The sequence below is a fragment of the Prinia subflava genome, chromosome 1, assembly GCF_021018805.1.
Source record: "Prinia subflava isolate CZ2003 ecotype Zambia chromosome 1, Cam_Psub_1.2, whole genome shotgun sequence".
NCBI lineage: Eukaryota > Metazoa > Chordata > Aves > Passeriformes > Cisticolidae > Prinia > Prinia subflava.
In genome coordinates, this window is record NC_086247.1 from 138,040,704 (window position 1) to 138,307,231 (window position 266,528).

The 266,528-nt window shown below is 37.6% G+C and overlaps 2 protein-coding genes across 3 annotated transcripts; both read right to left on the bottom strand.

Moving 5' to 3' along the window:
- Positions 1–444: 444 nt before the first annotated feature.
- Positions 445–68,639, bottom strand: ODAD2 (outer dynein arm docking complex subunit 2). Its single transcript, XM_063414343.1, has 15 exons — positions 68,506–68,639; positions 67,694–67,805; positions 64,690–64,895; positions 63,141–63,278; positions 62,795–62,936; positions 50,877–51,023; positions 50,387–50,596; positions 50,000–50,224; positions 47,618–47,728; positions 46,983–47,137; positions 43,397–43,639; positions 35,711–35,825; positions 24,433–24,621; positions 23,629–23,850; positions 445–2,083 (listed from the first exon to the last, which is right to left on the bottom strand). Exons 2-15 carry the CDS (start codon positions 67,703–67,705, stop codon positions 1,970–1,972), a joined length of 2,229 nt encoding a protein of 742 aa, XP_063270413.1. The 5' UTR covers positions 67,706–67,805; positions 68,506–68,639; the 3' UTR covers positions 445–1,969.
- Positions 68,640–91,102: 22,463 nt separating this feature from the next.
- On the bottom strand, positions 91,103–237,791 carry MPP7 (MAGUK p55 scaffold protein 7). 2 transcript variants are annotated; one of them, XM_063414352.1, is made up of 18 exons: positions 237,722–237,791; positions 233,751–233,827; positions 197,351–197,522; positions 184,231–184,349; positions 154,433–154,510; positions 149,437–149,517; positions 134,836–134,967; positions 126,878–126,959; positions 125,692–125,777; positions 124,058–124,132; positions 123,266–123,462; positions 122,682–122,746; positions 105,985–106,155; positions 99,153–99,233; positions 97,251–97,344; positions 96,066–96,174; positions 94,481–94,624; positions 91,103–93,091 (listed from the first exon to the last, which is right to left on the bottom strand). In XM_063414352.1, the coding sequence occupies exons 3-18, from the start codon at positions 197,385–197,387 to the stop codon at positions 92,912–92,914; spliced, it is 1,731 nt and encodes a 576-aa protein (XP_063270422.1). In that variant the 5' UTR covers positions 197,388–197,522; positions 233,751–233,827; positions 237,722–237,791; the 3' UTR covers positions 91,103–92,911. The 2 variants fall into 2 exon arrangements, with proteins under 2 accessions (XP_063270422.1, XP_063270432.1); XM_063414362.1 differs by lacking the exon at positions 233,751–233,827 and having other exon boundaries at positions 237,722–237,779.
- Between the last annotated feature and the right edge of the window lie 28,737 nt (positions 237,792–266,528).

Sequence of the window (266,528 nt, forward strand, 5' to 3'; positions counted from 1 at the left end):
AAAACTGCAGGCATGGTAAAGGAAAAGAAAACAGCACAAGTAAGTTAGCTCAAGTCTGGGATTAACTGTCTGAGGTCTTAAAATAAAGGTTTCAGATTAACTACTTGGAGGCATAAGGGCTAGCAGTGCGAGTGAGAATGGCAAACTGAGGCCATTTCATTGTCAGAAACATGACATTTATTGCCCTGACACCTGTATCATAAAATTAAGCTTGCTTTAGAACTTATTCCATTTGAAATCCATGCTAAACAGTCAAGTGTGCCTTGAGAGGTCATGCTAAGGACAAGAGTTATTTTCAAGGAGTTTTTTCCCTTCAAGAGTTAGAAAAATAAGCTACCATTTTACGTGTTATTCATAAGTGAGACTGTGATAAACTATTTGTATCCACAGCTTCTCTCACAGAAAAGACAAAAATAAAATCAAGCCTCTTCTCTTTCAAATGAATTTGGCAATTAGCATTTATTTTAGAAGTATTTTTGGGTATAGCAATGAAGCATATGATACTACTACAGCTGAGACATCAGTATAATAATATAGACACGTTTATTCAAAATAACATATCAGGCCTGTGGGGCAGAGCTCAAAAATACCTAAAATAGCATTTACGTGGTCACTGGATGCTGATGGAGCTTGTGATGAACCCTGTGACTATGTTGGTGTTTACACTGATCAAAAAATACTACTTGGACTGATATTTTGATTTCCACGTTGTCAGCATCTGTCCATAGCTGGCTTCCTTTAAAATAGCCTCTACACCTTCCCTAAGGGCCCGGTGTAATTCTCCTTTTTCAGAACTGTGCAAGTGTTCCAAAATGAAAATTAAAATGAGTCTTCATGTCTGCTTCAGAGAAAACACAAATAAAAAGGTGGACTGGCATTATGTCTTCTTCAATAGCTTCTGTCAGCTAGAAAGTGTTTCCTTGAGAAGTCATGCTAGTTGGAGGAAAATAATGAAATCACAAAATGCTTCTAAACCAAGAAAATTGTTAATTATTAAGGGAAGTAAAAAATAATTCAGAAGCGAGCCTGTGACAAATGCAAGTCATTTAAATATTTGCTTTTTTCATTTTTGTCAGCAGTTTATGCTTGTAATTAAGACATTACTGCTCTCAAAGAAACGCCCTAGCATTATTTGTTTAGCATGGTACAATGGGTCTATAATTTTAAATATCAATAATAATTTCCTAACATTTTTGAAAGTAACTGTAATTCTGAACATAATTTTATAGAGAAAAAAGTAACTACATCAATACAAAGTTGTCTTCAGTTTAAAATTTAAAAACACAAAAAGATAACATGCAAATGTAAATCTGATATCCAACTCTTTATTTAGAGTTGACTTTAATATGTTAATTAAAACACATTTCACCATCTACTTATAAAATTAAGCACTATTTTGTTTGATGTTGGTAGAAATGGGAAATTTGGAGTGATATCTATTGGTACAGCTGCTTGCAGTCTTTATACAGTGCCAGATGTGAGATTCATGTATCTGCATTTTCTGCTCTCCTGTGACTCACAAGTGATCAAACATGCAAAAGCATAATGAGAGGATGACTGGACAAGATTATAATGCAGGGAATTGTTCAAGACATTCATAAATTGCTGCATAACCACACACACAGAGAAGCAAAATTTATTCTAATGTCACAGATAAGCAAAACCATGTATATCAACAATGAATTAAAATAAGAGCAGATCAATTAGAAAATGTCTTTGACATAACTTATGGTCTTTTGATGGATACAATGCTAAAAGACACAGAAAATTAGGTGTGAGTGTTATATCAAATCTAGGGGTGACAAACCAGTAATGTAAAATTAAATGTAAGTTTCCACAGATTTGTTTTTATTAAATTATCTTCAGATAGATGAGCTCTGCTATGAAATACAGATGCTAGAAGGAGTAATTGTGTATTTAAATGTAGCTGAATTGCTAAACAAGTGTGTTGGTAAAAGCTGCTGAAGCATCAGCCATATTTTGCTTTTTCTGTTGCCAGAGCCAATCTGCGAATGTTTGCTATGCAGCCAGCTGCTGCCTCCTGCAGAGTGTCATCTGTAGAGCCCACCATGGCCAGCAGGAGCTAGCAAAAACACAGAGGGGAAAAAACAAATCAGTCTGCTTCTATTTCAAAATTGTTCAAATCTTATCTAGAACAATTGCATGAATTAACCCACGCATCTGATAAATAAAATACTTACAGTCACATTACCAATGCTGCATTATACATATGTATGCATCTACTACATGTATACTTTTGTATACATATATCTATTGACATCCACATAGAAGTGCAATGCATTATATTTTATCATATTTGTATCTGTCAATTGATACTTTCCTGTCTGATTTTCTGGTTATTGCACTATGTCTCTCTATTGGTTGTGACTGGTATTTTTGTTATTGCAAGGAAAAATTGCACCTGCTTTTATGTGAGTCATGTAAGTCACAATTTTTCCCTCAAAGTATACCAGTAAAATTGTACATGCTCAATATTTTTAATAAACAAAGACATGCTTCTTTTTTCTTGTTTTTTTTTTCCTGGTCTTGATCATGAAGCTGGATTCATGCGATGGACCCTTGTGTCCCATTGACTGCAGTAGGTTCTTTGTCACAGCAAACTACTCATGTTAAATATCGAGGGATACAGACCTGGGCATATCAGTCTTAAACATTTGCATGTAAAAGTGAAAAACAAAAGCTCAAGAAAGGCACCAAACTTTAGTATTTGATTCAGCTTTTCAATTATATGTAGTAGATCCTTTACTCTGGAAGTCATTCAAATTTTTCAGTGGAAATTCCCTGGGAGTAAGGTACTGTTCAACATGAGTACGACACAAGACAGGCCTTGGTGATAAAACATTTTTACATATCAGAAAACCATTAATAATGGGTTTGGATCTCACTGCAGTGTGTTGCAAGTCAATGATGCAACTGCAAATGCAATAGAGCTGGAAAGGAGAAGAGACTTGCTTAGTTTAAATCAGCTTCACACAACCCCCAGATTTCTGAAAATTTGCCAAGTTTAATGTGCAGTCAGGTATTTTGAAGCTCAGACAGCTCTAATTAAAACCTGTATTTTCAGTCTGCAATACTTAGGAATCTGTATGCACCCAAACAATGTTGGGTTAAACCACAGAGAAATCTGTTATCACTCAACTCTGGTGCATATTTTTCATACAGCTAAAATATTACACAAAATTATGAACTGCTAAATATAAAAGCATAAATTGAATGCAGACATCAAATTCATATGCTACCTTTTCCTAACCTTCCAGCAGTCGTGAGGCATGGGCCACAGCTGCACACATATGGCATTTACTTAGAGAGATCAAAGCATTTTGTACTTGAGGAAGTATTTGTGTTAGCCAAATGTACAAAACAAGCATCTTTCAAGTCACCTTTCACCCTTTGACCCCTACATGCAACACGTAAGACTGCCTGTGATAGGCTTGAATTATGTCAGAAACAGCATTATGTCAATTAAGCATCAATGATATTTCTTTCTAGAAATCCTTCTTAACATTTCCATTACTGTAATCAGATACCTAGGTCCAAGTAGCTGAGTCAAACCCTCAAAATATGAACTCTTTTGAAAGGATAGGCCAGAGTTAAAATGACATGAGAAGAAATGATATGAGAAAGGTTTATGTTTCCATATTTTATTTGTTTGCAAAACCTGGGCCAGGGTCAGCAACCAGAGAAGTCAGTGGAAGGTTCACCACTGACTTCAAGTGTACATAAGACTGTGGAGACCACAGGTCTACCTGTAATGATAAAGCAGCTCTACAAAGCACAAAGACCAGAATGCAAGCTTATCAAATGCTTGACTTCTATTTTTTTCTTCAGAAATACTGCTGGATGAAGATCTTTCTTCTTTACCATTTGTCAAGAGCTGATCTCTCATCAGCTTAAATTACCAAGTGATTCTCCGGGTGCCTCACAACTTTCTTGTGCAACTAACAGAAGAAAACTGCTATAGATCCTTCAAATCCCTGACTCAAACCCAAAAATATGTATGCACATGCTGTTCATATGGTGGTTTTGGTAAAGCTCTAGGTTTTAAATTTGGGGGCAATGAAACCATATGCCTTATGTGATTATTCATTGCATCCTCACAGATCTAATGCAAGGCTTTTTCAGTGTAGTGAATGTGGAACTCTAACATCCATAATAATTTCAGATAAGATTTGTATCCATGTGCAAGAGCAGATGTTCATCAAAAATAATGTTTTGGAGATACATTATCTAGTAGGAATGTAGGAAAAAACAAAAATTGACCTTTGCCTTTATTATGACTACACATTAGGTAGGACTCAATTCAAGGTTAATTATCCCTTATTTTAGCCATCACTTCTTTCTAGGCTCAAAAGACATGGGAGAGTAGGTATTTTTCTGTCACTTTCCACAGAGAACTCAATAGTAAGCAATGTCAATAGCTGTAGGGGAGGGTCTGTGCTCTTTATTGCAGGCACATTTTGGAAAATCAGGGTGAGGCATCAAAGAACAGAATCCTGCATGAAACTGCTACAAAGGACCCAAACAGATGCCTAAAGAACTAGGGGTGCATATGCAACCAGTGCAAACACCAATTTTTACAGAGGTATCACATACTGATTTTTTCCTTCTGTGTTCAGGGGATCACAGATCAGTTTCTCTCTAATTTGCTGCTCTTCTAAATCACTTGCCAGTGGTAACATCTGCAAGAACTGCCACGTCATACAAAACCCAGTACTACACTGTGTCTCAGGATTTTCACAGTAAGACTTCAAAGGACTGTTCTTGGAAACACTGCTCAGCACAGTAGCTGCCTCTAAGGACTGTGGATATACAGCAACATTTGTCAGTTAACCTACTCCTTTTGTACTAACAAAAAGACAGCTGAAGAGAAGATTATCAAAAACGCAAAATATTTCAATAGAAGTAGGTAATTCTGTATTTAGGAATCCAACTCTGAAGATTTTGATATAAATCCTGCCTTTAATGAAATAAAAATTTATTCTTTTTTGAATAAACCAAGACATTATTAATTCTTTCACCTCCTGATTATCACTCCTTGACCCTTTCATGGGTTCAATTCCATTTACTGGCAATTTGGGTCATTCAATTCAGGTATGGAAATGCATTCATTCAGCATATACAAGCTACACCCACGTATTAGGTATATTTGACAAGTCCAAGAAATCTTTTTCCTTTTTCCTTTTCTTTTATTCCAATGTACTAGTGCAATATGACATGCCATTTTTCTTGATATAATACCCTTGAACTTCATGTATCCCTTTCCTTTACTGTTCAGGTATTGTTTTCTGACACATGTAAACGTTAACAGATGTGAGAAGCAGTAAAAAAAGCCTGTGGTACAAATGCTTCTTTCTGGCACATAAAAGGCACTTTCCATAGACAGGGAAAGCATTTGCAGCACCATGTAGCCTTCATTTTCTGTTGGCAGGTATCTATATTATAAGGCTAGAGTCCAATATTTTTGCACAGTTTGCACGTCATACCAGTAAATAAGCACAAATACAAGCTGTTTGGAGAATGTACAGGGCATATGTAGCATTTCTGTATGCCAAAAGTAATGCACAGCCAAATCATTTAAATATTCAGAACAATTAAGGTTTTGCTATTACTACCCCAGAATTGTGATATATATATTATGACAACACCATCACAGAGTAATTCAGAATGCAGGGGCTCTCAGGAGGTCTCTAGCCTAGTGTCATGCTCAAAGTAGAGTCAGACACAAGGTTCAGCAAGGTTGCCCAGAGTTTTTATGTCTGATCTTGAAAAACTTCAAGAATAGAGACTGCACAACATCTTTAGCAACCTATTGCAATGTTTGACTGACCTGGCGGAGAAAAAGATTTTCCCTGTGCTCAGTTACTCTTGATTTAGTTTATGCTCACTGTTTCTCCTCCTCTTGCCAGCCTTGCTGTGAAAAGCCTAGCTCCATCTTTTTGATGACTGAACTCTCTGTAGGAACTTCAAGGCCGCTCATGAGTCCACTCAAAGCTCTCTCTTCTCTGGGCTGAAAAAGCCCAGTTTCTGTAGTTTCTCCTCACAGAGCAGTGCTTCAGGTTCTGACCATCCTGGTGGTCCTCTGTTGAACCTATTATGGTTTATCCATATCTTCCTGACATCAAAGGGCCAAAGCTGGGTGCAGAATTCTGTGATCTAATGAGTACTAACAGGAACAATCACTTCCCTCAACCTACTGGCTGTGCTCCTGCTGTAAGTCCAGAGTTCTGACTTCTTTGCTGTCTAATGTTCTGCTTGTTGTCTATAAAATCTCCATACCCTTTTCAGTAAAACTGCTCCTCAGCATGTCGATTTCTAGCCTGTATCACTGCAAAAAGTCATGTTTTTCTAGAATTTTGCACTTCTATGAAAGAAGTTGCCAAAGAGCATTTAAAAGCAGAAAAAGCAGAGGTAAGTATTGTACCAACAAACCCTAAATCTGAAAAAATCCCAGATGGTCTCCATGTACTGGCTACAATAACTTAGAATTAGTCTCCTTCAGCCACAGCTGCTGCAGTGTCCAGGCTCAGAGGGGGAAGCAGGAAGCACAGGGTGTCATGTTTGCAGGAAGTATAGAGGTTTGCATGGAATAATTTAAATAAGGGGTTACTCATGTGATGTGCCCACAAGTTTTCTAAAACAATGGGAAGTGTAGAACAAGGTCATTGGAAAGAGGCTCCCCTGCTCACACAAAACAGATAAAAGATCAGCCTATTCAATACCCCAGAGTCCTGTGAACGTGAAAGAAAATTATGAATAAAGAATAACTATATAAAAAAATACTTAATGCCCTTTTTGTCCTGGCTTCTTTAGGTTTTCTGCCCTGTAAAACAAATCTTATTTAAATTTTTCTAATCAGAAGGAAATATGGACAAACTCCTTCAACAAGATTAATATCTACACTAGGAAGCTAGTCAGAGTTCACATAGAGCTTAAAATTCCTGGAACTAAAGACATACACTTCAGTACAACATCTTGTAGATTGATATAGCATTTCCAGTTGGTGGTAGGACTTGCTTTTTTTTTTTTAAATTCAGATTTAGTATCTGGCTCCTTTTACATGCAACATTTCCTGAAGGATGCTAAATTTCTAGCACTGTGATTTTCTAATTGTGTAACACTTCTTTTTCAAAAAAAGACATTTTTCACATGTTTTTTATAAATCTAACCTAAAAGAAAAAAAAAACCCTTTAAATAAAAGCATATGGTAGAAGCTTATCCAAGAAAGTATCAGTTTAGATCCAGCCAGCATTTTCTAACTTTCAACACCATAGTGCACACTGGAAAATATTAAAGCACCTAGTTTGAGTGTTACGTTACACATATTCCTATGAAAATACTTCTCATAAAATTAAATTATAAATAATAAAACATACTCCACAATTAAAGCATAATGAAGGTTAAGCTAAGTCACTGTTTCTAAACTAAAATTTGGGTCAATTTCCTGATTTTCCTTTTCAGCTGAATGAAAGGATGAGACAACATGTACCACATCCAGATTCTTAAGAAGATGCTCATGTAAGTTCTGGGGTGTTTTGTTTGTTTGTTTGCTTGCTTGTTTTTTTTCAGGTGGCACTGTAGTCCCATGCACCAGGGAACACTCTGAGATAGCTGTACAAAATCCATTACCAAGAAATTCCAGTGAAGGCAAAAAATGGGCAAGGCTGACACTCACTGTGCTGATTCCCCCTTGCACAGGGTCTCTGCTCCCTGGGACCAAAGTCAGAGCAACCCCTGGTGCAGCCTACTTCACTCATTCTGGACATAAAGAGATGAAACTCTGAGATGAAATTCTGGGAAGATTACACATTGCTTCTTTTCCTTTCTTGTCCTATTTCTGTCCTTTTCTCTCTTCCATGAAACACATCATTCTGGCAGCCACAGGAAAAGGGCAACTTTTTGGAATCACTCAATAATGATTGGGGGTATCAGGAGGTCCAAAGGATGCAGCTTGGGCTAAGGTACACTGGAACACAGTGGTAGCCAGCAGGCTGCCAGGAGCTGTCTCCTCTTTCTCATCTTTCCCATCCTCCCTCAGAAGGAGTGCAGGAGCTGCAAAACCTGTGCACTTCCTGCAAAGAGGTGCAGGGCTTCAGGTTAGGATGAGAACAAACTTGACTGTAGTTTTTTGTGCACTTAAACGATCTCATCTATTTCAGGACTTAAGCTAGGTGATTTGTCCTTGACAAGTCATTTTTCTTATGTGACTGCCTGGGACAAAATGACAATTGGCAAGATGAAGCCCAGGAAATGAGGGGAAAAGAAGAGTGGGGCTTGATAGTCTCAGTGAAGTATTCTGAACATATGATTACTGGGACTTTACCATGAGATGTTTAATGTTTTGTTTTCAAAGAGCTACAACTGGTTTTACATCATGATAGATTTGAAGTTTAAAATCCTTCTGGGTACAGCTTCATTTTTCCATTTTTCCTACCTGCTGTCTGTCCATTTTTTGTCTATTTTGTTCAGTTCCCTCCTTTGTTACAACTAAACTGAAAGGCATCTGGGACAAGGGCCACATTTCTTCAACATCTGAATGGGAACAGAGTCCTTGAGAACAAATCTCTTGACCACACAATAATAACATACAAAATAAAAATATAGTTGTCATGTTTTCCAATAAGGTTAAATGTTGCATTGCATTACTTTGGAGACATACATATAACCTGTATGCCTAAAGGGAATTGTAACATGGTACACACACTTGCAAATGTTTATATAGCTACAAAATATTAATAGACTCTACAGCTCTCTCTTCACCTCATTTGTTTTACTGTCTTTTTCTTATACAGTTATTTAGAGAAGGATGCTCTCCTTCTCTGCAAAGACACAAGAAATGGGCAGAGAGCTGTGAATATCAATAACAAGGAGAAAATCAACAAAATGTCAAATGGTGAAATGTAGAGTAGTTTAAAAACTGCAAATTTGCAGACCACTTTTAAATACTCCTAGTTTAAAGGTTTTCCCATCTCTATTTGCTACCTACAGGATTTCAGAGGAATACTGACAACTATTTCAGGTGTAAATCTAACTATTTATAAAATACCATGCAAAGGTGAAGTAGCTAAATAAAACTTGTAATCAAAATTATTTCTAATCTTTATTTAAAGGTACAATTATACGGAACTAAATGGAGACATTAATGGCAGACACCTTGAATCTACATTCAGCTGTAAGATGTTTGGTGCAATATTAAGAAAAAATTCAATCATCATGAACATTCCAATGCACAAAAAGTCTTATGGGATATGAAATTCATCCCATAAAAAACAATAGGCAGATCTGATAATCCCAAAGTGATGAAGCCCAGGGTCACACAGCATATTTTTATTTGAACCACTTTCTGTAATTTATTTTTATTTCATTGTACTTTTCAAAAGAAGATTAACATATTAAAGGCTTTTGGTGGTAGAGAGAGAATAAAGAACTTTTTTGTCATTTCAATAGTGACATTTCAAAATTTTGTTTTTCATTTCAATGGAAATTAATGTTATTAAGATTAAATTATGAGCCTGCTTACTTACTATATGGAATGGACATTCAAAACTGCAAACTTATGCAATGGATGTCCTTTTCCTTTCATAATTTACTTTGGTTCAGTAACATGTTGGGGACTATCCTTCCTTTATATCACTGCAAGCCTAATCAATCTTTCTTTTTTGTATTTCCTGCTCATTTTCTATACTTACCTGCTTTTTCCCTCTTTGCTTTCCTTTTTATTTTGCAGGAGCATGACTTTTACCTTTCCTTTCCTTCTCAAACATTATTGAGGAGGTAGTATAGGAAATTGAGAAAGAATCAGTTTTGTTTCAAATTTTTTAATATAACTATGGATATGAATACTACAGTTTTGTCTATCTCTAGCAATCATATGAAGATTATATGAAAGTTAATCAGGGGCAGTTGCAAATAAACTATCAGCAGCAAGTTAGAGGAAAAAAGAAAGAGGTTTAAGCTGTCCATTAACCCTGACATTCTGAAGGGTTCTGCCTGATTTCTCTGCAATGCCCTGCAAACATGATGTGGTTTTTTTTTCCCTTTGGCTTGTCTGATATTCCTGAACTGCACTCCAACTATTCTGTCTTTGAAGACAACACTGGACTGCAGTAAAGGGACACTACAGTTTCCAGAATTTTGACAAATTTTGCAATGTTTCTCTCAAGTGCATCTTATCCTGAGAATAGGGGTCTGAGAACATAATGTGACTGTACCAGTATTTTAAAAGTATGTTAGAGCTACTGGTATGCATGAACTGACTTCAAACTCTCTTCTGTATTCAATTGCAAGTACTGATTTTGATCCTTAAAGTTAATATAGCTTTAGGTCTAATGCTCCAAGGGTTGGTCTCTCCTCCTACATATGATCACTATAATCAAAATCAGCAAGGTGCTTTTGCTAGTAAACCTTACATATCAAAGCCTGGGGATAAAAGCAGGAGGTTCTCCCTGTGAATTTTTACATTAGCACTTATTTGAAATAAGTAGCCAGCGTATTTTAAAGCTGGTTGTTTTTTTTTTTTGTGGCACACAAGAATGTTCTATAGTCTTATGTTTTAAGATGTGGGGGTGGCAACAGTGCATACATTTACATAAACTGGAAGATGAGTGGTACTGTTGAACATACAATCTGATTTTAGACTAGTAAATGTACTAGAAAATGTTCAATTAGAATACAGGGTAAATAAATGTATAGACGGTATGAGGAACAGGCTCACAGATCAGCTCTAATCACACAACTATGAAACTGAATGTGATGAAGCAAGAAAAGATCTGGGGCTGTTCATGGGCAAGGGTACACATATAGTCCACATGTTTATTCATATTAGTAAGTCTATATATATGATATCAGAAATAAAATGTATGATACCATTTATTTCTGAAGATTCTCAAACCACTTTTCTTGTTATTAGAGAAAACCAAATTATTTTATACTAAGGATTCATCTTCCTAATATAAACATAAATGTCTTTATGAAAAGTTTAGTCAGTTGTCATAAAATATATTTACAAGTGCTGGAAATTTGTGAGCTTTTAAAAAGTCTTTGTTGTGGAAAATTGTTACCATGTATACTTATTGTGAAAGATAAATGCTTTGGTTTTTTGGTGATTGAAACAAAGGGAGTTGCTTGACTTAGCACTCCAATCAGGCCATATTCAACCAAAGTATTTGCGATTTGCAAACAGTTCTTTAGAGGGGAGTTAGATATTTTTTCAAAAATAAGCACTCAAGGACTATGGCCACAAAGTGCTTGAACGGCTGCTGGCTTTTGGAAGCTTTGTGAGATCAGAGACTTTTAAAAATACTGTGTTGCATACAGACAAGCAAGCAGTAATACCTGTGTGATTTTTGAATGTCAGAAATACAAGAGACCTTGATCTGCTTCCTTCCCTCTCTCAAGTTGTAACCATGAAGTAGGGAATGACAAATTAATTAATAAAAGTTAAATTTAAAACTTTTCTCTGATTAAAATAAAAGCCTCTTCCTCATTTTTAAAAATTAACTTCTCGACTTCAATTCTAAGCTTTAGGTTTTAGAAATGTTTTTGGCTTATTCATTTGCTTGAGTTTTTTTAGTTCTAGAAAAATAAAGTTATAGTTGTGCTTGGGCAAGTGGAGGTTGTACCACATGCACAAAAGCTCTGCTAAAGCTGGTTAAAGCATGTGGGGGAAGATGTGAAAATTAATTTTCTAAAACCATGCAACTCTGTGCTTTAACACAGGAAAAAAAAAAACCCATGAGAACCTTCTACCTGAATGCTAGTGCAAAAGGTAGAAAAAAGAATCACAATTTAAACCTAGTGTGGTGGTTACTTTGTCTCTCAGGTAGGAGGAAATGGTTGGAGCTAACCAGTTACCCAAGCCATTATTTCACAACACTACTGCAAGCACAAGAACATTACTGACCACATTCTTGGGTATTCTTGGGTGAGTATGTTGGAGGCATTCTGCTCTTAATAAAAACAGTATGTAAAAGATGATTTAAGAGAAAGTACTACTCCCACACAGAGAATGTACTCTCTACTTCATCAGCTCCCCACTCAAACAGGCTACTTTTTAATTTAAACAGTGCATCACGGACTTGATTCATGATGACAATTAAGGAATTCAACATCCTTCTCTGAACAGAAGTATCTTTATGCAGAATATTGTAAATTTTGTGAAAGAGTGGTACCTCAAAATACAATTCCTTCGTATGCATTTCTGATGCAGAAGAATTAAACAGACTATCAGTTTCTCCCCCCATACTCCAGGATGTCAGCAAAAATTTAAGGATAAATAACACCTACATATAACTGCAAATTTTATGAAGCTTCTTGGATTAAGAGACCAAGAGCACAAAGATTAACAGAAACAGCCTGATCAATCAGAAGCAAAGTCAGGGCTGCATGGTGTCTCTAACTGTATCTTACATTGAATATTTTTCTGTCCAAATTGTTTGCAAGGACTTTATTGCCTCATTCAAAAATGTGGGTATCTTTTCAGTTCTAACCAGTAGTTACTGGCAGTCCCTCTGCAACTGCTGCACATGCAATGTGCAAAACTGTTCAGTGTAGTAAATCCATGAAAGAGGAAAACTTTGCACTGAGCTGTGATGTATTTGCAAAGGAGATTTGCCCTCTATGGTTCTGCACTGTGATCTGCAGTTTGCATTTGACTCTGTCTGCACTCATCATGGAGAACTGTATTGTCACCAGTTTGTGACCTCACCAGTTACCACCCATTGCCCATTATCATTTATGAAATACTAAATGACAAGATTCTCTGGCTCTAAAACTTCATCCTAATTGGTACACTTTGATTCCTGAGTTTTAAACAGTCATTTATCCTCTCTAGGATTCTGCCTTCTCATCACATACCATTTTAACTTCTTTAACAGTTTTTGGTGAAGAGTGTTGCTCGATGCTTTCTTAAAATCCAAGCATGGTCAATTCCACCTTTTGAAACAGCAATAGGATTATTGCACACCGATGGAGTAATTGATGGAAAGACAAAATGCCTCGAGAAGCAAAAGACTAATAAAATATTCTCTTTACCATGAATGATCAGCAAATCCAGTGCCAAGCATGACGGACCTTTTTTCGATATATACACACACCCTTAGTTTACAATGCCTCTGGAGTTCAGCAATTATGTCTCTCTGGAATTCTGAGAAGGAGCTAATCCGATCTCATGAGTGTTGTGTTTGTGCAGATTGCACAGATACAATGTAAGAGATACAAAGAGCAAATAAACCTGGCAAATAAACCCGACCACATACCTGTGGTCAGGGTAGACAGTAGACAACAATTGGTGAAGGATAGGACCTTCAGTGGGGCAATTTTGATTTTAGGTGTTCTAAAGACCTTCTTGATATTTTAAACTTTTCTCTATTTCCACAAAGCCCTAATTACGTATCTAATCCTAGTATTTGAAACTGTCATACCTGTACACAGTATGGAAGCACCTTTATGAGTCGCTGCTTTCTCAATTCTATGTCATTGAAAAGTTTTTTTTATTTATATCTATACCTTCAACACAAATGCAATGAATAGACTAGAATCAGCCTAAAGGCACCTTCTATCTAGCTTTACAGTTTACCTAAATCCAAAGGTAACATGTAATTTGTATTGTATCAGACTATTTTGGTAATTAGAAAGTGTCACTGGCTAATATTCTCTCACTTTAATATTGTATTTTTTCTTCAAAGCTTCCAGAGACCAAGAATTATCCTAAACTATGGCAAGAAATTCTGCACTGATTAGCAGCTGATAAATACAGCCAATAATTACCCTTGGAGATAAAAGCAAAATTAATTAAAATAAAATTTTCAATAAAATGAAATCATATGAACTTTCACTTATAGTCCAGGAGATGATACATTTTAGCTTTCACATGCAATTGATTGTAAAATGAGCATAATTGCATCAGCAATTCATATCCTGTCCCTGCCCTCACTCAAGCCAGGACAGAATTCTCATTGGGCTCGTGCTGCCTGGTAGCCTCGTCAGGTCTTTAGATTTGATGCCAAAGTACAGAACACTGACCAGGAAAATTAACACTAGAGCCCATCCCAAAACCCACACACTGCAAATGGGCTTCTCCTTAGCATCTTTACCTGGAAAGTGATATCAGGAAGTTGTGCCCTATCACTTAAAAGATACCAGAGAGCACTCTTTGCAATGGCAGCATAAGGGAGATTACAATGTAGGGCTTGGAGCCAAAAACTGAGTGATTGATTCTTCAGGAAGAACTTTGTTCTTGGTATTTCTTATGTTCAGATTCTTTGAATAGCTCCTCACATAGAAGGAAACTATTTTTGATCAGCTGAATGTCAAAAATAATTACCTGGCATTCTGTCCTTACACGTAAAACCCAATATCTCTTAATTAAGGATACTAATTTTATACCTGACAGTTCAGCTAAGATCCTATTCCATAAACATAAAAATACTTTAATTCTCTTCTTTCTTATTATTGCCAAATTAGAAAGAAATGATTCACACAGTCACAAGGATAAGACTGGTGCAGGGAGCTAAACAATTGCAAGAAGCTGCTCTGTGTGTTTCTGTGGTTTGGAAATAGTGCCAAGTCAGAAGGAAAAGACATTCTCTGCATTTTCTAAAGCAAGATAAATACAGAAAAGAAATATAGATGAAAGATGGAACTGCTATCTGCAGATTCTGCCAGATTCTTTGGCTTTTTGGCACACCTATTGAAGCTGGCAGACTTAGCCAGTAGCAATCTTTTCCATTAAAAGGAGCAGCATATATTTTGATTTAACATACTTTGTTTGTGCATTTTTAAGCTTCAAAAATGTCTATTTAAATTTTTTTTAATGATTCCTTCTGCACAGTTGGCTGCACTTGCCCTTATTTGAAATGGCTCATTTATCACTAAAAGAGCTGCAGGGCACAGCTACTGTTAAACAGCTCCAACAAATGTACAGCTTAGTGGGACAAGCTTCTTTTTATAAGACTAAAAGATGTTTAAAATGTGCCAAGAGGAGCTTTATGCCAGCCTCTAGGTTTGTTATCCAAATGTTACAAAATTAGAGATCTCCTGAAGCACAGAGTTTGGGCAAAAATAAGCTGATCTCCCTCAGGCTGCTGTTTTTTCCCATCCACAATCAGCCAGATTTTAACAGAACACTTGCTACATATCATAAACTTCAGTAATGTGAAATTTTGAAAAAAGTAATCTAACCTCTAAGGCTTAATCTATACTAAAGCCAAACTTCATTACCTTTGCCAATGGTGCAAAAGGAAAATGTTTTACATAAAAGTACCCTTACTTTATGAATGGTGACATTTTGCTTATTATGAAGGTAGAACAGCTACTGGCTCCTGCTTCCTGGAGCTGAAACTGTAAGCAAAATGTTTAAAGCAACCTGGCACTTGCTAACACAATGGAAACTGGTGTAACACTGTCAATCTACATTAATCCTTCTGAAAGGGAATAAGACATGCTAGTATGTGACTTAGTTCATGGAATTTCTTATATCCAAAATTTAAGTGTGACGTGATCAATACATTTGTGGGTGAAGGGATTTGGCATATTTTCTGTAGAAAACAGACATGCAGAAATTTTGGAATCCAGTGCCTTCTTTCTTGATGTCCAAGAACTGTAACAACTGTTATAAAAAGCAACAGGCATCAGATTGGAGCATGTGCCAGACGTGCTGTATCTCCAGCCTGAACTGTGGAGCCTGAACAGAGCAAACCATCAGAGTTACAGTTACAAAAGATGTTCTTCTAAACTTAAAATTACAACACAAATATGTAAATTGCAAATACATACTATTATAACCCAAAAGTACTATTGAATAGATATTACATGAAATATTTTGGATTAATTTATAAAGATATATTAAACCTTGCTTTATAATGTAAAACTCCACATTGTGCATTTAATGTTCTCACCAAAGGCCACCACAAGAAAACAATCAAACCTGTTGCTGAATACTCCTAAAGAAATGGGTTGCCAGTGCTTTTGCGTTCCATTTTCTATACTCCAGATAAATATAATATGTGATAAAAGGTTGGTTTCAGAATGTTTTCAGTAGAAATTACGACTAATTGTCTTCCATGTTTTGTAATTCACCTCTATTTATTTCATAAAGATGGTCTTATGAAAGTCTTTGCACATAAAATGGTTAGCCAAAACTTCTTGTAGGAATTTATGACTTTAGCAAACAGTGACCAGTTTTCTGGAATCTCTGCACAATAAATTACAGAAGTTGTATTTTTTAACACAGTCATTATAAAAAACCTTCCAAATATGAAATCTACATTTGACAATAAATTTCAGAAATTGTGGTTAAACAAACTGGTTTTACATCTTGGAATATTACAAGGGAATAGAAGTGCCTAACCTTTCTGCCACTAAGAACTGAACTCAAAAAGCACAAATTCCTCTTATTAACTCCACATAAGATTCAGAAGATACATCATAGCTGCTATGCCTTTGCCAAATAAACCAAACCAACCAGAAGCCCAAGCTGAACACATCCATCCTCTCTCCACCTCCCCTCCCATGCATCTCTTCAGGCTGTACCCTGATGAAAAGACTAATTAAAAAAAAAAACATTAAAGGTATGATTACATAAATCAAGTCCCATTCTTAGGGCATGTCTTCTTTGCCCACGTTATTGTACTAAGCAGTTGGAACTTATTTTTCAGCATTCCTGGTGATGTTCTTATTAGGTACCACAACTGATATTCCAGAAGACATCCATTTGTAATGTAAGAAAACAGAGCACTTCCATGGCAAATAAAAGCATAAACCAGACCACAGAGGAAGGCTAAAGATCTGTTCCATACATGAGTATGTTGGATAGACACTTTCAATAATAAAAATGTGAACAAAAACTCTGATAAAAAGTATCAGAATGTGAATGAAAACTCTGATCATCTGCATTTCAGGTACCTTAATCATTAGGTTAATGGATCCTCTAGCCCAAAAATAATTAGTTTTGTATGTACAATGGAACAAAAACAGGAGAAAATTGACCTTTTCATAGTGTAGCACAGAAAACTATCTATAAATGAATTTGGAAAATAAAAGCTGCTCAGAACAATGCAAAGCTGAACAGAGACTAATTTACTTTGACTTCATGTAGCCTTCAGCACAGGCACACACATGGAAAAACCTGCCAACAGCACCAGTTATGGTTCCCATATGGTGTGAGTGCCTTAAAGTCTGGGTGACTGGCTACTCTCCAGTGGTTCTAGATTTTTAGAAAAAGCTTACAGTCAGTATTTGTTATTTACATCACTTAAGATGATTGAGTTGCAGCTATGAATTAGCAGTAAAAAATGTATCCTGGTTTGCTTAAACTATCAAATATGAACATATAAATATTTTACATAATTTTTCTAGCACTCCAGTTCTATCTGTTTCTTCACCTCCACCTCGTGGTGTGTTACATTTAAATTGAAAGTTTCTGGAGTGATCTGTTTCTCATGCAGGTAACACATCACTCCCTAGCAAAGTGAACCTCTTATCTGTGATCAGTGCTTTTAAACATCATCACAGTGTACAGAAAAAAATGCATCAACAGAAAAATTAATAACATCACTATTTCTTAGCCAATTAGTTCAGAATTCAAGCACAAATTTCAAGTCAAAACATCAAAGAATCCTTGTATAAGATACTGGAAATCACCTCAGTGGGAAGATCTCCTTAAATGTTTTAGGATATTTATGTACCATCTGGTTGGGTACCTGCAAAGGTAGAATTTCATTGGCAGCCACAACAGGCATTTTTTAGCTTCACCCTTTACAATCAAAGCCACTGGTCTTCTATTCACAGACCTTTATACAGTTGTGTCTCTATAATTCAAAAGTATTTACCACTTTCTCAGCCAGTAAACTCCTTCCATTTTCTAATGAATCTTATCTCTGCCAATGCTGCAATCCTCTACTGTGGAAAGGCAATATTTTGTTTTAAAGACGTTACAAGAGTCACTGTGCTGGTCTCTGAATATTTGCCTTTCTAAAACAATAAAATGTTTGAACACATTTTATGGCTGGTTTTGAACTGTGAATTATTCTTATAAAAAGGAGAGTTTTGTCATCTGACATTTACAAAGTGTTTTGACAAAAATTAAAGTATGATTTAATCACCTGAAAAAAAAAATTCAACTTATATCAAAAGGTCTGAATTTACTGGTGATTTTTACTCCTGTGCATGAAGGCCAAAATTATAGCATGCAAAGGTTTAACCTGGGGATTCATTTCAAAAAAGACATGAAAACCAAAGTAGAAAATTGGCCAAATATGAACTTTGAGGGCAATACTGTGGTCAAACAGAATAATGAAAATCTCTGATGTTCAAACAGACCTTACACAGAAACAGGGAAGTTATTTTGCCCAATTTAAGTATTCATGCAGATATTACTGGAACACTGAATTTTGTTCTGAAGTATGTTGCAATTCGGTCCAAAAAGGAAGCTCAAAATTAAAAAAATTCAGAACTGACACACAAATATAATTAAATAATTAAAAACATAGAAATTCCGTCAGTGATTACACTTGCCCAGCTAATTAAAAATACAACAATGAGACACACAATTTAATTTTTTTCAATATTAATGTATATGAGAATAGAAGCTAGGTAGGGCTTGTCAGTTTACCAAGCAAAAGTATCATACATGTAGTTGCATAAGATAAAGCTAGACAAACTGTAGGCTACAAATAAGGTGCAAATGTTTTTATGGGGAAGGTATGTAACTACTGGAACAAGTTATGATGCCTCTGGTGGATTTTCCATTGCTGGAATTTTTTAAGTAAAGAGTCAGTGTTTTTCTAAAAGATATACTCTATTCCAAACAGAAAAAAATGAAGCAATGTCTCTGCTTTGCATGAGCAAGGCTAGTCAGACTTGGTCATTAAAATGATCCTTCCAGCATTATAACGTATGGACCTACAACTGTGTAACGTGAGAATAGTGCCCAGTTTACCAGACTATAATCTTATTCTGGCTTTTTAAATACTGGCATATTACCTCTCTTCCAGCCCTGCAACTTCCCCTGTACCACAAGCTTGTTGAAAATCAACATCCAGGAGGATATTAATTTAAATTCAGCTGTCTGAAAGCTAGCTGTTTAGTCTGAGCTAGTCACCTAGGTCGTTCCTACACTCAGTGGAGAAAATTAGGCACTTTCATGAGTCTACTCCTTGCAGATATCTTGGGCATCTATTTTCAGCTAGGATAAGTCTGCAGGTGTCTCTCTCTTTCCACTGCCTACAGAAGGTGTCTTAGTTTAGACTACTTTAAACTCCATACCTAAAAGTGGCCAAAGTTAGATGAAAGGAATCCATCCTTAATACTCCAAAGATCTCTTTCAAAATCCTTGGATTCAAGTTAGTTAGATCCTCTAATTTAAAACATCTGGCATTATTAGATCATACTTAAAGTGTGCTTCAGTTATGGCTGGGCAGATTGAGTTTCATCACCATCATAGCATATAAATTCAATTCATCTGTATTCTTCTAGGAAAAGAAAAATTAATATTTTAAATAGGTCTTTCTTATTGCACTAATATTCAGAATTCTGTCATTTCTATCTAATAATGAAATGGGCTGTATGCTCATGTTTAAAAGTTTTCACTGCCTTGGATGGGATTCACCCCATTGAACATGGATACCTACAGCATAGATGTGCAGATCTGACCTTTGAACCTGCACTGTCATTACAGCCAAAGGAGACCAGAAAATATTGCCAGTAGAAACCAAGGTGCCTTATCTTTGCATAAATTTCCAAATTAAAAGATATGAAACAGTAAAAACATATTTCTCTTCCATGACTATTATAAGAATTGGGATGACTATTTCAGTTTGGCATGTGCACAGTGTAAACATTTAAAGTTAAGATGAATTACTAATTTGATTAATTTTGTTCTTCTACAGCCTGACTTTGGCTGCTTATTTTCTCTTGTTCTTATTTTTTTCATTACTTTAATAATCTCCTCAGAGACTCCTCAGAGTCTCATTAGCCTCATAATAGAAGACTGGCCTCAGCTCTGTAGGTGATGAGGCTATTCAAACCTCCTAGGCCTTCTTTACACAGAAATCACCATCATCATCACCACCATCATCATCCACAAAACCAAACCCTCTATATCACTTACAAAGACAGAAATTAACTTCTGCAACAGCAGAAATTAACTTCCATAAGAGATGCTTTCATCTTCCTTCATTTGTGAAGTAAGAATGACCAGGAACAATCAGTTACATATTTCTCACTTGTATATACTTTGAATTTTTTTTGAATTCTGAAGCATTTTAGAAGGCATATTATGAGCAGTTGCATGAGTGCCTGTCCTATCACACCACCATCCTCACTAACTCACTTCAGAAACAATCCAAATCTTCAGCTAGCCAACATAACCAAGAAAAAAAGTGACCATAGCACAGAGAAGTGTTGTATTATCTTGACATGGTCTGTAGGATAACGATTTAATGCTTTTTAGCATCTTCTGATGACTTTACTTCTTCCTTTAAAACATCATCTTTTCACTGCTAAAGCAACTCCACTTCCTCAGTCTCCCATTTTCTCCTCAATCTTTTTACAATTTGTCTTACAAGGGCATCCCTTATGAGGAACCTGCGCTCTTCACTCACAGTTAGACATCTTTTCCATGAGTGACACTGATTGTTCTAAGGCTTCAGCCGCAGGCAAATATAGGTGGACATCTTTGTTCCACTGCAAGAGCTTCAAGGGAAATGCTCTGCTGTTTCCATGAAGAATGTGGTGCTGGCTTGGTGCTGCTTTCAGTTGCCTGTGAATTTTCCTATTTCTCTTCTGGTGACAGACTCCAAGTATAAAGAATGTTGCCTGATACTCCTGCTTATCTCATCTGAAAACTGACAAACCCTCACTGGATTTCTCTTCCCCCTTGGTTTGTGAATGGCTATCTCCAATCCTGAATTCAAATTGATGTTTGAACTGTTCGTTTCTCTGATGTCTATTTCTCCTGCTGTCTAGTGTCCCACACTGGATCTTTGAAAATTCAAATCTATTTTCCAGCACAGCCACAAATTTTTGAGAAAGGGAAAATATGTTCTAGTGTTTGGTAGAAAGAAAGCATTTATTCATCTGTCACAGGTCATAACCATTGTTCCATTCCTGGTCATAAGAACATTGATCATGGAACTGAACATAAAAGAAAAACTTCATAACTGCCTTTCTAAACTTCCTCCAAAATTCCCATTTGTCTCCTCAGAATTTCACATGGCAGTTGACATACACCAGTGACTTCCCAAGATTTTTATCATATAGACTCACATGAAATGTGAGAAATGAAATGTATTTTGGGTGCAGTTACAAATAGGTGAAAATTTCCAACACTGGTTCTCTCACAACTGTTGTTTTGTGATTCGCAGATAATGTTAGAAGTAGTAGCAAAATGTGAAATGCAACAATCTGATTGAAATTATTTTCTGTTTATAATTTTATTACTGGTTTCCTGGACAAAACCATATATACACACATTGAAAAAGGAATGGTCAGAAAGTTTAATGCTTTGGGAAAGTCTCTGACCAACCGTTAAAGTACTCAGCAACTGTGTCATTCACACAGGCTAAATGTTTCCCTGAAGCATCACACATTCTTTGCATGTGAACACAGCACATGAACATGTGCTGAAGAACACCTGGGATTAGGCATGTATTGCAACCTAGTCACAACTACAGAGGCTGTGACATTAATCCAACTGTGCATGATCACTGAAACACCAGATATCTGGTAAAAAATGAAAAAAATATTAAACAAATCCAAACAAGTTTCCTAGAAAAAATATGATTGATCCTGGAACAACCTGTACATAACACCTCTATATAAATATTCAGTCAATTGTTCACTGGAGAGGCTAGAAGAGTGAAAACATGCAGGCATTCTGTCTTTCCTGTGAAGCACTGAGCAAAGACATCCAATGGCACAGACAGAGTGCTGCAACTACTGATTTGCCTGTGCTGGGCACACCAACTGAACAGGCCAGGGAGGACTCAGCCCAGTACTGACTCCTGCACTGCTGCAATTAAATCTCCATCACTCTCCTTGCCAGCTGGGAATGCCTCTCTAGCCCTTCTGAAAATCCAGTTATTGGTCCTTGATGGCAATTCCAACAGTGCCAGCAAGGGAGTCAAGCTCTTAAGTGCTGGTGGATTGGCCATCTATCCCCTGAGTTGTCATGGTGCATTTATCTGCTTCACGACTGGCTCAGCTCTGGCAACACAGAACAAAAGCACTTGGACTAGCACATCTGGAAATCCAGAATACTGTGAATAATAAAAAACATTAAACACTTGTTATATTTTTCTGTACAACCCTATTTATCTGGAAGTACAAATTAATGCTTTTTATTAGTCCAAATACTTTTAAGTAGGACTGAAAAATAAAATGAGGTTTATTAACTTCAGTGAAGTGGAATTTATTTACCTAGAGTGAGGTGGAATTATTCTAAAAGTGCATATTCAGAATCAGTGTGCTACAACCTACAAAATCTGAAATCTGCATAATAAAATGAAAGAAAACAGATGACAAGAGGTCAGAAAATGGATTGTGCCAGTTGAACAGTGAGAGAAGCAAGATAAATAGTCAACAAGTGCTAATGCTGTAGTACAGCATATATTCCCCTGTGCTGCATAGCCAATATAATGTGACTGTGGTAGGAAGGTGTTACTCTCCAGTGCTGAAAGAGTAGCTTAGATTTGAATAAGTTCAAGTAGTGGCCCTTAAAGTGAATATTTAAGTATTTTTGACCAGTGGATCCTTAAAAGCCAACTACAGATAAATGCACAATAATTCAGGACCATTAACTGTGCCAGAATTGAAACTGCTCACAATGAAGTACACTATCATAAATGCAGGCGTAAAATCAACATTAATAGTAACACTGCTTCATAAATCAATTCTTACAGTAAATACATTTACCTGAACATCAAGTAAAACGAAAGGTCTGCATACAATGAATATTTCAGGGAATTTATTAAAATTGAGAACTCCTACTATCTCCGTCTCTAAAGCCATAATGCTCTTCTTCCCTGTGCCAAAGGAATAGCTCTTCTGCCTTCAACTAGTGAGGCAAAACTTTGCTAAAAAAATCTTTTTGAAAGAAAATTTTCTTCTAGGATAAGATCTTTGCAGAATGTGATTATGCTTAACTCCTAAAATAAGAATTTTATAAGTAAATGCAGAATTCACCAAAACACCTCCAGGTAAACTAAGCCCTTGTATTATTGTCTCTTAATTTGTTCCCAAATCTCTAGGTAACTTACTGCCATACAAGGCAACCATCCATTAAGTTGACTCAACTTCTTCAGCAAATGTCATTTGAGAATGACAAAATGCTAATGTCATGTCACTACCAGCCTAGGTGAGAGTCAAGTACTCTAAAGGTGAATGTCACTTGGAATACTTCCATTCGCAAACCCCACCTAGCTGTAATATTTTTGGTACAAAAATCCCATTTCCTAATTCACTAATTAACCAAACATCTTTAGGATAAAGTTCAGAAAATCTGAGGTACACAGCAGTATTCAAGAACTACTTCAAATTAAAGAGCGATTTTTTTGACCATGCCGAACATCTTCAATAATTTGAACCCCAAAGAAGAACAAGCTTCCACCTCACCTTCACCACTTCGTTTTCGTGCATGATGACACAGTTGTTGGGATCCTCTGAAAGCTGATATAAAGCCAGAGCTGTAGCTCTATGAACTAATGGATCCTTGGCCTTCAAGTAACGTGCTAAAGGAGCCACAGCCTTGGCCTCTCCAAAGGCAACTCCATTGCTGCCCCACATGCAACAGTGGGCAATGGCCTCTGCTAAGTGACGTCTTAACTTGTTATTGTTCTGAAAAAGGTAAACATAACAGAGTCAACACACACAACAAAAAATTCATCAGAAAGCAGAATTGCATTCCCACACATCTTTAAGGCATCCCAATTTAATTGCAGTACAATTAAAATTGGAGAGAGCTGTAAGGCACAGAGCTATTAAACTCCCTTAATATTCTTTTTATAGCAAGTGCTGTGAATTTTTATATTATTTCAAAGGTACTTTTTAGACTGACTGGAAATTAGATAAGATAGCAATAAAATGTAAAATATGGCCCCATCATTATGATTTTTCTGCATGTTCAAATTTATTGTTTTCTCAACCATTTGTGCTTTTTTCATATGGCAGCAGCACCTCTCAAAAGCAATATTTTGCAACAGTAACTATTAAAATGAAAGCTCATCTTCCAAACCAATTTTAGTAGCAGACACAGACTGTTTTGATGTCCAAAATACATCCCACAGAGGAACAATTCTACAGCTCTTCCTTGTAACTGCTGCAAAATCTACTGCTCTTGTCATAACCTCTTAGTTGGGCATAATGCAGTCTGACTAAGAAATTCCGATGCTTTGTATGATATTCTTAAATGTTACTTACTGTGTTTGCTAGCTTGGACAACAGAGGGACAACTCCATGATCTGTCATAACAGCTAAGCTTTCTTGATCTTTAGCTATATTTGCAATAGCTGCACATACACTTGTTAAAACTTCTTTATCCTTTGATTTTAGCAAATTGACTATCAGTTCCAAGCCGCCAACAAATGATCGAACCATTTCCCCAGAATTCTAAATGAGAATCAAAAGAAACGTAGCTTTTAAACATTCAATCCATATTTATATGCAAATGTTTAAAAAAGAGATTGGCATGACATATTTATTCAAAATTGCAGCTACTGCTGTGTTGCCTTCACCAAGAAATATGGCTAATTTGGAACTTGGAACTCTTTTGATTGACGTATGAGAGTTAGATTGCTTTACATAGCACCATACAGGCAGAAATTCAATGCCTAAATAAAGGTATCTATTATTTATCATTTTTCATACCGCAGGGTATGAAAGTCTCAAGCTGTCACTTTAGAAGGGTGCAAGTCTCACTTATCAGTAGTATCAGAGTGGCCAGATGGGTGCCTTGCACACCGTAGGGCATCTAACACAGCAACAGACACTTTAGGCTCTCAAAGTGTCTCTTGTTTCGTACATTCAGCCTGACAGCTAGGACAAAGGAATGACAATATTATTTTCTTGTACCAATGCCAGTGAGTATTCAGGAATATTTAAGAGGGAAAGTTGCACAAGTCATGTCAGCAACTGTAGGAGAACCACGGTGCACTTCAGAGTATGAAAAATCAATGCAAAATGTGAATAAAGGACCCAAAAACTGACACAAAAACTACCCTGGAAAAATTTCTAAGTTTGCCCATAAAAATGAAATAGAAAACAGTGTGCCTTGATCTTGAATACAGTGGGCAGATTTGGTCCATTTTTACCATCTTCAGAAAGTTATCATAACATTAAAAAAGGTTTAGAGAACAACAAAAAGAATAATCAGTGGTAGGTAACTGTTCTGTAGAAGGAATGACTAACAAACTAGGACACTCAAGGTAATAAAAGAAAAAGGAGCAGTGTGACATAGATGTACAGACCCCAGAGCAGAGTAGGAAGGGCACACAGGATCTCTCTCCTCTAGGAGAACTGGGATCATCAGATGGAATTAGTAGGTGGCAAGTTCAGAATCAAAGTTTGTTTTAAACAATGTACACTTGAGAAGTTGGAAGTCCTTGGAGCAGGATTGCAGTGGGTCTCAAAAAATTTACATGTTAGGCAAATTCAAAGAAAAAAATAAAATCCATTAAGGGTTATTCAATACGAAAGTATTCTCTCTGATTTAGAAATTTCCTGAGCACAGACTTCTTGAAGTGATGGTGGCACATCTAAAGGTGGCATTGGACAGTCAGGTGACAAACTGTTATTACACTGGAACAAGAGTCAAGCAGTCAAATGGTTGGCAGTAACTTCATGGGATAAATTTCAGCTTGTGCTCCACTGTGGTGATAAATGTGCAGGGATGGAAGGAAAGGTCTGCAAGTGGAATTAATTTTATTTGTTTCTTTCAGCAGGTCAATAGGAGAATTTTGAAAAAAAACTACTAGACACTCTCCTGAAACCCCTTGGACTTCATGTAAGTGCAAACATGGATAGCATGAACTTTCCTAGGGCTAGGGAGTGACTCTGAAGACCAAGCATGGTTTTGATTATATTTATTTCTTTTGGGGGGCTGATTTATGAACAGAGTAGGGTCCAAGTGTATTGTGCTAGCTTTGCTGAGCTAATCCATCAAATCACGGACTTGGTAAATGAAGATTTCATAAGATGCTGCAGTTTCATCTTTTTTTAGTTCTGGGTCTCAATGTCAAACAGAACCCTTAGCTGTGATATTTCCTTCTCACAGAAAGCAAAAGCAGTGGGTAGGCATGTTGGGAACGAAACTTTTTTTTTTTTTTTTGCCACAGGCAGAACAAATCTTGAGAGTGGAAAAGAGAGGTTAAAGCCAAACTGTGTAAGAGCAAAAACCAGAAACTACAGCATGTGGATAAAGGGCAGCATCCAAGAGCAAACTTCATGCACAAGACCTAAAAGCCTCCAAAATGAACACATAACAGAGGTCCTTATGGAAATCAAAATAGAATGTAAATGCAGAAGAAGGACAGTACAGGTTTGTGGCTCAGAAAAGCAGTTGAGAAACAGAAGGAAGGGCAATGCTCTGCCACTCTATTACCATGTGAGCTGCATGTAGAGGCAGGTGGGCTTACAGAGGGTTTCCCACTATAATTGCCTCTACAATTGCCAGTGCATGCATACCACAATGTAATATATCTACAGACAATCACCTGAATTAAAACACTGTTTTCATATCAGTTTTCATGTTTGTCTTGAAATTTCAAAATTTGGCCCAAGGTAGAACGTAATGGGTCACTGAGAAAGCTTTCTAACACAAATTTCTTACCTACATGTATTCAAGGGCTAGAAGCTAAATTACCAGACATTGGAGGAGAAAAATAAAAGGAAATATTTTATACTTCCAATCTTTGAAGGTCACTATAGCATTACCTTGTGTATAAATATTGCCTCAACAGATGAGAAAGGCTTCTGTTCAACAGGTAAATGCTAGAGTACAAGATCTAAGATTTGAAGGGGCCCTAAACATGATTCTGTGTCTCTGCATGGTTCAGATATCTATGTGTTATTATTCCTGCTTTTGAAAGATATTCCATGAAGAAATGTGAGAGCCTTTATCTCATCTTAATGAACTAAAACCAACATTTTATATTTTCTACCTGTACATATTTTTTTTCCAGATGATTATAACCCTACTTCTTGAATTTTTCTTCTGACAAGCTTATACTTTTCACATTTTCTAATGGTGTTCATCCCACTAAAGTCATGGAATAACATATAAACAATTCAGTAGTAAAAAAAAGAAAAGAGTTTCAATAATCATCTGTGAAACCAAGTAAACACAAGGACAGAACTTTCTACCAGTGATGAAAAGCAGAAGGAAACTGCAGAAACCACATGTCAGGGAAGTTTCCCAAATGTGATTGTGGGTGTAGTCTGGTGGTCTGTGCAAGACAAAGAGAAAAGCAAAACAGCAAGAAATTTGAAGAACAATGAGTGGAAAGAAGGACCAAAATGAAAGATTTCTATTGAAATGAAAGAAAAATCTTCCATTCCAATGAAAGAAAAATCCATTATGTTATGTACAAGATTTTTTTTTCAGAGAAATTTAAACAACAAACATGATGGTTTTTGTATTATTTAAGCAAAACCATACACTCGCTTTGTACAATACATTTCTATGTTTCTTCTTTAAACTGAAATATGTGTTCTTATTATATTCAATTGCCATACCTCAATATTTCAAAAAGAATTTATATGAAGTTGTGCCTATGATTGCAGAGGCCACAACTAAATTCTTCTTAATCTATGTTCTTTGTATTAATGATCAGATACTGCTCATAGTGTAAAGTAACTTCTGTGATTTTAGTTTTCAAATACTCTCAGGCATTTCATTTATACTTTTTTTAATAACATAAGAAAAAAAATATATAACACGTCTTTGGAAATACTTAAATTCCACCTTCTAAATTAATTGACAAACAACTCACCTTGTCCAACAACCCAAAGGGTTTGTAATTTCCAGCCATTGGCGTGTGTTAAGCTTTCATATTTATCTATACTACGTTCTATCCATGTGTCTCACTCCCTTAATTATTGTGACAAAATCTTATTTCTTGGTTGTCCTGACAAGGCTATTCAGGTAGAATCAGGCAGGGAAAAATAGTTAAGAATAAAGCCTAGAAACTGTCTTTATAGAGAAAAACATAGATAAAATCACTAAAAAGCCATAAAAGAGATAATTTTATTGTATATACCTGTGTGCATGTGGTAATGATAGGCTGAATGCATCTGTTTTAACAATAATATTTCCTGAGCTGAACAAAGTAAGAAGCCAAATGCAAAGACATCTAAAGAAGTCATAAATATGTAAAAAAAACTGAAAGGGGGAAGAATGCTTTATTGCATTACCAGGAGATATCTTCATTTTATATCTTCATCATTATTATACTTTTTAATGCAACATTTAACCTGAGGTTATGAAAAATCCATGAAAAAACATGGATTGTTCTATTATGTTTCTATTAAGTGGCTAAAGAAGAAAGGAAGAGATAACAGAATCTTTCATGACTTCATGTGACCACATCTTCTTAGCAATGGAAGTTTTTATCCTCCAAAAGTATGAGAAATACTGTTTTAAAATTGGATTCAAGGGGAGGCATTTGCAAATTCAAGCAGTAAAAAGACACCTACCTGGCATAGATGCTGAGGCCAGAAAAGTTACCTACTGTGTTAATAAAAGCCTCATCTGCCTACTCTTTATCACATACTTGCATCTTACTGGCCTGCATGGCTATTTACAACATTCAGTGAACTTTCTCTTTTCACTTGTTTCTATATTGGCTTCAGCCAAGAGCAAAATACTATGAGACAGACCAGCTTTGCTCAGTTTTTTAAATTAAGAACAGAAACTATTATGGTATTTGCAGGACTTGATCTTTGTGGTATTTATACAAGGAGAACATTTGGGATTTTTGAGTTTCTCATCATGATATGCTATGTTTTTTGTGATTGTTCTCATTAAATAAATAAAGTTCATCAGTCTTAAGCTGAGACATACAGGGCTCGTAGAAGAACTACTGGATTCTTTTGTAACATAATTCCTTTCTTATTTCTTCCAAAGTGAAAACTGTTCTCTTTATTTGAAAGATTTAAAGCTAAACACATAATTACAAAATCACATTGTCTTTACTGTTGAAATAGACTCTATTTGAAAGATAAAATTTCTCCACTAAAGACAAGTAATATTTCACTCTCAGGACATCTTAAAAAGCTTAAGGAGTCAAAGCTAATCTGTCAAATTGAATAATTTTTGCCCAAAAAAGTGGTGGTATCGCTGGGCAAACAAACTTTAGTTATCAAGAGTCATCTTTAAACCACCATTTCTTTAATGAAGGAATCTTTTCCTTTCCATTTGCTATTCCCAACTGAATAACTTCTCATTCTAGTAGACAAACCAATTTAAAGTTCAAAATAAAGAAATGTAAAGAAGTTTCTATATTACAGCTGCTTAGTGAAAATGGAAAACAAAACTTATATAAGGAAATATCTATTCATTGTTCTTATTTAATAACTCAGTGGTAATATTGATCAAATTACTTTATATTTTAAGGTTAATTTTATTCCTGTCCATACAGTTATGGAGGCTTCCACTGTTGCAGAACAGATGAAGAAGCATTTGTAAGATTAAACTACTTCCCTACATCTCACAACTTTTCTTCTGTGTGAAAATGCAATGAGTTGGGAAAACAACAGCAGACAATGAAGATGGATTTTTCAGTCCTCTTTACCTCAAAGAAGTAACTAAATCCAAAGTAACAAAGCAGAGTTGCATTGACATGGTTCCAATTCTACTCTATAAGAGTTACTCTGTGAGAGCAGAATTCCTCCTCAGAATTTCCTCTTTCTCTTCAGGGATTTGATCATTGCACACTTGGCAACTGTATTGCTCTTGACAGTTTCAAGAAACCAAAGTGAAGTCAATTATCCGAGCATACAGCCCAAGAAGGCATGCAATGCAGGTTCTCTAAAAATGTCAGGGGAAAGAAGTCTACCTAGTTGCTAATACAACTTTTAGTAGTCCTTCTGTCTGTTGTTTTCCTTACTTTTCAGTCTGGCATACTATACCTGAAGTTCAGTCCTGGGTGATTGCCAAAAATCCCTTTTTTTTCCACCTATAAGCAGTGAAACAATGAATATCAAAGTCCTTTGATGCCACAGTTATCTCAATTATTTTAGATTATTTTGAGGAGCATTTAAATAATAGATGTATGAGAAACAAAACCACTGAATAACTAGAAGAACATGATTTCAACTGTTTTTGGATTGAATTGAATCCAAACCTGTCTAAGCAAACTTCTTATAATCATTATGTTTATGAGATAGTCATCACTAATATGTAATTTAATATTGTAGAAGTGCAGACAGCAATATTAGAATGTTTTGAGGACGGTCCAGTTAAACCATCAGTGCAGTGACAACACAAACTAAGAAGTTGCTGAAATGGTTATTGTTTGTCTTTGCATGTCTGGCATGGTTCCAGAAATAGAGTGGGATATACAAAGGCAATCATATCATGTTGTACCACTCACCATTACAGACCACTGAGAATGTGAACAAGCAGAATGAAGTATAAAATATGTTTTAGTTCAATCAAAAGTTTCACCACTAGATGAAATGTTTGCTTGAAATCTTCTGGTATATATTATGTAGCAAATAAAACATAATGATCTTCATGTTCTTTTCTTGTTTTAAGACCTATGGAAGTTCCAGCGGCAAGTGAGAGGGAAAAGACAGGAAAAGAGTGACAGGGACAAAAAGAAAAACAAAGAAGCGAGGGAAAAAATTATAGGAGGATGGGTTTTAAACCTTTTATAGATCCAATTAGCAAATCAGGTTTAAAAGTAAAGAACACAACAAGTTGTTGACTAGCATGTGTAGCGTTAATCAACCAAGCTACAAGAAAAACTGGTCAAATATTTTCCAGTAGAACAGTATTCCATCAGAAAACACTAATGGAATGGAACCAAAACCTTCCATAAGAACACAACGACTTCTTGAAAAGTTTTGACAGAAACCAGGCAGAAAGGCAGGCTAAACAACCAACGTGTCTCTTCATCTTTTCTCTTGTCAGCCAGATGGCTGGTGAGTAGCCTGCCAGGCTCCTTGGCTTCTAGTTTTCATAGAATCCTTGACTTCTTGCCTGATGGACTGCCAAACAGCTGGAAATCCAGGTCTCCAGGAGCTCCCGAGCGTTTTGGCTTCTTGAGGTCTCCAAGCTCTCAGGCAGCTGCTTTGTATGGAACTTAAGGCCCAAGGCTCCTGTGTGAGGGAGATACCGGCTACACCCTTTGTTTCCTGGCTTCCACGCTGTGTTTTACAGAAACTGGACTCCTATATTTGTAGATATTAAAGACGTCAGAGCAATTTATGTTAGTCCATTTAATCTCCAATATGTCTGTAGGAGGCCCAAATAACTCCTGAGAGTCAGTTCACTAAACCAGGCAGCCTGTGTCAAGAGTCACTGGATGAGCTGGTTCTGTATGTGCTTTGCAAGCATGGCAGTCACTTATGGATTCACCAAGCCAGGTCTGGATTCCTGGGCTTCCTAAATCTCTGAGGACCCTGGTTCTCTGAAAGGTTTCAGAGGCAAGCAAAAAATTCCTTTTTGCCTCTCTTATGGTATGCTTTTGATGCTTGGTTAATAAAAAAGCTTAAAAATTTGGAAGACCTAAATCCAGATACTAGGGAGTAAAAACTGCATACAGTGAGAGCAAATAGAGAGAAGTATGTATGACAGATGTAAAATATTATAATATCTAAAGAAAAGAAATAGAGAAATGGAAAGAGAGCAGTAAGAACACTAAGTTTGACCCAAGGTTTCTGCGTAAAATTGCAAGAAGCACAGCAAGGCAAAAAAAGAAACTGGAAAACACTGCACATACACAAGAAAGGAATTTTGACATTTTAGGCTTAACCCAAGAATGGTACATAAACAAAAAAATGCATTAGCAGTACTTAACTAAAATTTTTAAAATGTAAAACAAAGGAACAACAGTGTGCAGTATGGAGCGCAATTATATTTATACACTAGAATTTTAAATTAGTAAAATGTGCAATCAAAGCATCTTATTGTATTTCAAACAGCAAATGGTTTTATTATTTTTTAAATATTAGAAGATTTCCAACTTCATTTCTTTGTTATTCTTAGAGACGAAATGCTCTGTGGTTTTATACATATGGTTATGTTAAACTTTCCATAACACGCAAAATCTATGTAAGAATAGGTCATCAGCAACATATTTTCTACCCATAGGCTAACTCCACGCTGGTTGGCTGCAAAACTCACTTCCCTATTACTTTTGCAGGACCGAAGATTAATAGACCTTCACATATACCCATTTTGTGACTCTTCCCTCTTAAACCTGGTTTAGTTTTCATTTGGTTTGGTTTTGGTTTGGGGTTTTTTTTGTGTCAGCATGGGCACTCTCTTTCCCCTTACGAAAGAAACACACAGACAACTTTAGGTGTCTCATCATCTTTCATCACACCCATGATAGTCTCCTGTAGAACTGAAACCACGATGTATCAGAAAAGGATAACAAAGAAAACAGAGTAACTCTCTCTCTCTCTTGTCTTTCAAACCCCCAGTCTCTGACTCTTTACTTAAATTATTTTGACAGACAAAACACAGCAGTGTAAGAGCTACTGAGAAATAATTAACTCTTGCCTAGCTGAAACCAGGACAACTCTATACAGAGATGGCTTAATGAAGTTCTTTAAGAAAGCCTCACAGTTGTAGCTATAAAAAGGCTAAAACTGAAAGTTGAAAGCTGATATGCAGGCTCATGGAACAGAAAACACGATGCCTGGCATTACCATTTGCATGTTAATGTTTGCATCCAAAACTCTACTAAATATGAGGACAGAAAATAACCTCTAGAACTTTTTTCCCCTTTCTTTTCTTTTAATTTATTTAAAGATTCTCCTATTTCCTCCTCTGTGAGGAAATAGGAATTTTCATACAGACTGAAGCTGGCAGTGTTTCTCTTACTGGCACAATGCATTTGGGTGATTTTTATAATAGCCCAAATTACATCTTTGTAGAATTTCTCCAAATGTTTATGTTTGGGCTGATGTATGTTGGGAGAACATTACAAGTACTGTTTTTCAAAGAAGCATCATAACCAAATATTACTGTTCCAACATCAACAGAGTTGAGCAGACTTCTCTTATTCATTTTTTATACTCATTTGCTTTTCTTGGACAGTGCACTTACACTTTGCTACTAGCAATGTGCCTGCAATAGTAACTTTTCCTTTTGGAAGTAAGAAACTAATTAATAAGAATCTGCTTCTATTAAGATAATTCCTTTAATTCCTTTGTAACAAATAATATTACTTAGCTACATCGTACAGATAGAATTCTATTCTATGGGGAGTACTCTTAAACAGATTATGGTGAGAGTAAGCATGAGAGAGAAACATGTAATCACATACTACAAAATAACCGCCCTATCAGAATTTTTGATTAGTTTCTAAGATTTTTAATATATAGAAAATAACCTTTAAGTTACAAAGGTTGTAAAATGAAAATATCTGAGCAGAAAAATGGATGCTGCATTACACTGTTATAAATTTTTTTTATGATACTACTAAATTTAATTTCAACTGTGAACCTCCACAACACAGAGGAGAACTGCTACAGCTTCCACAAAAGAACACAAAAAGAAAACAGACTCCATTCTCACAGCTATTTGAAACACAGTTTGCAGTCCCAAGCACAGGCTTAGAAAGGCCAGAACACACATAACCCTTTAAAGTCATGCACTTATTACTGCTTTTTTTTGTTGTTTTTGAATCTAGCACAGCATAAACCAGACTGCTTCTTGGAAGATCGTGTAAATTGTTGAATAATATTAACTTCGAACAGAAAAAAACCCAAATTCTCTTTGGATAGAAATAGTTGCTGCACTTCCTCAGTGTGGCTGTAGTTGCTGCTTTATACATATTTCTTTCTTTTCAGTGTCGGCGGAAAGGGTATTATTGGTAGGTTTGTTTCAGTGAGCCACTTGGCCTCAGTGTCACACAAAGAACTCTTTGTGGGATCACAGATTAGCATTAGGGCAGGCAGCCAAGAGAGATGAAAAGAGAATAGCTACACTAAGGGTGCACATAGCTTGCACTCATCAAACACCCCAGGGAAAAATGAAGAAAAAAATCCATGTAAATGCATAATTTCAGTAGTTGTCCTCTATTCCCTTAGTTTCTGAAAAAGTGCTTTTAGTAGAAGTTCTAGCAATTTGCAGTTATACTTTGTCACTTCAAGTCGCAGAGTCTTACACATAGGAAGTATTACCTCAGTACTGAGATCAAGTAGTATTTTAACATTCAGTTATAGCAATATTGTTCAAGAGAGAGGCAGGTATTTTCGTATCTTTACAGAGGAAACATGTTTAGACTGCACCATTAGGCAGCAAGAAACATTATTGCACTAGAGTGCACATTTAGAAAAAAAAGGATGAAAAGATAATTCAGAACAACCAGCATGTCTGAAAAAATGACAAGCAGGCTGCCATTGTAGAAACCACTGGGAAGAAATAAAAAATGCTTGAGTTGTAAAAAACAATATCAAATTTTCTCACTATATATCCATATATCTCTATATCCATATATCTGTATCATCTGTATAAATTAATAGCAGCCACACAGTGCTCAATTCCAAAGAGGAAACTGCCTGCAAAGGATGCTACAGATATCTAGCACTTTGAAAGAACTACTATTCTTTACATAGTCAGGATCTCCAAGTCTGTGTAGAAGGATATATATTCTTGGTATAGTAGAGAACAGATGCAAATGCTGCATTAAATATAGAGGTAGATCAGAAATGGAAGTTAGTACTGTAAAAGGATTAAGGTATAAAGTTAGTACTCTAGGAAACTTCTAATGGGAAAGAAAATCTTGCCCATTTATTTTACCATATGTCAGTGGTAAGAATTCAGAGAGTTGACTTGCTGCTTATCCTCACTATTTTATCTCTATTTGGAAACTGACATGAAATAAATGAATAGCTCAGTCTTATAGCTCAGTCTTCTGCACACAACTGACCTGCACAACCACCACTATTCACAACTGGCACTTTTTGTTGGCAGTCTGAGCAGAAAACCTGAAGATTACATTGGCACTGAGTCTAAAATATGCTCTGAAACCAAATGATGGTCTCTTGAGAACACAACTGAACTAACTCACAGTAGAGAACAACTGGAACTACCCATGCTATTCATAGCCTGTGAGTAGAAACTTTATGTTTTCAGCATTGTCAGATTTTCATCATGCTTTATCTGGGAACAGTAAGCTCAGGTCCTGATAAGTTACTAAAATATATTTGTCAACAGAGAAAACACTGTAAAGGCAAAACAGATTAGATATTGCATGCTTAGATGGAGGACTATCCACTTTTGAGAAGTAAATACATATGTTTTTTAAGCAGTTAACAGAACAAAATAAAGAGAGTGTAAGGATCAAACTGCAAAATATTCCTGGAAATTATCCAAACATAAAAATTATATATGAGTATATAACATATGAATATATATAAATATATATGTGTATATATATTTATGTGTGTATATATATATATGAGATATATATATAATATATATGTCTATACATAAAAACTGTTACTTCAAGTACTTTCTTACCTTGGCATTTTCAATACAAGGACAAAGAGCCCAAGCTGCACTTGCTTGAACATCTGGGTTAGGATTTCTCAACAACGACCATAGCAAGCGAACTCCATCTAAACTGTCAATTATCCTATTGCAGAAACAGACCAAAAAAGGGAACATTAATTATGGAGTATACAATGTTGAATCTCAAATTATATCAATTTGTTTTGAACACTGCTGTAAGAAACACTGGCATGATTCTGACACACTGTTTTGCTTTATGCGAGTGCTTGTGTTTTATTGTCAGCTAATCGCCATCAACATACTCAACAAACAGTGCCCACTATAACAGATGGGTGCCAATAAATGATGTAAAGACAGAATGTTTTCTAACTAAATCTCATTAATGCTGTTTATTTTTTTCCAGCACTGTCATTCGGAGTGCTTACAGAAGATAAAGTAAGCTACATTATAACCAGAACTCATAAACGTGAAAACAAGCATGTGACTTTTTAACGATCTGCATGCAAAATGAAATCTGAATTTGAGCATACTGGCTTCTTTCATATAGTAACAAATACTTTCCAAAACAAATATTTATGCCCAAAACTATGTACTTAACTTTTTATTCAGTCTATGCTTAATGTATTTACCTTACTCTACGACATATTTTAAAATCCTATGTTTCTAATCAAGCATTAGAAATTAAAATGGTCACACCACAGAGCATCCTTTGTTGGGCATGAATAACATGTAACTTGTTTCCCACATGTTCCTTCCTAACAAGACCAACACTAAGCACACTATGTTATAACTACTCAAACATACTATAATCAAAGTATCTTCATGACTAGCTGAGAAATGAATTATCATCAGAATCATCTCTACACCATCTGTGTTATGTTTACATATCGATCAGGCTTGGGGATCATAACTTCAAATCAGGTTCCAGTGAATACCCTAAGTGGAAAGGAAGGTCAGACAAAACTTAATAGCCTTTACCAACATGCTTTTTTTCAAAAAACTGTTAAACTCAAAGCAGATGAGCTGAAGTTGAAGAAAAGCAAGCACACCTTCATTGCCCAACCTCAAAAGTAAAAAATTCCATTGCATATGTGTTTCTATCTTTAATTGTAAATGCAAGAGAATTCAAAACACATTTTTAAGAGAGCTTAAAAATAGCAGATATAGCATCTCATTTGTGTTCACTATATATGCTTTGCCAGGAAATTTTAAAACTAACTATAAAATGAACTTTGTTTGTAATTCTATCATCGTTTGAAGCAGAAAAAATAAATAAGGACATGAAGTCTGTCTAAAATAAGCAAGGACTTTATTCATAACATTTTTATGCAAACTCTTTAAACAACTATGTTTTTCAAAATAATATTTTTGAACAAAGCTATGGTTAAGCTAAAAAACCTAAGTTTTTTAAGATCTGTCACTTTCAGTATAGCTTATTCTACACACTCAGCTCCAAATCAATTGCAATAAAGTCATCATTCAAAGGATAAATTCAGAAGCCCTAACAAAACAAAATAAAATAGTATATGTAAAAACTACACAAGTACACATATATGTTCACATAGTAATGATGACTTAAGTAAAAGCTTCAAACCAAACTTTTAAGTCGCTCCAAACCCCAAACACTTTTAAACAATTTTAACATTACTCTCCTGTCATTTCAGAAAGTACAAGGAATTAATTTCCTATATTGGAATCAATTAAAAAGAACACATGAATCTTTGCTCTAGTCAAGGAGAGTACTGATCATTTACCAACATGAGGTACTTCCTCCCAAGAGGGGCTAAATATAAATGACCCAGCTCCAACAAGTATATAAAAATCAAGAGATAAAAGCCAAACACTGAGCTCAGATTTTTCCACCACACTTAAAAAAACAACCTCTAGGCTGATTTATCTTTCCTTTCTGTTTTTTTAAAGCTTCCTTTTCAATTGGAAGTTTACTTTCATTTTCTTTTCATTTTTCTGGTCTTCAGTATTTCAGGATAAACTAGCCTCCTTTTATTGTTAATTTGCTGAAGAAGAGTTTTGTGTTTTGCTTAAAGACTGGAAAGATCAACAGAACCTTGATTGTTGTCTTGGATCAACAGAACTCAGGTAAGAATATGTGAAAGTATAGTTCTCTGATCATTCAACATACATAAAATTAAACTAGGAAACAGTAGAAACAAAACAATAAAATCTTCAAATCACATTATTCATGACTGATTACTTGCAGTTACACTAGATTAATACAAATAAAAAGACCTCTACATACAGGAATGATGCTCTTAAATTCTCACTCTGGAAGAATTATCATTGTGTAATCACCATGCAAGAACAAACATTATTTTCATCTTGCTGAGAAGATACATTTGCCAATCTAGAAAGTGCTGCTAAAGAGTTCAATTTTTTAATCTTCCTATGGTTTCACTACACAATCCAGCAGATGAAGAAAATGGGTTCTGAATGAGTGCATTTGCCTTTACAGAAAAGGGAACACTAAAATAAATGGTCCTGAAAAATGTTTCCTCTATAAAACTGCTTAGACATTAACTTCCTTCCTATGTAAAAATTCCTTTTGAAGCTGACAAAAAAAATACATATTCAGTTTTCTTTACAAATAAACAAAGAAAGAGAGAGGAAAATAGACCAGTAATCTTGAAAATTTCAGCTTTAATGGCATAATGCTAAACAACATCATGATTTGCTTTTGTATATAGTTTTGTATCTAATTTTTTCCCCATGATGTATTATAATATTATTAGCAGGATGAAGTAATAAAGCTTCTTACCACAATAAATACGAGCAAACATAACATAAAATTTACTTTGGTTGGCATTCAATTCTGTAGTAATCCATAGTTAGCACATTATTCACTCTGTGGCTTCAGTCACTTAAATAATTTATTTTATAGTAATTTGTTGATATTTTGATGATAAAATAATTCTACACTAAAATCTGGGGCAAGCAACCACCCATGGGACTGTTAAAAGACAGGTTTTTAAATAAAAATGCAAAACATTTTCTTTCAAAGCTGAATGGAATCTCATAAAAGCTGAAATAATACAATATTTAGTTGATATAAAAGTCTTAATATTTAATACTTCAGTATTCAAATATTTAACTGCTTTATATAATAGTTGATCTGCTATTGTATGTATATATATGTAATGTATTTAATGTACTGGACACTATTAATAGTCAAAATCTTAGCAGGCAGGAAACTCACTCAAAGTAGAAATGCCAACTTGATTATAAGACACTTGGTCCTTCACTGTAAATACATAACAATACATCAATATGTGGAGTTCAAAAGCAAGAGCCCAGGTTCTACACTGTTGTGCCTGTATTCCTTACTATAGCCAAGGCATCTCACAATAGAACTGGGCCACCTCTTCCAATTCAAAGCTCTCTGTCACACTGATCTTGTTTGATCACTGATACAATTTAGAATAGGTGTATGTTATTCTGCTCCTCAAAATAACCAAAAGAGGTTGCATTTTCACCAAAAGAGGCAGAACTGTCTGAGGAGTCACTCCTGTCATGTGCTCCTGTGCTGGCCAGGCATGATTAGAGCAGAGGAGACGGGATCTTTTCAGCTGGCATCATCCCTCCTACCAAGAGGCAGCTGCAAGGTAGGACCAAATCATATTCCTGCTTCCAACACAGAACAGACATACATAGGTTCTATGTACACCACACATATTCTGTGTATGGTGTACACAGAATAGGTCCTATGGGCAAATAATTTTAATACAATTAAACCCATTCAGAGATTATTTCAATTTTTAGGTTACAGTGAATTGGTATTTGTTATTTGACCAGTGCATATTGGTCAACTTAAGATAATTTTTTAAATTACTTTTGTTCTCTGTTCACAGGAAAACCTTGCCTAATTAAGACTTTTCACATTATTTAACAATCTCAATCATTATATCCTTGAATATTATGAGCAAGATGTGGCTTACAATTCTAAAAACTTACTTTGCTTTTTAAAATATATCTAAAATTAGCAAAGCTGTTAATCTGAAATAATACTTCTCTTCAAGTTAAAACTTAATATTGAACATTTCCAGTAGGAATGTCAACATGAATTGCTTAAATACACATGTGTACACACAGCCTAGACATCTGTTTGTCATATCTATCATCTTTCTCTGCTAAAATATTACTTACCAGAACTTTGAGAACTTCAGTTTAATTGCCTGCCAATTTAGACCACAAATACAAATGTAAATAAACAAAGTTATACTGACTCGGTATTGTGCTCACTGGTAAGATTACAGGGTTTAATTCTGTCAGAATGTAATCTCATCTTTTTTGAAACCACAATTTTGCATTTTTCTTAAAACTTTCACTAGTTGCTGCTGACTGCTTTGATAAATAGTATTATATACCAATGACTCAAACTCCATCTGCTTGGCTAAAATAATTGTACATTTTAGTTTATAAGATTCTAAGCCCTCAGTTTTGAATTGCCAGCAATGCAGTCTGTGGATTTTCAAATGGAAAGGGCAAATGAAAATCTAGTGTCAGTCAAAGGATAAGCACTAGTCCTTTGTTTTTAGTTAAAGAAAGTTAATAACCTATAAAAAGTTCCTAAAAAAGATAAATATACAGTACTTGGTACAGCAGACCAAGTATGGAGAACAGCTTCATGCTGTCTGCATAAGAGTAAGGAAGTTCAGTCACATAATTATGTTGGGTTTTTTAGATAAGTCAACTTATTTTTGGCTGGGAGAGAAGCTGGCTGCTGTTTTTTATTTTAAATAGCTCAATAGAGTCAGTAAGAATCACATAATTGCTTCAAGTTGCCCTGAAGTAGAGGATTGGTGCAGAAAAGTAACACTAGCGTACCTGCCATTCAGTAGTTGTAAGAGTCACAGCGTCAACATGGAAACATGCTAAAATAAAATATATAAAAGATATAGAAGATGTAGATTCACCTATGCCTATCTATCAGTCTCTGCCAGTGCAAGCTTCTTCCGTGGACCGTAACTTAATCGTGCAGTATTTCCCTCAGAATTTAACTGCACTGCTTCATGGAACATTCTCAGCTTTTTCTAGACCATAATGATGCCTTACTTCTTATATTAATCACAATCTCTTAATAATATATCCGAATCATTTACAGAAATTATGTGAGCTCCACTCTTGGTCTGTATGGTCTTCACATACCTACTGCTGCAAGGATAAGCACATTCAAAGCAGAAGACTGCTAAACTGAATATTTTGTCTCCAAGCCATACTTTGTTAAACACACTTGCAGCTAATTAACTGTAAGAATACATCTGAAATTCTCAGTTCTTATGAAGGCTGAATTTTTTCTACATATGAAAGTCAATGATAGCAGAATCCAGGAAAATCATAATTTTCAAAGCTTCTTTAATGCCAAACTAGAAAAGTTACACTGTAAACAGAGCCTGTCTGTACCACATGACAAAAAAAATCCCAAGCCTCAAGACCTGCCAGGCAAATATGTTAGGAAAAAGGCAGGAGAGAAGAACTAATTACCCAGAACCTGTCAAACCATTCTGAGAAATAAGTGATTATGAAATAAGAAATGCAACAGGGATCCAGCTACATGAATCTGAAAGACCATAAATACCTAAGCATCAACCTGCTGCAGTAGAAAATTGTCATCACCTGTATATACTTACAGGCTACAGGTGGCTTTGCTTTGCTTCTTTCTAGAAGGTAACCTTGGCACGTTTCCACCCCCTTGTTAAGAAGTGTCTTTTTGGTTAAGAACTTCAGAAAATATTTACAGAAAGAGGCTGGCCTCCACAGTAGTTTCTAACAAGGCTATTCATTGTTTTAGGCCCCAATTTTGTAAACAAAATTGGAAAGGAAAGAGCCACACTATGGACTCTGTGTGTGTATTTCGTGTCTTTGGTGACTTGTACTTCCCCAAAAGGACAGCACTTTGGATGAGGAGATACAATTTCAACTTCTGCTGTACTGGTCTGAGAGGAGGAGAAGGGAGAGGAAGGGGCACGTTTTATTTTTCTTGGGTTTTTTTTGAGACAAAGGTGGGGGTCAATGGTACTGGGTGGGGGGGGGGTTGCTTGTAAGTGCCCTGTGAGAGGCAGAGCAATCAATCAAGAAAATCATTTAAATGTATGAGCAGTTACACTGTGTCAATGTTTAAACCAAGCATTATTTTTATACATTTTACCGAATTAGTATCAAATTTATTACCACTTGGATGAATCATGCTTTGGGAAAAAATAGCAGCACTATCTTTTCTAGTACTACAAGCAGAGCTAGCACAATACATCAGGGACATGGCACAGTCATGCCAATAACAATTTTTGTGTAACTTTTTTGTAGTAGCAAAAAGTACATTCACACTTATTTAAGATCTTGCTTACTTGCAAATGTTTTGAAATACTTTTAGAAACACTTCTAAAGTTGAGAACTTCAACAGAGAATGTTTTATATGAACTAAATTCAACATTTGATTCCTTTGTTCACTCTTCACAAACTCTGTAAATATAAATTTTGTCCCAAACCTGTACTTTCTCCTTCTTAAAGACAAGACAGACTTTGTTCTATCACAATTTTAGCAGCAACTTGCATTTTTTTAATGCTTATACTGAACACATTCCAGTATGAAGCTGTCCATACTGGATACTACAAGTGACAGTTCTGAGTACTGGAGTATGTCTGAGGTTTTATAAATATCAATTTATATTTATTGGCATTTAGTTTCTCAGTATTTGCAATGCTAATTCTCTTAGGTTAATATATCATGTTAAAGGCTGATTTTTAGTGAGAAATGTCTTTAAAATGATTTCATTTATTTACACTTTTATGCTACATGGCCAACTGCTCATACAACCCATGTTTACGGTTGTGTACCATCCAGCCTTTTGCCACTGGGTGACAGCCAAAGCATGAAAACAAAAGCCTTATTCAGGAAAAGAATTCCCTGCACTGCTATATGAATATCAAGTGAATTATGCAAATCAGAACAGGAGGAGCTTAATAAAACTCTCTTTCTGACCTCCCTTATGTATAAGGAGGGAAATATGCTGAGAATCTTGAAGTAAATATCCTTGTAAGAGAACAGTAAGTGCAGCAAATGCCGACCTCAACATTTAATTGAAACACTTCATCATAAAAGTCAACGATCTTTGTAATTTGTACAAATCTACATCACAAAGTCAAAGACTGTCTTTTCCTTTGATTTTGCAAAGGAATAAGAGGGGACAAAAGAGTCCAAAGCTGTCTGAGTTCACAAAAGGAATGATGGAGAGGGATAAAAGAGATATACAATACAAGTAATACACCGATACAAGTTTATTTTCAGGACAGTAAATGTGCACATTTCCTTTTAGAATAACTTTCTCTAATTCAGTCTATTTTTAATGAGTTGAGAACAGGAGTAAAAAGAAGGAAAAACATTGAGCTATCATGCAGCACCACAAAATGGTGTTTTGTAACTTTGAATTTCAACTTTAACAAAAATCAATTGACTAAAGGTTAATTTGATTTTTCTCAAAATGCAAAAGCTTTACATTCTATACATTTCCTTAATAAATTTTTTTATCTATAGCAAACTTACAGTAGGATGTAACTAACCCACACAATTCTGTAAAAAACAAGAAGTAAAAAGTATTTTAAATCAGATTAGAATTGCTTATATTTGCATCAGAATAAGGAAACTGGTTTTCAATATTTGAAATGTTTTTAATATGAATAACTTACGCCATATTTTCGGGTTCCATTGCACAACCTCCCACTGCTTTGTTGACATTCACAAGCAGGGCACGGTTAGTTGAAGTCAGTAACTTCACTAGAGGTGCAATTCCACCACATCTGCGGATAGTGCCTCTATTTTCTTGCTCCTGGCAACATTCTCCCAGTGCTCCAATGACATTTATAAGGACCTCTTCAGGCTGATCAGTGAGCAGTGTTACCAAACTTTCTACGGTTTTATATTCCTGAAATCTAAAAGACGGCAATAAAACCAAAGTTGTTATTTTCAGTAAGTTACCATTAAAAGCTTAATTTTATAATTAAATAGTATTATAATTGAAGTACAAATTTTAATTTCTCTATGTAAATCATCTTGATGAAGAAATCCCAATACAGGTAAACCATTCCAATCACTTTTTCTAAGTGTGACTTACAGCCTAATTTCTTACTCCACCTTTCCAACTACATTTCTACAATTTAGCTGTCTAAGAACCTCCTGAGTAGTTTGGACCTTTTTTAAAACTTGACATGTGGATGCAACACCAACAAACAGCTGAACACAAACCAGAAGTCTGGCAATTACTGTGCTATCCTTACTTCCATCACTTTTTCCTGCTATGTTATAATAACTAGAGTATTTTTGTACCAGATCCTCCTCCACCTCTGTGAACCAAAGGACTGCCCTTATTTTTCACTAAATATGAGCCTTTAGAGAGTTTACCCTGAGCAGTTCTATACTTAGTTTAGGCCTAATGTACTGCATTTTCCTGATGTCAGAACCACAGTTGTAGTACACTTCCATAGCCCAATCTTAGATTCCAATTTGTAAATAAGAAAAAAGTTGACAGAAACTTTGCTATATTACTACTTTTCTCATTCTTCATAGAACTTTTGATACTGAGAATCAAAAATATTGTTTTTAAAATCTTGAAGGTCATATTCTGCAAAAAGATGTGTGTTAAACCTCAAAAATTAATCTTTCAGAACAGGAATTTTTCCTTGGTGCTGGAATCATCTTCTAAGGTGGTGGTTTTTGTGGTTTTTTGGGGGGTTTTGTTTGTTTGCTTGTTTGTTTTTTTAAGCCTTGGGGTATTCTTAAAACTTAACAAATACTGCATCTTCCTTTTATACATTTTCTGATACACTTTGACAGTTCCATGTGGTATATCAAGCTAGATCTAACCTGTATGTAATCTAACTATCAGAGAAAATTACTCTGAGGGTACTGAGTTTTCATTTGTGCTTTCTTCCCAGCCCCTAGCTTCTGGGAATGTCTACTTGAGCTACAAAAACTATCTTCCAGGAATCAGTTGGTCATGTGGCTTTTCTTTCATACAAAGAAAATACTAGTATTTCTGAGATTTTTATGGCAGAACTAGATGTTTCAAAAAAAATTAATCTTTCCAAGATGGATTATCAGCATAATAATTAAAGTAACTGAGAAATGAGAAACTTGTTTTTCATCATCCAGACCTTTGCTTCAAGAGAAATTTTCCTCTCTTTGTTCACTGTAATTTGGAAGTATCCCTACAATAATTTTTTTCAAGAGTACACATCAACAGCATGAAAAAAAAAAAGAATAAACTAAGGAAATAATTTTACAAAACAACAAAACAAAACTGATTTTTGCAGGCATTTCACCTGCTCCACAGATGGAGCAATGTGAGCTGGCTCTGCCAAGGGCAGGCTGCTCTCTGGCACAGCTGGTGGCCCGGGCCATGCTGTGTCCAGGAGCAGCACGGTGCTCCCACACCAGCAGCACTGCAGCTACACAGGCACAGGCACCTGCACCACTGAGCCAGCACAACATCTCAGCAGCAAACAGGAAACACTCTGCAGCACTTCAGAGATAATTAAGTGCCCCTGCAGGAGCCAGCAGGGTTTGTTAGTTCTAGCTTTATGCCAGACTCAGGCTCATCCCTCCAGATCTCCTTAGGTGTTTTCACATTATCCTTACTCCCTTTTCTTTAGTGCCCTCCCATCTTGAGTTTGGATAGGGTTTACTGCTTCAGACTCAGCACTATGTAACACGTGAATTCAGCTGGAGCTGTGCCGGGCTAGTAACCTTTGTGGAGCATCAAGCACTTGCCAAAGATATGTGAGTAGCCCAACAAAAATCTGTTTGCAGTTGGACAGAATTATTGGCTACAGCTATACTAATAAATAAAACAGGCTAGGGCTCATTCTCCAGCCCTGAGGACAAGAAGCACAACATAGCATCCATATGGCTAAAATCTCTTATCCTCACAGTGCAGGGTGGCCTCACCCATTCTGCCTAATGGGAACAATCTGTTGCCTGCACCGTTCCTGAGGAGTGTCTGGGCATTGTCTGGGAGAGCGTTTGCTGGCAAACTGTGTGAGGGACTTTGCTGGCAGTTAAACAGTATGGATAATCCTAACATAGAGCCTGAAACCTGAAAGGTTTGGCCCTGTTTAGTTTAGTTTAGTTTACAGACAGAGCCATTCAGACTGTCTCATCACTGACTGATCCAAAATCAGGATACCTCTGCACAAACCCAAAATCCACAGAAAAGAAGGATACATCCGTATGAAAAGTCAGGTTACTGTGCAATTAAGAATTCAAAAAAGCACTATGACTGCAGTTGAGGACATAAAGACCACAATGTATACCAACAGTTTGGGGGCTCATTTAGGACAGTAAAAAGCCAGAACGTAAAACCTGGAAATCTTCCTAATTTTTATCCAGTCTTGATTTATCCTATGTGCTTCTCCAGCAAGGTACACTAAATTAGGGCAGCAGGAAGATGTTATATCTTACTGATATTCTTTCTAACCTTTCTACATGCTCTATGTACAGAGCAGCATAATTTCAGCAGGAAACCTAGCACACAGGGAGTGGAGCCAGCTTCCTTTTTAGGTAAGGTGCATGAATTTGTTATATTAATTTTAGATGAGAGGGTAAAGTGTTCTCAGTCATTAAGCTGCTCTATGGAAGGTGGAGAGTGACAACTCCTACTGTCACATTCTCAAATAATTACTCAGAACCCTGGTATTGAGAGGTTGCTGGTACCCACAGTAGAACCCTCATCAGTTAATTGCACTCATTTAGAAATTGGGTCTCCAGACCAAGCAACTTTTCTGAGCCTCTTCTGTAGTCAAGAAGAAAGGCATCTAATCCTAGTCTCCAGTATATTTCTAATATGTACTAGATAACATGGTCTCTTTCTCTCTTGATGTAAAACATTAAAGTTAAGTGTACTAAGTGCTCTCTTTACCATGCAGCAGTGATTCTGGCTTGTAAGTTACAGACAGAAGAGGGGATATCAGGTATGGCCATGTGTCAAATGTTTGGTATGTGCTAGTACACCTCCTGACTCAGTGTCCTGTAGCTTAAATAAAGGCACCACTTGTCTCCTTTGACTGTTAAGATTCTAGGAACTTAACACTGTCTCCACTCTACCCTGATGCAGGGTCAGGTGGCAATTTTTTAAGTACTATAAAACCTAAGTTGAAAGGCCAACTGATTATAAAGACTGATTTTGAAGAATAATGACACAACAGTTTTGAAAACAATAGAGGCCCATAAAATCAAAACATGATAATGTAATAAATGCTTGTAAAATTAAATTGTTACTTTAAGACATTTTCTCTACTGATTGCACATTTCCAGATTGCTCCTGTCACAGCTGCCAAAAGTTGCTTGTTTTCACTGTTATCAAGCAGATCAGATAGTGGTTGTAGACCTTCATGTTTTCTAACCAGGTCACGTATCTCTTCGTCTTCTGCACACTATAAAAAAAATATATATTAAACATATATATTATGTAAAATGTGTAAAATTATGTCTTCAAAAGCTAGCTGTATTACATTGTAACTAGTAAAAGCTAATAGAGAAGGAAACATATTGTATTCAAGTATCTGAATATGCTAACAACCCACTAAGAGAGCTTGACAGTAAACTGCTCCTGTATATGCAGTACTGCTTATACTGTCACATTGTCCACTTTAGGGGCAAACAAACAACAAAAAAACAAAGCAGCTCATGTACAGTATGCCTCACCTCTCTCCACTGTTACCTGTGCAACTTAATGCTTGCACACAATAAGAGTAAGTAGGAACATAATTATAATAATAAATATGCAGCTAAAATATTCACAACACTTCAATATTTTTTACACATTAAAGAAATAAGGAAATTAAGAAAATTTAAAACTGACAAATAAAAAAAGGCTAATCCTGGTTCTGATCTACTGACTATAATACAATTACCTTAAATATGGCACTTGCACAGTGCATCTGGAGCTCCTCGTGTTCACTACTCAGATTTTTCACTAGGTTCTCAATCATGCCTTCTGTCCTTATTGCAAGTCTGTAACTTGGCTAAAAAGATAAACTGCATCTTTTAAATCCTTCATATTAACAGTTAATAGGTCACAAAAATAATACAATGCTACAAGAATAGGGTTTTGATATTGAGAACTCTTGTACTTTATGTAAGCACAAGTCATCATTGCCTTGAAAATACTACTGATGATCTCAGAGGTAAGCAAATACAGACATTCTCTGCAGTGCTCTTCATATCACCTGTAAAACAAAGTACTGCACTGCCTATCTTGTAGCCACTTGGCTTATGCAGAATGCACATTATTCTGAAAGGTGTCCAGACTCCCTGCTCAGACCCAAGAAAGCAAAAGATGCTTCAGAATGGGATCAAGAAGTACCCACTCAATTCATCGAGAACCAGCCAAAACAACAGATCTATTCCTAAAACAAGGTTAGAAAAACATGTTCTTAGAATTAACATTTTTTAGTGATATTTTCATCCAAATTTTAACCTACAGGCATTGTAAGAGGGGATCATTTTTTAAGTGGGGGAAACATCTGTGTAAGAAATGCATTTAGTGTTCCTTCCAAGTTAGGCCATACAAGAAACTCTCAAAAATGACACCTTCTCAATATATACTTACTGACTCTAAAACCTGCCAGGTTTGTGTCTCATGGAACATGCATTAATTTGTGTAATTCAAGAAGCTAATTTTTAACAGACAAAGTGTTTAATAATGTAAAATCTCTTGAAAAATTATGTCTTTTGTGCATCAAATTCACAAGACAAATTAGGTATATTTTTTAATCTGAAATGCAATACACTTCAAATGAAGATACAGAATCATAAACAAACAGAATCATTTTGGTTGGAAAAGACCTTTAAGATCATTGAGCCCAACCATTATCCCAGCACTGCCAAATCCACCACTAAAGTGCATCCCTAAGTGCCACATCTGCACATCTTTTAAGGAACTCCAGGGATGGTGACTCAACCATTCCCCTGGGCAGTCCGTCCCAGTGCTTGACAACTGTTTTGGTGAATAAACTTTTCCTAATATTTAATCTAAACATCCCCTGATTCAACCTGAGGCAATTTCCTCTGATCCTACTGCTTGTTACCTGGGAGAAGAGAACAACCCCACCTGGCTCCAACTTTCTTTTAGGTAGTTGGAACGAGTGATCAGGTCCCTTCCGAGCCTCCTTCCCTCCAAGCTAAACACCCCCAGCTCCCTCAGCTGCTCCTCACCAGCCTTGTGCTCCAGACCCTTTTCCAACCCCATTGCCCTTCTCTGGACACACTCCAGCACCTCAATGTTCCTCCTGAACTGAGGGACCCGGAACTGGACACAGGATTTGTGCAGTGCCTAGCACAGGAGCCTGATCACTGCGCTGCTCCTGCTGGCCACACTATTGCTGACACAGGCCAGGATGCCACTGGCCTTCTTGGCCACCTGGGCACTCACTGGGTCATGTTCAACCCTCCAGGTCTTTTTCCACCATACAGTTTTCCAGTCACTCCCTCCCCAGCCTGTAGCACTGCAGGGGTTGATGTGACCCAAGTGCAGGACCTGTCACTTGGCCCTGTTGAAGCTCATACCACTGGCCTTAGCCCATGATCCAGCCTGTCCAGAGCCCTCTGCAGAGCCTTCCTGCCCTCCAGCAGATCAGCACTCCCATCCCTGGTGTGTCTCCAAACACTGAGCGTGCTGAGGGTGCCCTCAATCCCCTTAGCCAGGTCATTCATAAAGATATGAAACAGAACTGTCCCACTAGAGTAATCCCTTACATAGCCATGGCAAAAAACATTGGTATTCATATTTAAAAACTGGATATACTCAAAGTTGCAAAATGTGCCACGGAAATCTGTGGAAAAATCACATACATTCCTTCCTTCTGTTTGCAATGGATCAGACCCAGTGCACAAGGACACTGTAAACCACTCTGCCCTGCACTGCCTTGGATCTTCTTGGTCACACCTGCAGGTTAGTTTTGTAGAATTTAAATGCATTGATTAACCAGAACACAGCACCTTAGGTTGTCAAATCTGTAAAGCATGATGAAAAAAATAAGAAAAAAAGAAACTGATTGAGCCTTTCATTTCTACGTTTTTTTCTTTCACGCACTACTCCTAGCCTTTTAAATAAAAAATATGACTTTTACTTCAACCCAAGTTGTGACCTTCTCAAAACAACTTTGATTACATAAAGCATCTACCTCCTGATGGGATACCTAACCTGATTTAAGTGACTCTAGAATGTAGTATTTCCTTTCAGTGCCAAATTGCTTTAATGCTTAGAAATAACTTAGCTATATGTGTTTACTCACATCTGAGGCACATTCCTGTAGTGTCCCTACTATTGGGATTAAGATGTTTGCGTGTGAGCATCCGAGCCATCGAGCTAGCAAAGGAATGCCACCAGCTTTAAGGATTGCTTTCTTGTTTTTGAGGCTTTTGCTGCAGCTCCAGAGTGCCAAAGCCCCACAGCGTGCTACTTCAGCGTCTTCGCCTTGGCATGATGATCCCACCGAAATAGATTCCAACAGCTCAACCTAAAAAAAAAAATCAATTTCTTAATATCTACAGGAAACTTTGATATCATGCTGCTTTCTGATTACAGTATACGCTACAATTAATCATGTTTGCAACACATGATGCATTTTTTGAACAAAAATATGCATATGACAAAGGTACAAATTTTAATGTCTGCTTACCAATCTCTTGATTCCTCCATGTTGCCTTACTGTCTTTCGTGCTCGTTTAAATCTAGCAACATTGGCAATTGTTTCAGCTGCCAAACATTTTAGATCGGTATCTGGAGAGTCCAATATTTTCACCATGATCTCTAAGCCTCCAAGATCTGCAATTGCATGTCTGATAAATATATTTTGACTAATTTCCTTCAGGATTTTTAATGAACCAGTCTAAATAATGGGAAACGATAGAAGTTAAACATTATTTAGGTATACAAAACCACATTATTTAAAGTGATGGTTATTTAAAATTTTTTTCTTTATATTTTATCAGGAAAAAAGAAGGAAACTGAAAGTTAAAGACATAGATGTCTTTCTAAAAAATCTGAAGCAAACAAGAAAATATAGAAATGAGAAATCAATTTTCTTTACACTCTGTAACTTTGAAATTTGAAAAAACATTTTAATGGAAAAGGCATATTCATCACTCTATTTGACAAAAGCTCATTACCTGACATTTAATTTCTTCTGTATCAAGTAAATTAATTAACACTTCAAGACATCCAGTGTCTTTGATGGCCAGCTGACATGCTTCTTGAGACAGATTTAAATCTCTCATTGAACACAGTGCAATTACAGTAGCTGTTGGATCACCTCCCTAAAATAAAGCAAGTAATTAACAAATGTGTGAAGTGCATTTAATATAAAACTCAATCATTTCTAATCATGCTAGTAAAACTACTACTAAAGAAGAAACATGTTAGTCTGTTTTGATTCTATGGTGTTCAATAATGCAAACATAGTAAGAAATGGAATTATTGATAAAGTCTGTAAATGGCATAAAGATTCAAATGAGTGAATAGCTGAGGTGGAAAATGACTGACGTGGCTGGCTGTGAATAGATCAGATTGAATGTTTTTCTAAATGATAAGCTCTATTTCAGTCACTGCAAGTAGACTTAAAGAAAGAAAAAAAATCAAAGAACACAACACAGAAAGTTAAACTATATGACAGTGGATTCTTTTAGACCTGTAATACAGGTTTACTGTCTATAAAATCAGGGATGAACTGAGCTGCATGGAAATTGGGAGAGCTGAGCTGTAGCTGCAACAGAAGCTGGAGTGAACATTGCCAGCTGGTACTAATGTGGAAGTTACAACTGAAGAGTACCCAGTAAATCAAACTACAGCATCCACCCTCTGCATTCCAGAGAAGCTTTGGCTCCCATCCTGATCTGAACTCTGCTGCCCAAGCCCATCTTTTTTAAATGAGAGTTTTGACTCTGTAAAGGATTTTTGGTCAACCTTTCCCAGGGGAAGACGCTCTGCTAAATTCTGACATCATAATGATACACAGAATATTACAAAACTGGGTAACGTTTGCAAATATAAAACAGGTAGATCTAACAAAACCAGAACTTTTGAAGCATATTTCTTAAATGTAAACAGAAACAGTAAAACAAATACAGTTCAAAAGGAATTTAAATGTAACATGCTTTTCAAGTTGTTATAAATGTAATAAAGAATCACAAGTGAGAAAATGCATCCAAAAAGAATGTGAGAGAACTACTTCATACAGTCTCTGACCAGTAGTTTACATCAGACAAAACACTTCTGCTAATCAATACAGTATTTATTGACAGTGCTTCATAATTTTAACCTAAATTTCTTATAACAACAGATACCACAAAATTTCCCCACAAAAGTGGTTAAATGTAAAGGTAATTTTTAAACATGTGTAACATAGTGTCCCAGAGGCAGATGCCCACAATTTTTTAAAATGATCTTTTTTAATTATCTTTATCATCTTGATTTCAGGAGAATGAAATGTCTCTTGCTTTAATAACATATTTTCATCTACTTTGAAAATATGTCCTAGAGTGTAAAATAATGTAACAATTTCTCAAATGTTTTCCTAGAGAAATCAGTTTATCCACACATTCAAAACTCTAATTTTTTTTAAAATCCCTATGATATGATTACAAAACTACAGAGAATATTCTGCATCTCAGAAAAACTAACAGCTGTCCTTTCATTAAATCTGTGGTGTTTTAACCACAGACTTTGATATTGACTTTGCTTTGTCTGATAAAAAATTTGCAACAGGTGTTTTAAAAGAAAACTCATCTTTTATTATTTTACATAACTGTAAGAAGTACACTGCTAACCTGAAAATTGATGTCTCTCCTGAGGTCTGCTTCTCCTACAGTGAAACTGCATTTATACATAACATAGTATTCCACAATTCCCTTATCTTACACATATAATGTTGGCATATGATATTTAATATGGATCAGGTTTTTTAAAAATAAACAAATTTTAATTTTCTTCTACTGAACAAAAATTACAACTGTATATAATATATATACATGCATTTTATTTTTTCAGCTTCAAAAAGGAGCACACCACTTTAAGTGTTTTTAAAGTAAAACCACAATAAAATATTTTTCATATGTGCTGAAGCATCAGTTCTACAAAATAAGAAATATTGCTGATGGTTTCAACAATTATTTTTTGTTCCTTGAAGTTATCATTACAGTAAATCTTGTAGTAGTTACAGCGTAGATTTTAACATTCATGGAAATAGTTACCTCTCCATTAAGTTGACATAAAATCTGTGTCATGTTGTTACACCATTTGAAATCTGATATGTTGGAAGCAAAATAGACTCTACTGGCAGATCAACAGTCAATTTTAAGGCTTGAAATTAAACACAGACTTAGTTAAAAATGTCCTTTTCTTCCTATATCTTGGTATAACACATATATCCAGGAAAATAAACCAGTATCCCTGTTACACTATCAGTAAAACATCTTGCACTGTATGTGTAATGTCTGTTACAATACTCAAGCTCACAAGTGAGAACAACTGAGAATTACAGAACTACTGACAAGATAAAAAAAACCAGAATGAAAATAAAAGAAAAACACAAGCAAATACAGACACAACCCAATGTACAGTTACCAAGGAACACACAAGTTCAAACCATCATTTTGTTTGACTTCTGTAGTAATCAAGAGGAAAAACCCTGCTAGTCAACAGCAAACTTTCAACAAATAAAACCAAGAAAGCAAAAGCACGAAGGGGTCTTTTTTATCCATCAACCTTTACTATATTCTGCTAATGGTTACTTAATGTCTCTGACAGCATAGTGAACGATCTGGCTATGCTAAGGACATAACTAGTCAGTAAGTACTTGGATAACTTAGATGTTTTCATACTAGATGAACTCAGTGGACTCTGCTCTATGGTACTGAGAGAAGTGGCTGATGCCATGATTAGTTTGCAGAACTGCAGGAAGAAACCTGTTGTTAGCAACACAACACTGATATTATCTATCAATATCACAGTGTTGCCAAACAAAAAAAGCAAACTTTGCAGGGAGACTGATAACCAGATTTGTAACCCGTAAGATACGAGAAATCCTCCTTCTTTGGTTTGGCACTGCTCAAATTTAAGTACATTCATTCTGGGTATTCTACTTCAAATAAGATACTGAGAAAGTTGATAAAGACCAGAGGACACCAAAATATCTCAAATTTATGATCTCCACAGAAAAATTGAAGGAACTGGCACTGTTTACTCTGAAGAAGACAATAGGAAGGTAGTTTAAAGAACACCTTCAATGCCAATCATCTGTTCTCCAGGTCCGGACAAGAAATTACAGGGTTTATAGGCATCAGGACTGATCTACACTTGGTAATTAAGGAAAAAAAAACCCAAAAAAAGAACTCAACAAAATTTGTAGCAATATTTGATTTCTTGAATGCATTGCTTACAGTGGTCATGAAATCTCATGACAAGAAAAAAAAAGGCAGAGAAATATTTGTCCAGAAGACACACAAACAATTGGTGCTGTTTTGGAGGCAAGCAGATGCAGTCAATGACTTACAACATTCTTCTCTGGTCTTGTTTTCTGTTATTTACTATCATGAAATTTTGTAAATAATAAATGTTTTTGATATTTACTTGCTTTCTCAAAAATATAATTAACTCATAATAGGTAATATGATCATAGATACAGAAAATTGATAATAAAATATACGGGCTTAAGTTTCAATAGCACTTGTCCAATCCCAATTAAACCATTTCTAGTCAATAAATAGCTTTCATTTTTGAATTGATGATGTCAGTTCGGCAGAATAGGAAAGAAAGATACAAAATTTACTCTAGAGTCAACCCTTTCAACTGAAATTTAAAGGTCTTATGGGAGTACAAGTCATAAAAGTATGAACAAGATTATAAAGAATTTTATTCCAAATGTGTTGCCCAATTTCATAGCAAAATGAAAATATATGAATGGAAACACATCAACATTATAATCAAGTTATAGTGCATTTCAGTTTCCCAAGAGAAAACAAAATTAAGTAAAATGAAAATTATACAGTTTTTGGCTCAGAAATATCTCTATAAATACAGTACCTATTTGAAGGGTGTTTTATTAATTTGTTTAGGCTTTAAAGTGAACATGAGTAAATGCTATCAGAAAATTAAATATTGTTTTACTCTGCCTGGCAATGTCAAAGACGGCATTTTTTTACTGTTTAGACCAAAGGCTGAAATTAATTTTGCCAGAGTAAAAGTGTATTTTCTCTATCGTATTACTTAAATCTTGGATAGGTAGTTAAATATGCATGTCTGTGATAATAAACCTATGGCTGAATAACAGGAAAAAAAATTGCTGTTTGTGGACAGTTTTGTCATTCTTCTGTATAATACCCAAGTTTTGAATATCAGTATATATAATCTGAATGGTGTTTACAATATACTTGACAAAATTAAGACCAAACATACCAAGTCAATGTATTTTTAAAAAATACTGAACAAACAAAATAGCTTAATGTGTAGCCCAACAAAAGTAGGTGAAGTTATTGTTATACCAGACTTTTAAAATTAAAATTCCTTAATGGAACAAAAAACTCCTAGAAAAAAAAATTGCTTAACTGGAACCCCAACCCAAAGCAACATTGTCATTTCTACAAAACAAGAAATCCAAAACAAGCAGTAAAGTATGAAACAGAATTCTTAGTTTAAAGGTTTGTGACTTTTTTATTTTCTGTTGAACTTTCCTCTTAAATCACAGAGAAAATTTTGTCATTTTCTACTACAAAATACTTTAACATCTAAATAAATTTTGATAAAGCTTAATGAAAGACTGATTATTGCAGTATAAAATACATAATATGCTTCAGCAAGGCAATTTTTCTATGCTAGTGAATCTCTAAACACTCTGAGTTTTGTCATGGTTTAAATACTAGTTCCAATTTTTCAACTTAGTTTATAAAACATACAAGCTGCAACTTGTTAAGACATGAGTTATGGACGAGTATAACTGAGTTATGGAATAATTCCCTGACCCACTTCCTGAATCTTCTGGTGTTCTTTAGCTCCAGCCTGGCAGTATGTAAACCATACAGATTAAAATAAGTCAAGCCAGTGGAAAATCACAGGCATCACAACCTTTCAAAACATTCACACTGGACTACAACAATGCACAGAAGCTGCACTGTTTTAGTTACAGATTAATACCTTGACCCTGGCCCTACACAGTGGCAAAAGTGACATATACGTCATGACCCAGATATAGTGAGCTTAAATTGTCATATTTTATGAAATTGAAAACAAATTAGTTTCCAAACAAAAGAATGTCTATTATTTTCTGTGCAATCCAGGAGGTTTTGTCAGGCAAGCATTGATTTCCTCTTGAAAACTCATCCAAGACGTGTATCCATTCTGATAGCTTTCCTTCTCTGCTTCATAGCAATCAGATTCTACTATAGAGGAGGTAAGAGTCTAACAGTTCATGTGCAAACATATGAACTTTTACTTCCTTGGACTGGGAATAACAGAATATTTTCCTAGTAACTTCTTAAACCTCAAACTTGGAAAGAAGTGAAATGGTGACCCCAAAACCACAGAAAACCTGGCCAAGATAATATATAATATCTTAACAGTGTAAGTTTATTTTATACTCTGTTGTGAAATTTTCAGTTTAGGAGTGTATTTCTTCCCCAGATGCATCTGGACAATTTTGTAAGGATACTTCATCAGAGGAAAATAAAGCATATATGTGTTTTAAAAGAACATGTAGAAATTAGAAGTAAATAGGATTGAATGAAAAATGAACATATAGAAATTAGAAGCAATAGGATTGAAGGGAAAAGGGTCTAGGATTGAATTTTAAAAAGAAAAAACCCTGCACATACAGCAGTACTGTTAACAGTAATTTAACATTGTAAACACTGACTTGGAGATGAGACATTTGCTGTCCATAACACAGATGTGCTACTGACCTTGTGTGAGTGTCAGACCTGCCTAAGCAGTTCTGACTTTGCCTAGTACTTGGCTCAGAAAGAGGATAAAAACCTTAATGCTATTACAGCCATTTTAATTTTATGTATCCAACAAATTTAGGAAACCAGTGGATGTGAATCTGAGGAGAAAAGTTAATGAGGTTGAACTAGGAAGAACCTGCAGACTGCTGGAGAGCCTGCATACGGTTGAAGCTTTATAAGCAGTGAACAGACAGAAGAGGCAATGTCATTTGAAACTAGCCAAAAAAATTTTTGCAAGGAAAACCAAATTAACACAATAGTTTATGAAAAACTAAGAGACAGGTGTTCTCTGGAGAAATAAAACAAACTTAGAAACGGGGCTTAGTGAGAGCATAGGAAAAACAAATATGGGTGAAGACAGGGCTGAAGCACAGGCGTGCTTCAGGAATAACAGGGTGTACAGTGAGCTGTGATTAAACTGAGCCTAGATCAATGTGGAACACTTAAAAACAATGCAGAATGTTGTTCTCACTACTTAAAACTCTTGCTACCATTCAGACACAATCGCATTCTAATTATTTAGAAAACATAACAATTTGATTATCTACTTTGTGAATATAAATTCTGAAATCAGATTGAGGCAACTGTGGCAATTTACAATGATTTTAGAGGTACTACAGTTCATGGTGTCGACACCATAGCTCATTAAGTTCATTACCTGCTTTCATCATAGAATACAAACCTACAGAAAGAGAAGAATCACACATAAATTATTTTACATTCTTTTCCTCAGTCCTTTATTTTTCATCTACCATCTCTTCTCCCCCTTTTTTATTGAATTCTGTTTACTTTTTTTTCTTTGTTTCTAGGTTGTCTTTCATCTCATCAGTTATGAAACTCTAAGGAATGTGTGACCCTGTGAACATTAATTAAACCTTCACTACACAGAAATTCATCAGAGCTGATATTGGTGTTAATGGTCAAAATTCAACCGGTTGTTAGGAATTTTATATGTCTCTTGGGATGAAGAATGATTGTATGGTATTTTGAGGAGGGAGCTATTCCAGTGTGTTAAAGCTGCCAATTACAATAATAATTTGAGAATTCACCATTTGCCAAATATTTCCTACCTAGTAAAGTTATCTTAAAATATTTCTTTTTCATGATCAGCACTATCTAGGTTGTTGAAATATACATATCTTAACTATAAGTTGAATTTTTCACATATTTTTATTTCCTTTTTTTTCTCAGTAGTCACATTCTTTACTGCATTTTAAAATAAAATCATGGCCAATACTGGAAGACAGGAGGAAGAGACACTCATGAAGAGTAGAGAAGTGATATGAAGGCTCACAGGTTCACCAAGTTTGACGGGTGAGCCAAATATGTGCCAGGAAACACTAGCAGGTGGCACATGATCATGTCACATACATTTGGTATCTTCTGAAAAATAAGTCTTAGCCAAACTAAAGTAAAGTTTATTTTTCATCTTTACCTTTCCCTCCAGCTGAAAACCTCTTTCGGATTACCCCACCATATGCTTTCATAAGGAAGGGAAAAGATTTGTTGTTAGACATTTTGCCAATAAGGTGAGTTGGTCAAAGTGGTCAGTCCTGAAAAAGGGCCTTACACAAAGTTACTACATGTACAAAAATATTTTACATGCACTTACATATGCTTATTATGTATTTACTAGCTAAAACATAATCTTGTACAAGTCTTGCCAATAGAATATTATAAAGAAAAAACATTTCAGTCTTACCCACAGATTGTAGAAAAAGCTTTAACATGCAGTGTATGTCCTACATAAGTCCTACACAGATTAGGGACTTTTACTCCTGCTGTTAGATTGTAACATTCCATTTGCACCATACATATAGGGCCAGATTTAAAGACTATGGGAACTTCCATAAACAACTGAGATTTTAAACTTCTCACTTTAAACAATTATTTGAGTATTTGAAGACCCATTTTATTCCTTAGATGTTCATGTCTTTTTCTGATGTCCTGAACATTACAATTAAACAGAATTACTTTTCTGATAATCCCAAAATGCAATTGATTTCTTAATACATGGCTCATGAAACTGATTTAAATTTTTATAATGAGCACTAGTGTAATCTTAATAATATGGAATGTTTCCAATACCATTATAACTTAAGAAAGCTATACTTTTCCATGATGCAGTTCAAAAATACTGTCTGTCCTCTACTGCACGTAAATTTTGAGAAAAATCTACAAGCCACATCAAGATTTTCACAAGTGCCATAAATTTATAACTGCTTCTCATAAAAGAGTTGCTGTATACATCAGCTGCTAAAGTACACAGTTCTCATTTGCACATGGGCACCTGGGAGCTGCTGTTCAAGGCCACACCCAGGGAAGATCCTCCCTGGCTCCTGTGCAGTGCCACAGCCTTTCTCCAGCTGCTGGGCTGGCACAGGGCACAAGCAGCTGGAGACAGACAGCAGATTTGTCCATCTATGATTCCAAAGTAGAAAAGAAACACAGTGCTGTTCTGGGAACGAGGTCTTTAGCACTGGAGTAATTCCAAACAGATATGAAATTAAAGGATATATTACATGAAGTGTGAGATTTGACTGGTTTCACTAGCATAATCCTGAAATATAGCCAAAGGTAGAATGACTTTCCACAGAAGGATGAAGGATGAATTCTGTAACTGATGTGGCCCTGCAGAACTCTATCCACCCTCATCCTGGCATAGGCGTACATCTAAATCATGCCCTTACAGGGAACCAAAGTCAGACAGCACAAGGGTTTAAGGGATTAAATATTCTGGATATTGGAGTTATTCCTGGCACAGTCATTAGCCCAACTCACCTATCAACATCTCATTTTTATCATAAAACTGGCAATAGTCAGCACTCAACTGGGGCCAGCACAAAGCCCAGCTCTCACCATTTGTGGTTTTTTGTTTGTTTGTTTTGTTTGCTTGTTTTCAGTGAACAGCCCCAGATCTGCCACAAAGAAGAATCTGCATTTCTACCTGGTGTTCCCTGTTTCTAGTAAAAGGATAATTGAAAAAGATGACCTACTATCCTGCTCCTAAAATTTTTCAGATGTAAAAGGTAGTCCTTCCTCTAGAAATCCAACTCTTCAGAAGAACCAATTTAATAAATAATGTCAAATCTGAAGTTGGCTGGGTGAATTTTACTGTTACAAACATCAACAGAGCACCTCATTTTGTCTACTCTGGCTCCAAAGGATGCCTAACACAAGGCCATCACCAAGCTCACTGCTCTGTTCTGCTGCTCATTGTGTAGCTGATGGGGAGGCATGGCAGGAGCACACACGCTCCACCTCCTGCTTCACAGCTCTGGGAAGCTTGAAGGTAGCACAAGGAGCCAGACCACAGAAGCAGCTGCTTCCCAGTGGAACAATTCCAACATGGATACTCTTTCCCAGAAAGGAAAGGGAGTGGAGAAGGGCAAAAAGTCAGAAGGGAATTTCCCCAGCACTGGAATTTTCTCTCCATAAAGAGGAATATAAGTACAGAGCCTACAGGCACAACTCACAGGATCTTTCAAGTTTGCTCTATACAACTTTCTTTCTAACATTTCACGACAATCTAACATTATATAAAAACTAGGTATCTTTCAGGTTTTATGGGAGTTTTTTGTTTGCAAGTTGATCTTTTATGGTCTTGCTGAATTGTGATTCACATTAACTTAAGCAAACATTCGAAAAATCATTGCATCTACAAATTATCTCATTTTCTTGGTATCTCAATCATCTATTATTTAAGGCATTTTATTAATTTTTTCAGATGGGCAACAACACAAGTCCTTTCAAATTTGTGTTTCTACATAAAAATGCTTGTAGATACTTAAATAACATAGTCACAAATTTATTTTCTCTTACGTTATATGTGTCATGAACACTTGCCTTACATGAACAACAAGAATGCCAAAAAATCTCCCAAGTCTGGCCAGAAGTGCAGTATTTATACTTGAATTAAAATGAATTCCATGTGCAAACTAAAGTAGCACTCCATCAATAAAACATTTCAACCACTGTCTGTGGTATGGCACTGAGGCATCTCTTTTCAGCTTTATCTGACACTAGGGAGTTCTTGCTTTATGCAGCTAAGAATGAACACAGAACTATTTTAAGCATATCTTCAAATACTTAAGTTTAATTTACATCTAACTTAAAGAACTATTGGAAGACTCAGGTGAGCAAGAATACACAAAGAAATATATATATGTGAACTTTCACAGTAAAACTTTTTCGTGCTATTGAATTTTATATTATAAATTTCTTAATGGGTTTCTCACCATCTGATCAAAAAATGCTGCCCTGTCATTTCCTAGTTCTAAACCACTATGTAATTTTGTTTGTTAACAGCTGGAACAAAATATAGTCAATTTCTAAAACAGAGGTGTATGAAAAATGTACTTCCCTATTTGTCATTCTCACTCTTCTTTCAGAATGGTTTTATGCAAATGTAGGTATGAATTTCAATACTGATTTAAGTTCGGTACTAAAATCTAAACATGACTATAGGAAGGATCTAAAGAGGAAAGTGAGTTTGAGAATTAAGCAGCCAGGAGAAAAGAGCCTTGTCAGTAAACAGGGTGGTACATAAATAAGCCAATTAAAAGATTAGTGAGAATTCATCAACAGTAACAAATTTCAAGCATCTTCTCCAGGAGAACCTTGGGTCTTTAATAAAAAGTAACATGGTTGTTTCTCTGAGCTGTCAGAAAAGTACAAAGAGTTGCTTCATAATACAGACAGAAGCAGCTATTAGCAAACTGAAAGGTTGGAAAACAACCTCTTGAACTGTTAATTACACGCAAGTAGGAAGAATTCTATAATGCAAAATGTGAACTGGAAACAAGCAGTGTGAGTACTCTGAATACATTCTAAAAGACTGAGTTACTCTCCTACAATAGTTACAAGGACTGTGAGAAGCCAAAACTTCCCTTATTCCGCACAAGTATTTAATTGTAGAATCATCCAATCATAAAGGTTGGAAAATATCTTCAGTACCATCAAGTCCAAGTCCTTTGACTGAGCACCACCACGTCAACTAAATCACAGTACCAAGGGCCACATCCAGTCATTTCTTGAACACTTCCAAGGATGGTGACTCCACCACTTCTCTGGGCAGCCCACTGCAATGCTTAACCACCCTTTCAGTGAAAAATTCTTCCTGATGTCCAGCCTGAACCTCCCCTGGCACCTCTTGAGGCCATGTCCTCTTGTCCCATCTCCAGCTGCCTGGGAGAAGAGGCTGACCCCCACCTGGCTACAACCTCCTTTCAAGCAGTTAGAAGAAGTGATCACTCCTGAGCCTCCTTTTCTCCAGGCTAAACAAGCCCAGCTCCCTCAGCTGCTCCTCATATGACATGCTCTTTCTGCTGCACTAAAAGCCAGCACCATCATTTTATCTGTTGGATGTCTATACTCTGTAGTTGCACTCAAAAAAATAAATAAGCCAGCGCTTTTATTAGCAACTTAACAGAACATAAATTCCAGTACAAACTTGTAAAGGAACTTCTCCCAAGGGAAAAACATAATTAGAGTTTTCCAGAATAGTAAATGGATGTTGGGTTTTGATCTGTTTCAGACATATTCAGAATTCTATCTATATTTATAGGCTCCAAAAGATTTTCAACAAGTCTGTGTAAAAACGTTTTTTTGGTTTGTTTTAGAAGATGCCTGTTTATTATACACTTTCTTGTCCACTAAAGCATCTATCCAGACACATGACCGTGTTAGAATTATTTCAGACGTGCATTAATCACAGTTGATGAAAGAATTCAGGCAACTATTCAGTTTTAATAAAAACTCTTGAAAGTTATTATCCACATAAAGAAATCTCTTGGAAAGTTTCATACAAAAAGCAAAACAGAAACCCAATAATTAATAAAGAGATTATGCCATCTTACGTTTTAAATAACACTGAACAGATGGTTTAATCTAAAGGGCTATACAGGCCAAAAATAGCAGATTAAAAAGAAAGTGCGTGATAGGAAAGTCCACAGTTCCAGGATTTAAAAATACTATGCTGCAGCACTACTCTATACTACACTAAGTATAATAAAAGTGGAAAGGCTAAGGAACTGATCTGGTCTCCTCAAATGTGACTTTTTTATTTTTTATACAATTTATCAATGCTTACTTACTTTTACATATTTTGTGAGTTTCTGAATTCCCCAGTATTCTGCTGACAATTCGGTGCTTCCTTCCTGATAACGGACAGGCTGCTCATCTTCCTCAGTCTCTGAGGAACTTTCACCAACATCTTCAGGGATGCTTGATGCTTTACTAAAAACAAATAAACAGAATCACCACTTTCAAATAGCTATAAACTATACTATGGACAAGTGTATTTCAAAGAGGTGTGACAACACTGCCTAATAACTAGAAAAATACAGCTGTCATTATCAAATGGTAAGTACAGTGATAATTACTGTAGATGGGGAAAATAAAAGTTAAAATATTGAGGGAGGAAAAATAAGTCACCCATACCATTTTGAAGTTTCTTGAATTTTCACTGTTTTAGATTTGCCACTGGATTTTCTTTTTGTAGTCGGAGCTACAGTACTACTTTTCCCTTCTTCTCCAGTGTCTTTTTTTGGAGCCTTGTCACTGCTGGATTTGGGCTTATTAACAAAAAAAGAACACAGAGATTATTTTTTCCAGAATGTTCTTCAGCATATTGTGATTCAGAGAACTCCTAATTCTCCATGCATTAATAGTTTTGGATGGATGAACAGTTCAATGGATGTATCTGGTAGCTTTTGGAACTCACATAAACAAATGAATTTACTATCTTCTGGCAAAGAATGTAGGCACTTAGCTATGTGGGGTATGAAGATATCTCTCCTTTTGTTCTGAACTGATCTCACTGGCTCATTTTCATTGGATGCTCTTTATTTTTGTCCTAGAAGAGACAGTGACTATCTGTTCCCTATCTGACCATCCCCAGACATGAGTTTCTGTATCTTTCTTCTTCTCCTCTAGTCATCTTATTTCCAGGCAGTTTTGGTCTGCCTAGTTCTTCCACACACTTAGATGTCCCACAGCTTTGATTATGCTGAATCCAATATGTATTCATTTTCTCATATTCAAAAAAAACTCCTAGGTCTAGCTGGCCACAATCTCTTTTGTGGTGCTTTTTTTGTCCCTAAATGACAATGTTGTGCAAACACAATGTCTTTTTGACCCTGAGCTGGTCACTCTATCACAGTCACAAGAAAAAAAGAGAATATTACTTATGATTGCAGTCAATTTCACTACATCACGACTTTAACAATAACTGTAGAAAAAGGTTAGCTCTTGCTCTAGAAAGCAAATTTCTTTTTAATTGATAACCATAGGTCAAATCCAACATCTCTTAATGTTTCTTGGAACTTGTTAAATTAGTAGTCTTGAGAAAGATACTATTTTTTGTAGGATGACATTGAAAGGCTTTTCTGCAGATATTCTTCTTCCTCCACTAACACAAACCCAGGAAACATGAAATCAAAATGGAGTTCTGATTTCAGAAGACAAAACCAACACTATTTTGAGTGTTCAAACTTTGACATAATCTCATCAGTAAATATCATTCCTAAGCAGAGCTAGAGAAGTAGCTCATATATATGAAATCATTACAAAGTGGCAGTAATGAGAGACATTCTGATTTTCTATCCTGGACCTCTTTTACCTCCCTCAGAAATTGTGTTTTAGATCAGGTTTTCTAATCAGTCTTGCTTTAAAAGGCATTTTACACCAAAAATATGATAATATCATAGTCCTGGAGGACCAGTATTGCAGATGATTAGCAAGTTCCTTCCCTGCCTTTCTGTGGAAATGATGTAAAAACATCAAAGTGGTTGCATGACAGAAAAAACATGAGAACTCTCTTTAGTAGTCCAAACTCTCTCCTTAGAAATCAACATATAGTAAGCTTTGGTTTATTCCTCCTAACTTAAGACAATAATGGAAACCTGTAACATGCAGGTTATCATGCCCTATCATTAGCACAGTTTAGAGAGACCTATAGGCAAATTCAGTTTTAAAGATAACTACTTATCTTTCGGAAGCAGACATCCCACTGCTCTTCCACTTCATACATGGTTTTAAACTCTGGCCAGTGGATCCTACTGGAGAACCTTTCCCTTTCCCACGTGCAGTCTTTTCTGTCAAATCATGAAGGCTTTGTGACTGGCCAGGAATCTCAGCACCTTCCCCACGCTGATAGCTCTTCTCGTGTGCTGGTTCTTTTGAAAAACTGTATTCCTAATAAAAGGAGACATGGCTTGTCACTCATATTGCTGTATGAATAATGAATATTAAAACAGTAAGTTATAAGCCCAGTTCTGGGACTCTGTGCTTAAAAATTGTATGCATTGAACATAGAATTAGATTCTAAGCACAAAATTATATTGTCTTTAAAAGAACAAAACATTAATTTGGAAAGAAGCAGTTATCATGTGCAAATTGAAATTTTTTAAGTAAAGAAAAGAAGTTGATAAATTTGGAACATTCTTGAATATTTAGTGTTATTTGATTTCTAATATGTCAAAAATCTGTGACATAAGCATTTTTATAGAACCTAGGTCCAAATGAATTTTAAGATTTAGAATTGCAAAGTCAGCCATTCTACTTTCAATGGATCATTTCCATAAAAACTATTTCCCTGCCTAAAGGATTTACAAAAAATTCCCACAAAAAAGTAAAGAACATAAAACTGAAAATAGGCTATCATAAACTGCTAGCCTTCTGTTCCAAGTAATTTGATTTGATATAGTTTAGAATTAATGTAAACACATTCCATTTAATTTTTTTCACCTTCTGTCTCTCAGGACAAAACATTGTTGAACAAGTCACACAGGAGAATGGAGCTGAGTGGCACCTACCAATCCTTCAGCTGTCAGTGTCTAACACCATGGCTGATCAATAATACACAGAACAGAAAGGACTGTTGTCAACTCCTATTCTCTACTGGAACACATTCAACTTTTACAGGAAAGTCAACATACGATTGTTACGTATTATTATTATTATTGTTATTGCAGCTGTCAGTACCAGATAGGTGAAGACATTCTTGGTGTGCCTGAATTAAGGCAGTTTTAAGGAGCCTGTCACAGCAGGATCTGTTTTTGACTGGTCCCTGATGAGAATCGGCTGTTGAAGCCTTGCCAACTCAAGTGTCTAATTCCAAACTAACTCTTGCTAATGCTCTCATTCAGAAAATGTTCTCTAGACAAGACAATTTAGCACATGATAAACTAGATAAATCACAGGGGAACTGGTGCTGCAGCTTGATCAGTTAAGCACACTTTAAAAAGTATGTTTGCTAGAGCACTATATGCCAACACAGCAATTCTGAATATTAGCTTAAACAAGGCCAGGCAGATTTTATAAGAGTTAATTGGTTTTGCAATATATGTGTATGTAATGAGCTTTTTGAAGCTCTCCTCTCCTCAGAAAATAAAGCAAAACTATTTCCTTTTATATTTGACTTCATTTAGGCAAACTTGGAAACACAGCTTTTCTCTGCATTTCATAGTTCTAGAGCAGAGATGATTTTCCCTCAAGTACAAATGCTCTGCAGGTCAATGCTATTAACTTGTTTAAATTCTAGTTTTAGAAAGTAGAATGTACTAAAACAGCTCTTCTGCAAGGCAGGATGATATGAAATTCCTAAACCATTAAAAAGGTATGATGTACACTCTTCTACATAAATTTCTTTACACAGCCAGGGAAAAATAAGTGTATTATTTACATGAAAATTGAAGAACAGGATAAATTCTGTTTATTTGCTCTTATTTAATAAGTGTAACTTATTAAGTGTAACTTAAAAACTTACAATATATTCATAAGGGCAGAAAACTAGTAAATAAAGGTGTGTTATTATCAATAGTAACATTATTCTATATTAACATTTAGGATTAGATCTGAAAAAATGGCAAAATGTTACCATATTTTACCTTTCATGATCATCAAATGAAGCCAAATCACTGCAAATAAATTAAACCAATGTCTAAAAACATTCATATGTTGTCCTATTTATGAAGTATAAATACATAGGTATAACATTAAGAAAATAATTTGCCTATGAAATAAATAAAAAATTTGAAACTTAATACCCTTTCGAACAGAACAACACACAAATCTAATTCCAATACTGTTAATATAAGCTACTGTATTTATGTGCACATGTTGGAATGCTCTGTTCTTTCAAAACTATCAAATATTTGTATCTCAAAAAAATAAATATCAGCTCTATAGAAGTGGAGGATAAGGAAATTTTGCTGTTAATTACTTCCTTCTTGCAATAATTAAAATTGCATATAAATAACCACAATGAAACTCTTGTCAGGTTTTGAAATGTAAGGAATTTTACCACCAAGTTATCTGTTAAAAGCACACTAGAAATCTAAAAAAAAAAAAATTATCTGGAACAATGAAGCAACTAAAATGGTATTGGTACTGTGTGATTCTAGCTAGTATAGAGCTCTAAATAAAAGCCAAATCACTTGCATTTTACAGTATCTGAAACAAGAAAAAGTGTGTAAGCTGGGTACTTAACTCTCAGCTCTGATATTAAAATCAGGCAGTTCTCATAAAAAAGTTAGTCAATTATTTATGTTTGGGTTACAAAGAATGAAAATAAAAATTTAAGCGGTTTTCATCGCAGAAAAATATTGTAATAAAAAGCTGAGCTTTTCCATTCAGATATCATATTTTCCTGCTTTAACATTTCCACTGCTCCATAAAGAACAAGACCAGTAGACAGACAAAACATTTCATGCAAAATTAGAAGCTGACCTCACATGCTGGATGAAACTCCACCAAAAGTATGATAGAACAACACATGAAATGGTGTACTACTTGCTATTTACAAAAGAAGCATATTTTTTAGAATCTGAAACAAATAATAACTTAAAAAAGCACTCCAGTCTTTAAAATTGTTCATTTGATCACGGATTTATCTTTGGTAAAGAACATAAACGCTTAGTCAGGTTTACAAGGTAATTCTTACCAATGGACATTTGCACAAAGAAGTACACCAACTATCAATAAATACATACCTGTTTAGCCATGTTTTCTACAAATATAGGTGATCTCTCCCTTAAAATGTGACTATGTCTTTATATAGATCACTTTTTCTTTCAAGTCAGTATCTTTACCCTTTAGCTGACCCTTGAAAAAAAGAATACATTTAAAATTGTTAATAGTTATGCCTTACACAGGTAATTTAACCTGCCTCATGAAACAGTGCAAAAGAGCACCAAGGTCATTCTGTAATGAACTAGATAAAGACGTCTTATGCTTTGTAAAGACGCATGGACCATCTCCATGGACCCCAAAAGATGATCAAGATCTTACACAATTCTGCAGGCAATAACCATCAGTTAATTGTACCCTGCGTAGTTCCACTGAAAAGCATTTATGGCTTATGGCAAACAATCAAGTAAATATGAGCTTCCCGTGCAGTATGGCAGATGTCAAAAAGGCACAGTTAATAGCGTGACCCGGCTGCCGGAGCAGAAACCAGGTGCAAACACTGATTATTTCATCTCAATTCTCGCTGCTATTAGAAACTCTGGCAGCCGACAGCAGGAGGCCTCTGTTGAGGCTGTAGCAAAAGGCTCCTCCTGTTAGAAGCTGCTGTGCAGGCGGACAGACACGGCGCCCACGGCCCCGGCGCTCTCCCCGAATGGCGGACAGGGGGCTCCGCCGGCCCGCGCCGCGCCCCGCCAGGGCAGGCCGAGGGCGCCGGGCCCGGGGCGGCCTCGGCCGTGTGGGGAGCGCGGGGACAGAGCCGGGAGCCGAGGGCGCGGAGCGGGGACACGGCGGAGCCCGGGGGTGGCCCGCAGCCCGCCCGGTGTTCGGCCCTCACCTCGCCCCGGGCCGGCCGCGCCGCGCCCCGCCATGGCCGGCGGCGTTGCCGTGGGGACGGGCCGGCGTTACCGGGACAGCGGGAACGGCCGCGGCCCCGGCCGGCGTTCCCCGTCGGAAGGGGAGAGACTTTTGAACTCGTAAAGCAGGCTGTGTGCTCTCCGTGTAGAGTTCAATAACGCAAAAAGAGTTACCTGGCGAAAGAGTTACCTTGCCGGAGGTTACAGGATGACCACCGAACGGTTTTTAGCTTGAATTTCAGCCAGTACAGCTCAAACCTTTCCCTGGTTGCCATCGGTTACAGGAAACCAGCTTTAATAATTAAAGGTTAAGCTTGACCACTTTTAGTTCTTGAGGCAGTGTGACAGATCGTGCTTGAAATGCTTATTGTTGAAGGAAATCTAATGTAGAATTTGCGTTTCTTGAAGGAACTGAAGGAAATAGGTATGGGCAGTTCTGGTTTAGGGCAAATTTGGGAGAAAACCCCCCGAATGGGGTCCCCGTGGGAAGCAAACCCCAACAGTCCCTTCCCCAGCTGGTGGGGGAAAAAGCTTCCTCGGAGAAAAGTGAAAAAAACCTATTTATTTAACAAACACAGTGCCCACAAGCATAAAGAATGAATAATATGACACAATAAAACCTTTCGTTCTGGAGTGAGTGGAGTGCTAGTGAATAAAGTCCTTTCACGTACTGAGGACAACACAGCACTGTTCATGGACAAATAGACGGCACCAAATACAGAATGGAAATCTATACTATTCCCCAAATTTTATTATCAATCCATATGTTGTTGAATGAGCCATCGCTCTGGATAAATTTTTGTTACAAAGTTCCTACTGAACTCATCATGCGTTGTCTCATCTTTCATACTACTGAGCCAAAAAGAATTATATTCTCTTGACTTCCCACTAGTAAATTACTCCTCCAGTTCTGTTATTTGTCTCCATCAAAATCCCTATCAGATGATAAAAATTTGGCTTAGATTTGACTTGGGAAGGAATGGCTACCTGCTGTACACTGACTGGTTAGGAAGCTCTGGTCAGCACTCCAGAATATATGTCCGTGTGAAGGCACAGGAAAATAATCCTTTCAAGGACAGTCCGGCAGAAGTACCCGGCTTCCCACACCAGCGAGTCAACATAGCCAAGAGTTATTTTACCAACTGAGAAATCAGCCAGGTAAGAAACTTCTAATAATGAGGAAGGTCATGGAATGTATGCAGGGTGTATCTCAAAGAATAACAGTATGGGATTAATAGAGTTTTTTTGCAAGGAGATGACTGTCCATATACTTACCAAAACTTTCAAGCAGTAACTGTGTATAAGTACATGCAGTCTGCACAGTAATGGTTTAAGAATAGCATTGGCTTTTCTTGTTTTACTTGTTTAACTTAGAGAAGGTAGAAAATTACTAATTTTATTAGGTGAAACTGAAAGAGAATTTTTTAGTTAAAAGCCTGGTTAAAGACTTAATGCAATCTCTCTGTATGGAATACTATGTATGAATGCATTTCCAGAAGGGATTAAACCTCTTCATTTTAATGGAGTAATGATTCTTTAAAAATTGATTTTGAGGGCAGAAGGTGCAAGAAACGAAACATGAAAGGGAATAAAAGTATCCCTGCCATGGGTGGTGGGGAGTGAAGACAGGGAGTTTTCACACAGAGCTGAGTATTTTAAGCAAGAAGTCGGTGGAGTAAGAAATAGAATTCCTAAATGAGATCACTCTCTTCCACTGCACTGCAAGAAGAAAAGACATTTCAGTGGTAGAAATAAAGGGGATGGTATGCCCTCAAAGGCTGTGCATCTCCACTGGCCATAAAAGGAGCTTTGGTAAATACCTCAGGTTTAGCTACCAGTGGAACTTTCTGTGGGAACAGGTAAGTCAGAAAATGAAAAAGCAGAACAGGTTCTGCAAGCCAGCAGTGAGAAATGCTGCTGAGATCTGGTATTAGAAGCAATGCCTATGGATGCTTAAAAGTCAGAGGTTTTCCACTTTTTCTTTGTGACTGGCAAATGCACTTTGTAGTGTAGCAGTTCTCCTAGGAAGACTGCTCTAACTCTTCTGAAGTTTTTGTGTATTTTTTTCGTGTACAAATGTTGGTTCTTTACATTATTTTCAACAGATACTTTTCCTCCACAGATTTTACACCCATTTTCTGAGTTAGAATACTTTCTCCTAGATTTAACTTTGTTTGGATAAACCAGTTTGGTTCCTCTAGACTCAAACTGCAAGTTCTTCATTTCTTTTACCATCGTAGTTTCAGTTATTGTCCTGTGTTCCAGTCTGAGCTTTTTTATTAAAATAGATTCAACACTATTTCTAAAGACCCTTTCACCAAGTTCTGTTACAATGGCATTAATAGTCTTCATCTCTTCTGGAAGCTCCTCAACTACTACATTCTAGGATTACATTTGGTTTTCACATTTGGGGATTGTTGTCATTTTGTAATTAAACAAATCAACCAAATTTTAATCCATTGCTTTGTATTTTCAGCTGATGACATTGCAGCTTTCTGCAGGATTTGAGCATATAATATTGCAGTTTGCCCTCGTAACATCAAATTCCTCTTTGAAAGAAAAGAAGTATTTATAGCATGTGGTCTCTATATTTTGGTCCCCATCCTCTTCCTCTTTTACAAAGTAGTTTTTGAAACTAAGATTCAATTTGAAACATATTTCACAGAGGGGTGTGGTCTTGAAATAATTAATTGATATGAACAATTTCTGTTCCTGCTTGTAGTCTCTGTGCTGTGTAGGTTTTTTGTATGTTTCCAGACATGTATCAACTGTAGCAAGTTGTTACTGCAGGTACTGCATTGGTATTTGAGCTCTGGGTTATTCCCTTGGTTATATTCAGGCATATCTTGCTGGATGGAGAGGAATCTTGCCTTCTAACATCAGCTATCACTGAAAAACAAGTACTTAGGTACTATCTCATTAACCTAGCACAAGAGTATAAATGGAGATCTTGGAAGAAAATTTTCCCTGAAAGCTAAAATGTTAAGTAATCACTTAAAGAAATATGAGAGTACTTTCTTGGTGCCCCAAAATCAATGTGCAAAAAATTCCAGGCAATAAAGCTGCAACGTGTTCTCAAAAACAGCTCGCTCAGGAACTGCATCCACCCAGAGATGGCATTTGCACCATGTTTGGCTAATTCTGTAAACTAGTAGTAGTACATTTATGTAGGAGTGATTTCTTTTCTCTGTTATTTTTACATTTTTGAAAGCAAAAGACATTTTATAAAACAGTAGGTGAGATGTTTGCCAGTAACAAAAGATGAGATCATTTCTTACTGGCACAAAGAAATGGGGAATATGAAGAATTTGTTAAGATGGAGAGTAAGGCAATTGGAAATTTTTTTTACTATCTAAAAGTTGCAGCCAGAATGTGCAAGCAATTTTTCATGTATATTTTTCCTCACATTATTATAGAGGAGGGTGTAAATTATTACTGTTGAAGCAGAACAGTAACACCCATTGTAAAAAAAAATTGTAGAAGCTTATGTAAAATAAAAAAGGTCAATCATACCAGCTAGTCCTTCTGTTAAATAGCAGTTTAGCCAAACAGCTTCATGGTCAATTTGTCAGGCTGAAAATCAGCAGAAAACAACATAATATTCATCAATTTACTTTTATTGTTAATTAGCTTGCCTTTCTTGCAAAATTTACATATTTTGGCATTCACAAAAGCTCAGGTCCTACTGTTTGGATGTAAAGGGTTTAACAATGCTTTTATTTCACTTTGTATCAGTACAAAGATACCATTTAGGTGCCTGGAGTTCTTAACAAACATTTTTATGCATTTTAATTTCTGGTAATCTGTGGTTGTTTGTTGTTGTATTTTGGGTTTTTTGTGTGTTTGGGGTTTTTTTAAATGGGGAGTAATGCTTTGTGGAAAGGCAGGGTTTCAGCTCAAGAGATGACGTACATGAGAATGTAAAATGAAGCAGAGGACATGATGAATCTGTTGATGTCTTTTCTTTAAGCAAGATTTTATGGAAAAAAATGTTTAAAACCTAATCTTTAGAAAGGAAAGGACTATTGATTTTTCACCCAGTCTCTGATTTCTGTGTTGTGATCTCCTACTTACATCTTGTTTTCTGAGTAATTACTGCTTCAAAAAATGACAGATTATTTGCAGTGAGGATTTTTCAGGCTTGGACATTGTGCAATACATTCTCTTGGGCCTAGAAATTAAGACACAGAAACTTTTCAAATGGGACTTCATGCAAGGGGCAGAGGTGTGCAAGGGTGTGCATGGGTATGTGGCAAAGAAAGAGCTACTCAAAAATCTTCAAAGAAAATAAGGAAGGACAATATTTTGGTTAATGAGTGATAGATCGACAGTATCTGTACAGTTATTTTCTGAACAATGACAATAACAGAGATTCTGCTGCTCTTTTTTAGAAATGGCTTCCAGATGGGATTCATGTTTTACAGTCCAAGATTGAATGTGATTTAATCAGTTTTTATCGACAAAAAATATAATATTTCAGAATATGAACCATGTTACTAGACTTCCCTCTATTTGCAGATGGCCATTTGTTCCCTTTTGTTAATTTCTGTTTACTACTACCCAGAATTTTTGAGGATTTTTGAATATAATTTGAAAGAAATTACCAGTCTGGTGTAATAACTAGGTGACTGTAACTGTGTCATAGTCGTATTTGGAATACTAGGTTAGAAGATTGTGATTTTGAAAGATGCAGAAAATTAATTCATTTTCTTTGAAGCATTGGAAAAAATACCATGTCAGGTTATCAGGGACCTTACGATGGTGGTATGTCACTTCAGTGAAACTTAGGTTGTTTTTCCTGGGTTTGTAGTACTTTAGTGGGAAATAATTATATTCAAAGATTTTTCTTTATAATCCCTACATTATGTTTTTGCATCATCAACTTCGATGGCCTCTTCAAGTGATATTTTGCCTTGAAATTTTTAGGAAAAAAAAAAAAAAGCCAAACAACACTGAAAGAGAAATCTTTGGAGAAAGCTATTCTGAAGCAGGTTTTGTAAAGTATATTAATAAACTTGGAATTGTTTTAAAATGCTGATTTTTACAGGTAGAATCACTGAAGTATTGACTCAATGAGCCACCTACCACCTGTATTGGTACAACCCTTACACACAGAAATAATTAATGGCCAATTCTCTTTATTATTGATGCTTCCCTGAGAAAAACAACATATTTTGCCTGTATTTTTCTAGGGAGATAGAATATCTATGCCTTTTGATGTAGATACAAATATAAAATGCTTTTCCAAGAACTAGTTAATTGTTCTGACCTTAATATTTAGGAATTCAGTATTAATGGAAACTACACAATGTCTTTTAAAACTTGCTTATTGATGAGTTGAATTGGCTTTGTGAGTGGATTATAACTACAAAGTTAATACAGTTTCTGTGCAGCAATCAGAAGAATATAGCAGCCTTTTAAGGCTTCAGTGTAAATCAGGCATTTTAATTTACACTATAAAAATTAATGGAACTTTAGCAGTGATACTTTTCTCCAAAGCAGTAGACACTAAATTAAAATAAAACAAAGCTAAACAAAACAAAATCAAAGGAAGAATATGTCTCCAAACAAGTGCGTGCCAAGTGTAATGGACTAAGTGATAACTCTGCAAATTACTCTACATCAGGTGTACCCAGAAACACTTTGCACCTTTGCAATTTTGAAAGGAATTCAAGTTTCTGGCAAGTAAAAATGAAAATTGAGAATTTTTAAAAAAATGTATGCAAAAAAAAATGCTAGCTACACTTCTTAGTTATAGGTTTAGCTTGTGGTGCTAGATATTTACAGTAATTTGATATTAAAAGCAATACTGCAGATAGTGTATCTTGTACTGTATTGAGGACAGCGTTTTTAGCTTTCAAACATAAAACCTTTGCAAGTGAGTGCTACTGATGTGCTCAAATGCCTTTTGCTTTCTTAGTAGTTTCTATAAATTGCCTCCTTTTTCAAGGGGAAAAAAGGAAAAAGGATTGGGCTGTTTGTTTTGTGGTGGGAGTGTGAAAAGGAGATTGTTTTAAAATTAGAAATAGAATGTCATAAGTAGTCCCCTGTTATGAATTTCTTTTCCTAGAGAAAAAATGAGAGTTATTGGTGGAAAGTATTTTGGACTGTAATGTGGGGATATTCATAGAGAGAGAGAGTTTGACTCTTTCTTAAAGAGCAGATCCTCACACGAGGTGTGAATATGAATGCAAAAATTCACTACATAGTTAGAGAGAAGGTTAAAATACTTCCCAGTTATTCAGCTCCCAGTTATTACTGTGGTAGCTGCATTTCACTCCTTAGGTAATCACCAATAGTAATTCTGGATAATTCCCTGCATAGTATTTACAAAACTAACATAAAATAAAACTTAAAAAAAAAACCAACCCTAAAAAAAGGGTATCATTTTCCCCCTGTTATATAATCAGAAAGAAAGCCAAGACTGACATCAGAGCGTTTTCTCTTCTTTGTAGGTCATTTCAAGTCAGAAATTCAAGCACCTTGGAGCAATCACTGGTTTTGAAGAGACTGCTTCTATCATTTATGGTGGTACGGTAATATTATATGGGAAAATGTGAAATTGTGAGAGCAGTGGAGATCAGAATAAAGCCAAATTGCTACAGGGTTTGAGCAGCAATTGGCTGTAAAATTAACGTGGAGCAACAGTTGGATGTTGCAAGGTTGAGCATTTATCCAGTGCCTGGTAGAAAAATAATGTATTTATTTAAATTTCTGCTTCATAGTGATTGCACTGTGTGAGCCATTAAACAAAGCAAAATAACAACAAAACAAAACAAAACAATTCTAAGTCCACAGAATATGTTTGATGAATATGACATCTTCATTCAACTTGGATGAAAACGAAGTCCTGCATGGATGAGAAAAGGGATTATAGCTCCATTCCAAATAATTTTACAGTAGAACTTGAGTTTGGGGAGGAAAGTTGCCTTTTTATCAAAATTATTTTTATTGAGAGAAGCAGAAATGTGTGTTGCATATACATGTCTTCTTGCATAGTGTACATTCTGATACAGTTAATTCAGCCAATTTTCTGGTATTGTTCTCAAGATCTGTGCCATGGATATTAGAGTCCTCCATATGGGTACATTTTTCCTCTGATTTTTTCCGTTTCTTTTTCTGGTAATAACTGTATACATTCAAGTATTTAAATTTAGGATCATTAAGGTTCTTCTAGAGGATCTGGAGCTCTGCCACAGTTAGGTAGTTATTTTATTGTAGGAGAAGTTGTGTGTAGCTCTTATGCTTTATATTTTAGCTCAAGCAGAGAAAACTATCTTGTTTTTAAAACTTTTTACTTTTGTATCCAATTTATGCATAAATTAATATTTCAGCTTATTACAAGAATTGTTGATTTTCAAGAATCCTTCAACTCTGAATGTAAAATTTGGGGGCTGAAGCAGGCCACTTTTTCAAAATGTATATATGTGTGCTCTGTTTAGATTTGGGAAGAATTACATTGAATAGTTTGAACGTAATTTTTTCCTGGAATATCAAGTTAGCATGTACTGCTTTGGTATTGAAAAGGTGGCTCATTATGATGCCAAAAGACTGTCTTACTAGGAAGCTTGAAATAATTTCTGAGAGATGAAAAGGGATTCTGTCCCTCCTGGAAAATTGTATATGGTGAAACTTTTGTATCTGCACCCATTTTTATCAATGGACTTCTGTCATTGATTTCATGGGAGGAAAGATTTGGTCTATCAACAGCACTGTCCGAAAGCAGGCAATAAAACTTCATTTTTCCAGAGTCTTAAAAATAAAAGTAGGTCCTGTGACATTCTAAAATATACTTTAGTTATATTAATGACATTTTTCTTCTGAGATTTCAGTGTGAAAGATTTGTGATCTGTTTGGATTTTGGTAGAGCCTTTCACACTGGAAACAAGGATGCCAAAGGTCAGTAGAAATTAGTCTTAAGAGTCTAAATAAATCTACTACCAATTAGCAGTTTGCTAGTGCTGTCAATAAATAAATAAAATAAATAATAAAAGCATATTTGACTATGGCAAGCCTAAACTGATGCACTTTAATGATTCATTTATTGTAGTCTTTTGATGTTCTGCTTCAGTAATACCACTGAATTTTAAGCAATGACATTTAAGAATTAAAAATGTTTTATGCCATTCAAATGAATCATGCAGAATAAAATCTGAGGCTCTGAATCTGCACATTTTTATGCAAGCAGTCTTTTGCATCTACTACGAGCCGTGCTGTGCTGTATTGCACAGTAAGTCCAGCATAGAAATTGGTGCCAAAGCTGGTTCATGGACTGGGAGCAGGGTAGCCTATTTGTGCAGTGCTTTGTCAAAGCTAATTTACTTTGCTAAAAGCCAGGGTAAATTAGACAGTGTGCAGCATTAAGCAGTGTGGTTAAACTGCTTCCAGTTACCCAAGCTGGCTCCTTTTGAGCTGCTCTGGGTATCTCTCCACAGCACCGTGCTGTGCAGCACAGATATGCCCTGACTAAAACTGATGTGTGTGAAATTTTATTCATGTAAGGCAGGATTGATGAATCATACCCATCCTCTCTTCTGAAGAAATTCAAATACAGACAGAATGTACAACTAAGCATGTTTTCAAATAACTACAGTGTAACTCTCATTCCATTTGACCTCAGAAATGTGATTCTCTGAATAAACACAGAAAATGGAGGCACCACAACTGATTGTAATTAAATATAAGTAGCTAAGCACAGATCTGTGGTATAAATAGATGTGTTACGGCTGACAGTTAAAGTTTGAGTTCAGTTTACGTGTGAGCCTTTGCATTACTCATGTAAATCAATGTTCTCACTTACAAGAGAAACCTCATAATTTACCACTACCCATAAAGTAGCCTCACTGTAATCAATAGTGATTCCTATATGGAATTACTGTGCAGAGCAACGTTTCTTCCATCCATATCCTCAGTATGATTACTGTATGGTTTGGCACCATGACAGAAAAATATTCAGTGAGCTCAGTAGTTTTCTGCGTGGAAGGACTTAGTTGTCCTAATTTGGTACAAAAATTCCGTTCAGTTTAAAGTAAGCAAAACTGGAATTAAATACTCCACATGGGGAAGGATTGAGTAGAATCTTCAGGGGGGCAAATTGTTTGCAATCTCACTCTGTTGAGACTTTACAATTAAACCCAGCTTTATTTTATTTTCTGTAGAAGTGGAATAAAATAATTTGAAATACTTGATGTCTGCTATACTGCTAAGTGTAAAGGACGATCTGGTGATGTCCACTTTCAATAATCATATATGCTGTGTTTGAGACTGAGAGCAGACCATATCCAAATACATCTCAAAACATTTTACAGCTTTCAGATTCTGTGAACATGCTGCGCTGCACACACAGACATGTACTCAGCTCTTGAGTCTGCCAAACAGGAACGATGAGTGTGGAGGGGTTTCTGTACCCTTCCACTTCTTTTTGGAGCCTGGGGGTGCCTGTGGGGCTCTAAGGCATTCTCCCAAGATTTCTTATGGAGCCCCAGTCCCTGTCCAGTAGGATTTCCTTTTGAAAACAGGCTGAAGCTTTGCACAGTCAGGCAGGGACTCTGAGGCGTGCAGGAACCCAGGTCCTCTGTAACTCACCACTTTACTGGACAAATCCACAAGGTCATGGGCAACTGCCAAGCACCCACGAGCCCAGGACATGAGTGAGATCCATCCTGGAAGCAGCCACTGGTGTCAGTAAGTGGTAGGTGTGCTCAGGGCACCTGGACTGCCTCAAGAACCAGACTTGTCTTTTAGTGGGGTTAAAAGAAGCTGAAGGTAGAAATTGAGAGTTTGATGTACTTACAGAAACTTGAGCTTTGGACTTAGCAGACTGACAGGACCAAAACAATGGAGCCAAGTGAATTCAGATTTTACAGTCATTAAAGCAGAGGTTTTCTGAATCACTTTTGTGGATTTGGATTGCCTGAATTCCACTTTTGGTGCCTTGTGTACATACTGAGTGTATAATCTGTGTTCCAACAAAAATATAGATTACATCTCAAATAAGCAAAATTTAGAAAATAGCTGGGTTTCCATTGTAGTATGGAAGTAGTAGAAGGATGTAGTATGTAGTGTTTCTGATTACTAAAGTAAAAAAAAAAATCCTGTAGTTTTCTAGTCACCTATGCAACTAACACCTCTGCTGGAATGGAGCATACCTGTTCAGTTACATAAAACAGGCACTCCCAAATGTATTGCTTTAAAAGTCTGTGATTAACTTGTGGGGGAATAGAAGAATTTTCTAATAAAATATGGTGAATATACAAAATAAATAGCACTCCTAAAGTGCAAATTGTAATTGTCCTCAGCACCGTAATCACAACATCAAGGAATGACAAGCTGACAAAAATCTACATAAATCTGTGAAGTTATATGCTTTCTTGTTCTTATTGTTTCATTTCATATTTGCCTTTGTCCATCTTGATAGAAGGATGGCATCCATACACAGTTCATTTTTTCATGTAATGAAAATGTAATGATGCATAAGATCCTCAATACAAACCATCATTTTTGTGTGTAAGCAGAAGAGTAACTCTTCATGCCAAGAAGTGTCTTCCCATAAAGTGTCCTAATGTCCTTTTCAACATTTACCAATGGGAACAATGGAACAGTGGAGTATTTTTATTCCTTCTAGCTGTACTATTGAGCTTTTGTTTAGCACCTTAAAACTATGGGAAAACACAAGTTACTGAATCTCTAACTTTGCTTATGGCAAAGGCACTTTCTCATAATAATAGGGACTTCCTCAGTGACTGCTCAGTGATCCAATAACTTTAAACTTTAGAACCTAATAACTTTAAAAAGATAAAGCAGAAAGATAAGGATAGACAAGTGCTAAACAGAAACTTGACTACTTCTCAGCTTAACAGATGCATCTGAAACTCAGCAATTGCAACAAATACTGCACTTGCATTGAACTAGAAATATGGTCTTATTTTAGGTACAGGAAAGGGCAAGTTTAAGAAGGATGAATCCCTTCAAGATGTTTTTCAACCACAGAAACTGAACTCACAAAGATTTATCTTTGTATCCCTGCCTCCACTTTGCTTGTCTGCCTTGTTGGCATGGATGATGCCTTCTTTCTCAGTGTTCAGCACAGCTCCTACTGCCTACAGTTTGCAGTGGCACTTCTACAAATTTCACTCCTTCATACCAAGCACCACGAGAAACAGAGTTAACAACCACGTGTGCAAAGTGACTTGTATATCACACAGGAAATCTGTGGCAAGGCAGGGGTACGATTTGGTTCCCCAGAGCTGCAGTCATGCCTTAATCGTGAAAACATGTTCTCTGCAGTTGTCTTCTTCATTCACTGTGTCCTTCCAACAGCTGCAACAAAGTACAGGTTGTACAGAGCACATTCACTTTTACAATGGCGTGATTCATCCTCCAGCACGGGTCCTTTCTGTGCGCTACACAACACAGGAGGGCAGGGAAAATTCCTCTGCTCAAAGGAATCACACACAGTTCCCTCTGCCTCACCACTGGCATAATCCACCAGAGCCCTTGTGCTTTTTTTCTGCCTCTTCTGCCACCAGGAGAGTTGGGTGCATGGGAGCGACGGGATTCCGGATCCAATTCCTGTGTGTAATCAGGCCAGACTGCAGCTGCAGTGAGTGGTAGGAGCGGGGAAAACTGTTTTGAACGCCAGTAGCCCCAGGGCTGGAGCATGCCCAGATGTTTCAGGGAATGGCTCTGGCAGACCAGTCACACACAGGTGTTTATTGGCTTGAAGTAAAAGTCAGGAATACCAGGAATAATTCATCCACCACTTGGCTCTTCAAACAGAACAGGAACGAGCACAACGTGCAAATCTAAACAGCAGATAACGGCGGCTCTTAGCTGACACACACACCCGCTTCACCCACGGAGCTGCTTGTGGGATGAACTTTTTATTTTCCTGGAACGAACTCAATTTAGTTATGAAAACTGATTATGCATATTGTGAAAGGCATGCAGCCAAGCAACTGTACAACTCTCTTTTTCACTAATATCTATCATTTTTAGGAACAAAACATGCTGCTGCTAAATGCAAGTACAAGTCTGCTTGGAAACGTGATTTGCAGTTTACTTTCTCTTCATGTTTAAAAGCTATTCCCAAGCAAAACAGACCTAACCAGATCAGAAGTAGCATTGTGTAGTTAGCTTAAATATTCTGATTTTCACACTAAAATTACTCTAAGGAGCAAAGACTTGCTGTATGTTGCAAACCAAAGGAGAAGTGTAAGAAACTATTCCTGAGAGGTTTGCTACTCTGCACAGCAAAAGTTCTGCTCAGCCTCTCTGTGACCTGGGCTCCTCATGATTTATTGGTTATCTTTAATAAAGCAAAATCCAAGCACCTTTTCTGTTTTGTTACTTCCATTTTAACACCAGCAGTAGCAGACAGACAGACAAAGTCTAGTTTTAGCCTGGGAGCTAAAAGAAATATTTCTAACATACATATGTACTGTTACAGTCTGACTTATAAATGCTCGGTAGTAAAGTCAGCAGGAATTGAGCACTAAAACTGGAGAAGAGTAAATGGAAAGAGATCCTGCTGTATTTGCAGACTCGTGGTAATAAGGAAAGCACTCCTGACTGCTCTTGGAAACTTGTCATGTAAGTGAGTAAGGGGAGAGGTCAGGCAGTGACAGACTGCTCTGCCAGCCTGAAATGGGGGGTTGCACCAAATCTGAAAAACTGGAAACATGCATTTAACTTAAAATGAATGTTATTAAAACAAATTATACCCATCATTCAGAAACGTAATCTGAAAGTACCATAACTCCTGGCTTCTGTTCAGATGATGTCTGGCAATGTACTGTGTATCATCCACAAAGTATCTTCCAAATCCCCAGAACCCTGGCTTCAGGAACGGCTCTAAATCTCACCAAATTCTGATGATTCTGATGTCATTTTCTAAGCTTAAAGTATTCTTGCAAGTGACATCAATCATGACTCAACCGGCCTCTCTTGCCACATATGACAAAGGCTCCTATTTTTAATTTTTCAGACAAATACAGCTTGTATAACTTTTTCATTTTGCCAAAAATACGTCAGTTTGAATATCGCTATTCCAAGCATATTCTGTTCTTTTGGGATACTTGTCAGCTGGCCTATTTATATCAGGTTTGTAAGAAATTAAATGTTTTTCTGGAGGCAAAATAGCAGACTTGGAGAACAGAGCTTCCACCTTGCATTATTAATAGAATTTGTGAAAATCTGTGGTTATATTGTCAAGAAGCAAAGAGACTAATTGCACAGAGCCAACAATTCACTCAGCATGGTGGTTAAAATGCATAAATGGATAAAAATGATTTGTATTAGTGCCTGCAGTCTCTTGTAAATGTCAAATACTTTCTTGACATTCTAAACCCCAGGCTGTAGAGTGAAAGTGGGAGAGTAGCATTTCGTATTAATTTAAAAATGTCTAAAACTGATTATCCCTTTCTAGCACTATTTCACTGCTTCATGAAGACCTTAGATGCTAATTGTAACTGGCTATACTCTTTCAACTCATCATGGCTCTCTTTTTTCTTCCAGCAGAGCAATGAATATTTTACTTGAGATAAATAAGATTTTACTTCCAGTGAAAGAAGATATTTAAAGAGAATCCCCACAACCAGTTTTCCCACTTGGAGAAAATTGTAAATGTTCATTTCTCCTATTTCCTATGCATGGCAGTCTTGCAATTCCCGTGAACTTGCTGTTCCTCTTCTGAAAATCCCCCATGCATTTATCTCCTTGTATGTCAGTACTGTCACTTCAGCTTTATACTGCTCACTTTAATGACCTCACAGGGTTCAAAGGACACCTGGACATAGCTGCATCTCCCAGTCCTTAAAAACATTCACTAAAAATTCCAGGATTAATGATTTATGGTGTTTCCTTGGATCAAAACATTTGTGTCTTTACCATACATCCACCAGACTTTAGTTTTTTTACTCTGCTACTCTAAAGTAGAACGATGCACAGGTGTAATTGAACTGGCAGAAGCGTTTATATTTTTCTAGTACAGATCACTGATAGTTTGTACAACAGACATTTTACTCACTGTTGTCATTAGTACTCACATTTATTTCCAAAGAATTGTGACATGAAATCATCAAAAAGCTACCAGCTGCACAAGTCCTCTGAAGCCTCAGAGTCTGTCTTACACATTACAAAAACATGCAAGGCTAAGGGCTTAAAGATAGTCTAAAAAAAAAATTGAAAAGGAATATCCAGGTGGTTTTTTAACTGCAAAATACAATAAAGTAGAGTTTGGAAAGTATTACGCAGAAATCTAATAACAAAAACCCCCAAGATACACCATTTACAAGTTGAGCTGTACAGTGCTGTGCCTTTGCATGAGCTGAAATCAGTAAAGCAGACAGAGCTCACTCGACAGGGTCTGTGAACCTGCGACAGCTCCGAATGTCCAAATGTACAACTGGCAGCTCACAGGCTGCTGAGCAACACTAGAAAATCTTTCAAGGCTTAAAGTTAACTAAGGTTAATTATTCTGAAACACTGTTTTGTGGATTTCAGAAATAATTGCCTAAAGTGACAGCAATTAATTGCTGCCTCCATTTTGAGAGCACTTGGGAAATTACTTTAAAGTGGGTAGATTTATCAGGACCACACTGTAGGTTTAAAAGAAATGAAAGACTGAAAAGACAGCTGAGTAGCAAAGGGCAGGGCCATCTAATGCAGTCCCACAATTTCCATTAAATAATTTAGACAAAGAGTCAATAGATTTATCAGCCACACGTAGTTACTACCGCGTTTGATGGGACTCTGGTGCATTTGTATTGAAGATTGCTCCCAGATACTAATCTCAGATACTAATCCAAAGATAATAACCAGACAGCTCTCACACATTTGATTACTTGCTGAAATATTTATCATCTTTCCTGAGTGCATCTTATCTCAAAGCCAGACCCTGAGCCCAGAGAAGTAATCAGTTTGGTTCCAGAGTAAGAGCTGCCAACCCCGTTGTGAGGAGTGTTACCGAAGTCAAAGGGACCACACATGAAACAAGGTTCAGCTGTAAAAGTCAGAAAGACCTGGCATTAGATTACAAGGTCTTGAGAGCAAAGGCATTCCTGATTTCCCAGGCACAGAAAGAGAAGAGGTAAAACTCTGATACTGTTAAAATAAAAATGGAACTTTTCTAACTTCACTAGCACTGCATGTTTGTTGTGTTCATCCACTGCCATCTCATCTGTGCCATGCTGTTAAACTGCAGGAACGATCCCGTGTGCTGGTGGTAGAGATGAAAGTCATTTGAGGCTAACTACAGGAGGAGTTCCTGCTATCGCTCCTTCAGGGACTGAAGTGGTGTCAGCTCTCTGCTGGTATTTCACCCTTGTCCCCAGCACATGATAGAGAAAGCAGCAGCAGGAATTAGGTACTCACAGTGAAGCAATCCAGACTAAGCACTTTCCAATAGCACAAAATGAGGCAATTTACCAGGAAGAGAGGGAGTTGCATTAGCATGAAAAAATTCTAAGTTATTCACAAGATGCTAAAAGAGAAGACTCATCAATCCCAAGCACTGGGACCATGAGGATCCATAAGGATTTTACATGACGCTCGTGAGCCCAAGCCAAGTCACCACTGCTGTAAGTGGAGCTGAGAGGGGAGAAGAGCAGTAGCACTGGCTCCCTGCAGAGCTCGCACAGATTTAGAGAGGATCTGGCCTCTTGTGTCTTCCACTTACACATTGTGACAGACAAATTAACGTGGCTGGGAGTGACCCAGGAGTTCCTGCAGAAAATCTGAGCATGACTGCCTCACTGGGGCACTTAAATGTGGTTGCAGGGACAATAGCAGACACCAAATGTATAAAAGCACCACATAAATTCTGCCAGTGGCAGCAGAGTTAACACCAGCCACCACCACCCCTCTGGTGCAAAGTAATTGAACACAAAGGAGGCTCAGGATTAAAAGTGCAACCAGCTTGTCAGCAATACACAGACACTTCAACCACACCTGTCTTGGGACTTGCTGGACTCGAGCAGACTCTCAGGTGTAGGCAGGTTTTAATACCACACTCTGAAGATGATTTCTGAGACCACAAAGTCAAGAGCTACATTCAGTGACACGGTGAAGGGGAAGCAGGAGCAGAGTCTGCCATGACTACCGTGAGGTAGTTGAGAACTGGACACTGGAATGTGTTACCTGACGGGGGTAACGCAACTGCTCTCTGCTGAAGGGGGTAAGGGAAGGGCCCAGGGGTGGAGACGGCTCCTTCTTGTCCTGAAGAGGGAGTGAGGGACACCTTGCTGCTCACATCATCTTCCCAGGCTGTTTTCACCCATCGGTTGCTCATTTTTGTGCAGACTTGGAGACTTGCCGGTGTTCAGAGTCCAGCAGTGTCCCAGCTTCTCCCTTCCAGCAGTTCCTGGCCAGCCTCTCCTTTCTGCTTCACATTGCCTTTGTTAAACTATTGGCCCCTGATGTGGAGAGGCTTTTTGAGAAGACTGGTTAGGAAGAAAGGAAACGAGATTAAACAGAATAGGTCACTTGAGAACACTTGCAGAAATTTTGTCTTTATTTGCTTGGTCTGGTAGCTCTGGAAGATAGGAAGTCCACATGTTTTATGGTTACATTTATATAACAAATAAAGTCTTTAATTACCGCAACCCTTGCTTTCAAGGAGGCATTAGGGAGGCCAAAGAAAAACAGGAGACTTTGCAGGCAGAGTAATAATGTCTGATAATTAGAAGTGTCACATAATCCTCTGAAAATTAAACATGGAATAATAAAATACTTTCCTCATTTACTTAGTTACCATGTAACCTTATCAGGGACACGATCCCTCATTTCAAACGCTGTGGTGTTACCTATGGCAGCCTCTCCTGTGGCAGCTCCTGCTTTGCTTGGAGCAGCCTCCCTGCGGCTCCCCTGCCGTGCTGCAGCATCCCCCGAGCCCATGTGCTGGCCACGCTCACGGGGAGCGCCGTGTCAGGAGCAGGGGACGAACGGAGCTGGATTCTTGAAGGGAAAATAGAATTTGATACTTCAGTTCCCACAGAGTACCACCACAGAGACTATTTTCTGTAAAATGAAACCAGCGGAGTGATGTTTTACACCACAATATCACATAAAAGGCAAGACAGTTGGCCCAGTGATACTCCTACACAGACAAATTCCTGTGTCTCTGGACAGGTTTACATTTCTTTATCTGGCAAGCATAAAATTGTAGTCTGTGTACAAAGTAGCTTTTTTATTTAAGGAACAATTAAGCTAATCCCACAAGATTTCATGTTTAACTCGGTTTGCAGTGAACAAGTTTGTAGTCTGCATTCAATCAAGCTTTTTTGACTTTCAGAAAATAGGGGCAAACCTGGATATATGAAATGTAAAATTCTAAGTTTCCTGAGATGTGTGAGTCCTACTGGAGTAAAACTATACATGTATTTCCTAAAACTTTGGTATTCTCTAAGTAAACTTCTTTCTTTAGTCTGCCCTTAATCTTCCAATTATGCAATATAAATCTGCATTTTTCATTAAAATAAACTGGTGTACACTAAAACGCTTGATAAACACAATATGTACGTATGCACACATGCTCAGTAAAAGCTGCTGTTGGCTTGAAGGTAACATCAGCTGCACCCATGACAAGACGCAGGCTCTTGGCCTTCAAAGTCTCACCTACTCAAAAGTGTGGTCAGGTTCTGTGCTTTTTTCAGTGTGGTTTGAGCTGGGGTTGAATCCAGCTGTGGCCAATGATGATCTGAATTCAATGAAGTCAAGAGAAGACAATAATTCAGGTTCAGTTCTGGTTTTTGACAAAACAATGGTTCAAATCAATCTTTGGTTTTGGTTCTGCTTCCTGCCTAACAGCTTTGTAAAGAAAAACATCTGGAATAATAACTCAGCAGGGCCAGTAAGTGAGACTGCTCCTTCATACTGTCCAGATAGCACCAATAATAACACAGCTTTCAAGCCAGTTTTCAACAACAACAATGAAAAACCACAACCAAAGAAGAAAACTCCTTTTGTGCCTTACAGTCAGTAGTGGCCAGGACTGCACACGGGACTTGGAGCATTCCTGCCTCCACTGGCACCAGACAGGGAAATGGGCCAGGAGCAGCCCTGCGGTTCTGGCTCTGCGGGCAGGAGGCAGAGCACAGCTCACACACACAGCTGATTCCCTCCTGCAGTCGAGCTGGCTGCCAGGGCCAGGCTTCTGTGAGCCCTCAGCTGTGCCTGGGCACTGCCCAGCATGGGCTGAAGCCCTGCCAGGAGCTCCAACCACCTGATCCTCCCGTGAGATGCTGAATCCTGGATATGACAGCCCCCTTAGGCCAGCACCGCCTCTGTGCCAGCTGGTAGAGAGCTGTGCCCAGTGCATCTCCTCGCACCTTCGTGCTGCTCTGCCATCTCTCCCACTCTTTTAGTGAGCTCATTTGAACCTGGGACCACGTCTTTGTTCCATGTTCATTTGGTGCCTAACAGAGGCCAGCCTGGTTTTGGGGGTAGGGCTCCAAAGTACCTTTAGTGGGGCAGTATAAACCACACAGGGCATGCAAAGTCTGTGGAGCGGTCTCAGCCCATGCTCACATCTGGGCAACTGCCCCGCCATGAATGTCAGCCCCGACCGTGAAACATGACTACTCCCACTGCCTGAGGTTAAGACCAATTTTAGGGAACTGTAGCTGCTTAAAAACAAGCCACTAATGGAAGTCTGGAAAAGGGAAAGGACACACGGGGAAATGTCCAGAGGTCACACAAAAAACATGCAGAACTGCCGCCAGTGGCCATTGCCTCAGACAGGAACCCCTGAAGCCAGCACTGGCTGCATAAAATTTACAATTGCTCCTGGTCTTTTTTACCATATGCTGCTCTCATGCATCAAACAGGCCACAGGGACCTCTCAGAGCTATTCTGTTTTCATGGGACAAAACACTGTTCAGGTGCTCTCCATCTGGAAAAAACACTAGCTCCTCACTTCTGTTTCAGGAACACACCACCCCTGTGTCCACTGGGAAGGAGGTAAAATAAATGTCCTTATATCAAATTTTTGATGTCTGTTTTTCAAGATCAGTTAATTGTCCCTTTTCTCCTCCTTATATGAGTGAATTACTAAATTGAAACTGTACAAGGGAAGAGGAAAATAAAGAATGAAATTTTCAATGACTAAACACAGTTTGGTAATTTTGAGTTAGAGCTGTGATTGCTGTACTCTTGTTGAAAAAGTTAATGAAATTAGAAGAAAGTAAAGCAGCATTTTGGCCAACATCACCAGGATCTGGAGTACTCCTCCTTCTGAATACTACGTTTCAGCTCCACAATTTGGACAATTTTAGCTTTGTTTACCAATGAAGATTTACTGGTACTTACTTGTATTTACCAAGGAAGGAACAGAAACCACAGCACGTTTGCAGCCAGATCTGTGACCTCCTGTTCAGTGATTTACAAAACCAAAGATGCATTTTCAGGGTAGTACTTGCATTTGTAACATTCTTAGTTCATCTCTGCCATACCCACAGACCCTCCCTTTAAAACACATACCCAAAGTTTTTATGAGCGTGTATACAACCCCACAGAAAGCTTGTAATATCTTCCTTAAAACACAAATCTAAATTTCAGTTAAAAATTATCAGATGCCTTCTGGGTTTTCTTAGCAAATTCAAGTTCTGAATATTAATATAGCTTCTGAAAAAAGATATAATTACAAAAGAAATTGTGACCTAATTTACTCTATTTCTTATCAACAAGTTTTCAGATAATGTTTGAGCCATTTGAACTCTCTTGGAAATTCTGAGGCTATTTTTCTGCACATATTGAAACGTGTAGCTGTCAGCTTCTGCCACTGAGTCCTTAAAAATTTGTTTAAACAGATGTAAGTGTACAACTGAAACAGAAACAAGAAGTCTCAATAATCACACAGATTTACCCTCTTTATTCAAATACTGTATTTCAGTTACAGAAAATACCATCATATTTTATTATAGAGAGGTAAAATCATTCCATAGAGTCTTCCAAATATCTAGTTTGTATTTCAGAGATATCCAGAGGGGAAAAGTCTCTAGCTGCCCAGAACTCCAAATTCTCTCATTTGTACTGCCATTTAACATAAGACAAAATGTGTGTTTTTCTGCTGAAACCTTTAACTATTATCTAGCATCACAATCTTAAACAACAAATACACCTACAGTCGTCCTTTAATTTTGTGTTCAGACATTTTTCTGTTGAATGCTTGGTATCATACATTAATCATGGTAATATATGATAAATACTTAATGACTCTGAGAGCAGAAGGATCTTGGGCAAATTTCAAGTACAAATAACTTTAAGTACTGATACACAGAAATCCTGGGGGAAATGACTGTAGAGAGAGCAGTAGCAAAAATAGACTAGATTATAAGTTTAACTTCAAATCTCTGAAGAAACTATTTATCTTTTGAAATAAGCTTACAAAAGCTAAATATAGGCTTTACCAAGAAAAAATTCTCCACACACAGTAGGAACCTGAACTGAAGTACATGTGGGCAATGCAGAATAGTGCACTGAAACAAAACAAAAGGTGATTAAAGGTCTTCTCTCTAATCCTAGTACGTGTTAGGCTGCTTTTTTTCCTGGAAAAGGCAGAACACAGTGCAAAAAGTAACTGAAAGTAACATCATTACTTTCTTTGAGTTCTACAAATGAGCACAACCTCCCATGGGACTTGTGTGTGGCCTATGTTTGTGTGTCTGGTGAAACACTCCGAGTCAACAACTCAGAAAACACTCTGAGACTTTGTGAGCCCAGAAGAGCTGATACTTCAGTTTGATCCACTGAAGTAAGCTTTTCCCCTCAGAAAGAAAATGGATTATTGTGGGGTGGGCTACAGAAAAGGGTAAACATCAATTCTGAAGAAGAGTTTGGCAACAAAAATGAAATATTAAGAGTTGTTACCCTTGTTCTAGGGTGCTTTGTTTTCACATTTAAGATAATTGGAGCACTGAAGTTAATAGAGAGTCACAAGAAATAACTTATTACACAGGCATTTTACCTTCTGAAGTAATTTTGTTCATCCTGGAGAAGAGAAGAGAAGGCTCTGAGAACATCTTATAGCACCTTCCAGTACCTAAAAGGCTACAAGAGAGCTGGAGAGGGTCTTTTTACAAGTCAGTGTAGCAACAGAACAAGGAGGAATTGCTGTAAGCTGAAGGATGATGGGTTTGGATTAGGTATTAGGAAGAAATTCATTACTGTTTGGGGTGTAAGACACTGAAACAGGTTTGTCCAGAGATGTTGTGGATGCCCCATCCCTGGCAGTGTTCAAGGCCAGGCTGGATGGGGCTCAGAGTAACCTGGTCAAGTGAAAATGTTCCTGACAATGCCAGGGGGGTTGGAATGAGATGATCTTTGAGGTCCCTTCCCATGCAAACCATTCTAAGAGTCTGTGATATGTTACGGTGCAATTTACAATAAACAGAAAACACCTTTGGTGGTAATTCAATAATTTATTGTTTTGCATAAGAAGGTAAGATAAGATTTCAGGTAGGACATCAACCAAGGACCTGATGGTGAGTTCAAGTATAGAGCTTGGTACAATATTAAAAAATACTACCCTTTGTTTGACTACAGCAAACAGCTAAAACACAATAAAAACATCTGGACTTGACTGTCAAAACATACATTTCTCTAAAAACCCACAAGCACAACTTGAATATGTGGAATATTGGAAACATGTTTAGTTGTCTTCATTCCCAAATTCTTAGGAGTCAAAGGAACAATCCACCCCCTGTTCCCCTTGGTATCCCAGAACAGTTCAGCACACAGGCTCAGCATACATCATGATAAGCAGGCTCCTGTCCTGTTGAAACTGTTTGACTAAGATATTTTTTCTGCCTAGACCTACTGTCATCTCTGCCTGCCTCACAGAGGGCTTTGATTTTGAGCTTTTGAATGTAAATAATGCAATAATGTTGATTTTTAAAGAGCAATTTAGTAACGTAAATAAAAAATTTCTGACTCGTCAAAGCCTGTGCACGTTTTACTCTGTTGGTTGACTCTGTGTTTCTGAGGTTCCTTTTCTTCTGCAGGTGTGACTGTTGAGGAATCAGCTCCTGGCCCAGAGACGGGGCAGGCAGCCCTGGGTCTGGGAGACTCCTGCCGGGATGTGCTGCAGATCCGAGGTGTCTGTGGGAAGGCAGCAGAGCTCCACGCTGCTCACTGCTGCCCACCACAGCAGAGCTGTGCACAAGAGCCTCCCCGACCACACCCACCCAGGAATGGGAATCAAATTAATTTCAAAAAGACAGGAAAAACAGCCTGCAGGACAGCCAGAACTCTACCAGGGAGTTTGCAGATTGTTCGAGCATCTACTTCACAAAGAGAAGAGCAGGTCCCTTGTGCAAGTGTGACTGTACCCCAGTGTTCCAAGACAGCCCAGGCTAGGAGCAATGTTAACAGTGTTTTTGTGAGGGCTAAAGCCCCTCCTGTTAGAACTGGCCAGATCCTGAGAGATGCTGAGTGTCCTCCCCATTTCAAGAGATGGTGAAGGCACTCGGCATCTTGCAGGCAAAGGCAAACTGACCCGCTGAATTCCGTATCCCCTGAAAAATAGTTTAATTTTCAGTAATTTAAAAAAAAATAGAAAATGTTTTCTCAATTCAGATAATATCTGTGCAATTAATTTAATCAACAAATTCCTATTTATGTTACAAAAAAAGTTTAAGTCCACCAGGAAAATGGTGAAATTCGACAGAAGTTACAGTAGAGCTGTTCAAGCAGAGCATGTATCCAAACTGGGACTCAGTACATCTGTAACTCTTGCATAAACATTTCCAGACTCCCAGGGATTTTGCTGTTTTTTCTTGCATTTCACTTGTTTTATAAGACTCTAAGCTAAATGCAATGGCCCACACATTAAATATACATTTAGAATAAAACTGCAAAACCTCATGGCTTTATCAGCATATGAACTGAAATAAAATATTTACATGGAATGTTGAGCTCCATTTACAGAGACTGTTTCCAATTACAGACTTAGTAATCTCTTTAATAAATGATCACATTGACAAGAAATTTAAAAACTTAACATCCCTTTTCAACCCTTTCATAAATATATAAAGTTGCACTAAATTCTTTTTTCTTTAAACAAGAAAGCTATATTCTCTTTACAGATTAACATGAAATAATGGTTTCCTGTTTGAATGCCACAGATGGGATGATCTGAAGTCAGCAAGTTCCTATACACATTCTGTACTTACAAGACATATTCACAACACAACACACAGGTGGTACTTGGTCTTTACATCTGTACTCATTTCCTGCATATCAGTAGTAAGTAAAGAAAAATACCAAATTATCTATATTAAAAATACATCCTCTAATATACACATCCTCTAATTTGACACATCAAATCTTACAATGGGGTTTCCAACTGTCTGACTAGTGACAAGGATATTTTTTACAGTGAACTCTACAGCATTAATTTATTTGTGAGTGGAGACAAAATACACATTTTTACTACTAAAAAGTATCACTACCTACTCAACAATAAAAAGAATTAATCTCTTTCAACTGCTTCTCAAATGTCCAAAGTTTCCTCACGGTTTGAAAATTTCGGATGGGAAAATTGTTATAAAGTGTGCCAAAAATATTTAAAATCAATTTAAAGGGGGAAAATTTATTCTCTACTTTGTTGCTATTCATATCCTTTTGCCACTGATTTTACAGAAGTTTAATTCCAAAGACTTTGAAGTTATATACATACTAACTCACATTTTTTCCTATTTAAATAATTATTCCCATGACTTTTCTTTGTTGTGCCACAGAGCATGCGTGAAAGTATTTTCAGTCCCTGCATGCTCACAGCTTCACTATTAAGCCACTGAATATATCTTTCTTTCCATGATTATTGCAAAGGAATACTTAAATGTCTGTACATGTAAGACAAGGTTCACATCTAGAAAAGTAAAAACACATTGATACATAATTAAAACTATGGTGTCTTCCTCATAAAAATGTTGGTCACTTTGCCTGTTTCAGTTCTCTCCAGCACTTAAAGGACAGTAACTTCCAAGTGCTGATGTGCTCATTTATGGGAACAGTTATCTTAAAACCACTGAAGTGCTGATCTACAGCATCAATTTGTATCTTCTGCAAACTCTGTGTTAAGAACACTCAACTTGGAAAGACACAGATGATGATAAAGAGGTGTTTGGCAGTTTTGCTGTACTAGTATTAGCTCACTTTACAGAGCACAGTAAATCTCTGCTTTAATCTGACTGTTCTGCCCCAAACCGTGGGCAGCAGAATTGAAGACACAGGAAAACAAGACCAGTTCCAAGTGCATGAAGAGTAAACCTGCTGCTCAGTAGAGTTAAAAGCCCTCCTCCCAAGAAAACGGCCATTGAGTAAAGCCTAACCATGCCCAAGGTTTAGATGCTGATACAACAGCAGAGGTTTTGTCTGCTTAAGACATTACTAGGAGTGCAGCCAGCTGACAGGAACCCAGAAGGTCTCAGTCTCCAACCTGTCAAAAGTTGTTTTAAGCTCACTGTAAGCTGTAGCGAGGTCATCGTTGACTATCACCTTGTCAAATAGGTGGCCATACTGGCTCTCCATCACATGGGCAGATTTAATCATTTCATGAAAATCTTCCTCCTAGTAAGAGCAGTGCAATAAAGATCAGTGCACAGCCAGTCCATAGCAACACTGCATAAACTTTCTGTGTTAAACCTGGTCTAATTGCTTACTTCTTATCTCATCAGGAGATGGAAACTGTACTTTTAATTTAAAAAAATAGAGATTACCATTACAAGTGATCTCAGAGAGAATTCTGATGAGTTGACTCAGCTCAACAGGCAATTCTTTCATCTCTCCCTTTGTAGTGACACAATTAGTCACTGCACAGTAATTACGGAGACATTTTCTGTTAGCAGCACCAGTGGAAAATGTTTCTAGCTGTTTTACTTTGATGATACATTTAAAGTTTCATTATGTTAATCTCAGCTTGCTATTAGCACTCCATGAATTACAGCACAGCCCTTCTTCTTGTAAGAGCTATGTAGGAGTCATCATTCTATGCCTTGTTCGATCTGGCTTAGTGGATTTCTCTTCATGTTTGGGGAGGGAACAAATCTTAGCAATTTGTTTAAATGACTTTGAGAGATGAAACCTGTCCTAACTAAGCAATAGTCTGAAGGTTGCTCTTAAGAACAAACTCTTCTTTTTATACACCACAAACTAACATTTTCTTATGGAATGTAATTTCCAAGCTATTCCAAAATGCACATTCTACACAGATAGTCTGTGACTATATCCGTGACTCACTTTGAAACAAAACCTAAAAAATCTTAAGTAACACCTGAATGAGGAAAAATGATACATACTGTAAATACAGATAAACAGTCTAATGATGATCAACTTTACTGTAGATTCAATTAAAATATGATTTCATTATATTACAAGGAAGCAAGTATGTTAATATTGGGTAAATTAAATTTTTTTCTGACTACTGACAAGAACCAGCATTTGCTCCTTGCTTGGATCTCTCTTCTTCTTTCTTACAATGTTCATTTTCCTATAGCATTTAAAAAACCCTCTATTTCTCTTATCCACAAATGTGGGCTTTTTATTAAAGTACTATTTACTTTTTCAATTGGTTCATTTTCCTCTAAATTACACCACTTAATACAGTTGAAAAAACAAATATATTCTTATATTTGAATAGAAACATCTAAGCCCAGGTGCAAATTTTGTAAAGGAAATCCACAGCATTATCTCTTATAAAGATGCTCGCTCTGAGGAGTTTCTTTAATGACATAAAGTCAGAAGACCATGGAAACTGTAAATACCCATGAGCATATCAAACAATGAAAACACCACAGTAAATGTGGAATGTGAGAGAGGCTGAGAAACAGCAAGATGCTTGTGTAAGCCCTGACACAAGTGCTTCAATGAGAACAAGTGATCACCTTTATTTTCAAGGTAAATTGCTACAACAAAACTCTTAACAGGTTCTTATGTTTTACCATGTGTAATGATACTTACTGTAAAGGGTTTTGCAGTTCCCTTATCATCTTTACTTGAAATAATCTTGGCATTTTTTCTGGTTTCTCTCAAACGGTCAAGTGATGGAGGTTTTATAAATATAACAAATGGTTTAAACTCATATGTCCGCAAATGTTTCACTGTCTGGGAAGAGGAAAGATTTTAATTAATTAGTTTATTTTGCAAGATGGAATTTACTGTAATAAAAAGAAACTCCCCACTGACCAGAATAAACGCATAAAGCATTTCTAGGCACGTATTTTTCATTTACTGCCATCCTGCTCTGCTGACCAGCACTGATTCATGTAGGGAGAATTTTCAGAATGGTAAGAAAATTTTTCACCAAGGGTGATCATTGGTCTTGATTTTCACATGGCTGCTGGTAAACCCCATGCAGTCGGGCAAAGTTTGAGTTGTGTTCACCAGTGCCACTGGCAGCAAGAGGATGGAGGAGAACAGCAGGTGTTCAGGGGAGGAGGTGAAGTTCAGCCCATTTTAGCAAGAATAACCCTTTCTGTACCCATGAAAATTAGCAGAAAGAGGTGTCTGTGACACTTGCTCACAGAAGGTCAATGATTTTTCTCTGCAATACTGTGTGCCCACCACACAACTCCCTGCTGTTCATTTTCCCTGAGTGACCTATGTGTGGCGTTAGAGGCAGGTCTCTGATTCTGTTGCAGCACACGGTGGTAGTATGGACAGTCAGAAGCTTTCTATCCTCTCCACACTGCCACGGTCCACAGGAAAATCCCATGTTGGAGAGTGGGATCCCAGAATGGTTCACAGGCTTGGTTACCCAAGAGAATTTAGTGCTTTGCACAGGGCTGTGTGGGACAGGCAATGGTCTCATCAGCTCCTCTCCTCCCTTGGCATGGGCTGTGGCTTCCCCAGCCACTCCTCTGCCAGTGCAGCCCCTTCCCTGCTCCCAGGGCACAGCCCCGCATCCGAAACTGCCCCGGGAGCTGTGCACGAGCTGCCAGGGTTCAGAAGCCATACACAGGCCACCCTTGGAGAAGAGTTGCTTTGGCTAGATTTCCACAAACTATCCAGCTTCTGGAAGCACTGTGGTTATTAGGAGCAAAACTTTCCCAGTGGAGCTGTTCAATGGGGTTGAAAGACAAGGTCAGTGCAAGAAAAAATGGTTTAGAGAGGAATATTTTTATCAATTATCCAGTCAACATCACATTTAGTGCATTCCTTGACTCACGTCCACCCTGCATAGAAACCCTTGCCATGAACAGTCCAGTGAAATTTGTGAGAGAGAGTTGCTGGACTTGGTGGTAACTCAAAACTATTTTGAAATTAAAGTTTCAGAGACAATCTCTTGCCCAATCTAACAGAAAGATAAATGGAAATATAGGAGCATTCTGTAATTAAATCTTTGGTATTATGCTGCAGGCTTCAAGTTCCCTAATTTACTGGCTACTTATTTATCTCCTTTCAGAGAGCATTGCTGAGATAAAGGTAGCCAGCAAACCCACTCAACAGTCATTCAGTGTGGGATAATGTACACCTTTCTAGAAATATCTTTGTCCCAGAATCCCAATATGCAATATGGAGAAGTACAAAAGACATGCTTACTTACATGAGGTTGCACATCCAACAAACAAACTTTGTTTTTAGCTAGAACTGAACGAACAGAGTCTAAACTTGTACCATAGTAGTTGTTCTTATACTCGCCATACTCGATAAACCTGTGGCAGAAGATGAAAACAACTGGAATCATTTCCATTTTCTCCAGAAAAAAGGCTTACCAGTTTTCTTTATAAGATTTAATTCAGGGGCAAAAATATTTTACTTTACATGAGAGTTCTGTCGTGTTTTATAAAGGAAATGCTGTCAAGTACTTCAGCATGTCAATTTTAAGAAATCTTCTACTTTACTGCTTTCAAATCAGTAACACCTGCTTGTATTACAGTTAAAGAGAAAAAAGTACTGTAGTCCAACAGCCCACTAATGTTTTCCATCACCTCTTTTTCTGAACTAATGCAATGCAATAAAACAGTGGATAAGCTAAACAATAGAAACTACTGAAATTTCATTGCACACTCCAGAATATCCAAATTCTCTGTCTCTGAAGAGGAGGAGTGATGACGGTGCTGGTGGAACCAAGGCGGCTGGTTATTTGCTATAAAAGTACAAGCACGATTTTCCAGAAAAGCAAAGCACAGTTTGCAGTTTCAATAAAACCCACAGCTTTGTGTCTAATACACTTTTGCCCTCTGAAACTGGGGCAGAATTTCAAGCTACAGAATTTTACAGGCTGCTGGAGAGCATGATGCTACCATTGTCTCTTCATTTTAGTTTACTTTCTGGAGAGTGTACAGGCAGGGGCTTCACTGTAGATCTCTAAATTCAAAAGCAGAGGAAGTGCCTGGCCTGAAAGAGAGCAGAACTACACAAACATTGACTCAGGCACGTCTGCAGCACTTCCACAGCCCCCCTTCCCTAGAGCTGCAATGCTTTACTGCTATAAGATGCTCTACTAAAAAATGCTCCCCAATCCTAAGCACCTACAATTTCAGTGTCTCCTCCAGGAGCTGAGGTACTGAAACTACTTGTAAGCTTAGAAACTGTTGTGTTTTGCACATTCTGATTTTTTTACTCTGTGTTTTTCCCTAGCTGCTTGTATAACAAAATGTCATTTTAACACATCTTCAAATCACTGCAACTTATACGCACTTTGACTTATTATCTAAAATAACCAGCCCCATTTTATAATAAACCATTGTTTTAACTGCAGTTCTAGTTAAAAATTGCTTCAACATACTTGTTATTCTGTACGTCTGTCTCAAACAAGTGCTTGGAAATGAAAATGTATTCCACACCATCACTTTCTTGGCTTCTCCTTGGACGGGTAGTGTCTGCAGTTTCATCATATTAAAAAAAAAAAAAAAAAGGAAAATATTCACAAAACAATATAATTCAAACCAGTTCAGGAAAAACTGAAAAGCACAAATTCTTTGTGCAATACTAAGCACAGCACTTCCCTCGCTTCTGAAGCACATATGGGTGCTCTGGATCTGGTAGGCAGCACATAAGTACATGACAGGATTGAGTTTAAATGCATGGAGGAAAAACAGGAAAAAACCCTACTGGACAAGTATCAGATTATCATTTTTATTAACTAGTGGGAAAATCCAATAAAATGAGGACAGCTGAATAATAAAAGGAACAGTGGTCCATAACAATTACCCCAGCCTTGCCTCTTGTTAAACTTATTAGCATATGAGACCATAAAGGGAAACAAAGCACACCATCCTGATTTATAAAATGTTATGTTCATTAACAACTCTTGTAGCTATAGTATGTGAAGCATGGTAATAAAAATATGGGGTGTGAACTTTATGTTTTAGTGCCTTTCTTTATCTGGCGATCAAAATAGAATTCCATTTTCTTTCAGTAGCCTTGTATTATTTGCACTTCTTACTTTCCCCCAAGTAAGTATAAGGGTTTTGCTTATAAATGAAATTTATTTGTGGGTTGTCACTTATGATTAATGAACCAATGAAAACATCCTATTCTGAACAAGTTGAACACTACAGCATCGTGTATTTTCCATCACATATGGACATAAAAAACCTGCTTGCAGCAAGACAGTCTTAAATGTCATTTGATATATCACTCTTCTTCTTAGGCTGACACAAGGAACATTTCCAAGACAGGAATCCCAAGTCCCGACTTACTGAATTTCAGGGAGAGAGATTCCTTTACATGTTTGTTTTAAGTTATAACCACACATTTGGAAGAGAAAAGAGAACGCAGCTTGATGAATACTGGCAACTTTTGCAGAAATATTTCTGGGCAAATGATTGCATATACTTCAATGTGTTAAACATTTTGGGAACATCTAGCTTTTTTGTTGTTTTTGCTTTCAATGCCCAGTGGAAGCAAATACATGCAAAAGAAATGACTTGCCAAACTAAATGCATTAATTTTTCTACTTAGCAAATTCATTCATATATATATACTTCACAGAATAGCTGCTCTTGCAAAAAAACTGTGACAGACTCTCCCAAATTCAGAATGTTGGAGCCATATCTTTGAAGGATCCCTATAGAAGGTACAAGTAGAAAGCAAACCAAGAAATCAAAGTCTAAAACTGTTGAGTTCTCCACATTAAAGAAAACCCAGTAAAGTATTGTAGAAGTTAACAGAGCACAATGTTCCTCAGTTTTATAACAATCATACTACTTGGTCTGAGAGGCCAAAGAGGAAAAAACATTCCTAAATCAACTCCTCTGAAGCTAATCAAAGGAATTTAATTTATTCACTGGATTAAAGTGTTTATCATCAATCTTCATTTTTCAGCCTAAGAGATAAAGGGCAGTTTGCTGAATGCAAGCATTGGTAACAGAGTACATTTCACTATTTTACAGCCAAATCCAGGGTGTTGTTCAGCTGAATTTCATTTACTAAACCTCACTGACATCAATCATGCTAAACTTCTACTGAAAGCGTACTGCAACGCCTCTGAGCCAAAAAGCTCTATCAGTTTAATCAATGCTATTTAATATATAACTGCAGCAGCACTTTTAAAAATTAGAAAAGTAATTTGGATGCCAAGCATGCATTTAGAACCCCAAATTTGAAAGTACCTTAAAGGTAATGCAATAATAAAGGTTAATAATGCAAGTATATCACTAGAGAATAGAGGTGCATTTTTACTTACGTGGCACTGTTACCCCGTAGTGCTGGGTATCACTGATCAGCAATTTCCGTTTAAGTTCATTCAGTCCAACCCCTACAGGACCTGAAAGAAATAAATTGTCCTGTTTCCCAACAGCCAGTTGTCTCTCGTATTCAGGTGCAAGTATGCTCCAAGATAAGACTACATAGCCTATGACTGCTTTTTAACATTACTGCCTTTTAATGAGTGATTTAGAAACGCCCATGGTTCCAGCCCCTCCTAGAATATACAGAGCTGACAAATTTCAGGGGATGCAGTTGGCAGTGACTCTGTTCTGACTTTATTACTGAGGAAATATCAGTGAAAAAAAAAGTTGCCAGCAAAGCTGGCTTTCTTTTCTGCAGCAACTACCCACAGTATGCACCCACCTCCATCTCAGCCCTACCACAAACCCCTGCATCCTAACCTGCAGCTTTCCAGAACAAAAACTGGTTTGGCTGTTTATTTTGCCAGAATACCCCAGCCTGAAGGTAAGGAGGATCCCAGCTGGCATGTGCAAAGTGCCCCCAAAGCCCCTGCACCCTATGTGTCAGCACAGTTCACTCCCTCCTGCTGCTTCATCCCTTGCCTGCACCAGATGCCCCAGGGGACAATTGCTTCCACCTTCTCATGCCCCGGGAGCACTGCTCCTTCCAGCCCCTGCTGCATGCAGGAACACTGCCCAGCTCCTGGCTGCCTGCAGCTGTCACCATGCACCTTTCGACTGCGTGAGGGTGGCACTGCATGGAGAGAGGAAGGAAGGGCAGCGCTTGCCAGGTCACAACCCATTTGGGATGTTTGGGTTTCTTTCTTTGTTGTTGATTTTCTTTTAAACTGTGCTTGTCTCCTGCCTGCTGTCTGAACAGGTCCAAAGCAAATGTTTCCTTCTTCATGAGACTGCCAAAGAGAGACCACTCTTGGAAAGAGGATGGCAGGAAGAAACAAAGACTGCATGGAATTTTTCTGACCTGTCTCCTCCACCTCCATTTGAGTAGTGCTGTACTAGAAGCTACTGCACAAGACGTTCCTCTTGGCTTTTGAGCTGTCCCTAATTCCAGCTGTTTGCCAGCACCCCCTTAGGTCTCTGTGAGGGCACTCTGTCCTGTGAGGTCTCAAAGGCTCCACAGGCACTCGCTGCCTGTCCCCAGGAGCCCTTTCTGCAGGGCTCCAGCCTGCCTGCCCACTTTGGTGACAGGGCCATGGTGCTGTGTGTGAAGAGAGTCAGCTCTGTGTGTTCTTATGTTTCTGAGAGTGGAGAATCTTCATTTCTACAGCGCCAGGTCAACAGCAGAAGGCAAAGGAGAATGAGTCATTGGAACCATATCCCAAATAATGTAAGGATAATAGCTGTGGTTTTAAGGAAAATTCTTGCACATCTAGTAAAAGTGACACATTTATGTATGGATGTGTCACTTTTAAGTGACAAACAAAGACATTTTAAACACTGTAAATACTAAACCTAATAAACATTTCAATGTAATAGTGTTCTAACCACTACTTTCTAGTCAGAGTCCAAAAACAGACTGATGCTTCAGTACCTTCAGGTGCCTACCTGTAAAAATGACCATACACCCTGTCTGGAGTTGAAACACCTAATGATGAAAAGCAAATGGTTGCTAATTTGCTACTACCCCCAGACTGTGGTCCTGCTGTAGAATCTTAGAGTTTCCACATTTAAGGTTTCTATGCGTTCACATCAGTTAAACACACAACTATATTTCAAGTTCCATCTCTGACCTTCCTGTAAATTAATCTATCAGTATGTATAAATGTATATTTAATATGGTGTACAGCAGCCTCTACTGGTACATGTCTGCAGAGGACAGCAATGTGTTGTGTAGATAATGGCATTACTTTTGTTATAATTTAACTTTTTTTTTTCTTTTTATAATAGTTCAGCTATGTAAAGCAAATATGGACTTTTATAGGAAAAGTAATGAAAACTCTTACTATACCCTAGCAAAGTAAACCAAACCAAATGTAATTCAGTTTTTAAAAATCATTCTATCACTTTTAAGCAAAAAATTTTTCCCATCAAATCCACACAAATATTATTTCCTTAGTCTACATGCTGTCAAATCAACAGTATGCTTTAGCTCTATTTATACATATAGAGTCCAGGCTTCACTTCCTGCAACACATGCTTTGGAAACTTAGCTTAACTCGGTTTCCAGACCACAACTTCACTACTATTGTCTCACCTTCCAGATTAACATTTAAAAATCTACTGAAAGGTGTAGATTTTTCTTTTTCAGTGCTGTCTTCACAGAGTTCTCATAACTGTAGCATATGGACACCGAAGGTTGATTCCAGCTCAGAAAAGCCATCCATTATGTGGATTTTTATACTACCTCCTCTCCCAAGTGTAATATACAATTTCCTTCTAAATATTCTATTCATTTTGATGCAGCAGAGAAAGATGCCAGTTTCTAATAGTTATGAATCTGAACACAATTTGAATTCAAAAAGAGAATAAAGTGTTAGGATTTAAAAGGATAATCCTGATTCTTATAGTCAAATATAAAGCATGCAGGATCCATGCAGGATCTGCAGTGTAGATTTGGTTTACTATAAATCACCCCAGGCAGCAATATTTACAGTTATGCTGACAGATTTAGAGATACTTTGCTTACTTTTTTAAAGGAATATTTGTGCTGCTTGCTGTTGCATGTTAAGTCATGTTAATGGCCAAAAGTGGACCTCACTGACTACCTCACTTTATTGAGAGACATCTGCAGAATAAACTACCAATCATTAAAACTTGCACTAAATTTTGTACCACTCAGACATGTCTGAAGAAAGCTGAAAAAACTGTAAGTTTAGGTCTTGGGAGGGTTAAGCCAACCAGCCATTCTGCACCCATAGACACATAATGAGCTCTTAGGAGTCTTTTGGAAAGAAAAGGAAACTGGTCTTTCAGAATAGATTTTGTGAGTTAGATGACAATATCCCTGTGGGGATCACAAGAACCCAGTAGGAGACATGCCTTCAGAGAGGCTCTGTGGCTCAATTCCTAGTACACTACAATGCAATGACTGCACACGCATATCTGACTGCAGCTCAGTGTGGTAGGAAAGGAGAACCTCATCATTTTGTGTTTCAGTACATTTTAACAAGCAGTGGGAGTGCATTTTGGACTTGCAGTTCACTGAAGTAGGATCAGTGAGTTCATATTGGTGTTCTCAGGGGCAAAGCTAGGGACTGTGTTACATCCTATGTGTTTGTTCCTGAACCTTGCTGGCTTTCCCATGCCTTCAATCAGGAGATTTTAATGCAGATAGCAATTATAGGTCTCTTTCTTCACTGTCCAGTTAGTTTACTGGTAGTAGCATGGCCATGGTAGGCCATTTTCCTGCATTACTACTGTAGATCAATTAAGACTCTGCAAACCACTACTGACCATTTTAAAGCTAAGTCAGGAGATGTGGAGAGTTAAAAGACCCTTTCATTTCATCCTCTTTTGCTCTAAATAGACCTGGCGTCATCATAACTCCTTCATGATAAAACCAGAGGTGACAGAAGAAAAAAAAGAAAAAAAAAAGAAAAAAAAAAGAAGGAAAAAAAAAATCTACGCAATACAACAAATAGAAAGCTTTTCCAGTCCCAGATTCCTTTCCTTTGCAGTAGCGACCAGAAGCACATCTTTGTGGGAAGTTTTGACAGTCTCTTTCAGGGACAGAGGCTTTTCTGATCGTGTCAGACAGCAATAACAGCTTCTTTATGGTTACACCCCTCTGGTCCTTGCTTCCACCACTGCCACATTGGACAGGGGCATCACCATGGGTGAGCACATGGCTCTGAAAGGCTCTGCACACCTCTGGTGATCACACTGCATGCACAGAACAGTGTGTGTTCTGGGAAACCAGTGCTCATGGTTTGTAACTGATAACTTCACTTTACCCTGCCCCTTCAGAAAGCTCTGAGTAAGCTGAAACTATGCCAGATAAAGTTATTGCTTGTAGCACATTCATTCTGACTCTAAGGAAATAAAATTTATGCTGCTCTGGCTCTTAAAATTAACTACAACACAAGACTTTGTGAGCAGGACTTTTCCCTCATTAATATAAATGAAAATCCTAGTGTCTAAATAATACACATCATATTAGAATAGTCTACCTTTGTCTGATAGGGCTGAGAGGTATGTAACACTTAGAATGTAGGCAATATTTATGATGGAACGCTTTAAGAACTTCTTGGCAGTTTGGAAACAGTAAGTTACTAGAAGCAGATTGATGACATAATATTGGATAATTTTGGTTTTAGCAGACTCATCACAATCCTAGCAATTAAAAGTACACAGGAATGTTTATATCATTACTGCTTCAGATGATGTTATTATAGCCCCAAGGATCTGCAGGGCTTTATTCATGAACTTACATTTTCAGACAAGGTAAAATCTTGACAAACTGGTTCACTGAACTGACCCTGAGAGTAGCGTGTATCACACAACAGGGCACTGAAATTACTGCATGTGCAATTCATGTTCTTTAAATTAGACTACACCAATTCAAAATGAAGTGAAACTTGTTTCAAAGCTGTCAAACTCCCTCTCCCTAAAAGCAAAGTCAAACCCAAACCTAAATGTCCCCTTTTAAACAGTAAATTATCTATTTAGACCTGGCATAACACAACAGACATCTAGTGTAGATGTCTGCACCAATTACAGCTATAAATTAATTATATGTCCCTTTCTTTCCTGGTACTACTATACAAATTATATTCAATGTATTATATGGAACGCTGCTACTGGCACACAAAAAGCTTTTAAAATGTGTTCGCGTCTACTATACCTGTATTGCTTAGCTCTGCTAGTTTTTCCACATTTTACCCAAGACATTTTTATGGTGTTGGCCAGACTTAAGCTGCTCTTAATATCCAGAGAAAAAACATTAGAATTACTGAAGTCCGCAATAAATTTCTGAATTGCTTTTGTTACTGAAAAAGCACTCTTTCTTCATTTGATTTATTACAACAAAAATCAGATGGAATCTCTACGCATTCCTTAGATCAGACATATGCAATTTGTTATAAAAAGTCTACTTATCACACCTTTGCACTACATTCTGTTGATGTAACTGTAAAATCAACTCAACCATGTTATTACTTGTTGTATATAACCCACAATCTCACAGTGATCACACTAGTAGGTGGCTGATTTTTAGTGCTGGAGAGTGACAAAACTGTTTATTAAAAACTCAATTTAATGTTCCCTTGGATATGAGCGATATAAAAACACAGCTACTCAACAGTTCCTAACAGTCCCTGACAGAGGGTCATATTTCTCCGCTCTGCTGCTTTCAGAACACAGGAAATTTTACTAATGAAGCATTAGCCTATGTGTTACTGCCAAGGAAACAATAATCAATGAGACATTACTCACTCATAGCGATGGTTACTCATTACTCATGGGTACTCCAATTGTTACCTTTCAAAAGCTTAAGATAATGCACTTTCTCTCTTTGTGGGAGACTGAAGTTATGCATTTTGATTATATAATAAATGCTGTGAGGAAGCCATGGCAGTGACAGGTTACAGAAGAACAGAAAGCTGACTAAGGGTAATATGTTGACTATTTAGCAGCTATGCTTACATTCATCCTTGGCCTACAGAGGTCCACCTTGCCTCCACCTCTCTTACTACTTGTCCATTTCCTTTTTCTAACACAGTAGGTGGTTTTGTTTCTTTCCACTTCTATTGTCTGTCTTCATTGACCTCAGGTATTTATCCCGTTTTTGGTTTTTTTTTTTCACATAGATATATTGATTGATCTCTAAGAGTGGAATATCAACATAATTCTTTTGAGTTTTAGGACAGCTTGACTGCTGCATCCAGATTTCTAACCATGGTAGCTGTATTTTAATGTCATCTCCCCTTCGTTTAGGAAAGCTTTAAACACAGCCTCCCAAAGCATCCTTATAAGCAAACTGAGATGTCCTGTCTAGAAAGGTGGACTCCTAGACAGGTGAAAACTGGAGCAGGTTCAAAGGGAAGGGCTCACTGATCTGTGCTCTACAACTCAGTATAAGGGGAGTTCCCTGGAACATACCCTGTTTCACATCTGTACCAATGACACAGAGTGGGCCCTTTCAAAGCTTGCCCATGGCAAGACGGTGATACAAGAGACTTGCTCAAGGGCAGGGCTTCCATCCAGAGAGCTCCAGGCACAGGCTGGCAGAACTTAGTGAAATCTGATGAGGACAAAGTTCTGCATTACAGGCTGGGGACTGACTGGCTGGATGACGACGACCTTGGGGTTCAGATGGGCAGGGCTAAGCATGAGTCGCCAGCCTCACTGGCAGCAATGAAGAGTGACAGGAGACTGGGTTGTATCAGCAAGAGCCTGGCCTGTAGATAGAGGGGAATGATTCTTCACTCAGCACTTGTCAGTCCCTTGTGAGGAATATTCTGTCCATAACAAGCCCTGCACTAAAATACTGTTGATAAACTGGATCAAAGACATCAGAGGGCCTTGAAGATCGTCAGGAGCTAAATCACACGACCGCTAAGAGAGACTGAGGGGATTTGGCTTGCCTAGCTTGGGAAAGAGATGTCTTCAGGGGGACCCTCCAGCACCTTCTGACACTCTCTGAAAAGATGGAGCCCACTTCTTTACTGAGGTGTGAGGTAAGGCAGAGCAGACATAACCGGAAGACAGGTTCCCAAAGTTGCTGCCATGAGCAACCTGCTCAGAACCTGGTGTTAATCTCGCTCAGTGGGAGGCTGCACCAAGTGAAGTCCTGAGATCCCTTCCAATCTAAATGACTTTATGGTAGGCATTGTGCTAATCAGCAAGTCTCTGTTTTACCACGTCAAAAAACAAAACAGGACAACTTACCAACCAAAACAACAAGCCTGTATTTGTCATTAGGTTGTCGTCTGTATTTTGCAACTTCTTCATAGGTTGGGATATCTGCTGTATCATACTGATCACTCTTCTTGCACTCATACATGGACTTGTTTGTTTTTTTATCTTTTCTGCTAAGACGAAAGCTTCTTCTAAAACCAGCTGCAGTAAGAACAGGGTTTTTTAAAGTAAGAAAATAAGTCTTCTTAAAACATTTGAAAACAGTCTCTTCCAAACATTCAGGAATTGGAGCATGGAATAAAAAGGGTATTATAAGTTTAATAAGTCAGGTCATTAGAATGCCATTTCCCGTGTTTTTAAACTATATCAGGTAGCTATTTAAACTGCCAAATTAAGATTACCAATAAAAACATAACCTTTGTAACAACAAACTGCAAAATATAACTACAATAAATTGTTAATATATTTAGATTATTTAGACAATTTGAGCATCTTATTGATATATATACACAAGGAAATTCATGCAAGCTGGAATCTCACACCACATCTAATGCACAACTATTAAATCACCATGGCACACAGACATCAAATACAACATAGGATAGAAACACATCTGGTGGTTGAAAGGGTTAATGAGAATTAACTCCTTGAACAATTCTGTTGTGCTTAGCTCCATGCTGATAGTATATTAAAAAAATTGCATTAAACCTTTCCTGAGTATGTTTAATAGTCAATCCAAGCAATAGTTAAATCACAAAATACTAGAAACGTCTTAGAAAAAACAGTGCACATATTATGAAATCGAAAAATCTATATTTAAAATTGCAACAACCATGTGATATCTATTGTGCCTTCTAGAGAAGACTTGATATTTCACATAGCTTTTAAGCACTCTCAAAGGAGAAAATTATAGGCCTTTTCAAGCAGAACAGCACGAAAAACTCGTTTTATACATGTTAAAAACTAATTTACTTCTCTGTTAATGATTACCTCAGAGTTTTTCAAAGAAATCCTTTATATTGCATTACATTAAAATTTACTTGTATCTCTACAACACCGCTTTTGTTCTGTAAGGAAGTACATGAAAGACTGTGAAGACTGCAAAGCTGATTTCACTATCTGGTGGTAGCAGAGTAAAACACAAGCGATACTTTAAATACTGGAAAAGTTGTGGGTTTTTTTCTCCAGAACACTTCATAGGACAGTAAATGTGTAAACTTTTGGTAACCCCAGATTTTCATCAAAACGTTTTCTTATAATAGCACTTATGTTTAGGTATTTGAAAAGTAATCATATTACAATTTCTTCTTCAAAGGTAATATCATGCAAGTTCAAGATTCAGTTCTGCAAATATTTAGCATCAGTTCTGAAAAGAACTGCTACAAGGCTTAATAATGGCTTAGCATTTTGCACACATACAGTTTCATTGAGCATAAGTCATGATAGAACCTGGACCATAGAGGATACTAACCAAGTTATTTAGTTGATGTGAGCCCCTACACCTATGGGAATCTACAACACAAGCATACATACAAAGATGAAGAAAAATTTCTTTGAGAATACCCATGATGTCAACCCATTTACATTCAAAATATGAATAAGTAAACTGAAAATCTATGACAAAGAAGAGCTAGCATCCACAGAAAGGGCAGATGATATTTTTTAAGAAGTACAGTATAGTCTAGGAGTAGGAGGTGGACTGGCATAGAAAAGAGATTAAAATATGAGATATGAAAACATAACGAAATAGATTGGGTTATGTTATTTTATTATTTAAGTAACACTAACACTGAAGTGACTTCAGTCAAAAATAGAAATGCTCTATTAGAGAGCTTACATATCCTCACGAGAGCCTGGGATATCTTGCCCTATGGTGAAATCCATCACAACACAAGAATATTCTCTTAATCATAACTATGCCTAAGTGTATAGACAGCTATATAAAGAAAAGTTAAAAGTAGCTCTAGCAATATAGACTACAGACACATGAAATGAGTTACAAGTTTCCTGAGGCGTCACCTAAAATGCTCCTGATTAAAAAGACCCAAAATCCAACAAAAAAAATTGCCCAAAACACTGAAAATTATTCTGTTTGTTGCATTTTTTCCCTTTACAATCATTTTATGGAAAAACAAAAAAAAATAGAGAAAACTAAAGAGTAATTCTTTACCATTGACTACTAAAAAAAAATGGTTTAATGGTTTAAAAAATCCATGTATCTGGAAAAGGTAAAAAGAACAAACGCGAGAAAAACATAGAAACCAGAGTAAGGCTGACTTCTCTGCAGTGTGCTGGTGAAGATGCTCTGTAAAAGATGCTACTGACTATTACAAGTTGTGATATGCTGTTTGCTTTGCTACTTTATGATTACTGTAAATTTGAAAGCTTTTTAAACTGATCCTCAAAGTCCATCCGAATAGCCCCATACAGAAGCCCAAAAAAGTTTGCTTTAAATAGCAAGAAAATGCTTCAAATCCAAGAAAAACATACAATTCCAAAAGGAAGGATGAGAATGTTTAAAATATACCCAACACAATTATGGTACTACTGCTGCATTCCTGAAAGCATCTTCATTCTTCATTCGCTCCTCATCTGCCATTTTATGTCCTGTCATATATGGCTTTTCTCTGACCTAGAAGCTGTTTTATAGAAATGCTAATAAATATTTTCTATTGAATGTCTGCATTTGTAATTGCATTTTATGCTGGGAACTATGACTGCACAAAAATATTAAGTTGAACTGAAACAATATTGTACTTTTAAGGAATAAAAACATTTATGGAAAGGCAAAAAATATTTTACTAATGTTTGCATACTTTATAGTTTTGAAAACATGAAAACCAAACTTCATATATTTAAATTAACAATAGAGCATCATTAAAATATAGTGATGATTACTACAGAGAACAAAACCCAATACTAATATGCAATAGAAAAATTATTTAGGTTAAAAGTAAATTTCTATAAAGAACAAAAGGAAAATGTATTGCTTGCCTAGAATATTTGATAATATAAACCTTGATGAATATGAAAAGAACTGTAGGCTACACTGTCTGTGGAATATGGATATCAGCAGAGATTAACCTTAGTTGCCAAGTATGCAGACTATAAAATAAAATGGGAAAATTCTGTCACTAAAGGGACATAATCTCCTGAACACTGAGAAGGTTGCACCAGCTCACTGGTTACAGCTACACGACTAGAAGCTTACTGAACATGCAAACCCATAAACTACTGCTGGAATGTAACAGATTTGGTGAAATAAGAGCAGGGTCTGGGAAGAAAATATTAAGAACAAATGTTCTCAAACTACTGATGTCTTCAAAACTTGTACATCTCAATATGAAATAAAAATAAAAAGTCATTACTAAGAAACCTAATTGAGGCCAAACAATCAAAGAGAAATCACTTAGATCTCTAAGAATGAAAAAAACACCTTAGCAGAAAGTTTGATTTTTTTCTTTTAACCTTTAGCAGTATACATTTCGTCATCTCAGAACAACATCCTTACACTTACACAAAGAAATCCACTGGGGTCTCACACAGAAATCCTAACTGAGAACAGGCAATGTGTGAACCTGCCTGCCCTGCAATATTTTAAAAGGATGATGATGTAAATAGCTGTGCTTATTTATGTTTAATGACATAATTGTGAAGAAGTAGATTGCAACTATGTTGTGTAAATTTCACTCCAAATATACTAATAAAATGAGAAAGTTAATTTCTCAAATTCAGACAGACTACACTAACAGGAAATAATAAAATATAAATTCATGCATGCTTCATAAATTCACAAATAAAACTCCAGATTGCTATAAAGCACTTACATGGGCTTTTGCTAATTTTCATTCATTAAAATAAGTGCTTAAGTGTGTGTTTGAATTACATATGTTCTTCACTGAATTTAATTTTGTCGCACAGTGAACAACTTCTATTTAATTGTAAGTGCATTTAAGAGCACCCTTTGTATTCATATTACTGATAAAAGTAAGTTTGGTACCACGGTCACTATCTAGGTTTCTATGAACATAATATTTTTACTGGATATTTATGGATATTATTTTTCCCAAAAAATATTGGTATTTTTTTTACACTGGCTCATATATTGAGGATTTCTATTGTAACACAGGAACTGCACAAACACAGAGCAGACTTCTTACTCTGTGTGCTTCTGGACTGATTCCCAGCTTGCACATTTAGACAGGGTTAATAAAAATTTAGATTATGTCTGGCTTTTAAAGATGAAATTGAGAATAGTAAACAGATGATATTCATCTATATTTACTGTATGTTCATAAAGGTTCAAGCAATGTGACCAGAATTTAAGCTTGGCAAAGGCAAACTACTAACATTTTTCTCAGCAATTCCTCAGGAAATTACAGCAGAAACATATGATACCATACTGTGGCTTAAATATTAGAATTTGGTGGAAAATCGTTAAATTTATCTGAGTCACTTTAGAGGAGAAGGCTCAAATTAACAGCAATATAGTCTTGGATATAAAAGATTTGACTCCAAATGGTTGAGACATTCTGCCTTCTGAACACTCTCTTGCTGTGCTCTTCATGACCACCTTGTATGTGTCTGAAGCACACATCCTTTCAGAGAGGGTCAGGTGTCCAGAGAGTAATCTGGTTCATGGAATGAAGTGCCAGAGCCATATATATGGTTTTTGAAACAAGGAGACACTGGAGTGCAGTTTGAATTATAAATCATTGTGTCCTGTTACTGCATGCAAAAGAATGGTAACATCAACTTTCAAAAGCCTACCTGTGTGTTCTTAAGATAGGAAAATTTTAAATGAATGATTCTTAGTGATGAGTTCCAAGGAATCTCTAATTTCTAAACCAAAAAGCTACTTACTCTCAATCAGTGAGATTGAATATTTGTGTTCTTACCCCAAAACTGGTCCTAACATTAGTTTTTTCTGCCTTCTGACTGTCCTCTCTGACATCTCATTCCAAAATCACATACCTAGCATGAGACGGCTGAAGGTACCACCTCTGGACTACTGACAACATTCCACTATATGGAAGCTCTCAAGAAAGAAACCATTGTCTGAACTGTACTTAGCAATTTTGAGTAATTTTTGTGAAGTTTTGCCTAAGCAAACAACAACCCATCTTGATTTTTTTGTTTTTTGTTTCTGGGACAACATTAGCTTCTTTCTCAAGACACCTCCTTCCTAAGATGGGCATATCTTTTTGGTAACTATGGACCAAAATGTTTCAGAAAAAAAGGCTATAGTACCTAGGAATGGTGGATTCTGTTCTGATACCTTCATTCTCAAATAAAGCAGCAGCCCACTAAGACCTGATTGCAAAATCATGATAGTCTCAACTTAAGAATTCATGCAGTATGTATTTACATACAGAAAGAAAAGATGGGGGGCAGGTGCTGTTCCTGTTTCAAAGAAATTATTTGGTAAGGAAAATTAATTTCATCTGTAATGACATCCAAATTATAATTTTCCAAACATACCAAATATTTCAATACAATTATAATTCAGCATTAATTTAGCTGATTACTTAACAAAGGTAAGAAGTGTATTTTCAGCATGTTTAGATAATCACAAGTTTCACTAGTACAGGATGGAATTATACTACATTAAGGTTTTGTTAAAAAGTCAGAGTTCTTTCAATGATATACTTTGTGTGTACCTGATGTAGTTTATATACTACAATTAAAATCATTAAAGTGCAATGTGAAAACAACTCCAATTTACAGTCTTGGTCTAGGATGTTTCAGTGAGCCCACTGGCTTGGAAATACTAAAGTACTTTGACAAATTTCTCCCCACTCCTCTTGTCCGTAGGAGGATGAAAGTCTTGGGAAAAGGGCTGGTTGCCACAAAATCTGCTCCAGCCAGCCTTCAGCTGGCAGGAACTCTGGACAGTTTCAACTAAAATATTTTTACATAGGTTTCAAAATGGCACAAATTAAAAAGTTGAAACATATCATGGAACATTCACCTTTTTTTAAATGTTACTTTTGTTTGAAATTTGGAATCTTGAAAATGAAGCCAAATTACTCTTGCCCCTCCTCTTCCCCATTCCCCGCAATGATACATTGAGCTCAGACTAGCTTTAAAGTTAAATTTAAGCTACTGAGTTATTATGACTGATATTTTGTAATGTGGAAAAAGAAGTGGTGCCTGCAAATTTGCTCTGTATTCTGAATAATTCCAAAATGGTTATATAGACAGGTACAAAGAAAAAATGCGTACACAAAACTCGAATAAAACCTTGAGAGTGTCTTTAAAAATGTACTCAAAATTTTCATGATACAGAAACCTTTTTGTTTAATTAAACACATAGCTTGCTTCATGTACTTTAAAAATTTTGACTAAAATCAAACCAGTATTTTAATAGCCTATGTTTAACCAGGTAAAGGCATACACTACATAAACCCTTTATGTCAAATCCAATGAGCCATGTTTAAAACCTTAATATGCATGCATTTGTCATGCAGAGTAAGGACACTGGTATGCAAATTACCCTCAAAGGCAAAGTGGACACAGTAGCTCCAGGGAAAAGAAGCTGAAAGAAAGGAACAAAATTGTCTTTTGTAACCAATTGCTCACCTAGATAGGATCCACTGTTGTGACCAGCACATTCAGCATCTTCTGGACGAAGGGTAAAAGCATACAGAATAAGAGCCAAGAAATAAAGCAGAAGAGTTAGAAGCCCAGCAAAAAATACAGAAGAATTTTTAAAATGACAACTGTACAAAGCATGGCATTAAAAAGCCTTCAATAAGCCATTTTCTTAAAAACATAAAACAATATTTATTGTTTTATATTTTAGCTGGAGATATTCTTGGATTTTGCAGCATGCATACTGATCTTTTCACCTTTTCAAGCAAAAGTTGTGATGACAACAAACATTCTAAAAAAAATTCTAACACTGTATTGTTCATGTTTTATCAGTTAATAGAAAATATGCCACTTAAAAGAAAGCAAAACAATTTGATGTAAATCAAGCTTTTTAGTAAACTATACATTATCAAACTTTAGCTTTATGTTTTGGCTCACTGGATTAGACAGAAAGGTTTTTGATCAAAAACACATCCTCTCATTTAATGTAAAATAGCTATAATGTATATTTTTACATGCCAGAGGCCCTTTGATCAAAAATACGAGCTATAATTTTTAATGCTTTTATAAACAAAAGTCTCTTAAGTAAAAAAAAAAACCCAAAACAAACAAACCAAACAAAAACCCACAAGAGATCAGCTGCTATTACTTTAACATATGCTGCAAACATAACAATAACAGGCTACACTCAGAGGGAAAACAGTAACGATGATACCACATAGATGAACCTTCTACCATCTCAGAGAAATAGTCTGTCAGTATTAATTAGAAACACAAGACCTCTCATGGCCATGTAATCAACTCAGAACCATCTCTCTCCATCCCAGCCCACCCAAGTGCTGCCAGTATTATTCTATCATACTGCTTTTTCATACATATCTTGCAGAAGTTCAAAAGAGAGAAAGCAATTTAAAACAACAGTTCAAATTCCTGATCATTAAATGAAGCAACTAGGAAGATTCTGGTATTTTTATCTACTTTAAAACATGATTTAATGTATTTGGTGGCAATATAAAAGCATCATATGTATAACATCTCTTAGAAACATTGAACTATATTCAATATAATTCTAAACACATGTTCTCTAAATAAAATTATTGGGCTATTCAGGGAAACTTTTATACATGTACCTTCAATTTCCTCTGAGAAGCACAAAGGAGAAATAGGAAAGGAAATCATTAAATGGAGTGAAAACATAACTTAAGAAAGAAAAGTTAAATCGAAGAAGAAAAATGCACCTACCACACTCAACCGCTTCCTCATCTTAGAACAGCCAAAAAGACAAAGTATTATTATTTAATACTTCATAAATAGGAAAAAAGTCAGGTATGTAAGCTACTCTCAAATTCTCTTGACAGCACCTATTATATTGAGGCATATACCAACATACCAGCAGTGAGTTTAACTACACTCAGAAAAGGATGTAAAAAGGCATTGAAATACTATGTGCACTTTAAACTTCCCACATGTGATCCTTCCACTATTCATTTGGTAGAAATGACCTTACCCTGTTGTCATGGAAGATTTGGTATTAAATGCAAAGTTTGTTAGTTTGAATTGATCAGTCTTAACCTAGAATTTCTAAGAATCACTGCAATGAATATGATCTCAGTATTTTTCTGAACTTAAAGTAACAGCTGGGACTGCCCTTCAAGATAGATTCTGAAAAGGTTTTTTGGTTATGATTTTTTTTTCTTGTTTTTTTTGAAAGTCTACAATTGCAGCTGAAAACATGCTGAAAGAATTCATAAAGTCTTGTAATCTTTTCTCTGACATTATCCTAATATAATAGATCTTTCTCCTTACCTACAGTAAATCAATAAATTTCTGCTGCCTTGACAGTAGAAAACATACATTTTTGTAATCATCTTTGGGGTTATACAGAAAAGCAAGATAAGTATAAGGAAATTTTGTTCACAAAGATATTATATACTAAGATTAAAATTTACAGAGAGATTTAACAATCTATTTCTCATTCAAATTCTCTTTAGAATGTGGATAAATACGCCTAAAACTCAAAAAAATAATTTCAAAGACTTTCCATGAAGCATGTATTTTCTCAGAATTTGAAAATATATTCAAGAGCTATTTTACAATCTTTTATGCATAACTAAGGTACAAAACTAAAGCTAGGTGAAAATTCTCCTGCATATATGACCACATGGAAGAGCTCTTCTCATTTCATGTCATGAAACGGACATAAGAGTTGCTTCTGCCGTAGGAAAAATACCATTTTGTACAATGATTTCTTGGTATCATTTTTCTTGAGGACTTACATTTTAAAATATTAATTTGGAAGACTTTTCTGAATCTTATTTAACGTTTATTTCTATGGTCAAGGCAACCATATGGTTGAAATTGGCTAGGAAGTCCTCTAAGGTGAAGACTCCTTGGTTGATAACATCTCGTGTCTTGAAAGAGTGCAGACAGTTTTGTGAGTTGAAGATGAAAGTATTGGATCTATTTTTCTCTCTTGACCTTAAAAGCTCCCAGGTCTTGACAAATGGCCTAAGGCTGCATCTAGAATGGCAGGCTGGCTTCCAGGTACTAACTTGTTTCTCCTTCTCTGTGATGTATGACAAATTTTGCTGTATTTCCATTTCCATGACTTTCAATAGACTGCAATGTATCTCCTGAAAACAAGTCAATAATGCTCAAGGCCAATTCACACAAACAGATTTTTAAACTCTCCTGAATTCAGCAAAGTTATTTGACTTAACTAATGAGTGTGCATTTTAAAATACTGTCTGGTGGATGGTAAGCCCTCATTTATGAACATGAAAACCCAGACCAGGAGCAGAGGAGGTTGGTATGTACACATGGACAGAGGTCTGGACAGATGTACACTCGCTCAACCCTGACCACTGCAGACCTCACAGGAGCCCTGCAGGTGTGGTGGAGTTACAGCATCAAGGCTAAGAACTCTGAAAGGAATCCAGGCTTCTGGGCTGCCCCTGCCAGGAAAGGGAACACGCTTATCCATAAATGAAAGACATTAGGATTCCCAAGCGAGTCAGCTGATCCCAGAAAGCACAAGCCAAAATGTCTACAAGCTGAGGTTAAATGTTGAGATAAAGGCATTCTGAACTTCTTGTGTTTTGTTAAACATCTTCCTTCTTAAGACTGCTCTTAACTTTCTTGGGCTACTCTTAAGATTGAAAATAACAGTCTGTAATGAAAAGATCTTGGAAATCACAGGGTTTTCATAGCTTAATGCAGCTATAAACATGTAGCTTCCAGTTTGAACTTTACAAGGAACTTTACCAGAGCTATTGCCTGTCCCTAGTAAAGTCAGAGGTTACTTGCCAGGAAACTTTGTATTGTGATTCACCACTAAATACAGCTCTGCGCATCTCAAGCAGTGTATGCATGCAGCAAGTATGTGCCCAAAGTTTCAAAGTTTTGAGACATGAAAAACTGGGCCCAATACAATTTCACTAAATTGAAGTGGGCTGAGAAAGGAAAGATCTTCAGCTGAAAGGAACAAATTAAAAACTAAGAGGTCAAAGACTAAAGAATAGGAAACCTGATGGGAAGTAGGAAAACAAAAGCAATAACAAAATGAAAAAAACCCCAAACCATAAGGCAGCATGGAACAAATAAAACACTGAGAAAAGAAGAAATACAATCAATTAAATGTATTGTGGTAAGAAGGGAGAGGAAGTTCCAAAGAAAATAGTCATGAAACAGGTTTATGAAATGACAACAAAGCTGTAACAAGACAAATGGGACAAAAGAAGTAGGAAACACAAGCGCAATGGAAGCTTAGGTGGTTTTATTCATTTTAGAAAGATTTCAGCATAGCCAATAATGCTAAACTATAACAATGGAGACCAATATCATACACACTGTGTTTTTGTATGTATTTTAACTGAAATGTAATCAAGACTTGGTGTGTAGGGGCCTCACCTAAATTGTACTACTTAGGAAGCTCAAAACCAGGGCCACTTCCAGGAACATTCTCAACTCTTGGGAACAGTCCAGAACCAGATTAAGGTTTTTACCTTTTGTTGACTTTCTTTCAAAAATATTTCCACCAAGCAATTTTACTCAAATGTTTCTCAATCTAAAATTTGATCCAGCAGTTCTGTCCTGGTTTCTTATCACAAACCAGTTGCATTATTCCTTAAGCTATACTTTACTTTAGCAAGCAAGAAACTGTGATGTAAAATGGTCAGCATTACAGCAAATACAATAAACACAGTTGCTTTTTTAGTGATGAACAGCCCCACATAGCAATCAACATTTATACTGTTTTGAAGGTTTTTAATCTATGGAGTTTTGTAGATAGAATGATACATTCTGTTCATGCAACAGGGAATTTAAGACGATCAAATTTAATTCTCTTATAAAACTATCAGATAACAGTATCTCTAAGAAGATAATTTGGAAAATGAAGAAGGACAGTCTTGCAGTGAAGGACAGATCCATTTCCAGTTCTGTCTCACGTGACCTTGACTCAAATGTCATCCAGCTTCAGGTTTCCTTAATTTCTCTGTGGTGGCAGGAATTTAAGATTTGTAAGGACAGAAGACTTCTGAACAAAAATTCTAATGTGCTAATTTAACTCTACAGGTCTGGTTTATTTTTTGTTTATACTCGTAACTACCTGCAGGTGGGCAATCAAGTTTCAAATATGAACACAGAAAAATACTGAGAAGAAAGGCAGAGTTAAGATTGTGCAGCAATTATAACAAGCACAAGAATCCCACAATGCATTTATCCTAAATATTTGGTCTTCAAATACAAGTAGTACAAAGCATTTATTCTTTCAGCTTTTTTAAAATTTTTTGTTGGCAGAACATAATCTTTGATTCAAAAGACACTCAACTATGGGTAAACTGGGTTACATCTTGTTTGAATGAACACCATTTGGCTGCAGTTAAGCCTTTCCTCTTGCTCACACAATGCCAATCACATATTGTAAATCACAATTGGAAGTAAAATTGGTTTTAAACCTTAGAAAAACTATACGGTGATGGCTTTATCACAGTAAATATTTACATTTAGCATTAAGTACACAGAACAAATGTATTTTCATGGAAAAGACATCTCTGAACAACTCTGTCACATATGCTATATACATATACTAAACTGTACACACAGGGTATGGGTATACACGTATACATATGGATACAGTGCACAAGTTGACAGAGCTTACAGGCTACAGTAGTATAAAATATAAGGTTACCAGTAATTTTCATCAGAGACAACACATACATAATGTAAGAATAAACACAGTAACCACTGTGAAAGCAAAATTATGCTGAAGGAGTATAATTTCTTGACTGATTATTGCAGTTTATAACAACTGCAGAATAGTAAGTTATTTGGTTGTTGTTCAAATAATTGTTTTCCTTAAAAAAAGAGGTTATCACTTTTGTCTACAAATTAAAATAAGCTACACATGCAAGAATGACCAAACCTGGTGGCAGTATCTATTACAGTCAGAGCATGAGTAGTCTTTGTATTGCATTAACAGACTGGGAGCTATTAAACAAATCTTCCCTGTACAAAGTCTCACGTCACTCCAATTTAGACAACATGCAGCAACAGGAGAACTGACAGAGGCAGCTCTGGCTGACAAGCTGTCCAAGCTAAGATGGCCACCTAAAGCTAGGAATGCTGTTAAGTTTTACTGAGGAATACCAGGTGAGTAGATTTCAGGAGCTGGCATTCAGCAGCAGCTCACAAGCTCAGACACACGGAAGCCAATTGCACACAGGCAGACACATCTGCAGAACCTCCCTCTGTATCCCAGGGAGTTCCCTCACACCCACTCAGGTGTATGGCTCATTCACCATCCCAGCACATGCAGGGTTAGTCCTACTCACACATCTCATGCAGCTCTGTTCCTTTACTTTCATTCCATTTTCCTACTTTTTTTCCTATACTGCTTGTTCTTACAATTTTTCCCCAGTATCATTTCCCCACAGTATTAATGTACAAAATTGCTTTTTGCTGAAAAGTCATTGCTGTTAAGTATGGAAAAAAAATGCTGAAAATACTTCAGTGGTTTGCTATTCCTCCATCACTTCTGCAGTAGCCCTAAGACTGAAAATTAACATATCAATCTTATCAGCAGGTCAGAACACCTAAAAGCCACTTATCTCACGCATCAAATATTACTGTTGAACTTACTAAGGTTTTCTACCAACACAGCAAAACAAATCAGGTCTGAGTTCTTGCCAGTGATTTTTGCATTCACTGTTTCAAAGACTTTTACAAAGTAAATATAATAGTATTTTATTTAAACAGAATCAACAAGCAACTGAACCATTGCACAAATAGTGACTATAGCAATGCTCCTGCATAATGCTATTAATTGCATTAATCTAAGAATTTCAAAGCCCATCCTGTGTAGGGTTTTGCTTAATGGGGTTTATGAGCAGGTTTTGTCCATATGTTCTTGAATTACCCTTGTTGCAATACTTTCTCCTTTTCCTCACCCTCAATACAAAATTTCACTTCCTTCCTTTTCCCTTTATTATTTATTCCTACTTTTTCTATATCTTCCTCTTGTCAGTGCAGGCTCCACCTACATTGCCAGTTTCCTTCAACTTCAGACCCAGATACCATAAAACTGCATCTTTTCCGTTTGCACACAAGAAAGTGTGATTTCACTTACCTTTCAATATGGAGAGCACACTGTTCTGCCCCCTGCTCCAGTGCACACATGACATGTGAAATGTTTGTCACTTTAACAGGTACAATGTGGGAATGATTCTCTTTTATCTTTCAAGAAAAGAGCTAAGTGCTGGGATAGGCATGTGTATTTACACACAGACACAATGGAACAATTCACTTGGCTAATAAAGTGAAAATAAGAATTAGAATTTCCATTAAAAATGGATCCTTTTAATAACTTAGCACTAGATTAGGTTTATTTCAGTGCAAATAATTCTTGCAGAAAAGAGTTTTGTAGAAAGTATTTTTTAGTCTTTTCTCAATATGAGTATTTTATGAGCGTAGACCATCACCAAAAAGCCCACTTTTATTTTGCTTCTAAATGTATAATACACAAATATGTGTAAAGATTAGCAACTACATGCATTGCTATGCTGAAAAGAGTGAAAAAAATCAAAACAGGAAACAGAAAGAAGGCTTCGGAGAAGTAATCCAATTTATCTCCTTTCAGGTTTTGAAACAGTTTAATTATCAAAGCAAAAACAGTTGTTGACTGTTTCAGAGAGCTCTTTATATAGATAAACGTAACAATCCTTTCCAGTTCCAAGACTGGCTCAAGAAGAAAGGAAAAAAGCAAGTTATAGGATACTTCTTACCTATTATATGATTTTAACTGATTTTTAAATTAATTTTCAAGTAGAAGGACACTACCACCCTGGAATCCCACCTAAGAAACCAGAGCTGACTCACACTTTTTTTGTATTTAGGGAAACAGAGTATTTTTTCCCCAATTCTCCCTATTAAAAACAAAGGTATGTATCAAAGTTGTTTCCTCATTACAAAACTTGGGATTTGTGAATGAGTTGACTGAACAGAGCAGACCAACATCCACAGCTACATACCATGTGTCAAAAAAGCTTCCTAGTGCAACTCCCAGTCTGTCAGGAAAGGAACTTCTCTCAGCAGCTCTCCTGAAGTCAACAGGTTTTCACCATTTTTTGGAAGCCATAAGAATGTCAACTGGGAAATTGCCCTTTTTTCTCCAAATGACTAAGAAAATTCAGGTCATATGACTGGATGGGATCCACTGCAAGCAGCCTCTCAATATACATCAAGTTCAGGATGATCTACAGAACACATCTCCTCACATAATTACACTTCCAAGCACTGGAAAACCCTCTATTAAGATGAAGGATTTTTAAAAAGCCTGAAGAAATCAAGCATTATCAATTTCCCATCTTCATAAATGGGCTAAAAAAAAAAAATTGAACCCAGCAGTTCTTTCCAATTTTCTGTTCTCTATGTCACCTTCCTTACATGTTTCTGGTGCTGTCAGAATGCTGCTTGTTTAGCTGAGCAATGCATGATTTTCCAGCATCTCCCAGTTTTGGCAAGATGATTGCTGTGCACACAGACACAGCCTCTGTCTCTCACAGCTTTACTGCTATGCTTGGTAACACAAAAAACCCTGATTAACTTCAGAAAGATCACATAGGTGCAGAGTTTCCGAGCAGAATCTTCTTGAAAATCCAAGCAAATGGAAGGTTTTCCTGAGAGCAATTTGAGCAGCATCCTAGACTCAATGTTTTTTCTGCTGCTGAATTCTGATCTTTAAAATGTCTTCTCCATGAAGGATCAGAATTCCCACCCAGTACTAAAAACATATTTAGTCTTTGAATGAAGGGATAAATCTCTACTCAGAACAGCATTTCCCCTGTTTCCATGAAAATCTGGCAGCTATAGCAGAAGACTGTCTTAAGAAAAAATGAAGAGAGAGAATGACAAACCTACATTTCTCTGTCTTTTCTCCTTCACCACTGCCTTCTAGATGGTATTTAGCTGGGACTTGCTTTGTTAAAAGAAATTCCAAGAGAGAACAGTAATAGACATACTGCTTGACCCTCAAGCTCTGTCATGTTTTAAAGGCAAGGGAAGGAAGAGAGGAACTCTTCTCCCCGTTCAAGCTAGTTAAGGCAGTCTGTGGAAAAAGCAGAGACAACAGTAGACATTGTACTCTGGGTCTTCTTTGGGTTGTAATTTTGGCAATTCCCAATCAGGTTCAGGCAGCCTATTTGGAAGGGTGAGATGCATCTTGTAAAACCTTTCACTTGAAGGTCACTAGAAGGATGCAGTCCATTATAAAAGGATTCATGGGGTGTTGCTGCAGCAGCTGATTTACCTCTTCAAAAGCACAACAGTGCCACCTTAACTGAAGGCTCTTGTTGAGTGTATTATCCAGATTCAAGAACAGTGGGCAGGGAGAAATAGCTACACCCTGGGATCAGACACTGTTCCAAAACTGGGGCAGAGCAACTTGACTTAGAACCTAGAAAAACAACAGATTTACTACAAGCTGGAGAAGCTCCTCTTGTTTCTAAGATCTGTGATCTATGTAGAAAAGCTACAGTGCAATTGTAATGTCTGTTAGTGTAATTACAAAGCTAATCAAGGGCTTTGGAATTAACAATAGCATTAGGGCTCACAATCAAACTGTGAAATGGAATGAAAGATAGAAAATGCAGTTTATCAGAAAAATAACAGTTATTGTCAAGCTTCAGAACACAACAACCATAGCAAGAAGTTAGGAAAATTGCAACAGAAACCTTGGTGAGGAGTTTTAAAATTAAAAGCATTTACTTTGGTACTTAATGTGCCAGCAACCACTGTTTGCCATAGTATCCATACTTTTTCTTTCATTGTTAGATAATGAAAGGTGGTTGGACATATTAGACCACTTTCTGAACACTTTTAGTTGAACTCATGATCATGTTTGTATTTAAGATTTAGATCCTACTGTAGCATGATAGTTCCTTACATTGCTCACTTTGTTATGAGTCTGTACAACTGAAAGAAATAACAGGTCGAGTAAAAATGCAATAATACTTAAAACAGATGCTGATGTAAATTCCAGTGAAGAGAAAATATTTGTTTCAATGTATGCGCTTTCTCAGAAGTTATTTTTCTTATACTGTGCAACTACTGTATTTAAAAACAGAGACTGTAAAGTATGAATTTGTTTCAAAAACAATAAGAAGTAATTCTGTGAATGTGTATCAATGAACTGAATGTTCTGACTTTTAAAAAATTCTACTGCTCCATGGGATACAAAAAATTATCAACTATATGGGGGGAGAGGGGGAGACTATCAGACCTTTTGTCTTACTCTCAATTTAAATTTCACTGATTGATGCAGTTCGAATTATATAAAATGTTAAGCCAATTCTGTACTGTTTCAACAGGAAAAGAATACTCTTCAACCTCTGAAATATTACATATCAAAATATTAATTGGATTCAGCACTTCAAAAACAAAGTCAGAGGGCTGGGAATGTTTCTAGCTGTGTTTAAAGCTTTTAACGACATTATTTATATTTATTTTCCTCCTGATACAATGGGAGTGAGAAGCTGTTGTGCCTGGGAGGAATGCATCCTGTAGTTGAAACAAACTGCTATTTTAAAAGGTTAGAGATGTGGAATATTATTTCTACTCCAGGTTAACAGACTTACATGATTTTCTGTTGGAAATTTTCAGTGGCTGAACCTGCACTTCTGGTCTTCTCAATGCAAATCTCCTATAAAATGGGAGGTGGTGGGGGAAAAGACACAAACTCCTCAGTTTTTACTGCAAATTTGGGATTAATAAACACATAATATCATGAGACTATTGCAAAATATCCTGAAGATTTTATAAGAAATTAACTTAACACAATGTAATCTATTCACAGTCTAAAAAATTAAATCTTGCCTGAAATTTTTGTAAGGTCTCCAAAACCTGCTGCAGTTCTTATTTCTGCATAGTACATCAGTGTGAATGCAGATACTGATGTGCTATTTTCCATATGTTTTTTCTTTCAGTCTGTATCAGTGATATCCTATCAGTTTTTGTCATTAATAATTCTAGCCAGAGAAATATGGAAATCCAGAGTATTTCAGCAATATGTTTCCAAGTTCAGTTGTCCTGAATGCAAATGCAAGTTTATTGTACCCATGTAATATATGAACATTACACATGCCAACTATGCAAACTTAACAACTCAGCAATAAGTCTCCTCTTGGTGCAAAAAATAATGGAATTATTCTCAGTAGCTCACCTCTCTTGAAAATGCTTTGAAGGGATCAAGCCTGCTCTGGGATTGGCATCACCTTCGTGTTTGGCTTGCCACCAGGTTGCATCATCCTGGCTCATGATCTGGAGGACATCTCCTTTTCTGAAAGCAAGTCCAGCTTCTTTACAAGGAATTGCTTTATCTTCATTAGGATCATAGTCAAATAAGGCTCTGATAAACATCTGAAACAAACAGTGTTTATCTTTAGAATCAAATATTAAACGCAATCCAAAGGTATCTTCCTTTTCTTTTTCTCCTGTTCAAAACCACTGAACTAAATAACGTTAATATTTACTGTTGCAAACATCCTTGTGGATGTCTAGAATTGAAAGTTCATACGGGAATGTTCAACTCATTGCTTCTGCAACTGCAGTCTCAATGGAGCAAAGGCTCTGTGACTCCAGGCAAGCAGAACTTTGCAGGTGCACAGTGTGCCCATATGAGGAACAGATGAGAAGATACTGTTGAACCAAGATGCTATCAAGTGTCTTCTACCTAGTGAAGGAGGGAAGGAGTACTTGGAACCAAGCCAGGTCTTGTAGAAGTGGAAGGTTACCTGTCAACTACACAGCCAAGAGTTAAGGCTCAAGAACCATGTTACACCTACTCATAAATTCAGCAGCTGTGTACTGAAGTGTACAGTGTGCTATATACTGTCACTTTACAGAAGTTGAGTCCACAGGTATAAATCACATTCTTGGTTCTGTCATCCAAGCAAAAGACACATGTCCTCAGCATAACAGTTACTGTGATGGCTTCTGAAATGCTCTTGCTTACCTTGCCTTCCTTCATTGGCATTTCTTCCTTCACACTGGGTATAATTTTAAATGTAATGGCTCCTTGAGACTGAGCCTGGTAAACATTTGAAAAGAAAATGCACCGAGAATTAAGATATACATTTGAAAGAAATCTTAGAAGACAGAGAAACTCAAATGAATTTTAAAGAATATAATGAGTCTATCCTCTCTCAGGCACAATCTCTGGAGTTTGACAGCTTCACTTTACCAAACTTTGTATTACAAAAATTAAAATACCCACTTGAAATGCTTGAGTTTATTTGCTGCTCTGGTGGGGCACATGAACTGTTAAAAACTGAGACCTGCATGGTTCAGAGGTCCCAATTCTGTACTGCAGGCAGGAGAAAATGCTACAGCTTAAATGTATATTAAAAGCAACTGCTGGACTCCTGGCACAGTTTGGACATCCCTAGAAAAATAGAACTAACATTTCATTAAAAAAAAAATAGAAGAATTCAAACAGGCTTGTGCCATATTTATCAAATAGAGCGATTGGGGGGGATTTATGCTACTGGCAACTTTAAGAAACTAGAAAAGAAAAACATATTTGAATAGACTACGTGTACTAAATTGAAAAAAAGCCCTCCACTATAAATCTTAAAACAAGTTAGCCATCATCAACCACCTCATCCATTCATCTTTCCCTATATCCCACTTACAGTGTGTCTGGCTGCATTTTACATATTAACCACAGTATATTCCTGCTGCCTCAGTGACATTTTGCTATTGAAGGAAGTGCTAATCAGCTGGAGGCCCTGCTACTATTGCATGCAGCCGACAGGTTTCATAAAATGAGCAGAGTGCAACAGGCAGCCAACGATTTGAGCAAAATGGAAAGAGGGCTGTCCACTACAGAGCGAGACATTCTTGTGCCGGCATGTCTGCGCTCCAAGCGCGCTGCTTGACAGGCAGCAGCCAAGCTCTCATTTCACCCACCGCAGGACTGGAATCAAGAACTCTGTTACTGTTCAACAAGCTCTAACTAGCTTTTGATGTTTATACCGTACCTCAAAAAGGTAAATGGGTAATTGTTCACACCTTTTCTAGTAGTATTTTGTTTCTAGACATTTTAAAATATTAATTTTTGAAGGAAACTATGGTTCTGTAGGGAACATGAAACCATGAAGCAAGAATGAATATCAGCAGGCTAGCACCTGAATGATCTTGGTTACTGAACCAAAACTGAGACAGCTGCCCAATTCAGCAGGACAGCAAGGTATTTATGTATACAGAAATGCCTACAGCATGAATAACAGAGCTGTCATGACCCCCATCAACTTCTTTAATTAATGAATACATTTAAAATAGTTTGAATTCAACAGATCATGCTGGGCCTTAAAAACTGTAGATTATAACCTGAAGTCTGCAACATTCTACAACAGATTTATGGCAATATTACTTTGTCTTTAACTCTTTACACCTAATCTATAATTGCATATATATGTAATGCATGGAAAATCACTCTATGAGAAACGACAGGTTTGTAAATGATGGCACTGGAAGAAAAGCCATTATAGTAGAATATACATTTTTCTAAGAAATACAGTAGAAATTGTAAGTTTCATTACTTTTTCTTGACTCTCCTGAATTAATTTTAAAATGTTTGGTATTTACCAAAATGTGTATTATTTCTTCAGGCTTTTTATCATCTACAGGAATCCCATTGACTTCCCTCAGTTCATCACCAACATGAATAAGCCCTACAGAAGAAAAGAGAAGTTGTGAAACTGTAGCTATATATTACACAAAAACTGCCATTAACATTCAGCTTGCTGCTCCCTTGTTCATATACATTAAGCTCTCATTTTCATACACTTTATGCTTTAAGTTAAAAACAGGAATATATGGTGAACATAACAGCTACTGTCCTCTCAGATAAATTTGATAAGGTGGTTGGTTAACTCACCTCCCTGTCTTCCTCCTAAAAATTGGTACCACCTTCTCTACAACTTTTCCAGACTTTCATGCAGATGTTTGAAAAATACCTGTGCCAATTCTTTTTCTGCTCCTACTACTTTCTTACTGCTCCACAGCTGCAAGTAGTGCAAAGAGCACTTAGGCTGGGAGTGCTAATTTGTGGCACAAATGCTTGATTATCTCTATCTATCTATCTATCTATCTATCTATCTATCTATCTATCTATCTATCTATCTATCTATCTATCTATCTATCTATCTATCTATCTTTCTATCTATCGATTTACTCCATTACTGCATCTAAGAGTGAAACACAGCTGTCCTAGATTTTCTTCAGTGAAAAGAGACACCTTAATATATGATTCAGGACTTCTTGCTTAAGTTTTTGTAGACACAGAGCATCCCAAACTAAACAAAGATGTGCTGTTATTTTGAGAACTACCAGCTGAAACTCCAAATGGATGTCCTAATATAAAATAATGTCAGCTTCCTGAATTCCTCCATCAGCAGGTTGGCATGTGCCAACCATGGTGTGATTCTTGGAGTGTCTGGCACAGGGACATGAGTAGGACTTGATGATCTTGATGGGCCCTTCCAACTCAGCATATTCTATGATTTATAAATGGATGTCATCAACTGGAAACAAACCACGATATATACAAAAACCCATCTGCATCCATTAACTCAAAGATACCTTGCTGCAAGTGAACTGGGGAAAAAATCAGCATACTTTCAGCAGTACTGAAATATCACTTTGGAAAACTGTCCAGAGCCCAAATACTTCTGTTTGTGATAGCGATGTATTTAATTGCTATAAAATATGCCATTTTATCTCATTTTGTTGTGAGCTCTTGAATGGCTCGTGCCAAACAGCAACACCTTACCACTTCTATCTGCAGCTCCTCCACGCATTATCCTGGCCACTACAATTGCACCAGTATGTTCATCCCTTTTAATAGTAGCTCCCTTGGGTAAAAAAAAAAAAAACAGAAAAAAGAAAAAAGAAAGTTATTTGGTTAATCTCAGCATAATTTTAATACTCTAGACTAAAAAACATTTGCTACATAAAACTGCAAAAAGCTGATGTATTAATATATGATTAAGCCAGAAATGATACTTGCTTATGAAAAGAATATACAAAATATATTGCTCTATTTCTGTGCTCTTAAAATTAATCTTTTTTTTCCATCAGAAGTAATTCATGCATTCTGTTAGTACATAGGTTTAAAGTAAAAAGGACAATGATGGAAAAACTTTGCTTTTCATAATTGTTGCACTTTATGCTCAGAACTGGCTGTGTACCCTTTTCCTTTACAGTGTTATTAATAAACAAACACACATTTAAGAAGTGCCCCTGAAATGTTGGGGCTCACCTCAAACACTCACAGGACAGAAATGCAGAGGAAGGGACATTTCCTGAGTTAGTCATGGCTGTTTTCATGCATTACACGTAGACAGCACAGGGCACTGAGGTAAAATGACATTGTGTAGTTACATTTCCAGTGAACAGCTGTCTAGATGGGAAAAAAGCCTTTGTAACAAGAACTGGAGGGTGCACTGAAAAGAGGCCCAGAGCAGCTGCCTCAGCTGCAGTTCCAGTCCTTTCAGGCAGAACTGGAAGAGCGAGGGAGGAAATGCTGGCCCTGCTCTGGGAGACAGAACAACGATGGGGATTTTAACTAGGTAACTCGTACTGTGTAATCACACCCAAAAAGGTTACCTGATCCAGTATTTTCAAAAAACAACAGGAAAAAAAACATGCCTTGTCCATCAGGCTTTTAACTGCACATGGTTACTTTCCCATATTAATCTCATTAGTTACCTGCAATAGCTCGAACTTTGTTAATAACAGAGATATTAAGGACTCTGTCAGGCAAGTCAACTTTCTGAAAATTTCCATATTTGCAATTAGTGAATTAACAGTATTACTTCACCTCTGAGTGCTACATGCAGTCTGCCATCACTGGTTAAAATTTCCTACCATCAGAGAAGTGTTGTGCTTGGAGTAAGGTAAGTACTTTTTAGGGAAGTTTCTTGAATAATTTAATGGCTTTTACAGCTACCTTGCTACATTTGTTTAGAATAAACATGGATATAATATTTATCACTACTTCAATTTTTAAGTGTTTCATGACTATAAAGCTGAAAATTGTACAAATAACAGAGCTGAGATTTTTCTACAGTTAGCAATTTCACTGACTGTAAATAAACTTGTTTCCCTCTACCTGTAAGATGGAAATATAGCACAAGTCACAAAGACAAAAAATAGGAGATTAATTTATATTTTATATGCAAGTTGCATTTATTGCAAATAGAGAAAAATTAAAACAGTCACCATTCAATTTGGCTGAAACTTCAACAGCAGCCAGAACTCTAAAGGAAAACCGATGTGGTATGTTTGTGCATTTTATTTTACATTCTAAATTTATTAGTATTTAATTCTATCTCTAAATTAATTCTGCAATTTTCCAGCCTTATTCTTAGGTATTGCTGATTTTGCAATATCAGCATGCACTTGTTAGCATTACAGTTTCAAATTAGTCTGAGTTTCAAAAATACAGATTTAGCTGCAGCTTCTCTCACTTTAAAGATTCATTACTAGATTTCTGTGCAAAAAGTATTGCACACCACTAGCAAGATACTAAGCAGCCTTAAGCCCCCTATTTTATATCTCAATATCAAGTTCTGACCTGGCAGCAACAGCTACTAATTTGAAGTTTATAATAATACCTGGAATGTTCTACCTATTTTAAAGTAAAAAGCATTTTGTTGGGATTGTTTTCTGAATATATCCATCACAAAGAAAAAAACAGCATTAGGATGCTAGAGGCAAATATAATACAGGACATTTCCACTACACTGTCCATACAAAACAAGCTCTCCTAATTAATGAAGGAAAAAGCCTTTATCAGAAAGGCTTTATACCTTTTACCCAGAAGTCATGAAATGCCACCAAATTCAAAAGGTAAACAATGACTGACAGGCCTCCCCTGTGATCATCCTCTACCCCAGCCCCATGCTGATATCTGGAAAGTGGTACTTCACTTCGCCAGGCTTTTTAGACAGATGCTAGAAAAAAACCCTGTGTGCTATCAAAGACCACAATATTGACCCAGACAGCATCTGGAAGTAACAACAAGGCTCTTGTCAAAGTGGAACAGTCACTTCGTGCTCTATGTGATTATCACTACTGGCAGAAAATGAATTTTCCTAGCACAGATTAACTGTTCTGAAAGATGGCCCCACAAAGATAACAGGTAAATTGGAATTTTCATACAAAGGACAAAAACAAGTTCAAAATGACAGGTAAACTATTTAACCCAAGTTTGCTCACTGTTAGTATCTCCTCTGTGGCAAACCAAAGTTTGGGTCCATGTAAAACACAACTTGAGTTTTTGTATTTGTACCTTTAGTATACAAATGAAAAAGGGAGTTCTATAAATTCCACTTTCCTCCCAATTTAGAACTCTTAAATCATAAAACATGAGTGGATTTCTTTTTGAAAACCTGAAGAGCTGATATTCTGAAAAAGCAGCTTCTCTTGTACTGCTGCCAGCCCTGCTTAAACTATGAGGTATATATAATCTGGCAAGAAATTCTCCTTATAAGATGTTCAGCTCCAGTACTTTCAGTTACATGTGCAGTGCAGCTCCTCATTTAGAGCTTTAAAAATGGAAGAAGGTTAGACTGGACCTTGAGAGCTGGAAAATATTTTCAGTATTGTGAGCCAAAAGTGTAAGTTACCCTAAATGAGACATATACAGATGTAATAGAATAGCTCAGTTTAAAATACTTCTAAAGGGAAAAAATACGGAGTTTGGGAGCCATATGGTGATCAGACTGAGAAAATGCTTAAAGGTATACCATACAAAAGCACTAAAAATAATACAGGCTCTTTCAGCAAGGCTCTTTCATTGTTTTTTAGTTGCTTTCCCCCTCCTCCATTTTTAATGTAGTACCACTCATGGGTTTGCATTGCTCAGGGTTTCACAGATGTGAGCTTTATTAGTTCATCCATTTATCTGCTGGTTCCAGAATATAAACATTTTAAGTCTTTATTTTTAAAGAAAGAAAAACAAGCCTGTAAAATACATTACTAATAACAGAATTTGAAACATTAGTAATATTGTTGCATACCTCTCTAATAACAATAAACAAAAGCACATGCAGGTGACAAAGGTAAATAAATACTTCAATAAGCCTTATTTTAATTAATTCTCTATTGAAAGTGCAAATACAAGTATCAGTTACCTACCTTACAGTGAGGAGTTATTTAAAAGTTGATGTCCACTTTTACGTAGACTATGTAGACTAAAGCTAATCTTATATCCAAATGAATCCCACCAAAGAAATAGCTAGGTTCATGCACTATTGTGAACTGAGCTACAGGAACTAAGAGTGTGAGGTGAAAGCTGTTGCATCTGCATGGACAGAACACATAATGACTCCTTTAAATCACCAAAATTAATTTCAACCAAGTTCAGCTATGGAAATTGGGTACATAGTTCAATTTAGGTGTCCAGGCTACTTCTGTAGCTCTGGAGATTGAGTCATCCTTTCACTGAGGCAGGAATCTTCAACAGATGGGTCATTTTCTGGAGCTGCCTATTTTTCTCTTGACTATAGACATGGCATAGAGGTTAGTTTTCAAATGACCAGATCTATGTGAAACGACTTCTTGTGACAAAGAAGCAACCATCTTAATGTGAAGAAGCATCCTATTCAGAGTAACAGCTGTAAAAAAACCCTGCAGCATTACATTTGGAAGCTGGAAGAAGTAGGAGCCCAGGTACTGAGCCCCTGGTAGTGTGGTTATTCATCTTAGATATCAGGAATGCTAACTAGAAACAGGGCTGTGGCTGAAAAAGCCTTGGAGAGGTAGGCATAAGTAAAAACTCTCCAAGCTCTCTGATAAAAAGCCCAATCATAGGTGAATTTTGGATTGTGTCTGAAAAGAGATGTTTCTACTCTTTATGTAAGGTTCCAAGATGTTCCAGATTTCTTTGTTAAAACATCCTAACACTATTTCACCTGACTTGAAGGAGACACTGCTGGGACTGCATTTGGTAACAGAGTATTAAAAAGACCCCAAACCCAATACTATGAAAGGATTAACAAAAAGTTTAAAACACCTCTCTTTCAAAAAACTGGGGGAAAGTTCAACACTGACTTCTGAATTGATGAAATCTGGCAAACAGAAGGCCCTCCTACAAACCATGTGTTTCCTCTCTTTTGAAATGATTACTCCTGGGAACTCAGGCTTCATATGATTAACCCCAGCTAAGAACACTGGTGAGGTGCTTAACTCAGAGAAAAGCACGAACAGGAGCATGAGAGGAAACGTGGTGCAGTTTTATATTAAAACGGTCACTAGGTATATTCCAAAGAAATTAAGAGAGTGCCTAATTGCTTTGCAGTGAGTACTGTTGAAAGTCATCCAGAGGAAATGCAATTCAGAATGTTCAGGGTGTGCAACTGATGTAAAGCTCGTGGCTTTGCAGGACAACAATCTCTACTGCTTGGGTACAAATAGAACATGACCTCGTGTCTGGACTGGAAGAAAGGTTCAAAGAGCTCATTATCTTCAAGTCAAGAAACGAGACAATCTCTATCCCAGTAAAAATATTTTATAGTACCTCCAACCTCAAGCTCAATTGCTTCTAAAAATAGAATCCTGATATAATGTTGCAAGTGGAAGTCAGCCTTTTGACTGGAGAAGAGTGAATCGATCAGTAAAACAAGCAGAGACTCTTTGATCTCTACTTGAAGAATATCCAAGACTTCAGAGCAAGCTCTGAAGGAAAAGCCATTAAAAAGACATGGAAATAATAGTAAATGAAATTATAATTAGTTTTGTAAACATAAATCATGGTGTATTTTCCAAAGGAAAATAACTTTGGAAAGCATAAACACAGTAGATCTAATATACATAGCATAAGCCTGTCTTCAGTTATTCTGCCATGCTATATTTCAGTAAGACCTTATCTGAATTACTATCCATGTTTCTTCTCACCCCCACCTAAGGGGAAAAAAATCTAGAGAAGACAAAGACAAAAATAATAGGTTTGTTATGTATTGTGGTGATGGGGTCATAATAAGTCACTATAAATCTGACACAAAGAAATTAACGTTTGATATGAACATGAATGATGTTAAAATGGATTGATGGTGCATTATGGAAGAGGAGGAGGACACTATATTCTTCGAACTCTTCTTGGAGAACAAGTAACGGGACTCACCATAAGTTCTTCTCTAACAAAAATAAAACATCAAGACAGGCTCAAGACCTAGAAAGATCACAAATACAGTTTTCCTACACAGACAAAGTAAAACCTTAGAAATGTTGGAGATTCCACATATCCAGTTAGTCTGCTCCAGTGATGGACTTCCCAACTAATGGACTACTTCTGTTCCTTCTTAGTCTAAACCTCCCAGGGTTGCATCTGGTTGTTTGCCCTGTGTTTTAGCATCTTTCACTGCTGAGGAGTTTGACTTTATTGCCCTTGTGAGCTCCCCACTCTCAAGTACTTATACGCTGCAATTAGCTCCCACCCTTTGCCTCTTCCTAATAAAAGGTCTACGACAGATTTCATTGTAAGGCTGTTTTCACTTGGGTAAAGAAACAAAGCTGTCTTAAACTAAAGAAATTACTTTGCTTAAATGTTTTCTATTTTCCATGGCTGCTGTCATGAATAGTAAAAGATATAAAACCCCTTCTCTGTTACCTCTGTAACACAAGAGCTGTGACAGGTGTGGATTTAAGAGAGTGTATAGGTTTTGGCTGGGATAAGGTTAATTTCCTTATGGTAGCTCCTGTGGTGCTTTGTTTTAAATTTGTGATGAAAACAGTGTTAATAACACATAATCTAACTATTGCTGAACAGTGCTTACAAATTGTCAAGGCTTTTCTGCTCGTCACCCCACAAGTGAGGAGGCTGGGGATGCACAAGGAGCTGGGAAAGGACAGAACTGGGACAGCCAACCCCACCTGACCAGAGGGATATCCTTCACCATGTGCTGTCATGCTCAGCAATAAAACCGGGAGAGGAAAAAGGAAGGGGAGATGTGTGGACTGATGGTTTTTGTCTTCCCAAGGAACAACTACAAGTGATGGAGCCCTGCTGTGCTGGGGGTGGCTGAACACCTGCCTGCCCAGGGGAAGTGGTGAACGAACTCCTGATTTGACTTTGCTTGCACACACAGCTTTTGCTTTACCTACTGAACTGCCTGTCTCAACCCCACGAGTTTACTCATGTTCATCCTGATTCTCTCCCCCATTCCACTGGGGAAAATGAGTGAGTAGCTGTGTGGGGCCAGGCTGCAGGCTGGGCTTAAATAGACACACAGGTATCTGGAAGAGCTCAGTGTCCCACTGGAGTGAGGATGCAAGAGAGGAATTTGAGGAACAGTCCAAGGATAGCCTTTGGCTTAAGCAACTGGTTTCTCTAGGAGAGCTTGAAATCTAAAACACAAATATACAATGCATATATTTCATAGAGGTTTTCAGAAAATATCTGAATTATGTTTTACAAATTACTATTATCCAATTCACTTCGAGATACTATTAACTTATAGTATTGAACTCTGAAGTCTTAGTAAGAAATCATGTTTGTAATATGAAACTACGTAAGTTAAGATTTTATTAAGTTTTTTCTGACAAATCTTGTTATAATTAACACTAAAAACAGGCTCCTCAATTAGACTGCATTTCATACTGTATGTTCAAATCTCCACACACCTTTCAGAAGGAATAATCTTTCTGATACTAAATCCTAAAGCAAGCTTGTTTTTTTCTCGAATAATTTCTGTGATAGAAAATTACAAAACTTAAAGCTATTATTCAACTATTTGAGGAAAAAATATTTATTATGTTAAAACAAAGTAAGAACCTTCCATATGGTCAAACTTGCAGTTATGCCCATGGGCACATACAGTCAGTCAATAAGAAAACTCATTTTTTGTTTATTTATGCAGAAATCCATCAAGAATTAGAATGATAGTAAGGTATCTACTGTGGGACAAACTCCCCCTGTATGTCTAACAGAAGCAGCTCTCTCCCACTGTCATCTCAAGTACAGAATTACTTTTCAAAGTAAGTTTGCAGGTATTTCTCCAGGATTGCTGTCCATTAAAGCAAATATTCAGTATAACATAAAACAAAGCTGTTACTGGTTTGCAGGACAAAAAGAACATAGTTAAATTTTATACAAGATGACTCCCACTCTACAGCAAATAAAAAGAACCAAATCAGTAAAGCATTTTAATATTCTTGTAACACAACCTAGGTTTAGTCCTTTCATTTTTCCAGATATCCCCATGAAGATATTAACTTTCTAGTATTCATAATGCAAAGTACAACAACAGACATTTTAAATTTGCCCAGATTTCAATTCAAGTATTTTAAAATATGTTTTCATGCCTTCTTTTCAGTGTATTGAAAGGTCATGTTTTTTTACATGAATGGTTACAGGCACAGTTCACAACACAGGTCAAGATTTCTTTGGGGATTCATTCTCTGTCTCACATTTTAAAGTACGTTCATGATTTGAATTCAAGATAAAAGACAAATATATATTTGATCTAAATGCTCAGACTGCCCCACATATATAATGCTTAAACAGCATGATGATCATTCACTGATGATGATTATTCATTTCATATGCTTTACTAATAATGACTGTGAATGGAAGTCACAAGTGCATTACTTAATGTTATGAATAATCCTGTGTAATGTCTGTCTATCCATGTTTCCAGTTAATATCAGCAATTCATGTTCATACTCTGAGCGCTCCCCACCCTGCGTGCAAACACAAAACCCCAACCAATAGACAGGGTTACCTACCAATGGTTCCCGGTTTTTGACCAGCCTGATTATTTTAACTGAATCTTCTTCTTCATCAATATCATCAGGCATGGGGGGCAAGACAGGATCATAGTTCTTCTGAGCAACAGTATCATGTACAGACAGCAAAGCCTGGAAACATTAACAGTCAGAGTATTATTTGGCATCTGAAAAGTTTAGGGAAGGGAAAGCAGAGGCTATTATTCATACCCCGAATCTACTACTGTGATGCAAATAGATTGAATATAATTCTTGTATACAATTTTACTTCATTTCAAACTGATGAAACAACTCCATAAAGAATAATAAAGAATATGTTTCTATATATATATAATGTATGCAACTTGTAAATTGTAGATGGAAAACTGTGTTTTCATACAAACAAAACACCACATGCTTTGCATGCTAGCTTGAAATTACAAGAACTATAAACAGGAGAAAACCTTAGCCTTCAAAAGTAAATACATAATTATACTTGCAATAAGTAAAAAGTTTATTTGACTGCAGTAGGCAGTCCTATGAAACAAATAAACAAAATAAGAACATTCCAAGATTTCTGTTCAAGCACAAGGTGTGTAACATGAAGCTGTTGCCCAAACATTCCCTTCACAGGAGCTCTGAAAGCTTACCTGGTTTACTGGATTCCTTTCATGTGAGCCTCAAATTATGTTAGAAATTTTTAATTTATTACGGAATTCATCACTGAGATTGAGGAACATACTACTGAAGCAATTTGGTTTAGGCAGGTGCTTATCAACCACCTGTTGCATGTCTTTCTTGCCTCTTTTCCTTCTCTAATGCTTCTCCAGTTCATGCATAGCTTGAAAGATATATTTTTCAAAGAAAAGCCTAACAAAGATTGACAAAATATTCCATCTTAAAAATAAAATAATTTATGAGCTTTCACGAAATAAGAATCTTGAAAGGCAAAGGAGATTAGAAAGCTCATTCTCTGAAAGCTCTAAAAAATCTCGGTGATAATACAAAATTCACAGCTTTTTCTAGATACAGAACTCATGAAGTTCTTTTCTATTTTGAAAAGTCTTCATTATTTGTAATATCCTGTACACTGATGAAAAACAGTTAAGTAATGCTTTAGCTTTTGTAATGCAAACTGTACATTGTACCACAAATAACAGCAACAGCCATATGTATAATCCCAGCTACTTCTGGGATTTGCTGCTTCTGTTTTCAAGTCGTTTCCTCTCAATACATGACTATTTAACAGCCTTTCTTAATAAAGGACAGAAAATGGCTACATTTCTCTGATGCCAGTTTCCTTGCTACCTAGTCATAGGTGGCCAGTATTTGACTGAGTACACAAATGATGAGAAACTCTATGTTCACAAGGATAATACAACTGTTTTTAAAAACATGACACTTCCATTATGCTGTTCCAGAGTGGGGTTTTTTCTGAATGGAGAAAACCTTTAACAAAAAAAAAAAAAACAATTTCTAGGCAATGCTACAAGCTACCATGTCAAAAGCTGAAGGCAAGGAGCATATAGAAATCTTTAAATTCTGAAGTATAAATTTAAACTTAGGGCTTCGACAAAACAAACACACAGGATGATCATGCCTGCTTCATGATAAATTACTATTGTTTTACTTATCTTTATGCATGTTGTACAGTTTAATAAAAACACTTCAGCACACTAATTATTTCTGGATTTCTTCCCAATACATGGGAAGAAATTTTATGAATAATTTTATGAATTTATACTACTTACCATCAGAAATTACTATCTCCCTCCAACAAATGATCAGCTTTACTTTAGATCTGAGCTAAAAATCTCAGACTAGCAATTGTGGATCCTCCTGGAAATGTTTATTGTGATGCATTACATATGTAAAAGCCATGCAATCACATGCTGTCCTCTAAGATGTATATGAAATATCAAAGATACACTAAAACAAAAGCTGTGTTTGCTTTTACTTAAGGCTACTTACTGTTAAGACTTCTAAAACTAGTCTTCTGCAATTAAATTTTTCCACATAAAGCTAGGGCACATTCATGGAATGGTTCAATTTAATGAGGTTCTATATTGCAGTTTAAAAACAATCAGGCAGATAGAGAAAACAGATGAAAATAATATAAAGCAGCATTTCAAGAGTAAAAGGCAGACACTTAAAACATGTTCAAAAGAACCTACCTTTGACAATGAAACTTGCAAAACCAATTCTGTCCATTTCTACACTGAATTACGCCACCAGTGTTAATAAGACACTTGTCCTACTCTGCCAGATCAAGCTCCTGGACACTGCATACAGAACTACAATGCACCCCCAGTGCTACAAACCAATACCAATCAATGCCTGGTATTTATGATGCTTTTCTTCACTTCAACTTCACAACAACTAGAACTTACCAACCTAATCATTTCTTCTCCCAAAAAACATATTAAACCACAATGTACTACAGTTAGCAATATAAAATCTTTTCCTCCAAGTCCAGCACTACTTTATCTCAGCGCAAAGATACATATTTCAGATGAGAGCAGGAATGCCTGAAATGTTGTCTTTTCTCAGTCAAGCTTTCAGAAGAGCTTCTGACATCACAAACTTTTTTATGATGTACAGTGAACATGTTTTCTTTCCTTCTTGTCTTACACCACTGTTTCTTATAACACAGTCCTCTCTGTCCACTGTAGTTGCTCTGAAATAGTCATCAGCACAGACTTTGGACAACAACTAATTTGCAAACAAAACTTTAAAAGCCATTTTGATTTCACTTAATGTGTTCAACTATAAGTGATCAATCAGTCCTCAAGAGCACTTCTGTATGTTTTGAACACAGGAAAAAACTGCTGTATGCGCAGATCTTCAGCATAATCTTTGTACCATTCAATAATATAGCCTAAAAAACTATGTATCACACTAGATGTGTATAGAGAAGGTTGGGACTTTATTTAAAATAAACAAATTGCAAGTGCCAAGAAATAAAACTTGGATCCTAGGATGAACAAGATTTACCCAGAATAACTGTTCAAGCACAAGGCAATGTAAAGATAGCAATAGTCTCTTTTTGTATATAAGAAGTGAAGAACTGATTCATTTCCACGATACTAATTTTTTAACTCTCACAGGAAACTGAAAGAAGTGCATACCATTTTTTTTAATGCTTTGGTTTTGTTTTCAAATACACAGCTCTTCAGAACTATGCACATAGGATCCGAGATTTGGGTGCTTAATGTGTATTAAGCACCTCTGGAGAAAAAGATTTTATTTCAGCTCTGAGTTCTATGCTTATGATTCACTAATGTAAACATGGTCCGTATTTAGAACTTGAAAGAAGGTATGATTCAAACTCCTGCACTACCTAAATATAAATATTGATGTTTGGCTAAATTCTTAGACATGATCGAGCTGGAAATGAATACTTTCATCGGACCTCTGAAATGTCTAATAACTAGTGCTGTATTTTTTGTATTAAAACTATCACTGATCATTTCACAGTTTATAAATTGAAACTTTACACTATCAACTTACATGAAGAAAATCTGACATTGGAAATGTTGTAAGTTCTTTTTCTTAAACTGTTCTGAAACTTTAAATGTTTATTTAAATTGAGAATGTTATTAATGAAAACAGTTCTCCATATTGAAAAATGTGTATCACTTAACTAGACTAATTACATTTTTGCTCTTATAAAACAATGACAAATTTCATATTATTTTTTACTTCTCTTTATATTTTGAGATCTGTAAGAGTAAAAATACACCAGTAGCCCCTAATTCATGAACACAGTTCCTTATGCTTTTCAATTTTTATTATTAAAAAAAAAATCTCCATCTAAACTTTATTTTTCATGCATGCTTTGTGTTTAGTAGCCTAGAAAAGCATTTTAGAAAATGGTAAGTTAAAGAAGTGAAACAGAATGAGGGAAGAAACAAAAGCAGCCTCCTTCTTTATAGTACTTGGAAAAAAACATTATTAGAAATTTAAAGAGTGACTAGTCATCAACAGAAACTTTGTAGCGACTCAAACCAACCTTTAGGAGAGCCAGGAGCTGCAAGAAGAGCACAACACTGCCAGCCCAGCAGCTGGCGACCCTGCCTGTGGAGCACATTACTGCCCTGCGGCACAGTCAGCAGAACGGAACAAAATGGGCCATGACTGTGCTGTCCCACGGCACAGCTCGGGTCATTAGCACAGCTACCTCCTCTGGCAGCTCAGCCTGAACTCCGCCAGGTGAGACACAGACATTTTCCCACCTCTTTGCTTTGCCCTGGTGCCAGTAACTGCCACTGAGGCTGGCACAGGAAAGTTTCACTGGAGAAGAAAAGTAACTTTATCAGCAACCACAGCAACATGCCCCTGAACTCACCTGGCAGAGCTCATCCTCCAGAGAGCTCTAGCCGTATTATGCTTTGAGATAAGGTTACAGAAGAAATAAAAAAAAGATGAAAATGTTGGTGGAGAAAATTATTCATGATTGGCAAGATTAATTTATGAGTAACTTGCATAAAATTAGAATAACTGAGTGAAGTCATCCTGCAACTGATACCAAAGAAGAAAAGCTGAAAGAGCTGGGAGAAGACTGAACCAGTGAAAGAAAGACCATCAAGAGCATCAGAATAGAAGGAAAAACACACAAGTCATAAAAGCCAAACGTGCAAGAATTTACAAAACAGCAGAATAAACCGGCAGAAAGCTGAAGAACTATGGTGATTGCATACAGACTCTAGCCACTGTGTGGTAAATCAGCTATCAGAAATAAACAGCACGTGACAATCTCTTCACCACCAACTCTGCCTGCTACGGGACTATGTGCAATTCTAACCATGATGTAAGATAAGGGTTAACCAGGGAACAAAAAGACAGGTGAGAACAGGCATCTCAGCCAGGAGATATGAACAATCACATTAGCTGAATCTCTCCATCTCGGCTAAAGCAGGAAGTATAGTCCAGAAGCAGAAGCAAGCAGTAAAACTACAGGCAGGAGGAACGTAGTTGTGCTGCTGAGGAGGCCAGAGGATGGCTAGAGTAGGAGCAAAAAAATATTTTTCACAAGCTACAGTAATCACATATCAAGCAGAGAAGTAGTATTATTCTTTCTGATGCAGCACTAATCTAATCACTTTCCAAGAGAAATCTGGGATTTTCTATTCTGTACAAAATTCCCAAGTTAAACATATATAGTACATAATGTTAAAAGAATATGTTAACTTCCAGTTAAACCAGTTTGCTTTTGCCACTGAGGATCACTCACACTATTCAACCAACATAAGCAAAAACCTTTGACAGGGACAGTAGGAAAAAATAAATGAAGTCCTTTAACTTAAGCATAATTTTATGTTCACAATCAGGAAACCAATTGGTGTACTAAGTAAGAGATAAAAAATCTGGGCTAATTTACTTCCTTCCATCCTTCAAAAGATATATTTTCCTATATATCCTTTATAAAATATGCAGAAATTATACATTGTATGAGAAGACAGCAGTTACATATGTGCAAAACAGAAAATAATATATCATGCTTGCAAGTGTACTTGCATGCTTGCATCTGTACTTAAACTAGAGTTGCCTTCTAGTTTCAGCTTATCCAGCTGGCAATTAAATCCCTTTCTCTTCCAATCTTTGATGCAGCTGGGTCACAGCAGTGGTTCAAAATAATAATACATACTGTGTATATATGCGGTTTTGAGTTCTTAATATCTACCATAGACTAATGATCTTAGCACAGCAACATCTCGGTTGGATTGATATTCAGTATATATTACTTTTTCCTCTTTACTATAGTGGACTTTATTCATGACTATGTGAACTTCCTTTCACAAAGGGTAATTTCCTTGCCTGAAAATGCTATTTCTTGATTTCAGATTCACCAGTCTGAAGTGATGGGTTTACCTGCAGCTGGTGGCCAGACGGCAACAGCCAACAGAAAAATGAACTTTCTGATTCTTCAGACCCCCGCTTCCTCTGGCTCAATGTTCACAGCCCCTGGAGATGTTTCCAAAGTCAAACTGTTCTCAGTGTTCACAGAAACACGCACTCTGTCCATCCGTGTCATCTGGTAAAGGTGTTAATACCCTTCCAGATGACAGCCCTATCTTTTCCCTCAGTTGTGGATAACAGAGGAAAAAAGCTCTGATTTTAAATCAATAGTGAAGAATTTGAACAGTCTGTTTTACATTCGCAACATGATTCATGTAGCTAAAGTGTCCTTGAAGCTCTAAGCCCTGTTTAAGTAACTTCCAGGAGTACAAATAGATGGTATTCAGAGTGGAAAATGTCGAGACAGCATCACTGTTTCAATATCTTGGCAATCCTTAATTGATTTCTTTTTTGAAAAAGTGGCAGCTTCCCAAGAATATTAAGTGTTTACAGTGGAAGCATGTACCTTTTCTTGGTTTAAAACCATCCAAAGACACTCCAAAGAAATCATATGAAAATACAAAGAAAGTAAAAGCTGAGGATGCAGTTGCCTTTTCTAAAAAAGTGTCTCTAGGAATGACCCAGCCTTTATTTGACATTGACATCACGTCTAAAGTCCTCAAAAGAAAAAAATCTATTGATCCAAAAGATTAAAATCTGAATCAACTTAATTCCTCCAGAAAATAAGAGCATATATTCATCTAAGGAGGTCTTAAATTCAGCTACAGAGTACTCATACTATGTGGGAACCTAAGAAAAGTGAAGTAGAAAAGAGTAAGCTGTTGAATGGAGAGTTCAGACACCATATGACCTAACAAATATAAAGGAAAAACACTACTGAAGGAAAAAGCAGCATAAAAAGATGACATCTAAAAAAAAGGACTACTCGCTTTATATTGTGCAGTTTCTCCATTTCACTAGTTCAGTAGACGAATGGAATTACTACTTGAAAGGGATGTGATTTTATCTGTCCTGACTTCTTCCTCCTCCTAAATTACTGGCTTTAGCAATGTTGCCAACTTTTATGTTCTGTATCTGAACGCTGTAGTTACATGCATGCAATTGAACGTTCTTAGGTGGGTGAGAGCTGGTTCCCTCATGTCGGAAAGTTTGTATATATAACCAAAGAATTTCTTTGATTTACTTTTCAGATTTTATATTTTCTGCTGCCAACCTGCCTGGCTTCACTTTTGTTTATGTTATCTATCACTTTGTTTATTATACGTTGGCTGCTAGTGAGCATTCTCATATCCGTACATCTAAGATCGACAGACAAGCTCTGTACTGGACATGAGCCGAGCTACCACCAGATGGACCTGAGAGCATTTCCAGAGTAACATGATGGTTGTTACTTAAATATACTCCTGCAGTATATCATTCACCTCCTTTCTATCATTTTGTCTCTATGCTTCTAATACGGTGTATATTGTTATATGTCAGTTCCTACAACAAGAGCGTGCCACAACTGCTTTCTGAATTTCTTTGCCTGACAGATGTGAAAAAATCAAGGCTTTTCTTGCTGTTTTTAAAAGGACTATTTTGCCATTACATTTTTGTTTTACTTACTCTATCCCAGTAACATGAACATTCCAGAAATAAAGACAGCAACATATTTTCCCAACTCTCTTTACCCAGAAGAGGTTTTTTTAGAAAAAAAAAAAGTAATAATGGGTGCAAGCAGAAATGGAAATCGGAAGTCAAGGTCTAAAGCTGAAAAGAGTTTCAAATAAAATACATTTTTCCTCCAACTGGTTGCCAAAATATGTGATGGATAGCTTCCCAAAGTGGCAAATAGTTTAAAGACACGAAACACTGGGCAGAAGGATTTCAGTCATTTGCCAACAAAAGTCTCCCAGCACTGTCCCCTCTGCCCCAGCTTCATGACTGGTATGCTCAGAACTTCTATGGGTTATGTATCCATCAATCAATGTCATCAAACCATCAATGCTGTGGTCCTTGCTGATTGTTGCAGTCATTTGCATCTATTATTCAGGGGAAAAAATAAATATTTCTACCTCCCCACTGATACTTCACAGCATACCATCAAAAATCAAGCACATTCTTGTAGGTTTACAAATTAATGACATCTGATTTTGCAAGTAAGGATTATGTAGGTAAGTTTCCAGTTGACATATGAAGTTCATTGTAATCCAGCACAGCATATTAATAAATTTAAAGTGTTTGTATAATAAAATCTCTTCATATACAAGCACAGTTCCTACCAATACATCTTGCAGACAACTGATGAATGAATAAAGGTCACGGGATATTACACTTCCTAAACAGATACTGTAGTTTGGGTTACCATTTGTAAGCATAAATATTTCACGAAGAGGAGAAGAGTCCCCAGGATGTGTGCACAGGTAGAAAACATTGGTACCTCTGGAAAGACGTGTCTCTAACATGACAGGGCCAAAAGGTCCTCCAAGTTTTTAGGATACAGTAGCAGCCCAAATGGAGCTCAGATCTTAATGGACCTGAAATGTTGTATTTTAGTTCTTCAGATACAAAACCTGAACAGTTGTAGGCAAATCCCAAATGTTTCCAGTGGAAAATGTTAACTTTGCAGAAAACACATAGCTCAGTGAAAAAGCCCTGATGGAAAATCTTCAGCAGGTCTAATTACAAAGGAAATGTTGGAAAGAAGACAAAGTTTAGATTCACTTTTTTTTTTTTTTTAATTACATGCTACATGAAATACTTCATGAACTTTTCAAAGCAAAAGTGGATTTTGTTTTATATTATTATAGCTCAATATTTTATTTCAGTGCTTTGTATGGTAAAGTTCTTGCAGAAAAAAGCCCAGAGTCTCCTGGACATTAATTCACATTGTTGATTTTCACCAGTGACTGTAAGGTAGCTTTAGAAGGCTCTGCTGCTAAAGGCTTAAAATGTTTGCTTTTTTAGCAGAAGAAGCTGCACTTTGATCTGAACAGTCTATTAGGCCACTATGCAAACCCAGCAAGCCTCAGATGGCAGGGATGATGGTATCAGCAGCTGTTTATGAAATAAAGGGTACAATTTACAAACTTCCCAGTAAATACAAGAGAACCAGAAAAGGACAGGACAGCATTAAAGGTATGCTTCATGCTCAAAGAAGCACTATTTCTTTTCTTAAAGAAACCTAATCAAATATAGGAGGCATGTATATGAAGAACAAAGTGCCCTGGGTTCACTATCTGCAGTTTTAGTTTTGTTTAACTCATGGTTTTATTCTGAAGGAAAGCCAAAGAGGTGAAATTAGATGAAAATATTTACAAATGTAAATGATTTTGTGAAACTGAAAGTCAAATGTACCGCTAATGAAGTGCAAATAAAACAGCAAGCTTAAATCCTACTTGCAATTTGCTGGTGTATTCATCTTTGCCATTTGAAAGCAATTAAACCCCCCAGCCCCCAACTTAAAACAAAGAATCTGTATTTTATATGAACAGTAACATTCCCAGCCATACAAGAGCAGTTTTCCCTTCACTCTGCAAGTAATATTAAAGTTCACTTCCAAAAATCTGTTCATTCTATGGTAATAAAAGAGAAGACAAGGAAAATACTGCATGTCCACCTCTTGCTCCCTCTATGGCTATAGCTACAGTCCACCAAAGTGACCCAAATACTTTACATTCCTCTGCACCATGAGGGACTGAACTCATTCACAGTCCTGCTAGGTGCTCTTGTTTAGGTACCTAGTTTATGTTTCAGACTAGCAGCTGGCTAACCTTCCAGCACACATAAACAGAATTTAAACTCCATTGAACAGGCAGAATCACCACTGGAACAGCTTCATTTCCTCCTTTGTTTCCTTTGTTTCCTCCAGGTCATAAAGGCATAAACATTCTTCAAAGCAGTTTTAGCACAGTGGCATTAATTTTTGAAATAATTATTGCTCTCCCCATTACACCAATGACCACAAAGGACATATTTTACGTAATCAAAAACACACTTAATTTACCGTAATAGAGATTGACTTCAATGGTAAATTGGTTATTTTGATATGTAATGATCACAAATATAATTGCTGTTATAAAGACAAAGTTAAGCATTATTTAGATCTGAATAATATGTCCCAAGCCTGTCTCAAAGTTAGTATAATTGGGATAACATCATTCAATGGACTAGGAGGTGGTTCATTCTTTAACAATCTTTTTTGTTTACAGCTACAGCAATAGCCTAAAATGGTAATTCCTATAGTCATTTGTTTCAGTTCTTCAAATAATTTTAAAAAGAAATAACAATTATGCTCTTCTGTTATGGCACCATCCCAAAAAGAAAACAGCTTTTTCCAGCTTGTTAGAAAAGCAACTGAAACCTAGTTATTCAAGACAGTTTTTAATAAATGTGGAAATGGTTAAAGTCTTTCATTCTTGGCTTGATCATCTGTCATTTGTACATCTCCTTTCTTACAGTGTTCCTCACTGGAGTTCTGTTCTGGTGCTGACAGAGTTACTCTCGTGACTGCTTCGCTTCTGCCCATTTCCATCCCTACTAACAGATAAGACCATTTTGCTAACTTACTTGTGACATGTTCATTAAATAGCCAAAACTAAATTCCCTTTTAGGGATTTTTTAGGTGTATTTTGTGCCAGCATCTTGAATCTTAGTCTTCCACTTATGTGTTCCAATTTACACAATTGCATAACAGTGAGATATATTTTGTCTATAGAGAATTAAAAAAAAAAAAAGCTTAGCGCTCTCAACAGCAATACATCCAGATTCATAAAAAACCAAAATTTCTATAGACACACCTCTCTCAATTGCACTCATGCCTACCTGATGCATCATGATTTTCAAAATTTTTGTCGTTATTTTCAGAATCCTGTACAACTCTCTTCTTTAAAGACATTCTTTTTACTGTCACATAAATTCTGTTAGTTTCGCCAAATTATAAACCACTAAAGCTGAGAAGACTTACTTCTTTATGGTATCCATATTTTGTACAGAAGTATTCACAGGAGTGTCTTCTCTTAAATCAGAAACACCATTTCTTCATGTATATCCCAACTACACATTCCAGTATTCATGTTAAAAAACAGCTTAAGACTTTAACATGTAAAAGTTAAAATGATGGTAAATAACCAGAACCAAATGTATTGAAACTTACATTGTTGTGTTTGTATGTGAGGTGCATGGGCATTTTGTTTGGTTGATTTTAGTAAATTGCAATAAGATGTACACCTTGAAGATACAAAACTTATAGGTCAGGCCAAGCCAGCCTGCAGGCAGTGCTGTGTAGCTCCAGTCAGAATGGTGTTTGGACCTAAGCAAGGATGTATTTGGGGGATTTGAAACACCAGCAGATCAGGCTTGAGCCTGCCTGCCCAGCTCTCTGCAAATGTACTTTTGATTTCTGAAAGTGCAGTTTCTGTCTGGTGAAAGGTCTGGAGGGAAAGCCACATGAAGAGTGGATGAGGTCACTTGGGTAGTTCAGCCTGGAGAAGACTGAGGGGAGCCCTCAGTGCAGTCAACAGCCTCCCCATGAGAGGAAGAGGAGGGACAGACACTGATCTCGTCTCTGTGGTGACCAGTGACAGGATCGGAGGAAATGGCCTGAGGGTGTCAGGGGATATTTGGGTTGGATGCCAGAGGGTGGTTGGGCACTGGAACAGGCTCCCCATGGAGGTGGTCACAGCACCAAACCTGACAATTGAATGTATTTGGTCAATGGTGATTCTTTGGGTGTCCTGCGCAGGGCCAGGACTTGAACTTTGATGATCCTTGTGGGTCCATTTCAACTCAGGTTATTCTATACTTCTATTTCAAAGAGCTAATTTCTGGTCTGCTTAAAAATAAAATAGAGTATTCAACTAGATTTAGGTTCTAGGGTATGGAAATACTATTCTGTGTTTTGATATCTTTAACAAGGTAAAGCAAGATTAAAGAATGCAAACTCTAAGTCCTTATTCAGTGCTGGAAATTAAAAATAATAAGTGTGGCTGGCCTATGTCCACAGGGCTACACAATCATATTTTAAATCCAGAACGCAAATGAAAAGTCTAACACACAGTTAAACAAATCCACTTGATTTCCCAGAGCTACGTGCTCTGTTCTACTTCCAGAGTTCTGTTTTAATCAGAAAAGATAAACCACAATCATTATTAGTTCATTTAATTACAGTAAGTGATGCCACATTTGAGAGCAGGGAAAAAAACACCACTCTGTAACTGGATCCTTCATGCAGTTTTTAGAAGACAAAAATGCCCAATTTATTTTTCTTTTCAGAAGCAAATGCACCTGACAAAACCTTGAAATTACTTCAGGGCATTTTGAAAATCTCTAGTCTGATAAGTATAACTGCCTCAGAGAAACTACTTTCTTCTTTAGAAAACTTCCCTGTGGATGAAAATGACAAGTACCTCAAACTATCAATAGTTTTACTCATCAGATGCAAACACTCAGAAATATATTCAATGAAAGAATTTTGTAATACAGAATTAAAATATAGAAATATTTAGTTAGTCAGACATGATTAGACACCTCTCTCAGCCTTTTTTGGCCCATTAACCAAACCTGCAAAGTTGTAAACACCTTGCTAGACCTGTCCCTTTATACCACCAGTCTTGTGGAGGCAGTGATGTAGTGCAAGCTAATCCTAAGTGTCCTTCACCATGCCAGAAACATTTGAGCAGAGCTGTAGGAAACTGGATGCTCTCCTGGCTCCAGCTAACATTGCAGTTTTAGATCTGGTAAGAAAAGAAAAGTATCCCCTGCAAAGTAATGTACAGCCACCTTAAGTCAATCCCAAATTAAGCCATATATGCATATATGTTTTTAGACAAAGCCTATGGAACATCATTGGAAAAGATAGATCAGTTATGCCAAGTAATTTTAGGTATGTGAAAAACAGCTGTTATAGCCATAATTTTATCCCAGAAATCTAGAATGAAACCAAGAAACCCTCTTTAGCCATAAACCTAATAACAAAGGGCTAGAAAAACTTATGCAATGTATGGCATAAGCTCAGATACAACTGAAGGGACCAGGAGGTCTCTGGGGAGGAACTGGAAGTACTGAGTCCTTCCTTTCCTTTTCTCTCCAAGAGAGTGCAGGGCAGATCAAAAGAAGAAAATCAACTACAGCCTCTGAATAAATGCAGTCACCTGGTCAACGTGAGGGAAGAGAGAGCCATGATAATTTACCATCCCTCTGAGGCATGTTTGCCATGACATGACAGGGGAAGAAGATAATGGGCAAGCAAAATGCCTTGCACAATGTCAGTTCTTACCCCTACATCACACCAACACCTGCAAGGTGCAACACAAACACCTGCAGGGCAGGGAATTGTGCGCCTTGCACAGGATTAGGCAGTCTGGCCATGCAAAGGGCTTGGTACCCTGCAGCTGGCCATCTTCCCCTGCAGCCAAGAAAGACATTTGCTAAGTTACTGCAGTTGTTCAATCATTAACCACTCTGAGGGGAAGGCACTTGTTTCCCTGAAATCCCACTAAGATTATCACATTGCCTTTCACTGCTACCAAGGAACAGACAGCAAGAGTGAGTGCATGAGGGAATGAGTGAGAGCAAGCAAGAAAAAGAGAGGGGGAGAGACAGTTTTGGCAAATGAGCTGTCTTCAGACTCAACCCACTAAAGCTTCAGAAGCATGAAGCACACGTGGACAGTCACTAAGAAAATACCTACAGTGAAGCTTAGGATCTCTCCAATTTCATGCACCAACACTTCCTCTTCTAATATGCCATTGGCATTACTTACCCCTTCAAAGAAAAACAGCTTGTCACTTTACAAACTATGGAAAAAGCATCAGTGCAAAAATTGTCAAAAAGCAAGTGTAACTGATCTTTAAAATTTTGTAGCACTTTGAAGATACCATAGTTTCTCAGGTTTTGAGATGAGTATTTATAAGTAAGATAAATGAGTAACTGTCTTTAAAGGCACTCCTTTCCACTCTGCCGTTTTAATTTCAACTTATCAACTGCTGCATTTAATTACCATTTCAATACACATCTAAAGCACTAAAGTCTTCTTTCTCCTAACAATGGAAAAATAATATGATTCTGTGCCTCAACAATGATACCTAGAGGAGGTTCTGACTGGATATAAGGAAACAGTTTTCACTAGGAATTGGAAGAGGCCACACAGAGTATTTGCAGAATGCCTATTCCCAGGTATTTATTTCCAAGACCTGATAGGAGAAAGCTCTCAGCAACCTGCTGTGAACTCAGTGTTGACCCTGCTTAGAGCAGCATGTTGAACCATCCAACCTCCATCCAACCTCAGCGATTCAGTGGTTCTATAGTCTACTGTCAGATAAAAGGTATCAAGTTCCTCAAAAACACCAAAGAAAACCCAAGGAGTTTTACAAAAGTTTTCAAAATTAGATGTTTTTAGAAACATTACTCATCATAAATTTTGTCTTTAGTACCAGGCTGCACTCCTTATGCATGATGCAGATAAATCAATGACTGACAACCTTTTGCTGAAAGCACAGTTGTAACAAACTTATGAAGCACATGTATTAAAAGATAGCAAAAGAAAAAGAAATTACCTACTTTTCAAAATAGCCTTTGCAAATAACTGTTTCCTTTTATAAGTACAAGTAATAGCATAGTAATTTATAGACAGCATTAAATGTTTCTTCATCACAGGTATTTCTGATTAACACTGCATACATTCTTAAACAGCACTTGTTAAAGAAGACAAACCCACACACAGCCCAAGAAAGCAGATGCACACACCCAAGCAGAATGTGCTTTGCAGCTGCAACTCATCCTCACCTTGAGATTGGGTTTTGCAAGGAGTTTCAACAGCTCTCTGATCTCACTGCTCAGTGGTTTGCTCTGCAGCTCCTCAGCCAGCTGGGTGGGAGATTGAATCAACACAAAGACCATTAGCAAAGCCTTGTTTTACCCAGTGCATCAGTGACAACTCAGAATCTATCCTGTTCAAGGTTATTGCTTTCCAGCATGTTCAAACAGAAGGCAGCATGAAGGAAAACACCATCAATCACTGGGCTTCTGTTTCTGGCCCTCAGTGGACCAGATTTAAGCCAGGCCTTTTGGCTCAGTTTAACACAAGTAATCATTTCTGGCAAGGGTGCAGCCAGATCACATTCTGATTTATAGCAAAGGGGGCAAATCCCAGCACTTCATTTAAGTGAATGGTCCTTTGCGTGCAGACAAAGAACTGCTTGTAAAAATGACTGGATCAAACTTTGACACTGTCTATAAAAAACAGTTTCGAATGAGGTGGTGAAATCCACACTGCTTCCAAAAACCCACAGTAGCTGTGCTGTTTAGGACTGGGATAAGAAAGCAAAGTGCCCCTACAGTGCAAGCAATCTGAACCTTTTATTATGTTTACACATACACTGGAAAGAGCTTGTTAAATGTGAAGCAAGTTAATCATAATATAATTTGTAACAGGTCATCAGCAATTCAAGCCTGTAAAATGCACAAACTGTGTCCTAACAACAAGATCAGTAATTTATGTTTGGTTATACTACAAAATTGTGGCTTTGTGAACAATAGAGCAGCAGTTTAACTTTTAATCCCATGGCTATTTGGCTCACGTCTTGGGTTTTTCTTATCATGCCATTCTCAACTAATTTGGACTCAAGAGGCATATTTTACTGCAGGATTTTAGACTCAAACTATTTTTCCAGAAGAAGAAAAAGCTAAAATGCATTTCAAAACACTGAAGTTTGGTTTAAAATTCTGAAGCTACATGGCTCATTATATAAAACGTGATTTCAGATAATCACTTGTTTTCTTTACATTAAATCAGTATCATAAAAATGTCACAAAGAAAGATTGGCTATTTGCAGCACACAATTTTATTTGTCTAACCTAATTTTAAATTTGTACTTCCATTTTGTATACATTTTCAAGATAAATGGATAGATGTATATTTTGCATAATTATATATAATAGATCTATTTGAAGAAGCCATTACAGACATCAGATATGCTTTGAATACCTTTTTTTCTTTTAACCTTTAAATTAAACAGAGTATCAAAAATTCATCACCTACATCGTACAGACTTTTAACTGTAATTCCTAAGAACATCCAGCAAGTACCTCGGTGTTTATAGTAACAGTATTTGTGTCTCAATACTAAAAGATCAGAACACAGTCTCTGTAGGAAAGGTCAGAATGAAATATTTTAAGACACAAAGCCAAATATTGAGGTAATCTGACTGCAATTGAGCCTGCAATGTTGGAAAAGCCCTGCAAAGCTGAAAATATTCTGTGATAGGCATGGCAGTAGGTCTACAACATGGGTTACGCTTGGTTGTCTTTTCATTCTTTAGATTATACTACTCATAACAGGAAAATAAAATCTATTAATTTGTGTTTCACTGATGGAGACAGGCAACCACTCAGCAGAATGACCATTTCAGCATTTCTCTCTCAGATGAACTGTACACAAGTATTAACTCCAGCAGAACTGGTGTTTGCTTTGCTGGTACAAATGCACATACATAAGGTTTAGAACAGTGAGAAAAAATACTTCATTACTGCTTTAACAGACATTTTAATCTTTTAATTTACAACATACTTCTCAGAGATAAAATAATTTAAAACTTGTTTTCCTTCATGTGATTTATATTGTTTTCCAAATATTTTCATTAAAGTTTTAGGCACATTTAATACCTTGAGACAGAAGAGAAAGAAAAATAAAGATTGAAAGACAAAGTCAGTTCTCAGATTAGCAAACAGATCCCACCTCAGCTGGTTTAGATTGGATTTTTATTTGTTATTATTGTTGTTGTTGTTGTCAAAGTGCTGAGATTTGAAACAGCTACCAGCAGCAGTACATGGCATACTCAGGACACACTGACACTGTGTGATCTCCTCCTACACTAAAGACTGCAGGAAAAGCTGTCTGAAAACCTCCTGTGTGATCTCTTGAGGGAACCATAACATTTCAACAAGCTCTTTATGAAAAGCTGCCACTAAAGAGAGGGGAAGAAAAGCAAGGGAGAGGGCCAGATGTGAAGTGAGGTTGGCAAGGTGAGGAGCACCAGGGACTGGTCTTTAAAGCTTCTGGAGAAAGTTCTGAAAGTACTTTTGCCAGAACAGTCTTTCTACCAACCTTGAGGCCTTATTTGCTGTATACACCTATCCTGCCAGTGATTTTGTTGTGGTTTAGGAATGGAATTCTCCAATTTAGTACTGCCACTAAAACCATGCACCACTTTGCCTTCCCTCTCCAACTGGAGGCACAAATGCAACATCACAGGATGAGATAAGAACAATTTACTGGAAATGGCAATGAGATAAGACAATCTACTATACTGTATGCATATACTATTATTAAATAAGTAATAGCAACAATATTAATAACAAAAGGCATAAGAAAATAAACTATTCATATGGAAAAACTCCCTGATAATGGACAATACCAGATGGCTCTCTCCATCTGGTGTACCCCCTTTTCTTGATTGGAACAAACCCTTTCTTCCTGGCAGAGAGTCCCTTTCATGAACTCTGAACTGACGTGAGGTGCTATGGAATAACCTCCATGTCCTAACCATGCCCTCTCCCAACTAGTGCAAAAAATTACTCCTGTCCTGGCTGGAACCAGGAGAGATGTTTAGATCATTTGCATGAAATCATTGAGCCCTAAGTCAGACATAGCTGCTCCAAACTAAGAGGCAAGCAGAATGTCTGATGGGAAATTCAGCCTAGAAGTACCTGGGGGAGAGAAGAGATGGTATGGCATCTGGGAATATGAAAATGTTTAGAAAAGCCTTGCCACAATTGTTACTTCTAAAACTGCTTTAAAAAATAACACAAGAATAAGAACACACTCCTTAAACAGTTTTATTTATGATAGCAGCACCTGAGATTTCAGTTTTACACCAAGCAGGAAATATCTACTTGTTAATAAGAATATCTCCTCTTTAACTATAGAACAGTTACTATCAGTAGGAAGAGAAAACATTAATTTAAAGTCTATTGAAATGAAATGTGGTTAATAACACCAACATGCTCTTAAATACCTGAAGCTGACAACCAGTCAGACAAGCATGCCAAAAAATAGCACTTTAAACCTGAAACTTCATGAGTTTGGGACTTACAAAGCCCACTACATGTAATTTTACTTCTTCAAAATTTGCTGATAGCTACCAAAACATAGAAAATCCTGCAGTGTGCTAGCCTGACTTCAGCCAGCAAAGAACATCCTTACCTTGAGACAGTGCCCATAAAAATCTCAGTTCACTGACACATAATTAATGAAGAAGCAGCAAGAGCATCTATCAAAAAGAAGCTACATTTGAAGTAGGTAGATGCCTAGACACAATCATGTCCCAACATGTACACTTAAAAACACTACCATATGTGCATAATAAAACATTCATAGGGTTAAAAGCCCCAACCTGCCTCAACTGATGAGTGACTGAACACTTTAATTTGGAGATTTCCAAAACTATACATTTTAAATGAGTCTGAACAAAATGAGATTGCTCAGCATTTCTGAAAATATAAAAAACTAAGTTTGGCATCCAAAATAAGAAATTATTTTTAGTAAGAATTTTGGCCCAGAGATCCATTACACAAATATTAGCTAGGATTATTAATATGTCAGCAAGAACTTAATGAAGAGAATTTCAACTAGCTTTCTAATTTTCAAAATTACTATCAACAATATTTAAAGCTATGTGAAGGTTAAAAAAATATTACTAATATATGCCTGATGTCAAGGCTAATGTATTGTTATAGTTGGTATGTTACAGGATATAGCTCTCCTCCTACTGAAACATGATTAAATTACCATATATCCTTTTTTCAACAGTCTTCAAGTAAATTTTAGGTTATTTGTTAAAATGCTACCAATCTCAATTCTCAACATTTAATATTTTGTAAAATTTGAAAACCAAAATCTATTAATTAGATAAAAAGATAGTTAAGATTTTAAAACAACTCTAAAATACGTGAGGTTTCAAACATGCTGTATTAGAAATGGATCCTAATACATATTGCTTTTTCGAAAAAGCAATCTGACATCATCAATTGCAACAAAGATTTCTGGATTTCACCTAAACCACAGTTTATTAAACATTTCTCTATTCTGGCCTACCTCAGGTTCAGTCATAGTTTATACAGGTGTGTTCACAATTCATCTGAATCCTAGAATTAACCAAATAGCAAGAAATGGCAGGTCGGATTTTTTTCTTGAAAATAAAAATTATAGTAACAGGAAATTAACTACTCCATCAATGCTGACCACTTTTACAATTTATTTTTTGGTTATGAAGGTAATTTGGAAAGCTCCAATATCAATAAATCACTACTGTACTTTTTCTGAAATAGTTTTGATTTTTTTTCAAAAAGCCGCTATCGTAGGTAGTTCATATGCTTCATTTCTGTAATATTATTTGTCATTTCTCATGTTCTGTCAGCAGTGCTGCAATCTCATTTGTCTGTATTTTTCCAAAGCATTCCTCTTGTCTGTGACTTTATCAAAACACTAATAGTTGACAGCTTTTCCCCTCCCAGTGGAGTTCCAACCTGTAGTTTTTATTGCTTAGTTACTAAGCAGAACAAGAGGCTACCTAGACGCAATATTTTGATAACATGCAAGTGAATAAAAATCAAAGTAATATCAGCAACAAGCCCAGTGATGACAGAAGCTTTGGAAACCTTTGCAGCTTCTTGTGATTGCTGCTCAGAGGATTATATTCATATGTTTGCACTATGAAGAGTTCTGCTTGCAGACAGTTTTTTGGTAGACTTGGTACCAGTGATCTCAGCAGGGGACACTTACATCATCTGCCAAGGCTGCTGCACCATGCAGTATGGGCATCGGGTTCTGTTTCTCATAATAATGCAGTTTTTCATGAATCTGGAAGACAATAGCACAAAGTGATAAGTTTATTTAGCAGCATGAGAAAGAGTACAAAATAACCCTGTTGAGTCTGTTGACTGTCTGTAACTAAACATCCTTATAGAAACCTACAGGCAGCAATCATGTAAATGCAATTCATCATCATCCTCTGTTGAAGTGCTAAGAATATGAAATCAGATGGAAAAAATGCTCAGTATGCAGACCAACCCACAGAAAAACTAAACATTTGTGATTTTTCTCTCCTGGCTTTCTCTGTCCATATTTCTAACATATTGCTTCAAGTATCAATTACATTTTATATTGCTGCTGAAAACACAAAGCATAAAGTGTTTATCCCCAAGATGGATATAAAAACCCCTGTAAATTATGATTTATGAAGTGAAATAATAGCTTGCCACCCACATCTTGACAGACAACTTGATGGAGCGGCTGCCGTCATTAAAATAATTCAGAAACAAGGGTAAAGCAGTGCTGATATGAATTCTGAAACATGAACATCTGAAAGAAAGAGGCAGTCCTTCAGCAATGTAACGTTTTTAATGCATAATTATCAACATTAAAGATGCACTGTGCTTTGGTTCTTCCAAAAAGGGAAAGGATACACCATTACTTAAACACCACCCTGTTCCCTCCTCCACAGGTTACGCATTTCAAAATTTAGATTTTTTCCAGAATGAATGCTTTTAAGAACCAAAGTATTTTAAGACTTCTAACAAGTTTCTTTGTAGCTATTTCAGAACAGCATAAAAGACTATATTAAACATATAACTTTATTAATTCACATTATTTCCCTGAAGATACATGGATATACAAATATTAATTAAAATCTAAAAAAAAGAAGACAACAGTAGTCTGTATTAATGCAAATATACCCCATTCTTAGATTTTGTGCTTTAGTTCTGCTGCTCTGAAGAAGGCATGAACTCCAGATGGTTGGAGGAGTTGAAGAAGGAGCTAAATCAGGGAGTTCTGTGCTTGCCAAGGAGGAGGAAACAAGGTCTGGTGGAGGCTGTGGGGTGCAGAACTTGGCTGGGGGCTCCTTCATGTCCTTGGAAAACAGGATCCCCAATGATACCCCAGCACTCCCCAGCACATTGCTGAGGGAGGAGTGGGACAGAGCCAGACAGCAGGGACAGACTTAAAAGCAACCAAACCACTCCTGGCACATTGAAACTGTTCAGAGTTGACCAGATCATCTCCATTTTGCACTAATTGTTCCCTCAGGCATTCCCTGCTTCTTCCACATTTGCTTTTCTCTGCTTACTTCTCCCCTAGCAGCAATCACTTCTCTCACTGCCTATCTGATCTCACTCCCTCACTCTTTAATTTAAAGCTCATTCTTTAAGTCCATTATTTTTAATTTACACTGAACTTTCACAAATACATCCATAACAAGATAATGCCATGTCAGTGGCACTTGTGCTTGCCACTCTTCCTGTCTTCTGCTGTGCTTCATAACCCTAAGTTCACATCTGTTTTTCCTCATTTAGACTGTATGTTCTTTGAAGAGCATCTTAATACAATATGGCATGGTAAGGTCTAAGTCTTGATTGATTCCTTCATAATTTCTGCAATCTTAACAAGATTATTTCAGTATGTCATTGGTTAAAGGATGCTGATGTTCTGACATATCATGGTGAAGCATGAAGGCACCACAGTCACCTAGTTTATAAATTCTAAAATAATTTGCTCTCATCTGGAAACTATATGGAAAGCACTACTGTCTCCAGAATATGAATCTGAATTTTACATCACTTATGTAGACATTGTTTACTCAGCAATTACTTAGACTAATTCATACTAGATTTCACAAAACTGTAAATGACCAGACAACTTCATATTTCATGCTCACAAAGCAAAGAAACTAAACAAAACAAGGAGGGAGTTGCAGCTCCCTGAGTTGGGCAGGAATTTCTGATTTACCTTGGACTGTTAACTGGAATAACTAAAAGGCATAGTAAATCAAAAAGTGTAAAAATCATCAATTTTTGATTGCTTCAACAACATCTTGATTTTATCCAGATTGAGCTTCTATCAGCTCCGAGGTCAGAAGCAGTTGTCTATGTTATCCCCTAGTTTCTCAAAGAAAATAGACGTGCCACTGCCAATTAAGCTGCTTTTATCCTGGACAACCTGTACATATCTTTATCACTGAAATTAATACAAGCAAAAAGTCAACCAAACAAAGAAGTGTGGATTGAGCCTTGCTTAACCCATCTTTGAGAAAAATGTTAGACAATTGTAAATTCATGCAACAAAAAATACATTTTCAAGAGGTAGCACAGTGTAACCTGAACTAGTTATTGGTGCTCTCTATAGCCAGAAACTGAAGAAATGACTGAAAACAAATTTTTATTTTTCTAAGATAATTGGATTCCAATCGAGCATTTAAGGACAATCATTAAAGTTTTATTTGATTAGGAGTTGGAGAGTCTAACTGCCTAACCAAAGAACCAGAAGCTAAACAAGTAAACAGGAAAATTTAACTGCTATTAGACAGTTCTAGGTATTGGCTTTTGCTAAATCAGGTTGAAAATTTTATTAATTTACTGTACTAGCACAATGAGTGACTCTAGGGATAAACATTTCATGGTCTATGGTATCAAACACTGCAACCTCAGCACACTTCCATTTGAGATGCAATACAGAGTGGGGGTTTTCCCCCAAATATCTGATTGTATTTGACGGTAGTTTGCCTTCTTAGTTGAATTTATTTTTAGAATGAATTTTTTAAATCAGATCATTAGACAACCACATCTGTCTTTCACATCTTTGTAATTTAAAGTATATACCTAGGGAAATTAAAAACCACTGGTCTGTGCACCAAGATGCAATCAATGTGCAATACAGGGATTACCTTTCATATTAGTATAAAACTACCACATGCATCATAAAAACAGTTACCTCACACCTCTAGCTTGTGGATCAGTAATGTATCCATAATGCATGCAGCACTTTTATATAATATATTCCTGAATGCAGTAAGACAGGAGATTAAGCGCAACTCCACTGATAAAGCAAAAATTTCAGTGAGGCAAAAATGCATTTTCAGTCAACTCCTTCCCTCCTTGTGTCTAAAAATGTATTCCATTATGATTTGTTCCATAATTTCCCCCACAGATCACAGCACTGTTGACTGGCCTCTAGTTCTTCATGCTGTATTTTAAGCCTTTTTTGAAGACAAGCACAGCACTAGATTTATCCTACTCACTGGGCACTAGGTCATCTCTGTTGTCTTTCAAGAATGACAGAGCACATTTGCAAGCTCACCTGGTGGCCTTTGAATTTGCCAGACTTCAGGGTGATGAATGACTGCATTTATGACAAACACCTTTAAAGAAACTACTGTGCATGCAGCCATATGCTTTGGCAACCTCTCCACATTCTGTCTTTCAGTTAGTTATTTTCCCAAATATGAAATTTTTACATCATGCTAATACATGCATACCAAGCACTGCATTTCCAAATTCCAATTCTCATACAAGTACAATTTGAAATGTGAATACCTAGATTGACTACATTCATGAAAATGAATAATGTCAAGTAGCCAAACATAGAAATGAAAAGCAAAACAGGACAAGGTGGTGCAAATACTTTGCCCCTTTGCAAACATCACTCAATGTAATTAAACTCTTAACAGAAGTTAAAACCAGCCTGGAACACTTTGAGAGGAGCATGAGAGTGGATTCAAAAGTAGAAACGAGACCATTCACCTACTCAATATAAGATGTGTCATATTTGCAGCCATTTGTTTGAGCTCCAATCTAAAGCACTCTGTTTAATACAAAAGGCAACTTTAGCTTCCATTGAGCAGAGATACTGGATGTCCACTAACTTTAATACCATTGCCTTCTCTCTACTAGAAACTTATACAACGCATGGAAAACATAGGACTGTATTGTGCTTAAAAATAGGAAATATAGTACATCTGTTTTAAGTTCTTCTGACATTTACATGTAAAGCCTCAATGCTGAAAATCTCTTCACAGATGAGACCAAGTCTGTTAAAGCAAGAATTATATATTGTAAATAAAACATAAAAAGCTGTTCTGCTGAACAGATGACTAAGTTGTGGAGCTATTTTTTTATTTTTTCTTTTACAACTACCTATTCTTTTCACTGTAGAGTAAGAAGATCTATGAGGTTCTGCAAAAACTGACAACCTACTCTGAAGTTATGCCCCAAGAGGGAAAAATAATCATTTGCAAATTTATACAATTTTTGGCACACTTGCAAGCAAGAAAAATTGTTTTGAAATTTTCCCAGAGAGACTGAATTAAGCGTTCTATAATAAAGCAGAGTAGTGTCCTCACCCTGGACTATTTCAAAACCCAAGAGGAGCTTTCTAAGTCAGAAAAATAAAAATCTTAAGCAAAGAGTTCTACAAAATAAGTTTAATTTCTCCTTTTGAATTCTTAATTTCCACGTACAGTTCTAATATCATATGATTGAAAATAAAACAGGGGAGTGGGATAAGCATGTACCAAAGATGCCAAAGAGTTAACAGAAGACAAACTTAGTCTTTCTGACAGAACAGTTGGCATAGGAAAAAAGTGCTGTAAGAGTACAATATGCAAACACTTGTAACCCAAAAAGCACTGGCCATCAGTGAGCCACCAGCACATGAAAGAACTGTCACACACATAGCGTGAAAATGTTCTGCCGACAACACAGGGGTGTCACCAACTACTCAGACATGTCAACACCTCTGGATAAGAGCTTTTTTATGGTAATGACACCTTCCTGACAAGAGGTGCTGAAGAGGATCTTATGAGTAAGTGAGTATTTGCACTGACCATCATTCTGAGGCAGATAGCAATTCTGGACCAGAGTGCTTCTCCTTTTGAGAAACATCAGAAGCTCCTACCCTCTTATGAATTACATAAATATTCCCTTACTTGGGTTTTATTTTATGAGTTATCACTCAGCATAAAGATACCATACCAGAAAAACTTGTTTTAGCAACCCATCATGCACATTTCTGGGGCTTTCCTCTGGACTATCCTAGTCTTGCCTGCTGAATACCCGTGAGCAGCTAAAACGCTTGTTCAGCTTCAGCAGAAAGGAACCCATTTCATCTACTGGACTACTGATGTAAAACCAAAGCAGCAGAAGCTGAAAAGATGGGAAATTGCTTTAAAAACGCACTAGTGATCTGAACTAGAATGTCAATATAAACACAGGCACAAAGCATCAAGATGTGTCTAGAAGACAGGCATTGAGTATATTGTTATAGAAAGTCAGTTGGCAGAATATCCCCTCTAACTGCTCCCTTCATTGTATTTTTCATCATACATCAACAGCAAGTGCATCTGAAATCAAAGCACTGGCAAAACCCATGCAGCTGCTCTATTTACTGGCTTAGTCACTTACATGGATGCAATGGAAGACTCTTGTACACAGAAAAGCTGTTAGCTGTCCACCAAAGTTTCAGGTTTATGTACATTTGCAAAAAATTATTTAATTCCATTAGTGGCACCACTACAAAGTTGTGCAATTACGAAGAGGAGCATCTATACATGAAGAAGCCACAGCAGATTAAGAAAACAGAAAAAGAAAAACTGTTGAGGGAGGAGTAAGTGCTAGTTTTGGCTTAATTTGCCATTTGTGTTCTGCATCTGAAATATCATCTGAAGCAAGAGAAATCATTCCAAGGCACTCATGACTGTAAAAAGCGTGTTTGTGAATAGTTTCAACACTAACACAGTGAGATTTCAAGACAATAATTCAGGTTTTCATTTGATCACTAATAGTATGACCCTAACTGTGGGATTTAGACTTTTGAGTTCAATGTCTAAATTTACCAACAACTTTGAGTCAAGATAAAATAAATAAGCAAGAATGAAAAAACCAAATGATGGGCTACAATATAACAAATGAAAATAACTAATAAAACCATTCAGAAATTATAATTACATATCATCATCTCTTCTGAAAGAGAATGCATATTTTGCTTGGTGTAGAATTTTAATTAAAAGATTGCTTAATTCCCTTCTTTTCTATGAGAACCATACTGTATCACATGAAAGCAACACAAAAAGTAGCCAACTCTTTGATTTATCTTCATCACTCAGTGGTGGTCTGTAAGCCTATTTACACAAAAATACACACTGAATGCCTACAGTCCTTACTGTTGCAGCTTTGGTACACTAGGAACTTAAATACATTAACAACTCTGCATGTATTTATGTAAGTACATGGCATGATGAACACAAGGTGTAGGAGAACCTAGAACACATGCAGCCTTTAAAGCACATTCTAATCATACCAACTGAATTGCAGTTAGAGAAAGAATAATGCTGAGAAATTAGCATTATGTATTTTAGAAAACAGAAACAAAATAGAAATTAATAAATCATAGCTAACTATTTGAAGTTTCCAATGAGCATTTCAATCCCCACAGTAACATTAAATGGCCTCAAATATAAAATAAGTGATTGCAGAAAGGCCTCTGAGAGAATGTTACAAGAATCAAAGCAAGCCACTGAAGGCTTACAAACAGATATTCAGAGAACTCAATTCTAGCCCAATTTGTCACAGCAAAAAGTTTTATTACAACACATGAGCAATTCTCCTTTAAGCCTTTTTTCCAAAAAGCAGAAGCAGGAATTTCCTAACAATTCAAATGCAGGCTAATGGCATGGAAATATTTCTGCCTGAACAGCTGAAAGTTAGAAGAAATTCAAAACATGTCAGGTAACCCTCATGAAAGAACTAAAAACTTGCACTATAATAAAGAATTAAAATTTTCCTTATTAGTATAGCATGAAATCACTAATAAATCAGAAAACCTTCAGAGTGCCTGGTATAAACTGTTGCAATGGGCCTGGCTGGGGCAGAGCTCATTTTCCTCATAGCACCTGTATAGTGCTGTGCTGTAGATCCGTGACCAAAACCGTGCTGATAACAGAGCAAGGCTTCAGCTACTGTTGGACAGTGCTTGTGCAGTATCAGTGCCACCTCTGAACTTGCTCTGTGCCCTGCAGGGAGTAGGCTGGGGGTGGCCAAGAGTCTGGGAGGGGACACAGCTGGGACAGCTGATCGTGTTCCCAAAGCCGCTATTGTTTGGAGACTGCATGGGCATTGGTCAGCTGGTGGTGGTGATTCCTTCTGCAGCACTTATTTCTTCCCCTTGTAACCACCTAGAATAAGGAAATAACCAACAGGGCATCTAAATTCTTGGACAGAAACCCAAGCCCCTTAGCTGGAGCCTTACCTCATCTGCTGCTAAAGGGTATTTAAGGAGTTGACAAGGGTTGATTTTTTGAGAAGTGGACAAGTGTTATGAGTGGAGATTTTAATACAGTTTCAAAAATGAGGCCCAAGACTGAACTTAACAGGATTTTGTTCATTTCTGTCATCTTAAAACATTATATTCATTGAAGATTAAACACACTCATGTTAATGCTGCAGGGAACATTAGAGGTATCACAGGAAAAGAAGCCTGTTTCCATGGTCCTGAAGTTGCAAAAAATGTTAGATCAATTTTGTGCTACAGCAAAACACATGAACAAAAGAAACCCCCAACACTCTTTTTGTGTGTCACATGTGTACTTGAAGTCCATTATTTGAAAAGAGACAACAATTAATCATGCATATCAGGACCAAAGTGCTCTGAAGTTACCAAAATTTCTGCAGCTTTGTTAAAAGAATTCAAACCAAACTCCAAGTGCAGAACCATAGAATGGTTTGACCTTAAAAGATCATTTAGTCTATGCCCTTTCCCATGGGCAGGGGTGCCCTTTCACTAGATCAAGTTGCTCAGAGTTTTATTCAACCTGACACTGAACACTTAAAAGGAGGGGCATCCACAACTTCTCTGTTTCAGTGTTACCACCCCCATTTATAAAAAAAATTCTTCCTTATGTTCAATTTAAATCTACACTAGCATTGCTCAGCCTTTAAAGATAAGGTTGCTAAGAATCAAGGATGTGGATGTGGATGACACTTCAAAAGTGTCCTTTACCCAGCAATTAGAATGACCTATATTCAAAACAGAATTCCTCAGAAATTTCTAATTGCACTGCATTTGCAGAAATAATTTTTTAGAACGGTATGCACAATTTTAGTCATTTTCTAAGTTAAAAAATGTGATAATAGATCACGTTTAAGGGCATTTTTCTTGTCGGGTTATAGTCTGTAACAATTGTACAATGATGTGCTATCAACAGATGTACAAATTTACACTATTTTAAATCAGGTGTGATCAGCACAAATGAGCAGCGGTGCTTGGAGAGGCCACAGCTCTAAATCAGATTCTCTGCCTGAAACTCGATTCAGCCAGAACTTGGTTATGAAGCGCTTAGATGTGTGACAGAGGTGTAACGATGGAAGTGCCCAGTTAACAGTGATAGCAAACATGATTGTAACAAATTATGAAACTAAAGCCAGTAAAAGAAACATGGCATGCTATATATGAAAGAAAAGAACCTTTGAGGGGAAAGATGGCAACTTTTGTCAGCTGGCAAAATCAAATTATGTATTGATTTTGCTAGGGACAAAAATGAGGCTTGCTAAAAATTCTGGTCATATGGATTATTAGTCATTCCAGTCAAATAACTAGCTTTTATTGTCTAGCCAGAAATTTCAAGACAGAAAAAATGCCTATGCACGCTGCAGTAAGTTGTATGGTAAAATCCTATTCTCCCTTGATATTTTTTTTAAATCTGTGGTTTCAGGGTTACCTTATCAATCATTTAATACTGTGCCTCATTACCTCATTTGTCCCTAATCCTTCCTTGACCTTGATGAGCTGGGCAGCATCTAAGGAAAATGATGAAGACACAGAAAATTCAATGCTTCAGGAAGAACATCAGCACTCAGGAGTTCATTTGAGGCAGTCTCACAGATGTAGCAGCTCTGAGACTAACCTGACACAGCCATGAGGGCATTGTCAGATTTGATTGTGTCCTAACAAGATCTGATCGGGTCTGTAAGGACCCACCTCTTTATTTTTATTGTAAAATGAAAAAGCATCTCTTCTACCCTTTTTTGAGAAAACCAAGACAGACATTAGGTGAGCAATTGATGAATCTAGTGATCCTGTCCTTGCTTCTCTGTGACATATATACTGTGTTCTTAAATTTCAGCTCCCCATCACATTTATTAGAAAAACTACTTCAATATCTGTTAAGATACTTCAATATCCTATTGACACTGTTAACAAACATGTCCCTCATTAACAGTGGAATGTGCTTGCAGATCTGTGTCTCACAGCTATGTCTTGTAATATTTTTAATTTAGAATTTCCAGTCTTCATGCTAGTATCACCAAAGAACATGAGAGAAAATTAATAAATACCTCCACTATGCTCATATACCATGACTTCCCTTTAGCTGAAAACTGAGGCCCATTAACCCAGCACTGCCAAGTCCACCACTAAGCAATGTCCCTAAGTGCCACACTTGCACATCTTTTAAATACCTCAGGGATGATGACTCAACCACCTTACTGGGCAATCTGCTCCAGTGCTGGAGACCACCCTTCCAGTGAAGAATTTTTTTCTCAAATCCCATCTAAACCTCCCCTGGTGCAACCTGAGGCCATTTCCTCTTGTCCTATTGCTTGATACTTGAGAGAACAGACTGACCCCAGCTGGCTACAGCCTACTTTCAGGCTTCCCTGAGCCTCCTTTTCTCCAGGCTAAACTCCCCCAGCTCCCTCAGCCGCTCCTGATTGGACTTGTGCTCCAGACCCTTCACCAGTTTTGCTGACTTTCCCTGGACATGCTCCAGCACTTCAGTGTCTCTCCCGATCTGAGGAGCCCAGTACTGCACACAGAATTTGAGGTGCAGCGTCAGCAGTGCCGAGTACCAGAGTATGATCACTGCCCTGGTCCTGCTGACCATGCTATTGCTGACACAGGCCAGGATGCCATTGGCCTTCTTGGCCACCGGGACGCTCGCTGGCTCATGTTCAGCTGATGTCAACCAGCACCCTCGGGTCCTTTTCTGCCAGGGAGTTTTCCAGCCACTCCTTCCCCATCCTGCAGCACTGTTGTTGTAACCCTTGATGCCCTTGTCCAGATCACTGATAAAGATATTAAATGGAACTGGCCCCAATACAAGCCCTGGGGAACATCACTGGTGACTGGTGACCGGGTGGATGTAACTCCATTCACCAACACTTGCTGGGCCCAGACATCCTAACAGCTTTTTGCCCAGCAAAAAGCACACCCATCCAAGCCAGGAGAATGCTGTGTGAAATCATGTCAAAGGCTTTACTCATGTCCAGGTAGACACATCCACAGTCTCTCCCTCATCCAATATGCAGGTCCCCTTGTCACAGAAAGAGATCAGGTTGGTCAAGGGGGATCTGCCTTTCCTAAACCCATACTGGTTGGGCCTGATCTCCTGGGTTGTCCTGTAAGTGCCATGTGATGGCACTCAAGACAATCAGCTTCAGGACCTTCTGAGGATCCGAGGTCAGGCTCATATGTCTGTAGTTCTGTGGCTCCTCCTTCCAACTCCTGTTATAGATGGGTGCCACATTTGCTGACTTTCAGTCATCTGGAACCTCTCCAGTTAGCCAGAGCTGATGGCAAATGATGGAAAGGGGCTTTGTGAGCATTTCTGCCAGCTCCCTCAGTGCTCGGGTGGATCCCCCTGGCCCCACAGACTGGTGTGTGTCTAAGTGATGGTGAGCAGGCACTCATCACTTCCTCCTGGATTACAGGCCTTCATTCTGACCCCTGTGCCTGTCTTACAGCACAGGGCTGGGTACCCACACAACTGCTCTTACTGCTAAAGACGGAGGCAAAGAAGGCATTAAGTACCTCAGCCTTTTCCTTGTTCTTTGTCACTATGTTTTTCCCCACACCCTCTAAAGGATGGCAATTCTCCTCCATTTGTTGCTAAAAGGAGGTAATATGGTAATAGCATTTGCTATGTTATTTTTGCAATGGTAAGCAAAACAGATTAAATACTGGCTACAAACCCAGTTATTCATGCAGAGCTTCTAAAAATGTTTATTTTACTTTAAAAAAAATTCACTTTGAATTCATTGTTCCTTATACAATAAAATAAAGGTCCTATTATATGAGGTTTCACAGACTTCATTCAAATGGGCCCTTTTTTGTCAGTAATAAGCAAAGGTTTTGATGACTTTGCTTATAGGAAAAGGGTCCCTAGATAGACAGAGGAAGTTCAGACCAAAGCTAAACAAGTTGCACTTGCTCCAAAATAAATTTCCCTGCCCCTTTAGAGCCAAACAGTCTACATGGCTACTGTATACAGTATTTTCAAAATTGTTTTTCTGTACTTTTAACCCCAATTCCAAAGGAAGGAGCATCAGAACAATTCCAAATTTGAATGAAGCTCTCTTAAGTGAGCTAAGGACATGAGGTCCTTGAACAGACAGAACAACATCAAGACATTTTTGCTTTGAAACAAGCAGTCTTCAAACTGCAGTCTGTGGATGCTGAAAGATCTCTACAATTTTAATGCACTACCCTTCATAAATACATTTTCAAATAAAATCTGAGGACTAAACCCATCATGTCCCAGTCTGAACAGTACCAGTCAGAATTTTATAAAAGTATAGCATTTCTCTTCTCCAAAACCACACACAGACCTGTGTAAACACATGCTAAATTTGGTAAAAGTTTGAGGGAAATATTTCATTAGAGCAATACTGAATTCAAGATTCCAGGTTGCAAATTGCTCTTCCCAGTTTATGGCCCTTCTGTATGTAAACTCCCACTCTGATGATCCCTCTTCCTCCCCCCCTGAGTATTATTACTTCAATAAAAGCACTTTGCAAATTGAAGCATTCAGATTTAAATCGATGACAGAATGTGAGGTGGGCTCACATAAGTGTCTATTTCTCTCTCTTCCTCTCATTAAGAAAATGGTAAGGGTTCATCATTCACAACACACTATACCAAATCTTTCATTGGAGATCCTGAGTCAGCTCTCAGGAAATTTTGTGCAGTACCACAGACATAGCAAACTGAACATGCATACAGCAAAACTCTCAGAGTAATATATAGATGGCAAGATTAAATGGTGACAATACTCAGAATCATAACTATTTTTTATCCAAAGATTTAATAGCACATTACCAAAGGAACTAAGCATCAGTTTCCTCATCACCAAAAGGAAGACAATGACTAATCACAGACAAAAAGTGTATTTGATTTTCAAACCAGTACTACTAAAATGACATCTCTTTAGAAAAGATAGTGTAAGTTTACATTTTTTGGTATTTCAATTACTGATAGTGACATACACATGACCAACTGCAATATTTGTTTATATGTCAAATATATCAGGAAATCTTTATTCCTAAGTTACTTTTAAAATACATTTTTACTTACACAATACTTAATGCAAGCAAGAAAGGAGTTGTAACTCCCACTGAAGCCCTTCAGTTTTGAGGAATAGTACACAGGAAAGTTGCACAGTTGTAATGAAACAGAGATAGAAACATTTACTGCAATAATCAAACAGCTGTTTATATAATGATTCTCAATACAAAACTTGATGAAAAACATTTAATTCTATCATGAACTAAAAATTAGTTCAAATAAAAATTATCAAATACAAAATAAAATTTTTCAAATAAAAATTATTCGAAAAAGACATACACATTTCTATTATTTCAATTCTACATTCCAAAAATAAACTTTGGGGTTTGTTTTTTTCTTTAAGGACATTTTTCATTTTTTCTCACTGATATATTTCCTTTTTAGGTATCACCTGACTGTGTCTAAGTAATGTAACAAAGACTGGCAAAATGTATGCCTAACTAATATGAATTACTATGTATAACAAATAATGAAAAGAATTGATCTAAAACATTAGAAATAAAAAACTTCAAGTCTTGGTATTGGTCAGATTTTAAGAAATATAAAAGTTTCTTCAGCTTTACAGCAAACTTTTTTAAACAGCACAAATAAAACGTTACTGTTTTATGTAGCAAAAGTGTTTCTCCCTTTGAGGTGTGGTATTTTAAATTTAAAGATCTTTATGAATTTGAGAGGAGGAGTTTTTCCTTAGAAAAATCAGAAAAATATAATCATTCTTTGATCCTGAATACCAGATTTGAATACGTAAAAAAAAAAATCTAAAATAGATAAGCATAATTATAGTGATAAATATGAATGGGAAAAGAGAAGAAACAAGACTAGAGATGCTACTGAAATGTAAAAAACAAATATCACATTCTAAATGCACTTCAGAAACTATCATTATCTGCAATCCTTCTAAGCAGAAAACACACCAGCAACAACGCTCATCTTACTGCCGAGGGTCACCTGGGAAAACAGCAATCCTGAGCATTTCACGACTGGAGATTGAGTTTGATTACCTGATTCAGCAACTTTAAAAGACTCAAAACAATATTCCATTATTTCCTAGTGCTTTATGCCGGTATGTTGATTAGCAAAGAAAGAGCCATAAAATGAATTCAAACAAAAATTTACAGTACTTTCTGTGCCAATACTAATAACCATTCATGTTACATTATTCCCAAAGTTCAAATTAGAGGACTGAAGAGGTAACTTGTGAAGAATATGGAGATAGTTTGCTAAAATAATTAAATCAAATTGAATTAAAAGAGCACTCTTCCAAATAAAAGGTAACAAGACAGGTTTTTAATTAACAACTGTATGGTTCTGCTTTGTCAAATAAATACAGTGGAAGAAGAAACTTTAACGTGAGACAGAACCGAAAGATTAGAATGGTCTTTGGAAATCCGCTAATAAAGTATAAAAACACTGTGCAATAACAGCAGGTCCCCAGTTCACTGCTAAGTTCACTTTACTTCTCGAAGACTAAGTTTAGGATTTAATTTAGAGGCTAGAAACTAAACAAATATGTGTTTAGATTTAATACTTACCTCAATAATGCCTCAAATGTCTCAATGTTTTCTTTCAGAAAACACCTACACTTATATAAACATTAAAAGGATCTAATTTGCCCACAAGTATATATTTACCCGTAAACATTCTGCTTTGTAGATTTAATTTGTTCTGATACTTCTGTTTTTAAACAGCACAAATTCAAACTGATATTTTTATTTTTATGTCATTATACAGAACAAAATTTCCAAACTTTTTTCCAAAAGCAAGTGACTTCCGCTGTTCTGTTAACAATATAAATCCAAAGGAAAGAACTTTCCTAACCTTGCTCACTGAGCAAACACAATTCTAACAGGAACAACAGCTGAGCTACTCCTTTGATTGTCAGATGGTTGCTTTTTTCAGCAACCTCCATTCCCCACAGAATTAAGATCCTAGTAAAATGCCAATTAAATATTAATTGAAGAAAGCAGGATTTGCTGCTTACAGCCTAAGACACTTTGCATAGAATTGGGCATTTTCATTTTACTATTCAAGCAGAGGCTGCTAACTTTAAATCTGAAGAGTTTGGTTTATTCCTGCTTAGTACAGTAAACATCATCCTTACAGTCCGTACTCAATGCAAGTTAGTCCAAGATTGAATTTGTTCAGGCTCCCTGAAGAGATCCCTTCTGTGCAACTCAATGTTACAGAATTAACCCATTCAAAACCCAGACTTCATTCACAGGCATGGACATCAATGCTTTGAGCTAAAATTAAATACATATATATAAATATACACAGACATACATTTATCAATTAGCACCATCTAGTGGGGTCAGTACAATTTATGCAATGTGAGAAATATGCAACTCACTTTCTGCTTTTTCTACATCCTATGAAATGTCAGAATACAGCACAGGTCACACAATTAAAAACTTGGATGTAAAGACAAAAATGAGCAACAACAAAAAACCCTAAATAATTCACAACATTATGTTTTTCCCTTATAAATTACATTTCAAGAAAAACACTGACAAGGAAAGCTGCACATCCATACACATCCATTTACTGATAGGAATAAACCCCCAACCTTTTAGGCATTCATACACATGCAAAACACAATTATAATTTAATTACTATTTTCTGTTCTTACTCTTTTGCTTCCCTATCACATGCCTCAAGAAAAATCTGCCACTTTTTAAAAGAAGTTACTCTGAAGCATCAGATAATGCAAAAAACCCTTTTCTTTAGGGCCTCCATCATCAGAGCAGAATTCTGCTGTAAACACAACTTTTGCTAAAATTGCATTGAAGTCCCATAAACGCTAGATCCCATCCCAAAACTCTAACAAAATAACAGAGTAAATACTTTTTAAATATTGAAAACAATTAATTTAAAGAGGTCAACTATAAACAGATACTGAAGACTAACCTTAACCATTAATGCAGTTTCTCAAATATGAAATCTAGAAATGGATTTTTAGTCAATTCTGCACTTAAAACTGCAGGAGACTTAAGTAATGCAAATAAACACTGCTGAAGAACTTCAAATGTAAAAACCATCAGAGGTAGACTCCCCTGTACATCATCTTTAGGTAAGACAGACAGACAGGCAAATAAAAAGCAGCTGCACGTGAAGGTGCTTAAAGGCAGCAAGCAAAATCTCTACCAGCCTCTGCCAACAGGTAAGGAAGCTAAAAACATCACCATTCCCTTCGCCCTCTGCCTGCATACAATCCATGTTGAAAAACCAAGCAAAACAAAACAGGAAACAATTAATCACTAACATCATATTCATACTTATGACTATTAGGACAAGTCACCAGTGTAAAATTAAACATTTACTGAAATGCTCTTTAATGAAATCATGGCCATGAAAGCAAAGAACGCCTATGAAGAAATGCTTTGCATTCAAGTCTTCCCTGGTTTCTAAAAGAGGTGATTGATTGCTAAGCCTTCCAAGAGATCACAACATACCAAACAGACCTTGGACAATCAGGGACAGACAGAAGTCACTTTTATTTTTTTGAATAATGGTAAAGTAGGTGAAATGGGAATAATGGTAAAAATGGGAATAATGGTAAAAGTAGGTGAATAAAAACTGAGAAATGTGGTGAAAATATGTAAATAGGGGGCAAAGTTAAGATCAATAAAAAGCAGTAATGGAAGACTTGCAGTGAGCTCTTCAGAAGGCAGAGAACATAGGAAGAGAAGCTGCTGACCTGCACACTGCAGCCGGGGCACGGCTACAATTTAAACTGCATGGAAACCAAAACAAAGAGATTCTAAGGAATCAGGTAATACCAACAAGCAATATTTATAGCAACAATTTTAATTTAAAAAGACATGAAGACAGCATCCTAATTTTACTTAAAAGGATATAGAGATGTGTTAGTAGTAAAATGTCCCCAAATGAAAGTAAGTTCAACCAGAAAATTATAATAGTGTTAAAAGGACAGAACTAATTCTCAACCTTCCCTGTAGAGGACGGAGAAACACCAACACTTAAGTGCAATGTGTGCTGTGGAATAAAGAGAAATATGAAAAATAATGACAAAATACTGGAAGAAAATTGCAATAATTTTGGAGAGATTTACTGCCATTTCCCCATACCTTTTCAGACCAATTCGCTTCTAGCTTTGCACTAAATCATCTAAGCATACAAACCTGTTTCACAGGAAGCTTCAAATCAAAGCAAACATATTAATTTATTTTTATATTGGAAGGAGTAACACAAATGTATTTGCACAGGTGTACAAAATTACAGCCACGTCATATCTTTAAATGTTGGAAAGAAAACAGCAGAAATTGTGCAACGGGAAGACAAGAGTAAAAAAGATAAAGGAGCTGCATTGACACTCCTACCATTACAAAAAAGAATATAAGTTTAGCAATTTCATTCTTGTAATAAAGATCTATAAATACACAGACTAGCAACACAAAATTATCAAGTGCTGGGATGCCAAGAGATTTCCTGACAGTTTCCAACCTGGAAATGTTCCCCAGCTCCAGTCCCCTTTTTCCAAGTAGGATTCAACCAAAACATTAGCTAGCATGACCCAGCCTGGTTTATACTGCATTTGAATATGAAACCAGCAAATATTTAAGTAATATAGGAGTATCATTATCCAGTGACATTTTGTTTCACATTTTTACGCCATGAATCATAACATTAACAGAACCAAAAGGCGACACATTTCCTTTCCTATTGTGCCAAAATGTCAATGTACCCTTATTAGAATAAGAGATCAAAAATAATGATCCAGCTTAACTCACTTGAGTTCCTCCACCTCAATCAAAATACAGTGACGTACTTTAACCATACCCATCTTTAAATGATCAGCCCCAAGAGTATGAGAGGTCACTCCTGCCTAGATGATTAAATCGGTGGAAAAGCTGAAGTAAGTAAAAATCAAGATGACATTCTCACAGAGAAGCCACGACAGAATGGTGATGAAGGGATAATAAACACACATAACATAAAGGGAATAAAAGTGCTTTCATACATTAAAAATTCATTTAGCAATAGAAAAAAATAAATAGAAAATAATCCAGTTCTAATAAGCTAAAGGACCAATATGCATACTCAGAAAACACAGAAAGTGCAGAAGTGGGACAAAACATGGGATCAAGCTATACACAGTTGTTCCTCGGTGGTTTCCTGACGTACAACAGAAGGAAAATATTGCTTCCCCTTTGAGAAAAGACAATAATAAAACTTGGTCAGATTAATATATAGAAATTGGTGGAAAGTGTATGCTTGAGAAGTGCATAGGCACACAATTACAAATGCTTTGTTGCTTGGCACGTGCTAGGGTATGATTTGTAGCTAGCCTTTAATGATACACTAAACTTCAGTATGATCAGCTTAGTATTTCAGATGTCAATTAACATGATTACAATTATGGGTTACTTTTTTCTTAGAATGTTTGAAACTTGGAAATTCAAAATTACACCCTGATTTATGGTTTGATCCTGATTAAAGTTGTATATGTCTACAGTGTCATTACTGGATTATTTAATCACTAAATCTCAACAAAAACTGCTCTTTTCCATGAAACCCAATCTGTAAAGCACAATAAAATTGAAAATACTTTATGAAGATGATATCCATAGTAAATGCAAAGCAGTACTCAAGGCTACCCCATACATAATCCCTAGCATTTATAGCTGGCAGGACCGGGGTGTTTTTTAACTCTAACTGTCAAAATAATTGAGACAGTCACGTTTGTGAATAACTGAAATCACTGCAATTACCTTGTTCAGGTTGTGATTGCTGGCAAAAGCCAACAAGAAAGTCAGAAAGAGGTAGGGAGACAATACAGATTTAATTTCCAACCGACAAAGAGTGTTAACCCCCCACCATGCTCTCCACTCAGTAAACATCATGTTCTTCATAAAAAGTCATGCTGTACCTGAGCCACTGGGGCAGAAAAAAGTCAGTGACTCTAAAGTTCAAAATCTCCTCCTCTGGGGAGCAATGATTTCATGTTAGTGCTCGATGAAACAGAGTGAAGGACAAAGGCAGCTCGACCAAAATCAGAGGGAGAACAACCGAAAATTGAAGGTGTGAGCATAAAGTGCCAATTCAGCATTAGCATTCTCTGAAACAAACAATTGTGAAGCTCTGGCTAGCAAAAGGATCAAGAGGGTGATGCTGATGCACCTAGTACAGTGTGTGAAGTATGAACAATGAAATTAAAATAAGCAACAGAATGTAGAAGTCAAAATGGTTTATTATTTTATTGATAATAATATTGATGGGTATATGTCTCTCTGTGTGAGATCTAAGTCCGGAAAATTATGAAAAGAGTATGTTTGTATTGCCCAAATGGTGTAGCCAGCAAATAAGAGACCTTTATCTGGAAGGACTTACAGTCTTGACCTGTGGCTGGGTGAGGAGCTTGGGGCCCAGACGTGGCTATTGAGCTGGACTCAACACCTGTGCTGGTATTTGAGGAATCTACAAACATGGATCTGTTTAGAAATCTAGAGAGCAGAAGGGTGTGTGTTGTCAGCAGTGCCTTGATCAGCTGGAGATGAGAACTGGGACCAGGCTGTCTGCTTTATTTTTCATATGAGCACCACTGGTGCTTGTGCTGGCTGAAGCACTGCTGTGCATGTGGTGCTCAGCAGTGGCTGCGTCCATCTCTGAATGCACCAGACTGCACCTCTGCAGCCAAGACAGAGGAGTCTTCTTGTCCTGGTATTTGCTACACTTGACAGATCTCAAATTACCTTCAATCCCAGCACTGATGGAGTATCACTTAGTTTGCATCTAATGAAATAGTGTAACTTTGCAAATACATGAAAGCAATGTAGCAAACTAGGTGAAAGCAATGTTTTCCCTAGGAATTTATATAGCCATGCTAACAGGGCATACAAATATTTCCTCTTCATACACTTAGTATCTTAATTTTCCTAAGAGACAAGGAATTAATCCAAGCCTTATTTAGTAAATACAAAATAGAAGAAGCCTGCAGACACACATTGGAAAATACACAGAGGGAAGACAGAAAATACCTGACCATAACGTATACATGTGCAACTCTAAATGGCCCACTGAGGCATCAGCGTTTTTTGAAAACAAATCCAAGACAGCTCTAACTTTAGACCACTCAATGCCACCACAGGAGTAAGAAAGATTTTTTTTACACCACTGATACTCAGAAAGCATGAAGCCCTTTCCTCTGTAGCACAGAAACAGATTATGTCACCATACTGGAGATGTTATGTTGGAGTAAATCTGTACATTTAGGTTTCGCTATTGTATTGAAGGCACAGTTAAGTTACAGCAGTTGCTCATAATAAATTACTCATCCTTGGCTTGCTGTCAAGGTTTTGCACAGCCTGATTTTTATTGGCTGGGGGGCCTCAGAGGTGGCTTCTGTGAGAAGCTGCTAGAAGCTTTCACCACGACCACCAGAGCAAATCCCTGATGGCTCCAAACATGGACATGCCACTGGCCAAGGCTGGGCCAATCAGAAAGGGTGGTAACGTCTCTGTGTTAACTATTTAAGAAGAAATCAAAACAGAGGTTGTAGTGCAGTTTGAATTCCAGCCAGAGAAGGACAAGAACATGTTAGAAGGACAACTCTGCAGACACTAAGGTCAGTAGAGAAGGAGAGGGAGGAGGTGCTCCAGGTGATGGAGCCAAGATTCCTCTGCAGGCCACGGTGAGGACCATGGTGATGCACCTGTGCCCCTACAGCCCGTGGGGATGCCCAGGGAATGCAGAGATCCCCCCTGTAGCCTGTGGAGGAGCCCATACTGGAGCAGGTGGATGCCTGGAGGAGGCTGTGGTGCAGTGGCAGACATGTGTAAAGAGGGGTCCCTGCTCCCAGGCTGGAGCCGCCTGTCCTTGGAGGCCTGCACCCCATGTGAGAGTGACCATGCTGCAGCAGTTTGACGGGGGACTGTTGCCTGTAGGATGGATTCACGTTGCAGCAATTCACAAAGAGCTGTTGCTCGTGAAATGGACTCACACCAGAGAAGTTCACAGAGAATTGCCTCCCATGAGAGGGACCCCATGGTGCAGCAAGGGAATGACTCTTGTCCCTGTGTAGCAGGAGAAGCCTCGGGAGATGAAGAGACAATAACCCCCATTCCCCATCTCCTTGCACCCCTGGGGTAGGAGGTAGAGCTGGGAAAGAGGGAGGAGTGGGAGGAAGATGTTTTTAAGAGCTTATTTTAGTTCTCACTATCCTGCTCTAATCTTGTTAGCAATAAATTCACTCTGTATCTCTAAGTTAAGCCTGTTTTGCCTTTGATGGTATTTGGTGAGTGATCTCTCCTGGTCCTTATTTTAACCCATGAACTGTTTGTAAAATTTTCTCTCCTCTGTCCAACTGCAGAGAGGAGTGAGTGAATGGCTTTCGTGGGTGCCTGGCATCTGGCCCAAGTCAACCCACCACTCTTGCAGAAAGTAAGCCTTATTCTTTGCATGCTCTGAAATCTTATTTATTCAGCTCCTAACTGGTTATTCTGCAGTGACTGTTCACCAGGTGGAGAGTATTGATATGTTAAGCACTTACATGGTGCAGCTCTCAAAGTAACTTATGTTTGAAGTGAACTTCACTGACACCACCACACCTGCAAGGTGTGTTCTACAAAAATACACAGAAATGGCTACTAGAGAAAACCACCAGTGGTTAAGAGAACACTGCTATGCAAACACTGCTATGTGGAAGTCTAAAGGAATAGTGCACACCTACCACACTACGGTGATCTCTTCTTCCCATGCTTCAAAAAGGAGGAAGAGAGTTAAAATAGAGAGAACTGAAAAATTCTGAAAAATTTGTTTTGGTTTGTGTTTTTTATGTGCTATGGGCAACACAGAAGAACATAAAAAGAAAAGATGAGTAAAATCCATGCTTGCATTTCTGTATTTCATACCGAGGAAAGACAGTGAATATGTGTGTAACATAGCAAATATTAGTGAACACTACCAATGAACTTCACGAGAACTAGCTGGAGAAAGGACACAACCAAGACTTCAAAAAAAAGAACAAAAGCTAATACAAGCAGTAAGAAAACCTGCTGGTAAGAAACATTGGCAGGTGTTTTTGCTGGATCTTAAAAGTACGATTTTTATTAAATCTTATTGCATCAGTTTCCATGCTTCAGAAAGATTTTATAACTATCACATCTCATCCTTCTTAACTCTTACAATGTTTTCATACTGCAGAGGTTGGTTTGGGTAGTTATGACTTTCTGTTCTTAAAAGGAAAATAGTCCAAGACAGTAACAAAAAATTTGGTTTTAACACTCCCTCACATGTTCTGCCACAGAACTTATGGTCCAAGGAAAAAGAACACTGTAGAAAAACAGTTTAAAATTACATTATCCTTGGATGTCTTGGAATTATCAGACTATTACTGAGCAGCTTATGAGACCTTTCATTAGTCTCAGTATCATAGACAAAAAATGTATCACTTTGGTTAAGTAAATACTGCACAAGCTTTGTAAGACAAGAAAAATCTGGGTATGAGCGTAGATTTCAGTTCTAAAAGTTCTCTTTGAACTGCTGTACCAGTTTGGTCACCAGGCTGGTACACTGCCCCCTTGGTGACAATGAAATTACAAACTATTTATCTTAGAAGGATTGATTTTCTTATTTTATGTCCAGTACATTTTGGCTGGATTTTTGCTACTCTTTGGAGGTTTCCCAGCAGAAACTTTAAATCAATTACCACTGATCCAAAAAAAAGCCTCTGTCTGGACTTTAACCTAAACCAAAGTTTTTTCACATTCCAAAGCACTGATTTATTCACAAGTTTCAAGTAATACTCAAAGACAAACACTTCACACCTCTGATTTAATAAGCTTATCTGTTTTATTTTTCATTTAAAAAGTTTGTTGGTATACTCACCTGTAGAGACTTCTGATATCAACCTAATTTCTACAGCTTTTATGAGACTAAACTGTCAACAACACAATTTGATCCTTTTGGGATCTGATCTTCAGTTTTTTATTATTATTTTTAATGAAGTGGCTTGATAGAAGAGTTGATGACAGAAACAGGACTTCCTCATAAAAATCTAGATGAAAAGTTGCAAGTGCCTATTACTAAACACATTAGCAGCTCTGATGTAGAAACTGAAAGATCCTAGACACACCAAATATCTAAACTCCTGACAAAGAAGTTAACACTTTAATACTTTAATATTAACAAAGTTAATATTCAGGTAAATTTCTACCAAAAAATACGAAATAAAAATATATGATAAAAAGCCAAAAAATAAGTATTTACCTCAGGAGAACCTGTTCAACAGACTTTGAATAGAAAGACAAAATTATTATTTATGTCCACCAGCTGTCTACTTCCTACTAAATGACATACTTGTACAACTACAACAAATATTTTTAGTTGAACCATCAGATAGGATCCATATTTCACAACTGCATTATTCCATCCACTTGGCCCTAACTTGCATTCTTCTACAAACAAGGCTACACTACCTAAAGCGATTCCTAAATAAATAGGAGGTGCATTTCTTCATTTAATTGAAGGCAAAAACAAGCACAGGTATGTATCAGTGAACACACGTGGAAAAACAACTTTGTCTTTACTTAGAGAAGAAATAAGGAAGGATGGGCGATTTAGCTTTATTTCAAAAGGAATCCATTTTTATTTTGCTTATTTCTGCCCATTTAGTATCTGGTGTACTGCATTCTTATACTATGAAAGCAGAAACAAGTCAAAGGGTTCAACATACACGGAGTGACCAGAAAATACCTGAATCTCAACAACAGACGCAGCCATTTGCAAAATGCCTGGCTGCTAGCTACCTTTTTTCCTAATGTTTTCATGGAAACAATATCAGCCTGAATAAAGATCCTGTACTATTTTCTATAAAACCTCAATTACCTTATTTTGATTAATCTGATCACTGTTCCCATGGAAATTAAGTTTAAAGGCAGCTGACTGCCTCCAGCTAAGAGTGATCTCTTTACTTACAGATTTCAGTTGCTGGCAACCAAGCAAGTCTCAAAAAATCACTTTGGCTTCAAAAGTAACACTTCAAGTTTATGTGGCATTTCATGGGGAGTAACACCTTGCATTACACTTTCTTAAAATATAATAATTTTGATGGAAGCAAAATCATTCATTGCTTCACTGGTAGTTACTCCAAATATAAATGCAAACTATTGTCAGTCTTCAAGAGGCTTTCTTGTAGAGCATTATTTTCCCAATATTTTTCAGCTTTACGTAAATAGAAAGCATGTAGCAAGTAAGTATTTTGGTATATTAATTAGACCATTACCTACAAATACTTCGAATGAGATGAGGACTGAAATTCTAGCATTCCTCCATATATATCCTGTACATAAAACCCAAGCAGAAAGCTTCAAAAATTAATTAGAGATCAACCTTACTCTCCAGAAAGTGAGAAAAAGAATGGGAAGAGGTTTTCAATTACTTCCACGCAGCTTTAATACATCTTCACAGTTCAGTATCCTAAGATTCACATACACCCCACTACCTACTGCTAGGTAGCTCTTTAGAGCTGAAAACTGAATTGTGTTTTACCAACAGGATTTAAGGCAAGATTAGACCAAACCTATCTCAACAAGACACTTCCACTGAACAAGGACATCCATACAAAAATTAAGATTTCCTCGATCTCTGATGATCTGAATTTAAAGAATGACAAATAGCTGCCACCTATTATCTAATTCATCATTATTAATGACTTCAACTATAGTAAATTCCTTCTCCTCTTGCCAGAAAAAGCAGAAGTTTCCACGCCAGCACAACAGACCACATCTGTGCACTGTTTGGACAGTCTGTGTTACAAGAAGACTGCTGTAATTCTGCTGTGAGGAGGCTTTGCTTGTTTTCTCTCACTGAAAGATGCAAACTATAACATACGAAGCAACCTTGCTTGATTCTCCTTTGAAGTATGAAAAACAATTTCACTGGCCATGAATTGTTACTGGCTATCAACCACCTCCTCCACACTCACACTTCCTCCTCCCAACATCCAGGTGGTAAATCCTTACTCACACTGCCTTTTCCTTCATTTTTCCTATCGCCAAGGCAAACAGCACTTCAGATCTCCACATGAATTTAGAGAACTGCAGCCTATTCCCTTTACTGGGGAGACACAGCTTTTTAAAAATAAATATGGTTGAGAATTCCCTCAGCAGTAAAGAACCTTAAGGACTTCAAATATCAGAGAAGGGTTTTTCTGACTGAGCTATCAGTTTCAATGATTCCACCCTCTCCAAGATGGTCCATACATCTCTCCAACTCTCCAGCACTTTCCCCCGAAACCACAACCCTCTCACTCTGTTAGATAAACTGAGGTTAGGTATAAAACCCCAGTCCCACTTTCTCTTCTAGTGCATTTTCCAGGTTTGCAGTTCTTGAGTAATGGAAGTCCTCTGAGCTCCTTCTGAGGTGGCTGGGTTTGTCTGTCCTGAAATCAGAAACCACTCATCACTCTTACCACTGCCTTAACAAGTGCAAATACATTATCCCCCAAAATCCCTTCACAAACAAACCCTGCTCTCTTCCTCTTTCGGTATGATTAACAGAACAAAAAAGTCTTAAGACATGCATAAAATAGACAAATTGACCAATAAATTCTGAAGATTGTATAAATATTACTTCTAGAGAAAGTACATATGAAGAACAAAATAATGGGAAAATAGATAAGTTTTGTATGTCCAGCAAAAAGTAATTCAATGTCAGTTTCAAACCTGAAAGTACTCTGTGCTTCCATTGATGATGGAATAGTCAATGTACTCCATCATCAGCCCTCCATGCAGAAAGCCAACTCTCTCAGTATGATCACCAACCTTCATTTTTTATCAGGTCGTGCACAAGTCTTACATTACCTAATACATTCTCCTCAGCCACCATCTACTTTCCAGGCACACTCAGAGATGTCATTCCCTCCGTCTATGGATCATCCCCACCAAAAATTCAGAACAATATATACAGAATAATCAGTTATAACTCACAACTGATATAATCAGAAGTCCATTTTCTCCACCTTCTTATGGGAAGAAGACCCAAATCTTTGGATGCCTGAGCTTGTGCCCGGGCAGGAGCCTGCACGACGTGGGAGGTGAATGCTCATGATCTGCGCAGCACACACCTGGCTGCAGAACAGCTGACACATCACAGCGCCAGGGAAAGCTGCGCCGTGTGAGCTCTCACAATGCCAAAATAACCTGCACATCTCCTCCCAAGAACAGCTCACACTGAAGATTTAGTATATCATGTGCAGATAGCTGATTTTATCACTAAGGATGTTTCAAATCAATCCCTTTTGCTTTGCCTTAGTCAACTTTGTTTTTATATAGACTATCTTCATTTTTCTCATTGCCAAAAATGGAACAACACTATACTGAAACCACCTACATTTACATATTGAAAAATATGAGTATTCACACTGAAAATTTCTAATGCTTCTATATCACAATGACTGTAAATTTGGGCTATCTAATCATGTAATTCAATTTACATGCCAAAGAAATTTCACCAGGATATATTTGACTAGTTTATTTTTGATATGTTTTTAGCAATTTACATAGTCAAACTCTAGCACATAGAAAATATACTTTCTTAGAACTTCAAGTCAGATCATATCCAGGTGAGACTAGGAAAATTAACACAAATTAAGGTTTTGCAGGGCTAGCTACCAAAATACTATGTAGTTACAATAAAATCAGACTTGATTCACCACATATTCCTTACTTTTGCAGTACTTTTGGTTTATTTCCCAGTGTAACATATAGCTTTTTGAATGTACTAACTCTTCCCTATCAAGAGAAAGTGTAACACTACATGCTGTGGCTTCTTTTTAATAATGGAAAGTACAGTATTGACTTGGCCAAAAACAAACTGCAATTGGTTATGAAATACTTTGGTAGCTGTGCAACAGAAAAGTTTACTCAATTCTTGAGCATTACATCCACAACCAGAAATGTTTGAAGCAACAGTGTGAGTGGAAGCTTCATCCTGGAGCTAAACAGACAAACAGTAAAACGTGTCTGGTGCACTAAGAGCAAGCAAACGCACATGGAAATTCTTGCTGTTCCTCTAAAAATAATCCAAGGAGTAGTTAGAGACATCTTTACTTATCCTTTCTAGAAAATATCCAAGCTGAGCACGTGTACTATTTCAGGTATCAGCTATGTCAATGCTTCTAATTACCCTGAAGGATCTTCTCCTCGTGTTTCTATCCTATAAATCTCTATAGAATTCTGCTATATAAAAAGGAATGAGATGGCTGAAGATTTTTGGTAGAATTTGAGAGTCATGTAAGAAGACAAGGAAGCATAAAATTGAGGAAAGCAGAAACAAATTTTAAACACTATCCAAAACCAGTTTTCCCTTCCAAACTGTCAACAACAGTTGTGGGTTTCCTCTTCTTTATTTTACTTCGTAAACTAAAATCTAATCAACAGATTCCTTTGTGAAGAAAAGGGACAGTAAGAACAGTTGCATCAGTGTTTGCTGGTTTTACTAACTACAATAGGAATGTACTGTAGGGAACAATCCAGTATTTGCAGGGGAATGGATTGGATGATCTAATACAACTTTTCCATTTCTGACTTCTTAGAACAGCTTAGGCTCATCCAAGTTCTCAAAGAGATTTCTGTCCAACAATACTGAATGAAGACTCCAAGACAAGGTTTGAGGCTTTTTTTTTTCTTCTTTCTTTTCTTTCAATATTAAGAGCGTCAAAATAGCAAACCATATGCTATACTATACAAACACGAAGTAAAAGCTATAGCAATTAAATATCCATAAAACTTATATTATCCGTAGACAGAGTAGAAAGTTCCTTTTATACTTAATTCTTTCAATAATTTTAGAGCATTTTATCCATTTCAAAACTTTGGAAAAAAGCTCTTTTATAATATCTGAAATTATTAAGCAGCAAGGTAAGAAGACTGGAGTAGAAATTTCTATTAAGCAATGTGTTAAAATAGAGAAATATCAGTGCTAATTGGTAATACACCAATGTTCATTTTCTTCCTACACTGCCACATACCAGGATCGCAACATCCTTGGCTCAAAGCTAGAGCACATTTTTTCCTTCCTTTTTCCTTTTTTTTATTACAAAATATGTGTCATCATTCTCTGTCTGCGGAATTAAAAACATTTGTCTTTGCAAGTACAGTTGACTTTAAGAAGTTACTGCTAGGAAAAACAGTCTTTCACATAAGACACCATAAGTCAGAAAGAAAGATTTTGCACTCCAGAAGTCTTGTAACAGGAAGAAACTAATGGCTGATGGGGCTCGTTCTTCTGCTCTTACAGGTCTCTTCCAAAAAGGGTAGGGACTGTTTTCTCCACAACTTGAGAGGATACTGAACAATCCTTCTAAAAATGCATTAAAGGCCAAACAAATACCATGAGTTTCACACACAGTTAAGCCCATCTTGAGGCAGGTATATGATCTAGATAACATCTTGAAAGCTCTTCATGCCCTACTTTATATGCCAGATCTCCACAGAAATCAAAGGTGAGGTTTGACAGCCTGTGACATGCACTGGGTCAGACCAGATACTCTTAATAGTCTCAATTCTTGTAATTAAAAAACTTTGTGTCTCAAATGAAATTAATATATGATATTAAAGAAGGGCAACTAGTGAACACTAAAAATGTAGTTTTGAGATTTCAAGAATGACATCTACTTTAAGATAGTGTGAGGCTTAAGAGGACATTAAAAGAAGCATCAGGGTCAAAGTTACATGTATATTTAATATTTGGACCTACAGAGCACAAGATAAATAATGAAGATGGTTAGAATATTTCAGTACCTTGTTGTAATTGCAATTAAGTGACCATTCACTGATCTCCTTTCTCATCTTTCTTTTCTGTTACAGTCAGAGAGCTCAATCCACCCTGGAGTAACAAACAACACAGTAACCAGGCCATGCAACACACAGAGCTGCTAGGAAAGCCAATGGCTCCAAACTGAGAGCACACTCCAAGTGAGTAACTTGGAGTTAATTAACTGAAGTTAATGGCAGTCAACTGCTGTCTTCTTTTGGAATGAGGGGCAAAAGGCAGTAAGTGAAGGAGTTTGAAAAGGTTTAGGTTTTGCCTTGATAAAAAATGAGAGCGAATGTTGAAGTGTCAATGTTTCACAGATCCACACTCATTTTCTAGCCAGCCTTCATTAATTCCCAAACCAGAAAGAAAACTGATTTAGCAGCTGACCTAACATTTTGCTTAGATGCACACCACTGTCAGCCTACATCAGAAAGATGACTGGTATTCCTCTCACAGTGATCTTCTCAGCCACCTGCACAGACAGCTGCAGCAAAGTCTCAAGGAGTCTGGGAATCACGGCACTTCGGAAACGTTGCTTAAATCCTTTAGGCAAGCAAGTAGTGCCAAGCACTGTCCCACTGCTTGTTGCTTTTGCATGTAAAATGCCAGAGAGCATTTACGTTTACTTTCATATGTAAATTCTCAGATATTTTGAAGAGTATTACCAAGCACTTGACCAAGTATCAACATTATTACATCTTTTTCCAGAATAAATAGCTGAAAAAATGGGAAAATGTGATTCTTTCAAACCTACTTAGAAATAATCCCACTTCTATGCTTCCTCTAAATCAGTAATTGACAAGGGTAACAAATTCTGCACAAGTCTGGTTATATTCATGGCATGGGTTACTACCATCTACTGACTCATTTCAGACCTCAGAATTTCCTTCCAGCTTGATTTAGCTCTGTACTGGGGACTGAAGACATACTTACCACTTTGTAGGAGTGGAATATTTTTAACCAGCTGATTGGTTCCATTTTTCAGCTCTACACAATTTTAAGATTATTAGGATAGCTCTGTGTACTCCCATGGCATGCTTTGATTTCTTGTTGCTGATCATTTTTGTAGCATAATATTTTACTCAAATATTCATCCAACTTATTTTAGGCTGTACTTTAGTCCAGCATATTTATGAGCAAAACACAATATTAAATGGAGACAAGCCAATAAAAGAAACAGCTTACTAGAATTTCAGTTGACTTTGTTAAAGGAAATTATTTTAAATTAATGTGGCTACTGAACTCTTGCCATACTTGACCTCAGAAAATATATTCCTTCTAATTTTTGCTATGAACATTTATTTATTTAAGCTAAACTCCAGGTCTTGAATGTTGACCATAAAGAAGTGTCAGATTTCCTGCTACTATTTTGTACTCTTTTTTTCTAAACAAGGGCAAACAACACATGTTTGTTGCATTAGTATTACACTGCCAAAACATCACTCTTAAATGAAATCATCTATGTATTTTTGGTAAAATCTTATTTAACAACTTCCACCCTGCCAGAAACAGAGTTAAAACAAGGCTGTTTTGTTTTCACTGAGCAACAGTTTGGTCACTGGTTTACTAGATGGCGCTCAAAACATTTTTCCATATGCTCTTCTCAAAGAGAATCTGACTTAAATGTGGTTTACCTTCACCAGTGAATGAAGGCTTTTTTCACCAAACATATCCCAGAGGAAGGTCAGGTCTTCCTGGCTGTCCACATGTGGCTGCAGCTGGGCTGGCAATGCAGCCAGCAGCTCGTACAGACCTATAAAATGAAAATAAAACACAAAGTGTAATCTAGGGTGATCTCATTAATTTCACTTAACAGTTCTGTGTAATTGGCTGCCTGGAGCATGTCATTTTAACTGAAGAGGGAGTCTGGAGTATCCACCACAAGGAACGTTTAGAAAAAATTACTAAAAACAAGTATTAGCAGTGTACTTTTTACCTTGTCACAGTTGTCAAGCTTCTACATCCATATATATTTACACAAGGGTATGCAGAAAATTCATAAAAGTTTTGAGAAAAGGACAAACTCAGAAAAAAAAATACATTCCTTTGCTTAATCGTTATTCCATTTCCCTTGATGTTAGCCAAAGAGTGAAATGACTCATGAATAGGAAAAACTTCCTTAAAAGAACAGAAACTGGATAGGGTGGTCCATTAAAAAAAGGTTCGTGGCTTTTCTAAATATTTCTTGCTAATATATTGCTTAATATTTTTTTCAATCCTGTGTTCAGCAAGGATCCACGGCAATACAAAAGCACCTTCTCTGTTTTGCAGGATTAAACTTCTAAAAACAAAACCAACACAGTTTTCCCAGACACACATGCACACAGAAATATTTCAGTACCATTTTTAATTTGCAGGTATTTGAGATTCTCTCTAGGGCTAAAGCAGTTGCTGTTCTCAGTTATTTGTGGCACACCTCGGCAGCGGTCTCCGAGGGGCAGACAGTAGCACACTGTTCCACAGTAGCGTACAGCATAAAATACCCACCGTGCACACAGGCCATCAAAGCGCTGTCCAAGAAATGCAGCAACAGTGTTTGCAGCAATCCTCCTCAGGGAGGTAACCTGGCATGAGCTGATATCAATTCATAGCACATGTTTAATTTTCCAGTGGGATTACTTGGGGTAAAAAGGACAAAATGCCTTTTTCTCCTGTCTGCTGTCTACAAAAACACCAATAGTCTCCTGGGATCCAAGATACACGGTCCTGTTATTATTTTTAGTCTGAGTAAGTGCTGCTGTTCATCAAAAGAACAGATTTACAACACATTCTACTGGTAAAAGAACATTGCTGTAAATTACAGGTTACCCATTGTTGTTATGCTTATTATCTCCCTAAAATTGATGATTTAGAATATTTACTAGCAAACATAATTTCACAACCTTTTCAGGCAGTACATATCCCTTTTAACATTACATACAGCAGTTCTGCGTTCTGATTATTTACATTTTCATTTTTTTACTGCCTCTCAGTAAAATATTCTGGGGAAAAAAAAGTTCTTTCCAGATACATTCTTTTTGTGCTCCAAGTGTTTTTTGGTGGTTCACATTCATTTCTCTTAGAATTCTGCTTTTATATAATCTGTTCTTGTTTCTGCTTCAGAAATACTACAAAAAGAAGGTACAACTCAAACCACTACAATTTTGCAGACAGAAAATAAGACTGTCAAGCTTTGCCCAGCAAAATATAATCATTGATTGAGCTGATAGCCAGAGAAAAGAGGTCTGAGTGGGAATTATGGCCCCAACTTCCCAGATTATTAGAACCTCAGAACTCAGCAAAAACTGTTGTTTTATCCCCCAGTTTATGAAAATAGTTTAATTTAGATAATTAGAACATTTCTTTCTTTATTTTTTATTTAGAAAATTTAAAAAATTCTTTACACTTGGCCACTTTTGTTACTGTAAATATATTTACCTCAAAATAACCTGAAGGCTGCCAGAAAATGGAATAGAAATTTTCAATGTAAGCTTGCACTGTGGCGTAACTGCTTAGCTACAATTCCTGTGTCACTCCTAAGAAAGAAAACTGTAACTCCAGCTACTTCCTTCAAATAAAAGGCATGTAAAAGAGTAAGCTTTCTTTTCCTTGATCCATCAGAGCTGCTTAAATTCCACATGTAATCAACTATAAAACTATTCTCTCCTTGTAACTTGCTCCTCAACACTTTGATAATCAAATCCCTAGTGAAAAATAAAATCAAAGTTTGTATTTCCTGATGGATTAACTATTAGTGACACAAGGGGAGACTGAATCTGCCCATAATGAGACTCAGGTTTTACACACAAAACTCCCAGAGAAAAACCCCACCTGCCAGCACTCCAGGAGTGCCGAACCTTGCAGGTGCTTACACATAGGAAGGTTTCTGTGAGCTTTATTTATTTATACAGCCCTGAATTGCCCCTTCCAGGGAAGTGGATGTCCATGTTCCTAGTGCACTCACTACTCCAGCTTCAACAGCAATGCACCCAATCTGTGCAACTCCCCTGGGGCAGTGGAGACAATTAGACGGGTGCTGACTGATTTTAGCCATGCTTCTAGCTCTTCCCTGCTTTGGCTCTACAGTCCAGTGTTTATAGCTTTCAGCAAGAAGGAAATGAGAATCTGGCCCTTCTCCGTGGAATGGAAACTGAGGACTGTGCCATGCAGCGTGCTGGAGAACACCACGCTCTTGCTCTTCAGACTCCTCCCAAAACTGAACACCATGTAGCCAGGAACTAAAAAAACAACTCCATCAAGGAGCCAGGTAGAAATCAGGCAGAAGCAGGACTTAGTGTATTAACCTGGGGAGAGCAGAAGATAAAGATCTAGAACATGGCTAAAGTTAAATTTTTGTCATTACAGATCACCTGACTCAGCTCCAGAAGGTAACGGCAGAAGAAGGTGGTAGCACCTGCAAAGGTTTACCTTTTCTTTGTTCCTTTTTGTTCTGTCTTTGATGTGTGGTACCACAAATCAAAAATTTTCAGATGGACATTCTGATTTTTATATATGAAGAAATAAAGTATGTGGATCCTCTATATGCACCTCCAAGTAAAATGTGATTTTTACTTGTGTCTAAATTACATGAAATATGTTGACGTGATGTTATTCATTGCACTGTGAAGAAACAGTGAAAATTGTGGCTGGCATGTGACTTTACCAGCACATGGCATATTAAAGAAAGTGCTTTTGTGATATGGACAGGGACACAATAATTTGTCAGGTTAGTGTAAACTGGTAATGAAGTTGACATCACTATATTGACAGCTACACACTGGCCTAATTTTACTTACCAAATCTGAACAATTGTTACATGCATCTTTCCTACACTTGAAGGGCATTAGCTCAAATTCCGTAAGCCCTGTAAGATCTCACTGTACAGAGATGCTGCCATACAGCAATAGAACTAATCTGAATTTCATAGTAGAGTGCTTCAGATCAGTTCAAACCTCTGCAAAACTTCTAAGTAGTATCTCAGGTGCTTCTAGAAGTCAGAGCCAAACGCCATGGAAAAAAACGCAAGCTCAACAATGGTTTATGTACTGCTGGGCTGTTAAAATCAGATTTTTTAAAACTTTTCCAGTAACAATCGTGTAGTCTAAGGATGGCACACCGAACACTTTTGACTACTCTCAAACCAAAAATTAACTTTTCAAAAGCTCATAGTGGTATCTCCTAAAATACAGATTGTTTGGCAGATTAAAAACGCATATTCATCACATAAGCCCTGGAGTGAGATGTGTCAGCACCCCCAAGCTGAATGTTACCACTGCCTGCCAGGCCTTGATTGTGCTCTTGGTCTCAATTTTGATGTTTCTCTTCAAGTCCCACCTTCTTGAGTCATACCGCACACATAGACCTCACTTTTTTTGAAAGCTGGTCACAATGTAAATAAACACAACCAAGAGCTTTTAAAAAATTGTATCTAGAAGTTGTTAAAAAAAAAAAAAGAAAAAGCAGAACCAAGAAAAACATCCTGTTGTTTTTAATGCCTCATGTTGGCACCATTGTGTGGAGTATCTTGCAAAAAAAAATTTTTCTAGCTTTTATTTTACACTGTTGCTAGTTTACTTAGGTTCTTGATTTTTAGTCTAATTTGCCCAAATTTAACCAGCATTTATATTCAAAAGGAAACATGCACCCATTGGAATTTACTAGTATCAAAATACTTCTGGAGTCAAAATTCAATAAAGTAAACACGACTTACACAAGAAAAACTAATTTATTTTGATTTTTAAAAGTAGATAATTTATTCCTAGAAGATGTGAGCATACATTAAAAAAAAAACAACAATGTGATTAAACATGGGGACATATGAGAATTATGCAATTTTAAGAGGGGAAGTAAGTCTGGTCATTCCTACAGCTCAAGATCCATCACAATGTAATTGCACCTAAAAGGGTAAAAGATAAATTTCAGCTTGTTCTTTTAACACACTTAAGCAGTTACTATCTTCAGAGCACCTTCAACTTTTTCTAAACTTAATCAATATAATTTAATTTTCTTTGACCTGAAGACCAAAACGTAGAATAATGCTAATTCCAATTTACAAACATGTACGGTAGATTTGCACATGCAATCGGATTTAGAGTAAGACACAATGGAAACCTTTTAAATCAGAAACAACAGGACATAAAAGATTTTTCCAGTTTTAGAAAATTGCTTCCTTTGTAGTGTTATATTCTACAGAAGACTGCTAGTTCCTAGGAGGAGAATAAATGGCTAAGCAATTGATGAAACTGTTCCCATAGTGAACCACTCACACTGCAGATTCCAGATGCTCTACATTCTTGACATCAGAACGGAAAAATTTACTGTTAGTCTAGAGAAATTTAATATCACCATTCTTGTCATATCCTTCATAGCTTCATTATTAGGACAAGTCTGTGGAAGCTATAAACTAGTGTTAAATGATAAAAAGTATGGTCTCTGTGTTCCATCACTCTTGCATATTACAAGAAATCACCAACTTTGTTTTTGTTAGCGTAAAGAAAGAAATGGAAACATGGATTTGCCTTTGTTTTCATATGCTAATTAATTTCCTGAATTAGCATTCTGAACAATGATGCCAGGGTTCGAATCTAGAATTTTTACAGCTATGGAGGGATAATAAACACTAAAGAACATATATCTAAAGGCCCAGAACAACACTGTAAAAATTTATTGTATTAATAAAATGGGACAAACCAACCTTTAAATTTTCCACTTTGTCAAAGGTAAAATAATCAGCACCATTTGCTGCCATTTATAACAAGCTAACATTTTTTCACATTTGAACTGTACTTTACAGTTCTACAAAGGCTCAGACATTTGCCTTGCACACATGCAAACAGCATTGCAGCAGAAGCACTCATTCTGACTTCCTCACTGTTGAATAACAAAATCGGTCACTAACACCACACACTGAAAATTATTTCATTCTGAAATTTGAAATTGATATTTACACACAGGTTCAAATAAAAACATAAGGAGTGTTTCTGCATATTAGGATGGACACACTGCACTGTACTATCAGACCCCAGCTGTAAAAAGGCCACTGTGTGCTCAAATTCATGTGATAAAAATAATTCTTTATTTATGTTCTCTTAAGTAATTCCACTGAATTTATGGGCTTGCTGACACTACAAAAAGTTAAAGAGTAACTATTTTTCTCTGCAGAGCCAGATGAATTAACTCATTCCAGTAAGCACCTTTTTTAAATTTTGCAGTTCAGTGTTTCAACAAAAAAAATTTTAATGTTCAAAATACAGAACACCGAGTAACTACATAATCATGACATGCAAGTGACCGGCATCTTGGGAAAATATCTGTTTTGATTTATTTGCTAATTCACAAAAAAAAAGTAAAATACTGAAATCCTTACAGATGGCAGAGCAATAGAAATATCAGTGTTGTATATTTTTTCTAATGAAAATGAAAGAATTTTGCTGTAAGTGTCCTCAAAGAACAAGACTGCATATTCAAAAGGGCAATAGTATTTTAACTGAAAAGTTGTACCTAATTTTTATTCCTCCAAGCTACAGTAAATTTGTTAGCCCACCTTAAAACAATGTTATGACAGAAAATGTTGAACGAGTAATCATTTAAACCCATCACTTTTAAAAATATTATTTCCTTCAAATGGAAAAGTCTTCAGTTTTGAAACTTGGCTCGCGGAGCTAAAGAACACGCAGTTGTTTGAAACAGTTATTAGTCTTTTAGGATTTGTCTCAACATGTGTATTTCAGATTTAACATACCACATACCGCTAACGTTGTGATGTGAGTTAGAGAGTTGAGCTCTATTTGCATCCATACAGAATAAGGCTTGCCACCAAGTTCCTGCTTGTGTGGCTCATCAAAACTGTTTCAAAATCCAACCCCCTCAAAAATGTAGTGACTAGACACTGCGTCAAGGTGGATATTTTCAAAGTTCATAAAATGTACCTTTATGAGTATTCAAAAGTCCACCTATTTTCTGCAAGAATAACACATATATAAAACTGATTTAAAGGGACCCATCAAGGACAAATTAACAAGCACTTTGTGGAAAACTCATACAAAAACTTAATATTCTTAAAATATAATAGTAATAATAATAAAAAAGTCCTGTCTCCTCCAGTGAAGCCTGCATACCATGGCATCTTGACTAACCTTGACTAATTGACTGGTCCTTTCCATAGACATCAGCTTGGCAAGTCTTTAGAATTTCTATCTAGATCTTCATCAGCCCTAGAGGAGGCAATAGCAAGTACCTGGCAGGCATTCAGGAAAGAATTCATTCCAGCACTAGGAAGGCATCGGGCACCACTGGCCATGTTTTAACCATTTAGTCACAGTTTACAAGGTTATAAGAAACTTGGCATTGGGGAGGGGCAGCAAGGACTGGTAAACATAGCATTTTACATCTGCAAAAGGAAGACACAATATCTCATTAAGAGCCTGAGTAAAGACTTCTAATAATGGAAATCAACACTATTTTCAAAACAGTTTGGTCTAAGAGTAACCAAAACACTGTTTGATTACCACGTATCTCAACTTCTCATGGTCAAGATACATGCTAATCTCATACAGGATGTATCTGCCATGAGAGTAGAAGAAAGTACTGCTGCCTGAAATCAAGTCAGTATATTATTTTGGTGTTATGATTCACTGTAGGACCTAGTTTAGGAGTTAACACTCAAAACAAGTTATGCCATTACACTATCAGTCATATATATGCAGCCACATATACTTGATAGAAAAGTTTATAGAAGAATATAGGAATACACACAAATTTAAAGAGTCAAGTATATTGACAGACTGAGAAAGTTGGAGATGTTCAGCCTGGAGAAGAGAAGTGTGCATAGAGACCTCCAGCACACTTCCAATATCTGAAGGAGGCCTACAAGGAAGGCTGGAGGAACTCTTTGTCAGGAACTGTACTGATAGGAGCAGGAGTAATGGTTCAAACTTCAAGAGGGGAAATTTAGGTTAGTATATGGAAGAAATTCTTTGTGGTGAGATTGGTGAGGCACTGGAACAGGCTGTTCCCAGAAGCTAGGGCTGTCCCACCCCTGGCAGCATTCAAGGCCACGTTGGATGGGGCTCTGAGCAACCTGGTCAAGTGAAAGATGTCCCTGCTCACAGCGGGGGGTTGAAAGTTAGATGACCTTTAAGGTCGCTTTCAGTCCAAACCAGCCCATGAACCTACATCATCACCTTATTTTGAAAGTAAGTTTAGGAATGTAAACTATTTGAAATAACTCAATTATTTCATCATTTATCTGTAAGACTAATATGTTGCTTTGAGGTGTTCTTTGTGTGTGTTGCATTTTTTTTATAAACTGAATGTGTTATTGAAAAAAAATCAATTTTGAACCCTGTATTTCACAACAGGCAACTAACAACTAGCAGGGAAGCTTAATAATAGCAATAAATTGCCTTTCAATTAACAGGTTTAGTTCTTTTAAATCAGCCAGGATTTGATGGGACATTGGGCTGGGAAGCCACAGAACCTTCCATCTGACACTAAATGCACACAGAACGTAGGCCTGGATGCTGGCACAGCTATACTTGAGGGGGACAGCACGGCAGTCTGCTCAACAAAGGACACCTGGTATCACTAGAACTTCAACCACTCGTGTAACTACAGCTTCCAACAAACAGAGCAATATATAACACAGCCTCTGCTTAGAAACAGTACAAGCTATTATACTTTCAGATTTACTACAAAACTACAAACTGCTCACAAAAAAAATGGGGGTAATATTGTTTCAGCTGACAAATCATTTGAACAAAAATATGTCCAAAAACTGTAACAGTTTTAAAGAGTTTACCATCAGTAAATATACTTACACCCATTTTCTGATTCCACACTACTAAATCAGTCTAGCATAATATAAAATATTAACACAGAACAGTTTAGAGAAATTTCATTTCACTTCGAACGGATTGTCCGAGTCACCATAAATATGCTGATACCAAAATAAATACCCTCTCCAACACCAGCTAGTTGTATTTTTAAAAATTAAATCAGATTGCAATTAAAGCTAGCCATACCTCTCATAGTTTCCCAAATCTTCCAAATTAATGCTATCCTAGAAGCCATTTAATGCCTCTGGCAGGTGGAGACGGGGAGAAACCAAGAATGCAAGGATAAAACGTTGGCTCTATTTATTAATTCAGCATAAATTTTGCCTCGGCTGTCAAATCCATTTTCATGAATATCTGCCATACCTATGCATTTCAACGTGCTGAGGAATTAAAGTAGCTTTGAAATTGTGATGCAGTCAAAGCATTTACAGATCACACTTGCTGCAGCACACCTATACCTGAAGTTGTAAGCGAGAGTGTAAAGCAGGCGAGGGAAGGCTTTCCCTGTGCTCTGTTTCCACCCCAGGATGCCAGCGGAGAAGCAAAGGCAGTTTGGAGCAGGAACCGATGACCCTGCAAGCCTCTGCCCTGGCAGCCTCCAACGGAAGAACAACTCCCAGAAAACTTTCCTTCATCGCTCTCCTAAATTCCCTTTCTCTTCATCTTGTAACAATGAGATGGCCAGATCTTTGGCCACCATTTTATATAGCTACGTTCTTTAAATAGGCTGTAAATATAGAACTCTGATTTCTATCTCCCGCTGAATCCTGAAAACCGGGTTAAAAGGCTAAAATTAAAATTTTAGCACTTCAAATTAATTTATCTTTCTTCCACAATAGATGTTTCTGATGCCCCCTTTCAGCTTAGCCAACTACTCAGCTTTTTCTTCATATTATTACTTTTTTCTCTGACTTTTTATACTTTTTATTATCAAATCCTCTTAGAAAACAACATGTTGAAACTGACAAGCTAATCAAAATGCATTAACGTAATAGTAAATAAAGAGAAGACATCTATACGAAAACAATAAAAGCAAGAGAGCTTCTTTTTGTGTTCAGGAGACTGCAAAATTGTCTTTGAACTTCCCACTGCTTGCAGTGGTCTCTGGCCACTGGGAAGTCAATTCATATGAACTATCCTTGCAAAACATTTCTATCAGCATCTAACATATCCAAATCAACAGCATGCAGCTTCAGAGGTTGAGATTAATTCTAAAGAATCACAAAATTCACTACTATAAATGCATTTTGGAAAAATACCTAACATTTAGAACAGATTTCACATATCATGTTTAGTATTATTACAAAACAGAGATGAAAACACAAAAACCAGGAATATTTTAAAGGCCATGTGAACTTAAAATTTAATTAGTAACATATGTGGGATTTTTTTTCATTAAAAACCTAACGTATTCAGTTTTGCAGTTTCTTGTAATACTGAGAAAACTCCACTCTCTGGCACAGTACTCGTTTCTTTATGTGCTCAAGGAGAAACAAACATAAGCTCTTGCACATTTTCTCATTCTATAATTTACAATATTCAAATCCAAGTGCTGCTTCTGACTTCACTGTATATAAGCAACCTCACACAGTTTTACTTGGTGCCTAAACTTGGCTCATAAATGTGATTTTCCTGCTGACAACACATGAAACAAAAACATGACGTCTGCTTTGCACATTCATGCACTGGTTTTGAGAACAAACAGAAAAGCATTTTTAAGCTTGTCAGTTAAGCAAGCTCGATACAGTGTTGGGAGGAAAGAAATCTGCAACAAGTTTACGAAGTTTTTCACATTAGAACAACACTTAAAGCATAATTATGTCATCTTGGCTCCACCAAAGTCAGCAACAAAGCTGCCATCTACTACTGTGAAGCCAGAACTGCAATTTTACACCTTCCTAAATACACCAGATAAGTGAATGCCAGATCTCACAGATTTGCTTTACCTGCAAAAACGCAGGTCTTCTTGCTCAGTCTTCAAAAAATCTGTTTGATGGGCTTGCACACAGAGGACAAGCAGACTTTTGCAACATAGAAACTGTTGAAAGCTTCTGACACAGCCCGAGGCATGAGCTCAGCCTTCTATTCATGCTGGTTGCTTTAAGATAACTGTGATTTGACACTGACAGGACCATAAATCTCAAGGGTCACAAAGATGTTATACACAATGAGCAGCTTTTCAATTATCATTATTATATAAAAATAGGTTTTCTATGTGGCTAATGGAGAGTGGAAGATAAAGAAGCATCTGCATGTAATCCTTTCTCCTGTCTTTAAGTTAACGAAGCCAGATCATTCTGGTAAGGCACAAGATTAAATTAAAAGTCACTATATCAATATGAATAAATTAAAACCAACTTTTAAAAACAGACTGAAAACAGTGTAGCCATGATTTTGATTTATCATAGTTTAAAGCCTGGTAAATGCCCTTCAAAACAGATTTAAGAGGTATGGGTTGCGTTCAGAAGAAGATAAAGGTTAAAACATGGTAAGACAAAAGCAGGTATATGAAGAATGTATATGAAGACAGCAGCTGCAAGTACATGGTGCCACTTCTAATGAAAGCTGCTGACAAAGTAAAAGGAAGATAAAATGAACACAGTCAGGTAAACATTTTGTCTCATCAAATACAGCCCATCATGAACACTAACCTACTTTTGGCAGTGCTCTGATACTTCAGACTATGTAAAAAAAAATTAAAGTCATTAATGTTCCCATACTGGTGACTCAATGTCCAGTGGTCCATGACATGGCAACTTTCAATATTCACAGATGATGCACTTCATTTACAAGTCCTCACAAGAATTCTTTCACTTGTTTTTAAACCCAGGTTTACTTTTATTTCACCCATCATCTAACAGACACAAAAAATAGGTTAGGCTGCATTTTGTCTGATTGTATTTACAAAAGAGAGTTTCAGCAAACACTGACCAGGGTTATGTCCCTACCCCAAAGGTCCCACTAAGTGACTTGCCAGGTCCTCAGTGCTCCAGATGGAGGAGTTCCAACTCGTCACATGTCAGAGTACCTGTCACAGGCAGGGTAAGAGGGAGACTGCCTTACCCACACAGGGAGAACAGAGGTAAGAAAAACTTTATGCACATCATTGTTTTTTAATCTAAGAGTGAGAGTAACAGCAGAAAAACAGGACCCCAGTTAGAAACCATCTGTATCATAGCCAGGGTAAAAAGCACAATTTCATGTAACCATCTCAAAAATACTTAAGTGCATATCAGCCCCCTCAGGAGGTATGGTAAAGACAGTGGAAGAAAAAAAATAATTCCCTTTTCACTCCAAAGGGAAATCTTTATTTAGAGAACCAAATTACAACTTGAGGCAAAAAAAAAAAGACTTAACAAACAGTATTATTTAACACCAAGCTATTAACAGCATGTATCATGTTTTACTACAAATTTCATGGGACTTGACTTATAACACAAATCTTAATTATTACAGGTGTTTAATTATTAATTATTAAATGTTTGCATCATCATATGGATTAAATAGCACAGTAAAACCTGCTTAGAGGAATTCCAACACACATTATTTCAAAATTAGGATCATCTTCTAGTTTTAGAAGCCCTTCTCTTCCTTTATTCAGAAAGTATGTCCATGACTATTACTTTTGAACATATTCATAATCTTTAGAAATAAAAAAATAATCTAAAAAAATTAAGGCAAGTTTTGAAAGGACAGAAAGAGTGCATGATAAAGAAAGCAAAGGTCCAGAGTGGGAAATTAGCCCAGAGTAGACCCTGATACATCTTCCAGAACTCAGCTTTAGCATACTAAACAGCTTCAACTCATTTCCATGAGGAGAGGGAGAGAAAAGAAAGGTATGCAGAGATAGGGCTTGGCAAAGTCATAGTCAAATCCCTTAAACACAGGAATAGGGAGACAAAAAAGCATATAAAACCAAACAACTCTCCTTCCCCATGGCAACAAATAAACAGACACACACCCTAATTGTAAAGATTAATATTGTTATCTAGAATAAATTTCATGTGTGGGGAAAACAAAGTCACTGCTCTGTACAGCCTACTACAAATAAGAATCAAATGCAGTTCCTTATATACATACTTATACACATATTTTTGGATTCCTGACTTGAAACCTCCCTTCTAATTTTCCAAATCCTGCTGTTACTTTTTGTGCATAAAACTATGTGGCACAGGGGTGGAAAGCAGGGATCTTTGTATTGTATTGCAACCTCAGCTAGGTCACCCGTTCTTAGCAAACACTCTCAAGCAAAAATACTAACTTTAGTTATCCCAAACAGAGGGACAAAAATACTGTCAGAGAGGGAGAATATCAGCATAAAAAGAAGATAAAATTTAACCTTTGAATATAACCTAATATTGCCACAAAGAAAGTGAAAACTATGGAAAGCTACATATCTGCAATCCCACTGCCAGCAGTCAGTGACAGGAACTGGGCTCTGATGTGGAAGGCAAGTGAAGGAACAGAACTTGAGACAGTATTTTTCTTCTCCTAATTTGTTATAGAGTTGTCAAAACTGAATAGTCTGTGTTCAGAAATAACTCCACTGATAACTGTAACTCACAGAGGGGATAGTCTAGACTGCTGCAAATATTAAGGCATGCATGATATCATCTTCTTTTTTTTTCCCTCCTCCTCCTTTTTCAAGTTAACATTGTAGGAACCATACTCAGAGAGGAATCCAAATTCTTCAGTGCCATCTATAATATATGTTTGGAGCTGTTTTTAGGAGGTTGTGGATGGAGGGAAAGAAGGTGGTGGTGGGACTTTTCAAAATTAATTTATCTGTGTTGTTTCATGTATCTAAATTAACATCAAAGAAAAAAGGTTATTATTTAATTCTTAAATTAAAAATCTGGTGGGACCATAATTAATTATCTTACTTGAAATACAGACTTAACAAACAGGATGTGGAGGCAGCAGTCCCCTCCCTGCGTACCTGTGTCGCTCCCAGACCCCGCTGATAGCGCTGGCATGGTTCAGGCTGCAGAGCGTCACGCAGGAACCTCAGGGCAGCACGGCAGCCAGGAGGCAGGAGGCAGGAGTTTATTCCACTGTAACTGCTCGCAGCCAGGCTGTCTACACAGATTTATGTTATCTCTCAGCTTCTCCTGGAAAGAACAGAAACAGAATTTTGCAATTAAGAACATTGTTAAACTGGACACTACTGCAGCTAACTAACTCCAATAACTATCATGAAATAAGCTTTTATTTAAGATTCTCAAAACCAAGCGCATTTATTTATGACTGTCAAGATTTTTGTTTCCTCCACATGAAACAAGTTTTGTTTTCTTCAGTCTAGACTATAATCCCATTCTGCATTAATGATAACACATTTCTCTAGTGCAAATTATATTCTTTAACTTCAGCATGTCAGGCATTTTGGAAATAACATCTAGGGGTATTTTATTAAAACTGTGAATAACTGAGGTCGTTCAAATTTTGCTGCTAATCTCAGGAAAATAAAATTGCTTACTAACATGTTATTTTATTCAGTGTGTCTATTTAACCTCCTTTCAATTGTTTTCAGGTCATTTAAGATTTTCATTTGTAATCTGGAAATATAATCTACATTTTAACTGAAGCTGTAAAAAGTAGGACTGGAGCAAATACTTTTCTAAGGTAAACAGCAGTTTGATTCGTGGAGTTGATGGAGCCATTACCATGTAAGGAATTTTTCTGTGATTCATTACGACAAAGTCAGTGGTTTTTTAACACATTTTGTAATAATTGTACAGGTCTACTGATAATAAATTTTGGGTCTTTCTTTTAAACACTTTTTGAGAAAAATTCAGAGTACATGTAACAAAAATTAAGATTAATTTCAAATATAAGTGAACACATTTGTATTCAAGTATGTTAAAATATGAAACTGGATTGCAAACATACGAAAAGAAATTCCAAGTTCAGAGAGCAAATGTCTACTTAGAGTCAGGCAGGGATTGATGTGTTTGCAGGGAGAAGGAAGGGAAAGGGGGAAGTAGAATATACCAGAAAATAAGGATTTTTTTTCCAGATTTCAGTAAACAAAAAGGATCCTTGAAGAAAGAAAGCAGCGGAGTTCTGCTTTAGCAAAAGAAAATAAACAAATGGAAGAGCATTTTGCCGCTGCTATAGCTGGTTTGTTTTTTGTAGTTTTTTTTAAAACACATTCATATTAATCAGAATTACTTTTGAAGTCATGTTGGCTCTTAAAGTGCATATTTTGGACCCATTTTAACTTGGCAACAGTCTTGTGGAAGAGTGATATACAGGTGCTGTAAACAGTGTATGCTGTTCAAAATTCTGTTTTTCACTGAAAAAATCTCCACACGGCTAAAAACATTGCAGTCTACCAAGGGCCATCCACAATATTTTGTTTAATAAGTTTTAAAGCAATTATTAGATATAAGTTAGTTGTTAACTTGTCCCCAGGCATAAGCCTATAGTTTAAATAGTCTGCCAGCTTTTTTTTTAAGTACGGGGCATTTTTATGTCCCCTAAGCATTTACCCAGTGAATCTGGGTGGTTTGGTTAAGAAGACAAATACTGCAGAAGTTACCTCCCTGGACAATGTCTTCTATGATGAAAAGAACCAAATAAAAACCTAAAAGCTTATCTATTAAGATTGTTTAGGGGTTTAGGATTTTTTTTTAGTTATAAAGTTTATGAAGAAAAGAAGTCTTCAGTAAAAAAGATCAGCTTAAAAAAATAATTTGACATTCATCAAATCAGTACAAAAGTGCATTAACTTGAAATTTAAAGCACGGATAAGGAAATTAAGTATAAGAGTGAAAGCTCATCTTTTGATGACAAGAGCTGTAAAACATCTACATGCAAAGCTAGCCAGGGTGCAGTTTAAAAGAGGAGAAAAAAAAAGACCTCATAGCCAAGGACACACTGTACCAATTAGGAGGGAACATATTCACTTTACATTGATTCTGCTTGTTTTCTGTTTAACACAAAAACAAGAAATCCTGTCCCAAACTCAGTGACAGTCCCCAGCACGAGCACACCCGTGCAGCTGTATGAAGGATGGAGGCATTTTTACTTTAACATGTGTAAGAAACTGTTCAAAACAAGCTTATTGATTACTAATGAAACAGCTGAGATTTAGAAACAGCTTAAAATACTTTCAACTATTAAAAAGAAAAAAAAGAAAAAAAACAAAACAGAAAAAACCCCAAACTAACCGAACAAGGCATTCTCATTGTAAGCACATTACTATTAACCAGAAATTCAGGTTCCTTAAAAAGAGTTCACTGCAAAACGCAAAAATCCTTGTTGATCTACATACATGCGATGTATTTCAACTCCATCAGTTTCTTTATTTTTCTTTATTTCACAGTAAATCATTCAGTACAAAAAAAATCAAGCTCCTCATTATTTAAGAAACTTATATACAGCATAAAGTTATTCCCCCCAGATCCTAAATATATATTAATGAAAAATAAATGACCTGATGAAATCCTTACCAGTAAAATGCTTAATATTTTGCTGGAATGGGATGGGGATTTTTTTTTTTTCCTAACGTGCAAATTAAGCTACATTTTTGCAGTGATGATGCTATTTTCTTTGGCTCATTTTATTTAAAATGCTTTGGAAGTTTTTGCCGGAGCCCAGCCATAGGCATTGCTGACTGCTGTATGGAATCGATTTGCTGCAACACAGAAATACCAGCTGTTACAGTATGTCCTGAGAGGGATTACCGAATATTCCTAAATTGAAGTTCAATCCATCTTTCCATAAAAATTAGGAGCCAAGGCCAAGAACGTAACAGCAGTATCAAGTGCACCTGAGGCATTTACAATACCCAGCAGGACTGTTACAACCAGCCTTTAAAAAGGGCTTATTTTTGAAATTTCATTATTCCAGTCGTACCTTGCCTGCGCAGCTCGCACCCTATCGGGTTCTGCCGCCCGGCCCCTCACGGCTCCCGCCTGACCCCTGCCGGCCGCCCCAGCTCCCCACACGCGGCGGGCCCGCCTTCCTTGATTCTGCCGCTAATTATTTAAACAACAACGAAAGACATCTCTAGTTTAAGGCGTTCTGGTTGAACTGCAGGTACTGAGGGGGAGGAAAAAAGCAGCCTGGCCAGTAAAAAGCACGGAAATGCTCCCCTGTCTCCCAACAGCTCCCACACACTGCACGGCCACCAAGCCAGACCACCTTCACCACCGAGGTCACTGCGGTGACACAGCTCACCGGGGGACACGTCCTGGTTACACAAGGACAGGCATGGGAGAAGCCTCCCTGAAGTACCGTCCAAAACAGCAAAATTTTAGAATTACAGCTCTCCAAAGGAACCATTTTCCTGCATATCCCATATGTAACAGAGGTTCCTAAGCAAAGGATGAGGGGATAAATCTTGTTTCTAATAACGCACGTTGTCGATACAAGACTGGTAAAAATGGGGAGAGGCTGGGCAGATAAAGCAAGCAGCTGAGAGGCAGCTGCAGAGTGCCAAGATGAACGGCCTTCCATGTAATTTCAGCTTTAGTAGCTTCTTTCTAGCATCTTCTATTGCTTTTGAAGTCACTCCATCAGTCATGCACACACTTTATTTCAGTCAAGTTCATTTTTTGAGAAAAGATCAAGTTGAAAAGCCGATTCAAATTTGTACTTATGGCAAGCACCATGAAGTTGGAGACAGAACACATGAAGTCTTGGTTCTACCTCAGACTTCCCACACAAACCTCAATAAACTCCACAATACTTATTTCTGAAAGGGTATTTTACAAGTTACTCAATATTTTGGCACTTTAATGAATATAAATTGATTTTCTTCACATTTGAAAAGCAGACTGAAGACTTTTGATTAATTTATGACAGATAAAAACATAAAAAGTATGAACATAGCAATGCTACAGATCAGGAGGGGGACAGGCTGGGGATAAGACACCTAAACCCCAAAACTTGTTTGATACAAGAAACATTCAACCTATTTTTCTAAAGGATGCTACGATTATGACAATTACAACCTTGATTTCCAGGACTAAACCAGAATGTCTGCAAATGGTATTCAAACTACCAGATAGAGATTTCATGCAGAGACAGGAAATTTGACAGCCAGTCAGTCTTGTATTCATTATGGGGCCTCAAGTAATTGAGTGACTACAGACATGTATACAAGACTCCAAAAACCCAGTGAGCACAGGAAATTGCCAAGGGAGGTTTTCTAGACTGGGAGGAGTAAATCTGTTTCAGTAGACAAAATCTGAATTGAAAATGGTGGTCGACTCTTTTGGAAGCTGTAATGTAATGGGATCTAGTGAATTCTTAAACTCTTCTGAAGAAGGTTTCACCTCCTTAATCACACGGTCTCCGACAGGCTACTGGAACCCGCCTGTGGCTCCTGACAGGCTTCCAAAGCTGCTCAGCCGCCCCTACAGGCAGCACATACTTGCTGGCAACAGGAACCTTCAGAAAATCTTCAATTACTGCATAGAGGGCATGTGCACAAACGTGATGGGTCTTCAAAGATGCTGCAGAAGCAAGAAGCTACCTCTGACTCATTCAGCTGCGTGTGTAATGAAAATTAAAACAACTGCAAAAATCTTTCTCTATAAAGACTACTTTAAAACCCCAGAAACATCTATGGCAACTACCAAATGTTATTAATTTATACATCAACAGAGAAAACACGGTCCCAAATTGAAAAGGCCAACAGCTGCCTTCACTAACTTTCTCATGGTCTTGTCATCATATCAGTCTTCAGCCATAAGAAGATTTAAAGGCTTCTTAATATTTTTCTGTATAATGTTCTATCAGTGTCTCCATTTTATTTAGGTAATACCATAGATATGTTAGAAAGAATTCGTGAAAATTTGTGAAATTTCTTTGTGAAAAGACTGTGAGAACAGTAGTTAATAATTTAGGCACTCTTAAGCATCCACTGAAAATGTGTAAGTGCTTGACATTTAATTTATACATTTGTGGTTACATCTTTAACAAACAGCAGTTTGGAAAAAAATACTTCAAAAGTCATTTTATCTTGTAGTGTGGCTTGTACTTCCATGGCTCAAATCTGACTGTGAAGTCAGGGCATCAGGACACAGATCTCTCTGGTTTCTACTTACGGGAAAATTGGGAAAAAAAGATAATATCTAAATGATAAAATCCTTGGTTACAAGGAATTTTAAAAAAGTATTTAAGAAGTCATGTAGTAAAAAACATTAGGACAGCAGAAATTAATACCCCATCAGTCTGTGGTGGTGATTTTCAGCAGTTTGATCAACACCAGAATGAAGGCTGATTTCCAGTGAATGGCCCTCCTGACTGGTGTCTAGGCTACATATTTGGACCTTTATAATTTATTCTCTTCCTCTTCAAGGATGAGCTCCCACTAGACACTTCCCTTGCTGGATCATTAACAGAAAACACACAACTTCAATCACTACCTAACCACACATTTCCAAAAACATCCAGAAGCTCATATATGGAGGAGATCCTCATGTTTGACTGAGTTTGTTCAAAGCACTCAGAAGACAGGCAGGAGAAGCAAAAGAGCACAGTGTACAATTTTCTTCCTTCACAACTTCAGCAATAAACAGGTTTCTCCTCCTGACAAGAGTAATCCTGTGTCATTGGAAAAATCTCACTTACCTAAACAACTCCAATAACAACACTGAAACTGGTATCACAATTTTCCTTTTTCAGACTGTTTTCCCTCATAATATTGCTTCACCCAGAGCGGGACCATTTATCTAGACACCACCATTATCCAAACTCTCTCTAAATACAATTGTGAAACACATTCTTTCAATGAGAAAATTCAACATAGAAAAAACAGAAATATAATATAGAATATATTAAGACATTAAAAGGTTTGTAATACTATTATTAATTTATATATTATGATTATTACAATTTAAGTTTTAGACAGCTCCTTGCAAACTGAAAACACTGCCATGCTAATGTGAAATACGTTCAATAAGCAGCAATATTAAAACAGAGGCAAGGCTTTTTACAACCTGCACCTTCCCTGTCTTTAACACAAAAACCCCTACGTGAGCTCTGTCCAGACTTAGGTTTTTAATGTCAGTGTTTGAATTGAACACATTCCTTTAAATGCATGAAAACATTCCTTTAAATAAACATACTAAAGCTACCAGTTTAATTTTAAACAGCATCACTGTTGTAGATGTCCAATACTCTTAGACAGATCCAATTTTCTGCAAATAAAATGTAGCAACTGACAGAATAATATTAGTGTAATATACTAGTTTAATAAAGCTATTCATTAAAATGTGACCTAAACTATGTCTCAGATCAAAGGTTGCTCTCTCAGTTTGAGTTACTGGTTTGGGCACACTTTTAACACTTTTCCCCTAGCTGCAAACCATTCCTTTCCTTGGAAAATAGCTGTCAGCAGGTACCACAGCCTCTCCATTAATTACCTGCACAAATAGTTTTGTTCTGGCATGGTTTCCTGACAGTCTGTTTGAAAAATGTAAGTAACTACAGTAAATTACAAACCTTACTGACCCTCAAAATACTGAAAAGATTGGCAATTTTTCTGTAAATGAGAGTTCAGCAAAACCTACTGCAATGAGTCATTCAATAACCTCAACACTCCCTAACAAACAATTCAAAATGTTTTGCACCAAGGGGCTCTGCAACTCCAATTTTAGAAATATACTTCATATTTTAATAGTATTATAATGCAGTTTGATCCCACATTTACAAAAGTGGATGGGAAATCTGTGATAGAAGTATAACCAGGATTAAGGAGATCCTAAATAAACTGGTAAATATTTAATTGACTTAAATAGTTTAGCTATGTATTAGCTAAACCAGCATTATTTACATCGTAGTCCAAAAAAATATGTATGCAACAATTCTCAGGTTTCTCAAACAGCCATATCCAAAAATCATTCCCACAATTACATAAATATTCAAATTATTATTTCAAACTCAGAAATATCTCCTTCAATATCAGAACATTATTTTTCAAACTCAAAATTTTGAGCACCTCTAGAGCCAAATAAGGCTCTGATATTTTACAATGCTTCCAAATTTTATTACAGAATTTTGATCACTCCTTCTCTTTCAGATTAACTAATCTTTTGAACACTTCTTTGTTCAGCATAGTTCTCCATAGTCCTCTTCTGTCAAAATGTGATGATTTTTTTTAATAGAGGATGGGTAAAGCGATTAATTAATAATTAATTACAGGGTTTATTTTCAGAGAGCAAAATCAGAATAAAACCCACTTTCTTAACATGGGGTTTTATCAAAAAAAAAATCACACTACAATAATTTTCAGTTTAATCAGTTTCAGATTGCTTTTTTCAATGGGAAGTTTTAGAATTCAGTGAGCAATCTGGACAGTACACCTTTCATTCAATTTCGAAAAACATTTTTATTTGTTAAGTGATAATTTATTAGTTGCATCTTGAGCATAAGTAACAAAAAATATTCCGTAAGTGTACATATGCATAGTGAAAACAGAGTACTGCACATGGACAGACAGAGGAAGTCTGTGTTTGACTTTCACCAGTTTACAAGCTTTGAAAGCCAAACTTTTCCTTGATTTAAGTTTGTAGAAGAAAAGAAAGGTGAATAGCCAATCAATGACACATCCCATTGCCTTTGCCCTGCTGGTACATCAAGCATACCAGACACTTCTTGCAGTTTGCTGAAAATTCCCCGTGACCATCCCTCATTCTTGAATTTTCCAATCCCATCTTTCTTCCAGATGCCACTGGAAAGCTCTCTTCTGGCTGCATACCCTTCCCTCTTCCTTCCTGGCAAACTCTGGCAGCACCACTGCATCAAAGCCACTGTATGACAAAGCCTTGTCACCTGGTACATACATCCTTCCATTTTTATTTTTTTCTCTTCCTTTGCTCCATTTCCCTCTTTCCAGGAGAGAAGCTTCTCCCTATCAGGCCCTGCTGTCCAAATTCCACCTTGCAGTTTCTTGCTTCACATCCCTATCCATTTTACCTTTTCCCTTATGACACTGCTATGTACTTACTATTCTTGTCATGAATCCAAGAACCTCCAGTAATTAATTTAGCCTTTACGCCCTGTATTTATAAATATTCCCATCTCCTGGCATTTTATTTTACTTTCACTTGCCTTATAGTTTTCACTTTCTCCTGTCACCATTTCCACTCCCACCCCACTGACCCTTTCCACCACTGTTCTCATGTGAAAATGTGAATGACTTTCACACCATTGCTTTCTAAACCCAGAGTCGGTTTCCAAATCTATTTTTAACCAGTAAATCCTTGTTTTACTACTCTCCAAATATCTCTTTTAAGGCTCTTCCCTTTCTTCTAGAACATGGATTAGCTGAGTTCAAACAGGCAAGAAGCCTTAAGTGTGTGGCACATGTTAGCAGTCACAGACAGGAACATCCACATAGATCTGTCTGCCTGCAGCTCTGTGCCATCTCCAGGATGGAACCACCCTCAGAACAGGACTTTCCTGTGTCTTCAGTTTACAATACTCTAAACATTTTGGGACCAATACTATATATATATACCTTCCAAAATTATACATTAGCATTCAAATGAGATATAGTTAAGAGTCCATCTTTAAGTTTCATTTACTCTATGAGTCAAGTCACTCTGCACAGTTATGTGTAAATTTAATTAGCGAAAAAGATATCACCTGGAATTCATTCAAAGTTCTGTCTTGCCAGCCTATATAGCCCTTGTAATAGTCCCACAGTAATCAGAGTGCCTCTGAGGTTCAAGTCATATTTCCAAGATTAAAAACCACTAAATTCAAATCTGAGATCCTGTTGGATGAAGAGTCAGGTTTAAGGCACGGGGTAAACTGTATGTCAAGTTCACACTACTGTGAAGACAAGCTCTCAGATTTCACTTCATTTGGCCAAAAAAAACATATTCAATCTTTATGAAGAAAATAATTTAAAATTATAAAAGGTCAATAAACACAAATGCTAACACAACTAAACTTGGCAGTGCTACCTACATGAAGACCTTTTTTTCTGTTTTTCTTGTTTAACTCACAGCTTAATACATTGCTTTAAGTCTTAATGCACACCAGGAAAACACAGGATATGCAAAGAGTCCAAGTTAATGTTGCTGTTGGAAACTTAATGTTTGCATTTCCTGGATTTTGGAATTTTAACTAGGTGAACAATACTGCATTGATTCTATTTTGGCATTTGCTAGAAATACCAAAGAGGGTGGGTTTTTTTCTTTTTTTTTTCTTGCCCGAAGCTATATAAATCAGAGTTAAGCAATTTGATTGTGAACCTTTGGCATTTGTTGGTCCTCTCCAACTTCCATATCTTGAAGTTTACTGGGAAACTATAAAGTTGCTAAATGAAGCAGTAAGCATACCTGTGCCAGCAAGTGTAACTAAATTAAAGTGCATTGACATCTTTTAAAAATGTAATGCTTTGCAAAACAAAATATTGTGAATACAGGTTTTGATGATGCAGTGCAGAACTATCATACAGTAAAATGTTTCCTTGAGCTGCCACTGAAAATTCCCTAATAGCACTGAAGAAGTTGATACAGGACCCTGCACTGTTCCCACACATCATATACTCCCTCATACTCCTATCCAGGGTATAATCAGAGGTCACTCTTCCCTCTGAACTGAAAAGCTAAAAATACCTAGAAGTCCAAAAAAATAGAGAAATGGCAGGTAACTGAGTTCAGCTATGTGAAGCTACTTCAGGTACAAAAATTGTAACTTCAGAGTAACTGGTCTCTTTCAGTATGTACCAATGTGTGTTCTTTACATCAGTATCCTGAAGATGGTAAAATATGGAACAGAACATCGGCTAGGGCTCATCTGGCACTCTTGGCTCCTATTTTGATAGATGATTTAAGGGTACAACACTGATAGACATGAGTTAAATACATGTTTTAATCAACCTGCGCTCTCTCAGAATTCAGAAATTAATTAGGGTTTTTGCTTGGTTTGGTGTTTTTTTAAATAGCTAAGGTAAGAGACGTGCCTCTGGTGCTACATTTTCAAGTCAGGTTCCTACCCTTGAGAATGATTTTGCTTAAAAGACCCTACCAAAATTAAGTATCTACAAAATCATCTAATTTCTCAGAGGATTTGCAACACTGAGGAGACTACGAAAAGAGGATGACTGAATAAACAAACAGCAAGGAAGCCTCCTCTCTCCTACTGCTCTCTAGATGAATGGGAGGGGAGGATAGGGGAGGAAAGAAGTCAATATATACCAACTGTAAAGCTTTTTAATTTTTCTTTAAACTTCTTTCTAAACTTATGATTATTTACAGGGCTTTATACAAAGTGACCATCAAGGATTCACATTAACAGCTGTGAAAAGCACAGGTGGGGCTTAATGAAGGGACATACTGGATTTGTAACTTAAGAGTGCATTAAATGTTGCTGTCATGACCATTCCAGCATTACCACATGGACAATAAAGGACAATCTGCTCCTGTGGGGGCACAGAGCCAGGTGGCAGAATGACAGACACTGCACTCAGAGCAGAATCCAAATGGGCATCAAAACCAATTTTATATCATGATTTCAGCATTACCAGAAAAACATCTCTACAGGTAAGTATTCAAAATAAGGTATTTTTTTTAATGTGATGAATTGAAAACGTTCCCAGAGAGTTGCACTTTACAGCACTCTAAGCCAGGAGAGGGAGCTCTTGCACTTTTCAAATAACGCGGATTTCATCTTTGGAAATAACAAAGCAGCTCTCCTCATCTCATGCCATGCACAGGTCTCCGCCTGATCGCTTAAGAAGAATCCAATATGAAAGTTTATGATATATAACTCTAACTACATGTTACTAATATTGTTTAAAAATCGTTAAATTAGTTTTTTTTACCCTCCTTATAAAAAGTGATCATTTTCACATTACATAAAAACATTACTGAAATAACTGTCTGTAAACTGTTTAAGAAGTGAAGTTACCTGATGTATAAACAATAACACAGTGGATACAAAACCCCATTGAATTTCCTAACAGCAAAGGGTGTTCTTCCTATTTCTAAGTCGAATAAGCCAGAATTAAAAGAAAAGAGGGACTGGGGGTTTTTGTAATTTTAAGAAAGTTAGGAAACTTGAGAAATGCCAACTAAAACAAATATTTGCAATTTATTACTGCGGAATGTTGCATTTTGTCAATCCATCTTTTTATGAAAGTGATGTTTTTTAAAACATTTCAATCTAGAATAGCTATTAATAAAGTGCTTATTTTTCTCCTTTTCTAATCAGGATAAATGAAAAACTATTTCAAAGATTTTGTGGTCTGCTTCTATTCTATAAAGGCAGTATTTAATCAAAGTAAGAGCAAATGACCAAGAAGTCAGAGGGGACAAAACCACAAGTTTTCATAGTGTGCTCCATCAGAACACACTCATTATACCAGAATCATCACTGTGATACCAGTAACATTATCTAGGTTGAGGGAATATTTGTGCAATAAAATTGATTAGGTATTTAAAAATTACCACTACGGCAAATTTCTAAATTACTTCTCTTCAAACTTCACATACATGGTGAAATGCTGGTTTACAACTGAACTAACACACCTTAATCATGGACATAACTTGTGTTTCTTATTCAGTTAAAATGTCCAAGACTGAGCCAGCACTTATTTTTATCGCTAACTCTTGTAAACAATGTCCAAGAAACTTTTACCCATTGAAAGAAGTCAATCTGTGAAAACGCCTCACTAGAAAGCACATTGAAGAGGAAAAATGTCAAAAATGTAAGACATAATTTCATGTATATAGGAAATCACATTTTTGCGTCTCCCGACGGTTTAAGTTCCAGGTAAGCACTTGTTTCCCAATTCACGTAACTTTCATCTATTTTCATCAAAATTCTCAGCCTTCCAGGTTCCCTGGCAAATGCTCTGATATACATCAGCTTTGATATATGGTTTCATTTTCTATATGGTAAAAGTGACAAGTGGTGTTTCTTTTCAGAGGAAATGAAGCTTCCGCTTCATAATTTCTTCCCTTCTTACTGATGACTGTATTAGCATTTCCCAACAGCTCTCAGCTTAATCAGAAATATAAAACCTAACATCATCATATTCCAGCAACCAATTAGCCATCTGGTCTATGTAACTTCTCATTTGACAACCCTAGTATTCTTGAACTAATGCTCTGTACTTGAAAACAGAATTGATTGACAGCAAAATCTACTCATCAATGAAATCTGGCCTCATGATAGAGAAAAATGATGCTCAAAATTTTCCCTTTCCATCTTCTATGACCTTCAACTAGGGTGGTGAAGGAGGAGAGAAAGAAAAGTCATAAAGATCAAAAGAAGGGCAAAAGCAGCAGTAGTAATTGCTGCCAAATTTTACATCACTGTCAGCCTTTACCGTATAGCAATATAATTATGGAGTATAAATTTCATGCAGTTTCATAACTACTCTTCTCTCACTCATCAGTAGGCTTCAGATTTGTGGAAAATATTAGAGTATAACTATTTTTCATGGTATATTATTTGCCAAAGTATCACTGTCACAGCTCATTTCAGGTATGGCAGTATGATTAAAGAACGCTAAGGGGGCTTTGACATGTAGCTTAATTTTCACAAATAGTATAATTGTTACTCATAACATTATAAACTGGCTTAAACAGACATTAGGACTTGGAAGTTAATTCTCTAGAAGTTATTAAGTGGATACCAGAAGATATTTCATCATTATGCAGCCCACCAGTTTGAAACAAAACAAAATACCACCTTTCAGCTGAAAGGAATACAGGCAGCAACAGCTAGAGGGAGTGGCAAGGAAACGGATGTGCAGAAGCTCTCTGGAAGAGTTTTTCAGAATGGCCTATAATTCTTTAATCCAGCAGCCCAATGGACAAAACAACTGAACACAGAGAACAATAACACACATCCAGTCATCTTTATTGTTAGGCAAATGGACCAAAACTTTAGAGATTCAAATTAATTTTTCAGAAGGAAATTTCTCTTCATTTAAATTCTAAGAAAAGATTGAGGGAAGAAAAAAAAAAGTATTTCTCTTTTGAAATAAATCTGTTTTAAATACATTGTTACTCAAGAAAGCTGTGCTTCTCCAAGGTCAGCTCCACTGGTCACCAGACTCCTCTGCACTTCTTGCCTCTGCCCTTTCCCTACCTAGCTGAGAAAGTAAGGTGGCAGAGAGATGAAACAAAATTTTCACACTGTTGTCTAGTGTGAAAACAAGTACAAATAAGAGACTCATAACTTCACAGCTTGTAGATACAAATGCAGCTTACTAAATAACTCTTTTTTCCTAAGAACCACATCACACTATTTCAAGCAGAGCGTGTACACAGAAACAAACAGATTAATGATAATAACCAAATTTAAAACAAACAAACAAGCCACACCCCAGGGGTTAATCACACAAAAAAAACAAGTAAGCACATGTAAATAATGAAATAGAGCATTTTTGAAGATCAGTAGAGTGTGCTTCTGTGATGAATACGTGTCTTACATATTGTCACAAAAGAACATGAATAAGAGTTGCTAATCTCCTTCCTCTTCTGGCCACTCACAAAACTCCTTCAGACCCTCAGGAACTACAAATTTACTGAAAATGTAATCAGAATTAGAACCTCTAGGTTAGAAAGCAATGCCAAAATCAGAGCATTAATAGGTGATTTAAAAAAAAAATATTTTGTTCTGTGATTTTGAATAATATGGATTAATCACAGTGGGTATGCCCAGCCTCTAACCTCCCCACAGTCACAGGCAAGAGGAAGAAATAAGGTTTGTAGAACATTTGCCTCACCAAACACCCTGTGATAACACTATCAGTTTTAATACAAAAGCCATCAGATCTATAGTATGTCAGGGATCAGTTACTAATAATGTCACAGGCGCTTGTGGAACAGTTATTGATGCGCAAGTGCACAAGTATTTGAAAAATAAATTACTGCTGTATGAAGGGGAACTTTAAAAAAGGGGGGGGAGGAAAGTGCTTATAAAAGTAACAAAGCTTCTAACTGCAGATAGCTCTGAATAAAATAATAAAATACACCAACTAGGCACTCAGTAAGTTCCTCATAACCATGAAAAGCATGAAAACGTGCTTCTCTATACTGAATACAGATGCAGACAGGTTGAGCTAGCCACCCTAGCTACCACTCTCCTCCCCTTGCCTTTTGCACCTCATTAGTTTGACAACCCACCATGATCAGCTGGTCAGCTTCATTCCTGATGCCAGGCTCCAGTTGTGACCAGCCCAATCGCACCTCTCGTAGCAGACACGCCAGAAAGCAGCCACGCTGCTGAACACAACCAGCCACCTCTTAGAAGTGGCTCAGCAGGATGGTCTGCAATGAGCAGTTCTGCATGATTCAGTCTTCTTATCTTTCAACCCCAAATAAACCCACCCTTGCCTGGGGGTTTAAGACAATCTGCAAAATAGTCTTTATGTGTGTGAGGGGGGAGGAGAAGGATATGAAGTTACTGGGGAAAAAAATTGCCCTGGCACTCACTGAGAACGAAAAGAATCCCTGAAAACAAAGTGCAAGTAAGTATGACCAAAGAATTTGATGTCAGCATTACTTCCAAACCTTCATGAAGACACTTGCAATATCTCATCTCACCACAAAAGCTAGCTTGGAAGTGGAACGAGGCTCCTCCTATGAGAATCTAGCAAGTATACCTTTAAACAACCTATGTTCTGTGTTGGCATTGAGTTATCTTGCATCAAAGTCCATATTTCACAGTTGGAAGTAGCAATTCTCTATCTTCATACTGCCCAAAACATGGCCCATTTCATTCATTGCATGGATAATCCAAGCTCACTGAACACTGGATTTGTCTTTACTGTCTTACATATTGGCCTTATTTGCTGCAAACCAGCCACATGCAGCTCTGAAGATGGGATGACCTTTTGCTGCTTCCACATTTACACATTGTTTGCTCAATATACTAAAAGGAATTGAAACATTAGATTTTGATTCTCACTTTAAAAAAAAATCTAAAGATAAGTGCATTTCAAAAAGACACCAGTTATTTTAAGTACATAATCATGGCCCAAAGTGACAAAAGGTAACAAATTAAAAAAAATATTCGTCCAGTAGAATTGTCTAAATTTCAAAGTCTAACAATAGAATATATTAAAATATGTTCCAATGGACAGAGTACTTCAGAGTTTCCTGAAGTACTACCCTGGATAGCATCACAGCCTTTTTACATATGCAGTGAATATTTCCTTGATTTCAAATTGCTCAACTAGTTCAATTCAATAACTAGCCTAAAATCCAAGTGACCAAGTAGAACTCCAACACAAGAATGGTTGTTTTCATTTTCCCGCATACAAATGAAAAAGAAAGCATGACAGCAAGATCTGCTTTTTCTATTTTCTCAAAAGATGGCAAATTTGATGTATTCCACTAAATTATCATGGAGGCTAGTATTTAATTTTTTAATGAAACAATAGTCATATTTACTAATAAATGTTATCATAGGAAAGCATATCTGAATTTTAATTGAAATATAAAATTATTTATTACATAATTTATACTTTCAATTCAAAAATTACTGGCCACTTCCATGGAAATTAAGAGTAAAAATATTATTAAATTAAAAAATTAATACTTTCCATTTGTTCTTATTAGTAAAAGTTAAAAAATAAGAAAATTCATGTTAAGCTATCCACCTGCTTATAGAAAAATGTATGGAAGTACATTGTATAACTTTATAAGAAAAAAAGTGTCATTAAATAATAGGAATGAACGTCTTAAGAAAAGGTCAAGATGTTTCAGGGCAAATATGAATCTAGACATTTATTTTCAAATAAATGCCAACAAATTGTTGCAAAATCTGGTTATTACAAAACAGTTTGACTTACACAAGTTCTCTGTACTATAGTGTAGTTTTACAGCTTTCAGACATTTGCAGAACATGCAAGAGAGCATCATTGTACTTAACCCCCAAATTTAAAGAGAAGGCATGCGGGGGCTTAGGTCAGGAGCATTAATTAATCTGTAGTGCCCTTTTTGAGATGATCTAACATCTAAGGGCAGTTTATTGAACACATATATGCAACATCATATGCAACTTAAGCCTCTGTGGAACAGACAGAGGATATCTGGAAGCCAGCTTCCAGACACACACTGGAAAGTCAAACTCAAGTATACCTATTTAGCAACATCTCTTGGAAAATTTTAATTACCTAGAAACACTAATTAAAATGTGATTAAACTCATTAGAACACCCCAGCTGCAGAGGCAGGAGCATGATGCAGTTCTCCATTCCAGTTTCCAAAGCCATAATGATTGCTGACCTTCCCTTTCCCGCAACCTTTTGCCACAGCTGTAATAACCTAGCCTTACTGTAGTCTTACAACCTGGACAATAACTGAGACTGAGACATCTGTTCAAAGAGCATCATTGTGTCACATAGGACCAACAAAACATTTATACAAAATGAACTCAATGAAGCTGTAAGTGCAAATCTCACAACTGCTCCATTTCAGAGCACCTGACAACTATTCTTCTGGTATTCTTTCGAATTTGGTTGTGAAGAAAAAGCTTCCCCTGATTAAGAAATCAGTCTTAATACAAAATCCACATACATTATCATGGCAAGCGATCAACAGCTCCATGGCTCAGGAGCTGAACAAACTGGGGCTTCCTGAAACCCTGCACAAATCCTTGTGGCTGGTGCTCAGTAAGCAGCAGCAATCATTTACCACAAATCCTTGTGGCTGGTGCTCAGTAAGCAGCAGCAATCATTTACCACGAACAGAGACAGCAGCAAGAGGGCACAGCACTTGGACCACACAAAAACTGGCACTACCGGCTCTCCTGCATATCCTTAAGGGCCTTCTCAGCTCATATATTTTTGGCAGCTCACAGATGCAAAACCAGCTCAGCAGAATATGTGAAACACAGCATCATCTGAAATATAAAAAGACAACATTTCCCAGGCCCACTTCTAAACAACACACAGATATTCCAAAACTTTAGTGTAAGTCTCTCAGTCTCCACAGGTCTCCTTACACTAGAAAGGAAAATCCTTCCAAACTGAAGGAGAAAATGCAATTTTTTTTTCTTGTATTTCCAGGAGAAAAGACACAAATCAACCTAACACCAGAGGGAGAGGGAGATCTTGCTCTATTGACTTTTTTTAAGCACAATAAACTGTGCTGCCTTATTTGTTCTCTTTGCTTTCAAGAAACCACAGGTCTTCTTTAAAATACCCCCTCAGAAAAAACTTGTCATGGACAATCAGCAGAAAGAATGTCACATGTAAAGTCATGAAAGGACCAAAAAAACCAAGGTGAAACTTGCTCTTATTAATCTGCAGGAGGTGCTGGGCAGCTGCCAAGTTAGTTAATTCAAATACACAAACAAGTTAATGATGACCTGAGGGAGCAACACTGGATTTGCACATCGAAAAAAACACCGCGCAGGAAAATATTAAGAAACTGAATGTACTCTATATGCTACTATCTGTACTCTACATGCTATTATTTCAAAAGCTCTTTAATTCACCAGATGGAACCATGTACCAAGCAGAGAAGCAGAGATTCCCCAAGGAATCTTATTGCAGTCCCCATTGATATCACAGGATTGGAATTTGTAACTTCGAAGAAGTAAAACCAAGTCCGCTGGTTATAAGTGCTTTTGGAATACCCAATTATGCACCTTCTAGGGACCAAAATGCATTACGTTCAGGAAGTTCATATGAGCTAAACAAGAAATACTTTATTTTTTAAATTATCAGAGTGTAATAGAGAGAGAAAACCATGATCTGTTCTGAGTTTCCATTCAAGCTATAGTTTCCATATTTTAATACCAACAGCAGAAGTCTGAATTCTCTAAAAAGGAAGGAAACATACTTGATCACTCCTGGCTTCAAAGATGCATATGAAAGCATTTTGTTTTAAAGTCAATTGCTGATGGTAAGTAAAAAAATATTGTCAGCCTCTCTGAGAAGAGTGAAATTATCCACATTCTTAACATACTTGCAAAGTTAACTGCAGGAGAAATAAAAGGCATCACTTCTAGTCTCACAAGTAGATCAGTTTACATCCTAAAGATGGGATCAGACTACTTATGGGACAGAAACATCTACAAATCTACTGAGAAACGATTCCTAATTGTATCATGTTCCCGTTTAAAGTAATTCTATATTACCTTTTTTTCTGTTTTAATTAGTTCTCTAAAAACACCACAAAAAAGAACAAATATCTTGCTTCTTTGTTCCCACCCTGCTCCCCCCAAAAAATGATAACACTTCCCAGTTATCAGAAATACCTGGTATGAACAGAATCACTGTAAGTCTTTTGCTCCTACATTCAACCACATTCATATGAATTTTAATTTTGTTTTGAAGACAGAGTAGAATGAAAACAGAACTGGTGGTTGTTTTATTATGAATCAAGTCTCTCCCCACTAAGCCAACAACCCTTCTGCTGAATCCGGAAGTTCAGAATTCAGACGCAATAAGAGATTCCTACATTGCATTGAGGACAGGCTACTCAAAAAGAACTAGATTTTTCTGTCAACACAATGTTTATATCACAGGACAATCTCAAGTACACTCAAAAACAAATAAATATTTTACATGCTGAATGATCACCCTTATAAAATAGATACAGACATAAATTATTGAAAATAAGTCTCCCTTTTTTCTTCTCACTGCTATGCTATGCATTAAAATACTCCTTTGCTCAATTTGTTTTTAACACATAGGCATATTCCAGGATTTTGGGGGCTGTAACTTTGCTTAGTACCTTAGAAGCAGTTGTTCCAAACTTCTGTATTTCATGTAATTCAGGAATGATATAACAAACTTTGCTTTAGCAGTTGATGGAAGCACCATAAAATGTTCTGCTGAGATCCTAAAAAGGTATTATGACCCCCACCAGACTCTGCACACTTCTTAAATGTTTTCATCTATGTAGTTTTAGTTGTGCAGAGAGACTCAGCTGTCATTCAGAGGTCAAGTTCATTTGTCACAAATCAGTGGTGGTATAAGTGGCATGTAGGAATGAAAATTTCTTAAAACAATACTTAAAATATTATTTTAGTGAGTGTTAGACACCCCCACTGTCTGTTTAGGCACATGGTAGTCATCATCAAGCGTGACCCACAGCTAATAAAACAATTACAGGTCTTGCCTGGAGATCACCTGTCCCGATCCCCATCACACAGTGTGTACAGAAGAAAGGCTGAACAAAATCTTGTCACCCTCTTGCACACTGCACAGTTGTCTTTTCGGTCCTACCAGAACCAACTGGAACCCAGGGGTAATAGACTATTCCATTCCATGTGGAAATGCTTGATCTCAATTATTCTATGACCATTTTGATGTGATACCTTATGGAAAAGGGAGTTTAGAAAAATCAAACACCTGGGAAAGTAACTGACTTGTATTTTAGTTAAAAAAAATAACCAATACCTAGCACGTATTTTCAGTCACTTAAGTTTCTACTAATCCAGAATGTATCTGCAATCACTGCCACCACTACTGTTTTGCTGCTTTTTGATCCACTTGTGAATAATGTGCACATAGACAGAAAGTCAGCTTTGTGTCCTCAACATGAAAGCAAGTCATTAACAATCCGAAATCGTTTGGTGACCCAAGCCCACCAATTCACATTCCCCCACTGCTGGCAAAGGCTTGACACCACCTTCCTCCTCTCTAGCCAGCTTTGAATAGGAGATAAAAACAGTAACTAAGGAAACACCTCAAACCACTCAATACTTAGCCACAGTGACAGTCCACGAAGTACAGAATCCTACCTTCATGAGAGCTAGCACAGAGTATCTACTATACATTAAAGATGACACAAATAAAATGTATTTCCTCCCCCACCAATCAGCAGCACAGCACCCATCTGGGTCAGACTGACTCTGGACTATCACTACTAACACTCACAGATTTGTAAAGCTCCTTGTTTGAATCCATGTTTTTGTTCTGACTTTTCACAATATGTTGTGGAAATAAGTTCTATAACTCATGTCAAGTGTAAAGCATTTTTTGCATTGTGTTCAGTACCTAAAATTCTCAAAATTATGAATAAATAATTTCCTATTAGTTTCCTCCCTTTTATGTCTCCCTTCAAGCACCTCTATTTCAAACCAAAATTAGTTTCTTTACTTTTTTTTTTAATGGAGAAACCATTTCATTACATTCCCCATTACCTCTCTTTTTATGACAGTGGTTAAATATCCCAGAAGATTTAGAATTACATCAGTCCAAGAAAAGAAGCAAATGTTCATTTGCTTCATCAAGCATTTACAAAATTTTGGTGGGAAGTAATTTTGCCCAGGATTTTGAAAACAGGCTGTAGATTTTTTGATTTCAGTTCTGTCTGTAGAGAAGCTCAGAAACATGACAACATTTCAGCAAGTATGTAGGAGGCAGGGCTCAACCTGCCCATACACAATAACTGGGTCACAGAATTCAACACCCATCTCGTCATGAGACTTGCAGCGGGTGATGGAACAGGGACACATGCTCTACTTCTGATTACAAAATGCTGCATCTCTTTTGTCTTTCTTGATTAGGGAAAAACAATGAATCCACAGCCCCACCATCCTGCTGCAGAGTTATCCTGGTCTCAGTTTTTCAAGCCAAGCATTTTCCTGTCACCCAAACCTCAAAAGTGGGGATTTTCTTCATAGTGCAGTTACAAAAGAAGCTTTCATAGTAATGTATTTTAAAAGAAAACCGTTTGTAAAATCTAAGATGTGCATATACACGTTTTTCTGGGCTTATGGATGAGAGATGGCATCACAGTACCAAGTGCAGTAACTCCAAACTACACATGAAAGTGATCACAAGCAGAAAAACTGTGATGTGAATAACATACATCAGTCATGAAATAAACATATAAATCCCCAGTATTTTAGTATTATGTTTAAGCAGAGATGTCCAAGTCTGTTTCCCATTACATCTTTTGAATATGGCAAAGAAAATGCAAAATCTTTACCTGTAGTTTGTCAACACTCTAGAATGCAACAGCAAGATCATTTATTACAGAAAGTTGTCTCTCCAGAGTACTTTTTATTCATGTAATAACAAGGAAATTGTTATTTTGAAACAAACCAAACTCAGACACACATAAGATCTAGCTAACTTAAAACCCTAGAGCTACTAATGTTTTTCCCATTTAGGAAAGCAGACTTTACCAAATTCACATATTAAACCACAACTCTGTCACATAACAAAGCCCTTCAAACTCAATACCTCCTTAAGCTAGCCATTAGAAGTTGCACATTACAATCACTTCTTAACTGATCCAGAAATAAATACAATATTGACAAAAGTGCTAAGAAACACATTTAAGACAGCAAATTTCTAATGGGAAAGAGAGGAAGCCAAGAGATAAAGAATTCGGAATACTCATTAAAATGAAAAATGCTTTCTGCAATTACTCAAGAGGAAGCTGAATTAGTCTATTCACTGAAATTAGCAAATCGAGTTTGCCTTCTTTTCTCTGAATTCTATTAATATACAGACATCCTCATAAGAAATGTCTGTATGTGCACTTGGATCCATTTCCATTCTGTTTTGAACTGGAATGTCTCATCTTTGCCGATTTATTAACAGAAACACAGAAACATGACTATTTCTGCCTTTCTCCAGATGCATCTTCTTTCATCTGTCCTACACACTTACCTATGTAACATTTGTGATCAATTCCTGTATAAATTTGTAGAAGTTTATACACACTAAAAAATTAAGAACCAGGTTTTTTATATAACTGTTCAAAAGCAAATTAGGATACTCCTGTGCTTGGTTTTTGTTTTGTTTCTTGGGCCTTATATAATCATAGTTCCTAGTACAATCATGTCTTCATTTATTTTCTCTACACCTGATCAACATCCCTATTTGGAAAAAGCAAGTTAATTTCAATTTGGAAGTTGTTTGTATTGCTAAAGTAATTATGTTCTGTGTAAGAAAACATTCAGGCACTTAAGTCCTTAGCATCTGTAAGTAACATTGCAGCTTGTGACTTTAGATCCCAATGGAAAGATTTGGGTTGGAAGCATTGTGTATTTGGTCAACAGTTTCAAGATAGCTCCTGCAGAATTTTATTTGTGATTAAGATCTAATTCAAGGCTAACAAACCAGATATCACCCACCTGTAAAAAGCTCAAAGGGTTTTAATGCAGCTATGAAACTAAGGTGTGTCTGCAAGTTACAGAGCAAGGTGACTCGGACTCCAAAGCCCTGGCGTGCTCTGAGCAGCCAGAACACAACCAGCCCTCCTGGCTGAGGGGCTGCGGCACACACCGGGGCAGAGATGTCCCCTCAGCACCCCAGCAGAGAACAAGGACCACCCAGCTGGCTCAGGCTGCCCTCTGGTTTAGGACACTGTGAGAGAAGGCTTCAAGACGTTCTCAGGATGACTGGAAGGCAACAACCAAGGGCAGACTGCAGGTGGACCCCTGTGCATCAGCAGAGTACTGGTGACTCAATGACAGGCACGACAGGAGCAGACAAGGGAAGGGCTTTGAAGGGAGGTCTGGTACCCTGCATGGAACTCACCTAGAAAGAGGGATTCTGCAGAGGGAAAAAAAGAATGACATGATACAAGCAACAGTCTTGGAAAGTCTTTGCAGCAGAATTCTGATTCAGAGAGAAGCAAACCAGATCCTGTGCATTACAAGAACAGGGAATACATTGCAGCAATGGACAAAAAATATTACGCGGTATTATTCCATAAGAAAGAGTATATCCTACAGATAGTACGACAGGATTTGAAGTGACTAAGACTGAAATATAGCCTTGACATGATGCTGAATTTGGAAAATATTTTCCTGTTTATGAGCTGACAGAACAATGGTATCATTCACAGAAAATCATGAAAGGAATAAAAGGAATTTTAGAAATGGTAATGACATTATGTTATGAATAGTATTATTCAAGAAAGCAAGCTTTTTAAAATTACAAGTTAAGTGTTTTCAATAATTTACTTGAAAACCAGAAATAAAACTACTAAAATACTTTCCAATGCAATTTAACACTATTTTTTAAATTTTCACTGTATATATTCAGACACTGAAAGCAATGAAAAATTTACTTTACATTTTTATAATTGATGCAGTCATGATTTTAACTAGAGACACTACGTCAGAATAATTAATTTTAAAATGGCAATGTATCAAATCCAGTCTTGAACAAACGACTGTGCAATCTGCATCCCATATGCAAAAAAAAGTGAAACTGCTAGTGGTGATCCAGGAAAACAACTCACAAATAATTTAGCCTTTCTAAATTAAACTTATGTTTATGCAAAAAAATGCAATTATTAATTGTATTTTAAACATAATTATTAATATACAATTATTAATTAATACAATAATTAATACTGGTTTTTAGCTTTTCATTGAGCTTAACAACATGGTAAATAAAACCTATGGGGTTTACTTCCCTCTAAACAAACAATTCATTACCTTATTTTTTCTGTACCCCAACAGATCAACTAAAGCAATGCTTTCATCTCCTATTGTCACCAGTGAGTGAGCAACTGAAAAAAATAAAAAGAAGCAGCCCTTCCATTAAAATAATCTTAAAATAGTATCTATCCAAAAATATCCACTTCAATTTAAAAAAAGTCCTAGTGTGTGTTGCCTTCAAGTAATGATTTATTGAGGAGGATGCCTCTGTAGCTTCTAAGTTAGGACTGACATTTGAGTAAGACACACCCAGGCACAAGTATATCAAACTGGAGTAAGCCTGGTTTTCCAAGAAGATAAGAAAGATACTTCTGTCATCACATAAAATCTCAAAGGCAGGGGTTTTTTCTACATAATTAAGTCACAATTGTGAAAGCAATGCACATTCACAAGAACTTCCAAAACAATGCTCTTCAACTAAAATCACTAGTTCTCCTGCTCCTGTTCTGATAGTTTCTTTCTTCAGTGCTTTTCATTATGGATATTAGAAGATGAAAGTATTGAACTGTCACATCAACGAACACAACCAGCTCTCCCCAGACAACTTCCTCTGCAATTAGTCTTTTGGAGAATCTGTCATGTTAATCGCATTTCTCAGTGCAAGGTAGACATTGCCTAACTTCTTTAAGATGCCGTTGGATCTCCTGGTCCTTGACAAATAGCTATTCCTGCTTTCCCATCCAAGGAGCCACACAATGTTCATTCTGAGCAGCAATAGAGGATTCTCCTCCCCAGTCATCTCCTTGCCAATACCTTAATAAAGGTACTGTCATTTTCTTGCCCCTACTTCTTTAGTCCCATTAGAAAAAGAACTCTGCTTAGATCATCATGATCATTTATCTACCACTCTTAAGAGAAATTCAGTTATGGAGTTCAGAACAGATCTTTTTGCAATATATTCTTCAGTCTTAAAGAAAACACATGATTTTGAGACAGTATGCTGAAAGACAGCTATGGTATTAGAAAAACAACTGTACATCAATAGCATTAGCCTTCTTTACCCATAGCAGTAACAGCCACAATACAGCTGCTCACTGCTTTTAGTAATTTTTCTAATTTCTCCTATCCAAAAGCAGACCTCAGCAATGTTCACTCATTGAAGCAGAAAGAAATCTGTGTTTTAACTTTCTACTCCAGAGTACCAGAACAAATGATTGTTGGCTGCATAATGCAAGCCTTAGCCTAATGTTCATACTCACATCTGCTATTCTTCAGCTGTCAGACTGAAGATGAACACCAATAAGCTACACAACTCTGCTAAAGCTGATTTAAATGCAAATGAGAATCAGCCAACATGCAGAGGAATAACAAGCTTCTGAAAAAAACCACTTATCTCAAAAACAAAAATGATGTTCCAGAGTGTTTCATGTTATTCCTTAAAAGCATTTGAACTGAGTATCAGCAAATATCAGCTCATGAAAGAAGATTTAAGTAAAAAGGTATGTGCTAACATTGTAATACTGCTTTCTGACTTCTGAATAAAACTGAAGTAGAACACCACCACTTGAAATTTTTAATTAGGGAGGAAATCTAAATCTCATATCCAGTTTTCTTTCACCAAAACCTCTTTATCCTCAGCATTACAGTAACTTCATTTATTCTTAATATTAACAGGTGCTGTCTTAATTCAGTGCCAGAGACAGGATAGGACATAAGCATAATATTACATTTGGAAACATGAGTGAAATTTGGCAGAAGTGCCACGTTGAGGTATCTCAGACACTGAGACACTGCACATGTGCTCCTTGCTGTGAACCATGCCAGCTATGAAAACTAAACCACTTTAAGGTAAGATGTCTTGCAGATCAGATGTATGGGCTGCCCTTTATTTATCTTCCACACAATATAGGACACAAAAACCAATCCCATAATAGCACACATTGCTTCCTTCTACTTTACAGCCAACACCAAAAATGTGCAATCATACCAGTGTTAAACATGTTTTTTTAATGAATTCTGCTTCATAGCTCCCAGGAATTGTATTTTTAAAGAAGTCACTCATGCATGAAGGAAACCATTGTCTCACACTGAGAAACACAGATTTAGCAGGTTGAAGCTAAAAAGCAGCAGTTAGTATCATTAATTTTTTTCATTGAGGAAAGTTCTTCCTATTCTTTTTTCACTTTCAAGCTAAGCAGCTCCTTAACAGCCAAAGTTGACTAAATTTCATTCTATTACAACTTTGCCTAGTCAGAAGTAACTTTTGAGGGTTCTCACACAGGAAACCAAAACATTAAAAAATGCAAAGAAAAAATTTTGAATGATTTTGAAGTTTATCAGTAAGTTTCCCAGCTAGGTTACCCTCTTCTAAAGTCTCCCATTCACTGTAATCTTGCCTTCTTTAACTGAGCAGAGTAGGATTGTTTTTGCAGAAGTGTTATGTCACCACTTAGAAACAAAAAAGAAATTATTAACTTTGCAAGTAAATATACAGTTGGGTTCTTCAGTATAGCCTGCAAATACAAAAAAAATCTTTTATTTATTTTAAACCATAACAGCTATAAATTCTTGTTTGTTTTCCTGTATCATGAGTCAAAACCACAATGTCTGTCTTTGAAAAAAAGGTATATACATGAGGGGTATTTTTTTTAAAAAAAAGGGTAAATGGGAAAACAACAAAAAAACCCACCCTGAATTGAAATAACTCAAATTTCATGCCCGGAAGTGATATGATCAATGATGGCCATTACTATTCCATTTCCTTATTACAGTGTTTCAAGTTGTTAAAGTTTTCTGGTCAAACAACTGCTAAAAATATTAAACTAGAATAAAACCAGATTGTTTAGATGTTGATTCTCCTGCTCTCCAGTTGCAGAATTGCTTTTTTGGAAAAACAAGAAGAATTGAATCCATGTTTCAAGAGAACCCCTGACACATCAGCCTGCAGGACACTTTGCAAAGAGCTGCCCTATCCTCCCTCCCTGAGGAAGCTGACCATGGCACTTGGGGACGCTGTTTTGAGGTGAGCACAGTGCTGCTGGGTTAAGGGTTGCACTCGATGATCACAGAGGTCTTTTCCAAGTTTAACCATTTGATGATTCTACAACACAGCCAGAAACGCACGTTGACGGATTCCAGGCAGTGGGCAAGAAGTCTGAGTCTGCAGTTTGCTGATTAGATCCTCTAACTACGCATGAACCACTGGCTTGTGGCACTCTGGGAAGAGAAAAACCTGGACTTGAAATCCCTCAGGTTGAGAAGGATCCAGGTCTCCTACTTCTTGGACTCATCAGCTAATTAACTGCTAGTCTACTACATTTAAGATAGGTACCAAAAGCATCTTCCTAAGAGAAAACTGCAGAAAGGGGTATGGGATTTATTTTCTGATAAATGTAGGGGTCATCTGAATGTCTAAGGTATACGCTGGTTTCCTCCCAACCAGCTTCACTGTACCAGGGCTCCACAGTACAGATTTCAAATTCTAATCAGGAAATCAGAATGTCATCAGCATATGGTCCTTAGATACCTGCCTCCATGCTTTCTTAGCCAGGAGCCCGATTGTTATGAGCTGCAATGTTGAACATTTACAAGGCTTATGTTCTTTGTCAAAACCTGGGACATAAAAACTTCCACTGCATTTTAAACAGTATTTTATGTTTTCCAACAGAACAGCCTTTAGGATTTTAAATTGGAAGAAATTAGGTCAGGTCTTCCTACTGAAACTTTTTAAAATAGCTAAATTCTGAAAAATGTATCTGCCTTTTACAGCTCCCATTAATATCTTTGGAACATAAATGTCTGAAGAACACACTGATTTACTGAGGGCCTTACAAGTAGCAAGTGTCTATAAATATTAGTCAGAAAAATATTTAAACATAATTCCAGTTATTGATTCCTTTGTAACAGATCTGATTTATCTTTCATCACATATTTTAGTAGTAAGTCATTAAAAATGCACAAAGAATTTGTCTGTGCACAGATCAGCCACAGAATACTGATGTGAACATTTAACAGCCTAAGGAAAAACACAAAAAACACAAAATGGAACCCACGCACTTGAAGCAAACATCTGCCTGCCTTTCAACACCACTTTCATAGGATTGTTTGCATTCCTAAATCAGAGGTTATACCACAAGTCCCAGTGTTTGAACAATCTTGCTACTCTAAGACAATTTTCAGAGAGTTTAAAATACAAAAATTTCTATCTGTGTTTCTGTTGGTGTACTGCAATAAAGGGAATCTACTAGTCACTTCTTTTATCAACAATAGTACAAAGAATAAGACACACCCTTCTGAGGGAACTGGAAAAACCTGCTACGGGAAAGCTGGAAAGTCTCCAACTACCCATTCCTTCATTTTGCTCTACTTTCAACAGAACTGAGGGAGGCTGCAAGGATTTGGCCTTAGCCTAACAAAAATAAAGCTCAGCAGAAAAGCAAGGGCTGTGTATAAAAACACTGAAATAATTGTAAAACAGTAAGAAAAATCTATTTAAAATAAAAGGACAATCTTGGCACAAGATTGTTACTAACTGATGATGAATAAATTTAGGTTAAACACTGTAAGCAGTTTCATCATGTTGAGGAATTTAGCACTGGAAGAGGCTTCTAATTAAAATAGTGTGAGGAAAAGGCTCAGCTGCTTTTAAGACAGCACTCCATATGTCTATGTCTGTGTGACATAAAGCCTACAAAAGCATGAAAATAAACTTGATGAACAGGCAGGTCCTTTCCTGTCCCACATTCCTAAGAGAACAATAACTGTCAAGCAAATAACATCATTCTGATACAACTCTAAGATACAACCATCTGTCAGGCAGTACCCCAGAATAATTACACCACAGAAAGCCAAACCAGATATTAATACCACAGCAGGACAAACTTTGCTGAGAAAAAGCTTCACAGAGTATCTTTTCATAAATGTCTTAGACCCATAACCTCACTTCTCATAATTTGATGCTGCCTCTGCAGAAAGCACACCTCTCATGCAGCACTCACAAACCTGAAAGGGCTCAGGTTCTTTGGTCTCCATGCAACCAGGCAGTCCCATGATCTGCACCCCGAGCATTCTGCACACACACAGCAGATCATCTTACCCCAAACAATATCACATCTAGTATGCTCAACAGGCTCTTTATTAGCTACAACCCTTACTATCTCATCTCAGGCAGGAGGAGCCAGAAATGGCTTTGCCATTGAAAGGTTCAAATCGCCACTTCTGCCCTCACGTCATTAACCAGAAAAACTACAGCAATCATGAAGGTCTACAACAATTGGTTAGACATGAACAGTCACAGAAATAACACATTCTATTAGACCAACCTTTATAACTTGAAAGAGCAGACAGTCCTTCTGGCATACCAGCCTCTCAACTTGCTTGACATCAGAAATATATCCCTATCCCTTGAAAAACTTTTGAGGTTAAAGCCATGAAAAGTTTTTCAGAACAAGAATAAAACTTGTGCCTGGGCCATACAGTTTCTGTAAATTAATCTCAAGCTGTACTTTTCTTAGCTGTATTCTCTTAGCAAAGCACATAGCTGGTAGCTGCAAGACAGCTTTATAGTCCATTTTCAGCTTGTTTATATCACACCACAACATCTTCCTACCATTTTAGTTCATCTGCTTATAACAGAATACCAATGCTTTTTAACCCTATCATCCAACAGCATACACCCTTTTATTCACTGTGAGAGCCTACAGATCTGATTTATAGTATATTCTGGACATATGACTGCATAAATCAGACAAGGTTGAAAAAGAGGTGTGCTGCAAGATACCACAAAAGACCTCCCCTTAGCCCTGCTGAGAATAAACAGACACATTTTACTTGACCTGCCCTACTAACCTCAGCAAGCTGGTCCTTAGCAGCAGATGCCAAGCTCAAGTGACCACTTTCACATCTTTGTTGCAACTCTAGATCAAGTCTTTGATCATTTTTCATTGGGAAGTACCAAATGGATTTCTGCTTCTTGGCCTCCATACAGCATCCTCATAATCCACCAGCTGATCTCCCTTGTACCAAGCAGTGGGAATACTCATCTCAGCTTTAGCTGCATTTCTCTCCATCACATAAAGAAAAGGATACATTGGACACTGCTAAGATAAATTTCAGTTAACTGTCTGTAGATTGTTTTTATTATTTTGCCATAGTGTTAGATGGCCAAATACAAAACCACAACAATATCATACATATGGCCTCTGACAAATTTTGATATTCAGCAATCTGATACAAAAGTAAATAAACTGGAGGGTGAAACCTATTTGAACCTGTTTTCATTTCTCTAAATATAAAAAAATTGTAAATACACAAATTGCTTGAAGTATAATTCATTTTTGCAGAAACTTAGCTTAAAAGTAGAACAAAGTTACCAACAATGTTTTGTATCACTAAAGGTCTTTCCCTTCAGGTAAACATTAAAAAAGGCAACTGAACTCTTCAGAAACACTGTAAGCACTGCAAAGCGTACAAATGGAAAAGCTGTCTATACAAAACTTACAAAATTAACTTAGAGCACCCAGAAAATATGCAGATATTAAGAACTGCACCCATCTCAAAATATTCTTGCGTTGTGTATTCTGCTTCTTCCAAACTGCGCTCACAAACAATTTATAAAATTCCTTTTCAGATCTTGTGATTTGTCTCCTACACTCACCCCTGGTCTGTTTCCAGGCAGCCTCAATTATTTTGCTATGTCACTGCAATGACAGCAAAGGAATACTGTGTCCCAAGCAGCACAGCCATTTTTTAGTATATTATTTTGAAACAATACTTCCTGAAATAATGTCTTGGAAATATGACTAAGGGACCTCAAGAATAGTTGTTTATGCTAGGCTTCAGGCTGATCGTCACAAAAACTTTCAGTTTTTATTGGCAAGGTTCTTCTTTCTTCATTTATATTTAACTCCAAGTTTGACTACATAGGACATTCTGGGAGCTGTTCAATCCCATGCCAAGTCATAAGCCAAAGACTCCCATGAAAATAGGTCAGATCAGGAACTCTCTGATAAGACATCAGCCACGGAGAAAGAAATGTGCCCCATACTGACTGCCAGAACACAGCCCAGTTTAGCTACATGGAGGAAACATCTCAGCATCACTTAAGGAACTACTACAAGGAGAAGTCCAAGCCAGCCTGACAGTACTGTTTGTTGTCCCTTCAGCATTGTCTAACAAAGAAAAGGAAACAGAGAACAAATACTATGCCCCATGACAATGCAACTTACTGATAGGGAACCACTGAGCTAAGCTGTGGTACCACTACCTCAATTCATATCAGGGCTGAAGCCAGTTCCTTACCTGGTGATCCGAATAGCTCATCCCCTGACCCTTTGGAAATAGGCTTTTATATAGTTTTTACCACCCATCTTTCGTTAAAAGATTCCTGTAGGATCTAGTGGATTAGATTGGCTTTTCCTTTACCTTTACTATTCCCAGGACTACTTCTCTGTTCCTTTCCAGCAGAAGTTCAGAAAAAAAATTCTCCTGAAATGTGCTGACTCTACTAAAAGAATGGCAAGCATCTGACATTTTCCTTCTGTACCTCATCACTCTTCCTGCTTTTTTCCCTGGCCTGAGAAAGGTTTCACTGAAGAGAAAGGTGGGGAACACTCATTAGTGAGAGAGGTTTGATGCAACAATCATCTGAAACTCAAGGTCAGATGTTTCCCTTGGTACCAGCTGCAGATGCGCACATATACCCACACACATTCAGTCTCCTTGCAGTGAGGATTGTCTTGTACTTAAATACATGCATCATGAAAGAATTTTTTGTACAGTAGATGTGCATATGAGGAAGAGTTTATGCATAGAAACACCAACCACCACCCCCCGCCAAAAAGAAAAAAGATCAGCTAACTACAAAGAAGAGAAAATATGTAGTTTCCCATGCGCCTGTAACTTCTGGTTTCTACATTTGTGAACAGATCCGCAACATGTAATCACTGGATTTTGGATTACCTTTCCTGTTATAACATAGCAAAAAACATCACAAGATTTAGCACAAGGTAATTAGACATGAGGCTTTCATTTAGGCTGTGGCATGTTCTTACTTCTCCATTGGGAAGGCATGCTATGTGTCACACACACCCATATCAAATCTCGTATCTCTACTCAAGCATTCAAGTGGGGAGATAACATCTTGGCATACTACTCAAGAATGAGTTTTCAAGAAGAGAAGGTCATACTATTACTTACTAATTCAGAAGAATATATTATTTAATGCCTCCAAAAAGCATTCCAAGAACTACAGAGAGATTTATTTCTTTTTAAAGGCAGCAAAATATATAGAGAGGAAGATAATATATTGTCTTAATTTCCACTATTGAGGAGATGATGTAGAACAAGAGTAGAGATACATTAAGAGCTTTTAAAGCAGAATCAAAACCTAGCTCTGCTTGAGAGAGAAGAAGGTGAGAATATGCTTTTGATCCATGTGTGATGGCCAGCACATGGATTGTAAGGCCCACACTAATTGGAGGGCACAAAGGGAAGGTTTAGCCCTTCGCTCAGCACACCTAAAAATGAGAGAAATCAGCATTTGAATTTGACCTGCCAGTGAATGAGAGGCACCCCAGTGAAGGACACTGGCCCCTGCAGTGAGGACACGTCCCTGAGCTCCCGGCAGCCCGGGAGCCGGGAGCGTGCTGGAATCCTGCAGACAGAGCACAGCAACCCCAGCCACGCCTGTGCAGCACTGGAAGAAACACACACTCTTATTTTTATCCCACTGCTGAGTGACCTTATGAGCTGCAAATTAGCAGCTAAACAAATGTCTAACCGTAAGTGTAACACAAAAGACGAGATTTGCTTTTAGATAACTGAGGATAACTAAATTTATTACTTAGAGCTTTACAATGTGGGCAAATGCAAGAAATTTCAATTAAAACATGCAGCTGTTCTGACACAGTAAAAACTGTTCACACAAACACACTGAACAGACACAAAAGGTCCAATCACTTAATATTTCCCTGTTACTATGGTCTGTTAGACTATATTAATGTGCACGCATGTTTTCTTGTCAGGAATCTGGAGATACTCCATTCATATTACCAAGATGATTTTTTCATTGAATCATAGAATGATTTGAGTTGAAAGGTACCTTAGAGATCACCTAGTTCCAACTCCAGTGCTGTGAGCAGGGATACTCCCCACTAGATGAGGTTATCTAAAACCTCATCCAACCCAGCCCTGAACACTGCCAGAGATGAGGCATGCCTAACTTTTGTTTTTTCTTCCTGAAGTACCCACCATCCCAACTGAACAGCTTGTCAAAATGTACAACACAACTCCTGTCACTACGTTGTCACTCTAGGCTTTCACATGTGATGACAGCAGGTTTGTTTTAATATGCTGCAGTGTTTTGATAAGTAATGCACTGAACTGATACATACATTTTAAATATTAATGCTATATCAAAGCTAAATGAAAGCTTTAGAGAAGACAGAGTAAGTGATTTAATACAGTGGGACACAACTCCCTGATGTAAGTTAGCAGCACTTAAATAGCGAGCTCAGTCCTTGGACAAAGAAACCAGAATACCTCTTGTTTTCTTTCAAGTATAATTGCTATCATCCAAAGGAAGTCAAAACAGCTACCTGGAATTCATTAAACAGTGTTGTAAAGCTGAAAGTCTGAGGAGTAAAATGCAAATTCAACATTAATGAAATGACATTTACTCAACAGCCATCACTGATTACACATGTCCACCTACACAACAAATCTACAGAATTAAACACTGTGCTACAATTGCTGTCTGCCTCCATTCACAGAGCAGTTAAACAGAGTATTTACCGAAACCTATCTTCCTAGAGGATGCTTTAGTTCTGGACCACAAGCAAAGGCTAACACCACCTTTGGTTTCTTGATGTAGAAGTGAACCACTGAGTATAGAGCTACTGGGTTGAGACAACCCATCTTCATAAAACACATGATGGTTATGTTTCTCTGTACTTTTCTTCAGTCAGGTAAAGTGATAATAACCAACCAGAACTGATTTGGGTCACACAAAACTCCAGACAACTCTTCTCTAAATAAGAAAAGAAAAAGAGCATTTGGCAAAATTTCTTATGTTCCCTTGGTATTCTATGACTTATTAAATATAATTAGCAGATGAGCAAGCTTCTACTGTGAGAAAAGGTTACTGAGTTTGCAAACCTTTCCTAACAGGTATTACCTAAGACTCCTGTGCTTAGGAGGAACAGGTCGGCTCTTTTTTATTTTTTTTAATCCAAATAATTCTCATATTAATGCCTGATATGTAATACATGTAATTACAGTAATACATGACTTTTTAAATCAGGTATCTATAATAAAGTATGTTTTAAAACTCTGCTAGAATATCTTTCTGTACCTAAAATATTTGAACTCTTCTTCCACAGCCTCCACAGCCATGTTAGCTGAAGAGTCTTCTTTGCAGACAAATTTCTGTATTGATTTCTAACATCCTTCTGTTTCCATCCCAAGCCTTTTTCCTTTGGAAAAGAAAGTACTTAATAGTCTTTATATATCAATGTGAACAAGTTTAATAAAAGGTCCTAATGAGGAAGAATCTTCATTATCTTCATTAGGTAATAAATGCATATGTCATGAAATCAGGAGTTAAGATAATGTTTAATACAGTACATAGTGTTAGAAAAACTTTCACAGCTTCTGAGAAGCAAAAGCCTTCACAGCTGGCACAGTGAAGTTTTCAGCTTTTCTCCAGTTGTCAGTCTGGTCATTTGACTCTCATTAGGTCACTTGTAACTTGTCCCTTTTAACTTCTGTCCTCCAGTAACTGCCTTGTGAATCCTTCCCCGTGTAGCACTCACAGCAGAACTCTGCACATCTAACTGCCCAGAAGACATTTTCCTCCACTGCTGCAGTCCAGAAAAATCTATTTCCAGTGACAGTTTCTCCCTCAGACTGCTGACAGCATGCCCACCATCCACAAGAAGCAGCATCTTCCAGCATCTCTGAACAGATGGAGACTACAACAGCACTCAACCACCTGCATGTGCAAGTTGCAGCCATGGTTCTAAATAAAGGAAAACACTGGTGTTTTCTACACTCAATACAAAAATGTGTTTGCTGGACAATTGACCTCTATCTTGCCTCAGTACCCAGCTACTGCACGATTTTTGCTCTCATTTTAACCATTAAGAAATCAAGATTTCTTGAAGCCAGCCAGTCTTCCCTGGGAAGCACCAGGGTGTCTCGCCAGGTCCCACGGCGTGGACACATGACTCTCACAGCGGTCAGATGAGGGAGCAAAGACACCCTTCAGCACTTGGCTCAAAGCATGCCATTCACAGTTTTATCCTCTGAGGTTTGCTTGCCATTTCGATACCCTTGCTCAGACTGGAGGAGGCAGCTGGAAGGTGGTCCAAGTCACTTCTGTATCGTATTTCAAACACTCCACAAGCTTTCGAAGCAGGGAGTCATGCACTCAAGCAGGGCCCTTTCAGACTTGTCAGGCCGTAGTACTTGTAGTGCCCTTTCAATAGCAAGACGAAGTTTCTAGCACATATAATTTTGGTATTATTGAAGTCGCAGTTTTGGATCCTTGGAGTAGTAACCAATTTTTGAATAAGCCTACAAGCTCTGTTGTACAGACTGGATGTTCCCATCCCTACAGGAAATTAAATGCTGGGACTGAAGTTACAGGTTAGCTTGATGTGTACTGGAGGTAACACAGATTCACTGAATAGGCTAACCTTGGAGACTAGGCAGCCAAGGGCTCCTTTCAGGGTCTTTGGGATTCCCAGATGGCAGGAGAGCAGCAGTGCAAGGACAGGGTGCGCCCCAGGCAAGGCAGCTAACAAAGGGCTGCTGTTTGTCCTGTGGAGCAGCACCGACTGCCTCGGGCTGGCAGGAGGGAAAGCATTAGGGGACGAGCAAGTGTTTTTCGATATGATTTAGAGTAGAGATTTCACACCTTCATTAAGCTTCAGCATTCATTTACCTTAACTAAGCAGCCAGCTGCTCAATGAGAGGATGGTTTTGGTCACTTCTCCAGCCTTGCTAGCTTCAAGATGATGCAGCTCTGGTGTTCCCCCTTCCACATGCACATTTCACTTACAACGCAGTCCTAACACAGAAGTTAACTGTGTTCACAGCTTCCCAAATGACACAGACTACAATGAGATAATTAACTGCTCATGAACAGCTATTCATTGAAAACGTCAATCACAGGATCTGTTAAACCACTGAAAATCTTCATTACTACTCTGAAGAAATTCAGGGCTGTTTCTTCAGAGTCAGAATTAGGCCAGATTTAGTTCTTGTTTTCCAACTCTCCATAAGCAAGGCTTTTTATCAGCTGAACTTGTGTTTTCTAAAACCACAAAAAAACCCTCTCCATATGCCAGTTGAAGCTTCTGATTCAGTCACATCGATGTGTGAAATAAATATACTTCACTCTCATGTATAATTAGCAATGTCAAGTCTGTTTCTTTAGATAGCATTCATGGCATATTGTCTGTGAAACAGAAGCTCTGTATTTCGTATCTGAAACTACATTGTTCCTCTTAGAACAGTTTCACTGGCTAAACTAAATGCAATCCACCAAACAATACATTATGAAAGCAATAAAGGTTTTTTATGCTCTTTTTATAAATGGATGTGTGTATTTTCAAATTCTGAGACACAATTAGTAGTTCTGAAGCAGTCTTACTCTAGGCCTAAACTTGCTACACAATTTCTAATGCAACATATTTCAAAGTCAGTCACCACTAACTGTTGGCTGCATTTGCAATACTTTCCAATTTTTTCAAAACTTCTCCTATCATACATGATGAAATAACATAAGAAAATTTAGTCATTCTTGACTCAAAAAAGAGGCTGTCTTTACAAGATAATACAGTACACAGACAACACACAATACTTATACCACATAATGGTACAACACTTTCCCAACTTTATTGATTAGCACTAAGCATGATATGAAATTATCCTTGGTCTTTAATACTGATCTACACACATCTGTTTATTGCTCAGGATGGTAGAAAACAAGCAACAGCCTATTTCAGTACTGGAAACCAATGAGCAAGAGTCATCACAAGGGAGTCCTACCTGGATAACTCTTTTCACTTCAACAGCACCATGAGATAATGCATTTTTCAGATTGCCAAGCTGAGAGTCTACAGAATCTGAAAGAAAAGGGAAAGGCAAATAGTAATATGACATTCTAGCCAGTATTGGAAATACTACATACTTGCATTTTTTCATTCTAAATGTTAGGAGAATAAATTTAGAGTAGTTAACTTCCAAATATCTCATTCTGTATGAAACCCTACAGAAACAAGAGAAGTCAAAAGACTTATTTTAGCTGGGGGAAGAAAGGATTTCAAATTGTGTATTTATTCTGCCTCCACACCTGTCCTAGATAAATTTGTCTTAAAATTATAATTAAGCAAAATAATGATTTCAAAACGGGTACAGGTATGCTTTATCTAACACATAAACATCTGAAACACTTCAGATGTATAATCCTATTTTATACATGAACAATATGCAAATTCTGGTACAAAATTTTAGGTATAAGCCTTCTATCACTGCACTGTATATGTCCACATTAAAAAAGCCCTTAAGTACTTGTCACTTCTTGCATGTAGCAAAGATGCTCATTTCTTTGCTTCATGATAGCTAATTACTGTGCTTTGAAAGTCAGCCATAACCTTCAGAGCATAACTGGCTGTGCACACCAACATCCAGAAAATGTCCATCATGCACTGCCTACTCCTACAAACAGCTCATCTTTTCTTCAGCACTTACAACTGTGAGATAAGATTGATTCTAGCCTTGATTCATAATATAGATTGACAAAACATTTTCAGGACAAAACCTGGAGTCCCAGAGACAAGTCTGCTTAATGATACTGCTTAAGAACACGTGGAATCTGTTAACCTACCAAAGTAGGGGGAAAATTCAAGCTGTGTGCTTTGGTAGTTAACCGTAACAAAAGCAGATATTCAAAAACATCAAGGTTTTGTGTATATTCAGACATGCCTTATTTTTTATTTCTGATGGGTTTCTCCTAAATGCAAGACTGACAGCTAAAATAAAGAGCATGTCAATGTATCTATATCATCTATTGCTGTCTTTGAAAACTCATTTGTCAAAGAAATTTACCCAACACTTCATGGTGATGTTCAAAAATGATTCAGTAAAATATAAAAAATGTGGCATCAGAGCCGTTCTCAGACCTGCATATGGCAAACATGACATGGGACAGAGCTAGTGGTCTGGGCTGTCAAGGGCTTTTAAGGATACTGCAGTGTAAAAGTTATTTGAAGTGTATTAAGTAATGTTTGCGCCCTGTCTATTTCTGTAATACAGGGCAAGGTACTGTATTAGATAAGTATATGATAGCACTTGTGAGAGAAATATCCAGAATACACTGAAAGCAGGTATAAATAAATTCAGCTATATTATTGTACATCTAAGACTAAAATTAGGAGGACCTAATTTAATATATTCCATCTTCTCTTTAACAAACAAAAACCGGCAGCAAGCAGGAGATGAGGTCAGGAAGAATATACACACCATAGCCTGGGATTAAACTGCATTAGCACAACTATGTGGGAAGCTTTCATCACTCCTACACATAATTCATGTAGTTCTAGATGGTCAAACTTGCTTAACTCATTGCAACAACTTTCCAAAACATGCTCTAGAAGGCAACTAACAGCCACTTTGCTAGCAGCAGGACTGGATTTTTTCCTGCTTTTACTCATTATCATAGCAAGTTCCACAGTAAAACTTAACAAAGAAGAACCAGTTTGGAGGGAAGATGCTACTGAACGAGTTTTTATAGATCCCCTCTGCTCCCTTCCACACGCTAGAGAACAGAACTAAGGCTGGGGTTTCAATGAAAGGCAACATTGCAATATTGTAAGATGGGAGTTGCAGCACTCCCATCCCAGTTGCAGGGAGTTTAACATCATCTTCCTGAGAAGCACAGTGCTCCTACAATGCACTCAGGAAAGGACTGGAAGTTGCCACTTAGAAAACATACTTGTGACCATTTCCTATCAGGTGTTGGGATGTTAACAAAAATGCAAATAAAATTCCAAAGTAATAGTACATTCCTTAGCCTGCTTTTTCTGTACCTGGTATTGACTTTTATACTGTACTCTTAAAAACTTACATCTCTGACACCTACCTAATTTAAAATTTAACTTCCTAATGACATGCTCCTACACAGAAAACATTTTATTACAAACACAAAACCACAATACTAACTCAGGTTCAAGGTCCATCTAACACAGTATCCTGTTTCTAATAAGTAGTGCTACTGGATGTATAGAGAGCATGAAGAGAGTAAACATACAGCAGTAATTCCTTGGTGTACCTTGCCAGCTGACAGCAATCTGCAGCTCTGCGATTTCCCATCTCCTTTTAAGTGTACACATGTAAATATAAAGACATTCACAATAAAGTCCAAACCTAGTTGATGTCTGAGATCAGTTAAATCAACTCCTCAGCATTTATGTTACTGCTTTACTGCTTTTCATACAGATAAATAAACTGGTACAATTGAAACTGAGACTCTCATTCACTCATTTCCTTGCTCTGCACAATTAAATCACAAACCCTAAATTAACTGTTGCTTTAGACAGCTTTTAGAAGCTACATGCAGTCACACACCTTGAATGCAAAAAAATCTTAATCCAAACAGTGACATCTAGCAAAATCCTAATGTTAATTCTAAGTGAGATTATAGATTTGGTCATCTACAGCAATTAAGGACAAAGAATACTTTTAGTAAGTGAATAACCTAATAGTAAATTGACTAAGATATTTCTATAAATATGGCCAAGATATAACATCCCTGCATAAAAGAGACCTGATGGATGATAATACTACATTTTAAAATGAACACCTACAAAACAGCATGCCTCATTAAAATGGGGCTGTGGGTCTAAGCAAACTTAAACTAAGAACTCTAGACCTCATCCAAAAAGCTTAACCATAAAGAACAAATTCTGAATTTAGCTACCAAAGATAGCCATGAGGTCTAATGATGTTGATCGCCACTGTCCCGACTATTCAGTCTTCGTCAAAGGGAAGAATTCTGGTGCTGGGTGATACGGTTCAGTGCCTTAAGGGTTACAGGGATTGTGTTCATGGGTTCATGCTGGACTTGATCTTAAAGGTCTCTTCCAACCTTGCTGATTCTATGATCACTGAAAGTTATCACCCCTGAAGTTATTCTACAGTTTATTTAGAGAAGGAAATGCAAAACTATGGCAAGTTGTTTAAGAAATCAACTTAATTAAAAAGGTCTGGAAGCAAAGAAAGGCAGGCTGTTATAAGCACAGGTAAAATAAAACGAAGCTAGGCATTCAGAAGAGAAAGCACACAAGTAGCATACAAAGGCACCTACTGCTCTTCCCAGCTCCTTCCTCAAATAACATCTACCTTCTCTACATGCAACGTGCCAAATTAATAGCTATTTATTGCTCCACACAGATTAAATGTAGGCATTAACAGCAGCTGGCCTTACAGGTGAATTAAGTTATTACCAGCCAATTCATAAAAACGCCTCCTGTTCCCGATACCCCATAAATTGCAGTTGATAGGTCTCCAGAGCCCGGCTGCGCAGCCCGCTGTCCCTTAATGGCTCAGTCACATCCATTCCTTGTCAGAACGAGCCCTGCGCAACGAATCCCGGCAGCCCGGCAGCTTTTAAAAGCCGGAGCACTCGCCGTGATTAGATCCGCCGGGAGCTCCCCCGCCCGCCCCGGCGCTGCCCGCGGGGGGGGCTCGGGACGCGGCGCTGCCCGGGCAGAGCCGCCCGCCCCAGGGAGCCCCGCGGGCAGGGCAGCGGCTCCCGGGGCTCCCGGGACAGGCGGGGGACGGCGCCCATCTCGGAACCCGCGTCCCCGGCACCGAGCGGCCACAGCCCGACACCTGCCGCATCCCCTCGCTCTCCCGCCGACCCCTCCCGCGGGAAATCCCTCCGGCGCGCCGCAGCGCCTCGGAGCCTCCCGCTGCCACCCTCGCCAGCTCGCGGACCCTTGCGGGGCTAAGGCTCTTACCTGTGGCTGGGCCTGACGCGCGGGTGCGGCTCGGCTCCGTCTGCTCGCGGCTCGGCTCCGTCTGCTCGCGGCTCGGCTCGCCCCGGCTCGGCTCCGCGTCGCCGCCGCGCTGGGCCGGGCCGGGCCGGGCGCGCCGCCCACCGGGGCGGGGCCCGAGCAGCCCAACGGCCGCGCGCCCGCGCGGGGCCGCGCCGCCATTGGCCCGCGGCGGAGGCGGGGCCCTGCCCGCGGGGGGCGCGTGACGCCGTGTGGAGGGGCCGGGCCGCGAGCCCCGGGCGGGCGTGAACCCCCCGACTTTGGGGATGAACCCCCCGACTTTGGGGATGAGCCCCCCGACTTTGGGGATGAACCTCCCCGCTCCGGGATGAGCCCCCCTCTCCGGGATGTACCCCCCTCGGGGATGAGCCGCCTCACGGCGCGCCGAGTACGGGCCGCGAGAAACCCGCGGCGTCCGTCGCCAGGGCTGCCAAAAATTCATTGTGGCTCTGCAGGAAAGCGATTGGAAAACTCTTCACACGGTTACCATTTGTGCTGTTAAACTTCTTCCTGGTTTTGTTTATTTATTATGCCAATGTATATTTCAAGTCTTTGAGTTGGAGCACCTTTGCATGCACATCTTTTCCTCTCTAGAAATTGGTTAATATTGTTTGCCGAATATATGAACTCGCATCCTGTTTGGACCTTTTTAGCAGCAGAGCCCTCAGACCTTGCAGGCAAGGTTGCAAACCATCGCTCAGGGCTGTGCACAGGGGCACAGCAGCGATCTGCAGCAGCTGTTTGTCCAAGCTCGGAAAGCAGTAATGACAAAGATAATTAATTCGTTTGTCAGCTCCGTGCCTTCTGTCTAAAGCACATGCCAGCAGTGAACCACTTTATTTTACTGCCATCCAACTATTTTGGGCTAATGAGATGATGTTCATTCCTCTAATGCTTATTGAAAATATCCTTAAAAGGTAGAGCGGGAGAAGAATGCTTGGGTTTGCTTCTCCTAGTGGGTTTTGTTTCCTCCTGCTTTGTTTCACTCTGAATCCTCAGTGTTGAACCAGCCGCGATCCCTCAGGCTGGGTCCTGCTGTGGGACCCCGGTGCTGCCCCGGGGGAGGCAGGCGGAGGAGCAGGACCAGGTAAGGCCATTGGTACGGGGTGGAGAGATGGACAGGGCTTGGCAAGCTGGGGGCTTCCCCAGAACAGCCTGCGGTCCTGCCTGAGCGTGAAGGAAAGACACTTTACTCGTTCAGTGAATCTACTCTTAATGAGTTTGCTTTTCATGTAATAAAATATGCTAAGGATTCTTTCAGTCTTTTCCAAGCAAAGGAATACACTGGTATTATAAACACGTGTGTTTGCAACAGCAGTGCTGTCCAACATCCACACAATCCAGCATTTAGAGCACTGGACTGCCAGCCTGCAGAAGTGCTCCCTAGTGTCTACAGCATGCTGTACTGATACTAGTTCCTGGCTAATATCTTCAAAATATGACATTACAGGTGGTTTTGGACAGCTGTAATTCTTCTGCACTGAGAGGGGCCTTTCAACATTGTCTTCATTCAGCGTTTTGAATGAAGTGCTTAATTGTGCCAGAAATTCATTGCGAGAAGTAAGCAGTTCCAGAAGACTAGTTTCTTACAGTTTCCTCTCATGTCTTTTATTACTAGACATATGGTTCTGTAGTGTATAATGCAACTACTCTCATTCAGCTTCCTTTGACATTTGTTCCTATTCAGTTTAAAATTGCAGTATTTGGCACACTACACGATTACAGGATTTCATTATGTTGTCAATCATTTTTGTTTAGATGAGCAAATCATTAACAATTACTTCCCTTTTATCCATATCTTCAAAGACAGGACATGGTTCCTTCCTTTTGTGATCCATCAGCAGCTGAAGCATTCCTGAAATGAAACCTGTTGGACATACATACATGGTTAGTTTTTGAATAAGTTATTCTCAAAGCCAGTAGAGTAATTGCAGTGCCTAGAAAAGCTAGACACATCAAATGTAGCTCAGTTCCTGGATGAATACATTTTTTTTGTGGGTTTTGAATTTTAAATATTTTAAATATTCATCTCACTGTCCTTTTAAAGAAATGTTTCACAAGATTAAACAAATGCCAAGCTAATAATTTCCTCCTTATTATGCTGTGTACCACCCAAGGACTTTTTCGTATCTTAAAACTTAACCTCACTTGGAAAATTAATTAAAAAATAAATAGCTCTGAGTTCTGATAATTTATATGCAAACTTTTAGTTGCAGTCAGGCTGTTGTTGGAGAAATTTAAATTCCCCAGGATGAAAGTGCTAACAGACACTAAGTAACAAAATTCCAAAACACGGCTTCCAGCCAAAAAGATGAATTGCCATTGTGCCCATCCATGTATTATCCTTCCTTTCCTATTGTAGGGTTTGGCAAGAGTGAGTTGAGCCCTCTATTCATTTGGAAAAAGGGCGTATTCTCCTCAAATCCAAAGTAAAGCAGCTCCTGTAAGCTGAACACTCAGTAATAGCAAGCGTGATTTAACTAAGGAGACAATGAAGAACTTTCCACAGGTCAGTGCTTTTTCCAAACCCAGGGGCTTTTCCAAACCTTCTTCAAAGAACATTTTTTGTCATGACTTTGGTTAAGAACTAAGCATCTCAAAATCATTAGATCAGTCCAAGTCTGAAAGTCTAAGAGCCAGACTGGAAAAAGATGGTTAGAGAGGTAAATTTCAGCAGGTTGGATAACCTGCTTCTTTTAATATCTTCCCAGAGGTTTTTCTGATGGAAAACGGCAGGAAGAAATAAGACACTTGAGAAGCTGTTGAGACACACTGGTCCCCAAAACTCTTTAGAAATGACTGATATGTCTGGGGTATTTTCTTCTGTCTTGCTGACATGGTTGGAAATCTGCAAAGGCAGCATCCTACATCTCTCTCAGGGGGATGCACCAGTAGAAAGGCATCTCAGGTGGTACCATGTCTGCATATCACTGAACACAGTCCACCCACAGAATCTTCCTGGTTGCCTCTAAAGATTTAGCCCATCACAAGGTGTTGGCATCTCTCTTTTCAGTTGCTAAGTTGTTGTTACAAGGCAGTCAAAAGCATATTAAATACTTTCCTAAAATTATTTTTCCATGCAGGCAATTGCTGTATTTGGCACAAAGATATTATAAGATCATTAATGGGAAGTGAAACTGAGCCAGTTTCTCTTCAAAGTGTGGTCAGCCCTATGGGACAATTTGAGAACTCCTGCCTCCAATATGTTTAGTTGTGTATGTTTAGAAACTGCTTTGGTGTTATTCACCTCCTGACACTGACACTTCTGCTGTGCATAGCTGAGATTCTTGCATAATTTAACAGAGCCATCTCAGGTGTCTCCCACTCTGTTCCCAGCATTCAAGCTGTGTTCTCTGGATTGTGGCACACGGTTTGTGGTACATTACATTTACTGAAGAGTTTACCAGACTTGCTTATTTAGAAAATTTTCTAGAAAATGGGTTGGGTGGAGGTTTTTTCAATCACATCTATTTGATTTGTTCCCAAAATACTTATGACAGCTGTCTCTAACCAAGTTTATTTTCTTGATTTTTCTCTGATATGATTATAAACAATATTATTCTATTTGTCATCTCAAATTCCAACATTGTTGGTGCAAGTGGAATAAATAGTCGTAGACATTTTTTTTCTGTTGCATTTTAAGTAGTTGCCTTTTTTCTGGTGTTACTGTTTCATCTTCATGGCATTCCAGCAGACAGGCTTGTGGATAGCACAAAGGACTGGCTGAATAGAACTGGAACAGCAAAATATCTGTTTCAGTCATTGCAAACTGAGAATACTGGAAAATATAATGTTTCAGTCATTGCAAATCAAGGATACTGGAAAATATGTTAAAATGGTTTCATTTATTTAAGGCATATTTAGTTTGTTTTCTCACTTTTTCCTATTATAATTGCAAAACCTTCTGATTTTTTTTTTTTTGTTCAGCATAACTCTGAAGTATTGCTGTCTAGGTATAGTAAATGAATTATGCAAATTGTTTTACTGAAAGAACATGTGCACACATGAATGTGCATTATTTACCTGGTCTTCCTATTACAGATGCAACTTGTAATAGCATCCTAGTTTGTTAAGTAAAAAAACTGCTCTAGAGATTCCAGATTTCTGACTGATACAATAGAAATCTGTCATGCTTGTGTAGGGCATATGGAGCTTCAATACAGTAATATGAATAAATATTGAAATATGTTGAACGTTATTTTTTGTTGGTTTAGGTTGAGAAATTTTTCTAGCTGCTCATAAAGTAGTTTTAACTTTCTTCTTTCATTATATTTATAAAAGTTTCAAAATACATCACATTTTTCCCCTTTACCTTGTAAAATTTTTCTGTCTGTAGTGTTAGTCATGGAATACTAGGTTGGAAGGGACCTGAAGGATTATCTGGTCCAACCTTTCTTGGCAAAAGCAACATCCAGACCAGATGGTGCAGCACCCTGCCCAAACTAATCTAAAAGTGTCCAAAGTTGGGAAATCCACCACTTTTTTGGGGGCAATTATTCCAGTGATTGGTTGTTCTTGTGAAAAGTATTCCTCTTGTGTCCAACTGGAATCTCTGCAGCTGTAACTTGTACTCATTACCCTTTGTCTTTTCCATGTGCCTCATTTTAAAAATTGACTCTCTATCTTCTTTGTAGCCACCCCTTAAATACCAGAACCATTACTTCATCAGGTCTCCCCTGAGCCTTCTTATCTCAAGGCTGAGCAAGCCCAGTTCTCTCAGCCTTTCCTCACGTGGGGCTTTGAGCCCTTGGATCATCTTTGTGGCCCTTCTCTGGACCCTCTCCAGCTGCCCACCTATTTTTTGCATAGCAGGAACGAAAACTGAATTCACCATTCCAAGTGTAGTGTGGCAAGTGCTGAGAAGAGCAGGATGATGACATCTTTATCTCTGCTGGTAATGCCCTTGTTGATTCAGCCCAGGATCCTGTTGGCTTCTTTGCTACAGTAGCAGACTGTGCACTCCTATTCAACTGCTTGTCCACCCGGGCCAGGTTCCTTCCCACAGAGCTCCTCCCTAGCAGCCAGTGGATCCAACCTGTGCTGCATTCATGGATTGTACTTTCCCATGTGCAAGACCCTACTCTTATCCTTGTTAACTTTGTAAGGTTCTTGGTAGCTCACTCTTCCAGCCTGTCTAGGTCTTCCTGCAGGGTGGCTCTTCATCCCAAGGTGTCCAGTCTCCCACTCAGTTTAGGGGAAGCAAAATTCATCAGGGTGCACTTGGCCCCATCATCCAGCTCGCTTTTGAAGATACTAAACGGTGCTGAGCCCAATACTGATCCCTGGGAGGCCCCACTGGTGGCAGGTTGCCAGTTCGAAAAGGAGCTCTTTGTCACCCTGCTCTGGGTGCAACCCCTCAGCCAGCTCCCCACCCACCCCGTGGATTCTTGTGGAGACCATAACACCTCAGTTCTCTAGGAGGAGCCTGATGGAAACTGCATCGAGAGGCTTGTAGATAATATCCACTGCTCATCCCCATCAACTTAACAGGTTACTTTGTTGTGGAAGGTGATCAAGGTTGTCAAATACGATCACTCTTGGTGGGCTCATGCTGGCTTTTCCTAACTACATGCTTCATCTGACAGCCCCAGGAGGAGTCGTTCTGTAATTTTCCCAGAGACTGATGGGCCTAGAATTTCCTGGAGAATTTAAGCTGTTTGTATAGCTGGGTGTTACATTAGTCTTCTGGGTTGCCCCCAATCTCCACAGCTTCTCAAAGCTTGAGGAGAGTGGCCCCATAACAACATGAACCAGCTCCTAACACCCTTGGGTGGATATTTTCAGGCACCATTGATTTGTAGGGTCAAGTTCCTGTAGAGTTCATCGACCAACCCTTCATTCACTGATGGTGGGTCTGTTTGCACCAGTCTGGATTTTTGTTCCCAAGGCCTGGGGCCTAATAGTGCTGGTAAAGAGAGGTGAAGAAAGCCTTGAGCCTTTAAAGTGTTGTTTGTAACTAATTTGCCTCTCCTGTGTAACAATGGGCCAGTATTTCCCTTCTGTTTCTGTTTGATTACACACCTGAAGAACCCATCCTTGTGGTTTTTGACATCTTTGGCCCATTTCAACTCAAGCTTTTGCTTTTCTGACTGCATCTCTGCACACCCTGGTAGTTCTCAATGCGTATCCATTCTCTTTTCCACCTCTGGTACATGTCTCTCTTAGTTTTGAGCAGACACAAGAGCTCTCAGTTAAGCCAAGGGGGTCTCTTGCTCCACCTACTTTCCTTGCCTTTAAAGGGGATGAACATTTAGTGCTTCTAGGAGAACATTCTTGAAAAATTCCCAGCGCTCACTAAGTCTTTTATCCTCCAGGGAATCCCTCCCTTCTGAGCTCTGAGTGAGCTAAGTTTGCTCTTCTATGGTCTCAAACCTTGTCTTAGTCTAATCTTCAGTGTACTCAGCCAGAACCCAGTGTTTTCCTGTGGGACCACCTTTAGGATTTCTAGTTTATAATAATTTCTCCTCAGGATCCAGCTATCATGGAGGTACACACATCTTCAGATCTGACTTTTTTATTCTGCATGCTCAGTGAGCTAACCATGAATGTTTTTGTTGTGCATAAGTTATTTGGAATATTCATGCAATTTTGATAAATAACCAAGCTCAATTTTGTCCCTACTCCAAATATGTCTTGTTCTTCTTGCTCAGTGTTAAAGTTTTCCTTACTGCAAAACCATGTTGATATCCTTTCTGCCATTCATATCACCAAGTTCTCACTTATGAAGTAGAAACGAAATAAATTGAGCAGAAATACAACAATTTGTCTCACAACAATTTACCTGTCAGGTTGACACTTCGAATTTTGTTTTATTTTGAATCCTTTCTAGGATATCTTCCTCAGGAACTTGCTTCCAAACCGTATCAGATAAGCTGTTCTCTATATCATCTATATCTATATCTATATCTATATCTATATCTATATCTATATCTATGCTGTTCCATCCAGCTTGAGAAGTTCTGTCAGAGCCTTCTTCAACTTAGAGTCTACCTGTTCTGAAAAGTTACATTTATTAGATTATTACATTAAATATTAATACTATTTCAGGTTTAATGGTGGCTGGTTTTCAGTTCACAAAATTCAGTGATTTTTCCTACAATTTCTCATTGCATGATCAGTGTCTGGCTATCTTGTGGTTTTCATACTAGAATTTTAGATGCTTTATCAGTCCTGGTTTGCAGTTAAAATACTTCCATTATTGACATGCAGAAACCAAACTTCTCCTCAGAGTTTTGCTGCCACCTCCTGATCCCTCACACACCTACTGGTATCTTATTTAATATTGTTTAATGCTTTGGATTTGCTTAACTAAGCCACCTACCACACCAAACTGCACTGTACTAAAAGCAGACAAGTTCTTCATACTTCCTTAATGTTAGTATTCTATTTTAAAAAGGTATTTGGAGAGAGAAAATATACAGTTGTTTGCAATACTTCAAAAACAGGATATATTTATGAGTTAAATGCTGATGCTAAAGTTTCTTACAAAACAACTTCATGATTTCTGAGAAGTTGTGGAAGAATTAAAGACATAATGAATGCAAAATTTAGAATGTATCATCCCTAATTAAGTTTGCACTTTATTTTACTGAACTCCTGGGAGGGCGAACTATTTGCATCAAAAGATGGTTAAAATGTCACTGCTTTCTTTATCTTTCCTGGCAGTTACAGAAAACTACTATTATTAATGAATAATCTACATTTTAGTCTTCCTGTCACAGCCTAAAGAGAAGTCTGCTGCTCAGAGATCAAAGTCAGAAGCTGGGGAGTAGAATCCACTGTATTTTTGTATGGCAGGCAGAAGAAGTATGAAGAAAAATAGAATACAATCTGATAAACAATTATCCTTTCATTTTAATTTGCTATCTGGTTGCCTGCTCTCATTTGCCTACATTTTCTCCACAAAGTCCCGTCTAATCCTCCGCAGTGCAAAAGGCAAGGAGCAGAGTTTGCTGCTCCATTCCCTTTGGGCAATGCATGGAACTGAACAGAAAACAGATCTCCCTTTAGTGTATCCTAAATTATCATCATGTACAGCTGAAGTACTGAGCTAAACTTTTAGGAAATGCATTTGAAAAGGGGCCACTGCTCAGGTACAGACATGACACCAAGACTAACAGTAAATATGCAACTGCAGTCCCACAAAAGCACATTAACTAATAAAGAGGAGGGAGCCAGATGTAATTTTTCATAAATTGGCATACACTCGTGGCATGTTTTGAGTTTAAAAGTCTCTCATGGGGCAACTGATGCTGAGTGCTTCTGGCAAACAATCTATTCCAGAGGGAAAGAGGGTTGCTGTGGAGCTAACCTTGCCCTCCCAGTTCACAGATGTTGCTATGTATGTGGCTGCAAACTAGGGAATACCAGAACAGGAGCCACAGTGCCTGAGTGCATTTACTGAATTGTAGAGAGAATTTTCTAGACTAAAAAATGAGTATGTGTCACTGATAAGTAACGTAAGATGAAAGATGCTCATTAACTGTCTAGCTATTACCAGTCATTATTAAGCATACTTGTTCTCTATCAGGTAGTTAAACTATTCTTTACTAGGCTTGTGTGACAAAAACCGAGAGCCTTGTACTCGTACAGATACCAGGAAAGATACCAGAATTTAATATAAATTTTCCTGCAGGACCCAGCAAGATCTACACCTTGCTCTTGAATCTAACACGGTATGCTAAAACCTACCCTTAATATCAGGATTGCACCCAGATATAATGTTCTTAGTCTTCACCACAGTGCCTCAACTGCATAAGATTTGAAGCTTCCTGCTAAGTCCCAGATACTCTAGCTCTGTGCTCATTCATTGTCTCTGGATGACTCAAGCACAGGCAAATTCCTTGCAGGCAGTAGTGAGATTGGTCTCAGATTTACCTCATCCTAAGTAGAAGTGGAGATGCTTTGAGTTCAGGCTGCAGCAAAGCTCACATCCAGAAAGAAGTGTGTCTTCTGGATAAATCCATGGCAAAACATTCTTCCTTTCTGGGTGAAGCAGTCGTTGCTTCTCAGCCTTCCTAGCACTCCTCTATGCTTGGGCACAAGCTCCTGCCTGTGAAAGGCGATTTAGACCCAACAGGACCATAAGCTGCTCAGGATCAGCAGAAATAGGGAGTCTGACCAGAGCTGGTGAATGCCATGCTCCTCTGTGCTCACACTCCTCTCTGCCTGCTCTGGAGGAGGCTAAATTGGGAGCTCTACTCTTTCTGCAAGTGGAAGATTAGTGCTTTCTGAATCTGACTGAGAGAAAGGCAAATGGCTGCAGCTTAGAGCTGTCACTTTGTCTGAGAGTGGTGGTCTTTTCAAGTCAACATTTTTACCTCCCTAGGCTGGATAACAGATTGTGGCTCTTTGGTTTCTATTTTTGTTTATCTCATCTAGAGTGAATTGTAAGCAGGCTGGCTGTGCTTGTTGCCTGCCAGCACAAGCCAGCCAATCTAGTGCAAAATCTCATTATAAGTCTTTTATTTTCAACTCACTTAAACTCTAGTACTGTCCAGGTCTGCCAGAAATGCTGCTCTGTCTCTGTACTGCATTGGTCTTTCCTGCATGGAGAATACCTTTATCCCCATTCTGCTCTCTCTTTTTTTTTTTTTTTTTTTTTTTTGGTGTATGGATGTGCACATATAAGGGAGGGATGGGAAGAAGGAACAGCTCCCCTAAGAGACAAACATCCATTTCTCTCCCTAAGCTGGAAACCTATTTAAATCTGCTTGATGGGAATCAGCCCTTCAGCTGATTCCCAACACATGCACAAGGTAGGGTGAGCAGCTCTGCTGAGTTTTTAAAGAGCCCATACAGCCTGGTAAACGGGGCTTGAAATTTCCAGTGCAGGACCCAGCTTTCAGCTGTTTGTGCCAGGCTACCCTGATTCACACAGGAAAAGTCAATACTGCCTGTCCGCATCACGTGGGTATTTTTCTTGCCTGGGGAAAATATCAACCAAAGATTTAGTAATTTCTGAAATTAGTTTTAGGAAGGGTATATTTGTTTTCAACAGAAAAAAATAAACTTGTTGTGAAGAAAGTTTTGGGTTTTTTTTAATTGAGCAAGGGAGGCCTTTGTCAGATACTTTTTCATGTCCCAAAGAAAATCTACTCTCATTTGCCCAAATTTTAGGTTATTTCAAATCTCAGTTTATGGAGAGACTTGCTACTGCTTAAGGGTTAAGATTGTCCCAGAGCAAGCTCTTGACTCTCACAGTTATAGTCCTGTTTGTGCATCATTCCCACAGTTCAAATAAGGCTCTCCAGCCCCTCTCAGCTCCTGGCCTGGGCATGCACTCTCTGTACAAAGCCACTACACATGGTGCAGACCAGGATTACACGATGGAGACAGAATTTCCCAACAATGGTTTTTTCCAGCTGCCACATGCTGAGCCGGAGCCAAGCAACGAATGGAGAGCAGGGACACTTTCCTGCACTTTCAGTGACCTCTCTGTTGGCATCTAGGCAATGTGAAGAAAGAAACTGTCTGATTCAGAGGCAAGCAGTGCAAGAGACAGATCCAGCAGGCTGAACTGGAAGCAGGAGTATGTGGGGTGAAAAGTGGGACTTGCAGAGAGGGCAAAAACTCAAGATTGGCAGGATAGGAATACTGTTTTGAAGCCATTAGGGAAAATGACAATTGTCAGAGACTGAAGATCCACAAGAATATTTGGGTTATAGGCTGAAGAGGTGAATGCAAGATGGGGGAAAAAACTGCCCAAGAAACTGAGGCACAAGAAAAGGAAACTGATAGAGAAGTTGCTATGAAGAGAGGAGATGTTCTAAAAATGCAGTCCCAGAAAGACACTGGCCCCAGAAACCAGTGGATGAGGATGGCATTGGCAAGTGGACAGAGTGAGCAGTCCCAAATGAGAGAGAGAGTAAAGAGTCAGGAGGGAGTTCAGAATACCTGGGCAAGGAGGTGTGGAATAAAGCCTTGTCTTGGCTTGGAGTTTGAATACAAGCGCTTGTTTTTAATGTGTTAGGGAACAAAACAAATAAGACAACAGTTGCAACAAAACAAAAAGTAGCCAAATTATCATCTTGTTGTCAAAGACCTCTAAGTGTACACTCCAAGAAGACAAGAGGGAGCCCAGGACATGAGCAGCTGCCTTGTTTGGACACAGGATCCACCCTTGCACTACTTCCATGCTGAACTGGCCACTGCCAGAGGGGACCATGCCATGCCCACTCAACTGCTCTAGCAGGGATGTGAGAGCCCAGGGTAGGTAGGTTTGCTACTGTGGGCATTCCTGGAAGAGACACTGTTGTTGCAGGCAGGGCAAGTCAAGAGTATCACTTGCTATGTGTGCATCTTTTCCGGGGTGGACTCTCTCAATCTTTTAATGTGGTTTTTACTTTTTCTCCACTTGGTCAGCCTGTTGGCTTCATTCTAACTGCAGACAGAGGTTCTGGCTATCTCAAGCAACAATATGGCTTTTAATGATCTTAATCTATCAATCATATTAATTATGGCAAGATAAAAATGGTGAAATCTGCTGTAGATGAAATGTACTCTAGTATTCATCAAATGAATAGCAGATGATGATTTTTGTACTTAGCACTGCTTTCTTGAATAGATCCCTGCACTTATTTTGGAAATAGTTCCTGATCTTCCTTCTCTGACCAAGATGTATGGGCATAAGTGTGAGCATTCAAGCTGGGTTGATCCTCTTACTAGGGGTTGTGTTTAATAAAAACCCCAGCTGTCTCCAGGTTTCTGTGTGCAGAAGGCTGAAATGCCACACAGGTCCACACATGGTGGTGGTTGTCATTTCTCTCTGCAGCATGTCATCATTTGGGTTGAGCCAATCTACTGTCACTTAAGATCAACCAGGTTCCATCAGCATTTAAGAGTCTCTGTGGCATTTTCTAGGTGATGACCAAATATGTTTAATAACGCTGGTGTTAGCACAGACCACCGTAGGAATCAGTCTCTGGAGCTCCGGAGGTGGTTTTATTGCACACAGCCCACTGAAAATGTTTGCCACAGAGTAACACCTCAGTTGCCATTGATACTCTTTGAGAAAGGATGACTGAAGGTTCATCCCTGGACTGATCTAACCCTGGTAAGATGGTACCAGGGATTACTTTGAGCTGAAGTCAGCTACATTTCTTTCATTCTCTTGACAATCCTTTTTAACATAGTGATTGGGATGGTGCTGGTGTTTTGTTCCAGCTGGAAATCTGACAAAATGTCCCTCATGAGACCTTACCAGGGCATGGTGTGGGTGGCACCAGTCCTGCCAGGAGACCTGGCTCCAGGCATTGGTGCCTGCAGCTCAGGAGAGCTCTGGGCAGTGCTGTTGAAGTGGCACCTTTGTCTTCGTAGCTTGTTACCATATTGTGGGCACCCAGCCCTGCAGCATCAGGCGGGTGTGGAGATGAACAGACAAAGATAACCCTTCCAGTTTCTGTAGCACTTACAGCATCACATTGTAAAAGCTATATACTAAGCTAGATTAAAAATACCCCCTAATTTCAGTTTGTGATTTTTATTATCTTTTTCCTGGTAATACCTAATGCTATATATCACTTTGTATGTTCAAACCACATTTTCTGCATCCTTATCTATAGTTACCTTCAACATGTCTACAAATCAAATCCTAGGTTATCAAGTCAGCACCCAAAACAAAGGATATGAAACTAAGGAGCAGCACAATAAGAACTCCTCTACTGAAACCTTCTAGCAGAAGCAGACTCCATTCCTCAAGTAACAGAGTTCTGCTACCATTATTGTAAAGCAATCCTATTTCTTCATGCAGTCGCCTGTGACACCGTTCAACATTAATTTTCCATCTTCTGCAACAATGGGAACAAGGGTCTGGCAGACAACAGATACTTTTGGTTCAGAAAGTGTTTCATACCCACACCAGACCCAAAAAATAAATATGAAGTGTTGTAAGTAAAAACTGTGCTAAAAGTTAGAATTACAAAATTAGCTTTGACAAGTTTCAGTGGTTGATTGAGCAATATTAATACTGCTGGAATGTATTTTTTTCTGAATACAGATCCATTTATGTGTTCTACCTGTTTGACAGCTCACGGTCTTTCTCCTCACAGCGGGTGAGAAAAAATCATAGGAGATAAGAAAAACAAGGAAGTTAATTTGGACTAGTCCATGCAGGCAGCTGGAACATGCTGGCATTACCACTTCACTGCTATTTAGAAAGAGAAAGGCCAACAGAAAGAGCTCAAGGACATTTCTGCAGACAAAGTCCTGGAAGCAATTATGTTGGGATAAGCATAGGGCTACACATATGCTGTTTTATAAGAATCATTATAGTCCCTCTATAAAAGGCTTCTGCATCAGAAAATATGATTCGGTTTTATAAAAAATATCTGAAAAGTAGACAAAGTAAGTGACTGACTTTTCTTCAACTTCACGATCCATATGTAGTTCTGGAAATAGCATATCTAATATTGCAGCAAATAATGTGGTAGTTTCTACCATTGAACAGACCAGAGAAAGAGGTGGGACTATCTGGTTCCAGGTTGTTTATGCTGCACATGTGGCAGCACTTTGTGTGCAGTGTTTCACTGGGTGCAGGTGGCCTTTAGTATATCGTGTATAAGGTGCTGTCTTGGGGAGTTCCAGCTTTTTGCCCACTGATCACGTGGGAGCTCAGAACCACTCTTCTCTCTGGAGCACTCTCCAAACACAGCATCAGAACTACAGTGTGACTAAATACACAAATAAAATGCAAAAATACTGGGGGAAAACTTGTGGACCAAGTATGTTGCTTACTAAGCCTGTTTGTCTTTATAGACACCAGCAGAGTGATGAAAAGGACTCTTCTATTAAAAAAAAGAAAACCAACCCAGCCTGTTTGTGATATGTAATGTTATTTCTTTCAGAATCAGGTTGGTGATGTCTCTTTAATGTGCAGCACTGTGAACTTAAAAGAAATCTCATTATCAGCCTTCCTAGCCTTAAGCACTTCATCAAGTATTCCATGACTGTTGGCTTGCAGATGCTGCAGTTAAGGTGCTGGGTGGTGGGGTTTTGTTTGTGTTCCCTTAGGTCTTTTTCTTGTTTTTGTATGTGGCTATAAATATCGTACTCCTGAGAAAAGACATGAAAGTACTAACACAGACATTAATTAGACACCATATTTTTTTTTCTCAAATTCTGGAGTCACAAAGCATAATTTTTAATTACCTGTTTTTGTTTGGGGAATAGTAGTTTCTTCTTCAGGCGTATATCAAGATCATCAGAAACATGTATAATTTCTTCTCCAGAATTCTTGATTTCCCCATGCCAACTCTTAATAAACAAGAAAACATTTATGCCTGAATCAAAGAGTGATGCATCCCTGAGTAAAAGTTCCAGTTCTTCTGTTGTGGGTCTCAGCACAGTGCATCAATCATGTATTGTTCACAGAGATCCTCAAGATAGAGATCAAAAATGAGAATAGTTCATTTCAGTTAATTTCTTAATATCTGAATTAAAGATGGAAAATTTAATTCCAATGTAGTCCTATACAACTGGCTAGGTAATTAACTTTTTAAATCTTTCCCTGCCCCAAAATAGTTGGTAAATGAAACCATATCACTTAGTTTAGACTACATCCAGAGAATATTACATGCTCATGCTGTATATCCAGGCATGAAGGAGAAGACTCCTTTTTGCAAAATCCAAGCACGTGAGTTTAGATTGACTGGTGTGGTATTTTGGGGAGGTAGCTTTCATTGCAGTAGAAGCTTGTGATGATCCACTGGTGTCAGAAACAGCTACAAATCGCTGAGACAGGGTTTTCAGACAGATGAGCCATTGAAGCCATGATTCACTGTTTGCAGTATTTCAGACTTCAAAACTATTTCTTGCAGTTCCACTCCCATCAGCATGCAGGAAACAAATGCAGGGCACTGGACTGTGTGTAAGGTCTGCACTCCACAGCTGCAGAACCTCCACTGTGCTAAAGCTTTTGAAATAGCTGTGCGGAGGAGGAGGATTTTGCAGAGACATCTGAAGGTATCCTAATGACTTTTAGCTTTTGATGTGCTTGGGTTAACCCAATTCAGATTCTCAGTACATACAAAATAATAGATCTTTTAATGTTTTGTTTCTTTGGTTTCTTTTATTCCCTTTTTTTCTCACTGTTTTTTTTTCCTTTCTGCTTAATTTCGTAAGAGTCAGTGCTTAGATATCTGTGTCTCCCCAATAATTATTTGATTTGTTACCAAATTTGATTTAGAATTGACTCAGTTTTCAAATATATTTGATTTTACTCAGAGGTGAGTTCAATTTTGTGAAAACGGGCAGCTGAGAGAAGAACAAAATCAAAATTTGTGACCCCACACTGAAAAACTACAAGGCCCCAGCTCTTATTAGGTGTCAGGGTGTCTATTCAGGGAAAAGAGCAATGTCTGTCAGCATCCAAACCATTATAAAAGCTTCCATCAAAATTCTGTATGGATAGAAAATGGAGGAATTGCAGTACAGGCACTTGGTGCAGAGAGTGTCCTATCATTGTAATTTCTTTGTCCAGTGTGAAAGCAGGAATGAACCATTTCATATGACTTGTGCCCTCCTTCCCTTTCCACCTTGTGCTGTCCCAGTGTCCCCCAAGCTGCATCCCTGAAATTTAACTCCTGCTTCCCAACTAACACAACAGTTTATGAATTCAGATTTGAATTTTGTGTATTTGCCATCCAAACCAGTATTTCAACTACCCCCTGCCTGCTCTGCCAAACACACACTGTAAAAAGGCTGTCCTGTGGTCATATGCTATTTGCTATTTGAATTTGATTGCAGATGTTCCTGCACTCCCCTAAGGCTGGCTGTGTCTCTTTCACACTTGGCTTTCATTTGCCTTTCCAGGCTGTATTCATAGCAGGAAGACATTTGTCTGAATTAGTGGCACACCCATCCTATGACTGTAAATTTGCGTTCTCACTAGTTCTTCTCTTAAATTAAAAGTTCTCTGTTTCTCATAAATATTCTAAACCTGCTTTTCTAAGTTTTATATCTTTATAGAAATGTAACTCTGGATTGTGATGAATGGCTTTTGGAGTCCTTAACACATAATGATCTGGCTGTCATAAAACCTGAAAGATGAGTATTTACAGCAATATTTTGAAGTTAGGAATTACTACTATTAACACTCACAGATTACTAAAGATTATGGTTCAATCTGAAGCAACAGGTGCCTCTTGGCAGGGAATGCTTTACAAATGACTTAGTTTTAAGTTGCTCTAGTGATCAGAGAATAAACCACTGGGCTCAGAGACAGAACTGGTGGTCACTCAGTGCGCACTCTGTTTTTCCTCTTTCTAATTTTGCAAATGATCTGAGAGCAGATCCAGAATGCTGGAGAGGTATGAAAAATACATGAATGATTGTGGAAGTGCTGGCTACTCCGGTCACAGATACCTCTCTTTGGGAAAGGCCAACATTTAAAGCCATATTAAAGGCATCTCAGTGAGTATTTGAATTTCCAAGGCCTTGAGGAACAATATGTCCTACCTGTGAAGAAAGAGCAAGAACACCACTGACCAAGTGGCTGTTTTCAGGTGCAGAGTCATATTTTTATACAAGTAAAGGGCCAGTCATCCATTTCCCAATTTGTTTTTTAATATGGCTATACCTTGAAAGTCCAACTCTTCCATGACTGAAGCTGAGCTTGAGCCATGTGTTCTATGACTTCCAAAACTGTGTTAATCTAAATGCTCTGTCAGTGCTTCTGTCAGGTCCTGTCAGCTGATCACTGTCAGCAAAGAAAATGACCTCTATCTTATCCTATGGCACATGTGTTGGTCATTGACTGTGGGTACAGTGGCCACAGACCCTCTGATCACTTTCTTCCATCCAGCATCTCTTTTGCTACATTCCTGTCTTGCACCAGCTCTGCTACATCACCATCTTTGGCTTCTCATCCCAACCTTCTTCCCTTGCCCCATGCTCTCTGACTAGACACCTCTCCCTCTCCAGCCTCTTCCTTGGGTGATTATTTCTTCTGGGTTTTCCCGAAGCAGCAACAGGGTCCAAAATAGTAAATGAGAAACTTGCTAGAGAAAACCACCTCAGTCAGCCCCAGATTAGCACAGAATCACTAAAGGCAGGATCTTTGGAACACCAAGCTATGAAACTCTATCAAGACCAAACTGATCTTACTAAGGCTCATAATTCATCCAGGCAGAGTTGGATTTCCAGGGTGGCTAAAGCAGTCCTGCCAAATTTCATGCTTTTCCTCCAAATTATGGGGCCTTTGGGACTGTCTAAAGATGAGGTTGCCATTCTTTTTAATGTGAGGGAAACTTATACTTGTTGAAGTGCAAAAGCATTTTGGCTGAAATTTTTATATAGAGTCTGAGACAATTCTTGATACAAGCACACACGCATCACACGTATCCAGCCTTAGGCAGACACCTGCCATGGAAAATGTGAGCCCTGGTGGCTGAAGACTGACAATGGCATCAAGAATGGAAAATGTGGTCTAATAGCAGGAACTATGAGGCAGCACTTAACAGGTGAGTTTTCCCAATGCCACCCTAAATTATCCCTCCACTGCAAAACTTTTAAAAGATTCAATGAAGTTATTTGTTCTTTGCAGTAATTTTCCTCTTTAAAACCTTTGGCATGCTCTTGTTCATATAAAATAACGATTTACGGAAATAGAGGAAGTTGAAATCCCACCCATCCTTTTCTCTCCTGGTTTATTTATTTTCCATGTGAGATTAATGAGTTTCCTGCAACAGGGTTAGATCCGCTCACACATTGTGCAGATAAGTTAATATTTATTTCCTTTTCCAAAGGCCAGCAGACACCTTCGTGTTCCCTGGTTTTTAAAAGCGGACAGTATGTCGAACAACACTTAAATTAACCATCCTGAATTATAAAGTGCCAGCTTTACATTGCTGACTGGAGTTAAATAGTCTGGTAAATCAGGGTGAGCTGTACTGCTGAATGCTAACATGGAAGCTTAATTTAACTGGCTTCATTATTTTTTTACCAGCAGATACTTTGGAAAGAGCACATCTGCCTATTTAAGGAATTTTCTTTAGTTTAGTGCCTGTCTGCTGTAAGGCTCCACTGCTGTGTGCAATGAAGCTCACAGAAGCTGGTTTCCCATGGATTTCTCTCCCACATCCCCTATCCTCCCAGTTCCTTCCTGCAGCCCAGTGCCATTGCTCCTTCCCGCGACATCTCCAGGTGTCTGAGGAGCTCTGCCTCTGGAGATTATCCTGCTGCAGCTGCACTCAGTGGAGCCCCCTCTCCAGTGGGTGATGCTCCCTTTGCCCGGCTGGGGAGGCCAGGCATTCACCTCCCCCAGACACAGCTGCCAGGTTTCACTTTCAGACTTTCTCTGTCACACACCAGGAAGTGGACAAGTGGCAGGGGGAAGGAGGAAGGCTGGGCAGACGGTGTGAATACACATGCAACATTTCCTAGGGAAACCAGGTTAAAATGAGTTCCTTACTGCCAGGGCATTACGTAAAAGACATGAGAAATGCTGTGGATAACTTGGTTCAAGACGCAAAGGGTATTTGTACTGTTATTTAATTTCTTCTTCCAAGATCAGCTTCACTGAGCCACTTACAGCTCCTTCCTCTCTCTCTCTCTAATCACGTCACCAATAGCCAAGGAGAAAAATAACTATTCTCTTCATGTATGATTTTAAATTTTCTGTTTTAAAAGGTAAGCTGTACAAGTAATATGAAAAAGTTACAGCTGTCTTAGGCCCCTGAGTTTCTAACTCCCTGCTGTTGAAGTGTGAATCGGGGCAGTGCAGCAGCAGTTGGTGGAGCTGTGCCAGGATAAACGAGGGGAACTATTCCAACCATGTGTGCAAACTCCACCAGAGATTTACTCACCTTCTGAAACTGAAGAGCTGAAAGTTCATTCCAATTTCACTTATCTGCCAAGGCTGAAGTTCAGTAATTCATATTTTTACATTAATAAATAATGAAACAGCTATACCAGAGCAGGGAAGGCTTTGATTAAGCATTTTATAGCAAGTAAAAGAAAAACATTGAATCTTGTGCTCAGGAGCTGGCAGCTACAAGAAGCAGGGATGCCTTGGATAAAACATGTCTGTACATTAAAAAAAAAAAAAGAAAAGAAAAAAAAAAAGAAAAAAGAAAAAAGAAAACCTGGGGAGTTTTTTTCCTATGACTTTACAGGCAGTACTATAAGCCTGGCACTTCAATAAGGGAACTGCCATAGAGACAACTTTCATTGTCTGTGCTCCCACTGCTACAGATCAAGAATAAGAGAGCTTCTGACTCACAGTCCTGGAGCAACATGTCCCTTATCTGACAGCCCAGTCTCAGCTAGAATGAATTTTTCAAGACACACACTAAGGGCAATTGAGAATTTCAGAGCAAGTAACAGGCAGGCAGTGTTACTACTTCATTACCTGTAAGCCTTGTACTTCAGCAGCCTGTTTTTGAAAAGCAGACCTGCTATTCTGAGCAGTATGAGGACTAAATGTTGCATTAAGTGCTCACAGAGAGCATTCTGCATGTTCCAAGGGTTCCCTGGTTCTCAGTCCATCCACTCCATTAGAGGCAGTGGCAGTTTTGGAGTTCACACTTTGCACCCCCCTGAAAAGGGGCCTCCTCCCTCAGAAACAACAGGCAGGGGGAAATCAGAACAGGACAACTCATTCCCCACTTGCTGTTTTTAAAAGAAAACAAAGCATGAATGATTGCAGAAGTTCAAAGAGAGGACTGTAAAGTCTCTCAGAATTACCCTGAGGCTCCCAGGAAGAATAAAGTCTGACAGCTCATAGTTTTTGAAGTCAGGCAGAGACTAAAAAAGATGAAAGTCTGTTGTGCCTCCTTTTCTCTTTTCCATACTCATCAGTAGCACATGAATGAGAACGAATGGAGCGGCTCAAGAATGTTGCTGCCAGAGAGGTACAGGTTGGGAGAGGATTTCTCATTGAGAAAGTCTTTTTTTGCAAGAAATACACCATCCAAATTCCAGAGATACAACAGTGCTCCATGAAGAAGGTTTTAAGTATTTTCTCCATAACCAGCCATTTAAATTTTTCCTCCTTAATTACAGATTTTTAGAGAGAAGTTCTCAGGCATTTTATTTTTAAGATTTGAGAGTTGCAAATGAAGATCGATGCAACCTAGAGAATCTATTTGCTCATTTCACATCTGGCCTCAGCCTTTTAGTAACCTGAAAAATTTCATTAACTTGTTCTTGAAATGGTTACAGTGAGCAGAGCCCACAAGCAACAGGAGGGGGATGCAGTCAGTGAAACATGAACTCAGGTCAGGAGTTGGTGAACTCTGGTCACTGAAGACTTTATATATTCTTATGGGGCCAGTTCCCATACCTTTTTTGCCTTGAGATTACACTGCCACCTCAGTGATTACCACACCTTTTGCTTTGAGATTACACTTAGGTGAATTCCTAATTTATGGACTATAGAATGGCTCCATTACATTTCCTCTCCTCCTAGCCACATCACTCTTGGACTTGCACTGACATAGTTTCAAAAAGAGATGGACTTTGTTCCCTTTCCACCTAATTTTGTAGCCTACTGGCTTACAGTCATTGGAACTGTTGAATTAGGGTTTTTTTCAGTTGAGAAGGGAGTTAAAGTGGTGGGTTATTTCCAGAGCAAGAGCCCCAGCCTCTAGGCTGTTACATAAACCTGTGTGGGTTGAAATGAAAGTTTCCATAGTTGCTGCTATCTTAGGTGGGAAGAAAGCATGGAGCCGACCAGTTTGGAAAGGTGGCTGCATCTCTGGACAAGTGTGGTAATAGAAGTTTGGATAAAAAATGATGCTCAGGTGCCCATAATCAGGGACATAAACAGGCATTTTGTGGTTGGTCTGTTGGGCTGAGGCATACCAATTTCTCCCAGGGCTTGCTTCAAGCATGTACAGCTTTTTCTTGGTCCTCTCCCACTAAGGTTGTCTTGCCACCCAAGTAGTGAGCCTGGGAGTCCTCTCTGCCACTGCAAACAAGACTGGGGAGTTCTGGCCTAAGAGCTTCCCTCTGCTGTCCTGCACTGCATGCCAATGCTCAGGGCTGCAAGCCTGCTCTGCTGTGACCATCTGATGATAGTGGTGCTGTAGCTGCTCTTCCCACATTTCCAACCACCAGAACTGATGACTTGTCAGAAACAGGTGTAAACATTCATTCTCTCTGGAACAATCTCTAGGAAGGACTGAGAGAGGCTTTTTTTCCCTGAAAGGACAAAGCTGAAGGTACCTTATGGGAATAGAAAATAATTGCAAGGCTCTGCCTTGGTATAGAATTTCTGGCATCCAAAACTTCCCTGGGTCCTCTAAATGCTGGAGGCTAGGGTCTCATGCCTTTGTGTACTTGATCTTTACAACACAAGCAGAAAAAGGAATTTTTCAAATGAGAATTTGTGAAGTTTCTTATCCTGTCTAGATCTGTGGTAATGTATATCAAGGTTCATGCAAGGAATGTTTTATCTCATGGTCAGTAGGCAAAAGTATTCCTAAGGGTATATGATGAGATTATTCTGGTGTGGAGGGTGGCAGGTTTATAGCTGTAAAACATTAGCAAGAAAGTGCTAAAGGAGCACTTCAGTGTGAAATATGAAATTGATTTGGCATTCCCTGTGAACTTAGATCTCCCTAGCTATGTTCTATACTTACTGTCATGGATTCATACCACAGGAACAACAAAAAAAAAGTTAAGGAGGAAACAGTGGAAGTTGAAAGAACACTATAAATGCTCAGAAGTGACCAGGAGAAAAGAAAAAAAAAAACCCTCTACCTTTCAGTTGGTGCTTCTTTAGAGATGCTGCTTTAGAAGTAAAATGCTTTTAACAGAAATTTGATAATTTGCCAACATCCCTTGAAGGTCTTTTCCATTAGCTTCAAAGCTAAAAAGTAAATTAAAGACTCACACTTGTCATGAGCTGACATTTATCTTGAGCTCATTTGACATGAACAGGCTCCATCAAATGTTCTTCCAGTGTGGCTACACACAAGCTACAAGAGCTTTCATAACTGGCCAGGAAACATGGGCAGTCCTGACAAGTCACTGAAGGCAGTTTTTGTTCTGTTCAGACCCACATTCCCCTCCTTCCCTGAAAAGAAGTAGGCATGACACCGTATCTGCCACTGGAAGACACATTCCCCTCTCTCTATCCATCTCTTATCAGTTCCCAAATGGTTGCACTCATGGTCAAAACATTATCCATCAGAAGTTTGCCACATCCTCAAAACACCAAACTTCTCATTTGTAGAAAAGGAAGTTAAATACAGGTGTAATTTACCTTTCTGTAAAAGAAAACAAAGGCTTACCCAAAGCAGGGTAAGCTGGGGCTTAGCTGGCCCAGGTTCCTGTCCTGCTAGGCCCTTTCCCAGGTTCCTGTACTGCCACACATTTTGCTCCTGGTGCAGTGTACAGTTGCAGGCTCTACACATCACTGAACACAATGTGCTGGGCAGCTTTTGCCAGTGGGGAGTGTGATTCGCAGGCTTAGAAACAGAAAGATTTCCTTCTCCCAACTACTGTAATAGATTTTCCTGATTTATGCAACAAAGAGAAAATAAGCTCTGCAGATATTACGAGCAAATACTGACCGCTTCCTCTTCGAATTCCCATTGTCATTTTGCTCAAGTGCTGCTTTCTCACTTCTGGTGGCAATCACACACTTACCTTACACCAGTAGGAAACCCCCACCTCAAGGGTCACCTCTACACCAGCAGTGCTTCAGTTTATTCTGCAGTGGGACACAATGAGATCTGATGCCACAAGAGATGAGGCCTTGGGACACGGGATGCCTTTGGTCCTGTGGCAGGGAATCTGTGTGCTACAGCTGGGATCAACACTCTGCTGATCAACGCATCAGAAGAGCCATCTGGTTCTGCAAGAGCGACACAGCAGAGGTGGAAAGCTTGTAGCTTAGATGCAAACATCTGTAAAGGTGTTTCACGAGTGTAAGATACAGCTAGATGGGTCAGTGACAACAGGATGAGGACATGGGTCTGTACGGCTTGCACGCTGCCTTGGGAAGAAAGTTTGTGTCTGTATGTGGTACTGTGGGCCACATGCAATATGAAGGAAGAGCTTTCTGGCAGGTGAACTGTTGGAGTCTAGAACATCCCTCTGGCCACCCTGGAGGGTTTGGAGACCAGACAGGGGGGTCAGTTAGACCCACACGGATCCCAGGAGGACACTGACTCTGATTCCTGTCCATGGGAGTGAACACTCACATGCAGGAAGAATCACAAATCCTAAGAATTTAAAATAAGTAGTGGATGGTTTATTATAGAATATAAATATAGAAATTAGGATTCTTAGCATATGGGGCTGAAGAGACAAGATGGAGGAATTGGGGAGTGGCCCCTGTCCTCCTTGTTCTTGCTCTCGTCCCCCATCTTGTGCTGAGTTGGGATTTAGAGATTGGCTTAGAGTAGAACTGACATGTTAGTATAGGTAGCAGGTATTGGTAAAATTTTGTAAATAAAAAATACGTCTCAGACAGTGGTTGGGTCAGGGGTACTGTACATAAGGTGCGGGGCTCTCTGATCCGCCCAGTCTGCCGCATGTCCTGCTCTGCTGGGGATGCCTCACAGAGCTGAGAAAGAACTAAGAGAAGGTACCCTGCCAGGGAGGCCTGGCAGAGCTGAGAAAGAACTAAGAGAAGGTACCCTGCCAGGGAGGCCTGGCAGAGCTGAAAAAGGACTGAGATAATGAAGAATAAACAACCTTGGAAATGTGCACCGGTGGACTCAGCTTGTCGTCTCTGCCTCTGATGTGTAACACTTAGGGCAAAGAGAAGACTGAAAACCTTATTACCCCTGGGAACAGCAACCCAGAGGGAACTCCCAGGGAACAGCAACCTTGGGAGAACCCTTATTACCTTGGGGGTCAGCAACCCCAAGGAGAATCTCAGGGAAACAATAACCTTGAGAGTGAACAATGCCATCTACATCTCCACAAAGGACAGCTGTGCTCAGTTTTGTGTGAGCATCACTCATTGCAAAGAAGCCACGGCACTAAGGGACCAAAGCTGGCATGAGAACGTCTTGGAAGCTGCCCTTCCCCCTGGAGCTCTGCTGCTTGTAGGAAGAAAGCCTGGACCTACAAGAAGGCTGCTGTGCAAACCCTTGAGAGGTCTCAAGAGCAACCATGTGGAACCATGAACTCACCATCTTGGTAGCCAGAGGACAGATGCAGCAATGCAATATTCTGTGCAAGTTGTGACATTCATGTGAGTCCAGGCTGACTGTTTCTGTGCAGTGGCCCTTCACCCATGAGTTCATGGGTTCATGAGTTCATCACCATCCTCTGGTGTGATCTCCCACAGGTGTTTGTACCCAAATCTGCAGTGTAGGCTCCACTAATACAGTATTTCTGAATGGGCTCAGTATTGTGTTTACCTTCTGATGATCTGCCCCTGCTCTTGCTGACTGGAACTGGTAGGTTGTGTTCTTGCAGCCATTCTCACAAACACTGCTTGTTGTTGATAAGGATTTCAGGGATGCCACACAGCTCCTCAAGGATGTCACTAAAGATGACTCTAAGTTAGCAGAGCCGTTCTCTTTATTTGTTCAGCAGGAAAAATAACAAAAGAAGACAAGATATAATAGGTAGAAAAATCGGAAATGAAAAAAAATCCCAGACCTGCAGATAAAGACCATCTGTGGAGCAATACAAGATACTGCAGTCAGGCTGTCTGCAGGTTTAAAACCTGATTTGAATCCTGCTTTCTCACTGTCATCAGTCAGCTGGAGGAATGAAACAGCTAGTGACCAAAGAAAGGACCAGATTGTGAAAGGATTTTAGGTGCCTCCACATGCAGGTAGGTACCCATCAGGACTTAAAAGTTTCTGTGCAGTAGAAACCAATTTCACTGAGCTGCTAACACCTTTAGGATCATGGCCATGAGTGATCCTAAAGGCATATGCAGCACTACAGGAACTGAGTTGTAAAAGATTAATGTTTAACATGTGTGTTCCCTGATCCCAGAAACAGCAAGGAAGGTGTCAAATCAGGAAGGCCAGAGGAATCCCAGACGGCAAAGGAATCTGCAGGGTGCAGAGGGAAGTCGTGCTGCTCTGCCAAGCAGGAGCAGTTTGCTGCTCTCCCCTCATATTTATCTCAAACTCACCATTTGCTTATTATAAACACTGTTCAGTCAAATGTGTCATTCAGGAGAGAAGAATTTGATCTACTTGCCATAAGAATTTGTCACTTGAGAGGTGTCTGAATTCCTCTCTGGATTCATTTGCATGTTTCAGTCAATCAATGACAGTTCTGCCACAAGAATATTTCTCTTACTTCTTAACAGAACTTGTCACTGGCAAGTTACATGTTTAAACCATCTTGTGTGTATTTTAACATTGTAAGTGAAAAAGTAGTAATTTACTTCGCAGTGTTCACTTTGAATGACTTAAGCATCACAATAAAGATTTACAAAAAACTTGTTGTGTTTTATTGCCCGCAAAATCTCAATATTTTTCCCCTGAGAGCAGGGGATGATGAACTGAGCGGTGTTTTTGACAGCTGTACGTTCTGGATCGCTCTTCGGGGGAGCGAGGTCTATCCAGCGACTCTAGAGGGAAGCAAAGACAAACCGGCTCCCCAGTGAGCCTCTCTTGGATGTCCGTGTTTATGTGGGACACACAGGCCCTGCTGCACCCTCTGCCCTTCCATTGCCCGTTCTGTCTAAAGGTCGCAGGAATTCTGCCCTCCAGAGAGTGTCCCAAATTAAACTGCTTACAGCATGACAGGGGTGAAAATTCCAAAAATGCAGACAGTCATAAACAGGAGCTCCAGCAAAGGCTGCTGTGAAGCGTTCCACGCTTCTTTTCCCAAGTCCAGGACCGCCCCCTCCTGGCGGTCCGGGCGAGCCGCCCGGGCCGGGCAAGGCGCACCAAGAGCGCCGGGGCATTTCTGCCAAGCCGGGATGCACCGAACGCCGAGACTTCCCTGGCGAGCACAGAATCTCCATGGCTCCCCTCACAGATACACTGAGACTGAGAATTAAATGCCTGAGGCGGCAGAAACACAGCGCGAGTGACAAAATGAATTGCTTAACCTGCCTGCTTGGTAGCAGACAAACGGCAAATCTGATTTTATCTCTTCTTAGTGAAGTGGAAATTATGGGGATGAACAAACTCCTAAAAATAACAGAATAGCTAAAAGCTCTGCTTTCTCTAGAGTAAATGTAGCCCTTTGGGGAAGAGCAACAAATACCATCTGTGTTTCCAAAACTCCGAAGTTAATTTGTTGCAGACATCTCTGTATTTACTGAAAATGGACATATTTTGTGTGGCAGAACAACATCTTGCAGTGATGAAAAATAACCCAAATACTCCCATCCAATTAACTCAAAAGGGGGGTTTACCTGAAAAAGCTCAATTTAAAAGATCACTTTGTTTAAATCAGCCATCAAAGCTATCTGTTGGGGGTGTTTAAGCTAGTTTCATACACATATTGACAGCTGTTCACAGAGGAAGCTGAGAGGCGAAACTGTGAAAGAGTTATGACATTTATGACAGATATCTTTTTCTGATTATCAGACAAGAAGTGTATATAAATACCTAACACCTCAGTGAGGTTTCTTCAGAATGGACAAATCTACAGGCTTTCCTGACAATCTGTTCTTTTCACTGTCCCTTTTAAGCACTTCTGTTACCTGCAGTTCATGTTCAGTGTAAGGGAGAATTTAGAAGATATGTTTTTGCCTCAAAATGTTTAACTAGAATTTAAAAAGAATTCCGAGTATAATTCTGAGATATGTAAATGAGTATTTGCTTTAAAACAGCATATCTGATGGGAAGCCAGGGGAACCTGGTACAGTATTTCAGCTGACAGCACCTAAGCATCTTTGTTTTAAACTGTGGCTGGAATTGGGCCATGGAATACAGAACACAGATGGAAATGTGGATCTGAATTTCTCCAATGTTTGGTGTACAGTTTGAGTCTGTTGCAAAGACGAGTGTGAAACTAGATTTTAATCTAACTTTTTTGAAGTATAGTTGGTCCCCAAATGTTACCCTGCGAAATTCAAAAAGGGAGGCAGCACACAGGAAGCTGAGGCACTGTGGTGCTGTGATTTTGTTTGACTGCAAATATTTAATATGTCTGGGCTTTTTTGCACTGCTTGGACTCTGAATGACTGAGAGCTCATCCTAGCATCAACTGCTTCTGTAGCAGCAAAAATCCCTTTAAAGAGTTGTTACTTCACTTTTTTTCCCCATACAATTGGGTTATGAGAATGCAAAAAATGTGGAGTCATTTGGGCAAGCAATGATGCAAACACAAAGAAGCAAGCCCTGGAAGGCAGCGCCGTGGCAGAGGGGATGACAAAGACAGGCACTGTCACTGCTGAGACGGGTTCAGTGCAGAAAAATCTTTCTGGAATGCATATGTGAGTCCTTGTGCCTGGCTCTTTGTTTGCAAGCTTAAATCAATACTGCTGCAGCAAAGATTCCCAATAAGCTGAAACAAAATAAAACGTGCATTCATGGGAGCATTGCCATTGAAGAGCACACATTTCCCAGTTAAAATGAAGGTCAGTCATAAATTACATCTCTGATTCCCTCAGGATTTCTCTCTCTTGCTCTGTTTTGGCAGTTTAAGAGCCCTTTGATATTTGAGCAAGGCCTTTCCCTTTGCACATCTGATCTTGATTATGGTTTATGGCAATGGTAATTCGTTACCTCCCCAAGGCAGCAATTCTGAGGAGGAAAGCGAGTACAGTATGATTGTTTAGGAGAGAGGCACATTGTAGTGTTTTAACCATTTCTCCATTTTATAGCTGTGTCTCTTCCCCACAGATTGCCCTTGCACACAGCAACACCATGAGCTCCTCCCATGGGAATGCCCCACATCCATCAGAGAAATCAGTGTCTGAAGGCACAAAACATCAGGTTGCATATTTACCTATCAAAATAGTGACCTCTGAGCAATAGAGTTGTGGTTTGGATACAGTTTTAAATGCTGTTTTGTGGTCAACACAGATTAATGAGGTACCAATAAGCACCAGTTTTTCTTCGAGCTGCAAAGATCTCAGGGGTTGCCCACCCCACCTCTCTCTTTACAAAATGAAGAGGAATGTTCTTGCTCAGTTTCAGGAATGCAAGTCTATAAAAGGGGGGTATATTTCTCATCAACTTTGTGACAGCCAAAAATACACTGAGGCTTTGCATAAGGGAGTGGGATGAATGAAACTCGAGTTTGCCCTGCTTTTCTCTGTATGCAAAAGACAGAGGCAAATATTCCAGTTGAAAGTGTATTGAGAGCATTTGAGACAATCTGAAGATGGCAGAAAATGTTGGATGTTTATGTGCTTTTTCCTGTGGGTGGTGTGAAGCATTTTGAGGTGATTACAGTTGCAGTAAGATTTTTCTTGTCAGTTTATAACATACACTTCATTCTTTTATTGCTTTCACTTCTCTGCCTTGGTTCTACTGGCAGTTCCTTGGGTTCATTGAGGATTTTCACAGAATTTGCAATGTGAGAAGCTATTGAACATGCCTTTAGCACCATCAAAATGCTCCTGGATAAAATATACTCTTACAGACTTGTGGGAAGATTACAAAATTATTTACATGCCTTTCAGGCACCATAAATATCACCCTGTTAGTGAAGACAAGCAATGGGCACACTTCTTTCATAAAGGTGACCACAAGTGACCACAAATATTGCACTGGGAAGTGCAGGCAAGTTTTGCAAGTTTGATCCTGGTGCCTGGCAGAAACACAACAGGCAGAATTGCTAATGATATTTTATTTTTTTGTTTGCTTGTATAATACATTTTTAAAAGCTTAAATGTGTTTTTAAATAGGCTCACATACATTTTAAATGGGACTTCCAAAGTGCA

Excerpts from the sequence above, each read along its gene's own strand:
- ODAD2 (XM_063414343.1), bottom strand. Across the intron at positions 43,640-46,982 it reads AGTAGAGAAAATGTCTTAAA|ATTTCAGGAATATAAAACCG; the intron begins GTAACAATTTAA and ends GCCGTCTTTTAG. Across the intron at positions 23,851-24,432 it reads TGTCCAAGCTAGCAAACACA|AACAATAACAAGTTAAGACG; the intron begins GTAAGTAACATT and ends TACCTTTTTCAG.
- MPP7 (XM_063414352.1), bottom strand. The coding sequence starts at position 197,387 with ATGCCAGCGCTATCAGCGGGGTCTGGGAGCGACACAG. Across the intron at positions 126,960-134,835 it reads TCAAAAACCGGGAACCATTG|GGAGCTACTATTAAAAGGGA; the intron begins GTAGGTAACCCT and ends TTTTTACCCAAG. Across the intron at positions 122,747-123,265 it reads TCAAAGCATTTTCAAGAGAG|GAGATTTGCATTGAGAAGAC; the intron begins GTGAGCTACTGA and ends CCCATTTTATAG.